This window comes from Anomalospiza imberbis, chromosome 2 (genome assembly GCF_031753505.1).
Source record: "Anomalospiza imberbis isolate Cuckoo-Finch-1a 21T00152 chromosome 2, ASM3175350v1, whole genome shotgun sequence".
Lineage (NCBI taxonomy): Eukaryota > Metazoa > Chordata > Aves > Passeriformes > Viduidae > Anomalospiza > Anomalospiza imberbis.
In genome coordinates this window covers 116,898,296-117,174,317 of record NC_089682.1, presented here as the reverse complement: position 1 = coordinate 117,174,317, position 276,022 = coordinate 116,898,296, and the positions used below count along the sequence as shown (strand labels likewise).

The 276,022-nt window shown below is 47.0% G+C and overlaps 14 protein-coding genes and 6 long non-coding RNA genes across 32 annotated transcripts in view; 7 read left to right on the top strand and 13 right to left on the bottom strand.

The window, feature by feature from the left end:
* CFAP298 (cilia and flagella associated protein 298) overlaps positions 1 to 6,013 on the top strand; it is a 16,801-nt gene extending 10,788 nt beyond the window's left edge. Inside the window, exon 7 of the mRNA XM_068182776.1 lies at positions 5,855 to 6,013. Coding sequence (XP_068038877.1) covers positions 5,855 to 5,998 — 144 coding nt within the window. The 3' untranslated portion in view covers positions 5,999 to 6,013. The remainder of the gene's footprint in view (positions 1 to 5,854) is intronic.
* EVA1C (eva-1 homolog C) lies at positions 355 to 31,990 on the bottom strand. 2 transcript variants are annotated; one of them, XM_068182774.1, is made up of 8 exons: positions 31,595 to 31,987; positions 19,481 to 19,677; positions 16,023 to 16,146; positions 12,905 to 13,057; positions 5,488 to 5,631; positions 2,191 to 2,262; positions 1,686 to 1,778; positions 355 to 895 (listed from the first exon to the last, which is right to left on the bottom strand). In XM_068182774.1, the coding sequence occupies exons 1-8, from the start codon at positions 31,719 to 31,721 to the stop codon at positions 492 to 494; spliced, it is 1,314 nt and encodes a 437-aa protein (XP_068038875.1). In that variant the 5' UTR covers positions 31,722 to 31,987; the 3' UTR covers positions 355 to 491. The 2 variants fall into 2 exon arrangements, with proteins under 2 accessions (XP_068038875.1, XP_068038876.1); XM_068182775.1 differs by lacking the exon at positions 12,905 to 13,057 and having other exon boundaries at positions 31,595 to 31,990.
* Positions 14,502 to 18,705, top strand: LOC137469744 (uncharacterized). Its single transcript, XR_010996669.1, has 3 exons — positions 14,502 to 15,079; positions 15,786 to 15,876; positions 16,942 to 18,705. It is a non-coding gene; the product is annotated as an uncharacterized lncRNA (long non-coding RNA).
* A 5,262-nt stretch (positions 31,991 to 37,252) lies between the features above and the next one.
* LOC137469737 (uncharacterized) lies at positions 37,253 to 37,681 on the bottom strand. The gene is made up of 2 exons (XR_010996666.1): positions 37,572 to 37,681; positions 37,253 to 37,374 (listed from the first exon to the last, which is right to left on the bottom strand). It is a non-coding gene; the product is annotated as an uncharacterized lncRNA (long non-coding RNA).
* Positions 37,682 to 40,987: 3,306 nt separating this feature from the next.
* URB1 (URB1 ribosome biogenesis homolog) lies at positions 40,988 to 85,477 on the top strand. Of its 2 annotated transcripts, XM_068182763.1 has the most exons (39): positions 41,066 to 41,224; positions 42,582 to 42,721; positions 43,929 to 44,080; positions 45,569 to 45,701; positions 47,633 to 47,729; positions 48,869 to 48,954; positions 50,073 to 50,198; positions 50,884 to 51,014; positions 51,305 to 51,500; positions 51,962 to 52,099; positions 52,490 to 52,663; positions 53,268 to 53,415; positions 55,821 to 55,943; positions 60,082 to 60,194; positions 61,040 to 61,159; positions 63,433 to 63,549; positions 64,184 to 64,322; positions 65,115 to 65,285; positions 66,146 to 66,342; positions 66,875 to 67,099; positions 67,641 to 67,820; positions 68,451 to 69,312; positions 70,196 to 70,397; positions 70,588 to 70,765; positions 71,855 to 71,913; positions 72,058 to 72,251; positions 73,945 to 74,055; positions 74,144 to 74,207; positions 74,987 to 75,158; positions 75,685 to 75,787; positions 78,627 to 78,787; positions 79,145 to 79,256; positions 79,562 to 79,668; positions 80,222 to 80,365; positions 80,995 to 81,104; positions 81,728 to 81,904; positions 82,240 to 82,481; positions 83,490 to 84,089; positions 84,688 to 85,477. In XM_068182763.1, the coding sequence occupies exons 1-39, from the start codon at positions 41,086 to 41,088 to the stop codon at positions 84,897 to 84,899; spliced, it is 6,855 nt and encodes a 2,284-aa protein (XP_068038864.1). In that variant the 5' UTR covers positions 41,066 to 41,085; the 3' UTR covers positions 84,900 to 85,477. The 2 variants fall into 2 exon arrangements, with proteins under 2 accessions (XP_068038865.1, XP_068038864.1); XM_068182764.1 differs by lacking the exons at positions 79,562 to 79,668; positions 80,222 to 80,365; positions 80,995 to 81,104; ... (1 more) ...; positions 82,240 to 82,481; positions 83,490 to 84,089 and having other exon boundaries at positions 40,988 to 41,224.
* A 1,441-nt stretch (positions 85,478 to 86,918) lies between these two features.
* On the bottom strand, positions 86,919 to 95,519 carry LOC137469735 (uncharacterized). Its single transcript, XR_010996665.1, has 3 exons — positions 95,008 to 95,519; positions 90,837 to 90,936; positions 86,919 to 87,202 (listed from the first exon to the last, which is right to left on the bottom strand). It is a non-coding gene; the product is annotated as an uncharacterized lncRNA (long non-coding RNA).
* LOC137467398 (uncharacterized) lies at positions 92,402 to 94,106 on the bottom strand. Its single transcript, XR_010995505.1, has 2 exons — positions 93,294 to 94,106; positions 92,402 to 93,078 (listed from the first exon to the last, which is right to left on the bottom strand). It is a non-coding gene; the product is annotated as an uncharacterized lncRNA (long non-coding RNA).
* A 733-nt stretch (positions 95,520 to 96,252) lies between the features above and the next one.
* Positions 96,253 to 100,671, top strand: MIS18A (MIS18 kinetochore protein A). Its single transcript, XM_068182762.1, has 5 exons — positions 96,253 to 96,508; positions 96,598 to 96,664; positions 97,299 to 97,421; positions 98,163 to 98,256; positions 98,940 to 100,671. The coding sequence occupies exons 1-5, from the start codon at positions 96,268 to 96,270 to the stop codon at positions 99,018 to 99,020; spliced, it is 606 nt and encodes a 201-aa protein (XP_068038863.1). The 5' UTR covers positions 96,253 to 96,267; the 3' UTR covers positions 99,021 to 100,671.
* A 4,028-nt stretch (positions 100,672 to 104,699) lies between these two features.
* LOC137469732 (spidroin-2-like) lies at positions 104,700 to 112,487 on the top strand. Of its 3 annotated transcripts, none has more exons than XR_010996663.1 (4): positions 104,700 to 106,043; positions 106,138 to 106,258; positions 107,796 to 107,871; positions 112,384 to 112,487. XR_010996663.1 is itself a non-coding variant. In XM_068182761.1 (2 exons), the coding sequence occupies exon 1, from the start codon at positions 104,977 to 104,979 to the stop codon at positions 106,021 to 106,023; it is 1,047 nt and encodes a 348-aa protein (XP_068038862.1). In that variant the 5' UTR covers positions 104,700 to 104,976; the 3' UTR covers positions 106,024 to 106,043; positions 106,138 to 107,228. The 3 variants fall into 3 exon arrangements, 1 of the variants encoding a protein (XP_068038862.1); XR_010996662.1 differs by lacking the exon at positions 112,384 to 112,487 and adding an exon at positions 111,385 to 112,364; XM_068182761.1 differs by lacking the exons at positions 107,796 to 107,871; positions 112,384 to 112,487 and having other exon boundaries at positions 106,138 to 107,228.
* An 82-nt stretch (positions 112,488 to 112,569) lies between these two features.
* On the bottom strand, positions 112,570 to 118,852 carry LOC137469733 (uncharacterized). The gene is made up of 3 exons (XR_010996664.1): positions 118,534 to 118,852; positions 113,830 to 113,950; positions 112,570 to 112,693 (listed from the first exon to the last, which is right to left on the bottom strand). It is a non-coding gene; the product is annotated as an uncharacterized lncRNA (long non-coding RNA).
* Positions 118,853 to 121,087: 2,235 nt separating this feature from the next.
* LOC137469729 (putative mitochondrial transporter UCP3) lies at positions 121,088 to 123,472 on the bottom strand. Its single transcript, XM_068182758.1, has 7 exons — positions 123,383 to 123,472; positions 122,931 to 123,069; positions 122,584 to 122,794; positions 122,202 to 122,399; positions 121,921 to 122,022; positions 121,659 to 121,839; positions 121,088 to 121,516 (listed from the first exon to the last, which is right to left on the bottom strand). The coding sequence occupies exons 2-7, from the start codon at positions 123,054 to 123,056 to the stop codon at positions 121,411 to 121,413; spliced, it is 924 nt and encodes a 307-aa protein (XP_068038859.1). The 5' UTR covers positions 123,057 to 123,069; positions 123,383 to 123,472; the 3' UTR covers positions 121,088 to 121,410.
* Positions 123,473 to 124,861: 1,389 nt separating this feature from the next.
* Positions 124,862 to 163,096, bottom strand: C2CD3 (C2 domain containing 3 centriole elongation regulator). Its single transcript, XM_068182760.1, has 32 exons — positions 162,718 to 163,096; positions 162,199 to 162,356; positions 161,441 to 161,637; positions 160,480 to 160,697; positions 159,774 to 159,906; positions 158,973 to 159,101; positions 157,641 to 157,785; positions 157,104 to 157,258; positions 156,220 to 156,426; positions 155,653 to 155,765; positions 153,991 to 154,109; positions 152,874 to 152,996; positions 151,678 to 152,142; positions 151,152 to 151,303; positions 149,575 to 149,815; positions 148,632 to 148,815; positions 147,076 to 147,256; positions 145,904 to 146,076; positions 144,130 to 144,250; positions 142,703 to 142,971; positions 142,251 to 142,340; positions 140,610 to 141,230; positions 139,526 to 139,840; positions 138,443 to 138,581; positions 137,745 to 137,809; positions 136,852 to 137,057; positions 136,022 to 136,122; positions 134,971 to 135,135; positions 133,837 to 134,042; positions 132,080 to 133,067; positions 131,349 to 131,451; positions 124,862 to 125,554 (listed from the first exon to the last, which is right to left on the bottom strand). The coding sequence occupies exons 1-32, from the start codon at positions 163,079 to 163,081 to the stop codon at positions 125,420 to 125,422; spliced, it is 6,981 nt and encodes a 2,326-aa protein (XP_068038861.1). The 5' UTR covers positions 163,082 to 163,096; the 3' UTR covers positions 124,862 to 125,419.
* A 420-nt stretch (positions 163,097 to 163,516) lies between these two features.
* On the top strand, positions 163,517 to 182,217 carry PPME1 (protein phosphatase methylesterase 1). Its single transcript, XM_068182759.1, has 14 exons — positions 163,517 to 163,704; positions 170,066 to 170,160; positions 171,297 to 171,388; positions 172,431 to 172,488; positions 172,988 to 173,039; positions 174,815 to 174,969; positions 175,635 to 175,725; positions 176,080 to 176,145; positions 176,348 to 176,480; positions 176,930 to 177,059; positions 177,504 to 177,548; positions 178,329 to 178,393; positions 179,435 to 179,502; positions 180,153 to 182,217. Exons 1-14 carry the CDS (start codon positions 163,607 to 163,609, stop codon positions 180,169 to 180,171), a joined length of 1,167 nt encoding a protein of 388 aa, XP_068038860.1. The 5' UTR covers positions 163,517 to 163,606; the 3' UTR covers positions 180,172 to 182,217.
* A 4,031-nt stretch (positions 182,218 to 186,248) lies between these two features.
* Positions 186,249 to 191,262, bottom strand: P4HA3 (prolyl 4-hydroxylase subunit alpha 3). Its single transcript, XM_068182756.1, has 13 exons — positions 191,040 to 191,262; positions 190,420 to 190,562; positions 190,004 to 190,218; positions 189,521 to 189,670; positions 189,372 to 189,423; positions 189,025 to 189,182; positions 188,769 to 188,945; positions 188,187 to 188,251; positions 187,853 to 188,012; positions 187,236 to 187,298; positions 186,906 to 186,974; positions 186,607 to 186,703; positions 186,249 to 186,410 (listed from the first exon to the last, which is right to left on the bottom strand). The coding sequence occupies exons 1-13, from the start codon at positions 191,138 to 191,140 to the stop codon at positions 186,340 to 186,342; spliced, it is 1,521 nt and encodes a 506-aa protein (XP_068038857.1). The 5' UTR covers positions 191,141 to 191,262; the 3' UTR covers positions 186,249 to 186,339.
* Positions 191,263 to 192,154: 892 nt separating this feature from the next.
* Positions 192,155 to 194,918, bottom strand: NEU3 (neuraminidase 3). 3 transcript variants are annotated; one of them, XM_068182754.1, is made up of 4 exons: positions 194,864 to 194,918; positions 194,165 to 194,220; positions 193,833 to 194,072; positions 192,155 to 193,727 (listed from the first exon to the last, which is right to left on the bottom strand). In XM_068182754.1, the coding sequence occupies exons 2-4, from the start codon at positions 194,189 to 194,191 to the stop codon at positions 192,780 to 192,782; spliced, it is 1,215 nt and encodes a 404-aa protein (XP_068038855.1). In that variant the 5' UTR covers positions 194,192 to 194,220; positions 194,864 to 194,918; the 3' UTR covers positions 192,155 to 192,779. The 3 variants fall into 3 exon arrangements, with proteins under 3 accessions (XP_068038855.1, XP_068038854.1, XP_068038853.1); XM_068182753.1 differs by having other exon boundaries at positions 193,833 to 194,075; positions 194,864 to 194,894; XM_068182752.1 differs by lacking the exon at positions 194,864 to 194,918 and having other exon boundaries at positions 193,833 to 194,075; positions 194,165 to 194,420.
* Positions 194,919 to 196,084: 1,166 nt separating this feature from the next.
* SPCS2 (signal peptidase complex subunit 2) lies at positions 196,085 to 200,230 on the bottom strand. Its single transcript, XM_068182755.1, has 5 exons — positions 200,097 to 200,230; positions 198,205 to 198,288; positions 197,758 to 197,918; positions 196,660 to 196,794; positions 196,085 to 196,343 (listed from the first exon to the last, which is right to left on the bottom strand). The coding sequence occupies exons 1-5, from the start codon at positions 200,133 to 200,135 to the stop codon at positions 196,157 to 196,159; spliced, it is 606 nt and encodes a 201-aa protein (XP_068038856.1). The 5' UTR covers positions 200,136 to 200,230; the 3' UTR covers positions 196,085 to 196,156.
* A 1,260-nt stretch (positions 200,231 to 201,490) lies between these two features.
* RNF169 (ring finger protein 169) lies at positions 201,491 to 223,160 on the bottom strand. 2 transcript variants are annotated; one of them, XR_010996660.1, is made up of 7 exons: positions 222,799 to 223,160; positions 215,176 to 215,252; positions 210,366 to 210,512; positions 209,572 to 209,684; positions 208,829 to 208,928; positions 202,443 to 206,755; positions 201,491 to 202,326 (listed from the first exon to the last, which is right to left on the bottom strand). XR_010996660.1 is itself a non-coding variant. In XM_068182751.1 (6 exons), exons 1-6 carry the CDS (start codon positions 223,127 to 223,129, stop codon positions 205,553 to 205,555), a joined length of 1,971 nt encoding a protein of 656 aa, XP_068038852.1. In that variant the 5' UTR covers positions 223,130 to 223,160; the 3' UTR covers positions 201,491 to 205,552. The 2 variants fall into 2 exon arrangements, 1 of the variants encoding a protein (XP_068038852.1); XM_068182751.1 differs by having other exon boundaries at positions 201,491 to 206,755.
* Positions 223,161 to 228,784: 5,624 nt separating this feature from the next.
* NMS (neuromedin S) lies at positions 228,785 to 235,531 on the bottom strand. Of its 5 annotated transcripts, XM_068182749.1 has the most exons (8): positions 235,319 to 235,531; positions 235,139 to 235,194; positions 234,707 to 234,757; positions 233,540 to 233,599; positions 230,885 to 230,920; positions 230,439 to 230,480; positions 229,421 to 229,451; positions 228,785 to 228,936 (listed from the first exon to the last, which is right to left on the bottom strand). In XM_068182749.1, exons 1-8 carry the CDS (start codon positions 235,458 to 235,460, stop codon positions 228,920 to 228,922), a joined length of 435 nt encoding a protein of 144 aa, XP_068038850.1. In that variant the 5' UTR covers positions 235,461 to 235,531; the 3' UTR covers positions 228,785 to 228,919. The 5 variants fall into 5 exon arrangements, with proteins under 5 accessions (XP_068038850.1, XP_068038851.1, XP_068038847.1 ...); XM_068182750.1 differs by lacking the exon at positions 230,885 to 230,920; XM_068182746.1 differs by lacking the exons at positions 228,785 to 228,936; positions 229,421 to 229,451 and having other exon boundaries at positions 229,482 to 230,480.
* A 10,346-nt stretch (positions 235,532 to 245,877) lies between these two features.
* Positions 245,878 to 250,004, bottom strand: LOC137469722 (uncharacterized). The gene is made up of 2 exons (XR_010996659.1): positions 248,198 to 250,004; positions 245,878 to 246,299 (listed from the first exon to the last, which is right to left on the bottom strand). It is a non-coding gene; the product is annotated as an uncharacterized lncRNA (long non-coding RNA).
* Positions 250,005 to 251,216: 1,212 nt separating this feature from the next.
* CHST10 (carbohydrate sulfotransferase 10) lies at positions 251,217 to 268,491 on the top strand. Of its 2 annotated transcripts, none has more exons than XM_068182744.1 (6): positions 251,217 to 251,349; positions 256,602 to 256,736; positions 259,514 to 259,611; positions 262,297 to 262,531; positions 264,768 to 264,873; positions 266,738 to 268,491. In XM_068182744.1, exons 2-6 carry the CDS (start codon positions 256,637 to 256,639, stop codon positions 267,273 to 267,275), a joined length of 1,077 nt encoding a protein of 358 aa, XP_068038845.1. In that variant the 5' UTR covers positions 251,217 to 251,349; positions 256,602 to 256,636; the 3' UTR covers positions 267,276 to 268,491. The 2 variants fall into 2 exon arrangements, with proteins under 2 accessions (XP_068038845.1, XP_068038846.1); XM_068182745.1 differs by lacking the exon at positions 251,217 to 251,349 and adding an exon at positions 252,486 to 252,628.
* Positions 268,492 to 276,022: the final 7,531 nt, after the last annotated feature.

Sequence of the window (276,022 nt, the reverse complement as noted above, 5' to 3'; positions counted from 1 at the left end):
CATTCAAGTGCTGGCTCGAACCCTGCTTTAGGATCAGAAAAATGAACCCAGTGTTTCCTTTAAGTAAAGTATTCTTAGTGTGTGGCAACTTCAAGAGTCTTTTATGAAAGCAGCAGCCATTTTGAAGCTTGTTCTTCACAGATTTGCCAGTGCAGGTAGCAGCAGAAGTGCATCTTGGGCAGGTCTGTTCTGATGGTTGAATACATCTGATTAAATATTTTCCACCTTTTTTAATATTCCTAAACATGCATTTGGCAGTTACAGTGAAACTGTAAATTACAGTGAAAAGTAATCTGTACCATGAGTTAAAACTGTAGAGTGTTTTTCACAGAAGGATTTATAGACAGTCAAGGGTATGAAACCCTCTTTTTATTGTATATATTTCTTTTTATTTTACAAATAATTATATTCACTGATACAAATGTTCCTTCACAGAAGGTACATTTTTTTTTTAAAAAAAAGGGGGTAGAGTGCCATCCAAAATAAGCCATTTATTGTTCATTAATATAAAATGTATTCATATTTCTAGGGGGTGTCATATCCAAACCACTGTTCATCCAAATTTCCTGTATGATCTGCTCCCTGCGCTCAATCCTTTCGGCCAGTTCCGCTGCCTCTGCTGAGTTATAATCTGAGTAAGAAGGTCTGTAAAGTCCGTCTGTCTCATCCTGGGTGTTTGAAAGGGAGGAATCCTCCCCCTCCTCCTCCTCCTCCTCCTCCTCCCGTTCACTGCTCTTGTAGGCTCTGGCACTCTTTGGTACCAGCTGGTCCCTCTTCCTGTGCAGTTTCTGGATGTCACTAGGACACAACTTGCAGATCACTAAGGCACACAGTGTAAGGATTAATCCCACACAAACGCTGGACACAAACAGGAGAGCGACTCTTTCAAGGTGATCTGCAGGCAAGAAAGCCAGGGCTTAATCACTGTACAAACTGCCAAGGCTGGTTACAAATCCCCAGCAGCCATTCCCCCAGTGTTCCACAGCCATAGGGCACCCAAACCTCTTCTTGACACTCACAGCCCAACCCTGCCAGCTCTGCCTCTCTGAACTGCTAGGCACAAATCTAATCTGATTATAACATTATACAGTAACAACGTGACCCCGACCCTTTATGAGCAGCTCAGTACTGTTGTCAACCAGCTACCAGAGCTCTGCATGCCTTGTTTGGTCTGTCCAGCCATCCTGCCAAAATGGGCCTAGCCCTCAAAAACAGGGGCCATGAGAAGAGTGACTGGGCTCTGCAGGGCCTCGGCTGATTAGGGAGCACTTTTCATCCTTTGCACTTAGTGTTGCTAAGTCACAGAACCTCCTTCATCTCTCAGCAGAGACAGCTGGGTTTGGGATGGCTTTTTGCTTTGTTTGCTACTCCTTGAGGATCCATGTGTGTATGCAACCCAACATTTCCAAAGATGGGTGTCCCTCACAGGGCAGGGCCAGGTTTTCAAAACTACTGAACAACCAACAGTCCCCATCGAAAAAGAGAGTTTGAATCCTTCAAGGCAAGGAATATTCCCTAAATATCAATTATGCTGGGATTGTCTCAGCCACAAGATTGTGATTACATTGTAATAATATCATTACCATAAACATGAGATTACTTGTTGTAACATTTGGACTTGATCTCCCCTTTTCCCGCAATGCCATCATCTAGTGAGCCAAACAATCTCAGCCTCATTTTCCTACCTCTAATGTATGCAAATGTAGCCAAGTAGTTAGAGCTAACAATAGTTCCATCTTTCTTTGGAAGTCTTGATTCCCTTGGATCAAGGTCGACACCTGTGACGTGAGGAGGTAAAGCAAATTCAATGCAGCTACTAAACTGATATTCACCCAGTAACTTTCCAGCTAACAAGTCCCCCCAAAACACAGGCAGGCCAGTGCTGTGCAGAAGGAACTGCAGAACACTAGACCAAACAATGGTTGATAAGTTAAATAAAGTACAATTAACAAATTATTGAAAATATCAAACATCTAGAAAATGGCAAATTCATTTAACAGTCTATTGCCAAGTGAAACCCATTGTGCCTATTCCCATTGGGGTTTTGGGAGTAATTTTACTTCATGAAGCTTCACAGTTCTCCAGTGGCCTTCCCAGCCCAACCACGCCATGTGCTCCTGTTACTGGGGACATGCTTCAGCAGGGTTTCCACTACTTCATCCCCAACCCTGTGTCTATGGTGGTACATACCATCGTTCTGTTTGACAGAAGACTTGTTATCAGGGACCAGGGGGTTGACTGCCGTAAGGATAAATTTAGGAACTGCAGAGACAAAAAATAAATCATGTTCTGTTAGTTTTAAGAACCCTCTCTCCAGTTAATTACGAACCCCACTGCTAATCCTGGGTTTCTGACAGTGATATTGAAAATTGCACTCAATCTTGGAGGTCTTTTCCAATGATAATGATTGTGTGGTTCGTATGAAGTCAGGGCAGCTTTGGGCCTGTGACTGGATTCACACACCAGCCTGCTCCAGGAACATCAGTGCATCTCCATACAGCCTGGCAACCTGCCCCTTGTTCTCAGCCCCTCAAGGGTGTGCCAGCCAGTGGATGGAGACAAAATTGGCCTCTAAATTTGGCATAAACTGGGCTACAGCCAGATGATAAGTTGCATCTAAATACTGGGTTTGGATGGGGATAATTCACTGTCATTCTAAGAAAAATGTTGAAGTTTTGTGTGATGTCATTTGCGAAGCTTCTGAGACGGACAGTTGCTGAGGAAGGTGGGGAGGATGGGAATAAATGAGCTGCATCTTTCTCATTTCATTATTTTATTCCCTTGATAAGTGTTCTCAGTCTTCTTCAAATAATTAAAAGAACTACAAACAGGTGCATTGTACAGGCACAGAGAGTTCACATATTCTGTAATGGATGAATGGACCCTTCGGCCACCCAGATCTTGGTACCTGTTTGTGTACTATGTGAAGGCAGATTGATTGATTCTCAGACTGACGGGGGTTAAAAAAGGAAGAAATTTCAAGTTTGACACTCACCTCTATCCCACACAGAAACATTTGCCAAGAAATAGTGTTGAGAGAGTTAAATGGAACAGAGGAGACTGAGGTTTGCAGCATAGTTTTCGCTTGGAAAACAACTAAAAATAGCACTCCTTTCTGAGCAGAACTTTTATTTCTGTGTGGGCTCAAAGTCAGAGCTGTTTCCTTTCCTGATGAAGGAATCCTTCTGGGAGTCTTAGCTCCTGTTTGCAGTGGAAGGCCAACAGATACAGGGGTAAATAAGCTCATTTCTATTTTGTCTTGTACCTCGTGGTAGTTTGTAGCTGTTTTCCAGCAGCAGAATACTTTCCTTGGTGACTGGGGCAGACAGAGGCAGGATTGTTTCCAGCCTGCAGTCTGCATTTGCAGGCCTGGCTGTTCTGAACAACATGCCTGTGTAGTGAACAACATCCTGGGAGGATATGCCTTCTCCAGTGCGTGGCCTGGGACTCCTTCACCTGTGCTGATGTTCCTCTTGCTCCCCTCCTAGGGGGAGTTCCCCAGGGCTTTGCTTGCTCTTTTCCCCTGTGCCATTCAAATATTTATTGCAGGGGAATGTTTAATTCAAAATGGCATGGACAGAAAGAGCCCCTGGCTGCTTGCATTGCTTGTTTTTATTATGGTGCCTTTCAGATGCAAGGGCTTTGACTGGTATAGTTTACATCAGGTTGCTGAACAGAACAGCTGGTACCAGGATAGGAATTTTTATTAAGATAATCACATCTGTATTGCAACTTGTGCCAGCACTACTTTGGCAAGTAGGAGTCAGTCACCTCCTGCAGGCTGCCAAAGGCAGCCCACAAAGGGACTCTGGCATCCAGGGAGTGCAATACACCACGGGGCTGCAGGAGCCATGTTTCCTGAGAGAGGATTCCCTGATCCTGAAGAGCCAGGAGGTCCCACCTCATGCAGACAGGAGATGATGCTGAGCAGATCACTGGGGGCACTGAGTCTTCAAGAAACCAGCACCTCCCAGCTCCTGTCATGTTTTTACTGTCAGGAATGAATTGCAAGTGTAACAATGCAGCCAGACACACTACCCCTAAACAGCTGCTGACCACTGGGTGGGGAGTATGGGGTTTTTTCACACTCCTGACCATGATAGAAATACTTTGAAGCGTGTTACAGCCCTGAGAACAAAACTGCTCTGCTCTGCTGAGTTCCTGTCACTACAGGGAGAGATCTGTTTGCATTATCTTAGAGGCATCAGATTAGCAGGCATCCTCTAGTGGGGAGAAAGAATGGAAACTGTCATTCTGGAATATACCAAATTCTCCCCATGTTCATTAGATGGTCTGTAAAATAATCGGATCTGCAAATCATTGGCTAATGCTTCAGATTGCACAGCCCAGTAAGATTTGGCAGAAGAAAAACTCTTCCAAATGTGCCAGCAACACAAAAGAACACTATTTGTTACCCACGTGTTTTTGCAAAACCACATCCCTAAATAACAGAATGCATAATTCCAGTGCAAACTAACTCACTCTGCTTTTCTGGTGCACAGACATGCAAAGAGGAATGACTTGTTGTAATTATGGTCATGCTAATTAGAGAGAATTACATTAACTCATTCATAAAGGCAGCTGCACAAAAATATAATGTATTGGTCCAATGGCAGATTCCCAGATCTCTCCAATAATAGGAAGATGAATTACTACACCACCTTTCACAGCTGACAAACCTATTCCTGAGGAAACTGAAAACCTCTTGGGGCTCATTTTCCTGTGATCTTCAGGTAGAGGTGATCTGGCCATCGATCTTACACTGTTGTTCTTAAAAGCATGCCTCAGGTAACCTGTGCCCTTTGACCACTACTCACTAGGGATGCAGCCAAAGGACTCTGCAGTATGTACCTGTGGAGCTGCTCCTATTGAAGTATTTTAGGGAATTCTGCTTGCCTCTTATGAAATTATATTAATCTATAGCAAACAATATGGAAAACTGTTCCCTCTTTTCTGAGGAATGAGCTGAAGTACTTTTCAGTCCTGCAAGGGATGTATACCCTCAAACCTTTACTTTTCATAAACCTTCACTTCCCTTTCCATGAGAAAGGAAACCCCTCTGTGAGGGAGAAGCTGTAGATGTACTCACATGAATCAGGTTTCAGGACTGGGCTTGTACACAGTGCTTCAATTATGCCGGACTGTTTTACCTGCACTGATGCCAGGCAATGCCAGTTTATTTTTCCTAGCTCTATTGCAGGTGAGCTCTGTGGAACAAACTCTTATCTTGATAGTAGTTCTCAAAAATACTGAACTACATAGTTGATATTTTATGGTCGGTTGCATTTTTTATAGCAAAAAAACCCTTAATGCCAGTCTTTGTTAGGTGCCGCTGTGCCCAGGGGCTTGTTCACGTATTTTGTATGGCTGTGTCACAAACTTCCTGTGTTAAAGGGAAATGGATATTTAGGAAGGCTCAGTGCCCATAGGTGGACATCTCTGCAAGCAGAAATGAGGGCATGGAAATGATTGTGCATTTGCTCTTACCACATGCATAGCTGACATTTAGGTATTTTGTCACTCCGGGTAGGCATGGACTTCCAAAATCCCGGCTACTGACAATGATTTTGCATCTCTGTTTCCCATAACACCTTTTTGATAACACTTCCAGCGCTGTGTAAGACAAACAGTCTGAAAGAAAAAGTAGATACAATAAATATACAACACCCTGGTGTTACCTGAAATGAGAGCTGCTGGATGCACGACTACAGATACAAATCTGCACCTGATCTCAGGTGTAACTTCCCCTTAGCAGGATTTCAGGGTTAAATATTAAGATTTGTCAATGCAAGGAAGTCAGCTGCAATAAAAATGTGAACTTGCAGCGAGGTAACTCTCCTATGTTGCCTTACAGGTGCATACTAAGGGTGCAGAAAGAATCTCATCAAGCTCCAAACAGGTGCCCAATATAAGGTCTCAGTGTTCCATTCAGGATTGTGTTGGGAAAAGTAAGCACATCCAAATAGCTCTCCATCTATGCTATCTCAAATTGAGATGAAATGCTGTTTCCAAGTCTGTTTCTTGGCCTTGGGTTACTGAGATGAGTTGACTGGATATCCAAGTTCAGTTCAAGTCAGGTGAGATCAATTTTTATGTGTTGCAACAGCTCAGGTTACAGGGAAGTTCAGGGTATTAAAAAGTAGCTTTTCGTTTACTATGAAGAGGTCAAAATGGGCTCAATATTTAACCAGGGAAACATGTGGCTTCCAATAATGGGTTTTTCACTGGAGCTGGAATTACTTGAGTGGGAAAGAGTGTGAGTCACACTCTGCTTATTAAAAAAAAAAGTCTCTAAATGTGATTAAGTTCTCTGTATCCACATGTGCTAAACTCCAAGCCACAAAGCAAAAAACACCCTGTAAGTTTTGGTTTCTAAACATAAAGGATGCAGAAAGGACAAGTTTGGAGAAAGTAATACTTCTCAGAATCTGTCTGCATCACCCCACACACTGTGGCTTTCTGTGTATGACAGATAAGTTTCACTCCAAGCCTCTGAGGCAAGGGTGCTCTCAAGGTCTGAAATGTCATTCTCTGGGGATTAAAATAGTCCCTCTTCCTACAATAAAGGATGGCCTTCAGACACCTGCCAACTGCAGAAGCTTATTTGTGCCTCTTTTGAGGAAGGACAAACACTGTTTGCAAAGATACTCCAAAGGTTCCCCAAATCTGTTTGAAAAGAAGAGAAGGTTTGAGACTGAGTCCTTGACATTTAATGTTTGCAAATGGGGCAGATTTGTGATTTTTAGAGTTAACTCCCTGACAAGAGTACTGAATAAGTCATATACCTGGGCAGAGCCATCAGGACATACTGGGCTGATCTGTCTGGCAAAGGGCTCGTGGATTGCTTTGGACATGGATTTTAGGACAGAACTCTGACTTTTCAGAGACCTAAAATCCCAATACCTGTGTGTCCCAAGAGAGTGCTGGAAGGAAGGGAAGGGCTGACCTAAAGCATTGAGTAGTTCTGATTAAGTAAGTCAGCAGTTTTAGTTTTCCTCCCTAGCAATTCCAGGTGAGTAAGGATATATTTGGATGGACATTTTAGGCAGCTAGTAGCTTACTTTGGCAAGTACAAAACCAGCTGGAGAGTATCAGGAGGAGTTGTTGAGTGATTCATAAATTAATAGATTGGGAGCACAAAAGCAAACTGGCAAACTGAATTATGTTTTCCATAGAATTTCCTGCCCTGGGAGCTTCTCTGGATGCCTTATAAAACCAGGAGGATGCTGTGCTGATGGTTTTCTACATATTCAATGATATGGCAAGGGTACGTTTCATTTTGCCTTTGCTCATGTTTCTGTGGGACTTAATAGCTTCTTATTGTCTCTATCCATGTTGGATTTGGCTCCTCTACCTGAGGAGCCAGTCATTATATGCCTGCAGGTTCTTGGCAGGCCAGTTTTGGAGAACCTCCCACGGCTTGCCTGGTGTCACAGGGGAGTAAGTGCAAACAGTTTCTTCTGCCGGACAGGACAGACGTTACCTGGAAAGTGTTATAACATAAATAAACTTATTTAAAACTTCTTGCATTCTGAAAAGATTTTGGGTTTTAGTGATTTTATAGAAAATCCTGTCTGGTTTATATGTGGCCTTGCTACCTTCCCAGTAGTTCTCCCAGCAGCTGTGATGGGATTAACTTGAATAACTTACCCTCCTCTTGGTCAAACACCTTATTCCAGTGACTGAATGAGGAGAGGTCAGCGCTGTGTTTTGAGTGAAGGAATCCCCATGGAATGGCCCCAAAGAAACCATGAACTGGGAGATGAACATAAATATGCAATGTGACTTCTTTCTGACTGGGTGCTTTTTGATCTACACAGATATCCCTGGGGCTGGTTAGACTGGTACCAAACACTTTCAATAACCTGCCTCTGGAAAGGCACATTCCCAGAGTGCTAAAAGGCTGGTGGCATCCAGCGGTGGCAGACAAGGCAGCAATATGTGGCTGGGAAAACACTCCATTCTCCATGCCTTTCTCCCAGAGTTGCTTGTTACACACCAAGACTGTCGGTGGATCTTTTGTACCGGACACTGCTATGGATGGCACGGGGACATGGGTGTCAAGACGAGGTTCTTAATGCAGTAATAAACTATCCAATCTGACTGCAGCTATTTAATAGTTGGAGCAGAAAGCCTTGTTTCTGGAGGAGAGGCTCTTTCAGCTCCCTAATTAGCTTTGCTTTGGAAAGCTTTGGCATGCAAATGACATGCCATAAATCACACAGGCTTTAATGAGAAGTAATTTGTCTTCTGGTTTCTTAAAGCTGCTCTCAATTCAGACAGGAGGAGCCTTCCCTCCCTTTCTTTCCACCCTGCCACACAAAACCCACAGGTGATGGAGCATCTTGTGCCAGGCTCCAGCGACAGCATCCTGTCTCACCCTCTCCAAATGCTTCCAACTGCTTTCATCCCCAACTGCTCCTTACACCGCTTTATGTCTTCTGGGCTGTGCCCACACACAGAAGAATAAGGAGCTTGCTTTTAAAATCAACTGAAAGCAAAAATTTCACACCTCCAAATCAGGATGGCTTGTGCTTTGTGGAGCCCAGATATCAGCTGTGGGGACAAGAATTGACAAGGGGAAACTGTGGAGTTTGGAGCAAGCTAAGGCTGCAGACTCCTAAAAAAAGTTGCTGAAATAATATGGTAATTTATGCAAGAGCATGGCACACAGGGTCCTGCCTGTGCATCAGAAAAGGGCCACTCGAACTGCTGATTCCAGCAGAAATATACAATGAGATCAGCAGCACTTTTGTACAAAAAAAACCCAAATGTGGTTTCTCTCTCCTCCTTGCACATGCATGTGCAGAGCGGGGGATCCACCTCTCCAAACACCAAGGACAAGAGACAAGTGTGACTCTCCACTTCCTGACAGCAGGAACCAGACTCCCTGCTCCTGCATGTGCACAGGCAGGAGTTCCTTGGCTCCTTTTAGACTTGAGGGCCCAGTGTACTTTTTCAAACCTTTCACAAATGTGTGCCATGAAAAAAATAGACCCAAGAAACCCCTGAACTGCTGGTAAAGAAAACATTACTCGTTGAAGTGATGTGTGTCTCAGCGTGCTCCAAGCAACTTCCACCAGCGATATCTGATCTTCCCTGTTCATCTCAGAGGAAAGTAATTTGGAGTCTAAAAATGGTGGCTGGTCTCTTCCTGCCTTCAAATAATCACTCCTCATCCTGCTGCTGCATTGAAAACCTCTTCTTTTAAGGGAGTTTTGGCTCAACAACATTCAAAGAGTTGTCTTGACAACATTCATAGGGGTGCAATGGCTCCTACTGGCACCTCTTGAGGCCCAAAGCACCTATTTAGCTTCTCAGTTTGCTCGGGCTGACACGGGCAAGGACCTTTTCATATCTGATGTCTGCACATAGAGAGAGCTGACTTAAGGGGTTTGTGGTGGAAGGAAAATTGAACTATTTTATCCTTACTTTTGCATCCACAAAAATTCATTTGATTCCTGTCTCCCATGCCCAAAGTGCCAAGGCAGTGTGGAAACATTTCCAGACCTGCCTAAAGCTGCTTGTACCTTCACTGCTGTAACTTCTGCTCTCAAGAGACCTTCCCAGGGGACAGGCTCACACCAGGCAAAGAGTACATCTTTTAGTAAAAGACAGAAACCAAAAGCATTTCAATCAGTCAGTGATAAAAGATGCCTTTTGAATTGGCTACAATATCCAAGCAAACAAACAAACAAAAAGAATCACAGCATCATAGAATCCTGTTACATTAAAAAAAATCATGACACCTAGTTGGACTGGAAGGAACCTACAGGATTTTGAAAATCCCCCTTGCTTGACTTTCTCACCCCTTCTTCTTACCTGAATTCCACTGGGAATAAAGAGGAGACTAGGACAAAGCCCAGCCCCAGCCCCAGGGTATGTCTTGGCACAGTGCAAGCTGTGATGAGAGTTTGTGAATTCTCCACCTCCCCTCTCAACCCTCCAAAAGTGGGACCAGGTAAAAGAGAGGGCTGTACCGGAGAGAACCCCACCTTCCAGCAATGAGAACTGTGACAGGGGTGGAATTCAGGGCTCTGCTGGCCACTGGTGCTTGAGGGAACATACATCTGACCAGCCAATGTGCATCCAGAGGAATTGCTGGGAAGGATATTACAGTGTTCTAACTTGCAAGTTGAGCCTAGAGACAACCCGCTACCAAGCCTTCTTTCAAGTATTTTCATGTATTAACAGGAGTAATTTATTATTTGAGAGGTGTTTGTTGACCTGAATCTTCCTGGTGCTCTCTACGGTAACCTGTTCTGGCACAATTCTTTAACTTTTTCTGACCAATAAATTTTCTGTTTCCTCATGCACATGTTAGTACAAATATAAAAGAGATAATGGGTCAGAAAAGGCAGCAATTCTCACAGGAACAGACTGCTACGGTTTCCTGCTTTGGTGCTGGGCACAATGGATTCTTCTAGGCAGAACCATCTGCTGCAGAACCACACCCAGAATTTTCTTGTGAAATTTTTGATAGTCTTAGTAAAACAGGAAAGCTGCTTGCTGGAAATTCTGTACAGGCTTAACAGTGCCAGGCATTTGGACAGCTGCAGAGACTGGCTTTTACCATTAAACTGGCTCAGAAAACCAGTTGCTTAAGTAGATACTCATGCTAAATGTGGAGGGTGAGACTCAAGATCCTACAAGCGCTCAGGATACCTCCCACAGCAGAGATGGATTTATATAGTTTATTTCCTATATGGAGAAGAGCCTTTATGCCAAAGAAATGTTATGTTTTCCTGGGTCCTCTTTGAAGCAAAGGTCTGAAAATCTGTCAGCTGATTTGAAAGGTGGTTCATAGAAAAGTGATGCCTGAGCTCAACACATCTGTGCAGCCCAGAGCTGCTGTTTGTCACTGCTGTCACACACATCAGCAGGTAGCCAAGATGTCAAGGAGTATCCAATTCAATACCCAGTACACCTGGCAGGACCGTTTCAGGAATGGAGAGATGCAAAACTTTTGAGCTCACCAGAGACTTTCTGGGCCTGTCATTAGGACCTATGGGTAACTTCTCTTGTGCATAGTGCTAAAAAATGGCCTCACAGTTTCTCTGTGATGCAGTGAAAGAACAGGAATGGTTTGAGCACTGCCCTTAGGCTGAGTTGCACCAATGTGAGCAGAAACAATAATGGATGTGTGTTGGAGCCAGTTCAGCTTTTGGTGCAAACATAAATGGGTACATGGGTTCTGATTCAGGAGGGAAGAGCTGTCTCAAGTCATTATATTCAAATTACCATTGTTTTCTCTGAGAGAAAGGTACACAGTCATTGCAGAAATCTGATCATGCACCCACTTACATCTGTAGGTGCTTAAATAACCACATAAATAAGATTCAGGCTCAAGACAGATAGATCTGGAGCCAATTGGGTCTGGCTCCTAAGTGCCAAGTCTTTTGTGATAACTGAACAGGAACTCCCACGCCACACAGGGGCTTTGGGAAATTCCAGCGCCTGCAGAAAGTCACTGGTACCACGGAGGAAGAGGCCAAGCACTTCCATTAAGTAGTAGGAAATCTATACAAGGATGTACCTTCTGTAGATCTACTTTGTATTTGTCTCAGGTTTTTCTCCTACTACTACTGTCTTAGCTGCTTTACATAACACAAGACCAGTGCCAGCCAGGGTGTTGCTGCTCAGGTGCTTGTACACAGGGGGCACAGCAGAGCTTGTTGCTGTTGCAAATTCTTTCTCTTTATCCTGGGAAACTTTATCCATTAGGAAAGGTTTGCAGAATTCTGATCTGTGAACTGTGAGTGCTGGCATCAGAGGCAAGGGAGTGATTTTGAGAGGTCAGTGAAGTGCAAGACATAAGTGTGGTGGCAGCCTCTCTTGATCAGCCGAGACATCTGCCCTGCCTTGTGTCACCTGTTAATGCCACTGTCATAAGGGGTGTGGGGGCCTGTCAGAGACCTGCTAAAATGTTTTCTCCACAGAACAGACAGGCACTGCTAAGTCTGTCTGAAGGCCCAAGAGAGCCGGTGTGAAACACAGACCTGGCAATATTAAATAGATTCTTGTCTAAGAACAGATTGTGATTTTTAGCCAATGCATTTTTAATAGCATCTGTGTAACTAAATAGAAACACTGGCTTGCAGACAAAGGGCTCTTAAGATTAATTATTGATCTCTTCTTGATGTTCAGAGATGCTTCTCATAGGCGACATGTAAAGCATGTTTCTTAGGAGCACAGGGCTGGCGTCAGTCATGCAAGCCCTTCCCTGTGTAGTAGCAAGGGGTTTGAACAGCACACTCATCTTGTGTTGGCCTTCTCATGGCATGAAAAGTTACCTTCATGCCTTTGGTGTCACCACTGAAGGTACTACTCAGCTTAGTACTAGGTACATAGGACATTCCTGATGTGATGCCAGAGAGAAGTCCCAGGTACATTTAACTTTCTAGTGTGCCTCCACAGCCCTGGGGTCTGGTCATACAACAGCATCTAAAGCAATGGCCATGCCCCATGGAGCCTCTCTGTGCAGTCTGCAGCTAATGCAGGGAATATCTGGCAGAAACAGGTATCAGAGAAGAAGGAGCAGTAAGACACAGTATCATGACACTCGGGTCACTTGGTCATTGTCAGAAGCTGGAGGAAGAAGAGGGATAAACAGCTGATATTTAGTATATGTCCCCTAAATTCAAGACAGGCAAGGGAACTAGTTTTTGATGCTAATCATACTAAGAACTGATATGAAAGTTCATTACTTTGCTGCATTTCTTACTCTATGTTCCTCCCTCATGTTGGGCAATTTGTTTGCGTTTCAGAAATAATCTCTCTCACTTTTCCATCACGGATGCTTTCAAAACACCATTGCTCTTGCACCTGAAGTTTCTGCCCACCTGTGTTCTCTCTTCCCTGTGCTCCTGCCTAGAGAGGGTCCCTCAGTGGTGCCCAAACATACCAAAGGGGGGTGTGTGCTCCGCCTTTGTTGAGCAGACGCTCTCCTCATGTGCCCATCTGCCATAGGTGGCCGAGTAGATGATAAGGAACTTGGATTCCTGACAGTGGAGCTTCAGTTCCTGGTTTTCACATGCTGATTTGGTTTTGTATTCAGCTAAAGTAGAAGCAAACAGCAATATGATAGCGTGAGGCAATTTAAATAGCTGGACTGTTAATAACAAATAACAGCAGGACAGAAACCAGCTTTCCTGCAAATGCTGTTGCAAGTGGCACGTGGCACCTGTACAGCTAGACACAAAGTCAAGAGCAGGGTGCTTCTTCCAAATGAATTGTGCCCAAGTGACTGCCTAGAGCCTGTGGCTCCATCTTGATCAGAATAGAAAACCCTAATCTTGCCAATCTCCTTTCCCAGAGAAACAGCCTCCCTGCTTTCCTGGCTTTCTTTCCACTCCTGCTCAGCAAGAGAAGCTTCATCCTTGCCTTTTGTCTCTCCTGGGGACACTGTTGCATTCTGCACGTGCCTCAGCTGCCTCTGCACACTCATCAGTCACGGCAGGGCTGGCACTGCTCAGCGACAGCGCTGGGCGAGGCTCAGACAACGGGAGGACAGAAGGCCAGGACGGGGTCCCCACCCCAAGCCAGACAGTGCTCTCAGCTTTATTTGCACTGTTCCACCAAGGTCGGTGGGTTTCCCTGGGTGCCACTGTCCAGCAAGGGCTCATTTGAAAGTCTGGCTGGCAAAGTGATGTGAATTAGGAGCCTGAAAAAAATCCCCCCCTCTCTTGCTCAGCTGGCACAGGCAGCCTGGCAGCACCCTTAGCAGAGGTGGGGAAGGCACTGAGCTCGTCTTCATGGCTTATCCCTCCTAGGGTACCCCTTTAAATCTGCCACCGGCCAACAAGGCTCTTCCTGGCCTAAGCAGCCACTCTGATCATGGCACTCTACCTTCTTGAGCCTTTCTGGTTGAGCTGTGGTGCCAAACCTTTTTACAGCAGATAAGGTCAAGGAGAAGAGTTTAAGTCTCCTCCAATTTTTCTGTTCTCAAAAATGTGAAAACAGGAAAAGGAGATTCCTGAGCTGAGCAGAAGAAAAGAGAAACCTTATTGTTAGCGTGTGGTGTCCCTGTGAATGGAGGGTGGGTGCTGGTTCTTTGGGAACTGGAGAGAGAAAATCTTCCTATCTACTCATGAATGAAAACATTATTGTTTCATCCAAAACAGAACAGAGAAAACAATGGGTTAATGTCCTTGGTAACAGTCCAGTTTTTTCCATTCGAGCTCATCAAGAGCCATGAGCTTAAGTGTAAAAAGGAGTGATTTTGAAAAATATTTTGAAAACATTTTTGAAAACATTTTGAAAAATACTTGGCCTGCTGCAGGTTGTGACTTCTGCAGAAGCACCTGCCATGCTGTGCACACATAAATAGGCCAAAAACCTGGGGTCTGTGCCCAAGGACTGACAGCCTGCAGCTGGACTCTGAGTTTGCCTGGCTATGCTGGAGAGGCAGTGGAAGTAAGTATAACCCCAAGTGGTATCAAACAAGGAGAAGACAAAACATACAGCAACAACAATTCTAAATACGTGAAAAACCAAGGGATTTAGGCAACTGCTTAAGTGCCCACTTAAAGGCAAGGAGACTACAAAATATACCTGAAGTTACCCTGAAGTGATTTCCTGAGTAGGGATGTTTTCCACTGCCAAGACTAACAATACTGGTATCTTACCTACAAATATAAATTTCCTGTCACTAGAAATCATGTCATTTGCACTGGAATTGGATTATTCCTCAGTTCTGAAGGCAGCAGCTGCTGTTGAATATGCCTTTGACCAGCTTTCAAAAAAGTCAGATCACAGAAAATACTATATACTCAAAGAAGCTCATCTCCCATGGGAAAAAATATTAAGCAGCTTCTGAAAGTAATAAACAGGAAGCCAATTCACTTCTGATTACCAAAAAAGAGATTTCTAATGACAAACACACTGCTATGATATTCAAAACCATCTACGATTAATAATGGACTATTAATCTACTATTGATAATTACAGTATACAAAATAATTGAACTATTGAAATAATAAAACAGATAATGAAAATTTTAAATTTGAGGCATTTCCCCCCCCTAATGATTGGCCCACTGTATCTCCCTGGGAGTTCTTGAGTCAGTGCTTTACCAAAGGTAACATCTGCCTACTCCACTCCATTTCTCTGCTCTGACTTCCACTTTCCATTGTGAGCTGGCCCTTCAGTTTGCTTGCCACCTCCTCCTGTTCTACCCCTGATATCGATCTTAGTGCTCTGATCAAAGAAAAGCCCCTTAGTGCTTCCTCCTTTGCTTGCAGGTTGGTATTTCTGTGTTGGCTGGTGAACCCACCCATAAATCATCATTCATCTGTTTTCTTTGGGACCCATTTCAGCCACACCGGGAATTCACTGCCCCCAGGCTGCTGGAGCTTGTTCTCACATACCATAGCAACACGGAGAACAATTAAAAACCACCAATAAAGGAAACCTCATGAGGATTAGCTTGATCATTCTTCCCCTTTCTCATGTTTACAAAGTGGATTCTCTTTGAGGCAGGATTTGTCCCTTCACATATCATCATCAAATACCTGCACAGAGCACAGGTGATTCTACAATAAAAGCCTCTCACCAAGTCAGCACATGTATCTTCTGGCCATTATTCCATAAACAGGAGGTATTTTTGAATCTTTGAAAGCTTTGGGCTCAGCTCCTTAAGTATTTTTTGCATATTCCTTCCTAGGAAACCTTCTTCATTTGGATCCTTAGCCCAAGCATCTGGTTTTGCTGTTCATCTCTTTCTAATATGACATTATCATTGCTATCTCACTAAAAATAATTTCCGTAACACTTTTTCTTTCTAGTCTGATGTCTGACATCTGCCCCTGCCAAACTACACTGGTCATTAAACTGGCAGCAAGCGCCCTGAAGCTGCAAACACAATGGAGAGCTAAGGTAGAGCAGAAAAGAACCATTTGTTATCAATCCAGGAGCACCAAAACCTCACATGGATTTATGCAAAGCCTTGTGCAGTGGCATTTTAACCAAAACAAGCAATAAAACACGCAGAAAAACACATTTGCCTGATAAAGATTACTTACTAGGTTTGCATTTAAAGGAGACAAGGAGGAATTTAGTGGTCCCTGGACACAGATCAGGCCCAAAAACCCGACTATTGACAAGGAGTTGGCAGGATCTCAGGTTTTGGCATTCATCCAGTACTTTCTAGAACAATGGGCAAAAAGGATAGTCTTGACAACAAGGTATGAAGCTATACAGCAATGAAAACACTTAGTTGTACTTTGTTCTACACAGGAGAGAAATCACAACTTTTTGGCTATAAACATGCAAGAAACATCTGCATCACTTGATCTAGGCCATAGCTCTGTGGACTTGGAGTCATGGCCAACTTTATGGGAAGACACTGATCACAGCCACGCTCACAGCAAATTAGGATGTTACCAACTTGCTGTCGTTTGTCACTTTTCCCTCTGCCCCTGGGGAGGCTGGCCAAGTTCCCCTGAGTGCCACCACAGCCTCGATGGTGCAGAGCCCACAGCACATGGAAACACACTAAGGCCCCAGCTGTCTCACTGACATACTTGAGGCACTTGCACACTGCTGAGCACATTTATGGGAGTGCGGTGTCCAGGGAAAGCATGGCAACAAAAAAGGTGTCCTCTTAACCACTTCTTGATCTGCTTACATGTACCTGAACATGCTCTGTAAATAATCTTCACTTGAAAGAGTTCTGACTAATGGCAAGTACAACTCAAGCTTTAAGCTTGTACAACCTCCTGCTTAAGGGACACTTCCTTCTCACTTGCAGTTAACACACATTATCAGATATTTACTTGACTTGCCATGAGCAAATTTCAGAATTGGTTTGATTGGACAGCACAGATGTGCAAATTTATCCTCAGCCTCCTTGTCTTCTTTTGTGGAGTGTTTTTAATGCTGTTCTAAGGCCATATCTAGTCCCTAATTTATTGGCCCAGCAATATATCCTGGTTCTTACAGTGCAGCTTCCCTGGGAGTGGCAGCAGAGGAAGACCACGAACAGGTCAGCAGTGTTATACACAAAGTGTTATGTGGACTCTCTCCCAGTCTGGCAAAAGGACTGAGTGCTCGTACTGCTCACAATGGTACTCCCACTCCAGCTGTGCTCTTGGAACTGTAACTGCAGAAAGTATGAAGACATTGCCAGGGCCAGTCTGACCAGTTTTTAACACAGTCACAAGCCAAAACACCTAAAAACACCCAGTTTACATGCAGCAGTGTGTTTGGGAAATTCTTATTCACCTCCAAAAGTCAGTTAAGAGAGGGCTTTTCTGACATTGTTTTTGGATAGTCTGTGTGGTTGTACACAGGATTCATGATGTTTAAAATCACAACACAGGCTGTGACAAAGGAGGGTGTTATCTCCAGGTCACCCCACTCTTAACAGGAGTAACTGTAATAAACCATTCTGATAGTTTTAGGTAGTCGCTCAAAATCTATGGGAATTTTTGCTTTTTTTCTCATCAGAAGAGGTCTCAGTCATACCAAGAGACCAAGAGACCAAATCACAAATTTAGCACTGTGGTGGCACAAGCTGCATTCTTGTTTCCAGGCTGAGAGAGTTGGCAGTGGCTGGATCTCTGTTGTCATCACTGGAAACCTTCCCTCCCAAGCAGCAATGACACACATTGGCAGCACATTGCAGTGATCCTACAGCTCCCATTGGCAGAGGAAGACGACATGCATCCAACACTTTTTCAGCAGTAAATGCACTCTAAAGAGCTTAAAAGGGAAGAAAAGCATGGCAGACTTAATTTTATCAGTCAATTTTCCTTTTAGAGAGTTGAAAGTAAAAAAAAAAAAACTCCTCCTTAATTGGGATAGTTCTGGAAGGGACCAGTGAAATAGAGTTACATTTTTAGTAAATGGAGATAGCTGTCCCCTGCTGAGTCACCTTCTGTTTGCACCTGAGCTGAATCATCTCCTGTGCATCTGTTTGTATTTTCTTCTGCCTAATGTAAACAGCAGTTGCTTTTTCTGTCATGATGCTGTGCAAAAGCACACAGCCACAAGAGCAAACAATGATACTCAAAACAGCACTGGGCAGTTGCTGTCTCTAGCCAGATCCAGCTTTGCAGTGATCCCTCTGACAAGAGGTCTCTGTAATACGTGCCTGTGATGCTTCCTCCCAGCTACAGGGCATCATCTCAGCTGCCTGTGCAGACTGCAGATCCACTTCCAAAGGGAAGAGAAGGAGGGATGAGGTCACTGGTGCTCTTTTCTAAGAAATCAGTTTACAAGATGTGTTCCTTCTCCTTAACAGAACTGGAACTCCCTGAGATGCAGAGCATTTGTATCTGACACAAATTCATGGCCTTGCCAAAATGCTTTCATGCCTTTGATCAGCCACAGTGCCCAAAGGATGATGGTAGTTTATATAACAGTTACCCCATGCTGTGTTTATTATATTCAAGGGAAAAAACTGCCCATGGAGACTTCACAAAGGCACTCACAAGCCCAAAATAACAATTGGTGCCACTTTGCTGCAGCCAGTAATGTAACATTAAGGATGCATCTGGCCTGCTGTTTTTGGTGGAGTGATGTACTTTCACATGGCCCATAGGTCATGTCTGGAATGTCCTCAAAATTGCAGTACATCATGGGTGAGCCACACTTATAAAACTGCCCTAATACTGTTTCTAGAGAGAGGATATTACTGCCGAACCACTTCATAGCACCCTTCAACTCAGTACTGGTGGGAACAGACATTCCTTGATGTCAAGAAGGAACGTATGGCCTACAGACAGAATACAAGTTTAACAAACAGAACATATTCAGATTCCACTGACTACTCATTTTTGCAAGGATTTATTGAGTTTGGAACAACACTGGGTATTTTTCACCATGGTGAAACAAGCCTTTGACAGCAGTGTAAGTCAGACCTTGATAAAAAAGTCTCCACAGCAGAAAGTAATAATTGATGAAGTATAAATCATTTTAAGCTATACTGAAACAGGCCCAGCAAGCAAACCATGGGTTGTTGCTGAAACAAATCAGGTAGTCACAGAAATGCAGGTATCTTCAGAAATTCTTGGGATTTGCTGTTTAGCTGTTGCTGTGCCTTTTCAGTGAGGGAAGACAGGCATGCAACAAGCCAAATGCCAACCAGCATGTGATCTTATTCGCTGGATTTGTAACCCTGGTCTGTCCAATGCTTGTGTCCTCCCCTGGGGTCAAGGAGGGCCTTTGTGACAGATTAAGACTGGTCAACTCAGCCACGACCAGCCCTTGAATGGAAAGGAGCAGACTATTATAGGAAGTTTAAGAACGGGGTTTTCCAAAGCAAGGTTCATCACAACGGAAGGCAATCTTCAAAGCTCTCACAATCCTATGGTAATGCCCTGCTGTGCAGACAAACCCTTCCAGCTGAAACACTTTTGGTGGTGAACTGCCCTAGGTACAGTGTCATCTCGTTCAAGGTCAAGAACACTTTCACACAAACAGCAGGGAAGCCATTAAAAACATTCTGTACCTTAAGAACCTTTACAACATGTGGTACCTGCAAAGAGGTGGGTGCCACGCAGTTCCTGGGTTCTGTCATCCTGGTTTCAGGCTCCCAAGCACTGCACATGCGGGGGTCCTGCCCATAAAATGCTGACTGAACGCTGATGGTTGAGTGCCGAGGGCAGTGCAGGCTCAGGTGCTGCCCGTCGCAGGCATAGGCGGTGTGATTCTGCAGGAGCTTCGTTAGGTAACCTAGAAAATATTCAGCTCTGTTACAACTAGCATAGGAAATGACAAGCTCGTTAGATAATAAGAAAACCACAATCAGTCTCCGGAAAGAAAGGGCATTGTAGTCAAGGCTATACGTCTGGCCTCCAGCCACCCAGTTCTCTGAATGGGTCACCCCTTACGTGCTCAGAGCACTCTGGGCTGCAAAACACAAGGTCTCGTGGCAGGGAGTGCGAGCCCTCCCAGCGCTCCAGCAGCAGTAGGATGGGCTGCACGGACAATACGTGGGCTCAGGCCCTTGCCAGTCGTGGCTGCTCACGATCCCAGGGCGTGCCTGCAGCAGTCAGAACGGTGTTACTGGGTTTTCTGCGCCAGGTTCTTGCATTCCAGCTGCCTAAGGTATTCCTTATACGTCTTGTTAAAAGGATGTGCTGCACTTTTGGGCTCGTGGGCAGTTGTGTTTCACACACTCCTAAGTAGAATGGAGGAAAAAAGAACCCCTCACATTTTCTTGTGGCAGCATTTTCTTGCTGTGGCCAAATCAGGGGCTTTTTTGTATCGTTAAAACAAAAATTCATTTTCTCAAAGAAAATACTGAAAAAACATTCACTCCTTTTGATAATTAAAATTTGCCCTTAAAGTAAAATGTCCTATTTAATTTTCACACTTTTGTCCTTCATAAACTTTTCTCAAAGACAAGCGATTTTCAAAAAAGTTTTTAAATAGAAATTTTAGTACTCCAAGCAAAAGATAAGAAATCATGTAATCATAGAATGACTTGGGTTGGAAAGTTCCTTAAAGATCTCCTAATTCCAACCCCCCTGCTACCTTCCACTAGAACAGGTTGCTCAGAGTTCCATCCAGTCTAGCCTTGAACACTTCCAAGGATGGGTCAAACATGTCAGTTCTCTGGCATCTTTTCCAGCTCCAGCTGTGCATCTGGATGACGAAAATCAGCTTTCCTATCAGTTACTAAGTCTGGAGGAAGGAGAAGCCTGCTGCATTGTTATCTTTACTGTTCCCTGTCTGGAGCCCAGGGGAGGACAGGAGTCAGGCAGATGCACCTTCCAGCGCAGCAGAGCTGCACTTGAGTTCCTTAGTGTGAGCACTGCCACTGCAACTAGGACAGAAAAAAAATGCACTCTGGACCTCAAGGAGAGCCATCCAGCAGCAATCACCACAGCTTCTCATGGGTTAAAAAGAATAACCAATCCCACAACCAAAACCATCCCCTACATTTTCTGTGTAATTGAGATCACAAATGATTGAAGTTCCTTGCCAGAGCCCCTCCTCTGTCAGCCTGCTCCTGAGAGATGCTGAGTGCTGCCAGGAGAACGGGCCGAATGCCCAATTGCACCCAAGTGACTTCACTATGGCCAGTGCTGCAGAGGGGCCTCCTGTGGCATTTGCTGAATGCCTTTGGCATCACCATCGTGCCATAAAGGGCCACGGTGTCAGGGTGTTCAGCCCTACATGAGTTGCAGGCACTCAACACCCTCACAGATACCACCCAATATTTTTAATCATTTCAATTCTTCAGGTTTTCAGTTACTTGGGGCCAAGAGTGCTGTATACAAAACAGTCCAGTATTCCCTAAAGAATATCAGCTATGCTGTGATTTGGATGAGTTCCCTGGCATCTTAACTGCTACTCTGATCCTGCAAATTCCTAATCCAGCATCTAAGCACCTTTCTCCAACAATTGCAACTATTCAATCCTTTAAGAAAATGTCTTTATAAAAAACTTGCTCTGATTCTGTAGGAGCAATATGGTTCACTCGTAAAAATGACATTAGATGGACTGGTGAAAATAAGATATCTTGCTCTCCAACCTTCCAAGCAGCTTAAACATGACTCTGCTGTTACTAAAATCCTTGTGTATTTGCACACAATAAGGGATAAAAATAGTAATGGAAACTGCTGAAACCTAATGTTCTCTGATAAGAGGAGTGGTGACATAGTATCTGAATGGCTTGTCTCACACGGCAGACCACGTAAACCTGCATTTTTCATTACTGCACATACAGACACACGTGGAACAGTCAGTCCTTTGCAGCTCACAGCCCATGCTGAGGAAGGACTCCCACTCCAAAAGTCACGATTTCCTCTTACCCTTCTCTGAAAAACTCCAGGTTCTTTCCTGTCCTCATGCTGGCCCTCTCCTCATAGTGGGGCACTGCCTGCCCTGCACTCATCAGTTTCCTCAGCAGCTGCTGCTTCTCCTCCTTTCCTGGGTAGTGTGGCTTGTAGTTGCCCTGGTAGAAGCTTCACCTTCTTGAGACCATGCGTGTCTCTGTGTTGTGACTGGCCTCTGTTCAGAAACAGATCTTCCCAGAGGGAGCAAATTCAGCCAAACAACAATGTAAAGTTGGGGGAAAATCGGGTGTGCTCTCTACCACTAATAACAGCTGTAGTGATCAGGAGTGAGGGTTGAACTCTTCCTGAGGCAGCTTCCTGTCCTCTCCGGTTGTGTTTACTTCATCAATATCAGTTAGCTGTGAATTTGGGGAAAGCTTTCTTTTACTATCTAAATATGGGAGCTGGAGGCTGTTCCTGGACTACAGCAGACCTCCAAGTCCTGGTCCCCTGCATGTCAGAGAAGTCTTCACTAGCTCCAAGATGGCCAAGGAGATTCCCTTTTCCTGAAGAGCAGGGCAGAGGGAGGGCTGGAGCACAACCAGCATGGATGGACTGAGGTTATGGCTCTGTGTTCACTTGGGCTGGGCAATCAGAAGACTTGTGAGTTTTGGGGTTTTTTACCTTGAGAATTGTAACCGGTCCCTATAAAAAAACTTAGATTACTTAATGTTTTAAACCTAATATTGGTTTATTTTCCTTGTTTTCTGGGTTAGGTAATGGAGGGGGAGATGTGGTTCAGCTGCACCAGTTACTTTTCCAAGTGTCATTCTGTAATGAGGAGGACTATAAAGTCCCTCTTTTTTCAGAAATAATAAATGTCACTCTTGAAAGGAATATGAAACTATACCAAAAAAGTTAACTACCATGAGAATTGTCTAAATTAGAAAAGCTTGAAAATACTGCAGTGTCCCAATAACATCTCTACACCTCTGTGTGAAAGCCCCACTAAGCGCTTTCCCATTTATCCAGGACACACATTCCCAAGCAATGTTTGGAGTGCTCTGCATCTGGAATCATGTACGAGACGTTAGAGACTGGCTCAGAAGTTAAGCCTAAAGCACACAGGCACAAAAAAATCCTATTATTTGGAGGCCAGAAGGTATCGTCCCACCCAACTGTCTGTCTAACCCAGACTACTCCCTCATTGTAATCTTTTACTGAGACTCAAAACACCAGTACAGAATCCAAGCGTAATCCTTTCTTCCAGAATTAGCCAAATTAGTCACAGCATCCACTGTGTTGACAAAGAGCTTCAACTAAAAAAACATAGCACCAAAGAACCACACAAAACGCTGAGGCTGAGCAGCTGAACAAAGCCTTACTGATCACTTTTTACTGAAAAGGAGAAACAATAAATTATTTTAAAAATGACTGACCAAAAAATAAAAAACTGGCATAGGAGAATAAATAGATACTTCTTTGTATGAAAAAGAATTCTTAAGGGGTTATAGCTTCTCATACTTAACCACTTGCTCCTGGCATAATCACTTTGAATAGCAACGATAAGGGTAGAAGTTGACCTGAAGGTATGGAAATTCAATTTTTTTTTCTGTTTAAAAACACTGAAACTCTAGGAACTTAGAAAGTTCTGTGTATGTTCGAGCTCCCCAGATACAAGGATCAAGGAGAAGAGCATTTCAGGCTGTGAGCCCAATGCCCCCAGCACACACTAAAAGCAATCTAAGCATTGGCTCAGGTAATGTCTTTTGGGTAAGAGAGCAGCTTTGCAATGCAGTATTTTTAGAGGCTGAAGCTGAGTAGTCCACAAGCTGTGAAGGTTCTCAGAACTGGGCCTTCATACACAGATTTAGTAACATCAGCTCCTGTGTATCATTCAATTTAGTTTAATTAGCACAGAAATTTGCTAGCTCATTTTAAAGACATACCAATCTATTTCAGATCAAAATAGATAGAAATAGCACACGTATTGTTGTGGGACTCCCAGAAGGCTAATCCATCCGGTAAATCTCCATCAGCTCCCACAGTTCTGTGAAGAATTGTGCCAACACTCATTAAAAATACACAGCTTGGTATTAAAAAGCCAGCTTGGTGAATTTGAAGGAAGCTATTTCATGCAGTGATAGCAGAATAGTTAATAAACTCTACTACAAACACCATTAGAAGCACGACTCTGATATTGCTTGGTGTTTGGGATCCAGCTGCAGTACTTCTCCAGCAATATTTTCTCCATTGGTTTGTGAAGGAAGCACTGAGGAGAAATTAACTCCTGAATTTCAGCCCCAATCCCATCTGCCATACCATCTGCTGGTCTCGATGCAACTATGCCACAGATCATGCTGTGGCAGGGTTACTCTGTCCACAGGGACAAGGATCTCTTGGCATTCCCTTTCACCTGGCTGTCTGTAAATTCTGCCTGTGGCAGCTCTTTTTTAGGATTAGTAATTGAGGAAAGGAAAATGTTACCCAGGAAAGAGACTGTTTCTAAAATTCATTACATTATGTTTCTTGCTTCATCATTTTATTATTTTTTTATCTAAGTGCCATGTGAACATTCTGTTTGACTCACTCCATGTCGCAATCTTTAATCAGTAAGAAATACACTTAGACAGAAGCATTGTTTATTCTTCTTGCTGTTCAGAAATCAGCACAATTAGATTTATTCAGCACATGCACATAAAAATCTGTAATTCCTTAATATATGCCTTCTTGCATGTCACCAATCTGATTTAATTTCCCTCCATGCCTTATTTTTTTCAGTGTGCCTTTTTCCACTGTTCCTCTCAACCCCTTGCTCTCTTGCTAGTGACTACCATCCTACCAGCTTCAAATTTTCACTTGTACTGCAGAGATAGCATGAAAAGTTGGTTTTCTGTGCAAGGAAAATGTTTTTCATATAATCACTCTATTTTTTGTATTATCTAAATCTTTTTTTAAGCAAGGATAGATGTTTACTTGGAAAAACTAGGCATAATCTAGTTTCACTAATAAGATAGTGACCACAAAACCCCATTCCTTTTCCAAATGCCTGCTTTGGTTTCAGAGCACTCAAAGTTGTTGCTTTTCTTAGAGTCGGTCCTTGAGACTTTTCAGGTGCCCATATCTAAAGGAGATGAAGCTTATGAGATCTTGACTTCTGTCCATCTGCCATTCCTTTACTCAACACCTTTTAAGCACAATGGCCAGTTTCAAACCAGAGGGGTGCAGGGCTCAAAGAAATAAAGGTCCTAAAAGTTTCATGGAAATTGAAGCCTGAGCTGCCACTTTCAATTCAGTGTCAATGACTAAGGCTGCAAGTGAATTGGCAGCTGGAGAGACAGGATGGTTACCGTGGAGAGCCATCAGCCTGATGCCAGTGGAGCAGTTTGTTTCCACTGGCCTCACTGACAGATGAAGGATTAAGTATGCAGGAAGAAAATGCTTAAGTTGGTAGTGAGGATGCTTTTGGGGTAGTATGGCAATCAAAGCAGTGGTCAAGATATCAGTCACATTTTCCATGAACTGTTTTATCCACATGTATGCTTTCCTAAGGAGGTTGTCTTCATTTTTCCCCCTCATGGATCATAACCATCTTACTGAATCTAATTCCCACTGTGTGTTAAATCTGAGGGTCAAATTAAGCAAGAGCTCGATTCTACTTAAGCCAGAGAAAAGGCCAGGCAACCAGCAGATAATTCAGTGCAAAACCTCATTCACACTCAAGTTTAAACAGGGTTTATTCAGAGAGCAGCAGCACACACAAGAAGCCAAGCTGTGAGCTCTTCCTAGAAAAAGAAAGCCAAGCCATCATGAATAAAGAACAGACCTGTAACTTTTTGGTCCCAGTTTCTCCAGGAACCACACAAGCTCTTCCTCTCAGTGCCACTCAGCTCAGACTTGCAGTTCAGTGAGTTACATTTTTTGCAGAGTGGGAAAGCCCATGAATCCTGAACTTACACACTGCATGCCTATTCTGTTTCTCACTTCCTCCCACAGGTGTTCTCTGTCTTTCATAGCTACACTTTCCCATTCCCTTGTGTTGTCTCCTAGGAGTTTATTGTATCCCAATAGCTTTCTGAGGAAATTGGATCGATCCCTATGCACTCCTGTTTTCTCTCTTGCTTTCTGTTTTTATTTCCTTCTTGTGTCAGGAAGAGACAAACTGTTCTTGATCCCCAAAATCTTGGGTCTGTAGTAAACTCCACCCTATAGTCAGTTATATTTCTCTCAGCTATTCCATGAAGCCAGAATGGCAAACACTTGTCCTGGGACCTAATATGGAACTACTCCAGTAGAAAAGGAAGATTTTCTCCATCCCATCGAAAGAAGCTGACAAGAGGCATGGGTTAGGGGAGACTTTAAAGCTCTTTTCTGCCCTTGCCAAAAATCCTCCTTTTAACTGGAGACAGAGTAGCCTCTTCTAGTGCCATTGACAAGAAGAAACAAGAGAAAGGCTCTGTGGGCAGCAACTGTTTCTGGAGACAGAATGAGAGACTCTATATGCTCAAAGACAAAAAACTTCTAATATTCCCAAAGACTGCAAGTAGGAGAACCTCAGGGGCTAGAGGAAAATGTTTGTCTGAAAACTCAGATTTATGATCATGAACCTTCATGTTCATTTTTCCCCAAGAGAGCCAGGGGGCTGTTCATTGCCACCTCAGAAAACAAAACAGAGGTTTTGATTTGCAAAGAAAACTCTGACTCAAGATTTGCTTTTTTTTTTTGTATCCCCACTTATATTTGCCATTCAGAAAAAAAATCAGAAAATCTGAAAAGATCAGAAAAAATCAGAAATCTGGCAGCTCACAGATTTGCAGTGCTATGATGGTTTATAGTACAGTAAGTCCAAGCTGGAAATGCAAAAATACACTCCCCACTTCACTCTCAGCACTTGATGATTTTCTTTATACCAACATTTCTTTGTCCTCTACTCAGTTCTATCCCAAAGAAATGAAAAGTTAAAAAACTGCAAAACTATTCTGAAAGAATAATTCTTGTCTTCCTATCCAAGATTAAATACAATGAAGAAAAATAAACAGATATTTGTGGGTTTGAGACCCTCATCCAAAGCCAGTGAAATCCTTGGGAATCCTTCCAGTGACCATAGGCTTTCAATTAGGTCTTATATATGAGTGATGTTTTAAAATTAATTCTAAATTAAGAGCCAAACCTCACTGGTATTTAATTTGTTGCCAGAAGCCACACAATAGACCTTTGAAGCAAAACTCCTAAAATGCCTAGAAATTCAGATTAAATGACTCACCAATGCTGAACAAATAAGGCGCAACCACGCCTCCTTCTGCTCTTCAGCTCCCTTAAGACACTATTTTCTCTGTGTTGGGTAATATATCAAAATATTTCAATTTTAATTGTAGATTATGGCTGGCAGATGACAGAATTCTCCTAAGTGTTGACTGGTCAGACAGTGCCTTCTCTGTCTGGGGACACTTCCAACAAAAGCTGAGTATTTATCTGGAACAAGCCTGTAGTCCCTTTCTCTAATAAAGGTGAGACTGGAAGCTCTGCCTCTACTGGGAAGGATATCAGCAGCAGATGGAACAGGAATGCACAGGGGAGCTAATCCCTGCTATTTATTTTGAATAAAAATAGCTTATGGTGTGTCAGGTGCCAGCAGTCTGCCTAGGGAGAACAGAGAGAGTTCTGCCCCAAACTTCCTGCCCCAAAGTTGTGAGAATCTGATAGACTCAAATGTGTTGGTCTCTGAGTAGTGGAGCTCAGGAACTTAAGTTTTGTGTCTCATGTCTGCATGCCCCAACATCTGTAGGGGCAAGGGCATTAGTTCATTTCGGAAGAGCTTTGGGGGCAGCAGCCCTTCTTGGGGATGAAGACCTAGCTTACTGTAAAGGCCGCATAAATTGTGTAAGAACTTGACAGGACCAAAGCTTTTACTTCTCTAACAAGGATAACTAAATCTCATCAGTGGATTTAACAAAAAATATTAGCACACCTGAAATGTGGTTTCATAAGTTACACTTCCTCAGAAAGGCAAAAAGAACTGCAGGAAAAAGCCTGAAACAAAACCTTGGGTCTCAGCACCATGATCTAAACTAAAATCTCTGTTCTGACACACACCTCTTTATTCCACAGAACAAATCCCAGACCAAAGCCCACTTCACTCAGAGAAACTTTAAACCAGACTTTGAGGTTTAACTCACACATTACTGAAATGAAACACATTTCTAAAATGAAATGCTTTTCTTTAAATAAAGCAATGAACACTTGACTTTTACAAGGCAGTATTGAGAAGATGCATCATTGCATCACTCCTTCTAGCACTCCTTTAAACATCGTGGTTGAAGGACATGCTACAATTGCCACAGTGAGTCAACAGAACTGACTCAAGAAAATTTGTATAGGATTTTATCTGACCAAAAGAAAGCCAACAGAAAAACCTCTGCATCATTGTGGTTGGTAGTGATTGATCCTGCCACGTTACTACAAACAAAGCATTTGCTCAAAGCATTTGTTTACTTTCCTTTTACCTGGGGGAATCTGGGATGGGTGAATGTCACAGAACTTAATGGAAACTTTTAATGTAGAAAGGTCACAGGAGCAGATTATATTTCTTGGATGAACTGGTTTGCTTTTTCATTAGAGCCACTTGTTTCTGTGGCTGGGTCAGGAGACCAAGTCTACGGAGTTAAAGCAATGCTCAGTTCGGTCTGAACTTTTGGAAGAAAAGACAAAAAACTTGACACCAGTGGACAGAGATTAAAAGGTTCTACCCCTAAGCAGCGTCTGCTTTCTGTTAACATCCAGAAAGTCATTCCTCACCCCAGTTATGCAATCACAATTACTTCATTTTTGATCTTCAGTTACAGCCACATTTCTTGAAAGCTGCCCAGAAAACCTGGCTGGGACTCAGGTAAAGAAAGGGAGACTGAGTGCTGAGTGAGCCAAGGAGGCGAGGTCAAGCCTGAGCTCAGAGCAGCAAGGAGAACAGAAAAAGAAGGAAGTAGCATAAAAAGGGGGTGAATGGACGTTCCTCGGTTTTGCCAGAGAGAAGGAGTTTGTTCCCAGATGGATAAGGGGTCAGTTCACTTTGTCAGCAGACAGGGAAAAGGTGGGAGGAGGAGTGGGGACAGAATGGAGAGCTGAGGCCTTTTCCCACTGCCAGCATGGAGAGCAAGGGGATGAGAGGAGCTGAGGAGCAGTGATCCCTGCTGCTGGGAAGGTGCCCACAAAATGCCACCATCCCCAGCCAAGCCAGCTCTCTCTCAGAAGCTGGGCTTTCTATAGCACCAGGACACCTAGAGTGTGAAATACTGGAAAGTTTGCTGGGTTTTCCAGCTCCTTGTTTGGCCTGTTTTGGGAACCAGTCCTTGAACATAAAGGAAACATGAATGAGGAAATGGCTGTCATGAAGCCCTGATGGATGTCCTGAAAAATGGCTCTTCTGATGGTGTCCTGAGAGCCCAGGGTGTTCAGAGACTGGAGAACCAGCAAAATTCACAGCAGTCCCCTGGAATGGGACCTGATCCAAAAGATGACAGCTACTAGTGATCACTGAGAAAATAAATAAATATTTTAGTTAAAAGGTGTGTTTTGAAGAACAGGCATAAGGGGAAGAAAATTCTGTAGTTGTAGGATGACCCTCATATTCAGGAAGGTCTAAGGAAAGAACTGTGGATTAAATGTCTCTTCTCCCAGACCTTCAGCTTTCAGTTTAAATTTGGGCATGAATACTTGGATTCCACTTTGAAAAATTAATCACACTGAGGACTGCAGACCTCAGAGCACATCTCCACTTTCAGTAACTAATGGAACTAATAAATATAGATTCATGGAATCATTAAGGTTGGAAAAGACCTGCAAGATCATCAAGTCCAACCTTTAAATTTCTTGTTTGTTGCTTCAAGCTGCTAGAGAAACATAGATTATGCAGATCTTTATTGTGTCAACATTACTTCCAATAAGATAAACTATTGAGTTGTTCTCACAGGGTTGAATTTTGAACTGCTGCTGGTGTTTTATTTCAGAACAAACTCATCTTGAGGCTGCTGTTACAGAGCTTGTAATTCTTTAACAGAATTAAACAGCCTGAGGATGGCACTGCAGGATGTCATCTCACCTCTGCCAGCTCCTGGTCCACAGCACCTGCTTTTGAAGCAGCTAAAAACTTCTGCCTATGCTCTGTGTACATTTTTTTAGAAGGTTACAGTAACATTTTAGTCTTTTCTGTCATTCTGGATTAGATCTCCATGTTAAAATTAAAATGTGAGCAGAATTTGTTCAGGCCTGGGAACTTCCCAGTCTGGTAGGAATTCTGGAATCTGCTTTCCTTTTCTACATTTTATTTACTAAAACGTCTGCATGTCATGTTTAATACTGATCTCTGGGGTGAGATAGCTTTTTTCTCTGGTCATCCTACCTATTTGGAAAGCTCAGTGCACAATGAATACTGAAGACAGATGTACTTCTGAAATTGATCTTGGATAACCTTATCTAAATAACATCATTTAAAAAATGAACAGACTTTTATGAGAGGAACTTTCCTACATAAAGATATAATTTTTAACTCAGTGGCTAGTTGAAAAGGAAAATTTGAACATTTGTTTTATGTTATTGCGGAGAACCACCATGTGATTCCAAAACTAACATCCCAAACCAGCAGTTAAGCAAAAAAAAAACCCACCAAAGAATGAGACAGCAAGCATTTAAAAGCCTTTCACATGTGAAATGAATTTAATATGAGAAATATAGCTTATCCAAGTACGTCATTCTGATCTTTATATTTCATGGCTGCTTGCTTAGAAATTTTCAGGATTGTAGAGCCGAACACAATTTGAAAAATTACAAATTGTCTTTTTCTGTTGCTGAGGAAATAGTTTCTACAGAACCATGATCATCATATTGAACTGTATCAACACGAACTATATTAAAATGCATAACATCACATATTGGCTATTAATTATATATTAACTTTGTTCCCGTGCACTCGACTGGCTTTTGGGAAGTTGTGCTCTGTTCAATACGGGGAGGGTTTGCTTCCTGCCCTAGGGACAGTTCCTTAAGCTTCCAACTGCCGGGAGTATGCTGTGCTGACTGTGACACATAGAAAGGAGAGAAACAGCTCTTTTAAATAACTTTCTAACAGCAGTGGGATGTCCTGGAGCACCAGAAAAGTTACAAGAGTGCAGTTTTCACAAACAAAAAATAGAGATTGCTTCCTCATCTTGATGGAAACAAGGATGTTTTCCCAGTTCCTGCAGTCACTTCACTTTGCAGTGATGCAGCACCTTCCCAGAGATTTGTGATTCCTGGGCGACAGCTGGTGCCTCTGCTCTCTGGGAAGGGACTGCCCTCATCCACTCCTCTCATGCTACGAGGCTTCCCTCCTAGCAGAGAGAAGTGCAGCACTTGTTCGCTCCCTCAGGGCCCGACTCCAAGTCTCCAGGAGAAAGTGGGAACCTTTCCAGGGACTTCCACGCACTTTTGGTCAGGCCCTGGCCGCTCCACGCCCAGCGTTCCCACCGCGCAGCGACAGCTCGGCTCCTCGCGTCCCTTCCCACCTGGCCCCTCTGGAAGCCCTTAACCCTCTCCTCTTTCCTGCCTTCTCCACGGCACATCGGGCCCGCGCTGCCCGGGGTGCAGGCCCGGGACACGGCCCCGCAGAGGGGTTACGGCACCCGGAGCGCCCCGGGGAACCCGCGGCTCCGTGCGGCGCTCCGGCCGGCAGCCCGCGGCCCCTGCCCTGGACGTGGCCGTTCCCCTCGGGGCATTGCGGGGGCTGACAGCCCCCGCCAGAGCCTGCCCGCGGCGTGTCCTGTCCGCCTCCGCTCGGCCCCTCGGGGCTCCGCTGCCCCCCGCACCCGGGAGCCCGCCGCTCGGTGCCCGCCCCGTACCTGAGAAGTCGGCGAGAGCCGCGACCTCCGCCCCGCACACAAGGACCACGCAGGAGAGGAGGCGGAGGAGCCGCCCGGGCTCTACCTGTGCGCGGCGTGGCTGCTGCCCCGCATCCCCGTCCCTCATGGTGCGGGAGCGGGCGGCTCGGGGCGGGGGGGCAGCCCCGCCGCTTCACATGGTGCAGCCGGTCCCGGCCGGCGGTGCGGCCCCCCCGGGCCGCCGGCGCCCTCGGGGCTGCCCTTGCCCCGCGTGGGAGGAGGAGGAGGGGGCGGAGAAGGGCGGAGCAGCCCTGCCAGCGGCCGCGGCGGGAGCGGGTCCAGCCGGCGCGGGCACTCGGGACGCGGGGGCGGCGGGGAAGGGACGGGAAGGGACGGGAAGGGACGCGGGCTCCTGGCGGCGCCGTGCCGGGCACTGCCCTCGGCGCACATCGTGCGGCCGGGCTGACTCAGAGCCGGCTGCACCTCGCCCGCCCTCCCCAGCTCTCCCCACCCCTCGCCGGGCCGTTCGCGCCTCCCTCCCGATCAAGAGGCTCTGTTTCACCGTCTCCCCCCTCAGTCTTGCTTGGCAATGTTTGGAGGATTGTCTCAGACTAACACACACAGCGACTCGTGACCACATTTTCCCACTTGTGTTTTTCCCGAGACAGGTGCAAGGTGCTCCCCATCGCTCCCTGTCCCCGCAGCCCAACTTCCCTGCTTTCCCTACTCCAGGCGCCCTCGGCTCTCGTGCCAGACCCTGCCCAGTCTGCTGCTCCAGCCCCGCTCCTGCCCTTACACCTGGGCTCACGGGTCTCTGAGCTGTACCTACGCCTGGCAGGATCTCTGGAAGAGGGATTTCAGTGGGCAAACAGCACTGACTCTGCCATGTTGCAAAAGGACCACCTCTGTTTCCTCACACTGGCGGTGCGTGACACCACCTTACCGCAGCCCCGGGGCTTGACGACTCCAGTTCAGCGTGCCTTGAGTTTGAAGTGTGTAGGCTTGGTTTAAAGCTTTCACTGTAAAGTGAGGAAAAATCTTGAAGTTACTTTGAGAGACTTCAAGTTGTTCCCTGAAATCTTTTGTGATACAGAAAAGTGAACCAGTGAGAAGTTCAAACAAATGGTTATTACTACCTGCTAAACTACCTTCCAATGTAATTTGTTGCTGCTTTTAAGGTATGAGGGACTCAAGGGAATAAATCAGGACAGCTCCCAGTTCCTGTAAGAGCTGTCCTTAGGAAAGAGAGCTTAGAACCAACACTGGAAATGGGGCACAAAAGCATCTTTTTTCCTGGGGCTGTGGGTAAACATGAATATCCAGCTGTTTACATCCCACCATGCATGATCACACTGACCCCACGAGTGAGTCGGTGAAAGATTATGGAACCAAACTAATTGTGTTAAATCTATTCCTCTCCTCCTGCTCCAACTGAAGTTGGATTTGAATTTCCCAAGTTTGGCACCTCTTTTCAGAGGTTACACTGAACTTTGACCAACTTGGTCTTCATGTTTGAATCTGAATCCACTTTTGTTCCTCACCCTCTCCCTCTTCACACAAAGAAAAACAACTGGGTAACACATATATTAGCCTATGCTTCCTTAGTCTTGGGCAGATAAGAGCAAAACAGGTTTCACATGAACCTGTCTGAGGTCAGGGACATTCCATCAAGTGTTACTGAACTCAGATAAATGGGATCAAAGATGCCGAAATAACAGTTATAAAATCACTCTGAAACATCTGCAACTGCAAACACAGATGGGGAGAGAGAACAGTAGCTCTGCAGGTGAAGCCCTTGCTTCTGGCTGCTTCAGATAAGGACAGTGTTTGCCTCTGAACTCATCCAGTTACCCTCTGCCTTCCAGATGGGGAACTGGAAGGAGACTTATGGGAGTCTCCCTCTACTACCCTCCTTTTTTCCCTTGACCTGGCCTTACCTGATCATTCAATCTGACACTTCCTGCACTTGCTGTCTCAGCTCAGTCCCACCGAAGGCAGAGATGAATGCTGGGGAACAAGTAGCACAGATTTTAACAGAGAAAGCATTTGGAGGCCATACTTGGATCCTCTAGAAAGGTGTTCAGATAATTAGGGTGAACTTAGCTGTCTATCCCAACTTCCTAGCTGCTATAACCTCGTATTTGCCATAACTTCAGGTGAGTGCAGAGCACCTGTGGCTTCAGGCTGCCAAACCACCACTCCCTATACAGCCAAAGGAGAGATATCTCATATTCAGGCCACCTGCTACAGCTCTAACAGGAAGTGTTTCACCTCCTTCGCTCACATCTGCTCATTACTCCCTGGAGTAGATGTCAATAATGACCACTCAGTCTGTTGTGAGTGACTGAGTAGACAATAGATCTGTGGCAAGTACACAATCAATGCAGAAGAATATATAAAGCATCAAAAATAACTGGGAAGTATCCCATACTTGTGCTTGAAAGGCTTTGAATCAGGTCTGCCAGGGCTGTTGCCTGATGAGCACTTGTGAATCTTCTCTTCCCAGTGAGATAACATAGCTTTTTTTCTAGCCTGGTCGTGCTGTAAGCAAGAGACCATCCCCAAGTGCAAGAATGAGCCTGGTATGCTTTTGGCACTCTGCAGGTATAACCCAAAGGCAAAGACAGTTTCCAAGTGGAATGACTGAACTGGGAGAGGTTCAAAAGGTAGGTAACCTCCAGGGAGGTGAAGCAGTGACGGTTGAATGACAGCACGAGAGGCAGCTGGGTGCTCCTGCTTGTAGACATCTGCCTTCAAGGGAAGCCTTCCTATGAAGGAGGAAAGCTTATGGACACTGTGGCTGACAGGAACTGAATGGCATTTATATATCTATCTCTATCTATATCTATATCTATATCATCTATATCTATATAGTGGGGTTTTTGTCTTTTCCCTCTGAATGAGGGCTACTTTGCTATTCAAAATTAACCTAAAACCAAGTAATCTAAAATATAAAAAGTTGTCTTCCAAATCTCTGCTATTCCCTGTGATGGGTAGTGCTTAAATAGTAAACCTGGAGACAGCAGTGTAAAACACAAAGGCAGGAAGGGAGAAAGTGTTTACCATGATGTGATGTGCAGAATGCGTCTCTTTGCTACAGCCTTGGAAGCAGCTCCTAGAAGCTGGCAATACTCAGTTGCTGGAAGACAATATAAGTAATCCAGACATGTTTAGCATGTAGAATTACAGAATCTCAGCCTTGTCCTTTCCTCACAAACAACAGGAATTAGATTCCTTTTTTTTCCCAAAGAAAAAAATCACGCGAAAGTCCAGAAGTTAGAATCCAGGAGAGATATCACATCTGTTTCAGACAGTTTCTCTCTTTTTGACTTGGGGAGAAAATAAATGATTTCACAGTGCCAAAAATGCAGGATTTGTGTTGTTACATGGAAGCTTTGCAAAAGCAAAGCCAAAATCTGAGCACTTAACTTCTTTTTTTTCCATATTATTAATTTTTCCCTGAACTTCACTCCAACTGCCAATTCAAGACTCATATCAAGTTTAGTGTATGGAAATGCCAATAAAACTAGTGTGTCAGTTAAGAAGTAAACAATGTGAAATAAAATAAAGTGAATGTGAAAAAAACAATGTGAAAGAAAATAGATGGTTGAGTTAGATGGCCTAAAATTTTCTATTAGTGAAAAAAATCACTAGATCTATTGTAGAATAACAAAAATTGTCAGAAAAATATCTCAGAAATACTTTTTCCCACACACACACACACACACACACACACACACACACGTCTGTGTGTACACTTCCCAGCACTATACCCCCTACTGCTTTTTCTTCCTGCTTTGTCCCATATATTTTTTTAAGAGCTGATATTTGTCATTTTCATTTTATTCTCCCAGAATAAAGTTTCCAAGAAGTTCCCTAATGTTCTTTTTGACTTTTGAGGATTAACACAAAACAAAACAATTAAGAACAAAACCCCAAGTTTTTCCACATTTTTAAAAGTTTTATATTCCTGCATTCTGACACGGACAGAATCTACAGAACAGTTCAAACAACTGGGTTGCTATCCTCTCTCTGTTCCTATGGAAATGAGTGTCAGACCACTTAAAACAAAGCACATACTTTACAGTAATGATTGTATGGTGATTATTTAAAATAACAGAGTGCATTTTTCCCAATCCAGCCTCTATTTCTATGGATACAAGCTGAAAATAGTTGTAGAGAAGCTTGTTCCACATTTTTTTCTAGTTCTAAATGTGTTTTGGATGCTGTAAGTTCTCACAAGGTACTATGGGTATGAAGATCTAACAAGATCTTCAAGTGTACTGTAATTTGAACTTGAGAGGACCAATTCAGTGAGCCAGAGTTAGGAAACACTCTTGTGTGTGTAAATAGAAATTTGAATGAATACTGAGTGCAGTACTCCGCACAGCAGGTTTAGAAGGAGGGGAAATATTTGCTGTTTTCTGCTATTTTTTGACTCGTTTCAGAGAGAGCAAACTCAGCTAAACAAGTTTTGAGCTTTGTGCTCATGATCTGCTCCTTGGCCAAACTAATCATAACACCACAGAGACCCTGACCACTTCACAAGACAGAAGATGTGACCCATGAAGTTTGTAAAGCCAATCTCCTCACATTTCATTTGGAATGAAACCTCAGTCCATTTCCTCACCAGGCACAGCAGAAAGTCCCCACTCCTCACCCTCCTGAACGCTGCCAGTCTCGCTGGCACTTCTCCTCTACACAGATTATTTTTTCTAGCAGTGCACCTGGCACTTGTATAGACATGAACTAAGAGGCATGTCCCATCTTACATAGCTTACTGCTGGAAACAAGAGAAAACATGACCTAAGGTGGAGGCAGAACAAATGCACCAAGGAAAAGGTCCTGGTTTTGTTGTTCTTGCCCTCTTAAAGCACCCAAGTTGTCCCTGGTCACTTCCTGACATGATGCTTCAAAGACACACTGGGAAAGACTAGGTGTCTTGCCTCTCAGTTTAGGAAGGACATTAGGACACAGCTGCTGGGTGGACCGTGGTCTTGGAAATCAACCTCTTTGTGAAAGTGCTTCATTATGGTTTTATGAGCCTGCCTTTGATGGGTTGTTTTCACTGTTCCCCTTTAATAAGTATTTAAGCTAAGATTTTCCGAAATGACTAATGATTATGTACTTGAAATTCAAGACTGAAGCTTTTTAAAGCCACAGAATCAATGTCAAAACACTGAAAAAACTGTGGCTTTTCCAAGAGCCTTGAAAAAATCAGGATTCAGGGTCTCTCAAGTTAGGTATGTAAAGGCATAGGAAACTGGTACTGTTTCAGAAAAGAGTAGCCCATATCAATACCTACTCAGTGAGAGTTAATAGTTTTGAGATCCTGACCTCAGGCTAATTCAACCTGAGCACTGTGAAATTAGAAGCAAATTACAAAATTTGAAAATAATATTACAGTGCTTGTAAGTGCCTGCTTTTCCTATCAGGACTGTAAGGGCTCCCTGGTAAGTTCTGTGTCTCAGTGACTATGCCTAACTAACTCAGACTGGATGGTGCTTGAAGATTATTCCATGTGTAGAAGGTGAGAAGGATTTCAGTACACAGAAGATACCCCGAGCATTGCAGTAGATACTCAGAGGTGCTTCCAGCATATGCCTCCTCTGGCTCTTCACAGCCTACTCATTGACCTCTCCACTCTTCTGTCCTCTTCCCTTCTTTTCTGATCTTTCCACCCATCTTCAGCACCTGGGCACTCAGCCCAGTTCCAGACTCACACCACGCTCTGACTCAAAGCCCTGATGCTCATAATGCCTCGTCGGCAGATCCTTCCCTATCGACAGGCTCTAATATTCCTCGTGGGAGGAAGATAAATTGCCATTAGTCAGGCCTAAAATGCACTCCTTGCACTCCAGCTGAAATAACTATGGGACTGGGGGAAGAGGGAGAAGAGGCAGAGCGGCGATTTTGTTTTACAGCATCCAGAGTAAAAAAAGTTGCGGTTTGACTTCAGCCTTGCCAGCCCACTCATCTCCTGGGTCCATACACTGACCTTGCACATCACCTGGACCTCCTTGATGCCAAGTTTCTGGAATTCAAGCACTGCAATGACTGTGTCTCCAAGTGTATGTCCTAGCACTGGGCTGATCAGAGCAAGGATCATGGGACTATGGGATGGACATGTGATGACAAAGAAGTGACTGTGTTGGGAATTCTCAGGAGGCTGTGCTGAGGAGGTGGTCCTGATACTGCATCTCTTGGCAGCATCCACCCTCTCTCCTTCTGTGATCCCATGCCTCAAAGTGTCAAAGGCTGGAAAGCAGGAAGATTTGACAAAGAGCTCTGTATCACACTTTAAATTTTGGGAAAAACTGAAGGAAACTTTTCTGTGGAATAATTGTGTAAACTAAGACCAAACATTGAGAACTCCAGTTTTAGAGATGGGATTTTGGATTAAATCCATTCCCTCTGAATGCTTTCTATGGTTAATTTATACATGAAAAAATCTTTTAAGAAATGAATGCATTTCATACTAGTATAGGGTAGGGGATCACAACTCACAGATGACCTTGAAGTGAAACCACCACAGGGGTTACTTTAACTGGGGCTACAGTACCCAGACACCAGTGGGTTTACAGGACAGGTTTGGGCTGGGATTAGCATGGGCTATAAAGCTGGGCTCATGCACAGGTCTGTCAGCAGTCCTCAGAGACAGTCCCTCATCTGTAGGGAGAGGCTGCAGGCCTGGAGATCAGGCTGAGTTTGGGAAGGGTCATGAGGACATGGTTAGGGAGTGATGTAAATGCGTATCAAGAGACTTAATCCTGAGGGGTGGCAAGTATTACCTATAGGACAGCAAGTATCTGTGCTGAAGGCTGGAGATAGGGGCTGGCTGAGAAGGACAGGAGTGTTTAAGGCTGAAATCAGAAGAGAAACCTTGGTGAAGCTTTGCATTTGAAATAGCCTCATCTGCTAAATCAGATTTTTGTCTTCAGGACTGCATGAGTGAGGATCCCACAGCGAAGAAAAAGGTTCAGGTTTGGGAGGCAAAGGCAAGAAAGCAGGACTGCAGGGCTGGGGCTTGTCTGTTTACATAGTGTTCAGAGCAGTAAAGGCTTCAGAGGTCGCAGCTGAGGCAGGAAAGGACCGCTTGGCTCTATTAGTCTTGCATCTAGAACTGTTCCTTGAACAAGGTGGAGAGCTGAGGTTCATGCAAGGGACCAGGAATTGTTTTTCAGACTTGAAAATGCCAGAGGGGCAGTGTGTAACATGGATATGATGATGTGTTCATCTGGCAAGAATCACAGAAGAATATTTTGATTTACTGAAAACCGGGTGGCTCCGAAGTAACTACTTGACTCTTTCGCTGCTCCCATCTGTTGCACGTATAAGCACAACAGAGCAGATGAATTTTGTCTGAGCCTGAGGTCTTCGACTGGCCCTCCATAAAAGCTGCTTGCCAAAAAACACTTAGGAGAGGAAAGCTGTCAGATATAACAGAGAAAGAAAAGGACACGGGCTTCAAAGTGCACTCCAGCAGAACATGGAAGTGACGTGGCTGGACGTGAAAGCAGCAGTCTGCTTCCCCAGCCTCCTGGAAGCCTCTAACAGCTACACAGGCAGTGAGGGGAGAGAGTAATAGAACTTCAAGTTGAAATAAAAACAATTTTCAGTAGCCTTCTGCAGTAGTTTTTAAAATACTAGAACTATGAAATATGGTGTGATGGTAACTATCAGGCTTGTAAGTCTGATAACTAGGACTTTTACCTTGAAGATCTCAGTATGGGTACTTTGAGCCTTTTAAAAGCTGTGTAAAATCAAATCTTTTTTCCTAGTTCTACTAGCTCTAGCCTTCCTTTTCATCCCCTCAATAACAACACAACTCCCTCTTGAGAATGTTATTTTCCATATTATGTGCCTATCAGTTTCTGGAATTGCAAATGTATTTGGATACCTGCATAAATTTAAGTTTCAAGAAAACTGCAAGGCTGAAACAAAGGATTCCCATCATCCAGAAGAACCACCAAAAATGTTTTATGGAAGAACTGAAAAGTCTGTGCCCTTGCATAGAATTTGCTGTACTGAGGTGAATTCCAAATGGAACTGCCATCTAAACAAGCAGAAAAATAGCTGGAATGTAGTGAGTTAAATTTAAGTATTCCTAGAAATCGGAATTAGTAGAACTTGGAGCATGATGTCACTAGCAGCAGTAAGATGCTTTTAGCTTTGTTCTCATAAATTACTTGAAAAAAGCCCTTGTACCTAGTGTCTAGCAATTAATATTTTCACATTTCCTTCCTCCCCCAATCTTATGTACTCCTTTTACCATTTTCTAACTTCACCTTCTTTTATTTTGTTCTACCCTCTGTTCTCAAAATATCGCAGCTTCTTCTGTCAATGTGAAAGCATTTGTTCATCCTAAGGCTAAGAATGGCTGTGAATGTTGCCCTCTTCTGGATCAATTTTTTTTTTTTTTTACAGTATTTTGCTAAAAAACAAATCCAACCAACCAACCAACAACAACAACAACAACAACAACAAAAACCAGTTTGAAAAAGCCCAGGAAGATACTAATGTTACCTTTATTGCTTGCACATATATAAAAAAAAAATCCGGTTTGGATTTGGATAGATCTTTATTTTGATTTTTTTCTTACTGAAATAATCTCTATCATCCACTACTGTTTCAACTGTTGTCATTCCATATGAAACAGTTTATTGGAACAAGGCTTTTTCCATTCCTCCTTATCCCTGTGCTTGTCCTGGAATAACTCTTGCTGAAAGCAAGGGAGGAGTTTAGATTTTAATTAATCTAAGCCGGCCCTCTGGCAGTGGGAAGCCGTTCCCCCTTTTCTGTGGCTCCTTCCCTTATAAACAGTCCCTCTCTATCTTTCCCGCGGGCCCCTTCAGGTACTGGAAAGCCACAGTTAGGTCACCCGAAGCCTCTCCCTTTCCTGGAAACAGAGGAGTATCTGAAGAAGTTCTCTCCTCTCCCTGCTTCCCAGCACTCCGTGCTTTCCCCTTCCACTCCGAAGTTTAAGCCGCGTTGGTTAAGGATCGCAGGGGGCTGCAGTCCGAAGAAACTGGGATGACAGAAACCTACTGGGCCTTGCAAGCAGCGACGGATGAGGCGCTGCTGCAGATGGGATATTGGGAAGGAATTCTCGGCTGTGAGGGTGCGCAGGCCCTGGCACAGGTTGCCCAGAGAAGCTGTGGCTGCCCCTGGGTCCCTGGAAGTGTCCAAGGCCAGGCTGGACAGGGCGTGAAGCAACCTGGCCTAGTGGAAGGTGTCCCTGCCCATGGCAGGGGGCGGGAATGGATGGTGGAACGAGATGACCGTTGCGGGCCCTCCCAAACCATTCCACGATAACTATTTTTAACTCTTGTTGCCAACCTCGGCACTGGTCGCTGGGAAAGCCCTCCCGCTGGGCCTGGGCCGGGCCCGGGCCGCAGCGGTACCCCACGGCCCCTGGCCTCCACGGCCCCGGGCGACTCCCGCTCCGCCCGCCCCTTCCTGCGGGAGCGGCGGCGGTTCCGGGGCGGGCCTGGGCCGGGCTCGGATCGGGCATGGCCGGCAAGCGGAGCGGAGAGGCTGGGGAGCGGAGCGGGGAGCCTGCGGCCAAGCGCGCCTGTGGCCCGCGGGACGAGGAGTTCAATGGCGCCCGCTTCAAGGCGCTGCTGCGGGACCCCGCGGCCGCCGCCAAGGGTGAGGGGCTCTGCAGGGCGGGAGAGGCGCGCCCTGAGGCGGCGGCCCGGGCTGAGGGGCCGGCCCGGGCTGAGGGGCTGCTCCGGGTCTCGGGGACTGCCCGGGGTCTCGGGGACTGCCCGGGGTCTCGGGGCTGGCCCGGGGTCTCGGGGCTGGCCCGGGCTGAGGCGGCGGCCCGGGCTGAGGGGCTGCTCCGGGTTGAGGGACCGGCCCGGGCTGAGGGGCCGGCCCGGGCTGAGGGGCTGCTCCGGGTTGAGGGGCTGCCCCGGGCTGAGGGGCCGGCCCGGGCTGAGGGGCTGCTCCGGGTCTCGGGGACTGCCCGGGGTCTCGGGGCTGGCCCGGGCTGAGGCGGCGGCCCGGGCTGAGGGGCTGCTCCGGGTTGAGGGGCTGCCCCGGGCTGAGGGGCCGGCCCGGGCTGAGGGGCTGCTCCGGGCTGAGGGGCTGCCCCGGGCTGAGGGGCTGCTCCGGGCTGTGGGGCCGGCCCGGGCTGAGGGGCCGGCCCGGGTTGAGGGGCTGCCCCGGGCTGAGGGGCTGCTTCGGGCTGAGGGGCTGCTTCGGGCTGAGGGGCTGCTCCGGGTTGAGGGGCCGGCCCGGGTTGAGGGGCTGCTCCGGGTTGAGGGGCTGCTCCGGGCTGAGGGGCCGGCCCGGGCTGAGGGGCTGCTCCGGGCTGAGGGGCTGCTCCGGGCTGAGGGGCTGCTCCGGGCTGAGGGGCCGGCCCGGGCTGAGGGGCTGCTCCGGGTTGAGGGGCTGCTCCGGGTTGAGGGGCTGCTCCGGGTTGAGGGGCTGCTCCGGGCTGTGGGGCCGGCCCGGGCTGAGGGGCCGGCCCGGGCTGAGGGGCTGCTCCGGGCTGAGGGGCTGCTCCGGGCTGAGGGACCGGCCCGGGTTGAGGGGCTGCTCCGGGCTGAGGGGCCGGCCCGGGTTGAGGGGCTGCTCCGGGTTGAGGGGCTGCTCCGGGTTGAGGGGCTGCTCCGGGCTGAGGGGCCGGCCCGGGTTGAGGGGCTGCTCCGGGTTGAGGGGCTGCTCCGGGTTGAGGGGCTGCTCCGGGTTGAGGGGCTGCCGCGGGCTGAGGGGCTGCTCCGGGCTGAGGGGCTGCTCCGGGCTGAGGGGCTGCTCCGGGCTGAGGGGCCGGCCCGGGCTGAGGGGCTGCCCCAGGCTGAGGGGACTGCCCGGGGTCTCGGGCTGCCCCGGGCCGAGGCGGCTCGCCCGGGGGACATCGCGGGGGTGGCACGGATGCTGCCGCCCCGGCGGGGATGCCGCACATGGGCACGGCACGGCCCCTCAGGGTCCCGCCCGCGGGCGGCCCACAGCGGGCCCCACACGTGGCGCTGGTGCCCCGGGTGACGCTGTGGCTTTACAGGGCTGGAGACCTTCGTGTCCGTCGCCAAGACGCTGCCATCGCCCCAAGTGTACGATGTCGTGGAAGGATACGTGAAAATTTCCATGGAGTGTGCTGAGATATTCAAGCTTCTTGATGGAGAAAGGAAGCCTGAAAGTGAAGTAAGTTGGATATAGGGGTTGTCATTCAGGGACTGGCGGCTACAATCCCAACAATCCCACCCTGGAGAAGAACCAAAAAAGGTTGCCAGGGAATTGTCACAGCCACCAAGGCTGCCAGAACTCCTGGAGCGTCTGGATAATGCTATCAGGCACAGGGTGGGATTGTTCGGGTATACGTGCAGCGCCAGGAGTTGGATTGGATGATCCTTGTAGGCCCCTTCCAGCTCAGGATATTCTGTGGTTTTTTGAATAAATAGTGCTTTGTGGTGTAAATAACTCTAGTTTTTTTTTTTTTTTTCTGGAAGTAGCAGTGGCAGAAGCACTTACCAAGTGGGAGGTGCTCCTTTTTGTTCATAGATGTTCCTGCATTTAATGACACACACAACCAATAGCTCTGTCCAAATCAAGCTGTTACGTTTCTTTAAACATTATCAAAAGGCCTTTTAGGAAATAAGGGGATCAACAGAAGCAGTTAAGAAAACAAAAGTAGCCTAGTGAAAGTATGTGTTTTTAGATATCTGCCTGGTACATCAGTACTTCTAGGAAGCCACTTGTAAAGTTGACTTCATTTTTCTTATTTCAGCTGGACACAATTTATCCTCATCAGAATATGATGAACGAACAAAGAGTTCAATAACTTTTCACTGTGAATGCTGGTGCAGCATTGCTTAGCCTTGCTTACAACGCTTACAATGTACAATGTTACTGCTCACATTGTAGTATTGTATTGTGTGGCTTTTTGGCCATCACTTACTGTTCTTTGCCTTTCAGTATCATTTTTGTCTCTATCATGTTCAGTGACAGCTTTTCCTCAATATCCCGTTGCTAACAGGGGCTGATGTTTCTAATGGGTACAGACCCAGTGCTGTATGGATTCTGGATTCATCTGGAAGGAATTAATTTCAAGATTTGAACAGCCCCAATGTTTTTCTCCAGCACATTTCATTTTTTTGTCGTCCACTTAGGAGCAATTGTCTCTTGAAGCATTGATTCCTTGAAACTACGTGGTCTCAGAAGTGATCTTTTCAAAGAGGAAGAATTAATCTGGGAGAGAATCCAGAAGTCAATGTCACTTTCATATGTGGAAGCTTTCCTCTTGGAATGGGGTTACTCTTTTTATCAGTGGTGGTTATTACTGTTTGTTCAGCTAATAATTTCAAGTCTTACCTGATATTGTCAGATATTAACATACTTTTTTATCCTGCAGATGCTGTTAATCTTTCAAGCTCTAGAAGCCATTTTACTGAGGACAGCCAGCGACCTCTCACATTTTTCTGTTGTGGGAATGAACATTGTCAAAAAGTTGATTCATTCCTATATGAAACTGGTCTATGCTGCTTTGTATTCTGAAAATCACAGGTAAGTCTTCTTTGTGCTCTGGTGGAGAAGCTCTGTCAGTTGATCTGGAGGGACTGTACTAGATGATGCAAAATTCATCTTGACTTACTGCTAATATTCCACCTTTATTTAATAATCCTTTTCCACTTGTCATAAAATAATTGCCAGTGGAGGTCTTTGCCAAGTGGAGACTGATACATCAAACAATCCAGTGCTGTAGGATACTTTCCTGAAGCTGTAGTATTCATCAGTTGGGCCTGTCCTAGTGAGAGCTAACATGGGTGGTACCTTGAGTCCTGTTATTTTAATGCTGCTTGATTTGTAGGGTGAAATGTATTGTGTGGAACAGGGCTGGGCAGTCTTCCTGTGATGGCAAAAAGAGCTGCTCTTGAGTGCTTTATTTCCCTGTATTTTTTGGAGTCAGATTTCCATGTTTATAATGGATTTTTCTCTTTCAGACTGGCTTTTCTTCTGTAATTTTTTTTCAGTCTCTTAAGTCTGAAGTAATTTTACGTTGTTCAGTAATTGTGTTATCTAGTCCAGACCAAAAAATTTCTCAGGCTTACGTGGATAGAGGAAAGAAGTTGCAAATGTCAGACATTTCAGTGCAAACCTGGGAGGAAGAGGAAACCAGAGAAAAAACCAGTCTGAAATTGGCTTGTCCAAGGCCAATGACTCATCTTTCAGCCTTTGAGCAGAATTGGAAAAGCTTTTTGTGCTTTCCCAGTTCATGCTTCCTGCACTGTGCAGTTGATCTTATTGCAGGTGGCATTTTAACGGGACAGAGCATCTCAAATAGGTACGCTGGAAACAAATTTTGAAGCTGTGCAAGATCTGCACTTCTGATTAAGTGTTTAAAGACTGCAGGTTCTGGAGAAATCCTTCTAAAACCTGCACAGAGGAGGCTGCACATTTCTGATGGGAGATGCTCTGCATTTTTTGTGCAACCTCTTTGATGTGCTGAGGTATTATTTTTATGTCTAGATGGGATCTCTGCTTGAATCATGTGGGTTTTTGCAGATTGTCCATGACAGAAACATGATGGACAGATCACAAATCTGTTCACGGTAGTGGCTGTTCAGATGATGGAGGTCTGCAGTCTTTGCGTAGTGGCCCTGACGTATTCCAGTTGAAATAAATGGCAAACCTCTATGAATTTAGGAGTTCTTGGAATAATTAAGGGTTGTCTAGTCCAACTCCGCTGCCATGAACAGGTTATCTTCAAATTGTTAATTTTGGCACTTTCTCCCTTTTAAACTACTTTATAAAGGGAATATCCAGCCTCACATTATGGCTTAATTTTGGGGAAGAATATAAAAAAGCATTTCCTTCTCCTTTTTTCCCCTCACCTCTCTTTCCCAGCTGCAGTTATTACTGCCTAAAATAATTACTTTGATTATTCAACTCCCCTTCTATTTTCTCTTTAAGTTTTAATCTCTTGTTTTGGTGGTTTGTATAACCATCATCCTGGAAATAGCCTGCAGGTTTACCTCTGCTTTGTTTTTTTAGGATGAGCCGAGGGTGCCTTACACTGCTGTCAGCGATGGTGGCTCAGGGCCCGGATTCAGCAAGGGACTTATATAGTCATTTTGATTTCAATAACAAGTACCTGCCTGGATTGTTGAAAAAAAGATGTAAGCAGGTAAATTAAGGTGCTGCATGCCATGGCATGCTGTGCCATGGCTCCACCAGCTTTTTTAGCTATCTATTCAGAGCAAAGCTGTTGCCAATGGTTGCTGTATTTTCATCTGCAAGAGCTTAACTCTCCCTTCCTGTTCTGTGTCAGGCTGAAGTCCTGGATTGTGCCTAACTGGACACATGAAGATGCCTTATGTGTTTCCAACAAGCTATGGAGAAATAGAAATGTATCATTTCTATGAACTTCCCTTCTGATGTCTAAAGCAGAGTGAAAATGATAGTAAACTCCTGAAAACTAGACTTTTTTTTTTACAGTTTGGTCCCACTGAAATAAGTGGAGATTGGAGAGGGGATATTGCCCAGTACCAACACAGAGTAATTTTATTTGACAACATAAACAAAAGTTCTAAATAATCTCTAGCTGGAAATCCAAAAGAATATGTGAGTGAAGAGAAAAAGTCACTCCTCTTTTTCAAGAAGAAACTGTCTCTTGTTCCCTCCCTGTTTGCTAAAAATGATCAGGATTGACCCAAACCAGTGCTTTAGAAGAAGAATATTTGTGTCATTCCAAATGCAAATATATAATAAATCCAGTATTGTTTGCAATGTTGACATATTGTTTCTGGATTTTAAAGATTACTTGCAGAGTGAGTCTGTACGTTTGTGTTGGGTTTGTGCCATGTGAGATGAAAATTCAGACTTTTTCTTTGTAAAGCACTCAAGTGGAAAGCAAAAAAACAAACACATCCCTTTTTCCCTGGAACCACCTTGTATGGTTCCAAAATTGTCAGATTCCATGAATTTTGACCTCACTGCAGGAGTAACTTAATTTTAAATGCTTGGGTTTAGTCTTTTGACCACAAGCTGCTTGAATACATGAGTAAGGTACAAGGAAACTAGCATCCAAAAGGTCTTAGTCTTGTACAGCTTTAAGTGAAATTATGTCACAGCTGGCTATCAGAGGTGAGTTTTTAACACAAAAATACCAGGCCCAAAGCTTAATGCAAAGCATTGTTTGTTTCTCTTTATTTCTTCTTTCAACCCTTTCGTGAGTCCCTGCTGCCTTATCTTTTGCTTACTTAGAATCTTCTTTCAGGCTTCTTTACATGTAGCTTAATTTTGCTCAGCAGATTTAAAAAAAATCATAAATGATGGCAGGACTCTGTCAGGGAATGCAGTGGTAGGACGAGGGGTGACTCTTTGAAAGAGGGTATATTTACATTGGATATTGGGAGGAGATTCTTGGCCATGAGGGTGATGAGGCGCTGTCCAGCACAGGTTGCCCAGAGCAGCAACTGCCCCCTCCCTGGAAGTGTCCAAGGCCAGGTTGGACAGGGCTTGGAGCAACAGGGCTTGGGATAGTAGAAGATGTCTCTGCCCATGGCAGGGCATGGAGTGAGGTGATCCTGAAGATCCTTTCCAGCTCCCTTCCAACTTGAAGATCCTTTCAAACCATTTTGTGATTCATTGTTCATATCCTATGGTGCTGTTACAGGTCAAGCTTTCACTGCTTCCACTCTGCCTGAGTCGGTAATTTTATATTCACCCATTTTTATGGGCATTTTTGTGAACTGACCACGCAGTGCACAAGTGAGGAAGTTCAGTGATGCAGGGTTTGGCATGAAACGGCTGTTAATGTTTCCTTTTTATTTAAATTTGTGGCCTGGTCTCATATATTGAGAATTGAAAACATTTTCCTTTTTATGTAAAAGTTATCTGTTTAATATAAGAAGTTTTTGGCTGAATATGCTGTGGATGTATTGCATGTTAATGTATGTCTATGGCTGCATGCAACATTTTTATAGAAGTTGTTTCATTTACCCATTTATGGTGCTTCTAGGGATAATCAGCAGTTGCAGTATCAGTTCTGCAGTTGGGTGCAATCTGTGTGCTAGCAACATTTTTCATTTTAAATTTACATTTTGATGTTTCCAGGGGAGACCAGATGTCCGCATGGCCTATATTCAGTTTGCTCTCTCCTTTCTCATTGCTGGTGACAATGCAATCTTGGCACAGGTGCTGGAATTAAAAGGTACTTCATAATTGCTTGTTGGGTTTTTGTTTTTAAGGCACAGCCATTTATAGGTGATAATAAATATGACCTAATTAAAAATGTGAATCAGGTACAGAGCACTAATAAGAAGCAAAATATATATTTTTAATCTTACTATCTGAAAAGCTTTAAACTTCCTTGGTAGTATATTAAATAAGCCTCCTCTACTTGAGAACAATAAGCTAGCTGCTAAAACTTTGCAAAAATAAAGTCTTTGGTGGCACAGATTAAAAAAAAGGTAAATCTAATATAATACTTTGAGGTCATAGAGTCAATAAACAAAAAAAATTCATGGCCTCCAGCCTTGCTCATAAGGCAGACACAATGGATATTTTGCCTTAATTTTGTTTTGAAAAGGGTGTACTTCAGTTGCCTTTCTGCCCTGTGAATTGTGACCCTTGGTAAAGTTATGAGACAGTTCAGAGGGGTTCTGGAAATACTGTTTGAAAATAAGTGCTTAAGCCACTAGCTGGCAGCAAATAATTTTTCCTATGGCAGGGGACTGAGAACTGACTGTAATTATTTACTTTTCTTGCTCCTGCTACCCCAGGGCTGCTGATTTCATTTAGGTGCTGGCAGTTGTTTAGTTCTTTCAGGCTGGGGATTGCACACTTTGGCCCAGTCAGTACAGATGGCTTTCATTCCCCTGTAAGAGTCCCAAGTTCTCTATAAACTAAAGTTGTCTAACTTTGAGACACACAGGTGAGCCAAAAGGTGATGCACATGGTGAAGATGGAACCTCCAAACATTTGAGAATCACTCAGTGAAGCAATAACAAGTGCTTCAATGGGAAGAAAATGAAATTACTTGAATTTTAGTGTGGCATTTCAGGGCTCAAAATGTATTTAAAATTGACAGATGCTGAGGCAGTGTTAATCAGCAAGTTGGCAAATTGGCCAGTCAAGATGAGAGTAGGTTTGGCAGCATCACTTGCTCATAACCATAGTCATAGACACATGGTCCTTCTGACCTCTGATTGCTGCCTTTTGGTTCATTCTGGAATATAACAGCAAGATAAATAATGTGACATGGAAGAGGAGTGGGTATGAATTCCCTGAAGTATTTTAGTATGAAAAGAGCTTTCACATTTTGACTTAGCATTTGAAATGTCCTCTTAGATTTCATTCCATCTATCCTTCGCTCTGAAATAAAGGAAGACAGAGTTTCTACTGTCAATCTTCTACTTTCCACACTGAGAACTAAGGTATGATACACCCTTGAAACTGTGTTGTTTCATGTTTTCTATTTTCCTCACTGCTGAAAACAGTTCTGCAGTGATTTCTCACACAGTGTTCAGTTCTTAGGGCTGCTGGCAGTGTGTGTGACTGATAATACGTGCTGGAGGTTGGTAGCTTGGCTATATTACTGTTTCAGGATTGAAAACAGGGAAGCAGGAATTGCTGAAAGGCATGAGAGTTGGTTTACTGGTGGCTGCCTTTCCCATGCTCTGTCACCTTCTGAGCATGGCCCTGCCTCTTTCATGGGGTGCTTTTGTTGCTTGTAGAGCAGCTGCACCTGAGTTGTATTTTATTTCTTTAAAAAATATTTTTAGCTCCAGAATCTATGACTTTTTAATATCTGTTCTGAGCTGCTGTAGCAATGTTGCATAAGCTGTTGCATGAACAGTTGAGAGATTGAAGAAAAAAAAAAGTTTTAAATTTAGAGTGTAGCCATAAGAGCCTGCCTCAGACTTGAGCTTTTCTCAGCTGACCAGTTAAAGCCAAAAATGTTCTTTCATTTTGCTGTTGCAATAACACAAAAAAGAAGCATAATAAGAAACCTATCATTTAAATGTAAAATAAACCTCCTTGGTGTTTTGTTTTTCAAATGAAGCTTTTCCTATGTGGGAATCATACATCATGAGCTGTTGCATTATTGGTGGACCCCAGCACACTGTATGACTCTTCCAGCTTAGCAAGAAAAATGGGAATTAAAACAATGCCAGCAGAAGAACTTTTGAGAAACTTCTTCCACTGTGTATTCCCTTTCATTCAAACTTTGTTTGTAGTAGGCTTTACTATGTCCACGCCCAGGTTCCCCTGGTTCTGCTCTGTGGCTGTGGTGCTCTAAATGTGATCTGTGGTCTTCAGTTGACTGTGAACATCTGTCCTGTCCACACGTGCAGGGGTTGCAGAGGTTGGCGTAGGGTCAGGGTGGAGCGGGAGCATGTGAGAGGAGTGTTGACAGGACAGGCAGAACCTTTCTTCTGCCGTGGTGAGGAGAGCCAGCTCTGTGTGCACTAGAAGAATGAGGTGTGTTGCTATTTTGCCGTGGTTTTGTGACAGTTTGCAGTAGAGGGATTTGCATTTTTCTCATTTTCAGGTGGTTCATAACAAAAATATCAGCAAAACACAGAAGGTGCGTTTTTTCACTGCAGAAGTGTTGCTGCACATCGCTTCGCTGTACCGTTGGAATGGGATTACTGATGTCAGCCCTGAGGATTTAAAGGTCTGGTCATTTATTTCTTTGTTACTCTTAGTCCTTGTGCTGCCTTTAATTTCCCCTCCTCTTGCAGCCCACAGCTTTTGAAACAGCTCCCATTTGCTCTGAGCTTGATGAGCTCAAAAAGAGGAATCTACTGAGCCTGTTTAAAAAGAACCCCCAAATTTCTGCTGCTTCTCACTGGGTTTTGGCTACAGATTTTTTACCTTTGTGTGTGCCCTCTTGTATTCCTCTACCAGATGCTGCCACTCCCATCCTGATGTACTGTAAACACCCTTTGGAGGAGATCTGTTTCTAGTAGAAATCTGCCTGGAGCTGTGCAGATCTCCGACCCCATTCATAAGCATACATTTCAGTTCTGAGTAATTTTTAAGTTCTTAACAGATCCTGGCAGTCCCTTTAAATCATATGATTCATAATTTCCCAGCCACAGTTGTCAAGAGTCTTCTCATCCATAGGCATCTTGAGTTGTTCCGGATTTAGAACGTTAATGGAATTGTAGAATCGCAGAATGGTTTGGGTTGGAAGGGACCTTCAAGTCCTGAAGCTTTTTTTTTTAATCTGAACAAAAGCCAAACTTTCCTTTAGTATTCCTTTAAGAGGAGCCATATAAAATGTAGAGTGAAGCTGATATTGATATCTGTGATGCCAAATCTCATATGCCTTTTTTACTCCTTTGTGGTTCTTGTAGGTGGCTCAAGGTTCTGAGGAGGTGGGAAAAGCAATGGTACGAGAACTTGTGCATAGTTTCTTAATGGACCTCTGCTGCTCTCTGAAACATGGCATAACGTTCTATGATCCGAGTCTTGGAACTTCTGGCAAGTAAGTCACCGGGCAGCTGGGATTGTACGTGGATTTGTTGCTAGAAGCAGAAGAGACCTCACTAGTTATGGTGTCTGCCCTGAAATGTGTGGTGTTAATTCACTGTTTGTCATGCAGAAAATGTGGAGGTAAATTAATTTCTTAATTCTTTGAATATAAACTCAGAAATTATGCCAGGAGGATGAGAGATCGTGCGTTCAATTAACAGTTAGAGAAGCTGCAGAGTTCACATCCTATATAAAGTATCAAAATAAGGATTTTTTATTCAAATTTTTTTTTGTCTTCAACAGGGGAGGAAATGTGGTACTTCTGCACTTCCTGCTTGGTTTAAAAACTGCAACAGAAGATGAAATGGTTGCTGATCTTGTGGTGAATATTCTCAAAGTATGCCCAGATTTATTGAACAGATACTTCAAGGAGACCCAGTATTCCTTTGTTCCTAGAGTGAAGTCTGCTTGGATGGATAACATGAAGTTACTCAAAAAGGTAAGAGTCTGGGTGATGGTAAAAAGCCATGCTCAGGGCAGGAGGCTCTATAAACATTTAAACTAAACTGGTAAAGAAGGAATTGGTGTAAGAAACAGTGGAAGACATCACATCAGTGACATATTTTTTGAGATGCAGCAACATCAAAGCTCAGCTAGAAAAACCTTTTGACCTTTGTGAGTGTTCTGCTGCCTCCTTGTTTAGCTTAAAATGGGCAAGTGGGACCTAGAATCTCTTGAAAAGGGATGGCCTTTAGCAGGGATGCTGGTTGCATACAGAGGGTCCATTTAGTTGAGTAGGTGTCTGGAGGATGCTCTGTAGCATTTTTGCATAAAAATTGATATTTAATGTTGCTATCACTTCCAGTAAGTCAAAATCCTTCTGTAAAATGCTCCCCAGAAGAAGCTGTAATCTCTGGAACTGTATCAATGGGGCTTAAATTTTTGTTTCTTTTCTTTCAGATCTATGAGGCTCAACCAGAGATCTCCAATTCTTTCAAGACTTCAGAATTTATTCCTCTTCCCAGATTGCTTTCTATGGTGATGGTAACTACAGTCCCTGCAGTGTGCAATAGAACAATGTTCAACCAAGGGTTAAATGTAAGAGCACTATATAGTATTTCAGTGACTTTTCTGTCCCAGTTCGTACTGTTTCATTTTAGTGTGTGATCATTCAAGGAATTTCTTAAGTTGCTTAATTACTTGTGTTTTATGTTGTCTGCCTCAGCATAAATCTGGCTTGGTGAAGCACTGGAAAATGAATTAAAATCACTGATATTGTTTCCAGGTGCCTTTCACAAGCACCAGTTCTGCCACTGTCTGCTAGTGTTTTAGACTGGGAATCTGAAAACCTATGGATTCTTTACTGCTAGCTAAGATCTAAAAAATAAGTAATTCATTGACCATTTTTAACACACATTCAGAGTACGGATTCTTTGCAAAGGATAATAGGAATCACTGAAATGTCATGAATTCATTTCCTTCTTTCAGTTGCCCAGCACAGAGGTGAAGCACAGCATCCTATCGCTGATGTCCATGGTGCTGAGAAGAGCCCTGAGGAACATTCAGCACTGTTTGTCTGAAGAAACCTGGCAAAGGTCACAAATCTACACACTGCCAGCAGTGCAGGAGTTTGTGCAGCTCTACAGAGAAGCTGTCAGCAAGGTAGAAAGAAAGGGACAACTGGGGGCTGTCAGGAGGCATTTTGCAGGCAGCAGACAGCTGCTTCTCCCCTGTACTTTCTCCTGGAGTAGTTGCAGCTGAGGAGCCAGGAGATGGTACCCTGGGGGAGGCTGTGGGTTAAATGGTGAGGTGGGAGCCTACACTTCCTGACATGTCTGATGGGAATGCAGATGAAGTTCTATGGTGAGACAGATTTGCAGCATTGATGGCTGTTGTGCTGCAAATGATTTCCAAGAACAGGAAGCAAGTTCTCTTCCTGGTTCAAGTCAATGTAGCCAGCAGAGGTTACTCAGAAGTTACTAGACAAGAGAGCACTTGAGTTGAAAATATGCCATAAGGAAGAAGAACCGAACAAATGTTTCACAGGAAGCCTTTTCAATAAAATGTTCTTTCCAGTACTTACTTTTGGCAGAAGTGGAAGTACAGTGCTTGATTTCAGGTCATTCTCTGATTGCACACAAGGTCAATTCCAGCCTTTGTGAAGAGCAGCAAATCTGTCTTCCTGTTGGGTGTTTGGGGGTGTATTTATCACAGGAGCTCTGTCTTACAAAGAAGAGCTGTTGCAATTTGTCCTTTTTGCTTTTAGGTTTTACCAGACATGACTAGTATAGTGGCTGTCTGGCAGTCCCTGCTGAAGCAAGAGAGAGAACACAATGACAGCCCAGCAGAGAAAAAGGAAGGTGATGTCTCCACTGTGAAGGCAATGACCAGGACAGAAGTTGCAGAGCAGCATGGTAGGCAAAGCAGGTGGACTTACAGCTTCTTATCTCTGAGGGAATGAAGCTGTACTTCCCTGAAGTATTTTAGTAAGAAAAGAGCTTTCACATTTTAACTTGTTGTGAAACCCTCATCCCACTCTTAACTTCAGCAGAATCCATATCTCAGTTGTGTATTTACTACTCGCCTTTTCTTTGCTCAGTGTCTCAGGCCATTAGAATTGCCTGAGAGCACAGTTCAACATATAGGCTGCCACTGCTACTGGAAGGTTAAGCAGTTTGACTTGGCTATCCCAGGATCACAGAATGGTTGAGGTGGGAAGGGATCTCTGTAAATCATCTTTCCTGATACCTCTGCCTAAACCTGGTTACCCAGGTCCACATTCACACAGCTTTTGAACATCTCCAAGGATGGAGACTCCAGAACCCCTTTGGGCACCCTGTGTGGGTGCTCAAGTCAAAAAGTGTTTCCTGATGCTCGGAGTGTTCCTGTGTTTCACTTTCTGCCCTGTGCCTCTGCTCCTGCCACTGGGTTCTTCTGGGAGGAGCTTGGCATCATCATCTTTGCACTCTCACTCAGGTACTCATACACATTGATGAGATGCTCCTGAGCTTTCTCTTCAGTCTGAACAGCCCCAGCTCTCCCAGCCATTCCTCACAGGAGAGATGTTCCAGTCCCTTCACCATTTTTGTGAGCCTTTGCTGGACTGTCCCCAGTGTCTCTATTTTCTGGGGAGTGCAGACTTGAACACAACACTCCTGGTTTGGCCTCCCCAGTGCTGAGAGCAAGGGAAGAAGCAGCTCCCTGACACCAGGGCCTTCAGATCCTTCCCTGGCAACCTGCTCTCTGCTTGGGTGGCCCCAGAATGTACTGGTGAATGGGCTGCTCCTCCTCAGGTGCAGGGCTCTGCTGTTCCTCTTGTTGAACTCAGCCCTCCTGCCCTTGACCTTTCTTTGCTAGTAGCTGTTTCACAGCCACAAAATAAAATTGGCAGGGAGACTGATTTGCCTGAAAAATAATTTTTGGAGAGATTTTTGTTTGTACAAGTTATTTTACCGGGATGTCTTTTTTTTTTTTTTTTTAGCAGTTAGTTGCTGTGGCTACACAAATGCTTGTATTGCTGTAACACAGGAGTGGAATTAAGAGTGTTGGAAGAGGGGGAGAGGGATGGAGTGAAGGCTTCAGTTTTCTTCTCTCAAATCCAGTGTCCCTCCCAAAGGGCTTCCTTCCAGAGTTCCCTTGCAGGGAATGGGGATTTTCAGGATTGTCTCTATCTTGGCCAACGGCCTGTGAAGTTTTCCTTGTGGGCTAGAGATTAATCTGCAACCAGTTTTACTCTTCACGGGGCATATTCCACAGAGAGACTTCCTGGAGCAAAAGACTTTTCAGTGGATGTCTTCCTGTGCATCCCTTTGGGCAGCAAAATGTTGTCGGCCCTGACAGTCCAAGGCTTGGAAACCAGTGAAGCAGCTAATTCCTGTAGGATTGTAGCTGTAGTTCCTCAGCATTCTGAGGTGGTAATGCTGTGTCACTTACTCCCAGCTCACCTTTTACAGCTTTATTTGCATTGTGGTCACTAGAGAATTCTTTTCTTATGGGAGCTGAGACTCAGGCAAACAAAGTTTATCCATGGCCTTCATCCAGTTCTTCCTGACTCAGTGAGGGAGACCAAATAAATAGGAAAAAATTAGGTGTTAAATGTTTTGGCTCATGTTCTTTGCTTGCTTTCATTAATGACTGGATAACAAGTAGCTTTTATGGCTCCTCCTGGTACAACTGAAACCTGAGATGTTTTTTCCTAGGAAGTAAACAGTTGCCTTAAGTGCTATTGGCGTTTCTTTCATACAGGTATTTGCTGTCTGCCTCTTGCCAGGAGCTTTCACTGAGAAAGTATTATTTTGAAAGGGGAAAGGGAAGAAAGAAGTTTTTTAACTGAAATAATAAATTTGCACCAAACTGTAGTGCACTGACTCCTGCACTTCCCCAGCCAAACCTCCCTGGCATTAGCTAAAAGTAGTGTTGCCAGAAATCAGCAGCATGACCATATCCTTTCCTTCACTTTTTCCTGATGTTCAGCCTTAAACAGCAGTGGGATGGGTGGGTTCTTACAGTGAGTATTCAGATGCTCAGGTTGTGTTTTATGTGTGTGAGCACTTCTGAGTCAAATTAGAAATGGCAACTCTCAATCTAAGCACTGAATAAGCAGATTAAGTTTTGAAAGTATTCATACAGGAATGCTGGGGAATGAAACTGGAGATTCCACAATGTTTTTCTTCTTCTTGTTGGGAAGATAGCAGGTCATTTCCTAGGCAAATCTGCTGGAAATACAGTTATTAATTCTCATGCTGGGTAATGGAGATGTAACACTGTGCACTCTTGCTGTGAAATAAGAAGAAACTAATTATGGAAACATTTTGTTTAGGTTTAGATGATGCTGAGACGCTGCTTCTGAAAGCTGCACTGCTTCAGGTCATATGTCTTTATCAGAAGGTTGTGCCCCACTTGGTAGCACAGAGCAACTTTGATTTTAGCAAGCTGCTAAAAGGTATGTGATGGGTATTTGTATTTCCTCCACTGTTTTCACTGGCTGTTTACAAAGTCCACAGCAGAAGGGAATGTTTGCTTTTCTGTGGAGATAAAGGGTTGTTTTCCAAAAGTAGCCCATTTTAGTTTCTCCATTGTGTTGGCATTTATTATTGCTGTTTCTGCAGTGCTCTGGCACTGTTAAATTCCATAGCTTCTCTGCCACACCCTATGCTGACATAGCTGTCAGCACTATGTTGCACTCCAGCCTTCCTCTCTGTGTGTCATATTCTTGGAAGTGTTTGGTCTTCATGAGCGTTCTGAGGATGGCTTATCTTCCGCTCTTAAAGAGGTTTCTTCTGGCCCTCTGTCAACAGTCCACTGTCAGTAAGTTATTTCCAAACTCTTATTAGCTGCGATCAATGAGATTTTTTTTGAAGAGTTTTTTTGAACAGGTTAGTTCACAGAAAGTTCGGGGTGGGGGTGAAGAACAGCACCTCTCAGTCTGCCAATGTCCTCTGAAAAATCTTGTAATACAGATTTGGCCTTGCTAGGGTCCAATAGAGACAGAGCCCTGAAGGGCAGAGAGGCCTTAGAATGCTGGCTGATATCCAAAGACCACCTCCTCCAAGCTGTGAGTTCTGAAGAGGAGGAAATAGGGAAAAAAAGCCAGGAGGCTTCCATAGATGGATTAGGAGCTGAAGAGCAAAATCACAGGAAAAAAAATGAAGCTTTCAGGAGGTAGAAGGGAGGACAGGTGGCCTGGGAGTAATATGGGGAATTTGTATGGGAAGCTAGGGATAGGGTTCAGAAGCTAAGGCTCAGTTAGAACTGAGTCTGGCCAGGGATGTCAAAGACAGCAAGAAGTGCTTCCATAAGTATGTTGGCAACAAAATAAAACTCAGGGATGATGTGAGCCCTCTCCAGAAGGAAATGGGAAACCTGACTTCCCTGGACATGAGGAAGGCTGAGGTTCTGAAAGACTTCTGTGGCTCAGCCTTCAATAGCAAGTTCTCCAGCCAAGCTTCCCAAGTTGGGAAAGGCAAATGCCAGGACCTGGGAGAGTGAAGACCCTGAGCCCACTGTCAGAGAGGATGAGGTTCAAGCCCATCTGAGGAACCTGAACATGCTCAAGTCCATGGGATCTGATGAGATCCATCCACAGGTCCTGAGGGAACTGACAGAGGAAGTGGCTAATCCACTGCTCATCATATTTGAGAATTTGTGGCAGTCTGGTTAAGTTCCCACTGACTGGAAAAGGGGGATACTCATCTCTCATTTTTACAAAGGAGAAAGTGGAAGACCCAAGGAACTACAGACGAGTCAGTCTCACTTCCATGCTCGGCCAGGTCACGGAGTAGATTCTCCTAGAAACTCTGCTAAAGCACGTGGAAAACACAGAGGTGGTTGGTGACAACCAGCATGGCTTCACTAAGGGCAAATCATGCCTGACAAATTTGGGAAGCTCCTCCAGTACTGCTTGTGGTACAGTCGATACGGCCACGTACAGCTGAGGCTGAGGGAGAAAGCAAAGGGTTGATTGGGCATCACTGCTCTCTGTGAGCAGCTGTCTGTGTTTCTAGGATGTGTAAGGATGGGAGTTATGTAAATGCCTTAATTAACTGTAAGAGAAAAAGGAACTTTAGAGAAAATCCCTCTCAAAATCAACTGTCTCATGCATGAGGTTTTTCCTCCCTCTGTCAAAGCATGTTTAATTGATTTTTGGCTTGGTGACGTACCACATCACGTACCCTGTTTATCCCTTTATTTCTTGCACTGGTCTGCTTACTTCAAACTGGACAAAAGGCAGGACACGTTTTCGTGAGGCAGAAATCTCTTTGTGGGTCTCTTGGGTATTATGAAATAATAAAGTTAAACAGGCTGGAAAATAAAGTGCCATTCTCAAACAAATGTAATGAAGTGAGCTCTTGGGTATTGTCGTGGTTTGACATGGAAGTGATTTTTTCAGGAAGTTGGGTCAAACCAATCAGTGGTCAGGTTTGGATATTGGCACCTGGAGTGACCACTGAAGGTGTGGATACGCCTCTGAGAACACAGGGGGTTAAAAGCAGGAACTCCCAAGAGCTCGCTCTCTTTGGTTCCGGTCAGGGTGCAGTGCAGACCTCCCCTGCCCAGCCATGGGGCTGGGTGGGGGAGGGGGAGCCATGAGGCCTGGTCGAGGTGAGCTGAGGGGTAGAAGGACTGGAACCGGGCTAGCTCGTGTGGACGGAAGGGTGGAGAGAAGCGGAGATGCCTTTGTCATTTCCCCCCACCTCCCAGAGGGAAGAGACTGAGAGTCCGGATGGCACCTGTAACTTTGCCAGCGCGGAGGAGAAGGGGTGGGGGGATGGTGTCCAGCCTTGGCCTTGGGAATCGGCAGCTGGGTAGAGATTTCAGCTGTCCAGGGAGTCTGAGCTTTTAACCCTTTCCTGAGAAACGAAGGCTTTGTAAAATACTACTCCTCCTTGATTTGAAGTAGAATGTCCCAGAGACAGTCTGGGATCCGAGATGATGGAAGAAGAAATTCTTGAGTTGGGAGGAGATGATGGAGTGGCTTGTGGCTGGACTTTTCTTGTTAGCCATAGACTGAACCAAATTCTCCTGACAGAGGCTGCACTTAGGGGGGTGCGTTGGTGTGCCAAGAGACTTGTTTCAGTGATTACCAGCAGAAGAGTAGAGAGAACAGAGGAGAGTTGGAGAAGGTGGGGAGAAGCCCTCTGTCTTCGAGGAAGAAGAGGAGAAGAAGACCTCTGTTCTTGGACCCTCAGCCTCAGGGGAAAATGGGGGGGACTGTAGTCCCAAGATGAGAAACTGAACTGTTGTCTCTTTTGGTCCATGGCAAAGCATCCTTAAAGGAGCCCTATGAGCAGTCTGTCCATGCACGGTGGTGAGAGCACTGTGACATGGAAAGGAGAGTGTCACCATGGCAGATTTTCTCCAGGTGGTTGCCATGTGTGACATGGAAACACGAGGGTGGCAATTGTGTTTCCTGGGGGGTCTGTGGCACAGGAGAGACTCCTGTCTCCCTTGAAAGATTGAGTATCTGATTATCTGAAGGGTGGCAACTTGATCAGGATCCTGGGTGGTGTCTCACTGTTGAGTTTGTTTGGAAATTAGGTGGGAAGAGGAGGGGTGTTTTGGAAGGTCTTCATCCAGGATTTAGTGTTTGTAGTTTTTTGTAGTAGTTTAATAAAGTTTTTTTCCTTTGTTATTAAGCTTGGGCCTGCTCTGCTCTGTTCCTGATCACATCTCACAGCAATTATTTAGAAAAGTGCATTTTCATGGGGGCGCTGGCATCGCGCCAGTGTCAAACCATGACAGGTATTGATTTTGAGGAGAGATAATGATGGTGTAAAAAAATCATGAGACTTTGTTTTCTCAGATGTGTCAGTGTGAGAGTTCTGTTTCTCCTCCTGATCCTCCTGATAGAAACATGGACACCAAAGGCACCGTGTGTTTCTACCTTGTAGCAGTATGTTCTTTAAATAGCTGATGGAGTTTTATTGTTTGGTCCAACTTACTCTTGGACTGCCTTGGTGGTGACTGTTTAAAATGTCTTGTTGTTTCTCTAATGTGGGCCACAAAGATCCTGCACAGGCTCTGAGAGGCTCAGGCACCAGTGCTTTGTACAGCTGATGTCCCCATGTAACTTACCTGCAGGTGAGGTGTGGGCTGCTCAGGTTTGATCGCACTGCAGGAGCTCCCTGATGTGTGACAGAATAAGGGAGGTTATGCCTGTGCTGGTGGTAACAGTGATGCAGGGAGAAACATGAGTGTAAAGTTCCATTGTCTGGAGCAAATATTGTCATGGTTGTGAGCGTTAAGATTTCCTGTTGACTTAAGTTCTGTGTTTTCCTCTCCAGCTTATCCATCCTTTGTACTGCCTGTAGGTCACAGCTTTTCAGGGTTGCTGAGACTGATAAAAAAAATTTTATGTTCCCATGCATGACCAGTGGTTTGGATGGAATCTCCCTCTGAGGGCTGGATTCTCACCTTGGGCTGGCCAACCTTAGTTGCAGTACGTCTGGGGATCCCATGATATGAAGATCTTTGAATTGCCAGCTTGTCTCACAGTTGTGCTTCAAACCCTAAAGCATGAGTATTCTGAGATTTCAGAAGATGGACCAAACTGAAGTTGGTTTCTTGCTTTCACACCTCAGGTATAGTCACTGAAAAGGGCCTGCGGGAGGAGGTCCCTCCTCTTCTGCAGCACCATATCCTGAAAGTGGCTTTGGAACTTCCCGCAAATAAATTTGCCTGGTTCAAAGTACAGGTGAGAGGTTGATGCAAATGTATGTTTCCTTGGTCTGTTGTTTTCAAATCTTTCCATCTGGCATTGCCTACTTTTAAATTAGTCCAGTCATTTTAGGAGGTGACCCTTTTGTAAAGCCAACAGGAATTACATTCTTAGCAGTGGTGAAAGATCCCTTCTGATCTGAAAGGTTTTTTACAAGGACAACATTTTTTGCCTCCCTGGTGAACACAGGAGAAGGTTCCAGTAGTTCTTCATGTCTCTGGAGAGGAGCACAAGTGACAATGTGCTGGTTTCCCCTTGTCTGGAAAGCCTGAGGTTGCAGACCAGGGAAATGAGACACTGATGGGAGCCATCTCACCCCTTCCCAAGGAGGATTCCAACATTTTTTAATGCTCCCCATAATTAGTGGATGCCATCAAGGCCCCAGCTCTCTTTTTTTACTGCAGGCTTGTAAAACAAGAGCTCTGTCAAGAGTTTGCTTGTTATGTCAGGAGAAAGGAGCGGACCTGGCTTTGAGGAGAAGCAGAGACACCCATGGAGTGTTTTAACAGGGATAGACATGGCATGACTGGGGAGTAAAATATGATTGATGAGGGAGGTGGCTTTGTGTTGGGTCCTTGTAGTAGTTGGGGTTTCTGTTACTACTGTCTTCTTCCACTTTCCAGGAAAGCATTTTACACATGAGTGCAATGATCCTGGCTCATTAAATGCAAAGTAGTTTAAATGATTCCATTCGTTCCTGGCCTTGGGACTTTTGGGCGGGTCTATGAAATAACATACTTATCTTACATATCAGTCTCAATGCAACATAGTCTTGTACAGTGTTGCTGTAGCAGAGAAATTTTAATACATTTTTCTTGTAGGACATCTCTGAGTCAGAGAAGATAGCTGGTGAAAAATCAGTCTTCTATTTACTGATGAAAATGTTTGTTACAAGTACCCATTCTCATCTGAAAATTTCCACCAAAAAGTTAATCATCAAGGTAAGCATTTGAATTGAAATATCAGGATATTCACTATATGCCACTGGTCTGAAATTTCAGGATTGTAATTTTTTTTCTTAAAGCAGACACCTTTACTGCATGGTTGTGTTGTCAACAGAGTCTCCTTTCCTGTTTCTTGTGACTGTTGTTGGAATTTGCTTTCAGATAACTTGATATTAACAAAATATTTTATGGAAATAAATGCTGTGAACTGACTTCCCTGCAGCAGTTGATGAAAGAATAAGGAAAATGTCTTTAATGTTTGCCCCCCACCCCCCAGGCTGAATTAATTCTGGCACTGTAATAAATTAATGTAGTTTGTGCCTGCAAAGGTCTTGACATTGATCAAGAAGAGATTACTTTTGAGTTTTATTTTTTATCATTGTTTATTTAATCTGTACTTCAGCACTCCAGCCTAGCATAAGCCTTAGATGGTTTGCTCTGGCCCTGCAGAGCAGTCCTCTCTGTTACTGTCTGATACAAGCTTTGATGCCAGGAGTACTTTCTGTCTTAAAAATCAATTAAAATCCCCGTCTGTACATTTAAATTAGTTATTTGACTTTCCAGAAAAACTGGTCAACTACAAGTCCACAAGACACCAGAGGCTGTTTTTAGCACCTTATTAAAAGAGGACATCTTTTAGTTATCTGTGTAGGGGTAGAGATTTACATTAGGAATAAGCACAACCCTAACCAAACTGTTCTGCCAAGAGAAAATCCAGGAAGCTGTCCTGGCCCTCGACAGGGCTCTTCATGCAGTGTCCTGCAGTACTCATGGCACACCAATTTGTACCCAGCTTTGTGCATTGAATCTTTGCACTTAGCTCGAATCAGTGAGTGCCATTTTAATATTCAGTCCACCAGACCAAAGTTACAGTGATTGAACTGGGGTGTAGTTGCCCTTGACCCTTGCAAGGGTTTAAAGGCAGGTTCTCTTGGTCCCCCAGTCATGAATGTCTGAACCAAAACCTGCTCAAAATGTGCCGTTTTTCTGGTGGTTTTGGATTTCTTTTGCCAAGTGGGAGCATGGACTGCCTTACTTGTTCCTGTGTCCACTTTCCACTTCAGTCCATTGCATTTTCTCTGAAGGGAATGCAGGAGCAGGGAAGTTAGGGCAGTTATGTCAGCAGAAAGGCTGCTAAAAATAGATAGTAAGGACTTATTTTTCTACGCAGTGCCATGTAACTGAAGGCTTGTTTTTGGATTTCACATTCTGTTCCTGCCTGTTTCTGTGAGAGCTGCAAGTGCATTTCTATTTCAAGACTCTGCCAAAAATAGTCAATTATATTAAAATTAATCCTTTTTCCTTCATTTTTTTTCTTTATTTAAATGAATTACTCTGTCAGATTCATGTAAGCAGCAGTTATTTTTAGAGTTGCTGGTGTTGTACACAGAGTAAATGTAGAACAAATGAGCTGTGATAGCTTCCTTTTATTTTGTGTGTGGAAAGGAGCAAAGACACAGATTCATCCTGTGTAATTGCAGTCGTTTAATGTGGGTGCCTGAGTCAGGAAACTGGGCAAGGTTTCCTCTTGTTGACAGTTAGGGGCTGGGAGTTTAACCATGGTGTCACTTTGATTCTTCCTCTTCTCTTCTCCCTCCTCCTTTCTTGCTTGTAGAGCTGGAGCACAGGGTCACCAAGTTGCTAGTTTAGGTGCCTGAGGTCAGGGCCTGAATTTAGAGAGCAGGAAAGTGGGGAAAATTTCCAGATATGTCAAAACCTGTCTCTTGGTTGTGTTATATCTAGGTCTACCTCACCATCCCCTGCAACTTGCACTTCTCTCTGGACCTTGCTGTGGTCACAACCCACTGCTCATTCACCTGACTGTTTATCCATCTGCCTAATTGTTTTATGTACAAGTAGCCTGATTTAGGTTTAATTTAGCAGTGATTTTCCTTTACGTTAGATCAACAGTTTTTAAAATCTCCCCTACAGGCTATTTTTAAGGCACTTTTATTTTTCTGCCTGTGATGATATAAAGATGTACAACCCTCTGAAAGCAGTATAACCTGCTTTCCAGAAATTATAGAAGTAAGATTTTTATTGTCCACTATGCAGTTGAAGTCCCCCTAGTGACTGGGAATAAGGCCTCTTGAACTGAGGGAGTGAGGAGAGTGACAGATACTTCTTTTCATCAACCAACTCTTCTTCTTTTCTTTCCCAAAAGAAGGAATCATGAAGTTACTATACGAAAAGATCTGTACCTCTTGGGGTTTTGTATTTTAGGTGTTTTGAGGTTTACTTACACACCTTCCCCTTTGTTTCCTGGACAGGTTTTACGTGACAGTGGAGTGTTTGAGTACACATGGAAGGAACTTTCAGTTTGGCTGGAACACTTGGATAATACAAAAGAAGACCAAAAGGAAGCAGTGATTCAGTTTTTGGAAAGGGTAACAGTGTTCAAATTAGCTAGATAAACAATGCGAAGAATAGTGTCAGTGGAAACCAGAGATTTTATTGCTGTCGTTGAGAAACCTGTCAAAGACCAGTGAATGAATTTTGAGAAAAGCATTCTTTGGGATTCTTTATACAGAGGTGGCTTCGTTCTTGTCTTCAATGGGAGGGGCAGCGAAATGATTTGTAGGAATATTAAATCCAAAAAAATCAGTTGTTATTACAGCATTGTTGGTATAAAGGTAGAGTGTTGTATGTGTGGATAGCTTTTATCTCCTCTTTAGGTGCCAAAATTATCAGATCTCAGTAAATTGTGATCTTTTACAAGGAAAGTTGGCGCTTCCTGTTTACTCTTCAGGATGCTGAATGCCCAGTGCTTAATTTCCAGTGCAGTCTCCCCAGAGACTCAGTCTCTGGTAGCAATCTAGATGCCAAATTGCAGTGGACTTCTATTTTTTCCATCAGTGTCCCCTGTAGAGCAGGAACCATAGACAGAATCCTATGGAAGTTGTCCTCCTAAAACCCGCCCAGCTTCCAACCACTTTTAGCACATGGTCTTTCTTAGCAACACATGGTTCCCCTACACTTGGCAGCCAGTGCACTTACTTTTCTCTCCACCTTTGCTGGCAGATCCTGCTGAAGCTGATGACAAAGCCCTATCCCTACACAGACAAGGCAGCAGACCTGGTTCAGGAAGCCAGCATGCTCCAGGTTGCTATGTTTAAACAGGACTCTGATAACATCAGCATCCCCGTCTCTCATATTGATGGTATGTGATAACCCCTCAACAACAGAATTCCATAACCCGGGGCTATGTTTTCTAGCCCTAAGCAGCAAACTGGGGATGGATAACTATAGAATTCCTGTTATGTAAGGACCTCCAGGATTCAGCCCTCCATGTGTACTTGGTATTAGAAGTCAAAATTGCCAAGTTACTACATTACCCTCAAATGTAATTTTTGATGTGGTTGTGCCACTTTTAACAGTATTTGAAATCTCTCTTCATGCTCTTGCAGCAGCATTTTCAAACTAAAATGGAAATTTAGTCCTTCTGCCTGGAGCTGTTCATAGAATCATGGAATCCCAGAAAGGTTTGGATGGGAAGGCACCTTTTTTTAAAGCTCATCCAGTTCCAGCCCATGCCATGGTCAGGGACACTTTCCAGTAGCCCAGGATGCTCCAGGCCCCATCCAGCCTGGCTTTAGATACTTCCAGGGATCCAGGGGCAGCCACAGCTTCTCTGGGCGACCTGTGCTGGACAGCAGCATTGAAAGGCAGAGTGAAGAACAGCTGTGATTTTTGTGTTGCACTTAACACTGTATTTTCTGACAAATGTGGGATTTTTTTTTGGTTGGCAGTTTTTTTTTTGGGGGGGGGTTTGTTTGTTTGGTTGGTTGGTTGGTTTGTGGGTTTGGTGGTGTTTTTTTGTGATTGTTGTTGTTGTTGGTTTTTTTTAGGAACTAAAAAGATACCTTGTGTTCCTGGAATGTTGCATTCTACCTCTGTTGTTTTTCCAGTTAATCTGGATCCTCTGCTTACATTTTTTTCCTTCACTTACTAGATGTCTTGGATATGGTGGATGTTCTGATTGAGGGCAGTGATGGCTTAGATGAAGAAATTGGGTTCTCTTTAAATGAAGACATGGTTATCCAAACATTTCCCTTCAGTGCTGTTGTTCCTGCTGCATTAGAAGCCAGGAATATACTGTTGCTTCAGTCTGAAAATGGAACAGGTACAGATTTTTTTTGGTTTTATGTGTCATTTCTACCAGTGGAGTGAAAGTGGCATCATTTTTACCCATTTTTAATAATTTTTTACCATTTATCATTTTTTGCCTTGAGACGTTTTATTATCTTCCCTGCAAGCAGAAGGAGGTGCAGATTCATGGTGTTTCATGCTCAAGAGAGGCACTGAGACTCTGTAGGTGCTTCTGCCCTTTTTCCCTGACCCTAAAGGGAAGAGACACTGTTCCTGCATGGACAGTCTTGGTCTGGAAGTCGTTGGCTTCAGTAACACAGTGTTTTAAGGACAGAGTGTGGAGATCAGGAGAGGAGGGTGGCTTCCATGCCTGTAGGCAGCTCCTCCCGAGATCAGGGAGAGAGGACTGCATTGTTCAGTAGGAAATGGATGCATTTTCCAAGAAAACTTCAGAAATTAAGCTCTAGGGGCAAATACTGCAAAGTTCTACCACCTCCTTGAGGAAAGCGTTGAAATCACAGCGTTAAAATTGAAAGTCCCAGTTCTGAAAGAAAATTCTGTTTAACTTGTACACGTTTACTGGGTGTGTGCCCCCCCGTACAAATCGGTTCTTCTCTGAGGTGGTGCTTGGCAGGGGTCTCTTCCTGTTAAAAGACAGGCATGTTTAGCACAGCACAGTGAAGGTGGATTATGTGCTTCAGCAAGAGCTAATGTGTGGAGGATTTTTCAGGTACCTCAGTGGTCAGGAACACTTGTCTAGGTCACTACAAACACTTTTTGGTCTTATTCAGTACTTTTCTTAGTGATGCTCTGTGGGCTGCTGCCAACGCCCAAAGTAAGGAGGGTTGCCCCAGTGTCTGTGCTCATGTCAGTAGTTTATTTTTGCTTTTCTAGGAGCACACATCGTGGAGTACCTTGTTGCTGTTTTCACTGACCTCCTGCACTCTCAGAGAGAACCCCTTGCTCTCTGCTTGATGTTCCAGCTCTATGACAAAGATCTTGAGTCCCTGAAAGTTGCAAAGTATCCTCAGCTCTACCAGTTTAACAGATACTATAAACTCTGGATACCCAAGCAGTCCCAGGAACCTGTGGTATGGAATACCTGAAGTCACTGAATTCTTGAGCCAGTATTCTTATAAAAACCTCACAGTTTATAGAGGTTACATTTCCATCAGAAACAGCATTTTTATTGAGCTAATTCTGCCTTTCTTGTTGATCACGTTGTGACACCCATTTGCTCCAGGGCTTTTCTCTGATGACACAAGAGGTCTTTGTGGTGTTTGGGAGGTGATACCAGGGCACAGGGCTCATACAGAGACTCCTCACCAGGCACAGCAGAGCCTGGTGCGTGCTGTGGCCTCCATTTACAGTGCCTGGAGTTCCCCTTGGGTGGGTGGAGGATCACAGGCCCCTGGGCTGGGTTTGGTGAGTTTTTCTCAGTTCAGCAGTGAGCACTACAGATTCCCCTGGAGACACTGCTGGACATCTCTGTTCTAGCAGGACTGCACACTTGTACTCCTAGAGCTTCAGCTCAGAGCTCATCTCAAAACAAGAGTGGCTGAAGAGCTTTTTGTTTCATACTCATCACTGGTTTTTTCTTATGCTTTTTTTCGCTTTAAACAGTTTAAGAACCACAAGGAGGTAAGCAAAGAACCTACTGTGGCCCTGGATTCTGTATTTACCACTTTGCTGAAGGGAGCCTATGAGAGAGGAAGCAGTACCTTACTGGAAGATGGAGTTCAGACAAAATTGAGAGACTTGGCTTCCTGGCTCCCACCTGACCAGCTTTTGTTGGGAGTAAAGCACGTGCTGCTGTACCTGAAATCCACAGTGGAGAACTTCAGCAGTGTAAGAGCAATATTGTAATAATATTGTGGTTATGTTTGGTTTATTTTATGGTAGAAGGTAGATATCACTTGCCTGGTAAAACTTAGGTTCCAGTTCTGTAGCTCTTTTTTCTTACTTGGCTCTGAGGTTACACAGCACCATATAAAACTGCACCTAATTTGTAAACAAAACGTCAGTTGTCCTGATTATTGAAGAGTGTTGGATTTACTTTGCATGGGTTACCTTTCTGATCAGTGTGAGTGCAAATAAACTCAAGATTTTAATCCAACTCTTGGATCTCCCTGAGAAGCCTTTCCAGAGAGTAAAATCCACTGGCCTGTGTAACTCCAAATGTCACAGTATAAATGAAAAACTACCAGTATTTATTTGGCAACCTGAGACTTCTCTTAGAATCAGGTTTCTACATAGGGAAGTGGTTCCTTCCCCAGGAAGAGGTTGTAATCTAAGTAGTTCTTATTTAACTCCTATTCCTGTTGGATAATTACCCTTCTGCTCCCATTCTCCTCTTTTCTTCACTTCCAAGATGCCTTTATTTTCATAGGTTGGTAAAACTTTGGGTCCTCAACTCATTGACCTCTATGTGGACATTCTGAGCATCTTGTTGTGCCGGGGCAATCAAATAAAGCTGGATCATCAACAGAAGCAGGAAAAGCATCAGGCTGAGTCGGATCTCTTTATGGATGAGGAGTCTCTGATGACAGAAGTGTCTTCAAATGACAAGGTACCAAATCCTTTAATACAGAGGCACCTATTAGTAAACTTTGATTTGACTGATTCTCTAGGGATTAGTTTTGCTGAACAGAGAGGTGCTTTTAAGGTCTTGGAGGAGAATTTAGGAACATAGAACATGTGGTCCAGCAGTTGCAAAACTGCTGTCTGGAGATGTGACCCAGCTGCATCACCTGCAGTCTCACCCCTCAGCTGGAACACAGTCAGGAGGGGTCCTGAAAGAGATCACCTTTGCAGAAAAAATGTATTCCCTCAGCCCTGTGTAAAGTCTTGTTGTGAAACTTACGTACTTGAGGAGTGAATTTTTCCCCCTCTTTCATCTGTTCTGTGAATTTGTGGAGATTAGAATGTTGGTGAACCCTAGAATATTCATATTCAGTTTTCCTCAGAAGATGAGCTTAGACATATTTAGAATGTTCAGTATAACAGCATAAATGTTGGGAGAATGATATTTATGTGCTTGTAATTCATTAATATTTTTTATCCTCTGGCCAGCTAGTAGACAATTTCATGTTCAATAATTGTAATTGACAAGCTGTGGAAAATAGGCAGATGAATCAGGTTTTTTTTACCCTGCCCTGTGATTATCCATTCATTGATACTGTTCCTCTCTTTGTTACAGACACTGGAGGATACACTCACCTTGATTTTCAGACATCCTACGCTGGAGAGCTGGTTCCTGGCCTTGGAACTGCACTCTATTCCTCAGCCTGGTTTGAACCCTGTCACTGTGAAGCTCCTGTCAGCTCACCTCAATTCCGGGGTGCTCCAGCTGCTGAAAACAGGTGCCCCCATTGTGCAGAGTATCACAACGGATCACAGACACGTGTTGGCCAAGTATTTCGAAGTTATCACAAAAAGTGTCCTGCAAGAGCTGCAGACTGTGGGGAAGGGCAGAAGCCAGGTCTGTCCCAGGAAGTCTCACCAGCTGCAGGCTCTGGAGGAGCTGCACATGTACATGACTGCAGCTCAGTTGAAGGAGATCACTATAACCATGCTGCAACTTCCTGAGATGAGCTTGACTGATCAGAAATCTGAAAAATCCCCTAAAAAAGGGAAACAGTTAAACTTCTATGGACAAATTTTGTTGCAGCTCCTTACAGACAGCTACCAAAGGCATCCCCAGCAAGGAGAATTTCTGCTATCCACAGAGCACATTAAAGCTTTGGGGCTATTGATGTCAGCATCGGCCAGCAAGGATTTGGAGGAAGTTTTCCTTCAGTCTCTCCAAAGCGAGCCAGTCCTTGCTCTCGCCGTTGGTGTCGAGGTTCAGGCTCACTGCCTTGCCCAGTGTTCACACACCTCCCTGGCCATTGTGGGCGTGCTGATCCAGCACTCCAGGACTCACCTGCTGCAGTTTGAGCTCTGGTGTCTGAGCAGTGCCACTGGGAAGTACCTCAGGAAACACATGGCGAGCTTTCTTCCACTCATTAATGTGTATTTGCAATGCAGAGACCAGTATGGTTTCAGCCGACCTTCCACAGGTAAAGGCACTGCTGAGCCCTGCTTGTGATTCAGGAGGCCAGATTCCCTGTTCAGGTTCTGCTGGAATATTTACAGAGTAGATAAAGGTGATAAAACTTAGATGTCTGACCTCTAATGACTGTCTTGGAAGTACCTCTGCAGCTCTAAAGGTGAAGAGCTGTTCTGAGGGTTGGCTGTTAGACTGAAGCCAAGTGCTCTCGCAGTTACTGCTGCCCAGATTTCTCTTTTGAAGCCCTTATTTAATGCTTAGTGCATGTGAAAATCTGTCATTGTGCTTCTCTTGGTTTAGTACAGGAGGTAAAACGTTCTGCTCAGGCAAGGATAGAAGAGTCTGGAGTGTGCAATGCCAGGGCCAGATGGTTTTTGCAGAGCCTGAGCTTTGACTTTTAAAGAGTCCAAAAATTTATTCTAAAATTCTAATCTCCATCTGTGGGCTGGCTACAGTAATGCCCTCCTGAGCTGGCAGTCCAGAACTTTCCAAACCCACAGCAGTGTTACATCCTTGGACAAGCGTGTTAAATCTCTACCAGCAAAACGATGAGTTAGGATTCAACTGGGTAGAACAGGATCACTTTAATTTCATTTCTCTTATTGCCCAGAAATGTCACTAGCAAAGGAAACAGGCTGACTGGGGCTCTACCTTATAGCTCTACCTACAAGGTCAAGCAGTGATAAGACCTTTGTCAGCACCCTGGCAAGTAGAGGATGGGTAAAGAAATAAGCCTCTGTGTAGCACTTCTCTGTAACAGATTAGCAGCTGCTGTAGCATCATTTCCTAGAAACTGAGTCATCTGGGCCTGGATTAAAAAGTGATTTGGGATTAGCATGTTGTTGTTTAACAGCTGCAGGTAGTGGAACCTGTGCCTTCTGCTCTCCCAACAGTTGTCTCAGCTGTCACACGTGTCCTGAGGAAGGCCCTGTGGAAGGAGCTCTGTGCTGGGATTCAGGACGCCGGAGCATCGCATGAGGCCACTGTGAAACTGCAAATACTTTCAAAGTTGCTGCCACCTTCAGAAAGCAAAGGGCTGCACAACCTAATGGGCTGCCTTCCTGCTGCACTGGAGAGAGCAGGGAATGAAGAGAGGTGGGCAGTGTGTGTGTGCCTCCCCCAGGGCTCAGTTTGTCCTGGGAAGCGCTGTGGTAGGAATGGGAGCAGTAACAGCATCCTCTCCTCAGAGAATCTGTTGCTTTGCACTTCGGCAGCAAGACATCTTTAACATATACAAAACCAAGTTAAAATATTAATTAAAAAATCAACAACTATCTCTCTGCAGCTGGGCTGTGGCAGATGCCATATCCGCAGTGTTGAAAAACTCAGAGGAGCTGCATTCCTGGAGGAGACATCTCTTGTCAGCCTGCATAAAGGGGTTAGTTGCCATGTACAGCAGCAGTAAAGATGAAAACAAGCAAGAAGTGGAGAGGTCCATGCTGCTGAGGCTAGAGGAATTATTGGTGAGACTTCTTATCTGCTTTGCCACAGTGGGACTGTATGCATATGTGTGATTGGGCAGTTGTAGATTTTGTAAATACAGATTGGGCTTGATTTCCTGTTTCATGGATTCTGGTTTCCATGCACTTTTAATAGCTTTTTCAGAGTCCTGATAATCCTTTATATGAAGCAGTTTTATGTTCTTGATGATGGCTTTCTGGTAAGAATCCCCTTTGAAGATAGGAGTTTGAGGTATTTAGGAGTAAGAAATCAAAGGTTACCAGTGGAATTTTTTTTTTTAAATTAAAAGAAGGTCACAGAGATACTTCTGCCAAGACCCACCTGCCATACAATCTGAAGTCTGGGGTAAAAATCTGGTTGATCAGAAATAGAAATCCAGACTTTGATCCTGAAGAACACTACTTGGTCACCCCCTCTGTACTGTTCCCTTGGTTTGAGTTCAGTGAACATGGATCCCTGTGACGCATAACATTGAAGGTCTCTGAGCAGTGAATGCCTTTGCCCTCTCATGCCTTTTGTTGAGACTCCCTTGTAGGACCTGGGGCCACCTCACAGTGTCCATCCCATCCTGAGGGTGTTTCCAGCCTGGCGAGGTTGGCACCTGCATTCCCAGGACTGCTGGGATGTGCAGCTGTCAGTCTTCTCCAGACTGACTGGGTTGTTGTGGTTCCCAGCTCCTCAGGGCACATTAGTTGTAAGGACCACCTGCCCCAGCCACCCCGTGTGCCACGTGCAAAGCTTGGTTAGCTAAACCTCACAAAAACCTGGTACCCGTCTCTTGCTTTGACTTGTCAAGTTGTGATTCCTTTCACACTTCAAGAGTTCGAAGAGTTTTGAGTCACTGGGTTTTTGGAACCTACAGCCCAGCTTGCTTTTTAATTCCATATAACCCCTGCTCCCAGACCAACAAGTTTCCTTTGAACCAGGAATTAGGATTGTTGTATCCAAGAGCTTTTCTCCCTGTTACCTTCTGATCATCCCACATGAGTGTTTGGCTTGCGTGTTCATGGTGTGTCCCTTGAACAAAAATTGCTGTAGAAGCTCCGTGTGCCAAATGTAAACCAACATCTGTTTTTACTTGCTGCACACAGTGTGTGGTTGAAGAAGTGGACCCAGATGACTGGTACAACCTTGTGAAGACAGGGCTCAAGTAAGTGTTTTCACTTTAATTTGGTTTGGTTTTACTAAGTTCATTTTCTTTGCCAAGTTCTCATTTCTTAAACAACTTCTAGTTTCAAGCAGGTTTCCTTGGTTTTGGTTACGATCTGACTTCTCTGTGATCCTTCTCCCCAAGGTACCGTTACAGAGATGAAGCATTTCTGAAGGTCCTGAACATTGCCATCCAGCTACTATACAAGAAAGAATCCTCACTTAGTCAGAGCTTAGTCAAGCTCTCCAAACTTCACATGATGGTCACACAGCACTCTCTGTTTTTGTCGGCCATCCTGAGGTCAAGAGAAGAAGATGGCATGAACATCCAGACAAGAGGTATTTTTTAATCATCATCTTCCCATACTAAATACAGTTGATCTTGTCTTTCTTGCATTATATTCTCTCCATCCAGTAACACACCCACCCAATGTAAATACTTGCCAGAGTATTAACAGTTCCAGAATATTGGCATTTAAATTGTACCTCTGCTTGGATCCAGATGTTACATTCATTTAAGCTGGTTTTAAACACTTCTGTTTTTAAAACTACTGGAAAAGTGAGATTGGGTTTTTATTTTGGTTTGGGTTTTTGTTTGTTTGTTTATTATTCTGGTATTTTTAACCCAGTTGAAGTCTTGGATATATTCTTTTGGTTTCTGTGAGGCAGTTAGTGTAAGATCACCAAAGTGCACATAGGTCCTGTGATGTTTAAATCTGTTTTAAAATTAGTTGATATAGGAGATTTAAAGTTGATTTTGCAAGTTTTATCAAAAATGGCAATTTAAATTAAATGTATTTCATATTGCACCCTTTCATGAGGAATATCCTTCCAGAGGAATATAAATTGGATGCTAATTCGTGTGTAGGATTGGCTTTGTTTCTTCTTCATTGGCAGCTGAAATCCTACCTGACCTTGAACCACATTTAATCTACATAGACTTCAGCTTTTCTCCACTGTACAGGGGTTTGAGATTCAGTGATTGAAGGAGCTGTGTAAGAAAAGGAGGGAAAATTTTCAGGGCAGCATGTTGATAACAATTTTTTTTGTTTATTGATGAGGAACATGTAAACAAGCTTTCAAGTTTTAAAACACCTGAAAAGAGAAAAAAAGCTCCTGTTTAGTGAAATTAAAAATAAGGAATAGATTTTGCTGCTTGCTGTGTGTATGTCTTACCTTTAGAGTGTATTTCTGTAGATGAGCAGGATGGATGCTTTGAGGCCAGCTGCAGTAGTCCAGAAGCTTGGTGTCAGGAGTGCATTCACTCAGGCTGGTACTTTGGGAGCTCTTCAGCTTTGACATGCATTTCATATTCCTGCACATAACTAGGGTCAAAGCCCAGGCCTTTTCAGATACTGGGAGTAGAGAAATCTGGAGTCGAGTCTTGAGTGTGCTACAGACAGCCTCTTTGTTTTTGAGGAACTCAATCACTTGCACTTTCTGCTTCTCAGTTAGTTACAGAGCAAAGGTGGATAATTTTTGTACCCCACAGGACAGAGTTCCTGTGGCTCACAAACTACTTGCAGTGCTGAGCCCTGCTGGAATGCACAGTGCATTTTGATATTTACTGCAGCTGGGGTGCAGACTTTAGAAGTGTTTTGCTGTGAATTCTGGAGTCCTTGGGGAGGTTGCTGGGATGTCTGCCTTTCTCTGTGCAACTCCTGAGGTCATTCCAGATGCCCTCCTGTGGGAGTAAGGAGTGAAGGATAGGGTACAGCACTCTTCTTTAACCAGAGAGCGGGTGTGTACGCATGGAATGCTTCTGCAGAGTCGTGTGTTCCACCCTGGGGACCTCACCTGGCTGAGTGACTTCTGTGTTCAGCTTGGGAGATGTTTTGAGATGTTCCCTTGAATTAAATGCATCAAAATCACCCTTTAGTGTACTGGGGATATGGTCTGTGGTATCTCTAGAGATAGATGCTGATGTAAAATGTCCAGTGCTGTGTGTGCATCCATTTGGAGTGGGTCTTGGGGTGTTACTTTGTGCTCTGTGTGACTGAGAGCCGCAGAGCTCAAGCTGTGCTTGTTCCAGAGGCGCTGGTGGACATCCTGCTGACAGCTGTGCAGCTCAGCCCCTCTCTATGTGAGAGCAGTCACCTCCCAGTGCTGCTGGGAGCCTATGCGGCCACGCTGAGCACCGTGGGTGAGTGTCAGCCTGGAAAGGCACTTCCTTCTGCATCTTCTTCTTGTGTCCGCAGGTCACTAACTTTGGGTTCAATCTTGGGTTTTAGATCAGAAGATACTGCTGTTGCTTCAGTTGTATGAGAAGAATAATCAAAGTCTTATAAACTCCAGGTAAGCTGAACACCTTACTTGGTTGGGCAAACTGCACACAGGTGGTCTCACAACTGGTATTATTCCAGGGTCTCATTTTGAAATTAAGGAGACCGTGAACAAGGTGAAACCTAAAGATGAATGTTGCTTTTGGAAACACTTTTCCTATATATTTGCTATTCTTATTGTAATTCTCTTATGTTGCCCAGACTTCTGTGTGTCTGTGGGTTAGATGAGGGAATGTCTAATTTCTAGAGTCACTCACTCTCCATAATTAGGACTCACTATAGGGGTCTTCTCACAGATGGGAGCCTAAACGTAAGTCACTAGTGGACTTTTCCCTTTCCTGTGCCCAAGCACTCCACAGGAGAGTCTGTTGCCAACAACTGTGGTTTGGTCTGCCTTCCTCGCATGCTCTTTGCTGTCTTGGAGGCAGGAGCAGAAATACCTCCAGCAGTGCAAGAGCACTGGCTCAGGCAGCTGAAGCAGGTCTGGATTGCCGTCCCTTCATGCAGCTGCTGTCATTCTTACCTGCACTTACAGCTTAAATCCATAGGTGCCTCTGAGTGGGTACGTTCTGACTTGGATGGACAGGGAAGGCAGAACGAGTGAGACACACTTAGACTAAATTTGAAAGCTTTGGGACGGATGGAAAAGGTGTTGCCAGGGAAACAAGTTACAGTTTCAAGTCCCACAGGGTACTAACTACAAGTGAAGACAAAATTTTGGTTCTAATTAATCTCCCCTGTAACTGCTTTTGGCTCTGTTGCCTAATGTGTTTGCCTTTAAAAATGTTTAAGGATCCTGCTGTGGGGTCCAGCCGCTGTGGAGCATCACAAGACTTGCAAGAGTCTGGGGAAGTCCTTGTGGCAGCAGCCAAGCATGGAGGAGATTCTGTGTCTGCTGGATCGAGAGAAGATGATGAAGACGATTCTGTCGTTCCCTCAGCATCGCCGGCTGCTGCCATCACAGGTGCTTTTGGTTCAGCCTATCCATGGTTACCCTTCTTTGGATATGCAGGAAGACTCTTGAGCCATTCATGTCTTGCAGCCGTGTAATACACAGCAGTTTGTTTCCATCAGAAGAGTAATTTCCATTCATAGGAGAAATGTGTTCTTCAAGAGCACTTTTCAAATTAATTGCAAGATACGGGCCACATCTTGTCAGCAGGGGTGACAGTGCATTGCAGAGGTTGTCATGTATGTGAGACCAGGATTGGACAGCCCGCGGATCCACTGGCAATGGACTCTCCAGCCTTTCTTACAGTTTGCTGGATTGCTTCTGTAGCTGTTGATGCTGGTCAGGGAAATAGTTGTGGATATACTCTCATAGTGAAAGCTGGGTTTAAACACAAGCATGTCTCACCCTGTGTTGCATTGCATTTTACAAGGTGTAGTATCAAGTGGTTTATAATGGGAATGAGGTGGTTGTGGAAGTTTGAAACCAAGCTTGAAATTGGTGTTGTTCCTTACAAATACTGGTTTGGATTTGGTTTCAGGGGATAGAAGAGTCGCTATATAAAGATGAAACAGTGAAGAGCCTTGATGACTTCTATGATCCTTGTTTTCTACTTCAGCTCTTCAGTGAACTGACCAGACCAGGTAAAGTGAGTGTTTCTCTTTGGTATTCAGTGTCAGGTTGGTCTGCTGCAGGAGCTGCACCTGGAGCGCTGTTAGCCCTGATCCAAGAGCTAATACTGCAAGGAATTTGTGCCTGACTTTAGAAGGAAGAAACAAACTACTGTGAGGGCTGTGACTGAACTGGCTGGAGATCTGGCCTGTTACAGGCTATAGTTATAGAACAGGGAAACTTCAGCCAACTCATTTTCCACCAGACAGATGGGCATGAGGCCAGTGTGTTTCACAAATATGCTGGTGCTCTGAACTGTCAGCAAGTTTCTTGTCTGACATGACTGGGCTTTGCACGTGCACATCCCTGCTGTGCTCCACGGACACACTGTCCCTGGAGAGAGCCCTCAGAGGTCAAAGGGAGACAAGAAGCCTATGGGATTTCCTAACCAGCTCTCTCCCTGTGTTGGTTATGGTTAAGCACTTTGTAGTTACAGCTAGATTTGGCTTTCCACAGCAATGATGTTAGAAGCAATTGGCAAGCTGTTAGTGTCTGTCAGTGAAATCACACTCACAGTCCTTTGTTCACCCAGACCCCTGCAAGTACAGCACCTGTTTGGGTGTGCTTAGCGTGTCCTTAGCTATGGTTTGAAGTGCTCTGTGTAATCCTGGCAGCAGGAAAAGAACCGTCTTTAAGTCCTCTGAGGAGAAAAGGTACCAGAGCTATGAGGCATTTTGCAGTTGGAGGGATCTTAGACAATCCAGTTATTGCTGGGCCTTTGAGGTGCACAGGGAGGAAGAGCATGGACAGCTGGTTCTTTGGAACATAGTGTTGATAGCTGGAGAAAGGACACTCTGCCAGCACCACTCACCCCGTGGAGGAAGGGATTTGGTGTCTGTGGCAGCCCCAGCAGCACTGCAGCTAGTCGGTGGCTGCTGATGTGGGAAGCACCAAGGCTGAGGGAATTGCTCTATGTTATGTTCTTGTGGAGCGGTAAACACAGTGGCTGTCCTGGATCTGAACCTGGAGAGGAGAAAATAGCCCTCTTAGCGTCTCCACACAGAGTGAGAGTCTGTGTCCTAAGAGGGCCCAAATGATTTATGAGTCTCAGTCCCATGGTGCTTGTAAACCATGTCAGCTGCTCTTGGAATTCCCAGTTCTTTATTTGCTCTTTGTCCTGCCTGCACAGTGCCATCAGAATACATAAACATGGACTTCTTGCACAGTGTTTAGTGCTTGCTGAGGAAAAAGTAAGTCTGGGGTTGGGCAGATAGCAAGTTCTGTCTATCTTTAGCTCTGATAAGCATCTTATGGAAAGCTTTTCCATCCTGGTTCTCAAGGGCCTTTAAATAAGCTGTATGTCAGACATAGAATTAAATTGGGGTGCTTTTCTAATAAGAGCTTGTTATTTTATATCAGTTATTGAACACATTCTCCAGGGGCAGCAGGATGGAAAATATTACCACTGCATGTTTTCAGTGAAGGAAAGTTTTCCAAATAAATCTTCCTGTGGACTGCTGAAGTGAGAACCTTGGATTTCATTCTGTAGCACTGTGCCACAGTGTGAATGGTTACTGTGCATCAGCAGTTCCCCAGAGCTGCAGCCTGAAGGAGAGCAGAGTGGTGGCCCTGGGACAAATGGCAGTGGCTGGTGGGGAAGTGAAGACCCTGCTTTACTTGGCCCATAACCAGCAGAGCTGGCAGTAAGAAACTGCCAGGCATAAAATTGAGTTTTAGTAGTCCTAGCAGTTGAGAAAAAGATGAGAGAAATAGCCCAGGTGCTGGTACAGGGACAGAAATAATCTGTGTTTTTTTAAACATCGTTTTATACATACATACATACATATACACACACATGTACATATATGTACATATTTACACACACACTAGTCTGTGTGGGCAGTGATAGGGGAGGAAATCAGTGGACCAAACTTAGGTACTTGGCAGTAAGATTGCAGCCCCTTCTTAAGTAGGAACATTTTGTTTCTAGAAACTTCCTTTTGACCTTCAGTGTGAATGACGAGACAATACATGAATATTATTGCTAAACTTGTGGTACATTTGTAGCTGGTAAAATACCACTGAGGTGCCATTGTGCTCCATTCCTGGAGGTAAGGTGGAAGGTTCACACCAAATCCTTTCTAGCCATTAGTGAGTGGAAATGGCAGCAACCCTTCAAAACACACAGAACACAAGCCCTTAAAGGAGAAACTCCAAATCCTGATGACAAAATGCTGTGAAAGCTAAATGCTACCATTGAAGGGTGTGTTTCCTGATTTCTCTTGGGCTGATTTCTGGTCACTGCTGGATTTTGTTTTACCTAGAAGGGCTCAGGGGTACAGCTGAGTACTTGGCTCAGAGCAGGCCTTACCACAAGAGTCACTTGTGCCTGCACAGGGACAATTGCTGTGGCTTATGGGCTATTTGTGTTATTCTCCCATCCTTTCTGTTACAGGAGCTTTTTAGTGCTGGTCTTTCAGGCACCCTGTAATGCTCTGGAGAGATGAATTTTCCCTCTTCTTGTTCTTTGTACTCAACTTCCTTGAAACAGTAAGACACAAAGATGTGTTTACAGAATTTACCCCTAACTTTACGTGGCCTGGTGGGCAGGATCATCTCTGTCTCACATAAATGAGAACAGCCCCATGAATTTCAGCTCAGGTAAAGGATTCCTGTTCAGAGTGAATTGCTGAAGCCCTTTATCAGCTGGAGGAGCCTTTGTGCACTGAGGTCATAATTTTTGGGGCTAGAGCCAGAAATGGGTGCTCATGACCAGAAATGTTAAGGATTCTAGTGCTGTTATACACACTGGGACATGTCAGTGCTAACGTACCGGGTGCTTTCTGTTTCTCTTCCCCCATCCCCTCACAGAGTTTGTGGTGGCATGTCACAAGTTTGTGGAAGTCAATGCCCTGGGTCTCACAGTGGCTGCCCTGAGCAGCTACGACTCCAACATGAGAGCGGCTGCGTATTTTGTCCTGGCTTCCTTCCGCTCCCATCTGGAAGGGGCACGCTTTCGAGAGAAGAGCCAGGTAAGCCACAGCCAGTTTGGCATTGAGACCTTGTAGGTCATGGACGTGTGTGGGAGAGATGTTGCCTTGCTCATCCACCTTACATGCATGTAGTGAGACAGTGAAAAGAAGCTTTTTATCCACTCTCCCATTGTTTCTCCTCTACTGCTTTGTGTTTCCTCCTGTTATAACTAATGGAAAGGGGAAAATATGTTTTAGAAATTCTTGGGAACTTTGTATGTAGGAATGGAAATCCTGATGGAATTGATACTTGATCTGTATGGCCCATGAAATGTCCTGGAAGCTGATTGATGTCTTCATGCTCCTGTTGTGTTCATTTGGGCTGTACTTCAGGCTTCTCTCCCTGGGCTCTTGCAGTTGCTGTATCTCTTGGATGCTGTGCAGAACGGAATCAAGCAGCCGAACCTCAGGTTCACTTTCTCCCTGACCCTCTACATTGCTCGTGTGGCACAGCAGATCCTGAAGCCAGGTACTGAGACTTGCTGCGTGTGTCGCTGCTGGGGTGAAAAACAGAGCCTTGGGGAGTGTTGATCATCTCCTCGCCTGCTCTGTGCTCGTGCACTCTTGACTGAGCTTTTCGTCCTGGGCACGAGAAGGGGGAGGGTGGGCAGCGATCGGCATGAGTCTCAGAGCAAAGAGCCTCTTCTGCACTTGCTGGGCTGCTCTCCCAGCTTGGAGCCCTGCACGCTCGCTGCAGCTTCCACAAATTGTCGCCCGTGCTTGTGGACTGGGAGCACTGTCCTCCTCCACGGTGCCAGCTTTTTCTCTTTACAGAGGAGCACATGTACATAAAGATAAACAGATTCCTTCTGTCACACCAGTATTTGGACCTGAGGAAGGTACCGGGTTTTTTCCAGCTTTTCTACAGTTTTGATTTTGAGGTAAGAGTCCCATTTTAGGTATCCAGGAATTCTTCAGAAATGTATTAAAAACAGCCATAAAAATACAATGAAACCTCATTCTCCCATAGGCAGTTAATTAGAAGTGTCTTTCTTGCATTTCATATTGCAATTAAAAATGTCATTTCTCTGGGGTTTTTGTTGCTTTCTCCGTACTAAGGCGCAACGAGCTGTGCTGTGTATGCTCTGTGAGCACAAGCAAAGACTGTTCTGCCCCGGCTAGCTGCAATTCCTCTTTGAGTTCAGATTAGTAACTTTGAGTTCAGATTAGTAACTTTGAGTTCAACGGAAGTGTTTTAGAAACAGCAACTTCTAAAACTCCATTTCCACTGCATGTTTGGGCTGCAGACTGACTGTTCCCACGGGACGTCAGCGATTAAATTTGATAGGAATGGAAATGCAGAAGTCCAGAACCAGCTCGGGGAAGCCCTGAGCTGGCAGTCAGAGGGAACCGGGGTTTTGTTGCTCTTAGGAGCTGGTATTCTTTGGAAATGTCTGAATGTCTGACGGTGGTATTTTTCTTTGTGGCTTCCAGTACAAAACAGAGCGTGAGTGGATGCTCAGGTTTCTTGGGGAAGGGCTGCGTGACAAACACTGCTATGAGCTTTATGACTACCAGAGGATTTTCCAGGTCATTCTTTCCTTTTTCAGCAGTCCTTTGTGTGACGAGGGCTCCCAGGTAAGAGTTCAAAAAGAGCAGTTCCCAACTACCCCCAAACCACAACAAGCTTGTGGGGCTTCAAGATCTCAAGTACCACAGAGAAAGGAACAGCCGATTCTGCCTTGGTCCTCTTGAAAATCTGTTCCTTGCCGGTTAGGTGTATGTGGGGAGGGGGAAAGAGTTGCTTGTGTCTAAACCAGTCCCATCCTTATGCCCTGAAACTGGAACAGCTTCCTGCCATCGAGGAGCCTCACGTGGGTGCCGTGGTTTTGCTCCTGCAGTCGAGGCCTTTTCTTTTTGGGGTCTCTATTCCCCAGCCAGCACATTTGTTACCTGAACGGTGCTTCAGCAGGAGGGAAACTCACGGGCCAGGAGCTCTCAGGTTTGGGAGCACCCACCCTGGGTATTTCAAGTACCAAAACCTTGGGCAAAGGAGAAAATTGTCTTGCTACTTGAATACTTCTTGTCAGCGCAGCACCTGTGGTGTGAAGCTTTGAAGGGAGAATGTCTTTCCTTCTCTGGACTTGCTGAGAACAAGTGGTGTTCGTTTTACCTGGGGCGTTGATCAGATATCAGCCAAATTGCTCATTTTAAGTTAGAGAATTAGGTCTTGGCTGTAAAAGAACACGCTGCATTTTCTGTTTCAGAGTCGCATTCTGGAGATATTACAGAGTGCTGCCCGTGTCCCCAGAGCTGCCTATGAGCTGATACAGGATCACAGCCTCCTCTCGTGGGTCCTGCACAGCTTAGAGAAAAGGTAACCAGAGGAGGACAGGAGAAATGGGAACAATTTCCTGTCCCCGGTGGAAGAATGACGTGGCTGAGGATGAAAGCAAGGGTGACAGGCAGGGAGGCGGGGGCACCAAGGGCTGCCCTGGCAGAACTTGCTGAACGCTGAGGTGTCCCTTGTGGTTTTGAAAACAGAATCAAGACGCTTTCAGGTTGTGGTAGGAGGAGGGGATGATGGGGCGGGGGGGAAGCTTTGTGACTTGGAAACCACTTCCTTAAAAAGCAAAGTGACACCTTGTGCTGGTGTCTTTACCTTTTAAATTTCAAGCACCCTCAGTTCCCATCCTGTCACAGGACCTGCTGCACAGGAAGTGGCACAGTAATGGATTTGAGCTGTCTAGAACATTATTTCTCCTCCCCTTGCCTCTCCCTCACAAAAAAAATCTCTTCTGCAAACACAGAGTGCCACGCCAAGTTCAGGCAAGTGCACCAAAAGTGCACTAGAATATGGTCCCCTGTAGGAGATGGACCAGCTGCTGGTGAGGATCTGCCTTTCAAATGTGGTTTTCTTTTTTTCTTTTTCTTTTTTTTTTTTTTTTGTTTGTTCTTTGGTTTTTGTTTTTTTTGGTTTTGTTTTGTTTTGTTTTTCAGGTTTCTGGAGAACAAGGTGATAAATAAAATTATTTCATTACTCCATACTCTATGGCTTACAAATTTAGGAGACAAGAGAGAAAACAAGAATCAATCCCAGGAGAACAGGAAACTTCTTCCTATTCAGCTTATAAATGAATTTCTGTGTGTTTTGGTCACGTTAATCAAACACATTCGGTAAGTCCTTTGTTTTGTTTTAGTTGGTTTGCATTTCATCCTCTGTCCAGTTTGGACTGTATTAAGGCCAGGAGGCTTTCTTCTCTGGAAAGCATCAGGAGAGCATCATCTCTGCTAGATGGATGGCTTTTTTCACCTTCACTTAGTGTGTTGAGTAGTGAATTTGGATGAGATTTCTTTGACAGGAGGTGTTTGAATACACGGGGAGTAAAGTAAAATGTGATGCGCAGTTTCTGTCAAGTCCTTCGTCCCTGATTCCTGGCCATTCTGACAGTAGGGATTAAGAGCTGTAGCGATGAATTTGCATGCATAGCAGTTGTGTTTTCCTTTGACAGGACTAACGTAGAGCTGGCCAAGCTGAGTGAGTTCTTCAGCACCCTCAGCTCTGTGCTGGAATACCGTGCTGTTGTTGTGGAGGCTTTTAGGGAGATGAGGCGTTTCACAGTCAACGACAGCGTCCTCTCCAGCAGGGAGCTGCTGCTGCTGCTGCACAAGTGGAGCCTTGTCAGCAAAGACCTGCAGCTGCAGGAGGACCTGCAGGCCCTGGCTCAGAAGTACCGAAACAAAGATTTGCTCAGTAAGTGCTGAAATACTTCAAGGAAGGCGTGTTTTGTTGTAGCTGTTACAGACCAGCAGTTCAAATAAGGCAAACTTCTCTGGAAGTAGTACTAATACCTTCTGTCAGACTTGATGTACCTTGAGGGAGGAGGAAAGGAAATGGAAAGGCATTTTTCAGATCTTCCTTGTGGTAATTTTGAACTTTAACACAATTTGGAAGCTTTGGAGAAACACAGTTTATAAAGGGAAAGAGCTTTAAAATGAAATATAATGGCAAATCTTGAGTCAGGCTTTGAAAAAGGGTATTTTTAATGAAATCTTAAGAGAGGAAGCAGTGCCTCGAGGCTTTGTGCTCAAAGCTGTGAATGGGGATCTGAAAGAGATGTGTAAGTAAAAACAATAAATAAGTAAAGCAAGTGGAAGTTAATAGTTGGTGTCTCTTGTTGTCACCAGTTCTAAAGAAAGGAAAAAAACCCAGGACTTGTGTGACTTCTCTTATTCTCTTTGTGAACAAAAAGTGCAAGGAACTTGGGAGTAGGAGGTCTTAAAACAACTCTGGTTTCCTGCAGCAGCAGCTGCTTTTGGTGCACATTAAAGCTTCTGTTGGTTTGTTTAAATGTTCTGTATCAGTAAGGAAAGTAGCATGTATTTAAGGGATTCTGTAAAAGATATAGCTTTTCTACCATTTTTTCACCCTTTAAAATTCCTCAGAAAGACATGAAGAGGGTTTTTGGAGTGATGCCTGTAACTTAATGCATGTGTGGGTTGTGTTGCTCCAGGCTTCAGGAGCTTTTCCCGTCCTCAGGCTGGACGATCCAGTTTGGAACAGGGTTCCAGCCTGGAGTCCCTGGGAGCTCCCAGAGCCCCTTTGAGCAGTGCAGGCTCCGTGAGGCTGCTAAAGGAGGCTGGTACTTGCCATTTTAACGACTGAATCAACACAGGAGAGCACCTTGCTTGCACAATTTTGTTCTAGGAAAATCCTTTGGAGTCTCTGATGTTTGTTTTGATGGTGGTTATCTTCTTACAGAAAATATGAAAGACAAGAACAAACCTCAAGCCTCACCTCATGTGTATCGTCACACTTGGAAAAAGAACGAGGTGGAAGAAGATGACACTGCTGCAGACATGGAAGTGTCTGAGCTGGAGAAATGCAGAGAACACCTGAATTCCATACTTGCCCATTGGGACCCTGTTTTCCCAGCACCACCCTCCACACAGGGAGGGGAGGCCCTCAGAGCCGGTGAACCTGGGGGTGAGGCAGTGGCTGTCACCTGTGCATCCATTCATCTTGTCACTAAGTGGCTGGTGAGGTCCCTGGCTGGGCAGAGCCCCCTCGGGGAGCAGGACGTGTCACCAGTGCTGAGGTGGCTGCGGAACTGCGTCCTACCACACCCAGCGGCCGTGCAAGAGATGCTCAGGGATGAGACACTGAGGAACAGCCTCTTCAAGCTTTACACCCGGCTCTGCCAGGCCAGCAGCACCTCAGCTGGGCTCTCCAGGCAGCTCGGTGGGCTCAGTTCCATCATGCTGCAGCTCATGGAGGAGCAGGGCCTGTCCAGCACCTTCCACGAGCTTGTGAAATCTCTGTGCCTATCAGCAACGGTGGAAGAGGATGCGGACAAGACAGGTGATTTGTCTTGTTCTTATCACTCATGTTACAAGGCAGTGGTGGAAAAAACTAGGAAATTCCATGGCTTTTTTAATCCATTAAATCAGCTCTCCCATATCCACCCAGGCTCATGGCTTCCCAAAGCAGAATCTGTGTATTTTGGTGGGATGGGGGCTGGGGTGGGCAGCACAGAGCGTGGTCACACTGTGAGGTTTTCTGACACTCCATCACTAACACTCCCTCTAAGAAACTTCCCTTTCAGGGACTAAAATGGAGTAAAATGTGTAAAAGAAATATAATTCCAAGAGGGAGAATAGTCTGCAAAATAACCAACTCCACGTGGGCCTGGATGCTGATCCCTATTGCTGGTCAGTGAGAACATCTGACTGGTCAGATTTCCAACTGCTTCATTTAACAGGAAACTGGTTTGTTCCTTCTTGTGAGTAGGATTGTTGGCTTTGCATGGGCAAAGCCACTGCAGATTTTCCAGCTAGGAAAAGACTTAGGGAACTCTTGTAAAACATAGTCCTGGAGGTACCAAGCAGCTTGTCTTGGTAATCCTGTGGGGAAATGGAAGATTATCTGTTCTGATTTTTCTCTCATCTTTTTTCCACAGCTGTTTCTGTATTCCTGACTTCCATTTACATTGGAGACATGTGGCTTGGAGCACAGGAACCGGATATGTTACTTAGCCATGTCAGATTGATCTGCACTAGTGCAGATTATGAATTACAGGATGATTCAGACACTCAGAGACAAAGGGAAGAAACTGTTATGTCTCTTTGCAAAAAAATTTGGCTACATCAGGGCATTAATTCAGGGGACTAACACTTCACCTTGAACCTTCTTCTCTGCTCCGTCCTCATCACTGTGAGCCGTGAAAGCCTCCTGAGCTGTTCTCATATAGACCTACCTTGTTTGGTCCAAAAAAATCAGTATTTTATTACTGGGTGCAAACTCAGGGGGAAGATTTTATTCAGCATCTCTCAGTGAGACATTAAAGCTCCATTTTCCCTTTTCTTGAACAGTTTGAGAGACAATATTACTTATGTAATTTTTATTACAGGCATTTTTATCTTTTTGAAGAACCAGAAAGACTGTTTGTACGTGTGTGTGCCCTTAATATCCATCCTCTCTCTAATATGGGACAGGAAAAAGAGGCTGCAGAGCTTCCTACACTGGGGTGTAAGTGCAAAGAACCAGGAGACAGAGGTTTAGTCACCATGTTTTAATGTTTCTTGGAGAGCCTGGATGGTTTCATGATACCAAAACCAGTATGAATAGAAGACTGGACTCAGGAATTTGGACGATCTTCTTGGGTTTAAAAAACTTTAATGGCTTTTAAAGACATTTATATCAGACCTGGTTTATTTTTATTACCCCTTTTTTAATTAAAAAAATAAAAAGCCCTGATCCATATCGCTTCTGATGCGATGTGCAACAAAAACCCATCTTCCCTCCGCTTGGAACAGGTGAGAGATGGAACTAAAGCCCAGAGGATTTTCTGCTCAGTGATTGTACCTGAGTTTTATTGGGAACTCTCTGGGAAATCTGGTACATTGTTCTGGAATGGGGCCACGAGGGTAGTTGAGCATGCCAGTGCAGATCTGCAAACACGCAGTGCCAGAGCGAGAACCTTTGAAATGTGAACCAGTATTTATTGGATTGAATCACGACTGTGTGCTGCACCCAGGTCCTTTGAACAAATAGTGTACAGGGGAAAACCAGAACTGCACATTCCTTGTGATATGTATGGAATTTTGGAGGAGTTAAATAAAAATGAGATGCAAATGAGGGAGTTGCTTCTACATGTAAATATTCTTGTCCTAAAGGAGCCATCAGGTCTGTCCCGAGAGTTGAGTTAAAATTTTATTTCTTTAAAGACCCACACGCCTTTTAGAGGCAACAATTTGTGACATGTAGAATGAGCTGGCCTGAGGAAATCTGTGAGCCGAATCTAGCTGAGCCGGGCCGAGCCGAGCTCTGGCGAATGGCCGAATGTAGCCGGGTGTAGCCAATAATAGCTGTTAATAGCTGAGAGGCAGCGAATAACTGAGTGTAGCCGGGAGGAGCCGGGTGTAGCCCAAGAGACGAATCTGGCCGAGATTTTCCGAACCGAGGCGAGTTTAGGCGAAAAGCTGAACTGAACCGAGTTTAACTGAACAGAACCGAACGTAGCCATGTTCAGCTGAACACAGCCAAGATCAGCCGAACCTTTTGAGTTTGGCTGAACCGCAGCGAACCAAACCGAATTTTATGAGCCCAGCCGAACCAAACCGAACTCCGCCGAACCCAGCCTCCTGCTCTCTTGAGCATTAATTAGCGTGAGTGCAGTCACTGCCTAATGAGCTCCCGCCCAGCCGCGTGCTCCTGTTCGTATCCGTGTGATGGCCAGGCCGCCTGTGGGACGCAGCAGCAGGAGAACACCGAGCTGCGCGTGTTTAACGTGAGGCAGTGCTGCTTTCCCACGTGGCACCTCCTTCAGCCCAGTCTGCACCTCGGAGCCAAACCGAGCCGAGCTGTGCCAAACGCAACAAGTGATACCAAGTTCAGCTGAGTCTGACTGACTTCTGCTGAATCTAGCCAAGATATGCCAAACCGAGGTGAATCCCATCGTACCGAACTGAACGAGTTCAGCCGAACTGAGATGAACTCAGTCGAATTGAGCCGTTTTCAGCCCAGCCAAACCTAGACGAGCTCAGCCAAACTGAAATTCTGCTGAACTTGTATTTCCTGGTGTGTAAAATTACAAGTTTTCTGCTGAATTCCAACACACAAGCAAGAACAGCAGCAAAAGCTCCTCCTGAAGTTAATTTACCCCTGTGGAGCTGGCCGGCATCACAAAAGGCAAAGACACTGACAGTGAGTAGGCAATATTATTTATTGTTCTCTTCCACCACTCCTCGGTGGCTTTCTTTTAAAAAACATTACTGACACCTTGAGCATGTCCCACAGCATTCCCAAACTTCAAACCACTGGGATTGCACAGTGATTCCAACACATTCCGCTGGAAAGCACTCCATCCTTGCACCAGCATCTGCCCTGGGTGCTCTCGTGACCATTAATTAGCGCGAGTGCAGTCACTGCCTAATGAGCTCCGGCCCGACCCCGCACTCCCGTTCGTAGTTGTGCTGAAAGGAATGAGAAGGAGGTGTCTTTACCAACAAACTGTGGGTCTGCTGGTAGACAAACCCAGAAACTGACAGGTGGAAGAAGTAATGAAAGGAACTGTAAATTCCAGAGAAATTCCACTAATTGACAGAGACTGTTGCTTACCCAAACCCATGCTGAATTCCTGGACTTGAAGAAAACACAGACACAAAGAAGAAAGGGGGGATGCACATCAGAAGGCAGTCTGTATTAGGCGATTTGGGAAGTCTGTACCTCTCAAGTACCTCAGCCAATGGGGAAGAGAGAGGGAAATGCGTCCAAGAAATTAGGATAAAAAGGATTCTGCGTCCTCCAGCAACTTGAGAGACCCCATGGGAAGTGCCCATGGCCTCTCCCTTTATTCAAATAAAGTTACAGGACTCCTGTATCTCCTTTTGGACATAGACCTCTGGTGTTTGTGGATTAATTTTCCTGACAGTGGGACGCAGCAGCAGGAGAGCAACGAGCTGCATGCATTGAACATGAGGCGGCACCGCCCCCAGGAAGCCGAACCAAGCTGAGCTGAGTAATTCAAAAAGCAGAAACAAACCCCCAAAGTCTCAGCAGCAGGCCCAGCACAGGCAGGCAGGTTTGGAATTTCCTTTGCTATGCTGCAGGTGTATTCAAGATGTCATTCCTCTTTGTTTGACAGAACCAAGACAAAAAAATAATTATTAATAAAAGAGAATGTTTTCTTTACTGTCTATCAAGCAGCCAAATACCACCAGCCAGCTATCCATATTTTAACATCAGCTGGTGAACTTGCATCCCAGGGACATGGGGACTGTCTGAGGAGAGCTCTGGCCAGCTCTGTTAGCTGTTAAGCACCCCTGGAACAGCAGAGAGGAGGCTGGAAGAGTTCCAGTGCCCCAGTACCCAAAGAGACCCACCTGGTCAGGGCAGGTCACTCTTAGGCAGTGCTGTGACTGACCTCGGCCCAGGCAAAATCACAGAACTAAAGCTGAGATAATACACAACTGAAAAAGACAAAGGACAGGGAAGCTAATTCCAGACTCTGTGGGTTTGGGCAAAGACAAGTGCAGTGACAATGTCTGATACCATTTTCTGAGGGAAGTGTGATTGGAAGGATGAAGGCAGCTGCACATCTGTAATTTACTATGAGAATGCTCATGCACTACATCCAAATACTGAATGGAGTTCCTTATGGTAAGAAATCTGTCTGGAACCAGCAGGGAGCCCCGGGGCCCTGGATTGAGCCTCTCCGAGGAGCAAGAAACAGGGATGAGGGATGAGACATGCAGATCTTCCAACTCTGGGTGTCCAACTTGGGTCTCCAACATTACACTGTCTGGCAGGAAGGTGATAGCCAGAAGAATTGTGTTGTGCATGGCTATCAGGAACACACAGCCTCCAGTGAAATGCATAGAACACCTGGAAGGAGCTCTCCCTGTCTACTGTGTGAAGTTCCAGCCTTGGCCAGGAACCATCTCTGGCCACAAACCCTTATTTTTCTGTATCATTTTGGATGTTAATACACATAATTGAAGCCAGTGTTAATGCTCTCCATCCCAGCAGTGTGATCATCAGCTGCCTTGGCAGGCAGATGGGTTTGAAATCAGTGGTGCCGTCCTCCAGACCTTTTGTCTTATTTCTGTGGGATAGTGCAGTGCTGACAAAAGGGACTGGGACATGGATATTTCAGTGCAGGGCTTGTACAGGCATCAGCCTTCCCCACTCTCCCGAACTCACCCACCAAAACTGGCACCAAATCATTCGGTATTGCAGAGAAGATGTGCTGCAGTCAGATCATGGATTCATGTCCAGGACCTCTCAGTGTCTAAGGATTCCACTGTGGCCTAAGTAAAGAGCTGTTGCACTGGCCTTTCAGAAGACACTGGCAGTGCCTGGTTTGTGTGCAGATGTGCAGGTAAGAACAAGGGACTCTGCTCTGGAGAGCAAAGGGCCCTTGCCAGGAGAGTTAACCCTTGGAGTTACACACTGGGGAAAGAGGTGGGTGTCATGCACAGCCAAAATTGCATCAACACTGCATCAAAAGAGTGGGGGTGGAGGGGATTCTGCCTCTCGCCCCCACTCGGGTGAGACCCCACCTGCAGAGCTGCCCCAGCCCTGGGCTCCAGCACAAGCAGTATGTGGAGCTGTTGGATCAAGTGCAGAGGAGGCCATGGAGGTGCTCTGAAGGGTAGAGCTCCTCTGCTCTGGGGCCAGGCTGGGAGAGCTGGGGGTGCTCACCTGGAGAGGAGAGGGCTCCAGGGAGAGCTCAGATCCCCCTCCAGGGCCTAAAGGGGCTCCAGGAGAGCTGGAGGGGGACTGGGGATAAGGGATGGAGGGAAAGGACAAGGGGAAAGGCTTCCCACTGCCAGAGGGCAGGGAAGGATGGGATATTGGGAAGGAATTCCTGGCTGTGAGAGTGGACAGGTCCTGGCACAGGGTGCCCAGAGAAGCTGCCTCCTCTCACCAGGATGTGGGTGAGCTGGGAGAGCACAGGGGTCCTGCATGTCCCTGGGCTTGACAGAGATGGATGAGCAGAGAAATGAAGAAAGTAAAAGTTCTCCAGCCTTGACCAGTGACACGAGCATGCGTTTGTTAGGTGAGTGTATTGGGATTATCGTAAGAAAAGAGACGTGAGGTTTCCATAGAGATATTGGATGATTGTCATGCCAAGGGCACTGAGTGGGTGACACAGCAGAGAGGACAACAGGGCAGGGGGGTGCAAGTTTACACTAGTGGCTTCTTTCAAGCGCTTCACTGGGTCTCAGTGCTTCAACTGGGAACAGTGGAATTGAAGTGGGGCTTAAAAAACAAACAGAACTCAACCAAAAAGGACAAGTTTTGTGTGTGACTGGGTTTAATAGTTTCTACAGTCCTAAAATTGTTTTCTCACAGTATGTTTCAAGCCTAGAAAAATGATAACATAGGATGGTTTCAAAACCTAAACAAATCTCATTGAATGCTGTTTTTCATTAATGATTTCTGGGCACTCCAGAAAACATATCTAGACTTGCCTTGTTCACAATGGCTCCTTTGATGGCCAAAATTGAATACATGAGGGATAAATATGTGTATTTTTTAGCCAAGTATTTTGTTCAGTAACATGATGAAAAAGTGAAAAAAACTTTAACACTTTGTTTAAGTCTTGCAAGCACTCAGATTTTCATGTACACAGACTTCTGCCTGTTTTTTAGGAACAGTAAACTTTTGGTAACATGGCTCTGTTACCCTGCAAATTCACATCCATTTCCATGTCTGTTGTGTTGTTAGTCTGCCTCCTACTTTGTGGTTTATTTGGGTAAACTGCCCTTTTTTTATTGTTTTTGTTACCTTTTGTGAGCATGCCAGAGGCCATAGGGTGCCAATAAATGAGAATAATAAGTGCTCCTTTTGACTGCTGTTTCCCTCTGCTTGTTTGTGACCTAATCCTGAATTTCTGCCCAGCCTGCTGAGCTGAATTTTCTGATCAGATAAGGAGGAGCAGCGGGTCAAGAGACACTTCGACCAAATACTGACAGAAAAAGTTTCCCCTCTGTGCAGTTATAAACGTTATGTGTCATTGCTGGATCACTGGAGGCAGTGAATGTTTTGTACAGGTTATTTTTCACACCAGTATCTACTTACTTCATCTCTGGTTATACTTACTTTGCTGGCGTTGATCCCGAGCAGGACATACACAGCAGAATAAGGAAAAGAAATGTCACGAACGCAGCAAGGCCGACCCAAAAGGCAATGACGATGGAGTCTGTGGACACAGCAGTGTAATTCTGTCACACGCACTTTGCATGGCAGAAATAAAACACAGCAAGATGGTTTATCATCTCTAGTAAAGGTGTGCTGTTTGATTCATGCTGTTTCTCCTTTCAGAGAGAGGACTCTAAGTGCCAATTTGTTAAAGGTCTTGGGAGCCTCCTGACAGTGTGTGGCAGCGGGGATGAGGGAGGGGCTGGGAAAAGACTCCAGAGAGTGTTCTGGTGTCTAGACCTGTGCAGATATTCGAATGTGGTTCCTTTTACACAACCACAGAGCAGGAAGCCTGAGTGGTTACTGCCTAATCCTGCAGGATCTTTAAGGAGAGGCCCTCAGGGAGGGAATTCCAGCCTTGAGAGCATTTTATACCAAGAGAAATAGCAAGGGGAGTTTGTTGCAAAGTGCCCATGACCCTCCCAGCACATCAGTGCAGTGGAAGAGAATGTGCCCCTTGCCCTGTTCAGCTGCAGTGCCCCGGCAACCACCATGAAAGAGTGCAAGATGTTGCCTGCTTTGCCAGGAGCAAATGGTTTATTTCAGGAACAAGAGGGTTGGCAGTGCCCAAGTGTGTCCACAGCTGGTTTGGCGGGAGTGTGAGGTGGCTAGGGGAGCAAAGGGAGCTGCTCTTTCATGAAGGCTTCAGTGCTGTGCCAATTTTATTGCCTGAGCCTTGGGCTCACTGAGGGAGGGGACAGATCCGCTCCCGCCCCCACAGCACCTTTGGCCACTGTTTCAAAAACGCTCCTTCCTGGGGTCACTGTGGTGGTGGTGGTGGCCTTGGGAAGTTTGGGTGCTCTGCCCTGGATTCACAGCCGGTGGCTCACTTTAGGTGAGGTGGAAAAAGAAGGGTCACTGACTGCAGAGACAAATATTGACCAAGATAAAATAAATCTTCCCTCTGAAAGTACAGAAAACATTGTGTTCTTTGAAACAGGTCCAGTATGTTTGATTGAGTGCTTCTTTGTGAAAAAGTTCAGTATGTGTTGGCATCAAAGCCACAAAGAGATTAAGGGAATTAGCCCAGCTCCTCTTAAACCCAAAACTAGAGCTGGCCCAGCTGTACCCTTATCAGAAACCAGAGTTTAGGCTGGGCTCCTGAGAAATATCTGTGGGGAGGGGCAGCTTATTTTATTCTTCCTTTGCCCAGGGACATTTTGAAAAGCCCAAAGTTTTGAAGTGTTCCACACCACTAGGACAGAAATTACGAGTTTGGATTTATAGAATTCCCTGTCAGAGCTATTTTGGCTTTATCTTTTAAAAACAGTTATAATAGATGTCATGGAATTCACTGAAACTAAATAAATTGCCTCCAGGGCTCAGGTGGAGCTTGAACCAAAATTTCCTGGGATTAAATTCTGCAACTGAATTTAAATTCTTAGTTGGTTTTTGTTTGTTTGCTTGCTTGCTTGCTTGCTTTGTTTGTTTTTTGTTTGGTGGGTTTTTTTTGTTCTTTAACTAGAATAATGTATTTTCATATTTTACCAATCTATAAAAAGCTTTCCTATTGCTAAATTTTAGCATCACATTGTGTGCATATGTGTGTGCATGCTTATAAATAGCCTATTAGATCATGGGCCAATTAAGATTTTTCATTATTTTCATACAAAATTGAGAGAGATGCACAACATTACAAAAAGAAAGCAAGACCACGGCTTTTCATCTGGGTTTAGATTCATTTTTATGAGACAAATTCAGTCTTAAAAAGTTTCAGGGATCAGCCACATAACAGAGGAAAAGAAGTGCAGAGATGCAGGTCTCTGTTTCACATTAAAAAAAAAAAATTAAAAAAACCCTAGCTGGCAAAACTGAATGAGGGAACTGCAGTCCCATTGCAGGATTAAGGAACTGTACAATTCCCTGGGGCGGCCCCAGCAATGGCCCTGAGCACATGAAGCAAGTAATCCCAGCAGCAGCTTCTTGGGGTATAAGAATGTAAATATAATGCAAATACAGACAAAGTTTATTCATTGCTTGACTGGTACCTTTACTCAAAACAATGAAAAATCCCAGCCAGCTGTTGGGAATTGTTTCCCTTGGTGTTTTCATTAGAATTTGTAACCCACTGTTCTCTCACTGGTATTTGGAGAAGGAAGAATAATAGTCCCAAGAGGATGCACTCTCTATTCCTCCTAGGCTGCTGACATGGAAAAATGTCTGTTTTCATCTTCTTAGAGTAGAAAAATGCCTGAAAGGTGGCAGACTTCTCAACTTCTTTCAGGGGTGGGAGGAGGGGGGGGTCAGAACAAATGGGACTAAAAAGTCAGTATGAGATCAGTTTACCCTGCTTTTTAATGGAAATAAGGTTGATGAGATGACTCTTAACCACATATGGGGTAATTTCCTCCACAAAACTGTCAACAAATTTAAATTAAATTTAACAGAGGGCGAGCATCTTGTCTCAGAAGCAGTTTCTAAAAATTTCAAGAAAACAGGCAGCTGAAGAAAAATACCCTATCAATTGCCAGGGAGGGAAGTGCTACAACACAAATGCCACCTCTGTTATGCACCAGGTGATCCAAATGGTAGAAAAATGTTATTAAGGAGAAAACAGGGGAAAGGTTTATTCCTGATTTTTGGGTTTTGCTATGCCAGCCACATGCCAGAGACTTAGATCTAGCTTAGCTAAGCAGTTTGGGGTTTCCCTAGTGGATTTTGGGGGTAATCATCTGCCCTAACTTTAAGAGAATCAGAGGAGCTGCTCATAATTTGCCTGGTCCTAGCAGCACCAAATGTTGCTCTACAACATTAGAGAGCAAGATATTCTCTATGGAAGGATGTGGACAATCACACCACTTTCTTTAAGGTGTGGTGCTCTAAGTTTGGAGGCAATAAACCCTCGGCTGATCTGAATGCACAGAAAAACTTTTCTAGAGGTGGTGCAGAGTAAGTTTCTGCTCCTTTTTCCTACTGCTGTCCAAGCAAGTGGACAAGATGTTCCTAACACAGAATTCAACCTTCACCATCAGAAAGGCAGTTTCTTGCATTGTTAGTGAGAGAGACATGAAGATATTCTGAAAGGCCATCACATTTTCCTGGAATATATAATAATTTTACTGTAACAACCTTGGGGAAAACAATTTAGTCTCTGAATCCACATCTGAACAGTTGCAGCCATCTTCAGTAAACTAAAGAGCAATGAGTAAAGCCCGTAAGTTTGTTAATTAACTGAGGATAAAACCACAGGCAGAGGCTTGACAGAAATCAAGGGAAAGCACTGCCTGCAGCCCAAGTGACTCCACCACACCCTACCTGCTCTCCCTCAGTCTTTGCCAGTCCATCCATCACCCTCGGTTAATCCGCTGTGACGCAGCTTGTCATTTTATCTTAGCAAAACCTAACCAGTGCGGTTACATTAGAAAAACCAAAATTATTTGCCACTACAAGTAGCCATAAAAAGACACTGCTGTTTCACTGTGCAAAGCCAGGTGTGAAATGGAACGAGCTATGGCAAGGTGAGATGGGGGAATGCAACTTCATATCTTTTGGAAATAAGCTGCAAAGCCCAGCTGAATCAGTTTCCACAGCAGCAAAGCATTTGCACAGTAATGGATACTATTACTTTATTAGTTCAGCAGCACCTAAATCAAAGGAAAAAAGGTCAAAGAATATGTTTGCAGCTTATTGTTCCTGGCTAGTGGAAACACACATTTCCTTTACTAAAAGTCTGAATGTTTACCAGTTGGAATGTCAGCCTTGTCCCAAGATGAAAACACAGTATTTTTATGAAAACCTCTGCTCTTTCAGAGAACTTTGGTGACAGTAGCACACGGGTAACTAGCACCCCACACTACAGATTTGCAAGTCATCAAATTTCCCCTTAGCAAATGACTCAAAAAAAATCTGTCCTTGTAAACAAGAATTAGTGTCAGCAGTCTTATAGCTTCAAAAACTGTAAGGTAAAGCCCAGTGTTTGTTAGTAATTATCCAGCCTGAAGGCAAACACCCATTCACACAAACCAGATACTGGCATGGACTCTGTTGCAAGGAAATAAAACCAGGTCAGTGAGACAAGGTACGCAGCATTTTCCCTGTGCTAGATTAGCACCTACTACTCCACAATACTTACATTTATTAACCTTCAGCTTGCTTCCATCTACTGGAATTGGATCTATGTAATCCCAGTAATATTCGTAAGACCAGAAATACTCAGAGGAGTTTGTTCTGTTAGCCATGTCAGTGGTGCCTTTTAAGCCAGCTCAGAACTCCGACCCACTACTTTGCTTCATAGTACTTCAGCGCCCTCAGAAAGAGAATTGCACAACTGATGCCTGTGCCAATCACTCTGGGGTCCCGCAGCTCAAGGACTGCCTTGGGACTGAAAACATCTAGTGGCAATGAGTGTTAATGTATGGCAGAGATGTAAGAGCAGCGCTGAAAATGCAATCCTCGCCTCTTGCTGGACACTCGTGTTATTCCTCAGAAGTTTTAAACTGAGATGCGTGCCCTGTAACCCAGGGACAGGGTGGACAAGTGCCAGCTGGATCACAAACCCTTCCCTCAGAGCAGTGCACTTTTCCTGGGAGCTCCTGAGCACAGCCGGGCTGAAAAACATTCCTGAATGTATCTGGATGGAAAGGGCTGGGGTCTGGAGGGGCCACACCAGGAGTGGCTGAGGGCACTTGGCCTCTTCAGCCTGGAGGAGACCGAGGTCAGAGCTCACCAGAGGCTGCAGCTCCTCCCGAGACGCAGCTCCGGTCTCTGCTGCCTGTGACCAGGGACAGGAGCCGAGAGAACAGCTGGAGCTGTGTCTGGAGGGGTTCAGGTTGGATTTAGGGAAAGGTTCTTCCACAGAGGGTGCTGGCACTGCCCAGGCTCCCCAGGGCATGGGCACGGCCCCGAGGCTGCCAGAGCTCCAGGAGCCTTTGGAGAGCGCTGCCAGGGATGCCCAGGGTGGGATTGCTGGGGGTCTGGGCAGGGACAGGGGTGGTACTGGATGGTCCCTGTGGGCCCCTACAGCTCAGGAGGTTCTCTGAGTTAGGAGTGACCTGATAAAACGCTTCACAGAAAAACGATGTACTGGAATAACCACATCCTTTGCTTTGCTTCCGTGGCCCTACGAGGCCTAAACGCCGCACGGGCGGTGCTGGGGCGGCTCCGGGAGCGGCCCCCGGCGGGCGGGCGGCGCGGGGCCGGCCCCGGGAGCAGTTCCGGGGCAGCCTCGGCGGGCGGGCGGCGCGGGGCCGGCCCCGGGAGCAGTTCCGGGAGCAGTTCCGGGAGCAGTTCCGGGAGCAGTTCCGGGGCAGCCTCAGCGGGCGGGCGGCGCGGGAGCAGTTCCGGGGCGAAGTCCACCGTCAGTGCCGCTTCCTCGGCGGGCGATTCGAAGGCGATGCTGGGTACCGCGGCCGGTGCCTCGGCGGGCGGGCAGGAGCCGATGGCGCTGTGCCCGGAGCTGGAGTACTCGCTGTCGCTGCTGGAGCCGGGCGGCGGCCGGGCCGAGCAGCAGGAGCAGCGGGCGGACGCGGCGCCCATGCCCATGGTGTTCTTGTGCGCCGGCTGCAGGCGGCCCGTGGGCGACACCTCGAGCTGGGTGTCCAACGACGAGGAGAGCGGCTGCATCCTGCTGCGCAGTGAGTGCCGGCCCCGCCGCCCCGGCGCGTCCCCGCCGTCGGTGCCGCCATCCCTCCTTCCCTCCCTCCCTCCTTCCCTCCCGCTGCAGGTGCGGCCGCCAGCGTCGCCGTGGACCCCGAGCGGAAGGTGTCCAAGCTGCCCGGCGAGTGCGGATGGTGAGGGCCGGTCCTGGCTGGGCACGGTGCCGGGGAAGGCGCTGAGGACAAGCCCGGTAAAGGGCCCGGAGTGCTCGTGTGCCCCGAGAGCCTCTGGAACACTTACTCGGGGTGGTCTGTACAAGCCGCTTATGGCCTAAGGCAGAGGGATTTCTCACAAGGACATGGAGTGATTGACAAGGGGAATAGGGGAATGGCCTTAGGATGAAGGAAGGCAGGTTTAGATTAATATCAGGAAGTTTTTCCCTGGGAGGGTGGGCAGGCCCTGGCACAGGGTGCCCAGAGCATCTGGGGCTGCCCCTGGATCCTTGGCAGTGTCCCAGGCCAGGCTGGGCACTGGGGCTTGGAGCAGCCTGGGACACTGGAAGGTGTCCCTGCCCGTGGCAGGGGGTGGAATGGGATGAGCTTTAATGTCCCGACCACAATTTAGTGATTCTGATGGTCTTGCTGAGGTCTGTCAGCCTGAGGAGCTGTTGCAAATTCAGGCTGAAAGATGAATGCTCATAATTTACACTGTGTAAAGCAAGAATGGATGCTTAAAAAAATTCTAATGCATTTTTTTTTTTAAGAAAAGGGATGGGGAGAGGTGCTTCCTTTTATTTTCTTCTGAATAAATGTTATTTCTTACTTACAGCATGGTAGAAACCTTATTCTGCTCTGGCTGCTCAAGGACACTTGGCAGCATCTACAGGTGCACCTCAAAGAACCTCGACTACAAGAGAGATTTGTTCTGTTTCAGTGTTGACTCTATTGACAGGTAAATACGGAATGTTTATGGGTCAGCCTGCCAGCTCCACTTGACTCACACTGAGGGTGCTCCTGTCATATCTCTGGGAAGTCTAGAGGGAGCTTTTCCTGCTGCTCTGTCCCAGAGTGATTTTCTGTATTGCTGCTGTTGGCATCATAGTGCTCAGTTGTGAGGAACATCACCTGTGTAAGGCAAATCCTAGGAAAAAAAAAAAACCAAAACAGCCAGGTCTGCCTTTTGTATGAGAAATTGCATTCCAGCCAAGAAAATATCACCAGGTCCAGGGCACGGGAAGGTTCCTTCTCATTTGATCAGAAGAGTGCCCAAACCAAGTGCCAAAGTTATCTTATGCAAGCATTGTCCTAATGGACAGTGTTCACCTGAACTAGTTTTAATGTCACTGTTTTTTTCTGAAGTTCACATTTATTTTGTTATATTGCTGTGGATGTTCTCCCTTGTGCTCTGGACAGTGCTTTGGGGTTTTTTTTCTTAATTCCACAGCTATGATACCTTATTTTTTTGACAGTAAAATTCTCCAAAGCGCTAACCTGGCTGCAGAATGGCACTTTTCTTGGAGAGTTATGCTGCTTCTCCCAGCCAGTGCAAAACTGTTCTTGGTGTCTGTGCAATTTTTCACTGCATCCTGCAGCCCCAGAGCCCATGTCTGTCTCTCAGGGTTCTGGAGGAGTGCTGTGTCTGGATTTTTGGCTTCAGAGTGAGAAGTGCATGATCTAAACTGTGGCATCTCAGCTATATTCTAGGAACCCCAGGAAAGCAAGCTGTTATTCATGAGGAACCGCTTACTCTTGAAAGTCGAGCTGTCTTGCAAGAGGTGCTGGAAAGGGTGAGATTTAACCTTATATAATTCTTTGTCTACATCACCTCTGTGAAACCTTAATATTCTTCAACAGTTTCTTCAGAACAGCTTATTTCACCCAGAGTAATTCAGTGCATTGTGGCATGTCATTGGTATCTTGTGTTATGCAAGATTTTCAGTAGCTTTTCCTTCAATTTTCATGGTAATTAGCATTTTCTCTTCATCAAGCACAGCATTAGGTTTCTATTTACGTCTCTATGTTGTTTCTAGTTAGTTCTGATTCACTTCTACAGATCTTCACCTAACTTTTAGTCATGTTTCTTCTTGCCTTTCATGCAAATGGACTTGATGCTTTTGCTGTAGGTCTGTATTGCAATACAACATCATAAATCAAGTTGATGTTTTGCTCAGCTAAAATCTTGTGACTGCAGGTAGGAAGAGCTGGGAGCAAATAGTGTAAGGAAGTTGACTGTGGAAACTGAAGGTTGTCCAGCTAAAGCTGAGTGTGTGGGTCTGACACCAAGGCTGGAACTGTCCACTGTGTGGACAGTGAATGTTAGAGTTGGGTGAGCTTTCAAAGTATGAGAGTATCAGGGAAAGAATCAAATGAAAAGAATCGGTGGTGTGAGATTCTTTCTGACATCCCCACATGCTCTTTGTGCTGTCAAATCCTGTGTGTAAGCCAGTTCCTCTTCCTGGCTATTTTGCAGGTCGATACGATATTCAAAGCTCTGGAGACAAGGCTGAGCACTATCGAGTCGCGCATGGCTGCTCTGCAGTGGCAAGACTGACAGGAAATGCACGCTGAGCTGCAGCAGAAGAGAGCCTTGGCCCTGTCATCCTCTGGGATCTCTGGGGACATTGCAAGGACTGTGAAAGAGCTGAAGGCCATGGGAGCAGTGCTGACCGAGGCTGTGTCCCACCAGGAGTTCCTCTTTTGTCCCTTAAGAGGATACCCCAGGGCTGTTTTTCATAATAAAGACTTCCAATCAGACAATCTGTAGACTTCTGGTTTAATGTAAATATTTATTTAAATTTTTGTCTCTGACAGCAAAACATTTATCTCCTGACTTCCCTGCTATTCAGTATCTACTGAACTGGGTGTGCATTTTCCTAAGCTAAGGAAAACCCTCCCTGTGATTCTGTAATATCCAAAGGAGCAGCATTAAGTCACTTATGTTTTTCTTGTCTCCATAGCTTTAGCTTGACTCGTGCTCAAAGACAGGAATGACTCAATAACTATATGTGGTGAATTGTTAATTTGGCGGGGGTTTTGGAAGTTTAGGGCTAAAATGTGATGTAAGAAAAGGCTTCCTTTGCAGCATTAGATTTTTCCAGCATTGCAACTTTTCAAGCTTTCTAAGTAAGTCACCTCATTCCAATTTAAACTCTCTTGAAATATGCTTAATATGTTTTTTTTCATTGTTATGTTAGTTTTTGTTTTGGTTTGATTTGGCTTTCTTTTTTTGCCTGGCTTAGGAAAAATTAACAGATCTCACTTTTTTTTCTCCAGTTGACTATAGTGTTATCTTCTTAATTCAAAAAACATTTGCTGTATGGGAAAACCATCTTGCCTTGTGAAAGGACAGGTAGGAACTATTTTAATGGCCAGTGCCACAGCCCTGTACCTCACAGATTCCTGTGGATGCTGCTGCTGTACCCGGCTGATGAGGTAATAACCAGCTTGGCTTTACTGCCAAAACAAAACTCATCTGTTTTCTTACGAATCCCAGCAAACTGTTCCCAAAGGCTTTGTCACTCAGTCTCTGCTTCCATTGGTTTGGAGAGGTTGGATCCCAGTTATCACACCAGGAGTGCCCCTGCATCCTTTTTCCCCACTTTTCTGTTCCGGTCGTGGGAAATACTTGGGCTTTGTTTTTTTCCCCCTGCAGTTCACTGCAGATTCCCAAAAACCCACAGGAAGGAAGATCATTACTTGTGCTTCCACCACCAGGTGAGAGAAGAGATGGCCACATCCTGGGAGCCTGATTTTGGAAGGTTTTATGGAATGGGCCCAGTTGCTTTTACTTCTGGGGTTCCCGTAGTCTGTCCATGGCAGGTCCAGCCTGTGCTTCAACTTGGAGCCCTCAGTCGGCAGGGAAATGAACCTTTGGGGAAGTTCTTACAGCTCTACTTAACGCTTTATGACTTGTGATGATTTTCTGGAAGTAGGCTGTCCGTTCTGACCCTTTCTCTTCCCTCTCCCTGCAGGCTGTACCTGCGGAAAGGCTGAGGCGAGACCAGGATCTGCAAAATCCCTGACTCTCCGTGTGTTCCTGAGGCTGAAGCTGTGTTTGCTCTCAGTGACAACACAGTGGAAGATGCTAAAGACTGAAAACTTGGGGGTTTTCCCCTGAACCACAAGACTCTCTGCAGCTGTGCCCTGTCTAGCTCTTGAAAGAGTTTCTGGGTTTACAAACGTTTTTACATTCTGCAATATTTATCTATTAACTCAATTAAAAAGAATCATACTGTATCAATGTGGCATTAATTACTTTGTTTGAGTTGGTTAATTAAAGCAAAATATTGATAAGGGGTTTGAGCATCCCTTAGTTGGAGCTGGCAGCTCTTATTTCTCTTCATTCCTTTAATTTATTTCAATTATTTCTTAAGCAATTACTGCAACGAGGATATACAGTAAGGACAACAGCATTTCTGCCCTGCTGGATTGGGAAATCCAAGCCCAATTCCTTGGAGAGATTGAGGGGATGGGGACCTGAGCCTCAAGCTGGGTTTTGACAGTGGGAGTTTGGTGAGGAAGAGGACATCCCACAAAAAGTGGTTAAGGCCAGTTCTGCTGGCTTTGGGTGCTCCCACCCCCATGAAAATGATCCTGGTCAAAGGGAACTTGAAGAAGCAAGGGGGCCTGTGCCAGGGGGGCTGTGCTGGGACCCCCAAACCCTGGTCAGGGATGCTGGGAAGTGTCAGCTCCAAAGGAACACTGCAGAGGGGCTGTGCTGGCACCCCTCCACTTCCACCCAGAGATGCTGGGCACTGCTAGACTTTGGGGACACTACTGAGAGGCTCCACTGCCAGATCCAGGGAGTTCTCCCATTATTTTATGTCGTGCTTAGCACCTGGCAAGTCATAACAGCCCCACAGGCTGAAAATCCCATCGGAGCAGTGGGAATCACAGACGATCACACAGAAACCAGTCTGGGAGAGGAAATGAGCTGTTCCATGTTATTTTTCGCAATGCATTTTGAATTTATACCAGAATCTCTTCTCTCCCCTCAGATCCCGTACCCTTGAGTTTTGAGTTTTCTCATAAAAAAATCTCGGCCTAAACTGGGAAAAAAAAAAAAAAAAAATTCCCTGGCACCGCGGGGAGCGGCGGCGTTTGTGGCGTCCTGGGGCCGGCACGCGGGGTCCCCACGCCCCGGCCGCTTCCAGTCAGCACCAGGAAATCGCCGCCGCCGCCGGGCTCGGCCCCAGCGCCCGACCCGGAGCGGCTCCTGCCGCCCGCCGCGGTCCCGGTCCCGATGCCGCCCCGGTCCTCCGGCCCGAGACCCACACCGACAGGACCCGAACCTGATCCCGCGGCCCCATCCCCGGCCCCGCCTCGGCGCTCCGGGCTCCGCGCAGGGCCGGCAGCAGGCCCGGGTCGCCCCCGGTGTGACGGGCGGGCCCGGGAGCGACGGTCCCGCCTCCATCCCGGGCGGGCTCGGGGCGGGCCCGGGGCACCGGGAGGCGGGCCCGGGGCTCCGTGAGGCGGGGCCAGGAGGCGGGCCCGGGGCTCCGGGAGGCGGGCCCGGGGCTCCGGGAGGCGGGGCCAGGAGGCGGGGCCGGGGCTCCGGGAGGCGGGGCTCCGGGAGGCGGGCCCGGGGCTCCGGGAGGCGGGCCCGGGGCTCCGGGAGGCGGGGCCAGGAGGCGGGCCCGGGGCTCCGGGAGGCGGGGCCGGGGCTCCGGGAGGCGGGGCCAGGAGGCGGGCTCGGGGCTCCGGGAGGCGGGCCCGGGGCGGAGCTTTAGGGGAGGGCCCGGGGCTGGCTCAGGTGCGCGGGACCCCAGGGCGCCTGCGCGGGGCGGGGCCGAGGTCTTGTAAGTGCCGGAAATCGCCTCAGCCGCCATTTGCTCACTCTGAGCGCGTTGCGGACGGCTGCTTTCTGTCCGGGCTCCGCAGCTTCGGCCTTCTCTCCTGTTCCCCCCTCTATCCTTCTTTCCTCCTGCTCCTATTCCCTTCTTCCTCTGCCTTTCCCCTTTTTTCTTCTCCTCCTCAAAGCCGACTCCTTTCGCTCCCCTTTCGGCCTCCCCTCCCGTGTCCCCTCTACCCTTCCTTCTCCCCGTATTCCCTTTATTTCTCTTCCCCCCTTTCCTTCTCGTCCCCTTTGGGCCTCCCCTCCTGTCCCACCCTCTACCCTTCTTTTCTCACCATATTCCTGTTATTTCTCCCCTAAACCCACCCCTCCTCTTCCCCCAAACCCGACCCCCCCCCCATCCACCCCCCACTCCTCTCCCCACCCCGCTCCTCCGTTCTCTCTTCCCCTTCTCTCCCTCCTCTGTCCACCGTCCCTCTTCCCCGCTGCCGGCCTTTCCCTTCCCCTCCCGCTTTCCTCCACAGCCCGATCTCCCTCCCTACCCTTTCTCATGCCCTGCTAGCCCTCCTCTCTTCCCATCGCCCCTTTCCTTCTTTCCCCGCAGCCGCGGGGCTCGGGGCGCCGGAGAATAAAGCCCAGAGGGCCGGAGCCCGGCGCCCCGGGCCCTGGCTGGAGCCCCTTGGCAGTGTCCCCGTGCTGTTCACGAGTGGGTGGACACACGGGACAGCGCCGGGGCTCCGGCTTTCTCCGCATCACGCGGGGCCCCCTCGTTAGGAGGAGGACCCGGAGTGGGGGGTGCGGGTTCGGGGGGCCCCACCTCCGGAGGGTGTCCGGGGTGGGGGGGGGAGGGTTAGGGTTCGGGGCCCCTCATTAGGAGGGGGTCCGGGGTGGGGGGGGTTAGGAAGGGCCCCCTCATTAGGAGGGGGTCCGGGGTGGGGGGTTGGGAAGGGCCCCCTCATTAGGAGGGGGTCCGGGGTGGGGGGTTGGGAAGGGCCCCCTCATTAGGAGGGGGTCCGGGGTGGGGGGGGTTAGGAAGGGCCCCCTCATTAGGAGGGGGTCCGGGGTGGGGGGTTGGGAAGGGCCCCCTCCGGAGGGGGGGGCCCCGGGGGGGGGGGGGGGGCGAAGCGGGCCCCCTCCGGAGGGGGGGGTCCGGGGGAGGGGGGCGGGGCGGAGGGGGGGGCCTTCCCCCCTCCAGTCCCCGGCCCCTCCCCAGGACCCCCTCCTCCGGACGGGGTTCGCCCGGCCCCCTCCCGGGGACCCCCTCCTCCGGACCGGGGCCCGGGGGGGAGGGTGGGGGTGGGTGGCGGGGGGGGAGCAGAGGGGGGGAATGTAACTGCAGCGTGAACGGACAGTGAAAAAAACACAGTGACAAACACAGACACACGTGCGGCCCTCCCCGCCCCCTCCCCCCGGTCCGGAGGAGGGGGTCCCCGGGAGGGGGCCGGGGCGAACCCCGTCCGGAGGAGGGGGTCCCGGGGAGGGGGGCGGGGACTGGAGGGGGGAAGGCCCCCCCTCCGCCCCGCCCCCCTCCCCCGGACCCCCCCCTCCGGAGGGGGTCTGCCCCGCCCCCCCCGGGACCCCCTCCTCCGGAGGGGGCCCTTCCTAACCCCCCCCTCCCCCCAGGACCCCCTCCTAAAGAGGGGGCCCCCGAACCCAAAACCCCCCTCCCCACCCAGGACCCCCTCCGGAGGAGGGGGCCCTCCCTGACCCCCAGCCCGACCCCCCCAGTGTGATGTAGGGAAAGCCGGAGCCCCGGCAGTGTCGGGCGGTGTGTTGGACTGGAATGGGGGGACCCGCAGAGCGGGCCCGGCCCCGTGTGGGGACCCCAGCGAGGGCGTGGGGCGCCGGGCTCCGGCCCTCTGGGCTTTATTCTCCGGCGCCCCGAGCCCCGCGGCTGCGGGGAAAGAAGGAGAGCGGAATGGAGAACGAGAAAAGGGGAGCAGAGGGGTAGTCGAGGGGAAGGTGAGAAGGACAGTGGGCAGGTGGGGAGAGGTCGGGGTGTGCAGGGCAGCCGGGGAGGGGGCTGGGGGGAAGGCAGGGTGGAGCGAGGAAAGGAAGGTTGAAGGCAGGTTTGGGGAAGGAGGTGGAAGGTGTGGGGGAAGGTATCACGGAAAGGGGGCAGAAGGAGCCGGGGTGTGGGGGGGAAGGAAGAGTGAAGGAAGAAGCAGGAGGATTAAAAGCAGGTGGGCAGAGACTGGGTGGGGGAAGGGGAGCGGGGGAAGGGGAGCAGGGAGAGGGGGCACGGGGGAACCCGGTTGGGGAGGGAAGGAAGAGGGAGAGGATAGAGGAACAGGGGAGGGTTGGGGTGAGTAGGGGAATAGAGAGGGAGGATAGGGAAGGGGGGGTAGGGGGGGACCGCCCCGGGGGGAGGGAGGGGAGGGCTAGGGGGGAGAGGGAGGGGGGGTTGGGGGGGAGGGTGTAGGGGGTGGGGGAGGGGAGGAAGGAAGTGTAGAAAGGAGAGGTGTAGAGAAAAAGAAATACAAAAGAACAGACACGCAGAAGAAAAGAAATACAGAGAAAAAGAGATATAGGCCCCGGCCCGGCCGCAGCCTCCCGCACCGAGCGCCGAGGAGCAAATGGCTCCGCCGGGCCCTCCCCGCGGTTTAAATCCCCCACGGCCCCGCCCCGCGCAGCCGCGCTGGGGCCCCGCGCACCTGTGCGCACACCTGTGCCGGCCCCGCCCCCCGGGCCCCGCCCCCCTCCGCGCCCGTAAATGCCGGCGGATCCGCGCCCGCTCCGTTTGGCGCGGGGATGCTCGTGTCAGGCTGCGGCGGGACCATCGCTCGGAGCGCCGTGCGGAGATCCGGATCGGGGGCTGCTCCCGGCGCTGTGCGGTGTCCAAGGCACTCAGGTGGGACCGGGATCAGGATCTCGGCCCGGGGGTTCGGGTCCTGGTCCTGCCGGTGTCTGGCTCCGGGAGCCGGGTAGAGCCGCTTCTTCCTCGGCGGGCAGGCTGTGGGTGCCAGGGCCGGAGGATCGAGGAGAGATTGGGGCTGGGATCGGGAACGGCATCGCCGAGGGCGGGAAGAGCCGCTCCGGGACGGGCGCTGTCGCTGCGGCCGGCGCGGGGGGCCGGGGCCGCGCTCCCGCTGCGGCCGGCGCGGGGAGCCGGGCCCGCCAGGAGGACGGCGCTTCCCTAGAGCAGGCGCTGGATCGTGGCTGGAAGCGGGCGGGGCAGGGGGACCGCCCGTGCCGGCCCCGGGACCCCATCGGCACCGCCGCTCCCTCAGCGCCGCCTCCCGCCCCACGGGCGGACACGGAGCCGCGCCACAGCCCTCGTGGGATGCCGAGCCCCGGTAGCCCCGTGGCCACCGCGCTCCCCTGCGAGAGGCAGCGCCCACCTCCACCTCCCTCGTGCCCGCATCCCCCGCCGAACGAGCGGGGCTGCAGCGCCGTGGCCGGGAGCAGCCGCTCCGCTGGGGCCGCTGCTCCCGCTCCGCTGGTGCCCGGTGCGGGGCTGGAGGAGGCCAGAAGCCCCCGAAAGGCAGGCAGCACCTCCTGTGCTTGGGGTCTGCAGGGGAGGAGCTGCCCGTGGCATGCAGAGGGCGTGGGCACTGGGGTACCGGACAGCACGGACACAGCTAAAAGGCTGCCTGCGGCTCCTCGGCCAGGGGCTGCTCTGAACAGGCACGCAGGGATGCTTCAGCCCAGACAGATGCCACTGACAGCCCAGAAGGACCCCGAGGAATGGCTGGCATTACCTGGGAATGGAGGCACGGGCCATTCGCTGAGGGGCTCAGACAGCAAATCCTGTCTCTGACCACCCACACAAGCTGCCAGGTATGTCCCGGCCACCCCGAATCGCTTCCCTCTTTTCCAGCCTGAGGCCATCGTCCGCCAGCAGGACTTAAGCCAAGGCACTCTTCCTTCACAGATATTAAATCCCAAGCAATGGGTCTCGGAGATACCTTAAAATCAGAGGTTTGAATGGGATGATGTTTGGAATTTTCCAGGGAGCCAGCTGGAAGTGCAGAAGCAATGGAAAAGTTTTGCAGGTGAGTCCCACTGGAGGTGTGCTGAAGGCAGGGATGCGCATCCCTTTCCTGAGGGAAAAGGACATGCAGAGGCCACTGCTGAGGCTCTGAAAGGAGCTGAGCTTCTGCAGGGAGATGTGTCCTCCCCTGGGCTCAGGGGCTGCCTCAGCACAGGCCAGGAGCACATCCAGCCACTGCCTTGTCCTGCTTTAAAATATCAACTGGAGCCTGAGCTCCGGGGGGGTGAAATCGGCTGAATTCCAGGGAACTCTGTCAAGTGACCCCGGGGACATCAGTGGGGCTGGGGGATGAGGGTTTTAAATAGCAAGTTCTATGGAATACAGACCTGTCCTTGTCCCGATCCCACTGAGCTTCCCTGGAACCTCTGCTGGTTCCTGACACAGCTGGTATTAGAGTCGCAGCTCTGCATGGCAATTTTTACTCTCCACGAGGCACTGTCAGGTTATTCCAGCAGGAATTCAGCAGGGAATTTGGGGCTGTGGGTATAATTAATCTGAACTAGCAAAGCTGATACTAAACCCCAAATCTGGGCACCACACAGAGAACAACCTTCCTGCTAAAGCCCCTGGGCTGGGAAATTTCAGCAGCCAAATGTATGGAATGATCTTAAATCCCAGCAGCCAGCATTCCCCAGAGGGACAATCCAAGTGCCAGGGTGGGAGCTCGTGTCCTTCCCTGCTGCTGGTGGGACAAATTCCCCTCGGCACAGGCACAGTCAGCCCGGCGGGGCGGGAGCTGGGAGCAGGAGGGGCAGGAGCACGGATGGGAGATGAGGCTGCTGGAATGTCACCTGAATCAGCTGAACACCTCCTTTCCCTGCAGAAGCTGGAGCCAAAGCAGCTCCCACCTGGCCAGGCTGGTGGGCAGCCACTGGATCCGCTCTGGGGGAAAACACCCTGCCCGTGCCAGAAGCTCTGACTCTGCTTTTTCTCCCAGCTCCTGAGCAGTGTCAGGGCCACCGTGAGGGAGTTCCAACCCAAAAAAGCCCCACAGCCCACAGAGTGAATGATCCCAACAGAGAAACGCAGTGTTGTAATAAAAAATGTAGAACGCTGTTAAAAAGGCTATGACAACGCTCTAATGGGGTTCCCAGGAACCTTCTGGTTTGCCCTTGGTTGTGTTTTTATGTGTTTTTAGTCCCTCAATGGGTAGCTTGTAGAATTTATTCTGGGACTTAGAGGTTGAGCAGGGCTGGCTTTGGATTGACCTTCACCTCTGGTGCCACTTTGTGCAAACACAGCTTGGGTGAACTCATGACCTCAGATTTTCCCTCCAAAATATCCCTTACTTATTTCCCTGCAGACACACTCAGATTTTGCCCCAGACTGCCCACTCCTCACCTCCACCTGCCTGCACAGTGCCCTTTCTGTTCCCCACAGGTGCCCTGGTGACACCAGGGAGGTCCCTTTGCCTTTCTCCTGCCCCTTTCCAGCCCGAGGCCGCTCCTCTGCCCCTGTCCCCCACAGTGGAGCACAAAAGGGGAAAGGCTCCAGAAAACATTTCTGCAATTAATTATCAATTATTTCCAATTCGCCAGTGAGAAGAACATGAACTCGCAGCCCTCAAGGCCCTGATGGGTTCCTGCAGTGAGAGCCCAGTGCGTGTCCACAGAGGTAAGTGCAGCATCTGAAAGGAAAAAAACACAGGAGAAAAACGTGATTTATTTTGCTTCAAAGTTATTTCAAGTTCTTAAAGCCCAACCAACTTTTGGTCTTGATTTTGGCTGGGTGAAACATGAGCAATGGGCAGAGGCCATGCCATTGATGTGGATGTGCGTGATGTTTTCTGGGGCAGAAAAAGCAGATGAAGCTCACCTTATGTCAAGCAGTTATTAAAAAAGATTTATAACTCTTTAAACATGACACCCTTTAATTACCATAGTGCTTCTTCCATGATTTTAACTAATTCTCAGTGTATTTTACAAAACTTAAAATAACACCTCCTCCTTCACAGGCTCATAGAACATTAGACAGAAAGTCCTAATGCCAGTCTCGCGCTTACACCTCTAACAAGACACCCTCCCCATAACCAAACAAAAAATCAAAATAACGTACCAAAAGTAGTCCTTACTAACATTAAAAATACAACTCAACCATATCCACAAAACCCTCAATTTATTTCCTCTGAACACCAAATTCTCTTCAAATTCTAAATCAAAAACTTTTAAAAAAATAACAAAAACCATCAAAACATACTTCAGATATAAAAAACCTAAACATGTAAATAAATATTACTCAAAGCCCACAAAAAATATAAAACAATCTAATCAATATCCTAAATTTTAAAAAAACCTCACTATACAAATTAGTACCATTCTAAATATAACATAAATAAAAGTTTTTACCAAGAAACATATCTCCCAAAAAATAAAAACACCATGTAAAGATAAAAGTAATAATCATAACAATCTAAAATTTCTCCAAAACCAAAATACTTAAAAACTGACAATATTTATAAATAATAACCTTCAATAAGTTAACTATTAATAAAATCAAACAAAATTAAATTTCAGTACCTTTAGGTTTAAATAAAGTTCTTAAATTTCATTTAATCACTTTAATATTCTATTAAAATTAAGTTTATTATTCCTTACTATCAGAATTCATTTATTCTAAATTTAAATGTTATTTAATGTAATGTCTCCTAAATTTTATTAAAAACCATTTATCTAAAGTATATAGTTAATTTTCTTAAAAAATAAATCAACTAAAATTAAAACAACTGAAATACAACACTAACACCTATTCATAAGTAAAAAAAAAATACAGTTTATTACATCATCAATTTAATCAAAAATTCTAGTCTTCATTACAATCTCTACTATTTTTATCTTTTATAAATAACACCAAAAATAGTATTTACTATTAATAATATGGTATTTAAAAATTTTTACTCTATTTCCTTAATATATAGATATTTTTAAAAAGTTTTCTTAACTTCTTCAAACACTTACCACTAATATGCAAAATTATATAATATAAATATTTTTAATAATAAACATTATTTATAAAATATTTTTGTAATATTTACAACCAGTTTTTATATACTTTACCATCACTTTATATAATTATATAAAAACCACATATGATTTCTAAATCATACTTTTTTTATTCTCTTTTTATACATCTCTTAAACCAAGTTAAGTCCATAATTTAACCTAATGTTCTCATAATTTTAGATATTTTTCAAAATTAAAAAAAAAAGAAAAATTAAACTTCATTAAAAACCTCCTCCAAACTGTTAATCTTGTCACTTTACTCAGTTATTATTACAAAAACACGTCAATAAAAAATCTAACTAGAGCATTAATTTATTTTTCTAAGTTTCACACTAAGTAATCAATCTCTCATACATTTCCTCCACCTTCACACTCTCAATATCCAAATCCAAACTCACAATCCTGTCTATAACCACTTTCAAATCTTTAAAAAAATTCACTCTATTCAAAACATCTCTATTCTAAAAAAACTTCTAAAAAAATCCAATTATTAAATAACATAATTCATCTTTAATCCTAAAATTTTTACTCATTACTACTATTTTTAAAGACATAATATAAAAACACATTAAGTAACATCCATCAATTAAAGTTTAAACTATAACTAAACCCTAACTCTACCTAAATAAAATAATTAACCACAAACCCAAATATTTTCTACATCAAAAATAAAATTCAAATCATTATCCAAACATAATTATCCAACCTTCCACTAATTTAACATTTATCAACTGTTATAAACTCTAAAATAATATACAACATTTTAATACTTACTAATTATAAAATTTCACATATGTTGCTAATTATAGATATTATCTAAATAATCCCTAATTAGTACCAATTTCTTCTTTACTACATACATTATTTTACTCTTAAATTTCTTCATGCTTATAACTAAAGAATTATAATAATAACAACTTAGATCATTATCTTGCAAATCTCTATACAATTTTATAAAACAAAACTTACCAATACTTTATTTCTCATACCAAAACATAAAGTTTACTTATATCTCAACAAATACAAAAACCCAAGTAAATTTCAATAAGAAACCTAAAACCATATTACACAAAAAAGGCACTAACCACTCCACAAATAAAAAAACAATGTAAATACAAACAAAATTACACAATGTAAATACAAATGTAAATTACACAAATGCAAATTACACAAAACTTCCAACTTACACCTAACATCTTGTATTATTACACCCACAAAAAACAATAATCTTTAAGTTTCTTTTTAAATATAAAAATCAATATTATAATATTCTTATTATTCAATAACTTAAAAATATAAAATTTTATCAAATATTATACTTGTAGGCTATTTACTGTATTTACTTTTAATTATACCACTTTACCAATTAACCAACTTAAAGAAACATTTAAGTAACTTTAGTTAAAGTTTCAAGTTTAAATACTTGATAAATACTTTGTATTTATCTATCACTACTCAAAAAAATCCATTCTTTATTTACTTAATATACCAATAAAAAACATTACAAATAATCCATGTAATTTTAAAAACCCTTACATTATTAACTCTTAATCTAAAAATAATTACCAATTAAATTAATTACCAATTAAAATATTAAAAAATCATTTATTCATCAATACTAATCAAAACATAAAAATAATTTTAAGCCTTGAAATTTTAAAAAAGAATTCTAGTATCACTTTTTATACCACCTATTACTTCTACAACACTAAAACAGTTAATTCAATTAAAATATTATCTAAATAAAGAATCTAATACTACATCCCTTACATTAAATAACTTTTTAACAAATATCAAAAATATTAAACACGCAGTTTTACAAAAAAACAACAATAAATTTTCTTTTATTAACACAAAAACATAAATATCAAAGTTTAAATAAAAAGTATAAATTTATCTAATCACTCAAAATCTATTTCTAAAAATATACAACTTTAAGAAATATCAGAAATAATAATAAATATTAAAACTTAATTTAATAAATTAAATGTAATAACAATTACAAATCTTATAACAAAATTATACATTTTAATTATTATAATAATAATAATACTCATAACACCTTATTTATGTTAATATATACAACAAATGCTTAACAAATCCATTAATAATTTTTTTTTTACTACAGAGAGAGAGGGGAGACGTGGGAATCAGAAAACCAGAAACCTCCACAGGCACTGAAAGATTTGATCTGCAGCCGTGGGAGAAGCTTGGATTGATGTAAAAATACAACACACAGACATTAAGCAGAAAAAGAATAAAATAACTTACGTTTCTACGGTTTTAAGTAAGAGTATGCTCCGCAAAAATCACAGGCATTACAAAGCCCTTTTATTTACAGGAGTCTTGAATACACAAAATATGAATGCACATTCACGTCCCTGTCGCTTCCTCTGCTAATTGGCAAATGGCAATTAAGCATGCGTAGCTTTGTTCCCTGAGATGTCGGGGGTCCATTCTGGGGAGGGGTCTCCAAAAGAAGAAGTAAAATAAGTCTTCCTCTTTCTGACCCTTCTACCTCTTCAATGCAGAGGTGACAAATGAAACCTTGTGGTTCTCCTGTGTTCAATGGATTCCTCAAGCATGGGAAGACTGCAGCTGCTTTTGTGTCCCTGAAATCTGTTTATCACATTCTGTTTCTCATGATGAGCACAGCTAGCCAAACATAAAATTGACAAGCAGTGAGTTACTAGATCCTGGATATCTTATCTAAGATCCAGCTGCTGTTACCATCTATCTGCTTCTGCTAACTCAGCAACATCTAATTGAACCATCATCTGAACTTTCCCGAAATTCTTAATTCTTCAAAACTAATGTCCCACCTTGGACAGCAGGGCTCTCTCTGTGTCAGGTTAGGGTTCGGGGCCTCGGGCCCTGCAGGGAGCTCCGGCACGGACAGCCTGAAAGCAGAGCAGATCCATGGGGACAGCTGGGGACAGCAGTGAGCAGAGCCCACCAGCCACCCTCTGGGGCTGGCTCTTCCTTTTAGCACACAGACCACACCAAACGTGGCATTTGCAGAGCTCAGACTCGTCACCACCAACGCTGGCTCTGATCTAGCTCTCAGGGTGACCAGTACGTCCTCCCCAAAAACCACAGGAATTAGAGTTTTGTGCTGGCTTTACAGACTTTGTGTCAGCTCTGCAAAAATAAATCCCAGCAAGTCCCTGCTCTCCAGAGCGCCAGTCCGCAGTGATCTCCACTTCCCTGGAAAACCTGCTCCAGCCCCGCGCTGTACCAAGGTGAGCACAAGTCTGGAGAGGTCAGAACCCTCACCTGGACAGCTGCACTAGGAGCGAGATCCAGCTACAAATGGAATTCTGGAAACAGCCTCCAAAATGTTCCATAATCATACCTTTAAAATGGCTCCACAGGGCAACAGCTCCAGCACCAGACCAGTCAGTGCCTGCACGAGTCCTTGTGCCAGCCCTGGCTCACTGGAAAGCACAATAAACCAGTTTGCAGAATTCCTGATCCAAGCCCTCACCTCTCCTGCCCAGCACTGAGGGAAATCCGACACAGTATTAGTCAGTAACCTTTGCTGAGAGCAGACATCACACCCCAGTCCTCCAGGCTTGGCACGATTCTGCAGTGAACAGACCCAGCTTCTAGCCCATAACCTAAATTTCTGTCAGCTTTTGTTAGAAAGATACTGGAGAGTAAATCATACAACAGGTTTAAAACATTGCACAAGGAATAACAGGCCCAGACAAAACCAAACCACTCCCATCCCTGCTCCACCCCATTTCTCCCAATTTTGGGAGAAATATTGACATAGTTTGTGAATACTCCCCTTCCCCGCTACAAAGTCCCTCACTGCACGTCCCTGGAGAGGATTCGCTCCATTTTTTGTGCCCAGCAGCACCTCTGCAGCACAAATCCCATTTCTCACAGACACAAACTGAGCAGAACCAAGGCAGTGTTCCCAGCAGCGGATGCAATTCCGAGCTCCCTGGATTGCTCGTGCAAGCACTCACAGCAATCTCGCCTCAGCCCAGACTCTCAGTGCTCAGAGGGAAGCACAGCCCGATGGGACACAGCTCTGGCACCCCATTCCCCCCTGCTCCTGCTGGCCTGGAAAGCCACAGACAAACCCAGTCCCTCAGACCTTGCATCCTTGAACCCCAGGAGAGCAGGAGCTGTACCCGGATGCCAGTGCCCTGCACGGCTGCGCTGACACAAGCACAGGCTGATCACTGCCCAGCACCATCCCTCATTTTCCTCCCACTGCTCCCAAATCCTCCCGGCCCTCCCCCTGCAGCTCCTGCCCCAGCCCAAGCAGAGGCTGTCACCCAGCCCTGCAGCAGCTGGCAGAGCTGGGAATACAGCTGGGAATATGAGAGCTCCCAAACCCCCAGGCCAGTCCTTAGGTGCACAAAAAACACCCAACCTGCCCCTCTGGGCACAGCCAAACACCACAACCCCATCATCCCCAAGGAACTCTGGCATTTCCCTCTTCCCTGCTGCCCTTTTCCAGCACACACGGGTAGGGCTGGGCCGTCAGAAATGGCATTCCCTGAGCAGTAAATCCCCGCAGAGAGGAAAAGAGGAACCCTGCATCCCTCTGACTTACCCCGCAGCGTGGGCAGGACCAGGAGCCCTCCAGTGCAGACCTGCAGACCCCTCTTGGCTTTGGCTGCTTTAACATCGAAGCTTCTGGCAAAGATGGGAGGAGTTTAATGATTTTTCCTGTCCTGAAAGAGAGGAGGAAAAGAAAATTAAGTCCACTGTGGATGTCAAAGGATGCTGGCTTTCACACTTCTGCTATGGGGTTTTATCCCAGAGAGATGACACCAATTCAAATATAAAAGTGCCCTTTACCAGCATTTTTATTCCTAACTATTTCAGACATTAAAAGGAAGCTCATTTTTCTTATTGCATTCTTAGCCTAATTTTAATATAACCATTTTCATCCCAGACCCCACTTGTCAGTCATTCAGTCCGTTCCCATTGGACTTTATACAAAGGAAGGGACACCTGGGTTGCTGTATCACAAGAAATCACAAAGAGAAACCTGTCCAAAACCTCACAGAGAAAGGTTTCAAGGCACTCTGGAGCACAGACAGCTGTTCATGCCTTGTCAGGCCACACCATTTCTGTCACATCCACCCGAGCTGTGCAGGCGAGGCAAAGGCTGCCCTTCCTCCTAAGGAACACTATCCGAGACCACAGAGAGCCGTCCTGGGTGAAATGAATGAAATGAAAGTGCTTTCTGACAGAAAATGAGTGTCTGTAATCAGAACTTCCGGACAAATTTAGTAACACCACTCTCATATGATAAATACAGGCCATGCCCATCCTCCCACCCCAGGTGCAAACAGGAAGGAGAACTACAGGAAAAGCAGGAAGACAGAGTCCCTTATTTGGATATATTTCCTGAAGGCTCTTCTGCATTGTGCTCTTTGTGTTCTTTAAAAGAACGGATTGCTGCTAGAAGAATCTCAGGCCCATATTTTATCAGCCACAGCCAGGACAAGCTGAGCTACAGCTGGACAGCCAGGGAGATGCAGGAGCTTGGCACACTGAGGATAAGAGCAGGGGAAGCAGGGGAGGTGTGGGGGGAGACCTGGAGAAGTGAAGGAACAGGCATTTTCTTGTTTAGATTCATCAGTGCTGGGAGCTTGGGAAAGGCATGGTGCTGGATGCATCACAGACATAGTGCCCCTGGTTTGGTTGTTTTCCTCTGCTCCTAAGCTTTGGCTTCACCCCCTCTCCAGAGGAGCGGGGAATTCCTCCAGAGTAAGAGGGAGTCTGGTCCCACTCCAGGGATGTGTCCAGCAAAGGAGGGGAGTTGTTTAGAGTAGCTGACCAGTGTTTTTGTTGCACACAAAACCCAAACCAAACAAACACTGAAATGGACCACACTGAGCTGCAACACAAAGTGTTCCCAGCAGGCAGAGGCCAGAGGAGCACACAGGACCAAGAAGTACCACTTCACTTGGTTCTTCTGCTCACATGCGTGTTCATTCTGCTTCGCTTCACAGCTGCTATTCTGACAAGTCCATTTCCATTTTCAGAAGCCTGTGCCATGTGCAGCTGAGGCTGCAAATCCTCACTCAGGGTTTCCACGTCACACCTGGATTTGCCAGGAAGCACGTGCACACACCTATGCCCATTTCTGTGATATGTCAGTCAGGAGTCATGTAACCCAGCAACTTGCTCCTCACTGCACCACTCAGAAATACATTAAAAAGCCAGAAAAAATAACCCCAACCAAACAACAACCCACAAAAGAGAGAGCTTAGCGCAGCACCATCTTAATGTTCTGCTCAGTGATGGAGAGAAAGCAGGAGGTAAGCTGTTCTTCCAGCACTCCCAGTTCTGGACCAAGAAACAGCCAATCTTGCCCTCAGCTGCAGCTTCCCTCCTGGCTTCAGCTGTGCCCTGACTTCTGAGGGACCAGAGGCACCACACAACCCAAAACTGTCAGCACCCACACCCGCCACTGGCACGGACATCTTCATGTTCCACCTTTGGCCAAACAAACCCCGGGATGTTTCTGCTTTCCTGACAGACGTGGCAAATTTCCTTTACACTTACCGAGGCAACAGACACCCTGCGTGGCTCCGGGGTCAGATCTCCTTTGGCACAAAAACCCGAGAGAAGACTGGAGGGCACACTCCAACAGCAAATTGAAATCCCGGATAGGCAATGAAGGCCTGCTTCTGGCCGGCTCCTTTTGGCTTTTGGGGCACAAGAAAGGCTTTTAGACCGTTTGCATCCACATGAAAAGCCCACACTGAGCACTTGGTTTTAAAGATGTTGCACTTAATATTACAGACACAGAATTGCTCTGGGATTTGGCATTTCCTTCACCCACACAAACACATTAAAATAATTAAGTGCAGAGTCCTGAAGTTCAGTTATTCCAATTCTGTTTTGGTAGGGTCACTTGACATACCAAAACCCACAGCAATACGTAAAAAAAAGAAAAGCTACTTCCCCCCTCACTTCAATTTTCCAGTTTAGGGGTCCTCTTAACAACAGGTTAAAGAAAAGAAGAAGAAAAGCCCAAGACCTACCATCACCTACTGTACCAACCACCTGTTTTCCATAGATTTTCATTACACCTGATGGCTTTTCTAAGAAAATAAATTTGTATGTGTAAAAACCCGTCCAGTAGGCAGGTGTTTCTGAGCCCACACCTCGCAGGTAAAAGACCAGAGGAGAAGTGGCACAGAGGGATCCAAAAGTGTCCAGGAGAGGTTCAAGCTGATGTATTTGGGCCGGATTATTTGAACCCAAAGTGCTTTGCAGCTGCCCCAAGCCTGGAGTTTGCAGAAACAAAATGAGCTCTCCCTCCTGCCTCATTTTCTGCCCTTTGTGACCAGGGGAGAATCACACAATGCGAATGATAGCAGAGAAATGGTGAGACCTGTCCAGTGCCCCCAGGAGGGCTGGCACCAGGGCTCATTCCCTCCTCTGGCTGATGAAACTTAAACCCAGCTGTTCTGGGATTTAAGGAGCAAAGCCCAGCTTTGCCACTTGCTGTTCCACTCGCTCTCACATTTGCACAGCAGGAATATTGCTGTGTTCTGTGTCACGCCCCAAAGCAGCAGCCCTGGGAGTGCTGCTGGAACCCAGAACACCTTCCTCTTCTCAGACACCAACCTGACTAGTCAGCCCCACACTCCTCCAAGGTCAGAAAAACCACAAACCACTAAAAAATGGCTATTTTATACCGAACAGGACCCATTTCAGAGGTCAAACTTCCCACGCTGCATTCCTGAGCAATTCCCAAGGCTTTCTGACACAAAAGTAGAACTTTGCACATGGAGGACCACTTACCTTATAAAAATATCCTCCCTAAAACTTCCCAGGTAAAAGCCCAGGCATCTGTAACACCCTCAGTAACACATTCCACATAAAACATCTTCTCCTGGGACATTCCAGCCCAGCTTTCCTCCAAGATTCCAACTTCAGCACAGCTCTTATCTGTAACTTAGGGAATCCAAGCCGCAGCAGCCCCAGGAGGAAAAACATGGGATTTGGTGGGACCAAGGGATGGAGGAGCTGCCTTGTCCCAGCTCTGCCTCCTCTGCCAGCAGCAGGGGAGATGCAGCTCTCAACCATCACTTCAGTTCAACCTTACAATAATCACCTGGCAACACTATTAACCCTGAAGTCCAGTGCATCATCTGTGTGCTATCTGGGGAAGTTCAGTCGGTCCCTGTGGGACAAAACCTGTTTTGGGCCGAAGAGCTGACACTGATCCCTGCTAGCTGAACTATCCAGCTGTAGGATCAACGTTCAGACTAAACATTGGGTCCTGAAGGGCAGAGTTTGTAACACCCTGTAAAACCCCAGGGGAAAGCCAGGCTCAAAAGGCATCCCCCGCTGCCTCCAGCACCTGCTGCTGGAAACGCTGGCAGGACTCGGTACAGATGGGATTGAACCTTCACAGAGCTCTGTCCCGTGGGACCGAGGGTGCCAGACCAGAGAGACTGATGGGAATATGACAAAAGCTTCATTTAAATGCACACTGATGAGACTGAAAACCCTACCCATGTGGGTAATGAATTCCATGTGGGAAATGGATTTGTAGAGAATTCTCCAAGCTTGACAGAAGGTTCACAGAGTGTGTATCTGTATGCAAACTTTGAGATAAGAAATGCTGACTTAGAAATGCCATGGAACAGGACATTGAGAGAGATAAATCTTCCTCACACAAAGCACCAATTAATCAGATTATGCCCTTTTCTGACTCAGAAATAAGGCAACTGAGAGGTGTTTTAAAAACTTTTATTCCATTTTCAGTCTCACATGAAGGGTGAGACAATACAGATGTTAGAATTCACGCCATCACAATCAGAAGCCAACTATTTCCTAATTACAATGCATTATAAACATTTATTGGCCTATCAGCTTTTGCTACACCATGCTGTAGATGCCTTAAAATCAATCATCTAAAACTAACCCTCTTGGGTCCTACTACAGTGCATCTTTCATAGTTCTATTTCTCTAAAGTATCTAGTCTTATTTACCAAGTCATCCTTTAAAACTTGTTTCTAGCTCCCTTTCTCTCTCAACCACATCCTATTCCATAACATTTCTAAGTCAGCATTTCTTATCTCAAAATTTCCATGCAGCTAGATACTATGTAAACCTTCTGTAGAACTCTGAAAATTTTCTACAAGTCCATTTCCCACAGCGGAACTGCTCCCTGCCCAGCACAGGAGCTGTTAAATGCTGTTGCTGGGCACAGGGTCTGAAGGAACACTGGAGCTGTGACATTAAAGCCAGCAAAAGCAATTACTAAGTAGAAGGAGATCCTCACCTGGTCCAAGATCTGAATGTCTGTGGCTCATCCTCACGGGGTGACCCTGCTCCAGGGAGGAATCTCCACACAGCCCCCAAGACCTGGGGTGAGACACTGCCCTACCAGCAGAAGACAAGGGGTTAATGGAGCTTTTTGGACACCTTCTGTCCTCAGAGTGGTTTGACAAAACATCCATCAATGGGGATCTTTAATAAAGAGAGCTTGTACCTATGCTTGCAATAGGTTTTCGTATGTTATTTCCTCAAAGTCTCTGTTTTAATATTAAAAGTATTTAAACAAGATTTAACATGAGCTCTGCACCCTGCCGTGCTCCAAGCCCTAAGGAAGAGCTGGATATCCTCACACTCGCCCAAGCTGCTGCAGCTCTCATGTAGGGAGGGAGCTGCTGCAGCGTTTAAAAACCACATTTAAAACATTTAAAAACCACCCCTGCCTTGAGGGTGTCCAGTCCTGGGAGAAAGCCCTTCCCACCACCCTCTTGGATTTCCCTCCCTGCCACTGTCTTTGCTTCCAGCTCGGGAAGGTTTATCCTGGGGGCATTTCAGCACCTCAAAGGGCTTTTCCAGCCTCAGGGGTTCCATGGGAGCCCAGCGACTGACCCAGCTGGGCGCACAGGCAAGGGGGAAGCTCTTACACACAGATTATCCTGCCTTGAGCCAGAGCACTCCAGGGCATCCTTGGAACAGCTGCAGAGAGCAGGGAAACGACACAGCTGCAGCACTGATCCTGCTCCGAGCTTTCCCAGAGGGGCATGAACACCATTTCCTCCCGATCCAAGGAAAATCACTGTTAGGGTGGCACTGAAGCTGCCACTTTTCTGACAGTCTTGCCCTAGAACCACGGCCCAGCAGGTTTCTGTGGGAGCGGGGATTATTGGTGCAGTTCAGAAGCTGCACATCCCTAAAGCATTCCCTGAGGAACATGAAGCTTCCCATGTGCATTTTGTAGTCCAATATGTAATTTAAGCATGTTTCAAGAGAGTTTAAATCAGAATGAGGTGACTTGGTGCCCGCACAGCATTAGGTATGGGACATCAGGAGACTCACCAACAACATTCTCTGCAGACTCTCCATTCTCAGCACTCCAGCTGCAGTATTCTCATTTCTCACGGACTCCAAGTTCTGTTTCCAGGACTCCCATCAGGAAACTGGCGGCCGCTTCCAGATGCAAATCTCCAAGGCACCACTGATCCCAACCACCGCTCCTCTTCTTCCCCCCCCCCCCCCGAACCCCCCCTTCCACCATCCTTTACTCCTTTTATAGCCACGGCCCCACCCAGGACACAAAAGGAGGCTCCCAGGTGCCTCCTGAGACCCAAATCATTCCAGGTGCATCAGGAAATAAACAGAAATAAGCTCGTCCCTTTTGGGGTAATGAATTATCCTTTTCTCCATTCCCCTCTTCTGTCTCCTGTTTCCCAAGGCAAAACACCTGGATCAGGTGGGGGTCAGGGAGAAAATGTCAAGTCCAAAATCAAACCAAACTTGTTTTTTCATCGGTTTCCATCAGGACTGTTCTGATTTTCCCACTGACCCTCGGCCACAGCCACAGGAGCAGCTTCTCTCTGCGACCCACGGGGGTGGGCACAGGGACACCCATCCCGCTGCTCCTCGGAAAACGGAGCTCAGCCCGTCCCACGAAACGCTGTCACCGCAGCTGGGAACGCGGCGCAGGCTTTATTCCACGGAACACGATCCCTGAGAGCCTCAAGTCCCGGGACAAACTCGTCCCACGCAGCAGCTGGGTCCCACGCAGCAGTGCTAAAGCACACACGTCCCCCCGTGGATCCCCCCGCCCCCGGTGACCCCTCCGGCCGCTCACCTGCAGGCACCGTCCGCTCGCTCCCGGCGCTGCTGCCCGAGACAAGGGCGTTTTCCCCCGCTCCTGGCGCAGCTGCCGCTGGCACGGCAGGACCAGGGCTCCGGCGGACACGGGGGTGGGCAGGGACGGAACCGCAGCCCGCGGTGCCGCGGCTGTCCCGGGGCACCGCCCGGCGGGTACCGCCCGCAGCTCCCGCGGTGCCGCCTTTCCCTGCGGCAGCGGCTGACCTCGGTCATTCCCGCAGCTTCCAGAGTGAAAGCCGCCTCGGGAATTAGCTTCTGATAACAGGGATCAGTTTTCTGATGGGAGCCCTTGAAATAGAACTGAGTATCTGTGACAGACGGGGATGCTACAGATGGAGTAATACAGAGGAAATCTTGTTCCTGACAGTTACCCATGGGAAAAAAGCAATTCCCAGCCGTCTTATGCTTGAAAATCAGGGAAAGGGAATTCTGTGTCCTCTCCTGCTTAGGATGTACATTTTCACTGTCCTAAAAAGAGACCATTTGAGGCTTTAGAGAGGTTGGCGTGGATCAAGGATCTGCTGCCTTGGCAGGGCAGAGGTGGAGCTGCCGTTTGTGATTGTGACAGACCTGAACAATTCGAGATCAATGTGAAATTGTTCAGTGTACCAGAAATGACAGAGAATGTCAACTTGACTGGTGTCGCATGTAGAGCTGGGACAATGATCCTGACCACCCCAAAAAGGTAAAGAAACCCTGAGCCACGCTGTGATCAGACCCCATAGGGGCGGTTTATTGGAAGCGCCAGTAAGAAATAACGGGAATTCCCTGGCCATCAGCTTGGTCCCGCCTGCCCACACCACTGCCCTTGGGAAGCGCTGTTCTTCCCGGCTGGAAAGCTAACAAACATTTTCTCCTTCGTCCCTCGAAACTCTTCTCTGCACTCCCAAGTTTCTCCTCAAACAGCATCCCTTCTCCTTCCGTCTGTCCGGTCCCTCCCCGAGCGTGTGGCTTCGCTGCTCCCCGGCGCTCCGGCAATTAATATAATTGATGTTGAGCCTCGCTGGGCCAGCGAGAGGCGCCGAGGGGCTCAGGCCAGGGCCGGCCGTGCCAGCACCATGGTGCGCTGCAGCTGCTCGTACGACACAAACATCACCACGTTCCAGGAGCCCAGCCGCAGGAAGGACGGGACGAAGCTGTGCCGGCAAAAGCAGCGCTGAAGGGGACGTGCCGGGGACATGCCCATCCCCAAAGCCCCGCGCGGGGCTTGGGGTGTTTGGGGCTCTGTGCCGCGGGTCCCTGCGGTCATCGCAGCGAGTTTGCGGGTGCTTAACTCACCCCTTGTAGAGGCCGGCGGGGCCCTCCTGCATGAGCAGGGCCAGGAGGCAGCTCAGGGCGTTGCGGTACTGCCCGGGGCTGGCGTTCATGTACCGCGTCTTCACCACGTCCACCGGCGATGCCACCACCGTGGCACAGAACCCGGCGCCAAAGGCGGCCACGAAGTGGCACGGGATGTTGTCTAAAGGTGGGGAAGAGCCGGGGGTTGGATGCTGCGGGGACAGGGATGGCGCCTGGCCGTGTCCCCCCGCGCCGTCCTCACCTGTCATGAGCTGTGCCCGCAGCAGCGCGTCCTTGAGGAGGTCGTAGGTGACGAGCTCCCCGCAGTTGATGATGGCGTTGCGGGCGATGTTGGGCAGCGTCCCTGCGCAGGAGGGTGGTGGCATTGGGACTGCTGCTCACAGCCCCTCCGGGAGCATCTTGGGCAGGTGCCCCAGCCCTGCTGCCCCCATCCTTGTCCCACCCTTTTTCCCTTCCTCTTGGCCATTTCCATTTCGATTCCCACCGCATCCCTTTCCCACGCCCATCCCCGCCCACGCCTACCTCTCCAGAGCCCGCGGACCCCCTCCTCCCTGGCGATGGTGCGATAGGCATCCACAGTGCCGCTGTACCGGCGGGCACTGTCCGACAGGGGCCCGCTGGCCTGGAACCGGACCTTGACCACGTCGGTGGGCTGGGCGCAGGCCACGGCCACAGCCCCCGTGGTGCAGCCAGCCAGGAGTCGCGTGGCCATGCCTGTGTCTGGAGAGGGCAGGAATTGGGACTCCTGGCCCTGGGGGCCCCGCAGGGACCCCAGGGTGAGCGGCCCGCGGTGCCTCACAGAGGGGGGTCTCAGGGGGTGGTGCCCCCCAGGGCGAGTTTCTCTCTGGGAAAGGGCTGTGCATCAGGAAGGGGGCAGGGAAGTCCGGGCTGCCTGGACACTCACTCTCAGCACCCTTGGGGGTGTAGAGCTGCTTCACGGAGTCGTACAGCCCGATGCGGATGGAGGCGAAGCTCATCTGGCGCTGCAGCCCGGCTGCCAGCCCGCTGTAGAGGCTGCGGGCTCCCTCCGTCCTCACCATGGTGCTCAGCGTGCCCAAAACACCCCGGTACTCCACGGAGCTGATGGTCCGGGGGATCCTCACCTCGCCCTGGATCTGTGGGGTGCCAACTGTATCACCCCACCTTCTGTTCCTCCCCAGGTGCCACCAGCTCTGTGGCAGAGGTGGCGTGGAGAGTCCCACGTCAGGTCACCAGGTGCTCCCTCTGCCCACGGGGTTTTGGGGACCGTACCTGCAGCCGCACTTTGGCGGTGTCCAGGGGGAAGGTGCACAGGTCAGCGATGCAGCCGGCCATCCCCGCGCTGACGAACTTCATGGCGGCCGTCGGGGGCACCTCGGGGGGCTTCAGACCCACCATGGTGGCAGAGGGGCTGGAAGGAGAGGAGGGGTTTGTGGGGGAGCCAGCAGGCTGCATCAGGACGGGGCTTCCCGTGGGTGTCCCATTCGGTGACGGAGGTGATGATGTGCCACGGTGGCTCTTGGTGGCTTTGGTCAATCCCAAAAACCATATCCTGCCCTGTCTCCTCTCTTCTATTGCAGGGAAACTGAGGCACAGGGCTTGCCCAGCATGGAATCACCAATGCCCACCCTTCCCTATCCCACCCCAGCCGTAACAGGGGTTGCTGGGTGGGATCATCTCCCCCAAAGTGACGTGCCCGGAGCCATGTCCCTCCGTGGCCTCACCGTAGGGACCTCGGCACAGTGTTCCAGCTCCTGCCTTGCACAGGCGGTGCCCTGAGAGCCGTCTCCCTGGCCCCGCCCTTATATAGCGCCCAGGACGACATTCCAGCAGCCAGGGATCGGGTGACAGGAAAACAGTGTTCCCCCGGTGGCATTTCAGCCGCTGGGACTGGGTCACCTGGCACCCGACTGAGGTGGCTGTTCCAGCCCTCTGCCCCCCTCCCGGGGCTCAGGCGTGGGGAGGGGGGTCCTGCCCAGACCCCCTGCATTGGACTGGGGAGGAACGTCCAGGTTTTACCCTAAAACGAGATGCAGAAAACCCCTGTCCCAAAGCTTCACAAGAAAGTGATTTGGAGGCACTGCAGCACTGAGCTCTTTGTGCAGGGCAGGTTGGATCCCATTGCCCAATGCAGACCACGAGCCACAGTCCATCCCAGACAGCTGCTGAGCTCCCAGCAGGATTGCCTCTGCACGGTGGAACGTGTTCCCCAAGCTCAGGTGGAGCTGGGGCCGGGTGAGCACCTTGGAGCGAAATCCAGCATCAAACCCAGGACACCCTTCAGAGCCAGGCACTGGGGCTGAGGCTGCCGGGAGGGACTGGGCTCAGGAGAGCAGGCTGGAGGCCAAGGGGGAGTGAAGAAAGGTCCCATTTCCTCCATTTTGGAAAAACTCTGCGTGTTTAACCCTTGGTGCTCGTTAGCCCCACTCGCAGAAGGGTCCCTCAGGATGCGTTGAGAGCCTCGGCACGCGTACCTGAGCTCCCCATGCACGGGGAGGACTTTGGTCCTGACACCCTGGAGCCACCTTCGCTCCATCACTCGGGCTCCAGACAAAAGCTGCCTGGCACCGACAGCCCTCTCCAGCTGGCTCCTGCCTTGTTTTCCTGCCCGGCTCCAGGGCTGACCTAGACCTGCAAGGAAGACGCTGTTTACCTCATGCCCAAGATACAGCTCAGCGGTCACTGCTGTGACCTCCTCTGAGACAGTGATCCCAGCCCAGCTGGCATCCTGCCCGAGGTTTTTTTTGGGGATGCCACCAGGAGAAAGCAGTCTGCACGTCACACCTGTCCTGTCAGGGGACACTGGGTGCCTTTACCTTCCATCCTGACCCAGCAAGGGCAGGGAAAGGGGCCACAATCACAGGGCAAGCTGTGCCATCAGTGACTGATGCATTCAGGGTGTCCCCTGGGAAAAACAACAGTGCAGAAGTGGGAGAAAAGAGGGATGCTGATCCTTTGGCTGCTTAAATCCTGAATTCCATGCATGGTTTGAAAAGCAGCTCAGATTGGAAGTGACTTAGCCCATGTGGGGCTGTGCTGCATGGTGATACTTAACTCCTTGGCAAAGCCATGATCTTTCCATGTGCTCCTGGCCACCCCAGCTTCCAGCAGCATTTCTCTGACTTGGAAGCTCATGTGGGAGAGACTCCTCTCTACTGTTGAGGAAAGGTTCCTGCCCTGGCACGGGGACACTTTGCACAGGCTGACAAGAAACCAGGGGAATTTTATTGAAACAAACACTGGAGAAAGCAGTACAAAAATAACTGAGCTCTGCTGGCATCAAAGTCTGTTCTCTGAAAGGTGTACAAAAATAATTTAAATATAAATATAAAAGTCTCATCTTTCTAGTCACCCTCTTTTGTACACCCACCAGATTTTATGGTGCCCTTGGCCTGTGCTCACACAAGCAGGGCACCTGTAGAAGCAGAGAATTGTGTTGCCCACCAACTATTTTTGAAAGGGCCATTTCACAGGAATAAATCCTAAAACTGGGACACTTGGAGAGCAGATAACAGTCCATGGGTTACCTACACGGGTGTGTCTCACTGGGGACCTGCCCCCACAAGACGCAGCTCCCTGTGGGTGACCACAGGCTTTAAGCCCTTCTAAATAGGGGACTTCAATTAACAATCAATTAGGCAAACTAAAACCAGGGCCTGAAAGCTGTGGCTTCCACCTCCCCTTTACGGGGGGTCTCTGCCTTTGCCAATGCATCTGGTCCTGGCTTAGGAAGCTCTGCTGTGGAGGGTCTCTGGCCAACACTATTCCTTCTTGGAGAGCTGAGCAGAGAAGATCCTGGCGATTCTTTGGGCTTCCTCCTCCGAGAGCTCGGGGCTGGGCCTGGGACGATTTGCTCTTCGGTAGGGGATTCCTCCGGGCACTGCTGCACTCCTGCTCTGGGGAGAGAAGGGAGCAGGTGTGAGAGCTCTTCATTTTATGTCATGGCAAACCACAGGGTTGTACAGGGGGTGACAAGTTGGATACACAGAAAAAAACACCCTAATGAGAAAGAGAACGATCTGAACCCCAGAATGGGGCTCTTCTGTGTGACCTCTGAACTTTTCAGTGCCAATCCCCAGCCAAAGTCTCCCTGTATGAAGCCAAAGGAATGACAGTGGTGTAGTCACTGAGACCTGACTGCATTTTGGCTTTCCATTATTATTTTACTTTATAATTTCCAGAACCCTGAAGACCAAATCTCACAGGGGATAGCCAATGCTCTGTCAACAAGAAATCTTAGGCCTGCTGACAGGACAAGGCAGGGAATGGGTTTAAACTAAAAGAGGAGAGATTTAGATTAGATATTGAGAAGAAATTCTTCCCTGTGAGGGTGGTGAGGCCCTGGCACAGGGTGCCCAGAGAAGCTGTGGCTGCCCCTGGATCCCTGGAAGTGCCCAAGGCCAGGCTGGATGGGGCTTGGAGCAACCTGGGCTACTGGAAGCCATGGCAAGGGGTGAGGCTGGATAAGCTTTAAGATCCCTCCCAAACCAAACCATCACTGTGAGTCCATGAAAAATGGGATGGGCCAGGCTCAGCTGCCTGCAGGGACCCCAAGGCAGCAGCCCGTGAGAGGAAAAGCCCTGGTTTAACCAGTGTCATCTCCTCCGTGCTTTGCCAGCAGCCTCCCAGCAGCCTGGCTTTGTCCCTGATGTTCCAGCAGCACTAGAGGATGAGTAATTTCAGCATACAAAGAAACACACTTCTCCCCAATTTAGAGCTGGGCTGTGCCTGTGAAGCACTGAGAAAAGTGATCCTGCCCCGGGAGCCTTTAAGGGAGGAAGCTGGGGGGCCAGGAAGGTCTTTTGGAAAAGTGATCCGCCAGTCTGGCCTTTCACCCACATCACTGGGCTGCTTCTCTGAGCCTCAGGAAAGGTCTCCTGAGGTGCCCAGCTCCTTCCCAAGAGAAACAGCACCAGGACCCTGTTTTGGTGCACTCTGAGATGCACCAATTTGAGAGGGAAATGGCTTTTTCAGGAATAAGCGAGTCCTTGTGCTTGGTAACCTGTGCATTACAGCCTGCAGGTAAAATACTTTAAAACACTTCCTGTTCTTACTGCACCGAAATAACGGACAGGGATAATTAGGAGAATGTTTGCTTTGCTCTTCTTTCTTCTTAACAATTCTCCAGGATGAATTTCCTAAACCAAAATACAAGGAGCCAAGAGAGATTAAATGCAGATCTAGCCACAGCAGAAGCTTAAAAACCAGCAGAAAGAACTGCTTGGTGGGCAAAGCACCTCCCTTGGATAGGGCTGTCCAGAGACCAGGACAGTAGCTCATTCTTCACGCACTCGTTTCTGCCTAGCTGTCCAAGGAATAGCCAAAAGGTCAGGAGTGGCTGGAGAGGGACAGTGACCAGGCTCTGTGCTGATCCCTGAGAAAGCATCTCTCTAGGAAATTCCCCCAATCTGCTGACTTACCCTATTTCAAAGATGCATGAAACTGCATTTCCTGCCTCCCACAGCTCCCCTTTCCCGTATGCCTCGTGTCCTGCACAGCCAGGGATGGAGAGCCAGCACCTCCCATTTTCAGTGTAAGGAACAGAATCCCAGAATGGTTTGGGTGGGAAAGGACCTTAGAACCCACCCAGTACCACCCCTGCCTTGGGCAGGGACACATTCCACCATCCCAGGTTGCTCCAAGCCCCGTCCAACCTGGCCTTGGGCACTGCCAGGGATCCAGGGGCAGCCACAGCTGCTCTGGGCACCTGTGCCAGGGCCTGCCCACCCTCACAGTCAATAATTCCTTCCTAACATCTAACACCCCTAGAATGCTCTGTTCTCCAAAGCCACAACACAAGAGCAGGTGCCTGATGCTACGTGATGCCAACGAGGTGAAGGAGAGCAGTCTGTTTGCTCCCACAGTCAGGAAACCAGGTGTGCTTGGAAAACACACTACTGGCATGCTGTTTCAGAGATCAGCAGCTAAAATACACCTCCCATCTTCCTACCACTGCCCAATGTGCAGGATGAAGTGGTGTGAGATGTGTGTATCTATCCTGACCACCTTCCTAAAGATGAACTTCCAGCTGTGGGAAAGGTTTAACACCAGTCCTTGCTGCTGTTTTACATGTACAGGCGTGACTCAAAATGATCGAGGTTTAAAAGCACCATTACCACTCCCAGCTCAGACAGATGACCAGAATCACAATCATGGAATTACTGAGGTTGGAGAAGACACAGAAATCATGGAGCTGTTCCCTCAGCACTGTCAAGGTCACCACTATCCCAAGTGCAACAAGTCCCCAGGTGCCCCATCCACACAGCTTTAAATCCCTCCAGGGATGGGGACTCACTGCTGCCCTGGACAATCTTTTGGGGGAAGAAATTCTCCCTAATATCCAACCTAAACCTCCTCTGTTTGAACAGCTTGACTGTCCCTGTTCCCTGGGAGCAGAGCCCCACCCCCCCGGCTGTCCCCTCCTGTCAGGAGCTGTGCAGAGCCACAAGGTCCCCCCTGAGCCTCCTTTTCTCCAGGCTGAGCCCCCTTCCAGCTGCCTCAGCTGCTGCTGGTGCTCCAGGCCCTTCCCCAGCCACCTTGCTCTTTTTTGGACATCAAACCTTCCTTTGATCCATCTCACAGGCACTTTCTGACTGCCACTTTGATCCTCCTGCATAGTTTCCAGAGCACGCATCTGAAGTGTCGTGTTTACACCACTCCTCACCCCAGGACAGGCTCAGGGCAGTGCCCATCCCAGGTTTCTCCCTCTCTGTCTCAGGCTCCAAGTGTCTGGTGCTCAGCCAGGAAGCACACGTGTTCCATGGGTAAGATGCAAGAGGAAAGGGGACTCGTGCCCCGAGGATCACGCTGCACTCTCCCTTTAACAGGAATGGCAGCGACACTGAAACCAGCCACGGATTACTCAGTGCCTGTGTGCCAGGGGCTGGACTACAGCAGATTCATGAGCATGTTATAGCTCGTGGTGGGGGGCACGGCCTCTCCCAAGGTCAAAGAATTCCAGCCTTGGAGACAGAGGGTATTTCAGCACTGTGGCTCAGCAGGTTTGCCAGCAGTTTTTTGGGATGGAGGGCAAACAGATCTGTGTTTACAGGCTACAACCTAGTCTGGCTGTGGCCTTGCACCTGCTCCTGCTTTCCAGGCAGGAAATCAGGCAGATCCAGCAGATCAGGAAGAAACGGCACAACCAAGAAAGGATGTTTTGGCAGTTGCTGCCTTTGGCATTTTTGGAACATACAGTGCCTGCTATTGTGATTCTGCCCAAGTCTGTGTTATTTCTAACTTACACTGAAGGTAAGTCTATGCATACACAAATATGAATTATTCTGAGTAAAACTGGTTTCCATGTAGGTTTCTTACCCTGTTGGAATATTCCTAGAGGTGAGGGAAAAAAAAATATCACTGCATTTGGAGAGGGACTTTAGCCAAAGGCCTGGAGTGCCAGAACAAGAGGGAATGGCTTGCCACTGCCAGAGGGCAGGGTTTGATGGGATATTGGGAAGAAACTCTTCCCCATGAGGGAGGAGAGGCCCTGGTACAGGGTGCCCAGAGAAGCTGTGGCAGCCCCTGGATCCCTGGAAGTGTCCCCAGCCAGGCTGGACAGGGCTTAGAGCACCCTGGGATGGTGGAAGTTGTCCCTGCCCATGGCAGGGGGTGGAACAAAAGGATCTTTGATGTTCTTTACCACCCAAACCATTCTGGCATTCTGGCATTTTATGGAAAAGCTTATTAACGCTCAGATTTTTCAAACCTATCCTCTAACCTCCACTCAGAGCAGGTGAGCAGTGTGGGAGACAAGAGCTGGGAAGGACCTCAAGAATGGGAAGCGTTAGTTTGATGTAATGGAGAAAAGAAGTAAAAAACAAAGAGGTTTTGTGAGGCTCTACAAAACTCTGATCCCTGGAAGGTGGCCACAGCACCCATGCTGAGCCTGACCTGCTGCAGCACCTCCTCAGGGCCCCGTGTTCTCACAGCAGGAGCTGAGACAACATTTTTGTCTCCGAGGCTGCCAGCTCCTTTGCTGTGACTGCCCAGCTCCACACCTCACCACTGCTTTGTCATTCCAGGACGGAAGGTGGGGAAAGCAGGGAGTCAGACAAGCCAGGGAGAGGTGGCAGGAGCACTAGGAAGGTCAGGAGAGAGGTTTGCCAGCTGCCAAGTGAGAGAGGGCTCTGGTGATGCCCAGAGGACAGCTCGGATTTCAGTCTTGCTGTCACGCTTGGTGTTTGCTGACCTGTGCACAACCAAACCAAGTCCAGATTTAGAAGCTGATATTCCAAAGGCCAATTACAAACAAAACTATGAGGAAGCACTTTTTCTGACCTCTATGTATTGGCAGCAGTGAAAAACTGGTTCCTCACAGAGAGAATTTGATAAACAAGGCAAAACCCTGTCTCAGCACATCCTACAAGTGCTGCAGCAAAGAATTAGTGCCAGCTAATCCTCAAATTAAGTGCTTTAAGATCAAAATATCCAAATAGCGCCTTGCTAACGCTTTGTCTAATCAGTAATAATTTGCAGGGCTGTAGTTCCAGCCACTCAGCTCAGAGCTGCAGAGAGGGGATTCCAGTAAAGCTGGTATTAGTATTAAACTAGAGGTTTCTATGACTTCAGAGCTGTTAGAGCCTGAGTCTGTTTTGATTCATCAGGCAAGCTGTTCACAGTGACGTAAATGTCCCTTGAAGTGTTTGTTTCATAGGTCATATGGAGAGGAACAAAGCCATCACCTTATCTGGAAGTGCTAAACAAACAGCCCAGCTGCTGCACACCCAGATCCACAGCAACATCCACAGCAGAGCTGGGGCTGGAAAAGGATCATGGAATTCCAGAATGGTTTGGGTGGGAAAGGACCTTAAAGCTTATCTCATTTCAACCCCTGCCACAGGCAGGGACACCTTCCAGTGTCCCAGGCTGCTCCAAGCCCCATCCAACTTGGCCTGGAACATTTCCAGGGATGGAGCAGCCACAGCTCCTCTGGGCACCCTGTGCCAGGGTCTGCCCACCCTCACAGGGAAAAATTTCTTCCCAATATCCAATCCAAATCTCCCCTCTTTTAGTTTAAAACTGTTTCCCCTTATCCCATCACTATATGCCTGTGTAAAAAGCCACTCTCTTTTTTATAACCCCTCTTTTATGAACTGAAAATAAGATAAATATGTAGACTTTGAAACAACTGAGCCACAAACCTCTCACAGTAAATAAATCCTTATGAACATAAAAAAGGCAAAACCTCAGCAGTCCACAGCTTTGGTGCAGGAGGAACAATCACTCAGGTCATTCTACTACTGCCTGGGTGGCAGAACCATCACAAGACACCTCTCCAGGAACCCCCTCCTGCTGCAAACTCCCCCATTTCATCCTGATCTAAAAGAGATAAACTGAAGCCACAATTCCAAGTCAGAACTCCTCAGAACTCAGCGTGTCACCTCGCATGAGAGCACAGAGAAGTGCAGAGTGAGAACCTGCCACTTCCACTGACCCTGATGGAGCAGCATTTTCTGAGCATGCTGAATAACCGGTTGATATAAAGGCCTAAGGATCACAGACAACATGGCCACAGATGTTTAAAACCATCCTCACAGGAGAAGAGGTATCAGGGAGATTCCCCCTGACACTACTGGAAGCCATCACAGCTAAGCTGAGTGCTGGCAGGCAAAGGAAGGGAGAAGTTTTGTTCCTGCTTTAAGGAATGGATTAAGTTGGACAATAAAGGAAAAGACATCTCGTACTTACTTTTGGAGATGTGGAAGGATGAAAAGAAGTGCAGAGCAGTCTCATAGAGGCTTCCATCTCCTCGGGTGGAAGGAAGAAGTTGGGAACAACAAGAGGATCAGACCTGAGCAGAACTGTTTAGGAACAACCTTTGGCTGTGTTGCACAGAGGTCCAGATGTGGAAAAAGCCTCGGCTGTTAACAGGTCCCAGATAGTAAATTTCATTTGTTTTAATCAACATTCCATTGTTCTGAACACTTGGTTTTCTCACCTGGGCTCACAGAGCATGTGACACTGATTTGCTTCAAAACAACACCTCACAAACTTGCAGAGGATTCATCCTGCAAAGAGTCCAACACTTAATCCAAGATTTGTAATTTGTGCAAGAAATATTAGGAAGTGTTTTAAAAGCAAAATAAAGCAAGTTTCTTTTAATACAGGAGAAACACAAAAGCTCTAGCACATGGGGAAAAATAACATGGAGAGAAAATGCAACATGTCAGAACTACCCAAAATGAAGTGACTCTCACAAATCACAGATTTTGCTGGCTGCAAGTTTCAGAAAAGACATCACTACAGTGTGCGAAACAGTGTAATGGGGTCTCCAACACCCTCCCAGATCACCAGCTCTGGATTAATTTCCCAGGGAAGAGCTTCACATAGCAAATTTCCCTGTCCTGCAGCCAGGGAGAGCCTAACTAAGCAGAAGAGTCATTGAATGCAAGAGTGTTTAACAAAAGAGTAAAGGATACAAAGTGATTTTTTGTTTGATGAGGTTTTCTGAGCCTTCTACTGGGTCTTCACTGCTGTCATCAGGGAAGCTCTCACTATTTCTTTCCGAGCCAGCTTGGGCTGATACACTCCGAACACAGTTCTCATCAGAACCACTTCCTTCCTTGCCTTGATGATCTCCATTTACAACCTCAGCATTTTCCTCCTCCTCTCTCTCGGTGGCTTTTTGATTGGTCAAGCCCTTGTCTCCTGGGGATGGCAGCAGTTCCTTGGAGCCTGCATGGAATGCCAGACTTTTCTTTACAGGTTCAGTGTTCAGTGCTTTGCTCCAGAGGCTCCCCTCAGCTGGCAGAAGCAGCTCCTTCTCCGCTGTTCCCGTGCTGCTGTTGAAGGTCTGGAAGTCTCCTGCTCCTCCCCAGGGACTGCTCCCACCTGTGTAGGGGCTCATGGGTGGGCTCAGGGCGCTGAGCACGCTCTGGCTGTCCCCTTGCAGCATGCTGGACAAGGTGCTGCTGTTCCCTCTTTGGAAACAACCTACATTTGTGGAGTGCTGATCTTCAGGCCTGGGCTCCAGAGGATGCTGCTCAGCCCCCTGCCCTGTTTCGGAGATCAGGCTGGACCAGGGGCTCGTCCTGTCTGTCGCGGTCGTTATCTCGTTAAGAGCTCGTGGTTCTATGACATCCTCTTCATATTCTTCTTCACTGTGTGGCTGGATGGCAAAAGCACCTCCGTTTTCCTGGATACAACCCACTGGATGCTCGTCTTCAGGGACAATGGGGCCTAGAAGCTGGTGCAGCATGTGTCTCTCAAAGACTGACCTGCCCACGCTGCGCGGCTGCTGCGCGTCACCCGGAACGCCGGGCGCCTCTGGCTCCTGCCGGCCTTCAGGAGCTCCAGGTCTGGCTCCTTCCTCCATCCAGCTGGGTACATCCACAGCACCCAGCTTCCTGCTGCTGTCCTGACGCACGTTAGAGGCTTCCTTGCTATTTTTAGTTATGGTCTGCAAGTCTGGGTAACAAAAAAGAGCATCAGTAAATGCATGGAGCAACAATTCAGCTTAAATCTGATTTATTTGGGTTTTTGGCAGAAAAGTCCTAGATGTAAGGATGCCTGGGAGCTAAACATGCACAGCTTTGCAAACACTGCTGATGTGAGCATGTTCTGCTCTGCTCCCCACTGACAAGGCCAGAAGAACAGAAATGCTAAGGAAAAAACAGAAGCATTAAGGATGAAATTAATGGGAAATTTTACAAATTCTTTAAAAATCCACAATCACTTATTTTTGCTTCCCAGTGAGCAGAGCCTATTCATTGCTTGCATCCTCTTAGAATTGAGTTCACCAGTATTAGGTAAAGTGACCAACTATTTTGAGGCAAGTCCTGCACCAAGGGAATGGTGGGGGACATTTGGAAACAGAGAAGGAAGAGTCTGGAACAGATTGTAGTGGAAGACATGTAAAAAAGCAGTAAAAACAATTGCTGAGGATGAGAAAGGACATAAAAAGAGCAAGACCTCGGAGAATAAAGAGTGGGAAAAAGAGAAGATCAAAGTGGCAGAAGAATGGCAAATTCTGGCATAATAGGGATGTGCCCTTCATCTCTTGGAAATGCTGCTTCCCTGCAGGAAGCCACGGGCAGAAAAAACATGGAATAGCTTTCCAACTGGCAGCAGCTGTAGCTCTGGGCTCCAGTTTATTATCTACTCTGCTAAGTTATATTAAAAGCACCAGCAGGGATTTGATTTCCTTGTCATTTTGCTACTCACAGCGACAACTTACCATCGATTAGGCTGCTGACCTGAGACACCAACTGACTAGATTTTTCCAAAAGATGGCCTTTGGGATCCCCTTCTCTGCTCATCGAGCCCTGATGGTCACTCTCCCACTCCTCATGGCTTGGTTTGGATGTGCTGAAGTCAGGAAAAGACCTGGTCAGCTTCTCACTGAAGTATCTTTGAACCTCATCCAGCTCGCTCAAGTTTTTTCTGCAAGCAGTGGTCAGAAATTTGGTCAGAGGGGGAAAATAAGCCTGTGGCAGTTGGGTTTTAAGTTGGATCATTCTAGTCAACAACATGTAAATATGCAAATAAAAGATGAAAGCTTTTTATTGGAAAGCAGATCAGTAGGCAAGTGTTGAGGTTGCTCTAAGCAAAAGGATAACACTCCAGAACAAATCCTGACTTGGCTATGAAACTTGGGCTTGAAGCTAAAAAGGAGTTAGTTCTAAACTTACTTAATCAAAGGAGTTGGATTTGAGATGACCTTCCAATAAAATAAAGCCAAGGATATTATGTGACTTATGGCTGAGCTAGATAAAAATCCAAGGATTTCTATGTGTTTAATATCAAGGGATTTTAAGATACATTGCTTGTGGTAGCACAGGAAGGGATAAAACACCTCAGGAAGTCTCTTTCATTCCTATATTCCTACAGGTAATAAATACTGTTCTTCTAAATTTATACCTCATTGAAACCTAGAATCTAGTCAAGACAACAGTGCTTTCAGCAAGAAGAAAAACACCCTGATGGGAGAGGATACACTGCTCCGTGTGCCCCAAAAATGCTCACAGGCTTGTCCTTGTACCTGTGGAAGTCAGCAGAAGGGACTATTGGTTCCATAGCACCTGCTCAGTAACAGCAGCACCAGGATGGACAAATCCCTCCAGATCTGGAAACACTGCTGCTGCTGTTCCCCTTCAACAGCCCACCACCCTGCTACAGCACCTCAGTCCTGCTGTGGAGCTGCCCATCCAGTCCCTGATTTCCCAGCCGCGCCTCAACCCGCCGTAAATGACGCCGGCATCTCTTATCGCGCTCGCTCACTTCCATTTCCTCAGAAGCGGATCCGTCGCTCCCGAGCCCTTCCCTGCTAGCCCGGGCCTGGCCTGCCCTGCCGGCCAGAGCCCTGCTTTACCTGAGGGCGGTGAGCAGCGCAGCGCGCGAGGATGGCGGCGCCAGGTCCGGCCCGGCTGCGCGGCGCGCGTTCCCGTCCGCCTGCTGCAGGGATTCGTGGAATCTGCGCACGTTCTGCATGTGCTCCTTGTGCCGAGGCGTCTGTGTGCCGAGGGGGCTAACCCTGCTAAAAACAGCCCTGTCACTATTGTGGTTTGTAATACCAGAAACCAGGCTGGGACCTCTAACTGTGCAAAGTCTGCCAACTAAGAACAGCCAATGTCCTGAAATCCACCAAAGAGCCACCGATGGATGAAACCAGCTCTTCCAAACGTGCACAGGAATGTCATTTACTGACTCAGATTTACACCAAAATCAGGCTAATAGTGGGGCTGGTAGGGAGCTTTCCATGCCTGCTGGCAGCTCCCAAGTTGTTCAGATCCCATAGTGGTGGCCCACAGTCCCTCAAAACTTCAGACACATATGGGAAGAGGATCATCTCTGTAGGCTAAATAAACAAATAATAGCCTAAAACACTCTCACTCATTTGTAGGGACAGAAAGCAGGAATTACTGCAGGATATCTGACAGACCTACTCCTGTAATATGCAATACTACAGCGCTTCACCAGCTGTCATTCACTGGCCACAGACAGAAATTAAGGCAAAATAAAGGGGATGCATCAGGAATACTCTATTCTAATTTACACTTACTAAAAATAAAACCAAATACAGATACAACCCTCATTCTTATCAGGGCCTGGAAAAGCACCTGCCAGCTTTAACCATGGCACCATTTAAATTCTTATTTACCAGGGTGCAAATGAAACAAATCAGGAAGTATCAATGACAAGGAAAAGAACACCTAGGCTGTGCCAAAAGGAACCTTTCCCAGGATTGCTACCTCCTGCACACCTCTCTCACTGGGAAAGGGAATGTCCACTAATTTTTAAGCCCAAACACAGTGGACACACTTGGACAGGGTGTACCATTTTCCCAGTAGGGTCAATTGGCTTTAGGGAGGTATTTCTGAGACCTGAAAATAACCAAAAAGGTTGTCAGCCTGTGGACTTACTGCTCTCGAGCAGGAACGCTGACCTCCTTTGACAAGGAATTCAACATCTGCTTGGACAAGTTTGCAGAATTACTAGGACATGCTGGAAAGCTGACCTTCATCTAGGATGAAAAGGAAAAAGGAAAACTGCACATGAGTCTTTCACAGTAAAAAAATAAGAGAAATTAAGGTATTATCCTGCTGACCTAACAAAACCTCAGGCTTTCTAAATAGCTTTAAATTTTCAAATGATTTCCCAGCACTGAGCCAAAGTACTATTTCACAGCACTTACATTTCCAACACTTTTGTTAACTCCCTCCATGCTATCAGAGAGTAAAGTGATGGAAAGCAGGATAAAGGCTGCATTACATATCTATAACACACCTGAGCATATCTGGGAAGTCTAGAAAATAAAGAAAAACCCAGAAAAAATGGCAAATATCCCAGAAAAACAGATTCCTGCCAAATTAGATGTTCTCTAGCCAATGAAAAGTTGAATCTACTGTATGTTTTTGAGCACCAGCTGTCACCCAATGCAGCAAACAGAACTATGCCATGCTCACAGACATCCAAATGCACAGAATATTCTCCTAAAAAAAATCCCATACACCCATGAAGCAACCACAGAGTGAAGCCAATGGGGATGCTCATGACTTGGTCAAGGTGGTGTAACTAGCACTGGCATGGAAACCTGGAGCAGAATTCCTAAGGAATTAGGTGGTTTTGGTACATTTAGGCAGACTGGTCCACGACAGTGCTGTGAATTGGTGGTGAGTGTGCTCAGGAACCCGGAGCACTGATAATCAGCAATCCAGTTAGGTGTGAGAGGGGAGGAAATGGAAGGACATACAGAAGAACCTTCCGGCTGGCTTCGGGCCCTGGCCTGCCTTTCTTCCTTGAGATGATTTATATTCTGGAGAGGGGACACGGCCACTTTGATCTGCCCCCGGCACTGCCCGCTGAAGTCTGTGATGTTGTACCACCCACACACCAGCTGGAAGCCAGAGAGCAGAGGAGAAAGGTCCACGGATGCAAATCCTATCACTCGCTCCGCCTCTGGGGAGGAAGGACACAAAGCACATGTACATTGATACGAATCATCTGCCAGGGATGCTAAAACACAGCCCTTGAAGTATGGCTTGGAAGGTGACCCAAGGCCAGAACAATCCTGTCCAACAGGGGGATATCATTTGGATTACCTCAGTTACGTTCAGCTAAAAATGTCCCTGCAGAACAGTGAAAGCCCAGAAAAGAAAGAAACAGTGGGCAGGAGAACCACTGTGCACACACAGTACTCTGGATACACAGGAGGTTTATCTTTGAAGCAAAAATCAGACAGCTGAAATTCAATATGTAAAAAAAAAGAAAAAAAAGTCTTTGACTACAACTGGCTGGCCAGACTTCAACCAACTGCACCATCAACAAACAGCACATGAAGGAAGCAGTTAAGGATTTCCTTCACCAGGAAAATCCAACCTCTAAAGCACTGTCAAAATAAAACCAGAGAGAATAAGGATGAACCAAATCTTGTAAGATGATTAATGGGAAAAGGAGGATGCTAAGGACCAGGAAATCATTAGGTATTTATCTCTAGCCTTCTCCTCGTGCAGGGCAAAAGATGGCATTACAATTCTACTCTCCTATTCACTTGACAGAATTTATTTTTCTTGCATGAAATACAAGAAACCTAAGGAAGGGGATGCAGAAAACACACTCCTCCTAATACTGCACCACAGACTTTACCTGCTTTATGCCACACTTTGAAGACCAATGTTTGCTGTGGATCCAGGAGAAGCTCTTTGGATAACCTGTTAGGAACAAAAAACATAACATTTTATGCAAAGCAGGAAAAAGCAGTAAAATGCTTCTGAGATTTCAATGCCATTTTATCTACCCAGACAAACCAGTTTCTTTCTGTACTGATGGGGGCAAAACAAACCCCAAAATTACTGAGCCTCAAAGCATAACACAACTCTACATAGTTTGGGCTTCTACTTACTCAAGAAGTATTTCCCTTTCCTCACTCTTGCTGTACATTTAAAAGATAGGACAAATAAATTCTGAAGGAACAGAAATACAGTTTATTTCATGACTCAATAACACAGTGACAGCAAAGCACTGGGGTTGTGGTTCAAAGCTGTAATATTTGAAGTTCATTGCTGGAGATAAAAAAAAACCAAATGTAAAAACATAGTGTTAAATGTAGAACTTTTTTTTTAATTGTTTGAAGGGATTCAATCTTAGAAACACTGGAGGAGACACAAGGTTAATTCCTGAATACTACCACGCATGACTTGGTCTGCTGAGGTTCCTTGAAGCAGTCAGTTCATCTCTTTAAATTTAAGCTCAGATATCCAGGTCTAAACTAAAAAATCCCCAAACCATACGCCCTTTTCCCACCTGGCCTGGCTGTCAGATCTGTGTGAATCCCCATCTCTCACCTTGCTTGCTGCTGGAAGTCCCAGACTGGTGAGTCTGTATTTCCTATCACTGGAGTGGTCACTGGAGCATCTGCACCAGCAACAGCAAATGACACACAGCTGCTGGGGGCTGCTACTTCACGTTCTGTCAAGGGACTTCCTGAAATTATACAGAATTAAATACAGATTTTTTAAATTAACAACAACAACAACAACAAAATCTGAAGGCAGTTCAGCATTTAAGATCATACATTTGGCAAAGAAATCCACCATCTAGAAAATACTCCTTTTCACTGGTGGAGCTGATAGTATGCTACATTTACAACAGAAGCAAATATTGCATGAACCTTTTACAGAGCAGAAACGGGAATGTTCCAGGGAGAAACAGAAAAACCATTTGCCCAAGATCATCTAAGAAATCAGAAGTAAAGCTAGGAACAACTCAGGTCCTGAGGACCCTATTCCAGTGCTTGAGATACTCTCCATGCTGCAAGACAGAAATATTTAAACATTTCTGTAATACTCAAAAGAAACCTCCTTTATAGCATCAAAAACTTTGCAACAATAAATAAAATTGCATCAGTTTTCCAAAGACTATGATTTTCAGATTATTCTAGAATGATTACAAAAATCCATCTGCAGGGCTCAGAATCTTTTAGAATTATATACCCTTAAATCATGGCTTGCATTTGACTCTTAGCTGTGTTATCAGGGCAAGAAAAGCTGAGTGCAGTGATCAGCTTTACAAATTTACTATGTGCTAATTTGCAGGAGTCTGAGAGATAGGGGCATGTTGGGGTTTAGTTATTCAGTCAATGCTTAACTTGGGAGTTTAGCTACTCAAATAATGCTTAATTTCAGAACTCAGCTGTCACCTCTAACAGGTAACATCGAGTTATTTATATTTTGGAGTTCATTCATGAAGATAGGCTGTGTAGTGCAGCCTCCTGCTTTCCCTGTACTTACACAGTGACTGGGGCTGCGACACCACAAAGCCAAGTTCAAACTCCGTCCCTGCCATTCACTGTGCTGGAACAGGAACAGATCTCAGAGAAAACAAAGAAACAGAAAGAAAAGAAAGGGCGTGTGTGTGTGAGATGTTACCTTTTAAACTTAGATGCATTGCTCTTTCCACAAGGATATTGACAGCAACTGTGTTTTCCAGAAACATCACGTCCTCTTCCTGTGGTTCGCCGTTGGTGATCTCTGAACCTGCAATTTCCACTTGCTGTTTGTCAGAGCCCGGCTGGCTCAGAGCAGGGCTTTCCCCTGTGCCTTCATCCTCACTGCTGCTGCACTCCTCGGCACAGGGAAGTCTGGGCAGGGCAGTGGGAGAGGGAGAGGGAGCGAGGCTGACTTGAACACGCACAGCGGCTCCTGCCAGGTCTGCAGCATTGCATCTGAACAATGGATAAACACCTGCAGGAGAATTACAAACAACCAGGAACTGAGCCAAAGGAAAAGCAGGAGCCTGGAGAACAGCTGCTACAGTTCATTGCTGCAGAGATCTCACATGAGCCCAGCAGAACAAATTTTGATTTTCAGTGTAATTTCTATGTGAGTTACTATCCAAAATACAAGCTTGTAAACATTAAAAACCATGACCAATCCCCCAAATTTGGTAGAGCCAAATTTTCCCCCAGTAACTCAGATTAAAGCACATCAACTTCCTGAAAGCCCTGAGAACGACAACTCTGCATAATTTTATATACATATATGGAGAATACAACATATACCCTGCATGAAAATTTAACTCTTGTTCTTCCTCCCATTCCTGAATGCATCTAAAAGAAGAGCCTATCAGTCCACAAAGCTGATGAGTGCCACGTAGATGACAGAAGCCAAAAACTAAAACACAAGTTCCACCTCAGTGTGAGGAAGAACTTCTTTCCATGGAGGGGGCAGAGCCCTGGCGCAGCTGCCAAGGGAGGGCCTGGAGTCTCCCTTTCTGGAGACATCCCAAACCCACGTGGACACGTTCCTGTGGCACCTGCAGCGGGTGACCCTGCCTGGGCAGGGGGTGGGACTGGGTGATCTCCAGAGATGCATTCCAACCCCACCACCCTGGGATTCTGTGCAGGACAAAACAAAGCTGTGAACACTGTTTAAAGTGACTAGAGAAGAGAAGGAACCACATTAAACTGCCAACGAGAGGAATGAAATGTGATCCTGTGTTTCAGGCACTCACCACTAACACTCAGCGTTCTCCTTGATCTCTCTGCTAACGCTGCCAGGTCAACGTAGGCAGATCCAATAAGACGATCTGTGTCGAGGGGTCTTTCCACCTCGTGTTCCTTGCCATATGCCCACCACACCTGGATTTCTAACTTCTCCTCTCTGAAGAACCACAGCAGCCCCTGGCTCCTTCTGAGAGTCACCTTGCTGGGTTTCCTGAAGCTCACCGTAACATTCTCTGCGTCGTCAGTCAGCTTGGGCCGCTTGAGCCACGTCCAGGTGGCCTCCTGGTTGTACAGCTTATACCTGAGGTAGCAGTAGGTGCTTTTGGGCAGGTGTGTCTGGCCGGCCAGCAGCACGCAGCGGAGTGGCAGCCACAGCCTCGGGGTGGAGATGGTCACGGCCACCGGGCCGGCACTCTGCTCCCAGTCACCGCTCCCGCCCTCGCTGTCCTCGTGGAGCTCCTCGCTGCTCCACCCCAGGAGCCTGGCAGCCTCCAAAACACGCTCCCTGTCACCCTGACGGGCAAAGGCAACGGAGAGCTCCAGCCCTCCCACAACGGCCTGCACGGCGTTTGCGCGGCGCGGAGGCGCCGGCTCTTCCGAGAGCGTCACCGGGTACCAGCCCGAAATGCCTGTGGGAGGAAAGATCCTGTTAGACCTGCCTCAGCTTTCCAAAAATGTCCCTGAAGGACCGTCACCTCCCTGGCCATCAATCAGGGACCAGAAGGCCAAGGGTTTGTCTCTTGTTTGGAATTGTATTAAATAATTTCTAATCTGAAAGAGCAGCAAGTTACCGGCCTTCTAAAAACCTCAGCAGCAGTTCTGATCCCAAAGGATTTTTCACTTCATTAACAACACCCATTTTACAATGAAACTGTATCCCTGGGATATCCAATTATAAAATTCTATATTCTCATTTCTTTCCTACTGTCTTCCGAATAAAAACAACCTCAAAATTTTGGGCTGAAGAAAATGAGAACTTCACTGAAATTAAAGCAAAAATAACCAAGGCAATAATAAAAACATAATTATTACGAGGTTTAATAATCTCAAACTAATACTAGATAGAGGAAATCATTAGTGGACAGATATGTGAATAATTTTTTCACAGAAATGTCACAGAATGTTCTGAAATGGAAGGGACCCAAAAAGAGCACTGAGATATTTCACACATAGTTAAAAAAAAGAAAAAGTTAATCCCGCTACTTTCTAATTATCTAAGACTTTTGTTTCCAGCTTTGACATCTGAAAAGCAGTCACTGGTCCTGAACTAAACATTGCAACTCATGGACTTTACATCCTTTTTGGATTTTCTGTCTAGAAAATAAACAGCACTGAATAAAGTCCTGAGGATTTCAGGTGCTGGTTTCAGCTGGCATGGAGTTAAATTTCTTTGTAGTAGCCCCAGAATATTCATTCAGCCACTAAACATCCTACACCCTGAAAACAGATTTTCAAACAACCTTTATGTGACTTTCTTAACACAGGATTTTACTGAACACACAGGGAACATCTGAAATAAATTTGGTCTAAAAAAACCCAGAAACTTTCCCCAAAACCAAAACAACCCCCCAAAGCAGGAATGGAAATAATTTTAAGGCATTACAATAGCATTTACACAGAATGCCAGCAGCATGGCACTGCTGTGCTACCTGATCTTCTTGTCAGCAGGTCTCTGGTTGGAATCGTGACTGTCCCAAGAAGATAATCTCTGGATTTTCTGTCGGCCAATCTGTCAGGGGCTGGAAAAGAGATAATTTTGTAAATACATCCCACTGGTACGTGAGGTTTAGAAGTGATGGACCGGAGGACAGCTGGTAAGAGGAGATCTTCATCACTGGGAGTCTCAAAACCTCTTTGCACAAGAGGAACAATCTCTCCCAAAGACAATTTAAATAATTATATCTATTAGCAACTGCACAAGTCCCTGCACAGTGCTCTGAGCAACCTGACCTGCTGAAAGGTGGCCTTGCTCATTGCAGGAGGGTATTTTCAAGTCCCAACCCAAACTATTCCATTATTCTATGAGTATTTATTTTCTACACTAAAATTAAGGGGACTTCTGCACCAGCATTCAATCCTTGCAATCGCCCACTGCCCTCACCTGACTTGGTGCTCTGATGATAGATGGAGAAAAAAATACTGGCAGACTGCAAGAGCTCCCCCAGAGAAGAGGTTCCTCCGCTGCTTTTCTGAGTGATGAGATGACAGAGGAACTCCACGTGCTGCTCAAACTCCGGGCAGAAGGAGCAGGGCACGGCTCGTGTGCTGCGCGTCTGCGCCCGGGGCAGGAAGGACGGGAGCACGCACACGTAGGCGTTCACTCCCACCCCGGCATAGTACTGGACAGAGGGGTTCTTCTGTGCCACAGCTCTTCATCCCACATGGGAAAACAAAAGAAAAGGAAAGGAGGAAGAGAATGCAGATAATGCATCAGGCATCTAGGAACCAACATGCTTAAAACAGAGTGAAAAGATGGGACTAACAGTGAATGTTCTGAGTCAAAATGCATGTGTGTTCTGGCTGCATTATCACCTTTTCTTTCCACCTGGACATACTAGGAACAGACATGAAATGGTGAGAGGAGTTCCATCACTGGTGGCTGTGCTCTTATCTGTGCTTGAGAAAGTACTCAGCACCTTTAAGGATACACTGTACTGTAGAATAACTTCCCAGAGAACCTGCTCCAGAAAGAAGCCAAAGGCCAAGCCAAATTATTTTTACAGACCAGAACTGACCAGCAAAGGGAGGTGAAATTACCAAATGGAATAATTTACAAGTAAACCAGAGCCAGGCATTACTCAGGTCAGACACCTGAAGGATGAGGGATCTGAGGTAATTCCATTCCCTAGATTTCTCCAAGCACCACACAACAGTGATCTCACCTTTCAGGGTCTGCTTGAATTAAGATGGACCAGGGTCTCACAGCAACACTGAGAAAGGGTCAGACCATGGCTCTGGAATGACAGGAGCCATCCTTCTCTTGTGGAACTGACTCTCTCTATTCTAGCCCTTTCCTGACTCTGGAAAGTCATGTATTCTGGAACTATGTCCAGCTGATACCACACACTGGCAGCAGAAGCCTTAAGGTGGAAAGGAACACGTTTCATCTCCTAGCCAATTTATTGAGGTTTTCACAGTGAAATGCAAGAAAACAACCTCAGCTAACTTTTATACAGCATCAGCAACACCAGGATCCAGTGCCTAAATAAGTACCATCTTATATCAGCCCCTTTCTGTATCAGTCTTTGGTGTAAAAAATGTGGAAATGTAGGAAAACATGTCCTTCCAATCTGCATCCTTCTGCAGAACAAATGCTACCACCCTGTACTGCAGCTTCAGGCACCAGAATAACTGCTGATGGTCTTTATAAAGCTCTTTTCACTTTGGAGCAGGACCCACTCTGAATCTTGGGTCTCTGCAGATGGAAAATTGGCCAGTAAGAATTTGATCTAATCTCATGCCTCAGCCTGCTGCCTCCAGATAAAGCTGTTTTAAGTGAAAAGTGGTCCTTTTTGATTTAGGCTTTACCTGGCTGCTGCCTGCAATCCAGCTGCCCTGTGTATTCGTACAGAAAGTGACACAGCTTGAGCAGTTATTCCAGCTGCTGTTTTCATGGATCGCTGGTACCTCACGCTCACATCGAGCAAACCTGGATTAAATGAAAGAAAGGAAGAAAAGAAATGCTCAGCCCTCAATACAAGTACATCCATCAGGCTCAATGTTTAGCTATACTTATTAATACAAAGCTTACTCTATTAATCAGTATATTTCTAAAAAAATAACTCCACTAATCCACTGGGGTTGGTGGTGCAAGAGGCTGCACTTCAGCCAGGAGGTACAGCCAGATCCAGGGGGAACAGCTGGACCCAGGCGGTACAGCTGGACCTGGGAGGTACAGCTGGATCCAGGGGGAACAGCCGGACCCAGGGGGAACAGCCGGAGCCGGGAGGTACAGCTGGATCCGGGAGGTACAGCTGGATCCAGGGGGAACAGCCGGAGCCGGGGGGAACAGCCGGAGCCGGGAGGTACAGCTGGAGGCGGGAGGTACAGCTGGAGGCGGGGGGAACAGCCGGACCCGGGAGGTACAGCTGGATCCGGGAGGTACAGCTGGATCCAGGGGGAACAGCTGGATCCGGGGGGAACAGCTGGATCCGGGGGGAACAGCCGGACCCAGGGAGAACAGCCGGACCCAGGGAGGTACAGTTGGATCCAGGGGGAACAGCTGGAGCCGGGAGGTACAGCCAGACCCGGGGGAACAGCCGGATCCGGGAGGTACAGCCGGACCCGGGAGGTACAGCTGGATCCAGGGGGAACAGCCGGAGCCGGGAGGTACAGCTGGATCCAGGGGGAACAGCCGGAGCCGGGAGGTACAGCTGGATCCAGGGGGAACAGCCGGATCCAGGGGGAACAGCCGGACCCGGGGGGAACAGCCGGATCCGGGGGGAACAGCCGGACCCGGGGGGAACAGCCGGACCCGGGGGGAACAGCCGGACCCGGGGGGAACAGCCGGAGCCGGGGGGAACAGCCGGACCCGGGAGGTACAGCTGGATCCGGAGGTACAGCCGGAGCCGGGGGGAACAGAGGGAAAGTCCGGGATCGCATCCCGCCAGCACCACCGCCGGCCGCAGTGGCGCCCTCCTGTGGCCAATCACCAGGACAGCAAGCCCCGGGGCCTCAGTGGCGCCCTCCTGTGGCCACCCCCAGCACAGCAAGCCCGGCAGTGGCGCCCTCCTGTGGCCACTCCTCAGCACAGCAAGCCCGGGGGCCAACTCTGAACTTTTTGAGAGTTTGAGAGTTTCCCATGTTTAATCACTGATTTTTCACTCATTATGGTGTTAGTGAAAGCCGGGAGGAATACCACTCCTGGCTGGTTTCAATTGCCAACGCAAATCCATATTTTTATTTGCCCTGGAGGCAAACAGACTTTATTTTGACAGAATTTTACACAGAATCAGAACTGGTTTGGCTGGAAAAGACCCATAAAATCATGGAGTCCAACCAGTCCTCCAGCACTGCAAAGGCCACCACTCTCCCATGTCCCCAAGTGCCACATCCACACAGCTGTTAAATCCTGCCAGGGATGGGGATTCCACCATGGCCTGGGCAGCCTGTGCCAGGACCGGACAGCCCTTCGGGGGAAGGTATTTTCCCTAATATCCAACCTAAACCTCCCTGGCACAACTTGAAGCCGTTTCCTTTGTCCTTTGCTAACACACCATCAAACACTGCTGTGCTGCCCAGAGGTTTCCTCAGCTGAGCCTGGCTTTTCCACATGAAGGGAAAGCCCAGAAGCCTTGCTCACCTGAAGACCGCAGATGAAATTCCTCTGAGGAGTCAGCCCGGGGGACCAAGGGAAGATTAAAAGTTTGAATCCCTATTTCTTCACGGTGCTGCAGAGTCACCATGGCACAGAGCCGTGACAAAGGCAAGGCCCCTTTGGCAACCAGCTGGTCTCTGACATTTGGGTAATAATACCTGGCAGGACAGAAAAAAACACCATCAACATTTCTCTCAAACTGCACAGAAGTCAACTTTGAGTGTCTTCAAGGCCTAATTAGCCTCCCCAGCTAAGGGAGAAAAATAAATGTATTTCCACTGAAGAATAGAATCATTAAGTGCATAAGCAGATGATGCTACAAATATATACTTGCACTAGTCCTAACAAGTCAACAAGCAGGAACTCCACTAAAAACTGGCATCCCAAAGAAAAACAAGAGAAGGATCTGGCACCAAATATTCTCTGCTCTCACTTCTTATTAATAAATGAAAATACCTCTCTTGTAGAACAGATTTGAGGTACCAGATTGTGAGTATAAAGAATTACTCTAAACCTTTTCTTAGAGCATTACTTGGCTTCAGCTTCATCCTAAAACAAATTCTGGTGCTGTATCTTACCAACAGCCCACAGTAATTCTTGTGTGACTTTGCAAATTTTAAAAAGCCTGGCTTGTTTACTGCAGAATGAAGAGATTATTATCTTTTTATAAGCTATTTGTCTTCATGGCTTCTGCTCTCCATTTCTAATAATTAACTTCAGTAGCCAATGAAACATTTTGGATTTACAAAACACTTTATATTATTTCTCTTATACTCAGTAATTTGTATAAGGGAAAAGAGCAAATCCAGGACAATGAAATTATACTTTCAGGGTTCCATTAAATAAAATTTACATGTGTCAAGCATTTGAACTACTTTTAGATTGTTATGCTGATTAAAAGATGGAAGGAAGCAAACTAATAACACACACTTTTGAAGTTATAAAAAGGAGTAATTAGGACTCTTGGTGGGGAAAAAGGCTCACAGGTTTTAAGTGCAGATACTCATCACCAAATGTTGATGAGCTTACCTGTTTTTATAGCTAATATTAAATAATATTATGAAATATCCATTCCAGAGCTGGAGATTTTTCAAGATCAGATGTACCTCTACCAGCATTGCTGTGCTATCTTCAAAGAATAGGACGTTGTTCTGTACCTGCACCAGACTTCAAACTGGATTCCTCCTCCTGCTGCTCCTGGTGCCATAAATGCACTGACCAGGAGCCTCTGGACTGGGACATCAGCAGGAACCAACAGGGAATGATGATGTTCATCATTAAAGACGGGATCAGGGACACACAAGGTGGTAGCTGTTCTAAATGGCTTTAATGTGATGCCTAGAAGTCAAGCAGAACTGGTTAAAAGTGGTTGCAATTGCAGCTTTCGAGCTTTTCCTGCTTGCAGTCCTTCAGGACGTAGGACCCACGGACAGGGAGTGAAATCCTCCTGGGACAAGGCTTCCTCTTCTGTCAACCTTCACACAGTTTGTCAAGCAATCCAGGCAGCCCCACGACCCTGTGAGCCACAGGCTGGGAACCACTGCTAAAAAGGCAGCACGGAAACCCCACAGGACTTACTATGGAACCATTGTACTGCCCGTCATTTTTCAGTGGGAACACACGTTAGTGATGCAAAGCACTCAACACTATGTTCTTTCCTACAATTACAATTATTTAAATTTTCTTTTATAATCTGAAAAATGCTGGGTTTAGATTGAATATTGGGAAGAAATTCTTCCCAATAGGAAGGTGAGGCCCTGGCACAGGCTGCCCAGAGAAGCTGTGGCTGCCCCTGGATCCCTGGAAGTCTCCAAGGTGAGGCTGGACAGGGCTTGGAGTACCCTGGGACAGTGGAAGGTGTCCCTGCCCATGGCAGGGGGTGGGAATTGATGAGATTTAAGGTCCCTTCCCACCCAAACAATTCTATGTTAATCCTAGTGATCTAAACCAAGCAACTTTTCTGTTGGTGTATCCATGAATATCACAGAATTGTTATGGTTGGAAAAGGCCTCTAAGATCATCAAATCCAGCTGTTAACTCAGGCCTGCCAAGGCCACCCAGTAAATCACGTACCCAAGTGCCATATCCAAACTTTTTGAACATTTGAACACATTTCCAGGGATGGTGACTCGACCATTGCCCTGGGCAGCTACGCCAGGGCTTAATAACCCTGCTGATGAAGACTTTTCCCTAATATTCAACTTAAACCTCCCCTAGCATGACTTGGGGCCATTTCCTCTTGTCCTGTCCCTTGCTGCCTGGGAGCAGAGCCTGATTCCCACCTGGCTGCACTCTCCTGTCAGGGAGTTGTGGAGAGCAGAACAAGCACCCCGACAGGCTTGTGCATGTAAAGCCTTTGCTGAGTTTCACTGTGTACAATCTCTACTCCCTGCAGACCTATTCCTGCATCTTTGTCGGACCAGCTGGCACAGCCCTCTAGCACCTTTAACAAAAGGTACCATGTGAAGAGATTTGGAATTAGATCTCTTTTTTCCACTGGGAACTTTTTTCCACTGAGGCCACTAGCCTCAGACAAACCAGGCTCTGAATCCAGTGACACAGCCCCAAGTCCAGTTTTTCGAAGAAAACAAGCGTTGGCTGCATGACAGCTCAGAAAAACAGGCCCCCTCTTACTGAGGCAGAGAGACCACGACTCAATGATATTTAATTAAAGCAATGCTCTAAATAAGGGAAAATTATAAAGCAAACTTACCATCCTCATGCAATCCAGGTCCTTGCAGTGCACCACAGGCAGCGTCCTGCACTGGGAAATAGTACTGGATGTAGCAGTCAGCCTCTCCCCAGACCGTGGACTGTAAGGGAGTGAGTCCCTTCACACTCTCCACGTGGATCTCAAACACATGCTCCATCAGGTCTTCCCCTTCTGGCTCCAGCTGCTAACAAATAAAAAGGGGAAGCCACATGGAAAGGATGCCTTTAGGAAACTGGGACCATTTCAACAAGCTGCCCAGGGAAGTGATGGAGTCATACCTGGAGGTACTCAAAAGCCACATGAATGCAACATTTGGGGACATGGTTTAATGGTGGCCTTGGCAGGGCTGGGTTGGTGGTTGGGTTCAATGAGCATAGAGGCCTTTTCCAATCTAAACAATTGTATGTGATAAGGATCTAAGAAGGCTGAGGTGGGGGACAGAAAAATTACCTACTATTTTCTTCCTGAAGTTCACAGAAACATCTGAAAAGATGTTTTGGAAGTGTGAAAGAATTTTTTTTTCTTGCAAAGTACATAAAATGCATAAAAGTTCCTACCTATCCAACTCCAAGGTAGCGGCAAAACCTCCACAATAAGGCTGTGAGAATTAAGATTTTCTGTAATTTTGCTGTTTTTTTGGTTTTGTTATTACTGGACTTTCTATCTTACTGTGAAGATAGAAACAGTGGATATGCAAGGCAATAAAAAAGGCAATAATGTCAAGACTGGTGAGAGCAAGCTGGTAAAAAGAAAAGAGTATAAACAATATAATTCTGTGTACAATTTGCAGAATATAACAAAATTGGCTGCAGCTTCAAGAAGAGATTGGTGATCATTCATCTGTTAATGAACCCACTGGTAAAACCCTTTTGATATGTCCTTAACAGCGAGAATGGGGTGTATGAAGATGGGGTGTACTGAAGAGTAAATGAGTAAATACCACTGTGGGTTTTGTAGCTGGCTGGTCCAGAGAGTGGGGAGGACGTGGTGTGGCTGGAGGTGCCATTCCTTCTCCAGTTTTGAGCCTCTGCAGTGCCACTATTTGATCAGCTGAGCCCATGGCCAGGGTGACCCTCAGGCTGCCGCTCGTGCTGCCGGTGAAAACGTCCATCACGGGCATGTGGCCATCCACGGCCACCACCGGGTACTGAGCCTGCAGGAGCAGGTGGGAAATCTTGGGATCCCTACAGAACGAACCCAAAACAAACAGCAAAGCCCCAGCATGAGCATGAGCCATCTGAGCAGGAGCAGGATCACACAGAACTCATTCTAGATGGGACTTTCAATGCTGATAAAAAACAATCTATCTCCGTTCCTCTGAAATTTGTCCCGCTTACATCCCGTCTTCACTCAGCAGAGATCCATGAGCTGCTGGGTGTAAGAAGTTATTTTCAGCAATGACAAAGGGCAATTTTCCAAACCTAACAGTGCCTTAGCCATCAGCCAGCCTAGAGATCTGTGATCGAAGGGATGAGTGGGAACAAGACTCCCATTAACACCCTGTAGCCATAATATACTTTTATGAGGTAGTTATGTGCCTTTGGGCATGGAAAAAAAGAAGGAACAGTGACAGCCTCCCAGAAAGATGTAAAAATCTCCAATCATACACTGAAGTTATTCAAGGCCAGGTTGGATGGGGCTTGGAACAACTTGGTTGAGTGGTAGGTGCCCCTGCCAAAGGCAGGGGGTGGCACTGGATGAGCTTAAAGGTCCCTCCCAAGCCAAACCACTCTGGGATTTTAAGATACACACAAATAAACTACAGTGGCTCACTAAAAAAATTATACAAATGGCACAGTAATAACTAACAAAGTAGTGGCCACTCAGCTCCAGCATCACCTGATTTCCATATGTCACTAGGTCTGACCAAAATAAAATGAATAAATCCTTTGCACTAGGAAGAATTTCTTCTGTCCAGTATTTCCAGCAATTTAAACTGTTTTAAGCAGGTATATTACTTAACTGAACAAGAAGCCAATAGATTAAACCCAAAAAGAACAAAGAACTCTGGAGAATCCCATCAGATAAGAGCACAATTAAAATATGAAGGTTTTGGAGACTTTTTGACACCCAGGCTGTGCAAACCAACAGCATCCCTACAGGATCTCTGCAGATCATAATTAGGGGCAAACCCAATCAGTCAAACCCAATCTTGGAAAATCTCTGATGGAAAGCCACACTTCATTCTCCTGTGCAGTCATTTTGGTTTCTTCTAGTTTTATTCCATCATAGGACCACAGGTTAATCAGGCACCAACCCTGATGCACCACAGTGACTTTATTTCTCACACTCTATCTGTACTTCTGGACAAGGACAGTGTAACTTACACCCTGCTCACTAGGTGAGAAACTAGGTAGGAAAGGGCTATAGGAAGCCTGGCAGGGCAAAAATGCCTTTTGCTACGAAGTGTAACTAAGAGCCCTCCCACACAACCCCCACACACCATCACCGACTTCCTTCTCTAAGCTTCAGCTAGGATACTTCCCAACCCAATAAAAAATAGGGAAAAACCAAATTTACTTGAATGAGATGTAAAACTGATGCAGAGGGAGTTTCACTAATCCCAGCAATTTGTCACAGCCAGGGCTTCCCAGCTTGTTCCATGCTTCAATAATCATGACATTGTTCTTCAGCCGCTCCAAGCGTTTGGAAGTCAGTGAAAAAGGCATCACCTGAAAGGTTTAAGATCAGAATTAGTACACAGTGTTTGGAAGTCAGTGAAAAAGGCATCACCTGAAAGGTTTAAGATCAGAATCAGTACACAGTGTTTGGAAGTCAAAGAAAAAGGCAACACCTGGAAGGTTTAAAATCAGAATTAGTACAGAGAATACACTGGAAAGCATTGGCTAAGTACAGACCATTCTGGTAAGTCTACTTTATTCCAGTCTAGAGAATTGTGCTTTTTAGAGACAGAAGTTAAAAATCGAACGTGCATTCAACAGAGCCCAGCAGAGACATTTCTATGCGTATATATAACTATGACAGGTGTTTGCCAGTGGGGAATACCACACTTGCACCAGTGTGAAATGGAGAGCATGTGACTTGCCTGAGAAAAATTAAAGGCAGGCTGCGTTGTGCCCCAGACGACAGCGGATCTTGTTGCCTCCTCAGTGCTGAGCAGTTTGCAGTTTAAATACACATTGCAAGAAGTGGGCAGCCTGCAGCCTTCGGCAATGAAGTCCTTTCCATCAGGCACCATCAGGAGCACGTGCAGCAGTAACCCATCCTCCTCAGCTGGGGCTCCGCGTGTCTCCGCGTCCCGGGCTGCGGCGGCCGGCGCAGGGCGCGGCGGCTGCGCGACGTCCCCGCCGCCCGCTCCTGGCCCCTGCCAGTCCTGGGGGCTCCGTGCGGAGCAGAGAGGGCTGGCTGCATCTACACCCGTCCTGCTGGGCTCCTGCAGTGCCAGCTGGGCACCTCCCAGGGCGTGAGCCGAGGCTGGGGGCCCGGCTGTAGCTGGCCCGGCAGCGGCGCGGGCCAAGCCTCTGCTGCTGGCTGCAAGCTGCAGGGACACCTGCAAGGCAAGGCAGAGCTGGCCAGGTGTGCCCCTCCAGAAACAAGGGGGGCAACAGGCACTCAGCAAAACACAGCACACCTTCTGCTCCAGAACTCGCCCCAAGGCATTATGCTGGTTGCAAGCCACAGCTTTTGCTGTTAAATAAAATACACGTGGTTTTAAGAAATACAGTCCAGGCTGGAGAGCAAAACCACACAATTACAGATGAATTACTGAATGGTCCGAGTTGGAAGGGACCTTAAAGCTCACCCCATTCTTAACCCTTCACCTGCTAATACAGAGAGCTGTTTATCCTCAGAACTGTCCAATCCTTCAAACTGTTAGTGCTTCTCATTCAGAAGCTAAGCAAGCTGGTAGAAACTTTGGCTGGAGAAGATAATCCCTGAAGTGACAAGGACAGGGAAGGCCAGGCCTCCATGGCAGGAGAGACCTCAGCTCATGCCACATGTGAAGAAGAAGCCAAAGCTCCAAGCCCTGAATATGTGCCACTCAAAATTTGCCTGTAGAGTGGTTTCTGTATTCAGAAACCATGACAACATTCCTAGACATGCAAGAGTTTCAAAATATTTCTCCAAAACCCTAAGGACTCATGTTATTTTATACTGGTCTTGCCAACCTTTGTATCCGAGACGTGGTAAATTGAAACAAAGAGAGAAAAGAGGAGTTAAAAATAAGAGTGTGCAGGCAAAATTATTAACAATTCAAGCCTGAGATGGTAAAACACATACCTTTAGTGGCCCAACTTGTGTGTGATCCCCCTCTTTTTCCACAGGTATATCCCAGCTGACACTGAGCAGTTCAGCCTCAATCACCCTGCGGAGCTGAAGTGCTGCTGACCCAATGGCCACAGCCTGAGGGTAGACAAAGAGTTAATTTTGCAAGATTTCTATCAGATTTAAAGAACTTTTGTGAAGAAAAAAAAAAAAAAAAGCTTTCTGGGAAGCCATGAGCAGCCATAGAGTCTCCCACTCCCACTCACAACATCAGTTGTACCAACAGGGATTTGGGAAATCTCCTTTACTTCCAATTTCAAGTCTCGCTAGAACAGTAAGACAAATTTTCCTGGAACCTACTGCAAAAAATTCCAGATTAATGCAAAAATTGAATAACCTAAATCCTAGTAAATGAGCACAATTTCCATACTGAAAGATGCAATTTACTCCCCCATTAAAAGAAAGGCAGATATCCTTGGTGTTGATTAAAATAACATAAGCTGAGTTAAACCCTCTCACCATCTTCATCACAGGCAGATGGTTATGGAAATAATCTTATCAGATAGAAATATGCCTTTCCCATCCCAAAATGCACAAGTTACAGCTGTTTTTCACAGCTCACATTACTTCCCTTACACTGGGCGGGGTAATGCTATAAAGTGCAGCCACATTAACTCATTCTACACTGCTAAAGGAGCTGTGTTCTCATTGAAGGATATATTGTTTATAACTGATCCAATGTGCTTAAACAACAAGAGATCAGTCTTAAAGATGAGGGAAGTACAATTTTTTTTTGCTTGCCATTCTCAATCTCAGAAAATCCTTTAATGAAGTGACAGGCGTGACAAGACTGGAACAGTGAATGCTCCTGGCCCCAGGAATGCCAGAGCTCCAGCATTTGGACAATGCTCTCAGGGATGCACAGGGTGGGATTGGGCCAGGGGCTGGACTCGGTGATCCTGTGGATCCCTCAGAATATTCTGTGATTCTGTAAAGACTGAACAGCAATCAGTGCAAAGTCATTTCCCCTCCTAATACCTGACTGTCTGCACTGAGTGTCTACGGGAAATGGAAATGCAAAGAATTCCTTTGCTTTTCACTACACAAAGAAGGAACAACCTCTAGTAAATACCTTTTTCTGTGTGCTTTTCCTCATATAGATTTTAAAAGCCAGGTCAGAGCCCCACCAGTGATCGATCATCTTTCCCCCGAACCACACAGGGAACACAGACTGCTGCTGGAATTTCACCACTGGAAGGAAGAGAGGAGCAACAAATATCCAAAATTACCTGGTATAAATAAACTTTCCCCTGTAGAGTGCTCTGTTACAAACACAATCATTTAATTCTGCATCGTTTATTAACACCAAGGCTGAAGCAGACTGGTTTTCATTTTTGAAGGCCAGCAAACAGCAAGAAGCCAGCAGGACAAAATTAAGATTATGAATTTAAAAATAATTAATAAATTATGAAATACATTAATGTAAACCAACATGATAACAATATTTAAAGACTTCAGGTGACACCAAGTCTCTGCCATTCCAGCATGCAGTAAGGCCTGCCCTTCCTCAGTGGGAGGAGCCTGCCTCATTTTAACTAACAGGGTTCAAGACGGTTCTTGAGGGAGTCAAAGCTGAGCTGCAAGAAAAATCACAGCTTCAGGAGAACAGGAGTATCTGAAAGCACAGACAGAATGAATTCACATTCAGTCTGGAAAGCAGTACAAGAAGTACAATAACAGTGCTCACAAAGGATAAGGAAGTATTCTTGTGATGATAAAATTGCAGGTTACACACACAAAAGGAAACTTCCAATTGGATGCCCTGCTCTTCCCCACCTTGTCTGGGATGGCTGTGGAATCTTCCCCATTAGGCATATTTAATAAATGACATAAACAACTCTAAGAAAGGATAATGCTGCAGTGGATTGACATGAAGTCTTCTTCAAATTATTTTCAGTCCAATCTATTTTTCTAGGTCCCAAGGAGCTGGACTCTACACAAGGCAAAGGGCAGGAGGATGGATGAGTTTTGGATTACAAAGGTTGTATTACAAAAGTTCAGAGGAAACAGATGTTTTTTCTGGCCACAAATGGAGAATATTCAAGAGAACTCAAAATCTCTCAAGTGCCACTCAGAAAGATGCAAAGCCAATGAATGACCACATGGGAGAGGCATTTGAAAGTCACCCTTTTTGGCATTCCAGTTTCTGGGAAGACTGGGCAGGGAGCATCTTGCTTATCCAGCATTCTCTGCTCAGTGGGAACAGAAACAGAAATTGTTCTCAGGGATACAAACACCGGTGACTCTCAGTACAAAGATTAATGTCTGCTGATTTGAGCACAGGACTGGAGATCCTTTGGATCCAGCAGATTATGTGAGATACTACATGACATACTTCAACATCTGGGAAATTATTTATTTGGGCTATAAGCATCTCTGATATTTCTAAAAGTACTTGATCATGCTCCTACTATTGCAGAAAGAATACTGGGTTTATGTTCAAATGAAGGAATGGGCTCACTAACTTGTTCTTCCCCTAGGAAAAGAAATTTGAAAATCCCAGTATGAATACTTCCTGGAAGAAAAAAAAAAAAATCAAAAAGTCCTTTTGGCTTCCTTCTCCCTGAGAGGATCATCCCCCCACCTGCAGCACGGCAACTCTGGGGGCAGAGGTGTCACTAATCATACTGTGATTTTCAGGCAGCAAAGGAAATATAAGGAAAACACTACTAAATAATTTCTAAGAGATGGAGTCAACAAAACTAAATCTAAGGGGGGAAACTGATGCTCTTACCATCATCTGTGATTTTACTTGAGGCTACTCGAATTGCTTCTGTTGCTATGGAGACCTGTCCTTTTCCATCCTTGGAGACTCTCACAGGAAAGTGGTACTCCACAAAGAAGGTGCTGTGAATAAAAAAAGTGGAAGGGTGACCACAATCCATCAAGAATCTGACGTGAGTCATGGAACTGAACCCAGCAGGCAGGTTCCAGATTCACAGCTGACTGTGACACTTTTTTTTAGGATAACTGAAACACCTATTCTATGAATTCCTTCCACAGATCACATATATGCCAGATTCTCCTCCAGTAAACCCTCTTTTGTTTTCAGCATACTGCCAGGCACAAAGTACATCTGCACCTCCCCAAAACCCTGGGAAAGGCACAGCCCGAAGTGAGCCCACACCAGGATAAATCGGTCACATCTCTAACTTTCCCAGGTTCATGGGATACAATTTCCTCAGAGGAGCAGAGGCCCCAGAAGCCTGCAGAGCTTGGGGAAGCTGCACTAGACAGGAGAGCTCAGGGAAATCTCCCCTGCAGGCACAGTAAAAAAATCAGAAAGAAACAATCCCCTTACCACTTAAGAACAGACATAGGACGTGGAGGTTTCCCCAGTAAACCTTTCCTCCTGGGGGAGATCTGGATGCTCTCAGGAGGGATTTTCAAGCTCTCTATGGTGACTCTGGCCAGGTGTATTTGCTGCAGCAATGCCAACCTGTCTGCACCCAGGGATGTGAGAAGAGCCGTTTCTCTGTGGTCTTCTGGAGGAGCAGTGGGAGAGCAGCTGGAGAGACAAAACTGAGGTTCAGGACTGCAGAAACATTCTTGACATGACCACATGAAGGGAGAATTGTAGCTTGGTGGGATGTTGCTTAAAAATGGTCCAAGGTTCACTAAAATATACATTTTTAACATATTTTACAACAAATTTGGTGGTCTCTGTAATTCTCTGTAACAAAAATCTTGCAATATCTGGGGTCCATAACTGAAAAAAAAAAAAAAACAACCGAGAAAGTGCATGTTCCACACTGTTGATCTGAAAACATCCTAACTCTTCAAAAAGAAAAGCTTCATTTAATGCCATGTACAAAAGCAGGGAGATGATACAGTTATACACAAGGCAAGTCTCTGCTGCAGAGGAACAGCAACAGGATTTTTGCCTTCGTTTTAAACCTCATTTGTGTAATTTGCAAGACTTGAATTGCAAATGATTTTGTGTTGGTTCCTCTGGGGATATGAATTTTACCTGATGTAGAAACAGCAGTGTTAGTTAGAAAAATAATCAGAAATAATTGTTTGGAGCTGAAATAGAAAAAAAAAGTCACAAAACCTTTACATGAACTGTATTGTACAAGATAAGCTTGATAACTGGATCTCTAGGGACACTTTTATTGGTTCCATATGAAAAAAAAGGGAATACAATTTAGATGAGGTCAGAACAAAAGTCACTGATGTAACTACCTGGGTTTAGTTTCTGTCACATTCTGATCAAAGGCATGAAAATCCTTCTGTGGATTCACTGGACCCACTTTTTTGAGAGTTTCTGTCTTGGATGCTTTTTTTGAGGATTTAACATCATCATCACTGAGGAAATCAGTCAAACTGGAATCAGATTTCTAAAGCAGAAATAATGCACATGAATAAGAAGTTAATTGTCATTGTACAGAGTTCCATAATGGTCACAATACATAAATGGGAAACAACGTGTGCAATTAAACAATTAAAATGGTATCAAATTTTCAGGGATTTAAGAAAAAAAAGTCTCCCTGGACAGCCTCAACCACAGCAAATTCCAAACTCGATGTTTGACTTTGTAGTCATAACAATATTCGTTTAATATTAATTTTAAGCAATGTACACATGTACTCACAAGCATTTGTATGATACTTAGTGCTTATTCAGCTTTAAAATACTGACATCTGTAGTTTTTCTGATCATGCAAGCTTCCGTTGCTCTGCACATTAGGGAACGCACGTTTTCCTTTGGACCTGCACTTACAGGAGCTGTGTAGAAAAGCTTCTCCAGGAGACTCTGGTCGTAATGGGGGTCACTGAGTTCACTGTCATACACCTCACTGTCCAGGGAGAGAGAATCCCACAGGGAGCCTGTTCGATCCCAAAAATGCCCCGGAGAGAAATCAGCACTGCGGACACAAGAGAGAGAAATGCACCTCAGCGTTCCAGGTTCTGCAGTCAGACTCTAAGGCGTGTGGAGAATACTGCCTATTTCATCCTGGATTTGGGACACGCTGGCTCCAGCCGGGGGCAAGCTGTGCTCACACAGCACGGCTGTGAGCCATCCAGAAGGGCTACCTCAGGACAACACCTCTGCCCCAGCAGGAAAGCAGTGCGTGTGAAGTGCGGGACAGCTCGGGTCAGAACATCTCTGGAGATCACTCAGTCCAACCCCTGCTCACAGGGAAGGGATGCAAACAAGACGTTCTCCAGTTGGATTCTGGGTGTCCTGAAAGCTGCAGGTTCCACAGCCTCTTTGGGCAACCGACTGCAGACCTTGATGATTTTCATCGTAAAATAAACCTATGAATATCAACATCTAATTTTTACTCTTCACTACTTGATAACTTCTGGAATGCTTTAAGATACCAGTAATACCTCAGGACAGTTTACTTTAAATAAAAAAAAAACCCTCCAAGCTATACCTGAGTAGGTGCAAATGCAAGTATCTTTAAATACAAGCTGGGGTTAGTTTGGTTTAAGGATTTCCTCTGTGCTGTGAGTTTAAAATCATTTTATGATCTGCAACACTACAGTGTTATCCACTGATAAAGCACAGTGAAAAATAAGTGCAGGGCACAAGAAACATGAACCATAAATTCTGAACCATATCTGACTCAGAAGCTGTGTGTTCAGGGGCAGATGTGGACACAATGGAAATATCATTTATGCTCCTGCTGCACAAAATGAGAGGAAAAGGTCCATTTAATATCTGGAGAAAGATTGAAAATAGCTATAGTTTCTCATTAGTTTTAATTTACAGTGTGTTTCCTCTTCCAAGAAACATGGCACTTGTTTTATGTGCTTACTTTATGTAATATTTGAGGCCACAACACTTACAACTATTAAGTAACTCAGTTTTATGAAAGATTGTGGTTAATCTTTCTGACAATCTTTCCGTCACTTTCACACCAAGTGACTTGGAGCTATCCAGGACATCATGCATTAAAGCTGAGCTATAAAGCACCTCCACCACTTGCACAGGAGTCACTGGTGACATTCCCAAAAATGTGGACAACTTGAAGGGTCAGGAGACACTTTTCAAAATGGTCAGATAAGGACAATTTTGCAGAAGCCTCCAGTGCATCACACTCACCTGCCCAACAGTAATTGGATTGCTCTTTCTTCAGAGTTTAGGTCAAGCTGCTGACCTGAAACTTCAGATCCAAAGTGATGGGGATCTCCAGGAGTGGGCACAAAACTGGACTTCAAGCTTTTTGGGCTCCTGGGTAACAGCAATGGAGGCAGAGACAGCAGAAAAAGGAAAAATAAAGATACTAAGGCACGCTAAAGATGAATCCATTAATCGGTCTATCAGTTTTTTCTGTGAAGTCCAAAATAATCCACTTTAACACAAATACAAATAGTTTGTGCAGAAAGAAATGAAACTGAGTTTGCAATAGCACCACTGACTGTCAAAGAAAATGACATTGCAGGCAATATTCACATTTTTCCAGAGGAAAACCAAGAAATCTAAGTTTCTTTTCTCCTAAGAAAAAAAAAATGCATTTAGGTCATCAATTACTTACACTTCTCTGAAAAACTGCTCCTTCTGATGCAGTGCCATTTCACTTGCCCTGCCTTGCACTACTCTTATTCCCTACCAACATGTAATATTTCCTTGACAAATAACTTAGAACTAAATACAAATATACTAAGAACTGAAATTAAAGTCAAATACTTAAATCAAGGCTTACCACATAACGATTAAAATGAATTCACAACAGTTGGGCATTTATTCACATGTAGAAATTAACTTCCCATTATGATGGGCTGCTTTCACCCTAAATAAATCCTAAAACACATCCTATGAATCTCAGTATCTACAGTCTTCTGGATAAAGCCTCAAAATTTATGGTTTGGAGCTTGAATCTCACTTCCCCCAATCCAAACTCACTTTGTTGGTGCTTTCAAATCATCTCTCCCTATAAAATCAGATATTTTATTCAGTTCAATCTCCATGTCTGGGCTGGACTTCATTGCAGAAACAACCATGGCATCACGGAGTTTACTGCCTTGATCCAAGAGAGCTGGGAAATAAGCAGAAGGATTACATTTCAGCACTCAAATGCATTTTTAAGAGCAATGTGTAGACACAATCAATGTGTCAGCTACAGTCAGGAAAGTTGTTTTCTGCTGTTAAAAAGAGATCTTGACTCACTGGGGATTAAATATGGCTTATACACCAGAAAACAGCTCAGCTGGGAGTGAGGGAGAGTGATCCTCCATCGGTCTCCCACTCCACTGCACAGGGAATTTCTCTGCACACACAGGGTCAGGTATTGGAAGGGAATCATTAGGATACAGAAGCAGGACTGTAAGGAAGAGCAGTTTGCCACTTCAAGATGTCCAATTTTTGTTCTTTTCAGTAAATATGGAACTCAAAAGACAGCACATATAGAAATGTGCCCTACTCCAAAGCTTATTTCAATCCAGCCCAGGCAACAGTGGGTTTGAAGAGAAGGCCTTTTTGGTATAATGCAGCAAGAGGGTCTGAAGTCCCTCTTTCCCTTCAGAAAACCTCGTCTCCAGAGAGGCAGACGAAACACCATCAAGAGCTGTTTGCAGTGAAATCTCAAAGATGAAGGCAGCTGCACACAAACCTGACAGCAGGTCTGCTGTAGCCGGGTTGTGCATGGAGAGCACCCGTGTGCTCCTCCTGGGAAGCGCCTCAGGGTCGGTGCTGCTGGGAAACCACAGGGGCTGACTGGCAGGATCCATTTTCCAGTGCTCATCTGGCAGAATCACACGGTGACGAGAAGCAGAAAAGGTGTCCTTCATGTTTTCACAGTTCTCTCGGTAGAGCAAACTGTCCTTTCCTCTACGGAAAATGAACCTTTATTTCAGTGACAGCTCAAGAGGGAGGGTAAAGGGATTCAGAGCTCTGCAAATTCTCCCTTCAGGACATGCTCCAACAGGAAACATGACATGTTATTTTAATGATTCCTCACCTGCCACTGAGACCATCAGAGAGACCGACCCAAGCTGCAAGTAGAAGATTTAAAAAAAAAAAGCTTTTTAAAAGATCTTTTTTACAAGAGCATGTTGTGACAGGACAAGGGGGAACAGATTCCCACTGCCAGAGGGAATTAGGTTTAGATTAGCTATCAGCAGAAAGCTCTTTGCTGGAGCACGGTGAGACTCTGGCACAGGTTACCCAGAGAGGCCGTGGCTGCCTCATCCATGTCCAGGGCCAGGCTGTACGGGGCTTGGAGCAGCCTGGGATAGTGAAAGGTGTTCTGGCAGCAGGGTTGAAATGAGATGAGCCTTAAGATCCCTTCCAACCCAAATTATTTGGTGATTCGATGATTTGAGGCACCTCTTGTGTGAACTTGCATGGCTTGAACTAAGTCAATCTAAGAAGCAAATTTCTATCAGACAAGAAATTGTCCCTGTCACCTCGGAAACCCTCAACATCCTGGATTTCATATAAAATGCATGTTTGAAAAGATCAAGCATCCCATAACTCACAAGTGTACTGCCACTACTTAAAAATTCTGTGTCAACTGCAAAATAAATCACAGTTTTGTCATGAGAAAAAAAAAAAAAAACACAAATGGGTACCTAGGAGACGTGGCTTTGCTGCTGTCAACAGAGTCCTGCTCAACAGTCACCCGTGTGTGCCTGGGCTGCTGGGATGGAGCAGGGAGCTGGGACTTGCTGCTCCCCTGGGCAGCAGCAGCACCTGAACCTCCTTGTGTGGCCGGCACACAGCTGCTGGTGTCGTACAGCTCTGGCAGAGGTTCCAGAACCAGTGAGACCTGGAAGACAAGATGTGAAAATAGTACTTTGTTCTCTTCCTAACTAAGTGCCGTAAACACTGCATTCAACTTCACCCATTGTGCAATGGAAAACTGCTGCTTTTCTACATAAAGTAATATTTACATTTCGCAGCTATGTCACATATTTACAACTACTTGTTTCTTGTTCCATGCTTTCAAATCCAGTCAACTGCCTTTCATAATCAATTTTTCAGAGCCAGGGCTGCAAGACAGACTTTTCTTAATTTCAGGTGTCAAATCTTCTATTATCAGCCCAGTGAAGTGTAAGAACCAAATATCCATTTTAAATCCACTGTTAACACCCACTCTCGGTGTAGAGATGCCCACATGTTCCTCATTAAGCTCAATTACCCCACATCCCTCTGAACAAAACAAAGTCAACACCACCAGTATTTGTTTTTTTCATTTGTTACCTTAGCTCAGAAATGCCCTGGACAAAGAGCAAGCCTGCAGTGTGCCACGCACAGCTTGACCCTGCACCTGATTACACCAGTGTCACAGCACATAATTTATGACAATGAGCAAAGACATCAAGACTACCTGCAGCTCTCCGAGTTTATCCGATGTTGGTGACACCACAGCAAAAGACCCTTTGATGGGATGGCTGGGAGAGAGCTGGGACAGCTTAGTGATCTGTGCTCTGCCAAGGAGGAGGTGGTCAAGCTTGGTTAGAACCTCCAGGACCAGAACACCCATATCTGCAAAAATCAGCAACACCTTCAGGTCAGTCCCGTGGTCACGACTGACACCTTTTGGGCTAAAATGACAGCAATGCCAGAGATTACCCATACGTCCTACAAGGAAATTAGGGTAACAGGGCAGCAGGTGAAGAAGGCTCAATACAGACATTATCACTGACAATAAATGACGATGAACAAGTACAGGATTACCAGGAGAGGAACGGGACAGAGGGAAATGCTTGCCGCTGCTCGAGGGTAACCCCCGGGCAGCCTGCCCACCCTGCCCGTGAAGAAAGTGCTCCCGACGCCCGGCCCGAGACTCAAGACGACGTCCTCCCGGCCCAGCCCAAGGCAGCCCGGCTGCCGCGGCGGTCCCTACCTGCCAGGTAGGCGGCGAGCTGGCGGGGCCCGCAGCGCACGGCGAAGCGGGCGCTGGTTCTCCCCGCGGGCTGCCCGGCCCGGCAGGCGGGCTGCAGCACGGTGCCGCCGCACGCCTCGCCCCACCACCGCAGGCGCACCACGGCGGGCGGCTGCGGGGCCGCCCACAGCACGCGGGGCACGGAGCAGCGCAGGAAGCAGCGCGCCGGGCCCTGCACCAGCGGCGGCAGGCTGGTGGTGGCGGCGGGGTCACCAGCACCGGCGGGGTCACCGGCACCGGCGGGGTCACCAGCACCGGCGGGGTCACCGGCACCGGCGGGGTCACCAGCACCTGCGGGGACAGGCGGCGTCAGCGGCCCGTACATCGCCCCGAGCACCCGCGCCGCCTCCCGTCCCAGCGCCGCCTCCCGTCCCAGCGCCGCACGCCTCTGTCCCCGCTGTATCCCCCCAGACGCCGCTCCGCCGCGCCGTCCCGCTCCGCACCTCCCCTCCGCCGCATCCCGCCCGCGCCTCCCGCCCGGCAACCGCCGCCGCGGCGGGGACTACAGCTCCCGTCCTGCCCCGCGCCCCGCCGGGGACTACAGCTCCCGTCCTGCCCCGCGCCGCGGCGGGGACTACAGCTCCCGTCCTGCCCCTCGCCGCGGCGGGGACTACAGCTCCCGTCCTGCCCCGCGCCGCCGCGGGGACTACAGCTCCCGTCCTGCCCCGCGCCCCGCCGGGCACACCGGGGGCGCGGACTACGTTTCCCTTGGTGCCGCGCGGGCGGGCGCGCTCGGCGCCGCGTGGCGGCGCTGTTGGGGGAGCCGCTTCCGGCGAGGCGGGGCGGGGCGGCGGGGGCGGCTCGGGGGGGGCCCGGTGTTCCCGGTGTTCCCGGTGCGTCCCTGGCTGTCATGTCGGCCCTGGAGAAGCAGCTGCATCTGGGCCGCCTCCCGCCACGGCCCCCCTTGCCCGGCGGCGGCGGCCAGTCCGGGTCCAAGATGCGCATGGGGTAGGCGGAGGAAGGGCAGGGGCGGATGCGGAGATCGGGGGGAAGTTTGGGGGGAGAGGTTACCGCGGAGCGGAGGCTCTGCGGGCAGGGGGGCTCGTGTTGGGGGTCTGGAGGGACGGGTGGTCTTTATTGGGGGGATCTACAAGGAAGGGAGACACGTTATTCCGGGGTCTGGACGGGGGGAATGGTCACTGTCGGGAGATCTGGACAGAGCGGAGCTCGTCCTGGGGGATCGGGACAGGGAATGGTCACTGTCGGGAGATCTGGACAAAGAGGGACAGGGAATGGTCACTGTCGGGAGATCTGGACAGAGAGGAGCTCGTCCTGGGGGATCGGGACAGGGAATGGTCACTGTCGGGGGATCTGGACAGAGAGGAGCTCGTCCTGGGGGATCAGGACAGGGAATGGTCACTGTCGGGAGATCTGGACAGAGAGGAGCTCGTCCTGGGGGATCAGGACAGGGAATGGTCACTGTCGGGAGATCTGGACAGAGAGGAGCTCGTCCTGGCGGATCGGGACAGGGAATGGTCACTGTCGGGAGATCTGGACAGAGAGGAGCTCGTCCTGGCCGATCGGGACAGGGAATGGTCACTGTCGGGAGATCTGGGAAGAGGGGAGCTCGTCCTGGGGGATCGGGACAGGGAATGGTCACTGTCGGGAGATCTGGACAAAGAGGGACAGGGAATGGTCACTGTCGGGAGATCTGGACAGAGCGGAGCTCGTCCTGGGGGATCGGGACAGGGAATGGTCACTGTCGGGGGATCTGGAAAGAGGGGAGCTCGTCCTGGGGGATCGGGACAGGGAATGGTCACTGTCGGGAGATCTGGACAGAGAGGAGCTCGTCCTGGGGGATCGGGACAGGGAATGGTCACTGTCGGGGGATCTGGACAGCGGGGAGCTCGTCCTGGGGGATCGGGACAGGGAATGGTCACTACTGGGGAATCTGGAGCGAGGGGTGGTCATTCTTAGGGGGCCTGAGGGGTGGTCCTGCTTCCCAGTGCTCCAGGAGAGTGACATCTGGATCAGGCTTCTCCAGCCACAAAGGTGTCAGTGCCCAGAGTATCCTCAGGCTGGGAAGGTGGCAGGGGCTGGGATCAGCTCTCCAGCCCTTTTCTCCCAGGAAGGGTCAAGAACCATGTCTGGGCGGTACCAGAGTGTGGCTGGGGGGAGAGGTGTGTGGAAATTCTCAGGAGCTGAATTCCTAAGCTGGAGCTGGACTTTGATAATCCTTGTGGTGGTTCCCTTTCCGAGTCAGAATATTCCATGATTCTGTGAAACGGGATTTCTCAGCCACAGGCACCCATGTGAAGTAGGTGCACTCTGCCAAGTGACTTTAATCCCTGCTTAAATCTGCATTTCGAGATGATGGAGAAGTCTGGGATACTCTTCAATCTTTTAAGCAGGGGTTGAGAGCACATTTTGGGAGCTGTGTGAGAAGTTCGGCCAGTGTCTAAGGGTGTAACATGTATTAATTTATGTAATTATTCCTCTCTTACCATGCATTGGAGGGGTTTTAAACTCTGTCAGGGAAATTACTATGAATGAAACAAAATCCAGGGTTGCGGTTAAGGATCAAGAATTCCCCTGGAATTCCTCTCTTGGAAGCAGTGGGGAGTAGTTCATAATCATGTTGTGGTTTGATTTACTGCTCTGCCACCCAGTAAATCCCTTTACAGGTGATGTTCCTGTTGTGGGAGGTGCTGCACATCCAACATGGAATGGCCTCATCCAGAGGGGATTGGGGCTTCTGTGAAAAGGAGACAAGAGGAAGTGGGTAGAATGTTTAACTTAAGCTGAACTAGTTCAGTTCAGTACAAACAAGTGCAAGATTCCACCAAAAGAGAATTCCACCAAAAGAGAATGGGATTAGTTGTACAGGGAAAAGACAGTGTGATTTACAGTCCTGGCAGATGTATGGGGCTGCACTGAAATAGTTCTTCAAAATTCAAAGTTTACAGGGAACAAAAATAACTAAATTTAGGAAAATATTTATTTGCTGCATTAAGCATCTCACATTTATAAATGTGGTTTATTTCTGTGCTTTCAATTTCTTGAATTGCAAGCCATGCTTTTAAAAAAAATGGGTTTAACCTTAATATCCAAGAAAGCCAGCAACTTGATTTTTCCGTGGCTAAATCCTCTGACTGGTGTCTTGGGCACTTTCTTTTTATTCCCTTTTTTTTTTCCACCATGCAGGTCATCTTAATGTGACTGTGGTGTAGCTGAAAGCAGATCTTGAGAAGCAGAGGGTCAAGCGTGTGAGATTGCTACAGAAAAATAGAATTTACTGAGAACTTCTTAACCAAAATAAAGTCTTACATTTTTTGGCAATATGCTGTTAAAAGGTTAATGTGTGTTTTAGTAGTTCATAAAAAAATGGCACCTGTTGCTGCATTTAAATATGTGGAAATAAACTTGTTTCGAGCTTTTTCTTTAAAATTTATTATTTTCTTGCTATTTTTTCAGTACAATCACTTCCTTATGTCTCTCTGTGGGAGAGTCTCATTTGAGAAGTCAAACTGGCTGAAGCAAATTGAATCATGGAATTGTTCAGGTTGGAAAAGCCCTCTAAGATCTTGGAGTCCAACCATTCCCCCAGCACTGCCAAGGCCACCAGTATCCCACATCCCGAAGTGCCCCATCCACACAGCTTTCAGTCCCTGCAGGGATGGGGATCCGTGCAGCTGTGCCAGGGCTGGACAGCCCTTTTGGGGAAGGAATTCTCCCTGATATCCAGCGTGGCTCCTGCAACGTAGTCTGGAGTGGGTTTTGCGGGAGCATGGGATGCGTGCTAGAATTTCATTGTATTTCCTAGCACGTGGCATCAATCCCTGCTTTGCTAACACAGTCCTCTCCTCCCTGGATTTAAGTGCTCTCCAACAGAAATGATAGTTGCAAAAGGCCCTTTCCAAAGGAAGCTGGAGCTTCTCTTCAGCTTGAGCAGCTGGTGAAACTCAGCCACTGGGAGGAATTCTGTGTCCATTTCTTCAAGGAGCGCCAAGGCTGTGTTGGGAATTGCCTTCCTGTTGCAAGTGATTCCCTCCAATTGCTCGACTGATGAAAATCAAAACCAAAATCACAAAACAAAACAAAGTCAGGTTTATGGCCTGATTCTGTGTTCTGTGGGGAAATAAAATGACAGAATTTGTAAGGTCACCCGTGGAGCAAGATGCTGCAGGGTAGCAGATCCCAACAGCTGTAGCAGCTTCTGCATTTCTTGTCTTGTTTTTTGCCTTTTATTTTTGGCTAGTGGCTCATTCAGAGTTAAGCACCTGGATGGGATTTAAAAGTGAAAGTCAGTTTGCTGTTCCTTTCCAATGGGTGAGTCAAAATCACGTACAATCTCTGAAGATCCTTTATTTATCTAGAAGGGCATGATTGGATCAGATCTGTGTAGTTCAGTCATGGCAATTCCTACTATTTTTTCCTTTTTAATCCATTTTTCCCCTTGGAATCCTTTTAATGAAAAAACATTTTATCTATTCAGCATCTCTAAGGCAGAACTTAAGATACTGTCCTTGTCAATTTTTAGAATTTCTAAATACAACTTGTCAGCCGTGGCAGTTCTTACTTGTAGATGATGTTTGATTTGGTTGGGTTCAAATATGATGTGAGAATGAAATCTCCTGATTCATGCACTTGTTCTATATTTGCTTTAGTAGTTTTAAATAGGGGCTCTCAGCAGAAAAAGGACTTTCTGAAAATGGTTCCTTCTGCTTGGTGCAACCTTTTTTTTTTTTTTTTTTTTTTTAATTTTAGGAAAATACCTGAAAGAAAACCCCTTCAAAAATTGGGGAGAGATTTGCTGAGCCACGTGGGCATCCTAAGGATTGAGGACATGATAAACTGCACAATAGGATAAAACAGAGGGTGCCCAGACTTTGTTTTGTAATTCCAGTTTAATATGCTGGCTGGCTGGCTTGGACTTTAAGGATCAGTTTAGAAAAGTTATTATGTCAGATCCATTTCTGTTTTGGTTTGCTGGATACTTTAAAAAGCTGTAATTAGTTCAGTCAGCTTAAATATTGGTCAGCAAAATATGGCTTCAGCATAGGAAGGTGCAAAACCACAGCTGCTGTTTATTGGGCACAAACATACAATTTTGAATGTATGTTGATGCTTCACATGCTTCACTAAAAAAAAGCAGCTCTAGAAAAACTCAAAATCAAAAATTCTTCTCTTTGGAGAAATGTTTTTGCTCAATCCTCTGTGGTCACCTGGAATTTTGTGGAAAACTGCACATTTATTCTGCCCTTTTGGGGGTTCAGTGTTAAACCTGAGGTCACTCACGTTTCCTCAGCATTGCTTGGAGGCAATTATTTTGTTTTAAATCATGATCAACACGTATTTGCATCAGAGGTGATGACAGTTTTTAATTCCCAGCTCCTCTTCACTTTCTGCTCCAATTCCCTTGCCAGCACAGGAGTTCTGCTGTATGTTTTTCCCAGATACTTCACGTGTGACACAACTATTAACATTTTCTCTGGAGGTGTTCACTCTTGTTAAGCTGAATTTGAAGCATTGCTAAATGCATCAGTGTGGCAAGCTCCTGGGGAAGGGCTCTGCCTTGGTTCCATGGGTTCCTCTTGCAGGCCAGGAGATTCTCTCCATGGATCTGCATCGGTATTTGCATCTGCCTGCCTCTTGCATGAAAATTCTAGCACTGGACACAGAAATACTCATCCCTGCCAGTGTCCAAGGCCAGGCTGGATGGGGCTTGGAGAGGCCTGGTCTGGTGAAAGGTGGTTTCTGGGCACCAGCCAAGAGGCTGCTGTGCTCCCCTGTGTAACAGTGGCTGTCCATCCTGCAGCCCTGCTCCCACAAAAATGGGCTCATCTGGCACACAGCCAACGCTCTTCATCCAGCGTGCCACAACTAGTCAGCCACTTCCCCGTGCTCTGCCTCCCCTGTAGGCAGGAGAATTCCCCTACAGATCTCTGGTGTCACAGTAGTGCCAGGGCTAGGTCACCAGGGAGCTCCTGCTGGCCACCAGATTTATGGATTATTTGGGAAGGGGTGTAGCCAGGCAGATGACAGCATTTACTGACCACCTGGAACTGCTCAGGGCAGTGGAACCCAAAAGCAGCTGTATCACGCTGTGCAAAAGTCTGACTGCAGTCGAAATGCTGCATTTTGAAAGGGTGATGGAACTTATTTTTGCTAACTGCACATCCTACCTATTCAAAAACCAGGGAAGGGAAATCATCCAAGCTGTGGGCAGTTCTCTCCAGCTCCAGAAAGAACCAGAACTGGTATGGAGAGAGCATGTGATCAGGGCTGGGATGGCTTCCAGGGGAAAATTAAGCTTTGAATGTGATATTTTTTTCCTTGATCAGAGAATGAGATTAGGCTGAGGCAGTAAAAGAGATTATTATTTTCTGGATTTATGTAGGTGTGTGACATCTCATTTAATTGAGATTTGACAAGAAGTCTGGAAACCCACAGGAGGGAATTTGGTCCATTCAGAGGGTGGCTGTTTATGTTTCATATCCTAGAAACACCAGGGGAAACAGAAATTTTGTTTCTGCAAAATTGAAAAGCTGTTTTGTCTGTTATTTTCTGTTTCTTTAGGAAGCCAAGAATTCAGGAGAAACTTCTTCAGCAGGGATTTTTCTGCTGTGAAGGTCTTTCACCCCTCACACCCATGCTTGATTTTAATATTCTGTGCTGCCTGCCTGCCTCCCCCAGAAGAGCTGAAGTGCAAAAACATGGTTAAAATGGTGCACTGTTACTCATCCTGTATCCTGGGCTCGAATTGAGCCTAATTGTGCCACTTCCAAAATTAAGCACTACTCTTTTAGCCTTACTGAGTAAATACCAGCCTGAGAAATAAATTCTGCATCAACTGAGTCATCAGGAAAATTCTGATTGTGGAGCCTTTTGTCAGTAATGGGGGTACAAGGAGAGGGCACAGCTGCACCTTTTGAAGGAAGCAAAAAATAAATTGTTTTGTCAGCTGGGCACCTTTTGCCTGTGGGTCATTGCAAACTCGGAGGTTGTACTGGGACAGTATCACTGTTCTGTTTATTGTCCCTTGGCTTGGGTCTGTGTAGTCTAAATCACCATTGCTCCGTCTTCCTTGGAATTACTTGATGAGGAAAATACTCTTTTCTCTGTTTCCACTACATTTCTTCAATAGGAGCAACAATTAGGGAGGGGGAAAAGGGGAGGATTTCTTCAGTGACAATAAAATTCTGAATATTGTGGTTGTATGGGAATTTCACTGATGCGTCGTTTGCTTCCAGTCTGAACTGTTGTGTAACACCAGCATGTTCTCTTCAGTGAGAGGAGGCCTGGATGCCAATTTCAGTGGAAGACTTTAAAAATAACTCTTTCTTATGGATTTTTCTCTGTCTTGCAGCCCTGGAAGAAAGCGTGATTTTTCACCAGTGCTTTGGAGCCAGTACTTTGAGTCTATGGAGGACGTTGTGGTAGAAAATGACACTGGCAAGGATATATCCTTTTTTTTATTCCCATATTGAATTTGTCATAATCTCAGAGATTGGGGAGGTATCACGTTTTGTTTAGTTTATTGGGGTTCTTCAGCTTTTTCATGTGTTCCTTCTTGTCTTCCATTATGTCTCCTGCAGGGTTCAGTGTCAGTAACTGGAACTGTCCCTTCTAGGCTGACAGTTAAACTGTACCTAGCAAGGGCAGTTCCTGATATTGCTTCTTTAGTAATCATTAATTTTAAAAAGTGTTTCCAACAGTCCAATAGCATATTTTGCAGGGAAACACTCCTCAGGTTCTCATAATTCAAACCATGTCAGGCCCAAAGCTGTTCATTGATTTTTATTCACTACAATTAGTTAGGTGGCAATCAGTGAACTGTCTGCTCAGGATTAATAGCAGCAGCACTACAGATAAACCTCGACAGAAACATGTAGATGTGAATAAATACATCCAAATTTCTGGCCAAGGCAGAGGTTGTGATGCCATCAGTGTCTTCTGGCAGTGCCAGCCAGAGATTTTTCTGCAGATGTTTCCCCTCTAAGATAGAAATGCCATTAGGAAAACCAAACCTCCAAGTTACTTCTCTCCAAACACACCGGGAGGTGTGAGATCTCTTTCCCTATCCCAGGCTGCTCCAAGCCCCAATGTCCAGCCTGGCCTTGGACACTTCCAGGGATCCAGGGGCAGCCACAGCTTCTCTGGGCACCCTGTGCCAGAGCTTCACCACCCTCACAGGGAGGAATTTCTTATGAACAATTAATCTAAATCTCCCCTTTTCTAGTTTAAAACCATTCCCTTGCCCTCTCATTATTTTGTCTGTGTAAAAAATAGCTCTCCATCTTTTTTCCTAATGGATTTCTAGTTCTCTCTTAGTTCACTTCCCTGTTGTGCCCAGGGAGAAAAGGAGATGAGTGAATTACTGGGGGGGGGGGGGCAGGTAGAAGACCTGGGCAGCAGGAATACAACTCTTGAAAGCTTAAATTGAGTTACATTTTTGTCCAGGTAATGCTTGAAAATTCCTGTTGGTCAGATAAATGAAGGGTAGAAATAAAATTTGGTATTTGTTTGGTATTGCAAGATCCAAAATCCATTCTACTGCCTTGATGCAACTCAGTGAAATGTCCTTAACTGTTCATACACTTTTCGAATTTACAAAAGTGGCTTGGAGGGGCCTGTCCTGCTGCTGTTACACGGTGGAGGCCACTCTGCTCTGTCCTGGGCTGTGTTTACTGTAAGTAAAGCTGCTGCTCTGTAGCAATAAATGTGTGGAGATGGAGCTCTCTGAGTGTGGAAGGCAGATATCCATGCACCTCTGGGAAACATGGGAAAACAGTATTCTAAAAGGCAGCAATATTATCTTTGCGTGGTTGGGGTTCTCGCTTAGGTGCACAGGCACCTTGCAGATTCAGGGTTTGGGCTCTTTAGGGGCTGGAAAATGCTAATCTCTGGGTTCATTTGGTTTGGGGAAAGCAACTAACTGCTCCAGTCATTTAAGAACTGAATAGTTGAAAAATCAAAATAAGAGGACTGGGTAGCTTTGAGGTCTGGGTAGCTTTTTGCCAGTTGTGTAGGTGGTTCTCTTAAGAATCCCTCAGCAAACTCCCCCACTTCTGCTGGGCTGTTATTTAAATAATCAATGATTCCTTAACACAGAAGTCTTCCTGTCAACAAAACATGCCACTGCCCTGTGATGCCTGAAATAACTTAGTTAAATTGATCTGTCTGGGAGAAACTGAGGCATACTTGTGTTGCAATTATTATGCTCTGCCTTACCTTAAAAAGATTTCTCAGCTGTTTCCCCTGACCTCTTTGGACTAATCAATTTTTATACATTTCAGCCTGTAAAATTCTATTCTTTGAGAACAAACTGAACGTGCACTGCAAAGCAGCTGCTTCCCCTCCATGTCAGCCATGGAGCCAAGAGTAATTTGGTACCATGTGGGGCTTGAAAAGCAAGAGAATCCCTTTGGTGTTCATAGTCCCACTGCTGTTCCAGTTTTCAGAGGTGCTGCAGGGCTTGAATTCGTGGTCCCAGGAAAGCCACGTCATGTCTTACACACAGTGCAAGAGCTGTCCTCGTTAGCAGTGGGATGTTCACAAGGATGGGGCTTTGGCCCATTAGGGACAGTCTTACGGAATATTTTTGCTTGCATTCTGTAACACCCCGTCCAGTCCAGGCTCAGCCGTTTTGCTGGCCGGGAAGGGTTTTTAGGGAGTGCTTGTTGTTGCTAATCCCACTTTGCAAACAATATTCTCTCCGTCTCTCCTTGCAGTCTGCAATCATTAACAGGATCCAGTGTAGGATTGTGGCCTTAGACCTCCGAGGCCATGGTAAGTCAAAGAAATAAATCTGGAGTCAAATCAGCTTGTTACAATATCCCATTTTTTAAAGGAGATTCAATGAATTCTTCTCAGGATGACTAGGAAAACATCCTTAAGGCATCCCAATTTTGATTCAAAAGCAGGGATGAAAGACTGGCTTCTGTCAGAAGCTGAGACCCCCCTGAACTTTTGCTTGAGACAGTGGTGGACTACTTCCTTCCACCAAGCCATCTTTCATATTTCCATAACCTTTAAGTGATCTCTGCCATGAGAAATAAGGCTGTTCTTTCTTTTTAAGATCCATAAAGAACAGTTATGGGCAGTGTTTCCTACCCATAGTACCAAGTGTTCCTGTTAATTCTGTGTTTCTTAATTATTCATGTTCATTGCAGTAGGCTTGCTCTTCATATCTATGCCTAAAAGCTTTGTACCGTCACTGCTCTAAGTCCTGAGGGGGCCTGAAGTTTTTCAGCTTAAGTGAACTTAACTTGGGTTGGGTTTTTTTCAGGAGAAACAAAAGTAAGGAATCCTGAAGATCTGTCTGCAGAGACTATGTCAAAGTAAGGAAATTTATGCTTGTTTCCCTTTTCACAAACCTCCCCTTTATCTCCTTGGCTGAACAATAAACTACTTGAGGGCACACAGCCTTCGTTCAAAGGAGCTGGAAGATAGTATAATTTCACGTGACTCTGGTAGTTATCCCTGCTTTCCTTCCATTCTGGAACAGTTTGAAATTATGTCCCTCCCAGCTGAGTCAGATTCCAAGGCCTGGAGTTGTTCTCCCAGTACCCTGAGTTTTTAAACAGTGAGCACTTTGAACCTGCCACATACTGAAAAGTTCCTGATGGAGGCGGAATGCTTCCCTTAGACATCCATGGGGTATTTTGGCCTGAAATCACCAGATTGACTCTTCCTCAGCCCTTGGAGTGAGTGTTCAGAGTGGGCCCACATTGGCCTGGTAACACCCCTGAAGTCTGGGTCACAGACACAGGATTTTCGAGCATAGAATTGCTTTTTCAAACTGTCACGACCCACTTTGGCATGCAAATCCATCCCCCTCTTGAAAAAACTGTAAGAAAAGCAAATACCCACTGCTAAGCACATTATGTTCTGTCCATATTTAGTACAAAGAGACTCTTTGCTGTGACTACAACTAAATGATGAAGGATTTTGTAACCTTCCCATGGACAAATCCACTTGGTTTGTTGAGGGGAGGCCATGTGTGAAATGTATTCTGACTTCCATTGTATACCTTATTCCTGCTGCTTATGCCTTGTCAGATCCTGATGTGTTACTGTCCTAGGAGATGCTGGATTTAATAATTAGAATATTTTAGATCTGGAGCAGCATTGCTCTGGGGGGAAAGCAAGTTCATTTTGTTTTGAAACCTTCCCCTCTTCTTAGAAATGAGCTTGAAACTAAGTCCTGAGCATCTTTTAAACTGGAGCCTTAAATTATAGCTAGTGTTCCTATTCTTTTAAATCAAGTCCTCAAACAATTTTCTCTAGCAGAGCAGACAAGCTGGTCAGCCTGTTCATTCTTCTTCGCTTGTTTTCCATTTTCAATACTGCTCAGTTCTCAGGTTCCTCTGAATGGCTGTAGTCAGGAAAGCCAGCTGGGGGGTGTCTTTAAACTGCTCTTCAGGAGATTTCAGTTGTTACCTCTGCTGCTGTTCTGGGGTTTGAGAGTCATACCAGCCAGCTTTCCCATCCTGGGAAAAGTGTCAAGAAGTGACAGCTTCAGTTTATCAGGAGGTGCCTTTTGGGAAGGGTGGCGAAATTGCCCCTTGCCTGTCTGTGCTCATAGAGAGTCTCAGTCTTTTTGCTCGTGCTCAGTGTTGTTCATCTTTGCCATGGTCAGCAGGGCCCAGTTATTTTTTGTCTCTCTAATTCCAGTTTCTTCTTTTAAGAACAATGAATTTCTTGGTTTGTGCTTCCATGCAAGATGATTTGACAGCTTTTTATCACCTTTTATTTAACATTCCCACCAGCAAATGTCAGCCTAAAATGTTTTCTACAAGGAATCACAGAATTTGGGCTGGAAGGGACTGTAAATTTCATCCACATGGGCAGGGACACCTTCCACTAGACCAGGTTGCTTGAACATCTTTTAAATTAGTATCTTTTAAATGAGGATAGAGAGATAAATAGAAAGAGAAATGACATGCACGTGCAGGGAAGCCCTGCTGGCAGGGTTTCCCGCTTTGGTGCAGGGATGAAGCAGTGACAGCAGAGTAAGCGTGTTTGTTGCCTGCGGGTTAGAGGAGGCTTTGCGGGCATGTCCCCGGTCCTGGCGGAGGCGGAGGTGCCAGGCCGGCTTTGCTGTCCCTCTGCAGAGACGTGGGGAGCGTGGTGGAAGCGCTGTACGGGGACCTGCCGCCGCCCATCATGCTGATCGGGCACAGCATGGGGGGGGCCATCGCCGTGCACACGGCCGTCGCCAACCTGCTGCCCAGCCTGTTGGGGCTCTGCATGATCGACGTCGTGGAAGGTGAGTGGCCTGCCCGCCGAGGCTTCCAGCCCCTGTGCCGGGCTGCTGCCTCCCAGCTCTTCTCTTAGCCCCAGATCCCTGCATACACAAGGGTTTGCCCCAATTTTAAACCCATTCCACCCTCTTACAGATCCTGCGCACACAAAAATCTTTCCAGTGTGACCCCTCCTTTTCCTTTTCCTTTTCCTTTTCCTTTTCCTTTTCCTTTCCCTTTCCCTTTTCCTCTTCCTTTTCCCAGTTGTACTCTCTGTTTGTTTTTTTCCTGGTACTGTCACAGAATCAGAGAATCAGCTAGGTTGGAAAAGACCTTTGAGACCACTGAGTCAAACCTATGACCTAACACCACCGTGTCAAGCAGACCATGGCACTAGTTTCTTTGAAACACTTTCTTGATGGGGAAGATGGTGGCTTTTGCTGTAATGCTTGGTGCTGATAAATGATTGCTGCTTTCTCTTGCTGTCTGAACATCCTACCTATTCAAATAGTAATTTTCCAATATGACTGTTGGCTTAGAAATATTAATCTGTACTTTCCTTAGCAGCATTAAATCACTGGGGAGCTCCAGCTCTCTGTGAGGGTGTTGCAGCCAGTTTTGTATAGAGGGATGTGGCAGTAGTTTCATCAGATGCCATGAAGTTGATGAAGATTATGTCATTTGCTCTTAGGTACAGCCATGGATGCCTTGAACAGCATGCAGAACTTCCTAAGGAGTCGTCCCAAAACATTCAAGTCGCTTGAGAATGCCATTGAGTGGAGGTAGAGCTTGGGCTCATTCTCAAATCACTTGTCTTTGTAGCCTGACTCCCGAAGGAAACAAAGTTTATATAATTTGGCTGTTTACAGGCCCTGTCCCAGCCCCATGCCATGGGTTTAACCCTGTTTCACTGTTTCCCCACCAGCACTTCTCCCTCTTTCTCACAGTTACAGTGACAGTGGGAGGTTCACATAAGTTTAGCTTGAGCCACTCTGTTCAGTCTGAGAGCAGGAGCTTTGGGAATAGTTTGGGGAAATCCTGAGCTGTAGAGGAGTTTAACTCATTTCTGGGCCTGCTGATTTCTTGAATCTCTTTTAGTAAATATTTCTGTCTTATCATTATTTTTTCTGCCCTAGTGTAAAAAGTGGACAGATAAGAAATCTCGAATCTGCCAGAGTTTCTATGGTCGGTCAAGTCAAACAGTAGGTGGCCTTTGGTTTATTTCATTTATTATTTTAAAATATTTTTTTTCTGTTTTACAATACCATTGCTACATAAGTGCATTTGAAAATGAAAATTTCTTAAAGCAAAATTGCTGAACACCTGTGGTTTAATCCTGGGTGGTGTTTTGATTTGGATTTTTTTCTTTTGTCAGGGAATCAGTTTCTGATTTTATTTTCACAGGTGCGAAGGGGCTGCCAGTCCTGAATGCCCTAAAGCCATAGTAGAGGGAATTATTGAGGAAGAGGAGGAGGAGGAGGAGGATGAGGAAGGAGGAGGCTCTGTCAACAAAAGGAAGAAAGAGGATGACACAGAGGTTGGGAGTTTGTTGGTGTGTTTTCAGCTTCCCCTGCAAGAGCTGTCACCCGTGGTTATCCAAATCATTCTGATATGAAAGGGAGCCACTCCAGGGAGAGAAAACTGGATGAGAGCCAAGCCCAAATGTTCAGACAATTTGTGAGCTATTTGTGTCAGTAAAAAATAGCAAATTGATTGCCCTGAATCCTGCAGTCTTCTCCTGAAGGCTCTTCTCCTCTTGGTGCAGCTCTTTCTGACTTTCTTGTTCCCTGCTCATGTACTTTGATTTGGAGAGAGATTTAGAAGCAAGGAGGGTCATCCCTGGAAGTGTGCAATCCACCAGAGGGAGCCAGTATTTTTTTATTTTTTATATCTATGTATTTATGCATTTCCAGGTGGCTCCCTGAGTTGGTTTTCTTTCCGCTGTTTTACTGATCACTAATGCAGAGCTCTCTCTCCTCCCTGCAGACAAAGAAGGAGCATTTATACACGTGGCGAATCGAACTGGCCAAAACAGAAAAGTACTGGGATGGCTGGTTCAGGGGTTTATCCAACCTCTTCCTAAGCTGTCCAACTCCAAAGCTTTTGCTTTTAGCTGGTATGTGTCTCTTCCAGTCCTGGTGTGCACCTCAGTGATGTCACGCGGCATTTTAGAGAACAGGGTCAGCACTGGGCTGCAGTGTTTCCTGGGAATACCTGGGCTTCTCTGTGTCTCCTAAAATAGCGTGGTGTGATTTGAACTTCTCGGGTGAAACTCAAATACAGCTTTAAGCCCTTTTTGTACCTTAACAGCAAATACAGTGTGTAAATATCCTTTTAAGTTGTAGGGAGGGCTGTGCTCTTGCACTTTTTGGCTGTGTTTCTTTCCTGCATCTTTACTGTCTCAAGGTGCAGCAGTGAAATGTCCTTGTTGTGGGTGTCAGAGGTGTTTATTTTCTGTTTTTTCAAGCTAATGTCTCTTTTAAAATATGGAGTAAAGCCTGGCTCAGAGAATTGTGTTCTCTCTGGCTGTTCTCCAAAACATTTGTTTATTTGATTGTAGGTGTTGACAGGCTGGATAAAGATCTGACCATTGGACAGATGCAAGGTAAGTATTTAATATTGTTACTTCAGCCTTACTGTAATGCTCTTTTTGCATGACACCTTGTTGCTATGGGTACAGTCAATATCCAAACAAATGGACATTAAAGAATTCGTCCATCCCAAAGTGTTCTGCTGTGGTCAAGGAAAGGTGGGGAAGGTGAGGAGGGAAAGGTTCAATTCAAAGGGCTGTTGCTGTGGGTTTTGTTCAATCTAGTGTTCAGTGCTCCCAGCATTGGAGCTGCTACACTTCTCTTGGATAAGAATGATTGTCTGTGATGGCTTCTTTCTAATCCATTTTTTTCCTTTCTAGCTACATTCCTGATGTTCCTAGCTAGAACACTTGGGTCCATTCATAATTGTCCCATCTCCCAGTGTTTCTGACAGACAGCAGACCAAGATTAAGCACCTTCATTCATGTTTTGGGGTTTGGGTTAGGTTTTCCCCCCCATCCTTACTTTCCAGAGCAACCAGTACTGGAAAGTAGTATTGGATAGCAGGATAACTGTTAACTTAAGGTAAATCTGGTAGGAGTTCTAACTCTGACACTTGCCTGAATTGAGAAGGTCTGAGAAGTTCAGCTTCATTTTAACTCCTGGGAACCTGTTCTAGTTACACCTGGAGAAGGTGAATTAAGCAGCTGGTCCACGTTTTCTTTGGAGCCCATGGGCTGGTGTGGAGTCTGCCAAGACTTCCTGCCATCCCTGGGGCCTCTTTTCCAGCTACATTTAGTGAGGTCAGTTGGTCCAGAGGGTGAGATCCATGTGCTGACTCTCTCAATCCACAGGGAAGTTCCAGATGCAGGTCCTCCCACAGTGTGGCCATGCAGTCCATGAAGATGCTCCAGACAAGGTGAGCCCCACCGTGGGGTTGAAGCTACATAAGCCACGATCTGAAATGCAAAAAAGGATCTGTTCCTTACCATGCAGCAGAGATCATACTATAGGGGCATCTTTTGGCACGACAACTGGCTTTCACAAGCAGCTTGGGTTTTTTAGCTCTCTGGAAAGCCCTGGCTAAGATGTTACATGCCACAGGGCTGGGCCATGGATTTAACTCTCAGGCCTGTGGTGATGTACCTAATTCTACCCATGTGGAGTGTGGATTTCTCCTCCCTTCCTTTTCCTCATGCAGTTCCCCACTATCCCTTGCACTAAGCTGCAGCTTTAGGGGTTGGTCTGTGTTTTATTGAGTTGGGTGGCTCACATTTTCCAAATAGAAACCAAATGTTCCTGAAGCAGCTTTGACAGGGCAGTGCGGCTTCTGGGCACTGCTGGAGTTTGTGTCCAGATGGAAGGAGGAATGCGGTGCAGCCAGTGGAGCCTGTGGTTGGGAGCACATCTGGTTTTAAAGCTCATTCTGCACTGACAGCTGTGTTAAAACTCAGCCATTCTGTGCTTCACTTCACCAGTCTGAAATAGGTGATTTTATCTAAACATACTGAGTTCTTGTTACTCTTTTTTATACATTCTGAGCAATACTGACCAGGCTGGACGGGGCTTGGAGCAGCCTGCTGTAGTGGAAGGTGTCCCTGCCCATGGCAGGGGTTGGGACTGGATGAGCTTTAATGAGCCTCCCAACCCAAACCATTCCAGGTTACTGTCCTGCATCCTGAATTTACCTTTTCTCCCTGCTAAACTTAGACATTGTTTTAAGAATTACTGAAATGGGTGGAGAAAAAGTTTGGTCACTTCTTGATGGCAGGCTCAGTGTTGGAGTAAAGCTGGAGGTGTGTTACACAGAGCTCTTGTTTTAAAGGAGCAAACGCTTCAGCAACAGACTCCTGAGGACATGAACTGTTGTTGGAAATACTGCAGGCTTTGAAAACTGACTGGGTTTCGTCTTCTCTTTGTGTCCCTTTAGATCCTGAGCTATTTTTTTCCCTTCTCTCAGGTTGCTGAAGCTGTTGCAACGTTCCTGATCCGTCACAGGTTTACAGAGCCCATTGGTGGATTCCAGTGGTAAGGCTCCATGGAGCTGTGTCCCTGAGCAGAGCTCCTGCTCTCACTGCCTGTTGGGCTCTTGAGGTGGGAGGCTGGAATTTTAGCATGGTGCTAAAAACCACAGATAAACAAACAGCTCTGAATCACAGCCAGTAATACATTCGGTGTTTGTGTTCCTTTTAAATTTCTCACATATTTACATGTGCTGATGAAACCTCCTTCCTTGGAAGGAAGGAGCAAAGCAGACTTCTTTCTTTAGAGCCTGACAGAAAGCAAAATGACAAATTTTATGGCATTTATCTTAAATAATATTTCATTAAGTAACCAAGGCCCTGTGTTCTGGAAACAACTTGTGTCACACTCCCTTGGCCAAGAAATACTGGTGAGATCAGGCAGGTAAAGCTGTGTGCTTCACTTTGCAGACTTTCCATACTTATCTCATGTGTCTTCTTATCAAAATGGCCTGTGGAAGCCAGGCCCCTGTGATCAGCCAGGCAGTGAGAGAAGGGTGTGATTGATAAGCTTGATAGTGTAGGTTGATGTGTAAATAGGGAGAGAGGGAGAAGACCTAAGGACTTTACAGCTAAATTTAGGTTGTCGCAGAGTTTGCAGAGAATACCTCAATGCTAACACGGAGTCTTTCTTCCGTTCTCTTTTTTGCCTCCTAGTGTGTTTCCTGCTTGTTAATATCCTGGTGTTCTCCAGCACTGATTCCCATTGTAAATAAACTGCACCAGAGGCCACTGTGATGTATCCATATCCTCTCATCTCCCAGTCCAGCAGCAGTGAGAAGTTGGTGTGAGATTCATCCCCTAGAACTAGCTCTCCAGAATATCTAAATTCTTAGGGACTTCCTTGATGGGAAGCAGCTTCTACTGAAGACCATGAAAAGCTCTTCAGGCCCTTGGAACTGGGATCCTCTTCTCTGCTGCCACAAGGAAAAACCTCCTGGAATCCCATGTAGTCAATCATACCAATCTCCACCAATTCTCAGGCTTTCTTGGACCCAGCTGCAGAAGGGCTGTTGGCAGTCCAGATCCATTGAGGGCATTGCAGCACAGCCAAAGGCTTCAGGATTTCTCTGTGGAATCATAGAATCATCTTGGAAGTGCCCCTTAGATTTGGGTTTTATATATACACTTTTTTTTCCCCCCTAAAGCAGATGAGGAATCGGCTTCATTGGGAGCTCAGTTTTCATCTCACCAGCGCCAGCCTTAGCGGTTAAGCTGTGGGAAAAGCCTGGAGGCCACTTTCCTGGGAAAAGTTGGATGGGATTGTAAATCAAAAAGGCGAGGGGGGGACTGTGAGCTCCATTTCAGAGTCTTGCAGCTTTTCAGGTGCTTGTTTCAAGTCCTCTCTGGGAAGAAGAGCCTGAATAACTCCATCTACTACAGACACATCCCAGGCCAGAGGACTCTGAACCTGCATTTATGGGAAAGACCCAAGAGCAGCAGGGACAATGTGGTCAGCAGGCAGTTTGGTTGTTTTCTGCCCCTGGAATGTGTTTGTTCTTCCCTTCTTGTAGCTGCCACACACAGCTGGGCAGAAATCAGCACCTTTGGGATGGAAAAATATGGAATGGGCTGTAGGAAAAACCCTGGGAGAGCTTGGAGTCGGTCCTGCTGATGTTGATGCAGAGGTGTAGGCAACTGTTCTCCCCAGTTTTAGAGGAAGGACCTTGTTTCCACTGTTGCTTCCTAGATAATTTCATTGTCTGCCTTTGAGAATTCCATGTGCACAGAGAGATTTTCTTCAGGGTTCAGTTATCCACAGACAGTTCCTGGGCTTGCTTTCACCTAAGAGTCACTTTTGAGTGCAAGAGCAGACATGTTTTGGAGCAGTTTTCCTCAATATTTTGCTGGTGGATGTGTGAAATCCCTTTTTTTGCCTGGTGTCCATAACCCCTTGCTGCTGTTCAATGATTTTAACCCTGCTCTGCCGAGGCGGAGTTCTTTGGTGATCTGGGAGCTGCCCTGTGCATCCCATGACAAAAGCCATCAGGAATTCTTGGCACTTGAGAGGTGCGGATGGGGCATAGGTTTAACCATGGCCTTGGGCCTGGTGGAGCTCCCCTTAGCTGTGATTCACCGGGCACAGCCACCGTGGTGGCCTTGCTCCCTGTCCCTTCCCTGACACATCAGACTGGGAAGCGCCTGGATTAGAGACAGGAAGGCCTCATTCCAGAGAGGAATGCCCTCCTGGCACTTTGGCCGTGGCACTCAGGTGTTGCTGGCTCTCTGTGAGTCACCGTGTCCATGCATTAATTTGATGTAGCGTCCACCCTGGTTTAGTTCCTGATGAATTCAGTGGATCTTCAGTAGTCAAGATACAAAATAGTTCTTTCCCCAGCCATGTCCCCGAAATGGCCAAAATTCTCTTTTGCAGGAGACCCCTTTGTTCAGATTGTTAGGGATGAACTAATCCAGCGTGTCTATCCAGAGTCTCACTTCCCGGGATCACACTCGTGAATGATCGTGGTGAAGTCACATTCCTCCGTGCTGAAGTAACTCGGAGAGTCTGACTTGGAGTGATTCCTCTCGTTATCCCTTTGATTTGTGAGCTTGTCAAAAAGCCCGACCAAACAGAACCCTCCATGGAAAGCCAATCAGTTTTGTATTCTGTAGAAGCACCACCGGAAAAGGAATGATTTCTGAAATCCTGTGGGCTGCCTGGGATTCTGTTTTGCTGTTAACATTGAGTGAGTGAAAAGAAAATAAATATTTCAAGAGCCTATTTAATTGAATGGTGCATCGCTCCGTGACGCTCCCCGCCCTGCCTTGCCCTGGATAGGTGCCTGTTCAGGGACTTGTGTGGTACTGGATTAAAAAAATGGATTCCAGGGGCAGCAGCAGCACTGTGGGGGCGGGTGGAAGGGAAATTCCTTTTGGCTCTCAAGCCATGCACATTTTTGAGGCTGTACTTCTGTCTGAGAAGTATTAATGCTCCTGCTGCAGTTTCCAGGGGGCTGCAGCTGGGATAAATGCCATTTGGTGAAGGATACACAGGCTGTGGTAAAAGTAACTGCAGAGAGAAAGAGTCTTTGGCTCATGAGAAACTGGGACGCACAAAAATTCCTCCCCAGAACTCCCAGCTTTGCATTTTTCCTGCAGCCTTTTGATTACTTAGAAACCTCTCTTGGTTTTGTTTCACTTGTTGGATTGAGGATCAGTGGCAACTTTCCCTGTGGAGGATCCCAAGGTTTGGCAGGAGCAGGAGATGCACTTTGGGATGCTGGCCTGTTGCAGGCTTCATTTTAATTGAATAAATAAAATAAATAAATGTCCAAGACCTAGGATGAGGTTTGCCAGATTATGTGTACTGGACAAAGCCATCAGGGGCTTAGAGATGACTGGAGCATTGGGATTGTTGGAAAAAGATTATTTCCTATATTGCCAAAGCAGGTACTCTTGCTTTGAATAAATCAACGCTTGAGCAAGGAATTAAACTCAGGCCTGAGGCTGTCCAGCCAGAATTCTTCCCTCAGATTGTGACGGGGGTCTGCAGAGGTGATGCAGCAATAGGTAAAGTTATTTTTTCCCTTTTTGCCAGGGAAAGGCTGAGGAAGCCCATTCCAGCCCTGCTTTCAATGTGTTTGTGATTTGCAAGAAAAAGGCAGAGCTGGGCAACACAGACCTTGGAGAATCCCCCCCAGGAGGGTCTATTGGGTATTATGAAGAAGTTTTTTAGGCCCTGGCACTGGGTGCCCAGAGAAGCTATGGGTGCCCCTGGATCCCTGGAAGTGTCCAAGGCCAGGCTGGACACTGGGGCTTGGAGCAGCCTGGGATAGTGAAGGTGTCCCTGCCCATGGCAGGGGTGGCACTGGATGGGCTTTAAGGTTGGTCCCTACCCAAATTATTCTGATTCTCTGACTTTAGCACTGACATTTCTCCTCTTCTCCACTACTGCCTTTTCTTTTGGGAGCAGGAATGCCTGGGAAAAGGGCTGTGTTGAGGTGCCTGGGAACCAGCTGTAATCAACACTCTTGGAAATCTAGACCTGGATCTTTAGGCAAGGTCAAAAACCTGAGTTTATGGCTTTTCACTTCCAAGACCCCTTGTCCCTAGTGCATTCTCCCCTCTGTCCCCGAGCCTGGCGCTCTGCTCACAGGCTGGAAGTGCCCTTTGTGATGCCCAAACCTGCATCCCTGGGTTGTGCTGTCCGTCCGTCCGTCCGTCCCTCGGCTCTGTGTTCATGTGGCATCCGACACGGCGGGAATGGGACTGGGTGTTTGCTCCAAGTTTTGCTGCCGGGTGCTTGGCCAGTTGTGGCTGAGCTTTCCCAGTGTGGCAGGGTGACATCCTGCCACGTGCTGCTGCTTCCAGAAGGAAAATGTGCGAGTGGGTGTGGGTGTGGGTGTGAGTTCTCTGGAGACCACACGCTGTGTCCCGTGTCAGCCTCATCCTGGTCTTGTCTTGTTCTGTGTCCACTGCCCTTGCCTACAAATAAAGCATTTGTGAAAAGCCTGCAGTAGGAATTCCTGCTTTCCCTTTAGCTGTGATGCCTGGGCTCCTTGGAGCAGACTGTGGAGGAAGGGGGTTGATCCAGCTGTTCCTGCACCAGAACCAACCACTGGGTTTTTCAGGTGACTCACGGAAGCCTCTTGTCATCCAAAATGCTCCCCCATCCCTTCCCTGCACCCCAGTGTGGGGAGGAGGGGAGAATTTAGCCACAGCTTTCACTTTTCCTCCTCCTTTCTGTGACCAATGACTCCCATATGTACAGAAACATCTGGAAGTAATAAACCGGAGCACTGGGGCTGGTGAGTAACCTGTGCTCTGTTCAGCCTTCTCTGAGTCCTGCGGTGCTTGTTCCTGACTGAAAAGCAGGAACTGGGAGAAACTGGGAGTCTCCCAGGCTGTTTTACATTCCGGCAGGTTTAACAGCCCCAAAGGGCTGCTGGAGCCTCCTCCCAGCGCTCCAGCTCCTGCTGGCCTGCCCAGATGCTCCCTGCAGCTCACCCCCTATCCCTGTGTGCCTCTGCAGGGGTTAATCCATGGCTGGATAGAGTGATAAACACATCTCTGACCCCAAAGCAAGGAGAGCCTCGGGAGAGGTCTGCCTTCTGCTCCTATCCCCCTCCCCGATTTCTGTCCTTTCCCTTCCAGCTGGGAAAGAGGTAAGGCCAGGAGGTGATACGGTGACCTCCCTGGAAAGCTGGGTTTCCATCCTGGAGGATTTGAATCTCATTCCAAATGTCACCTAGATGAGTGTCTCGGTTTAGAGACAAGTTTAGGAGAAAAACGCTCTGAAATGAGTATGTCCTCTAAAGAAAGGGTTCCAACAATCCCTTTCTGCCAACAGGAGGTTAACAGTAGATGAAAGTGAAAAAACTCCAGTCGTTTATTCCCAGAGTGCCCACACGGCGCGGGAAAAGAAAATGAATAAATGCTAAATATTGACTCGTCCGACCTTAACACCACTGCGGCCCCCCCCACCACCACCACCACCCCAGCCGGATAGAAACAAACCAAACCAAAACCAAAACAAACCAAAACAAAAACCAGAACAAGAACAAAACAAACAAAAAACCCCAACAGAACAAAACAAAATCCCAGGGAAAGGGAAAAAAGCCCACAACGGCCTCAACGTGGTGGGGAGGGGAAAAGATGGCGGCGGCTGCTGCCTCAGGGAAAGGGAAACTCAAAGGGTGCACGCAGCAGCCCGGGCAAAACGGAGGGCAGGGAACCTGCTGGATTTATGGCGAGGCCCCCTCCTCACTGCAGATGAAGCCGCTGGATTTGGTGTCCTGTCTCCGGTCGGGTCTGGGGCCGGGCCGGGCCGGGGCGGCCCCGCCCGTGCCGCCGGTCGCCGGCCGGTGCTCCTCCCGCCGGGACCGTGGGGCGGCCGCAGCCCAGCCCCAGCCCCAGCCCCAGCCTCCCTGCTCCCCACAGCCGCAACCCCAGCCCCAGCCCAGCCTCCCTGCTCCCCGCAGCCCCAGCCCCAGCCCCAGCCCCAGCCTCCCTGCTCCCCGCAGCCCCAGCCCCAGCCCCAGCCCAGCCTCCCTGCTCCCCGCAGCCCCAGCCCCAGCCCCAGCCCCAGCCCAGCCTCCCTGCTCCCCGCAGCCCAGCCCCAGCCCCAGCCCCAGCCCAGCCTCCCTGCTCCCCGCAGCCGCAGCCCCAGCCGCAGCCCCAGCCTCCCTGCTCCCCGCAGCCCCAGCCCCAGCCCCAGCCTCCCTGCTCCCCGCAGCCCCAGCCGCAGCCCCAGCCCCAGCCCAGCCTCCCTGCTCCCCGCAGCCCCAGCCCCAGCCCCAGCCCCAGCCCAGCCTCCCTGCTCCCCGCAGCCCCAGCCCCAGCCCCAGCCCCAGCCCAGCCTCCCTGCTCCCCGCAGCCCCAGCCCCAGCCCCAGCCCCAGCCCCAGCCCAGCCTCCCTGCTCCCCGCAGCCCCAGCCCCAGCCCCAGCCCCAGCCCCAGCCCAGCCTCCCTGCTCCCCGCAGCCGCCCACGGAGGTGCCGGCTGGGCGCGGGCTCCTGCCCGGCCCCGTGCGCCGCCCGGAGCCCGGCTGCCTGCTTTTTGCTCTTCGCCTTCCAGTCACCTCGGGGCTGCGGTCGGGTGCAGAAAGGGAGCTTGTCTGCAGGCAGGCGTGGGGCCAGGACGGCTGGAAGGAGCTGCCTTCTCCCCGAGACTGGATTTTGGCATTCCAAAACAGATGGGAGCCGCAGGGATAGGGCTTGGCACCCCAGGACAGACTCCGGTTTAGTGTCTTTTGTCTTTATTTCCACCCGGCTTGGCCGCGGTTGAGCAAGCGCCCCTCCCGATCACCCCCTGCTCCGCTGCTGCCCCCTCCCTCCCTTCCTCGCTCCGCTGTGCCGGGGGGCTTTGCCACCTGCAGATGTCACATCTGTGATCCCACGGCCGCTCAGTCCTGCGGGTCAGCACTGCACGGCCGCCGGAACTCCTGCCCGTGTTCATGGATCCACTTATTCGCCACTGGAACGGACAAGGACACGCACCGCTGTCTGGTCCCTTCCCTCTGCGCCTTTCTCTAATCCTGTGCTGCTACCGGGGAACTTTCTCCCTGTTTTCCAGGGTATTTCTGCATTCCCAGCCCCTCTTGCCTCCCTGTCGGTGGGGCTGTCCCTCAGCCCCGTGTCACCCCGGGGTGACACCTGGTAGCATCTCTCACCCCACTTGTCCCCGGCCAGGACGGGGCAGCCGGCGTGGAGGGTGTCCCCATCACCATTCCCATTCCTCCGCAGGTTCCACCAGAAAAGAGCCGCATTCTGCGGAGCAGAGATGGTTTTGGTACCCTAAAACAGAGCTGGGATCCCCAAGACTGAATTTTGGCACCCCAAAACAGATTAGGGAGCCTGGGGCTGGTGTTTGGCATCAGGAGAGGCTTGACCACAACTCCCTGCGAGAGCTGAGATACAGAGAGCAGCACCCTCCCTTCCCTGCTCCCAGCGGTTCCACCTGACCCCTCACCTTGACCACGGGCACGCTGAAGTTGGCATAGATGAAAGCAGTGGAGCCTCCAGCCTCCACTGCACTCAGCTGGAAAAGGAGCAAAAATAGGAGCCATGGATCCCCCCTTCCCTGTGATGCTCCTTTGCACAGGGAAACTGAGGCACAAAACCTCCCTTGGGCCCCAACTCTGTTCCCCTCACCTTGGCACGGCACAAGCTCCTGAATACTCCACAGACACTGGCACTTCCCACGCACTCCAGTGTTTTAGGGCTGCCCTCACCCACCCCATATCCCGTGAGGGCCAAGCCAGCGCCATCCCTCCAGGCTTGGAAACGAGGGGGGACTCACGTAGATCATGATTGTGGCGATCCTGTTGCCCGACTTCATTCTGTACAGGGGGCTCTTCATGGACTGCTCCAAAAGGGGAGGTGGGCACGGTCAGTGCTGTGGGGACGGTCAGTCCTGCACTGACACAGCTCAGCCCAGAGGCCCCTCACACCCCTGCAGCTCTAAGCTGCCCCACACTGTTCCCCCCACAAAAAATCCCTCCTTCTCCCTTCTTTTTTCTCACTCCTTCCCTCCCTTCCCAGGAATATCCCAGGCACCCACCCAGGGATCACCATCCTGGGACCATCCATCCCACCCCTGCTAGGGGCCATCCCAGGCTGCCTCACGAAGAACATCTCAGGGATCACCATGGGGACACCCCCAGGGACCGTTCAGGGTCTTCCCTTGGGCACCATCCCAGCAGCATCATGAGGAGCATCCCAGGGCCCATCTCCAGGAATATCCCAGGGACTACCCAAGAGTTCTCCTTCAGGAACATCTGAGGAATCACCCCAAAGGCCAACCCAGGGCCCATCCCCAGGAATACCCCAGGGACCACCCCTAAGTCCACCACAGGAGCACCACAGGAACCCCCCTGGGTGCCATCCCATGGTCCCCCCACCCGGCAGCTCCCTGACCGTGGCGTGGTCGAAGTGTGGCTCGTAGTGGCCTCCCAAGCCGTAGTTGACCACCTGCAGGTACTCGGCGTAGGGCGGCCGCAGGTCCAGGCCGGTGACGGCGGCGATGCGCCGATCCAGCGCGCGCACCACAGGGTCGGCCGTGTCCTTCAGCCAGGCGCTGTGGGACCACCCCACGTCAGCCCCCCGAATTCACGTGTGGCTGGGCTTCACCCTCAGGGCACGGCTGGAGGGGCCAGGCCTCCCAGCATGGCTTCGCTGCCACCTCACAGGTGGCCATGGAGCCACTGGCCAGGTCCCACTGGCTGGAGGACGAGGGAGGGGTGGCCACTACCTCTTGCTTATCCGGTACTCGGCTTTCTGCTGCTTCTCCCCAGAGGCAACCACGGATCTCTGCAGCTGAAGGACACATGGGGGGTGCATGTTGCCACCCATGGGGACCCTCACACCGAGCAGGGGCCGTGGTCAGGGTGGAAGTTGGTGTGTCTGAACCAGCTGGTTGCCAAACGTCCCACCCCAAGGTGTCTCACTGGGGTGAGGGAAGCAGTGACGGCAGGTGGAGTCACCAAGTCAAGCCTGCTTGGGAAGTGGTTTAGGTGCATCTGTGGACCTGGCTTCTTCCAAAAAGTCTTTTGAGGGGCTCACATGGAACTGGGGTCATCATTCCCAGGGTCTCATCTAATCCTAGAGTGCTTTGGGTTGGAAAGGGCCTTCCAAGATCATCCAGTTCCACCCCCTGCCATAGGCAGGGACACCTTCCACTAGACGAAGTGGCTCCAAGCCCCATCCCATCTGAACTCCCTGGAGGAGGCTTTGGCCCTGAAACCTCTCCTATCTCTGCATTCACCATGGATCATGATCTCCTGGGACACCCTGCTGCAGGAAAGGGACATCCCTGGGGATGCGGATGGCTCACCCAGGGCCCTGCCAGCCCCTTGATGGTCTCAGCCTCAGCATCGGTGATGAAATCGTGGTACAGAGCCACATGGGGTTGGATCCAGACCATCTCCTTCTTGGCAGGCTGGAGGAGGAGGAAGGGGCTGCCGTTGGTCTCGTAGGAGCAGCCAAGGTGCAGGAGCTTCTCTGGGGCTGGCTGGGGAGGAAGAGGAGCAAGGAGGGCGTGAGAGGGGGACAGCGGTGGTGGGGGACCATGGCACCCTGGCCAGTCCCACCTGCCCCCTGGGGCGCTGGCACAGCTCCTCGTAGGCATCACGGCTCTGCAGGCGGGTGCTGTTGGGGCGCTGCAGGGGCCCGGCGCTTGCCCCCTTCCCCATCTCCAGCAGCTTCTTGTACTTGGCAACGTTCCTCGACACCCTTTGGTTGCTGGGATCTGCTGGGGAGGTGGTGACACCCAGAATGCTGCATCCCCATCAACCCCCTTCCCTGGCATTGGTCCCTGGAGAATTACCCCAGATGGGGGCAAGAAATGGGGTGAGGGAGGCTGTTGCCATGCAGAGGTGGTGGGGACATCCCAAAATCTTTTCCCTCTTCCTGCTGCGTCCAGGGTTGTCCCACATACCGTAGCGGAGAAACTCCCGGGAGAGGCTCAAGGCGTGAGAGATGTTTCCAGCCTGGATGGGGGAGTGGAGACCCCATAAGCATCCATCCTCCCCCCCATGGTTTGGCTCTACTGGACACTGGGAATGGGGAGGGGACTCGTGGCTGTACCATGAAGTATGAGAAGGCCAGATGGTCCAGAGCATCCTCCAGGCTGCTCCGGTCCTCCAGGTTCCAGCTGCCATAGGAGAGGCGGAAGAGGCTGACAGCCTCTTCCAGCCACGCAATGGAGTGGTAATAGTCACCTGTGTCATAGGCCACCTGCGGGGCAACACGTCACCTGCACCTGCCAGCTGGGCCATCCCATCCCATCCCATCCCATCCCATCCCATCCCATCCCATCCCATCCCACTGCAATTCCCACCCATACCATTGCATCTGTTGCTTTCCTATTGTCATCTCCATCCCCGTTCCCTCCCACATCATCCCCATCCTGTCCCATCCCTTCCTTTCCTGTTCCATCCCCACCTCAGTCTCTGTCCCCGTTTGCACCTGCACTTCCATCCCATGTGAAGAAACCCCCATGTCCATCCCTATGGAAGCAACACCCCGGGCTGGAGAAGCTTTGTGGAGGCTTAGGGGGCTCTCCCTCACCTTTCCCACGTGGAAGCAGTCGTCGGCAGAGAGGGAGGCGCGCCGGCCGGGGCTGTAGAGGGGCGGGTGCCCGGATCTCTGGAAGACGCCGCTGGCCAAGCCCTTGACGCTCAGTGCGTAGACGTCCTGCAGCCGCATCAGCGCCCTGGCCGCCCCGTCCAGGTCCTCAGCTCCAGGCAGCTCCTGCTCCACCTCCCTGAGGCCAGCATGGAGTGCTGCAGGGTAGGAAAGAGGTAAAATTAATGAAATTATGAGGTGCAATCATCCTTATCAGCTCATTTCCCTGCACATCCTGCTCCTCCATCCATTCCACTCCTCCAACAATTTCCTTGCTTCTTCACCTGTTCCCCAGCCCCTCCATCTATTTCCTGGCCTAGGTGACAGAGGGGACACAAGGCCGAGCGTCTTCCCCGTACCCTGGGTGTTCCTGGTGGCCTCGTCGCTGTAGATGATGTTGGGCCAGTCAGAGTGGAGGCGCTTGATGAGGCTGAAGGCCAACAAGGGGTTGTCCACCGAGGCCTCGGGGTCCTGGTGCAGTGCCTGGACCTTCTCATAGAACCTACAGGGCGCCCACGGGAGGACACTTCGATGCTGCTCTGCGTTGACACTGCCCGAGTGAGGGCTGAGTGCCCCCACTGTTGGGCAGCTTCGCCTCAGCGTCCTCTCTGTGGCCAAGCCAGAGCGGAGGGATTGCCCAACCCAGCCCTGGTGGGACTGTGGGGATGGTCCATGCCTTGGGGATGCTGCCACCCAGATCCCCATGGCTTGGGGGCCATGTCCCCCTCCTGGGGCACAGCTGGGGGAACGGGGGGCCTGAGCCACGTTCAGTCTCAGCTTCCCGTCCTCCCACCACCCTCTTATTTAGGGCCACTCCCAAAAATGGGGTGCTGCGGGGAAGGTGGGGATGGGATAACCCCTCCTCGTAGCCAGGGAATCACCCACGCCTGGGGCTGGGGGGCGGGATGGGTGGCTGGAGGGGAGCGGATGCTGCGGGCGCCCCAGCCGTGGCCGCGGCGCCGTCGGGGGGTCCCGGTACCTGCGGAGGAGGTGCAGGCGGGAGCTCTCGTCCCGCAGGTAGGAGCGGAGCCGGCGGAGCAGGCGGCGCTCGGCGCCCAGCGCTCCCCGCACGCTCAGCATCGCAGAGAACGTCTCGGCCGGGGCGGGGGGCGGCAGCAGCGCCAGCAGCGCCCCCAGCACCCCCAGCGCCCCCAGTGCTCCCAGCGCCCCCAGTGCTCCAAGAATGCCCAGTACCTCCAGTGCCCCAGCGCCCCCAGTCCCAGCGGCGCCCCCAGAACACCCCGTATCCCAAGCGCTCGCAGTGCTCCAAGTACCCACACTGTCTCCAGCCCCAGCGCGCCACCAGCACCGTCAGTGCTCCCAGTATCCCCAGTACCTCCAGCGCCCCTACTCCCAGCTGTGGCCCCAGTATACTCAGTGGCCCCGGTGCTCCAGCTATCCCCAGCGCCCCGAGGACACCCTCTACCTCCGGTCCCAGCTGCGCCCCCCGAGCCCCCAGTAGCCCCACCAGTGCCCCCAGCACTCCCGGTGTCAGCCGTGCCCCGAGCCGCAGCGCCCGCATCCGGCCGCAGCCGCCGCCGCCGGGAGAAGCCGGGGGAAAAGGGGCGGAGAGGCCCCGCCTTTGGGGGGAAAAGGGGTGGGGGGTGCCCCGGATCCGCCACGCTGGCTGGGGAGGGCGGTGTGGTGCTGGTCCCCGTCCTGCTCGTCTCTGTCCCCATTCCAATCTGCCCCTCTGTCCCTGTCCTGCTTGTCCCCCTCTTATCTGTCCCCGTCCGGCCCCAGCCTCATCCTGCCAGTCCCTGCCCCTTTCCCTGTTCTGTCCTGGCCCCATCCTGCTCTGTCCTCAGCTTCATCCTGCCTGCCTGCTTCTGTCTGTCCCATTTTATCTTCTGTCGTTCTCTCGCCTGTCCCCATTCCATCTTGCCCCCATCCTGCCCGTCCCTGCCCACATCCTGCCTGTGCCCGTCCCGATACTGCCCGTCCCTCCTCGCACTCATCCTGTTTGCCCCCATCCCGCCTCTCCACACACAAAACACAGCACCAGGATGGAGTGGGAGGTGCCACGCTTGGGGCCATCCTGCATCTTTCTGGAGCAGGGCCAGCTCCGCTGGGATTTTCCCTGCATTGACTGAATTTCGCGTGTTTTGGGAGAATTTTATTTGACAGCTGCACGGGGATGTGAGGTCACTGTCACTGTCGGGATGCTACAACCTGTTCCCTATGGAGCAGAATGAAACGCCCCCCAACACTCCTCTCCCCCCCCCTCAAACAAGATTTGAGAGCTTTTTCCCAGGAGGCAGGAAGAAACTCAGTCTAAAGCAGGCAAGTGAAGAAAACAGGATAAAAAATGGTAAAAACTGGGAATCCTCTGCCACCTGCAGGAACACAGGAACTGGAATATTTTTAACTAAACCAAGATTCCTGGGTACTTTTCCCTCGGGGAATCAGCTGCTCTTGCTGGCACCTTCTGCTTTTCAGCTGCTACCAGGTGAAAAATGCTGATTTTTGGAGAAGCAGCGGCATTTCCTATGCTGTGCTGGCATCCCCCTTGGCCAAGCCAGAGCAGATCCTGCACTGACGCGGGTCACCAACAACATCTGACTGGCGATTAAAAAGACATAATTAAATAAAAGGTACACGACGCTGAGCCTCTGGTGCACTTGAAATATCCTGGTGAGCTTCTCGGCACTGCCACTGCGCTCACTGGATCCGGCTGCTGATGCTCAGGAGTGACCGCACTGCCTAAAACGGGTCTATTTTAGGGAGCCTTGAGGTCCTGATCGCCGGAGGGGTCCAGGGTGAAGAGGCAGAATGTGATTTCCTCGCAGGCGCTGCTGGCGCCGCACTCGAACAAGCACCCAAAGACGCCGCCGGGGCAGACGGCCAGGTCGGAGTAGCCGGCCGGCCCGGCGTGCAGCACCCAGGGCCGCCGCCAGCCCGCCCCGTCCAGCGGCGAGGGGTTGACATAGAGGCCCAAATCGCGCCGGCGCTGCCGGTCGGTGGGGTGGGAGTAGAGCAGCCAGGTGGGCGCCCCGGCGGAGCGGGCGGGCGCGGCGAAGCTGAGCACGCTGCCCTGGCAGCCCTGCGGCGGCTCGCCCAGCGCCGCGCACGGCGCCGGCCGCTCGAAGCGCAGCCCGCGGTCGGTGCTGAGCGCCACGGCCCGGCAGCCCCGCGGCGCCCGGGCGCTGCAGTACAGCACGGGCTGCCGCGGGCCGCCGACCTCCGCCACCTGGCACTCGCCCGTCTGCTCGCCGCCCAGCAGGGCGCCCTTGTGCCAGCGGCGCCCGCCGTCGTCGCTGTAGAAGACTAGGGAATGCTGGCGGGTGAAGCAGGGCAGCCGCAGGGCCCCGCGCAGACAGCCGTGCACGTAGTAGGCGTAGGCCGGCACCACCAGCCGCCCCGAGCCCAGCTGTAGCCCGTGGCCCGGCCCCACGGCGAAGGTGGCCCAGCGGGACAGGTCGGCGCCGATGGCCTCGTCCGTCACGTCCCGCAGCGCGCTCCAGCCGCGGCCGCCGTCGGCGCTGGTGGCGAAGCAGAGACGCGCGGCGCTGCAGCCGCTCCAGATCTGGCACCGCTCCGTCTTTCCCTGCTCCACGCAGATGCAGAAGAGGAAGACGGTGCCGCTCCTGGCGTCGAACAGAGGGCAGGGGTTCATGGTGCGGTGGCCGGGCAGCGCCAACGCCGACAGCTCCTCCATGGGACCCCACTGCCGGCAAGAAGGGAAATGGGGCTCAGCCACGGGGATTCCTGCATCCTGGAGCCACCCGGCATCGCGCCCATCTCTTGTTCCTACAGCCCGGGGGGATTTTACCTTGACGGAGGAGCCGTGCCGGCGGCCCCGCCGCAGCACCAGGTACTTGGCATCCTCGTCCCGGGCCGAGGAGCGCTTCTCGGCAAAGGCCAGGAAAGAATCATCCGCGGGGACGTACAGCAGAGCCGGGATGCGGTAGGTGACCCCACCTGCCTGCCGGAACAGCGTCTCCGGAGGGAAAACGTGCGGGGATACAGGTGGTGGTGGCAGTGGCGGGGGGCTCTCCCCGCCGTCCCCCTGCTGCTGGAAGGGTGGGAAAGTCAGATGTAAAGGGTTAAATCCCGGCAAAGGAGAGGGTGACCTGAACGGGGGGAATAGGGATGAAGGCTCACCTTGAGGCAGGTGGTGGCCTGGGACATGGTGGCCGCCCTGAGGCTCCCCCTGGGACCTGAGCAGGGTGGGAGAGTGGGGTGAGAGCAGAGCCCCTCGGCGGGGTCACAGCCACCCTCCTGCCCGTCTGTGCTGCTCCCTTGTACTGCACAGGCTCCCTTGCTCCACCCACGGTGCCACCTCCCGGCTCTTCCCAAGGGCTCCGCACCTCCTGCACCGCACCGGGACCCCCGAGCTCCTAGTGCCTTAAGCTCCCCCGGTGGCACTAGCCCAGAGTCCCTGTGCCCGTGCACCCCTCCATTCCCCGTGCACCCCTCCCACCTGGATCCCACCCTGCACCCCCCACGTCCCTACGCTCGCCCACAGCACAAACCCCCTCCACCCCAGCATGCACTGACCCCCGCAGTGACAGACATCCCCTCCGTGCATCCCCCTTCACATGTCCTGACCCCCCTGCGGCCCCGCAGGCACTGATCGCCCCCCATCCACCTGCAGTACCCAGATTCTCGCCCTGTACCCCCCGACACCCCCACAGCCCGACTCCCCTATACCCCGGTGACCCCCCCAGTCCCAGCCCCAGCCCCCTGCACCCCCCTGCACCTCACAAGCACCGACCCTCCCATCCCCTCCGTGCCGCGGTCGCCCCGCACTCCTCCATGCCCCGCACTCCCCGCATTCCCGCATCCCCCCATCCCGCAGACCCCGCTCCTCCCGCCGCCGCCGCGCCGGGGCCGCCCCGCTCCGCCTCTTCCTGCAGCTCCCGGAGCCGGGGGGGCCGGATCAGGCGCTCGGCGGGCCAAGGAAGCGGGCGGGGATCCCGCTGCCGGGATGCCAGAGCCTGGCGCCGGTGCCGGCACGGCAGGGACAGTACCTGTGCAGGTGTGAGCGGGTGATGTGCTCCTCCTGCGGGGGAGGTGGAACGGTGGAATGCCAGGAGACTGACTGGTGGAGCCGCTGCCGACAAGTCCCGACCCTCTCCCCAGCAGGCGGGAGGGGAGGCAAGGGGGGGATGGAGGCAGGACGCTGCTTGGGATGCCAGGAGAATCCCCTGCCAGGCGCCCTTGTGGGACAAGTGTGGAGAGGGAGGGCTGGAAAACCAGGAAGGTCCATCTGGGGGTTCCTTGAGGTGAGGCAGTCAAGCCCAAGCAGCTCTACAAGATAAAAAGAGGAGTCATCTTCATCCTGTGGCACCTGGGGACGAGGTTTAGGTGACAAGACAGTTGTGGCGTCATGGGAATGCCAGGATTCTTCCAGCCTTGAGGATTTTGTGAACTGGGACTCCCTCCCCAGGCGTGAAACACCCCAGAGATGCTCCAGGACACGTTTGATGTCTGTTCTTCCCTTTTATTGAAAAAACAACCCAAAAAAATTTCTTTTAAAAAATGCCAGCTTATAGAAGGGACGCACAGAGCGGGAGATGCCAGAAGGGAACCACGGGACAGACAGACACAGCTTGGAAAATCTTTTAAACTTTCTGAGAAACTTCGTGGCTGAGCACACAGAAGTAGCATATTCGAATCTCCACCCCAACATATAAAAGGTTTGTATATAAAACAATCCTCTACCTCTACTTAGATAAATACAAAAATAAAGCAAACTTGTTTGCAAGGGGATGGTTGTTTCACAGAAGGGTTTTGTCCTGAACTCCTACCAGACAATGGAAAAGGTGGGATTGGTAAAGCCCCCTGGACACAGAGCCATGGGATAAAGCACTGCCGGGTAAAGCAGAGGACGCTGGGGCAGCACTGGTGATGTTTCCCCTCCTGAGGGTCCCCAAAATCCAATTTTGGAGTCCGCCTCAGAGCCTGAAAGGCAGGCACAGAGACCAAGCTTAGCCATGAGCTTCAACAAATCTTGGGTCCAAGATTAAAATTCCTGCTTATCCAACATGGAATAGGACTTCAGGACAAAAACAGAGGCCATTCACTTTCTTTGCCATTTGACTTTATTGGTGTTAATTTAGCAGGCTGCCGGGAGGTGGGTGGACTCCGAACTCATTTTGTTTTCCTCTCCAGGGCCAGGCTGTCGTGCAGCTTGGACACCTCTGGCTCGTAGGCCTCCATGACTAACGTGCCGTTGTTATCGAAGAACTTGGCGATGGATTTGGTGAACTCGGCTTCCCTCTGCTGCTTGGTTTTCCCGCTGATGAAGGTCAGCTTCAGGGTGTACTTGTCATCGAACCTGCGGGAAGGCAGACACACACACCTCAGAGCAGATCCCAGCCAGGACAGAAAGCCCCTCCTGGCTGAGGGGAAAACCCTCCCTGGCTGGAGCTCCCCGCCGGGGCACTCGCAATTAACACAACTAAAGGCCTTTATGCCCCGCATTAAAGAGAAGTGAAACATCAACACTGGTGGCAGAAAACCACTTGGAGCTGCTCCCGTTCCTGGACCAGGACACGGGTTTTGATGGAGCAGCGTGGGTTGGTGGGTTTCAGAAGAAAAGGCAGTATTTTGGGTGATCTCTAGGGAGCTCGGGCTGCCGGAGCGAGCGGTACCGTTTGAGGCTGGAGGAGAGCTGCCAGACATCGTCGGGATCCATCCCGGCCGGGTCCTTCCTGTGAGCCACCAGGAAAATGCTCTTCTCTTTGTACGAGGTATAAATAGTCAGGATTCCCATCATCACAAAATATGTGCAGAGAAAGATAAGGAAATTGGGAAGGTGCAAGGAGAAGCAGAAATTAGGCAGAGAAGTCACTCGGATCCCCTCAGACACTGTGGTTTAACATTTTGATGCCAAACAGGATGTTTGGCCGATGCTTCATCAGCATGAGAAATTAAGTAATAAATTTAAACTTCAATAATTTATTATTCACTCCCTGGAAGTGTCCAAGGCCAGGCTGGATGGGGCTTGGAGCAACCTGGTCTAGTGGAAGTGTCCCTGCCCATGGCAGGGGGTGGAACTGGATGAGCTTTAAGGTCCCTTCCCACCCAAACCAGTATGGGATTCCCTGACATTTGCTGGGAAATAGTGGGAAAACTTGAGACTGAACAAGCCACAGAAGGAGTCGCTGGGCATTCCTCCTAAGCACAGACCGAGCAATTCCTCTTTCCCATTTTTGGAATTAAGTAATTTCAAGTGCTGCAAGACAAGTCACCCATTTGTTCTGAAAGCCACCCAGAACAGCCAGGAACAACGAAATTCCTTAGGATCACAGAATTGTTTAGATTGGAAAACATCTCTGAGCCTGTTGAGTCCAACCATTCCTCCAGCCAAGGCTACCACTACTCCTCTGCATTGCTGAGCCTCATGGAGTGACCTCAGCCCGTGGATCCAGCCTGTCCAGATCCCTCTGCAGAGGCAAGGATTTCCTCTTTCCCCTCTCAGTATCTGACCTGTGGTATTAGGGAAAAGCAAACGTGTCTGTAACCAGACTGTGGACAGAATAAAAAAAAAGGATCTGCCTCAGACCACCCAAATTTAGGGGTATTACAACCAGACAGGCAGGAATTTTCCTCTCACATGAAAACTGACTGATTGTCAGCTGATCTCCACACGACAGGAAGCGAAATTCCCGCAGGCCTGAAGATGGGAATACCCAGGAGGGAAAATCAAACCCCTTTGGTATAACCACGACAAGATCTGCAAAGGATATGAGACAACACAGAAGGCAAGAACCGGTTTAGACTCAGGAAAAGGGTGCAGGTAATCCCAAATCAAAGCGACGATGGCGAAGAGACAAGAGATTGTGCAGATGATGAGGCGGCCGTCGATCAGACGGAAGTTTTCCACATATTTGTACTTCTCCAGGAGCACCTGTGGGACAAACAGCCAGCTGAGCCTATGGCGAGCTTTTCAGGAATTTGGGAAGGGGTTGAAGGGAACAATCCCAGTGGCACAGGCAAACTGAGCAGAAGGTTTGTGGGGAGTTAATGTCTGCATCAGGCGGCCTGATAGCTGATCCCTGTCAGGCACAAGCACGTGGGAATCCCAAGAGGTGCTACAGACCCAGCATGGCTACGGGCACAACCAACCCCTAAAAAGCAGGAAATAAAACCAGAGAGCTTCCCAGGAGGGACAACTCAACAGAATGAGAACCTACCTTTTTGGCAGAGTCGTCCAAGGAATTTTTCACAGCTGAACCATCCCATTTGTCAATTTTTACTGGCTTGTCATCAATCTTCCACTGCAACGGAAAGTGTGGGGTGAGGGCAATTTCATCCCAATGTGCCTGTGAGCACCAGGACAGGGGGCACAGCAGAGAGCAGCTGCCTGTTTGGGAAAAGCTGTCTGGACAGAGGGAATCTGCAGCCAAAAGCTGCCTGAGCAGCACCGTGCCTGCTGCTGGGCGGGTTTCAGCCTATACACCTTGTCTCAGGTTTCATTTGGTTCCACAGCCTGGCAGCAGGTTTCATTTGGCTTCCACATTTGCTGCTCCCGCTGCCCTCCCCAGGAAGGGACAGCTGGGCTGCATTCCTGCCTTTGGATGTATTCCTGCTTTCCAGCCACACACTGACCCTTGGGGGACAGAGGAAAATTTTGAGAACCCCCAACTATCTCGGTAAAAGGGGAGATTTAAAAGGCACAAACAGGGAATTTCATTTAAAACCGTTCTCCAGAACAAAAGCAGGGGACTCTGTCACTCTTCCCATTTATTCACATCTTCTGCAGGAATGGGTCCCTCCCCAGTAACAATTCCCATGTACAGCTCAGCTTTTCCAAGGGGCCCGCCTTCCCCTGAGCTAGATTATTTTTTGGTGGCACATCAGTCCGAGCCCTGAGTATCTTAAGTCATCCCTTATTTCAAACGGGTCGGTGACTGGAGCTGGAATCTCAGCTGCCAGTAAAGCAACCCTCAGTTTCACTGGTGTTATTTCCCTGTTCCGGAAGCTCCCAAGCTGGATTGATTAACTACCAGTCCAAAGAGCTCCTTTCCCTCCTCTGGAATGAGCAAAACCACTTTAAAATATGATGCAAAACTCCGTCTGCTTCCCCTGCAGCTGCGCAGGGAAAAGCCCAGTTATCCCCCAGGCCCGGCAGGTGGGAATTCTGAGGCACACGGTGAACGTCACTGCGTGTCCACGAGCTTCATGAGGCACAAAAGCAACGGCCAGAAGGATCTAAAAATCACGGAGAACTGGGACAGAGCTCACACACCAGTCTGTGGTACCAAATATTTCAGCTGGCTGCTTCTGAAGCATCTTCCTCCAGGGTTAATTGGCACACATGCTAATTGGAAGCCACAGCCTTTGTCGTAAGAGGACAGGGTCGAATTCTTCCCGCTATTTATTCTTGCTTATACAAGCACCGACAGCAGCTGGAGGGGGATGACCAGGGCTGGAGGGAGGATGCTGAGGGGGATGCTCAGGGATGGGATGCTCAGGGGTGAGGGGGGATGCTCAGGGATGAGGGGGATGCTCAGGGATGGGGATGCTCAGGGCTGAGGGGGATGCTCAAGGCTGAGGGGGATGCTCAGGGATGGGGATGCTCAGGGCTGAGGCGGATGATCAGGGATGAGATGCTCAGGGCTGAGGGGGATGCTCAGGGATGGGGATGCTCAGGGATGGGATGCTCAGGGATGGGATGCTCAGGGCAGAGAGGGATGCTCAGGGATGGGATGCTCAGGGCAGAGAGGGATGCTCAGGGATGGGGATGCTCAAGGCTGAGGGGGGATGCTCAGGGATGGGGATGCTCAGGGCTGAGGGGGGATGCTCAGGGATGGGGATGCTCAGGGCTGAGGGGGATGCTCAGGGATGGGGATGCTCAGGGCTGAGGCGGATGATCAGGGATGAGATGCTCAGGGATGAGGGGGATGCTCAGGGATGAGGGGGATGCTCAGGGATGGGATGCCCAGGGCTGAGGGAGGGATACCCAGCAGTGAAAGGTGGAAGCCCGGGGCCGGCGGGGGAATGCGCGGGGCTGGCGGGGCGCGGCCCGGGGCCCGGGCCGGGGCGGGGGACGCTCGGGGCGGCTCAGGAGCCCCGCGCACGGTACCTTGTCCAGGAGCCCGTTCCGGCCGCTCTTGGCCGCCATCTTCTCGCCGCCTCCGCCCCCGCCCCGCCCGCGACACCTGGGCGCTCCTGATTGGTCGCGCGGGAGGAAGTCCGGGCCCCGCGCGCCGCGCGGCACGCTGGGAAATGCAGTCCGCCCCGCCCGCCATCCCTGAGACGCGCGGAAGGCGCTCGCATTCCGGAACCGCAGGATTTGGGTTGGGAGCGACCTTAAAACCCATCCAGTCCCACCCCCTGCCACGGGAGGGGGAGCCTTCCAATGGATCAGGTTGCTCCAAGCCCCGTCCGACCCCAAAAGGGCTGTCCAGCCCTGGCACAGCTACCCAGGGCAGGGGTGGAGTCCCCACAGCTAGAGGGATTTAAAGCCCTGTGGATGTGGCGCTTGGGGACATGGGTTAGCGGTGGCCTTGCAGCGCTGGGGCACTCGGTGACCTTGGAGGCCTTTTCCAGCCCTAACTATTCCATGGTTCTATGATGTCCAACACGATACAGCAAGCCCTGTTGTGTGGCTGAGCCTTGTGAGGAGGATGCTGCTTATTCCTCCTTAATTAGACCCTTCATGTACAGCTTGGCCCCGGCTGCCATGACAAGGAACCCCGTTTTCCATGGCAGGAGATGCGATGCTAAGCTAGATGACCACTGGGAGCGATCCAATTTAGCTGCTGTGACGCGGGACATCAGTTTCATGTCAAAAGAATCCCAGCCCCAGTCCGCAGCCCCAGTCTGGCCTCCTGGCAGATGCATCTCCCCACAGTGAGAGCAAATGAGGGGTTTCCACCTGTCTTTGCTCCAGCCTGTTATTAATGAGCCTCTTTGTACCTCTGTTCCTTTTGGCGGGAATCGGGTCTGGCTTGCTGCCCCGGCTGTGCCAAGACATTCCCGGAGGAAACTGCACAGGGTCCTCAGTGTTTGTGAGAGCAGAGGGGAGCAGCCGCTGGCAGCGCTCCCGGTCACACGGAGCTGCCAGTGCAGCTGGAAGTGGAGAAAGGGCAGCTGGAGTAGGTCCTGCTGCAGACGCCCGGGATGCGGACAGGATCAGGATGGGTGGGCAGCACGTGCCACTCCCTGCCCGCGTGGAAAGCTCCAGTGGGAGAGGGCTCAGCTCTGCCAGGGTGCCACACAGACCCTGCTGGGCTCCCCGGGATCTACAGCTGGATGTACCCCAGCCCAAACCCAGCTGCTGGGAGATCAGCCTCGGATTAAAATAGGTTTGTCCCCAGAGGAAGGGGAACTCGGGTCTCTGAGCTTTTCCAACCAAATGATTTTGTGATTCTACAATTACTCCACAACCTCCTTCGGACGGGGGCAAGTGTCACCCGTCTGGGACAAGCAGCGGTAGGATCCTGCTTGTTTCCAAGCACAGCAAGAAGCAGGGAGTTCCATTGTCAGAATCTGGTTTTATTCTGTTTGAACCTCGGCCTTTGCCCTGCAGTTCAAGTCCTGGATGCTGTTAAAACAAACACTGTTATTTGTACACGTTTGTTGGCGTATTTCTGGTTTGTGACAATTGTTTCACAAGCAGGATTTACTCTGTTTCAAACAACAGAAGCCACAACATGACAGATGCCTGCATGTCATTCCACTCACACACTTCACACATGCAAGTCAGCGGTCCCTTGGTGCCTCCCATGGCTTTGTGACACATTCGGGCGAAGCCACGGGGGTTCAGCGGAGGCCAGAATGACCGTCAGGGTCTGCAGCCAGCCGGCGCTCTGCTGGCGAGCGGAGAACACGAAAGCGCGACGACTTAAAGCGTTACTGGAGGGAAAGGGCAGCGACATCCAGGCTGGCGCTGAGGAGTTCGGCAGCGAATCCCACGGTCCCATCCGCCCGTGACCAGCTGGAGGTTCTCCCGTTTGCATAGTGAGCAGCTAACCCCGGAGCGGGCGCGTGGCGGTGTTCCGTGTTCCGCACGCCCCGGGAGGGCACAGGGCGCTGCCAGGCGCGTGTGCCACGCGGGGATCACCCAGCTCCGCGCTCCCCTCCCCGGGACGGCCCGTGGGCTCCATCCCACGTCCCCCACCGGGAGAGAGGGTCCAGGTTCTCCCGGAACGCTCTTCCCCAGCTGTGGGACAAGCTCTTGGCCAACCTTCCGCCGGACAAGCGGGAGGCGGGACAGGCCTGTCTGGTCCAAGGGCCCGCAGCATTGCTAAAGGCTTGTTTTCTAAAATCAGTGAGAGTCTTTAAGGCTTCGATCTCCCCCTTTGCTTTCACTGAGAAAATACAAAGAAGCGCTTGTTCAAGCTACACTTGGTGACTACTGTGCACTGCATGTACAATAGCATTGGAAGAGAAATACTGACAATATAGAACAACGTCATACAATCACCTGGCATGATCCCTTTTGGCACTTTTCCTTCATTTATCTCATCTCGCTGACTCTGAACACAGACCTTTCTGCACGGCTTTTCCCGGGCAGAGAGCTCCAGAGGGTCAGAAAGCCACTTTCTGGGAGTCGGTGGCATCTTTGGCAGACACGGTCCTTCCGTCAGGGAACCAACCCCAGCCCCTCCGGGTGAGACATTTTGGGAGGACACTCCCATGCCCGTGCTGTCCCACAGCCAGCAAGGAATGCCTTCATCCCGGAGGGAAGGCAGCTGAGGGTTACAAAGGACTTTCAGAGGAGTGTGAATAAATGCTTGGTTTAATCTCATGCTGCATCCACCGTTCAGCAGGAGGTATTTTCCTTCTCAGCTGGCATGATTTCTGGCAAAGGTGGTGTCATTCCTGACCTTTACAGGGGAGAGGCTGGGTACTCCTGCTCTTTTGAGTGTAATTATTTACAATTTTTCTTGTTTTTTGCAAGCTTACACAAACTTGGAGAGTGTTAAATTAATAAAACATTCGTCCTGGCTTTGCATCACCGCAACCCTTCCACAACATGATTGTGATTCCACATCCAAACGTCTCCTTGAATGCAGATGCCGTGGCCTGTGCGTGATACCTGGGGAGTTGGGATCTCTGTTTCAGGGACAGTGGGGAGCATGAGGGGTCCCATTAAGCTTTTTTTGGCTGGGGACAAGCTCAAGCCCAGGCACTGCCTCCTACACTTCTGCCCAGCTTGGATTTGGGATCAGGAAATTAACGCACAAGCCCCTAAATATTTATGAAATCTTTTCAAAAGAAGGTATTTAAGACACTGGCATAGTGCATTGGGCTGTGAAATCTGTTTTAAAAGGGGAAAGAAAAGATACATTCAGTGTGTAAATCTATTTTTTTTGTGGTGTAAGCAGCCCAGGCCCAGCTGAACCCCCACAAACATCACGAGAAAAAAGAAAACTGTTTAGGGAAGTCTGTGTGGGGCTCAGGAAAGTCTGTTTGAGCCACAGGAAAGGGGGCCTGTAAAAATAATTCTAAATCTAACTGCACCCGGGAAGTGCATATTGTAGCTCAAAAAATTGGGAAAAACAGCACGGATTCCAAATTAAAGCTGTGGCTTTCCCTCCTGAGCTCTGAGGGCAGATTCAGGCCAACACTGCTTCTCTCTGTGCTGTTCTTCTGAGTCCAGTCAAGGCTCCAATTCCATAATTTCCTTCTGATTCACAGCTGGACAGAGGAGCAGGTTTTGGTTTGGGTCAAAAGCGCCTGCTTCAAGCAGCAGCTGCCAAGGCTGCGGCACCAGAGAGGGCCTGGAGCGCCGGGAAGGCAGAGCAGGCCAGGTGTCACCAGCCCCAGGTACAACTTGAATCATCCAGTAGTTTGTGTGGCAAGGAGATACAGAGATAGAGATATATATTATGGAATCATTGCTATAAGATTTCTCAAAACAAAAGTGTCGATCTGTTGAAATATAGTATTTAAAATATATAAATTTTACCCAATAAAATATAAGATTTCTCTTTTTTTTTGTTTTTTGTTGTTTTTGTTTTTTTTTTTTTTTAATCCAGTTCAATTAGGGGGAAAAATCCTGCCAGGGTCCTTACAGTGAAAAAGAAAACCAGTTCCTGTTTTCTTTTTGACTGCTTAAGATGGAGGGAGAAAATTCAACCATTTTTAGATAGAGGAAATTGGGCAATGCAATTGTTTTAGATCAGATCCGTCTATTTATGTGGACTGGCTGCCCTCCCTTCAGAGGATCCATAGGGAAGGTTGCCCCTGCACTGTGCTCATGCCAAGAACACCGCTGCCACCTGGCACACAGGTGGGGCAGGACAGGTAATGCCACAACCCCTACCCCAGACAAGGGTCCCCATGGGCCTCGAGGATCCCTGTGAATACCCTGCAAGGCAGCTGCCAAGGACTGAGTGGGAAGGGTACTTTTGGAGCTACATTACTGGAAACAATCCATGAAATTAATCCATGGAAGAGGGTTAGAGACACTCAGAGAGTGGCCTGCCACATCTGGGCACAGAACACATGCTCCACCAAGCCCAAGCTTTGAGCCAGCTCTGCTCCAGGCAGCTTCATGCCTGGAAGTTTTTAGTGCATCACTCACCTGAGCTTTCTTAGTGGTTTGAGCCTGAAGCCAGGAAGCTGGAGCAGGGGCAGGGCAGCTCTTGGGACAGCTCGGCTCCTGTCCCTTCGGCTGCCTGGAGAGCACAGCAATGCGCCGGATCTCTCGGGATGCTCCTCTGGGACATGCAAGGACAGGCCTCAGCTGTGCTGAGACAGCTCTCAACTGAGCAAGGGATAGCTGGGAGGATGTCCTTCCAGAAACTCCCTGGACACTGTTTCCCTTTCTTCAATACTATAGGGAAGAACAGGAAACCTGGGAGAAAAGCTCCCTGCGTCCCAGTGCTCAGCGTGTGGCTCCAGCTGCTCCACTTGAGCTCTCTCCCCTGTCACAAACACGAAATTACAAACCTCTATCAGGTTTTTCAGTAAAATCCTTATTTTAGGTCTTTCTTTTCACTGCATTTGGCTTACTGCTTCAAGAAAGTGACGAATGATCTGTACTGCTGCTGCAGACAGTGAGATGCATTCATTTGGAAATACTACAGGGGGGCTCTGTTTAGGACTTCCCAGGAGAAATACAGAGCATGGATAAGAGGCTGACCCCACAACCAGATGCAGCCTGGGGGAGAAAATGGGCCAGGCAGAGAGGAGAATACTCTCAGACAATTTCTATGAGCAGAGCTCAGATTTCTCTTGGCAAGGGATGGTCCTCATACCCCTTGTTCACAACCCTCCTAGCTGAGGATCCCAGGTGTGCCCGACTGCCTGTGGAGGCCTTGCAGTGTATTCACAGGGACAACAAGACAATTCCTTCAGACCAACGGACCAGAGAGGACCGGAGGATTTTTTTTTTCTCATTCTCTCTCTCTTTTTTTTTTTAAATCTGACAGGACGCTGGTTTCTCTCTGAACTGGACCTAGAAATGTCTTACCACCGAAACAAAAAACAATTGCGTGTGGGTGAAGTAGGGCAAAAAATAGTTTTCCTATAAGATAATCTGATAAACCTCATCGTCCTCTAGAAAGGCAACATCGTCCAGCAGTGCTACTTGGCACCCAGAGTGCTCTTGGACCGCAGCAGATACCGATCCACACGGACTTTCCGTCTATCCACCGTCCTGTTCTCGCTGTCGAAAATCCGCTGCAGGTGCAGGGCCAGCCTCCTGTCCTCCTCCTCTTGCTGGAGCTTCTGCTCCACGTCCCGAACCTCCGGAGGCAGGCCCACCTCCCCCGCCACGTGCCTCAGTCTTTTGACGGAGCCGTTATGCTCCAAGTGCTTTGTTTTGCAGCGTCTCTTCCGGCCCCGCCGCAGCAGCGGCGGCTGCTCCCCGATGATGTTCTCCACGGAGCTGCAGGTGCTGTTCTGCACGTTGATCAGCTCACTGTTGTTCAGGTATTTCAGCTGCTTTTTCCCCGGTGGCTTGATGGGGACTCCGAGTGTGCTGTTGTCAGGCAGCGATGCGCTGATGCCCATGAGTCTCCTGCTCAGCACTTTCGGGCCTAGACTAAGACAGGATTTGTCCATGAATGTATTCACTTTTAGGTCAGGGACTTCAGCCAATCGTGTGTTTAGGGAGGTTACACTTGATCTCACATCTGGTTCAGCAGCACCGTCATCAGCGGTTAAGGCCTGTGAACCCCTGTTCTTCTCACTGCCCCTTCCCAGCTTCATTTCACTGACCGAAGGGAAGAAATCCAGCTCAGGGCGAGGCTCTCCTGTTGTGTCAGGTGGAAGGTGATCCTCCTGCGCTTGTGGCTGCTCTTTAGTGCAACTGTTGGAGTTGGTGATGTCAGGAACCACCACGTCTTCCCCAGGCTCCGAAGCCAAGGATGTAAGGGTTGCTTTAGAGAGAGTCTTTTTGATCTGACGCTCCTGAAATATCTGCTCCCATTTTTTCAGTATTCTAGGACTGGCCTCATAGGTGGTTGGCTTCTGCAGGCTCCGGTTCAGGTTTCTGGGGGTGGATTTGATGATGAGGGGGCTCAGGACTCTGCCGTCAGGGAGCCTCTTTGGCGGGGTGCACGGGGAGCAGACGATGGGCTTGAAGTGGTTGAGCTCCTCCGAGATGCTGTCGTTGCTCTCGGGGCTGATGGAGCGCTCCGGCCTGTGCAGGGCCGACAGGGAGGACACGGCGCTGAGCAGCAGGCGCTTCTCGGCTGTCAGGTCCGGGGCAGACAGGCAGCGGTTGTTCTGCGAGCATGACAGCACCCCGAGCAGCGGCGTCGACGTGCCCGCGGCGGGCAGCACCTGCAAGGCAAGGCAGCACGGCTGGGAACAGCACGCGGAGCAGAGCAGGAGAACGGAGCCTGCCGGCGTGCCCGACGGCCTCTGCAGCTCACAGCACCTTCCTGGCCCAGGTGGGACACGAGCAGCAGACTGCCGAGTCCAGCACCATCTGGGCGTCAAATTTATTTCAGTCTAAGAGCTGCTCCTGCCACAGGTAACAACCACTCTGATGGCAAAACTAACAGAGCAACAGGACACAGTCTCAAGCTACGTCAGGGAGGGTACAGGTTGGATATCAGGAAAAAAAACTTTCACTGGAAGAATAATAAACTACTGGAATTGTCTTCCCAGGGAGGTGGTGGAATCACCATCTCTGGATGTGTTTAAAAAAAGACTGGACATGGCACTTGGTGCTATAGTCTAGTTGAGGTGTTAGGGCATAGGTTGGACTTGATGATCTTAGAGGTCTCTTCCAACCTCATTATTCTGTGATTCTGTGATTCTGTGAAAATCACACAGTCACAGGATGGTTTGGGTGAGGAGTGATTTTAAAGGCAATCTCATTCCACCCTCTTCCATGGGCAGGGACACCTTCCACTAGACCAGACTCCTACAAGCCCTGTCCGACCTGACCTTGAAATGTGTTTTCTCTTTACCTGGATGAATCTGCCCATTGAGTGGAGTTAGGTTGATGGCTGCACTAGATGACCTTAAAGGTCTCTTCCAACCTGGATGATTCTGTGATTCTGTGAGGACAAGGAGAAGCCAAGAGGCCCTGCACTGCCCTGGCTGAAGAAAACCACGCTCCTCAAGGGAAATGATCTCCAAATTATTTTTTGCTCCCTTCCAAGTAGAGAAAGAATGAGGACTTGGCCCAGGTATAAGAGGTGCCTGGATGTGGCCCTTGGGGATGCAGGTTAGGGGTGATTGTGGTGCTGTGTTGACAGTTGGACTTGACGGCCCTGAAGGTCTCTGCGAACCTGGATGATTCTTTGATTAAGAGCAACATTTCTTGTCATCTCTAACACAGTCCCTGAATGCTGCTATGGGCATAATCCTGGCACAAAAAAATCAGAGAGGAGACAACACACACAACTGCAAATGGTCTTCTCAGCACTGAGATGAAATAGTTTTATCCAGCAGCTAGTTTGTACAATAACAGCCTTTCCACGCTTAGTCCAAATGAAGGTTTTTTTCTACACATTTATTTTGAGGTCAAAATAAGCTTTTGGAATACCCTGTGCTGGAAATCTAATTGGTCACATCCATAACACATCCTCTTAAAAAAGAAGACAGTCCTTGGAGGGAAGGTAAGTCATGGATGTTCACTTTGGGCTCAGTCCAGCTCCCATCAGCTCAGGTGGCAGACTGCACAGGTGTCTGTTCTCCATGGGATTTCTGGATCTGAACCCTCTCCTTGTCCATCAGGGATGAAACCAATCCCAAGAAGGAGGGGTGTCAGCTTGAGGAGGGGGAACATCCTAGCAACAGCAGCTGGGTGGCTGCCCCATCCTTAGAAGTGTTTAAGGCCAGGCTGGATGGGGCTTGGAGCAACCTGGGATACTGGAAGGTCTCCCTGCCCAGGGCAGGGAGTTGGATGAGCTTTAAATTCCCTTCCAACCCAAACCATTCTATGATCCTATGAAGACCAGGCCTTTGGATTTGCTATAGTATGGAAGTGCCAATGTACCCTGATGTCAGGAAAGCAATGAGTTTTGCTCTGTTTGAACAGCTTTGGAAAGAAAGGGAAAGGAAGAGAAGATTATTTTCCTAAACATTTAAAAAATTTTTCTTTACCTGGCTGGAGATTCAGCCTTGAAATGAAAATGAATCACAAAACAAAAGCCTGATGAGAACCCTTTCAACTTCCAATTAGCCTACAGTGCTACACAAGAACCCTGACACCTGCCTGCTTTTCTGTTTAGTAATTCCTAACCCAGCAGGTTTTATTGGGAGCCGCAAGGAGGTGATTGGCCCCATGGCGATGACACAGCACCACAAAGCCCATATTTTATATCTCCAGATTACTGCTGCTGTGTAACCTCAGATAAGAACATTTACACACTGGAAACTGTTTCAACACGCTGCCTGTACCTTTGTTTTGGTGGCTGGGGCTGATCTCTGCCTGCTCTTGGATCTCTCCTGAATGGTGTCGTTGCAGCTCCGACTCCTCTCCACCTTGGAGGTTAAATTCCTGAAAAGCAGACGGGTGAGAACAGGAGACTGTTTGTGACCTTAGGAGCAACCAGCTCAGCAGCCCTGGCAGTTGCTACCTGTGGGAGAGGCGTCAGCCCTGGCAGCACCTGGCTAGCAGAGACACTTCCCGTGCCCTCGGGGAAAAGGGATCCAGGAATCCTGGACTGGCGTTCAGGAGCTCCGCACTGAAACATGGACACCTCTGTCCACGGCCCATACTGAACTGGGGTCAGTGCTGAGGAGGAAGCTAGGGAAACCCCTCTGATTCCCACGTGGAAACACACCTGGTTATTCAGCCTTCCGGGGAGTCTGGGGCTGATGCTGTCCCTTCATATCTGTGCTGCAGAAGGGAAGCAGCACTCTTAAGCTCATCCTGCAGAATTTTGATTTCTGACTAATGGTTTAAATCTACAGGCAATGATTTTTCTCCTTCATGGGATGAACATTAACTTCCTTAACTTTCAGGTAGGAAGTAATCAGACAGACACCACGTTCTACCAATGAGCCTGCTCTAAAATTCCAGGAAAAAAATCACTTATTTTAGATTGGAACCACCATTTGAATTAGAGCATGTCAGGCGTGTTTAAAACAAGTGGGAAGAACATCTTTAAAGGACATTAAATAAAGTCTCAGCATCTTACCCTGAAAGGAAAGCAAAGGAGTAAGCACTGGTCTTGGAAACAAAAGCTGACCGATGTGTTTGCTTGCCCTGGAATGGTTCTTCATTCTCGGAATCCGAGAGGCGTTCAGGAAACTGAAGTCAACCAAGGAACAGTTAGCTGACATGTACAACAAAAAGAATAACTTGGAAAATAAAACTCTTTCTTGCAAAAGCGTTGAAGATCCCCGAATGCCCCATTTCTGATTATACTGAGAGGACAGAAGGCATAAATAATACAAAAACAAGCACATAGCTCCTATATATAGCTGTTAGTCATCAAATAAAGGTAATTTATTGATCAAGAAAATGTGGGAAAATTCTAAAATACAGGTTACTACAGGGTGTTGGTTACTCAGCCCCCATGGGTCAGCTTATTAAATGGAAATTTTAAGAACATTTCCTGCAGAGTCTCCCAAATGAAATGGGAAATAGGCAGAAGTCAGCATGAAGAATGTGTTGAACTTCAGTTGTACAACTTCACTGCAGAAAATTAATGGAGAAATATTCATGGAAATGCATATAAGCCTGAAGACCAAGGATACCCCCAAAGCTGTGGGGATCACAGAGCAGAGGGTAAAAAGGAGGACAGAAACCTCTAGAAGAACACCTGCAGTCACAACAGACCTTAGAAGACAGTTCTCATTAACAAGGAACTTCATAATCTGCCAGCTCATGGCCTTAATGAACTATAAAAACTCAATCAAGGAATCATGGAAAGCCAAAGAATGAAAATTTTGATATGTGGGCAGGAAGGGGAAGCATGAGCTCACTTACACAGTCTTGGTTCCCTTTCAGCACTACAGATTCATCTTTTTTCTGCTGTTCCTCCATTTTTCTTTTCCCTACGTCCATGTCATCTAGGATGAACTTGTGAATCAGATCCTCAGATGTCTTTTCTTCTTGTAGTTTCTCTTCTCTCAGCTGGAATTAATAACAAGAGAGGTAGAGAAGTTGTAATTTGAAGTCCTACACTTACAGACTGGAAAGACCAAGAGTTTGGTCACATCATTTAATTTTGTGCCTTCATTTCTCTACTCCAGGGTAGAGCCACTGCCTCTCTCTGACAATAATGTGAAGACTGGTTTGCTTCTATACCACATTCGTGTTTTATACACAAGTATCATGGGTTTTATCTTCTTTGCAAAACAACAAAGACCCAGGGCTGAACAAAGCCTTCTCTGCCACTGTACTTTCTAAAATCGAGAGACAAAAGCTTTTCTCCACCTGTAGGTGATCATACTACACGTAAAAATGTGCAACATTAGTTCCAAGCAAGCTGTGATATTTCAGTTTTAGCCTTCCCATGGCCTGACATGCTGCACACACAATTTGGCAGACATACAAGCAGCAGCATCTAAAATAAAAGGTGAGATGCAGCAATTCCCATGTTGAAAGCTACATGAGAGATGAAATGCCTGTTTCACCAATGTGTTGGGATGGAGGGGATCCAGAGAGGCCACCTTTCCCCTGACAGCTGACTCCAGGCTCAAAGCCTGAATTCAGTTTCAAACAGGGAATGCCAGGATCTGGAACACATGGACTCTGATGGGCTGCCTGTCCTGCTGCACTATTTTGCTCCTCACCTAAGGAATCAAGCTCCCCTTTTCTGCCAGGTTGGTTTTTTTTGTTTTGGTTTGGTTATTGTTTTTGGGGTTTTTTTGCAGACTTGCTGTCAAAACCAACAAGACCCCTCTCCTTTTCTCCTCCTTTCCACTACCTTTTCCTGAGGAACAGGCTTGGCACCCTCTGATTGTCCCTGCCCAGGATAACCAGCTCCCTTCTCCCTCCATCACCCAGCCATTTTCCCAGTTTGTGTCTTGCCTCTTCCTCAACTTAGACACAGCCCAGGAAAAGTTTACATACAGAACAGATCCTCCCTCCTTCCTCCATCCACCCTCCATGCAGAAGCTATCCAGACCTCTGACTGACACCTCTTTGCCCCACTCATGAACCACAGCACCAGGAATTCATATCCCTGGGCTTTTCCTCATATTTGGGCAAAGGCATCTCAGGTGCTTAAGAAGCTCCCTAACTCAAAAAGGCAGTGGGGGATGATGCTACAACTCCTCATTCTTCCAAAAACATTTGGTGTTTTTCTTCCCTGCTGGAGGAAGGGAAAACCTCAGAAGTATGGACATGAGGGTGACAAAGAAAACAGTTCAGGAGGCATTACAGGAAAAGCAAATTGTGATTTTCAAATTGGGAAAGGCCCAAATCCTACTGAATCCAAGCCCCCAGAGATGAGGAAGAGAGAAACAAGGAGGAAAACAAGGAGGAAAAAAGGCAGAAACAGGAAAAACTCCACTGTTTGGCTGACTGTGGGTGTTCAGCAAATATTTTCAAAGACCGGTTTGACTCCTTGCTTAGAGTTGTTTTAAGACGTATCTTTAAATTCCTCATCTATTAATAATCTCAAGCAATAACTACAAGAGTGTCTGACTAACAGAGATTGTGACCACATGATGCAGACATGATGAATAGTCTGCTCTAAGTCAACAGCATTTCTGCCTTTTTTGAAGCATCTGAAAAACAAAATCACATCAAGATTTATCATAAAGATTTTTTTTTTTTTTTGGCTGGCTGAAATACCACCCAGCACTCATGTCCCTCCTGTGTTTCTCATGTGGAAGAGAGTTATATGGAAAAATTCACTTTTCTGGCTAAACTATAAAACCAAAAGACTCAAGAATATGTAACAACACACAGGGATATTTAAGGATTTTGGGGAAATTCATGGCACAATTAGTGTGAGGTGACAACCCAAGCTTTGCTGACAGTGAAGTCAAAAATGCAACAACAGGATCCTAATCCTAATTAACAGAATACAAAAAAAGAATATAGGTCCAGAATTAATGCAAGCAAAATCAAACACTAATGATAAAATCTGTACTAATTTCAAAAATATTAATTTGAAGTAGCCTTAATGTAAATTGTCTCCCAGAGAATTTCCTTCCTGACACAAGGCTGTGCTGAGATAGGAGGACAATGAACTGAAACAATGCAGTGTGAAACATGTACCCTGGGAGAAGGACCTCATGTTATCTGAGCAGCATCTCTGAAACACTGGATGCAGGACCAGCAGCTGCTGTGAACAGCACAGTTATCAGAAAATGCATTTTAGACCTTTTGGATACCGCAGCTGCAGGGGGGAAAAACTGCTGTACAAGCAATTGCTCCCTCAGGACCACCATTCCTGACACTAACATTGAATCCCACAAGTCTGGCAAACTCACGTTTGGTATCTTCTCCTCCCTCCACGAGCTGTCCAGGTTTGCTGCCTGCTCCGTCTGCCCTGGCTCTGGGAAGCTGCATGTCAGCACATGCCTCAGGTAGGAGTTTCCCTCCCACTGTGTGTGCTTACAAGCAACACGCTTGCTTGTGATAGACAGACAGCTGGACAGGATGAGTTAGGGTTTTAGTGCACAGAAAGGACAGCCTCCTCTGGAAAAACATAAAATGCAAGAGCACCGAAGGGCATAAAAGAGGAAAACCCAATCCTGCTGTCCTGCACAGACAGCAAATATCTATCTCATTCTGAAAGCCAGTTGAGAAAATTAAGCTATGAGATAATCCACATCAAATAAAATCTCTTCAGTACATAATTATGGCACCACTTTGTTTTCAACTGCAAGAAGTGGGGAAGCGGGTCAAGAGTTCAGATATATAAAACAACCCATATCTGGGAGATGTAAAAAGGGTTGGAAATGCTCCTGTCCCTTCCTCAGGAGGAAAGCCCAGGTTATCCCCATTCCATGGGCAGGGAAGCTAGGATGAAAACCTGTGTCTTGAGACAGGGAAGGAAACCAAATCATACACAAGCTTAGATTCCCAAACCTGAGTCCTCCCTGATTCAGAAGTTCAGAGATACCATGAATCTCTTGATAAGTAGCAACAGTGACAATTTTCAGATCAGCTTCCCTACAACTTCCTGACCGAAGGGTAGAGCCAGATGAGAGTCAGTCTCTCATCCCAGGAAACAAGTGACAGGACAAGAAGTAAGGCACCAAATTGCACTAGGGGAAGTTTAGATTGGCTATCAGGGTAAGTTCCTTCCCTAAAAGGGTAGCCAGTCACTGGCACAGCCCCCAGGGCAGTGATGGAGCCCCCATTCCTGGAAGGATTTAAAAGCCATGTGGATGTGGCACGAGGGGACATGGGATAGTGGTGGCCTTGGCAGTGCTGGGGGAATGGCTGGACTCCATCTCAGAGGGCTTTTCCCATCTAAAGGATTCTGTCATTCTGTTCTGATTCTGTGAATAAGGAAACAGTGGGTCATCAATTGTCATTTTACCAGCAAAATCTCACTGCCATTTCCTCTTAGATGACAATTCACAGAATCTCCTCCCACATGGCTCTTCCAGCTGAGCTTCACAAAAAGCAAGTGTAAGCTGGCAGGGGGAACAAACCCATGTCCCATCTGGCAGGGGGCAAGAAGAGGAAGGCAGCAGGCTGAACAAGAACAAGAAAAAAACATGCCCAAATGCTAGAAACATGGCAAAGTATTTCCTTCTGACTGGAAGGGAAGGGAGAAGGGTTGGCACTGGACTGCACATGGTATCTTTTTGCTGTAGATGTAAAAACCTTTTCAGCTGCAGCCAGACCATGTTGCAAATGTGCTTCCTTAAATTTGATAGAGAATTGCTGCTGAAAATGCCCCATGTCCCATGACTTTGCACACAAAGTGTCCCTGCCATCCTGGCAAGGCACCTCAACTGGAGAAGAGTTTGCAATTCCTATGATCAGTTAATGAAACAGTCAGCCAAAGCTATCTTAGTAACATGCAGTGACAGTGCCCATCAGTGTCACTGCTAATTCCATACCTGGAGAAGCAGAAGGGAAGACCCTTCCATGCTTCTGAACTGTCTCCTCACACACATGCGTTTCCCAGACTAGTTATTTACCTGAAGTATCACCTATTTTCCTACTCAGACAAGGCTGTTTTTTTGACTCAATCGGTGTCCCAGCTCTTTCTAAACTTGTTGAGATCTACAAGTGAAAACCCAAAGAAAATTCTTCAACAATGAAAAACCCCTCAGGTTCCTTTTGCCCAGCGGGTAAAATAACCAGTGAGGGGTTGGACCCATCTCAAGGGAAAACAAGATCACAAAGACCAAAAATCTAAAAAAAAATTTCATGGACTTTAATTCCAAACCAGCTGAAAAACCTTTATTCTCTCCTCTTTTTTTTTTTTTTTTTTGTCTCTAAATGACGTTTTATTCTTGGCTAAAAAAAAATGGAAAGCTCTAGCTTGGAATAGTTTGTTTTTGAGGAGAAGGATGTTTGAGGAGAAGGAGATGCCTTATGCTGCAAAAGCCTTTATGGAATTACATCCACAACCACACAGTCACACCAAAGAAGGTACATTTCCATTTTCTGGAAGGCAGACTAAGACAGCAAAATTTGGCTTCCACATGCACAATTACAGCCATTTCCTGAACTGGCTGAACAGTATAAAGAGAATAAATGACTTTTGTTAAAGAACAGGAAAAAAGAGCTCTTCAGGTTTCCCCACAGGTAGGATGGCATTCCTGCAGGACATCCAAGTTGTTCTGGAAGAAAAAACACAATTAGCCAAAATACTGACCTTCCTTAGCTGGCTTTCATATTCTTCTCGGAGTTCTCCTGTTCTGCTTAATTTAATGGGTGCTCTGAATATAAAGTCTGGAAAGAAAAGGGGAAAAGGAAATATTTTTTAGAACAGGATAACTGGTGTTGGCCATTATTTCCCAAAAAGGGTGAGATCTCCAGAGGCTGCACAAGAGCTTCTGCAGCACTTTTTTCAAGCCCAGATGTTTATATTCTGCCACTGCTATCACAGCTCTGTTTAACATACAGAAACATCAGGAGGAGGATGGCCAAGTAATCCCACTTTGCACTTCCCGAGTTTCCTTTGAGATTCTCAAGGGACCTTGACAAGCAGTTAAGCAATCAGGGAGCACAGGGAGGATGTAAACACAGGGGTGAAGTAACAGCCCGGAGAGGGCACAGGGAATCTGAGTGCTGGGAATAAACCCAGGCTTCAGGCACAGGGAATAAACCCAGGCTTCAGGCACAGGGAATAAACCCAGGCTTCAGGCACAGGGAATCTGAGTGCCGGGAATAAACCCAGGATTCAGGCACAGGGAATCTGAGTCTGGGGAATAGACCCAGGCTTCAGGCACAGGGAATCTGAGTGCCAGGAATAAACCCAGGCTTCAGGCGCAGGGAATAAACCCAGGATTCAGGCACAGGGAATCTGAGTCTGGGGAATAGACCCAGGCTTCAGGTACAGGGAATCTGAGTGCCGGGAATAAACCCAGGCTTCAGGCACAGGGAATAAACCCAGGCTTCAGGCACAGGGAATCTGAGTGCTGGGAATAGACCCAGGCTTCAGGCACAGGGAATCCAAGTCCCAGGAATAATTCCAGGCTTCAGGCACAGGGAATAAACCCAGGCTTCAGGCACAGGGAATCTGAGTCTGGGGAATAGACCCAGGCTTCAGGCACAGGGAATAAACCCAGGTTTCAGGCACAGGGAATCCAAGTCCCAGGAATAAACCCAGGCTTCAGGCACAGGGAATCCGAGTCCCGGCAATAAAGCCAGGATTTAGGTGCCTGCTGCAGGCAGACACCCCCGGCACACAGGCTGCCAGCAGTGCACCCCAATTTCACAGCCCTGTCCTTCTGCTGCTGAAGCCAGGGATTGGGAACGCTCCCTGTTTGCTCGGGAATGCCTCCTCCACATCCCCCTGTGCCAGGGGTCCCGAGCAAGCACAGCCTTTCTCCCGTTGCAGGGCACTCCCCAGATCAGGGTTCTGGAGCTGAGCGGGCAGCATGCTCTGTCTGGCAGAAGTTCCCTGCCCTGCTCCCACTCCCTCCCTCTCCCCTCGGGAAGCCAGAAACCAAAAGCATACTGGCACAGGGTTATAGCTCAGCTTCCATCCCTGAAGTCTCTTATTCCCAAAGGAGTCCCTTGCTTGTATCAGCCTCAAAGCTCCCTCCCACTTCCGTGCAGTGCAAGTCTGGGCAAGTTGCACTTCAGCTGGAGGAGCCTCGAGGCAAAAGGGAACAACCAGAACAAAACAACAACCCCCGGACAACCATCCTGGCTCTATCCGTATCGGTATTCCAGGCAGCGTGCAGCACAGCTCATCAGCCCAAGGCGCTACGGTCAGGATGGAGCAGGTTCGAGCAAGGAGGAAACAGCAGGGGTACCTCCTTTCCCCACCCTGCTAAAATTAAAGGATATAAACCAGCAGCTCCACCACATGTTTTCACAGAATCCCAAGATTATTTAGGCTGGGAAAGCCGTCTGAGGCCATTGAGTACAATCTGTGACCAATCCCACCCTGTCACCCAGCCCAGAGCACTGAGTGCCCCATCCAGTTGTTCCTTGGACACCCGCAGGGATGGGGACTGCACCACCTCCCTAGGCAGCCCCAGACAATGCCTGAACACCCTTCCAGCAAAGAAATTCCTCCTGCTTCCCAAAGTGAACGTCCCTTGGCACAGCTTGAGGCTGTTTCCTCTTGTCCTGTCCCTGTTCCCTGGGAGCAGAGCCCAAACCCCCATCAGCTGCCCTCTCCTGTCCAGGAACTGTGGAAATCGAGAAGGTCTCTCGGAGCCTCCTTTTCTCCAGGCTGAGCCCCCCCTCACAGAACTTCCCATACGTTTTATCTGGCTCTAAATGAAAGGAAGATGGCAGGGTGGGTGAATCCAACACCCAGCTGCAGACTGTTTTGCTGGGCATCCTCTGGCTCACGGCCACATTTCCCTCGTCCCTGGGGACGGGTCACAGCCCCGGTTCCCAAACATGCCACTTCCAGACTGATGAAATCCCGTTTGTCCTGCTTTCCCCTGGTTTCCCCTTCCCAAGTTCCACGGGAGCCCTGTGACCTCAGTCCCTCCTGCCGGTGAGGGTGAGTGCAAACTCCGCAGGCAATGCTGGAGCTGCACAAATCACACGGCGTTTCTTTAGCATTCAGAGGCAGAAGAAGCATCTGAGGTAAGCAAACATTAAGCACATAGATCATAAGGCCTCTCTTCTCATCAAAGAGCTGCTATTTCCTCGTATCCACACGCCTGCACGAGCCAGGCTTGTTTTTAAAGGAAAACATCCCAAGTGTCCTCACACATGGGATAAAAATCCCAAGTGATGTTGATGCTGGGGAGGCCAGGCTGCATTCCTACTCCTGCTTCTGTGCCCGCAACCAGCCACGCTGGAAACCTTCCACTGGCTTCCAAAAATGTTTTTTCAATTGTGTCCTTGAGCGGTTCCAGTTCTTAGTGAACTTTATCAGGCTGAAATTTCCACAGAGACAGTCCCAAGAGCAGCAGCAATCTGTAACTGGTCTGCAGCAAACTTCAATTACTCCTCAATGTTTAAGGCTTGTCTCCAGAGCTAAAAAGGTGGAGTTTTCCCCTCCAGGGAACAAGCTAACCCGAGGGAAACACACAGCAGGAAAGATGAGCCATGTCAACTCTCTCATTTCTTACTTGGGTTCAGCAAGCTGGAGGAAATTTTAAATAATGGAGTAACATTTATGCCTAAGTTGTCGTGGTTGAGCTGAAGGGGCCCAACACCAGGTGGAGGCAACTTTATCAACAGTACCTTTATGCACCAACTTGTATATTTTACAGATGGGTCACAGAGAGAAGCCCCAAATTTCCAACTCTGTATAGAAGAGATGAAAACAAAAATGCATGCAGTGATGTACATCTGCATTCTACAGAACTCCAGAATGGGTCAGGCTGGCAGGGACTACTGTGGTCACCTGGTGCCACCTGCCTACTCAAGCAGGGCCATTGCAGAGCATAAGATTGTGTTCAGAGGGTTCTGGAATATCTTCAGTGAGGGAGACTCCACACCCTCTCTGGGTAGTCTGTTCAGTGCTTGGTCACTGCACAGGAAAGAAGTTCCTCCTCATGTCCAGCTGGAACTTCCTGGGCTCAGTCCCTGCCTGTGGCTCTGGGGCCATTGCTGGGCCCTGCAGCAGAGCCTGGGCCCTGCTCTGCCCCTCCTGCACACAGGGACAGCCAGGGACAGCCAGGGACAGCCAGGGCTGAGGCCCCTCTCGCTGGGGCTCCTCTCCAGCTCCCCGAGCAGCCCCAGCTCCCTCAGCCTTTTCTGGGCATGGAGATGCTCCAGGCCCTTGCTCAGCTCCATGAGCTCCTGTCCCTGCTGTGCTGAGGATCCACAGCTGGACACAGCACCCAGAGGTGCCTCCCAGGGCTGGGCACAGGGGCAGCATCCCTTCAGCTGCCAGGGCAGAAGGGTGCTGCACCCAAGGATGCTTCTGTCGGCACAGAACCATTCCAAGTGGAACCAGACCAGTCCTTGAACTGGGAGGAAGCTGAGGTGACCAGAGCATAATTTCTGGCACATCTCCCCTACCAGTTCTGGATGTTCAGGTCCAGGACAAGGCTGCTCAGCTGGTTCAATGTGTGCCACAGCCTAGGACAACAACAGAGCAGGCAAAACCATGGAAGAAAGGGCTTTTTACTTGATTTTGCAGCAAATCTCCTGCTTGCCCTTCCTCTTGAGTGATCTGTGGGCCAACAGAACTGGTTCCTGAATGAAGCTGACTCTGCTGGGAGGGTTACTGGGAGGGCTGCCCCTTGCCAGCCTGGTGAGAGCACCAAAACAGTCACGGTGGCAGATCAAACCTAGCATCCTGCTTTCTTATGCTGGCAGTCAAGAGTTGTATCCTATTGTGCTCAGCCTTGGAAAAAACAACTGATTTCTGCACTGAGAGGACAAAGGATTTTCTAATTATTTAACACTGGTTTTCTTTATAAGAGGCATCTGACTTGCAGCCTCAATCCCCTTGAATGAGTCCATCCTTTCCACACCAGCTCGGCAGCGTGTCTTACACACCATCTCCGTGGAGCCGCACTCCTGACCGGCACATTTTAAATTTACTGGCAGGAGATTCAGAAACCTACATCTGGCAAATTCAGCAACATGGGCTGACTAAAAGTAAAGCTGAACTCGATTCAGAACCCTTCGGGTCCCTGTCAGTCGTTCAGAGACTCCTGGGTTTTGCCAAACTGATGCCATCAGGCAAGTCCCAGCTCTACCACCAGCAGCAGTGAAACCCCCTCGCCCCCAGCTTCCACGGAAACTTTCAGCAGGCTCTGCAGCTTCCCTTTCCCTTGAGGTTTTCACTACTTTTCCTTTTAACTCCTGGCAGTGAACACCTGCAGCTGAGGATGAAATCTTAAATGTTTTCAAAACACACAACAAGAAGTTAGGAATTTTCTGAGCCTAGCACAGGTGTAACCACTACTCAAGTGGAAATTATTTTCCAAGAGTTAATGATCCACTGCCATGCCTCTCACATTGACCATTGAGGCTAGCTCTGGGATAATTTAAGTATTGTGGAGGGCTGGAGAGAGAACAATGAGGAAAATGATGGAGGTGCAAGCCCTCTGATAGCCTTACAGCACAGTTACTGGCCCCAGAGAGGCACCCTATCCTATCTTGCTAGGAAATCTTAAATTTAACTCATCCCACCAGCAATACAACATCATGACAAGGAGGAAAAAAGGGATGGTGTCAGTTTTCATCAGTTTGATGTGGGGAGCAAATCACTGCTTTTCCCGAGACAGGGAAAGGCTTCTTTGGGATTGCCACTTCCAAACTTGTAGCACTGTGCTTTTGAAACAAACACACAACTAGTGGCAGGCCACAGAACAACAGAAATGACAGAAACTTAAGGAAACACCAGGAAATGCTCAAGAACTAGACTGGTTTGGTCCAGCGGGGAAAGGGGAAAACCACTGCCAAAAAAGGACTGGGAGGAAGGAGGGGGAAGTCATTTTACAAGTCTGGCAAAAACACGCCACCCCTCTCGCACGAGCGTCAGTTAGTGATTGTTGTGCATTGCTACTGGGCAGGGGAGAAACAAAAGAAATCTGATTCTCTGAAACGTGAATGCACTTATTTTCTCACAAATCAGGCCGAGCACCTCGCTGCAAACATATTCTGTTCCTTCTCCTCGGCCAGCCGAATCCTCAAACACACTCCCGCAGTCTCCAAGCCTCCCATCTGCTGCTCCTCTCTGCCTTCCAAGAATTTCACCAAGCAACTGTTTTAATATAAGGAACCTCACTGAGCAAAGCACTGCAGCCAGCACTGCAGCTTCAGCTCCAAGTCTGGCCTTACAGCAGCACCTAGGGCGCCTTCCCAGGTGCTCTACGGGACTTGGGGATGCTCACAGAGGGGACGTGGGAGCCGTGGGCCACCTGCCTCCTTCTGGAGCAGCAGCTGGGGCCAGGCTGAAGGCAGCAGGGCAGCTCCTAGAGAATCAGATGCCCAGGAGCTCTCAGGCAAACCCAGCCCATGTCTCCACTGATTTCTACCCAGTTCTGTTTGACAAGTGTCGTGACAAGGGCTCTGTACCTATTTGGTCACCTAGTGCAGAATCCCCAGCCTCAGCCAGGGTCTGAGGGCTCCTTGAGCCCACTCCTATGGAAGAATCCCAAAGGGAATACAAAAACTGGGACATGAAACCATGATTAATGAGCCGGTTTAAGCTGGAATAACCAAGGTATGTCAAGTGGTCATACCGAGTAGTTTTAAAGACTTTGCACATTTTAAGGGATTTAATTAAATACCTGAGCTTAATCAGTTTTTGATAATAGAATCACATAATAATGCCTTCCATGGTGAGATGGCTGGCTCAGTGGATGAGCACAGAGCAGCAGGTGTTGGAAGGGACTAGAGATTACCTCATTTACCCCTTGCCATGGGCCTTCCACTGTCCCAGTGCCCCATCCAAGCTGGCCTTGGGCACTGCCAGGGCTCCGGGGCAGCCACAGCTGCTCTGGACACCCTGTGCCAGGGCCTTAGCACCTTCATTCCCAACATCCCATCTAAACCTGGTGAGAAGCCATTCCCCTTTGTCGCACACACATCTCACACAACTCAGGACAAGCAGAGAATTAAAACTAATTCTGCCTTCAAGAGCCCAGCTAAGACACCGCACAAGCATTCCTGCAGCACGGCTGGACACTCTCATCCAAGGACGGCTGACACCACTGCCCTGGAGCAGAGGTTGACTCGGGGAGCTCCCAGTGTCCCTCCTCCGGAGAAACCGCTCCCAGCGCTGCAGCTCAGCTCCCCCTGGATGGCCCATCTGCTCATGGATTCAGCAAATCCTTCCGTGAGAAGGCTTCCCAAATCTCTTCCAGGTTAGCGGGGTTAGTTCAAACCACTATTTAAGCTGTTTAAGCTCATCCTGCCAATTCTTCCCACAGCCAATTAGAGGGTGCTGACACAAGCACGAGGCGGGAGACCAGAAACACGCTCGGAAAGGAGCGGGTTGGGCTAAAAGGATGTTTATCTGCAGCTTAAATCCTTGTTTGCCCTACAGCGTTCCCCTCGGCACTGCTATGCTGCTGAAGTGGGCTCTGCTGCAACACCTCTCCAACCAACAGATCCCAGAGCACCCCGAGTTCTGACAGCAGCAAGGCGGGCACCTCCAGCAGCTCCCACCGGGAAAGAGCAATGCCACTGTCTCAGACGAGGGTTTGTTTTGAAGGGAACACGGGGAGCAGTTTTCTAGGAGTGGAGAAGGCACCTGGCTTTGGAGGCAGGGAGGAAACGTGCAGCTAAAAGCCATGAACACAGGGATGATGGACTTTTTTTATGTCAACAAGCCACTAGGACTTCCCATGGTGCAAAACCCTGTCTTGATGCAGCACAAACCCGCCCAACTCCTGGCAGCGCCGTCGGAACCGTTCACTTTTGGGCCAAAGTTACCACAAAAACACCAGAGGAAGTGGGGAAACCCCCCCACGGCCGGCATCCCGTCCGGGGGAGGACGCTCTCCGTGCCCTGCACTCCCGATAGCCCAGAGCAGGGCGGCTCAGCCCGAGCGGGCCGGGGGCACCGGGGCACCGGGGCCGAGCCCCCGCCGGCTCACCGCACCCCGCGCCTGGCCCCGCCCCGGGAGGCCCCGCCCCCGGGCGGGCGGAGGCCCCGCCCCATCCCCGCGGATTCACGGCACGTCCCGCGGCGGCCACGCCCCCCCGGGCTGAGCTCATCGCACCTCCCGCGCGCCGGCCCCGCCCCCCGGGCTGAGCCCCCGCGAGCTCCCCGCGGCAGCCCCGCCCCCGGCCCCGCCCCCGGCCCCGCGCCCCCCCGCCGCTCCCGCTCCGGGATGGGGGGGGCGCAGGTGCCGCCGCCGCCGCCGCCGCCGCCGCCGCCGCCGCCGCAGCCGCACCTTGGTCCGGCGGCCGCTGCTCCCCGCCTGCTGCTCCGGCGGCCGTGCTGGCTGCGGGCTCGGCCTGCTGCCGCCGGGCCCGTGTGGAGAGGCGGCTGCGGCACAGCGGGCAGCAGAGGCCCGGGCCCTGCAGGCAGCGCTGGAAGCAGGCGAGGCAGAGCGAGTGGCGGCAGGGCGGCGTCACCGCCTCCACCAGCGCCTGCCGGCACACCGGGCACTCGGCCACCGACAGCACCACCGCGTCCTGCTCCTCCTCGGCCGCGGGCCGGCCCCGCCGCCGCCGCCCCCGCACCGCGGCCCGGCCGCCGGCACCCGCCGCCGCCGCCGCCATCTTCCCACACTTTGAAGGGCCGCGGCGGCCACGCCCATCCGCATAATTCATGAGGGGCCGCCCCCCGCGGGGCATAGTAATGAGCGCCGCGCGCCGCTCCCGCCTCCGCGCAGGCCACGCCCCTCATGAATATTCATTGCGCCGCTGAAGGTCCCGCTCTTTGTCGGGACGGGCCGGCCGCCCGGTTGTGGAGGACAAATCATGGAATCACCGATGGTTTGGGTTGGGAGCACCCTACAGATCACCCAGGGCCACCCCTGCCATGGCAGGGACACTTCCACTGTCTCAGGCTGCTCCCAGCCCCAGTGCCCATCCTGGCCTTGGGCACTGCCAGGGATCCAGGGGCAGCCACAGCTGCTCCGGGTACCTGTGCCAGGGCTTTTCCATTCTCACAGGGAGCAATTCCTTCCCAATATCTCATCCAGCCCTGCCCTCCGGCAGTGGAAGCCATTCCCTGTGTCCTGGCCCTCCAGGCCTTGTCCCCAGTCCCTCTCCAGCTCTCCTGGAGCCCCTTCAAGCGCTGTAAGGGCTCTGAGCTCTCCCCACGTGAACACCCCCAGCTCTGCCAGCCCGTGATTGTAGCGGGTGCCTGGTCTCTCTCCGTCCTTATCCCGACCCAGGAGCCTTTTGTTCAGTCTTCCCTCCGCTGTCCAGCTGAGGAGGGGAGTGACGGAGCAGCTTTGGTGGGTACTCGGCGTCCAGCCAGAGTGAAACCACCATGGATGGTGACTCAGAGCAAACCAGAGGAGGCAGAGCCTCTGCACCAGTTGCTATGGAAATCTCTTGCACTTCTCTTCTGCTTTTCATCTCTTTACTGGGCCACCAAACCAATCTGTCTTTCCATCACGTTTTAGCACCCTCTCTGGTGAAGCCTCTCAGCTACGTTGGGTTGGCAGAAGACACAATGTGGCTGCAGAGGCAGAGGCGAAGCCCTACACCTTTGAGCTTCCCTGAGCAGGCTCCTCTCTCCTTGGCTGGAGAGAGGAAGGGGTGATTCATGCCCAAGAAAGTCTCTGCACGTGTGCCAGGAACTTGCTGGGGGATAGCATTAACTTTCCGCCTCACCCACACGTCTATCTTTAGTTGTCTCTGGCTGTTGAATGACTAGAAGGATACCAGCATGTGGATCCCTGCTGTTGTGGGCTCCACGAAACGCCAGTTGACAGAAAATTTGCTTCTCGTGAAACAAAAAACTCGTACTGACTTTATTAAGACGAATTATGGCAGCGGTTTGGGACTGGACTCGGTCCAGCAATTTGTGTGTGTGTCCTGTAGATGCTGCTGCTGGCTAGAGCCAGATGGAGTGTGCTGTTCCCGAGCTGCCCACAACGCTGCTGCTCCCGGGATCAGCCTGGCCGGGGAGCTGGGCACTGGGGAGCCCCGGGCAGGGACAGGGAACGTGGCACTAGGGAACACTTCCCCACCAAAGCCACGTGTAGGACAAAGCTGTGCAGAGCTGTAGCCCTCTGCAGAGTCCTAGGCACGCTGGATTTGGAGAAGGATCTCTGCCAGCTGTACTCCCAAATTGCTTCTGCGCTTCCAGCCTGCCCTGCACGGAACTTGGTTTCTGTGTCTCCAGCTGGTCTTCCAGCCCAAAGCCCCACAGGCGGCAATGGTTTGACACAGCCAGAGGGCAGGGTCAAATGGAAGGCTGGGAAGAAATATTTTGCAGCAAGAATCATCCCAACATGGCCCAGGCTGCCCAGGGAAGCTGTCCCTGGAAGCTGTCCCTGGAAGGGTCCAAGGCCAGGTTGGACAGGACCTGGAGCAGCCTGGGACAGTGCAAGGTGCCCGCGGCAGGGGGTGGCACTGCGGGAGCTTTGAGGTTCCTCCCGCTCCGTAGCCCTCTGTGGTTCTGCAGCTCGGGATGTGTGGAGCTCGGGGCTGGCCTGCAGAGGGAATCCTAAACCCGTGCTATAAGATCAGTCACATTTTTGGTTTTGTACACTGGAAAAAGTTGATCCAGAAATGACTGAAGGAGACTTAGTAGCTCCTTCTAATTGTTCAGTGCAGAAATCTATCAGAGCAATAAAAACAGTTTATGCAGTCCAACCTAGTCAAAGATATATTTCAACCCTGTTTGATAAGGTAGAGGAATGGCAATTGCAATGTGGGAGTTGTCTGGAACAGGTAAGTAAGTCTTAAGAGTGATCACCATATAAGCAACCAGTAGACATCCTGGGATCACTGCTCGACTCTAAAATCCCAGCAAATAAGTAAACACAGGCATTGATGAATGCTGACAGGGATGGTGAGTTTAAAATGAAGCATTTTATCATCCCTCTCCTCACACTTTCCTTCTTGCAAATCAACCCCACTTCATTCAGAGTTCAACTTTCCTTGACCTCTGCCTTTCCTCTTTGCTGGTTGTTCCTCTCTCTCTTCTCCTGTATTGCTCTGTACATGAAGCCTTGCCTATAATTCAACAATGCAACCCCTCCCACGTAACAGTCTGTACAGTTTCTTATTCATTCCACATTGTATTTTGTGTTCTCCTCAACACTATGCTATTTGACTGTCTACAGTTACCCATCCCCTTTGCTGCAAAGCTGCAATTGATTATTCTTCACTATGTGCAATCACTTCCTTTCATCCTCTGTGAGCTGTACATATTTTTTCCATATGTATCTTTGCCAAGGTAATTCTGAATGCTGACTTTGTCCTGCAGCATTGCCATCCCTCGCAGCTTGCCATCCCCTCAAGATTTACTAAGTGAGCTCTTCCCTGTGGGAGCTGAGCAGGGAGTGAGGCTGTCCAAGGCACAAGATCACGAAGGGACCAGAGAGAGGGAAGTAAAACATCAAGAAGGTTTTCCTCTTGTGCTTCGTGCTCTGTCCCTTTGGTGAGCAGCATGTCGTGAGGCTGGGCAGCACTTGCTCCCCCACAGACCAGTGCATTTCCAGGTACCTTGCTGTGTGCTCTGCTGAGCAGTGCCTTGCTGAGCCCAGCTCCAGCAGGCCAGGCTTTTAAGGTCCTAGGCCAGCCTGAAGTGATTTTTGAGTCAAGTTAGGCAGCACGAAGATGTGCATTCCTGAATATTCCTGCCTTTCCAAGAGTCCACTGAGCTTATCTTAACCACGTACTCTAAGCTGTGGCAACTGGTTTCAGAGTTAAGTGCTACAAAAAATTCCCCTTTGCAGCTGACACTTGTTGCTTCTCAGTGTGATTGAGTGTCCCTCCTTGCTGCTTTTTATGACAAGAGGATGGATAAGTACCCAATTTACTCTTCTAAACACACTCAGTACTTTGAATATCTTGTCATAAAATTCTAGATTTGTCTCTTCTCTGCCTGACACTGAGAACTGAGCTTTCACCTCTTTTTCTTGCAGAAATATTTCTGTGCTTCTAATTGTTGTCACCTGTGCCTGCACTCCTGAATTTCTCCTGTGAGTTTTGCAGTGGGATATTCAGAAAGAATTTCAGGCCAGAGATGACCTTTGCATTTCTATATTACTAATTTCTCCTCTTTCATAGGTGACATTTGAATTGCTCCAGGGAGCAAAGATTTCCACTGAGCAATGAAGAACTCTTCTGTGCTTCTTACAGAGGAGCCACAGTTACTACAGATATATGACTGAGGAACCTAAGATAGGTTCTCACCTGCAAATGACCACCTATTTATCAACCTTATTTAAGTTTCAAGGCACAAATAGATGTTATTCTTGAAACCTACTGTGGGTGAAGGAAGCCTTTGCTGACTGTGAGAGCATAGCATGAGTTGCCTATGGTACAGTACTGCTTCGGTATCACCTCAGCCATCTTGTTTACTTTCCCCTGCAGGATGGGGAGAGAATTGAAAGGATAAAGTGAGCAAAGCTGTGGGTTGAGATAAAGACAGTTTAATAGGTAAAGCAAGGTAGAACAAGGAATTCATTCACTGCTTTACATCAGCCGGCACCTAGCTGTACCTAACTAATCACTAAGTCACCTAACTGTGACCCTCACTCTGAAGGGATGTGTGTGTGTGTGTCTGTCTGTCCCTTTCTCCTCCCCAATTTTCATGGCAGAGCATGACAGCATACAGTGTGGGATATCCCTTTGGCAGTTGTGTCAGCTGTCCCGGCGGTGTCACCTCCCAACTCCTTGTGCACGCCCAGCCTCCTCACTGGTGGGGTGGGAAACAGGTCTTGAGATTGTGCAAGCCCTGCTCAGCAACAGCTAAAATATCCCTGTGTTATCAACACTGTTTTGGTCACAGATCTAAAACACACCACCATAAAAGCTGCTATGAAGATGATTAACTCTATCCCAGCCAATACCAGTACAAATACTTATGCAGAACTGAGCAAAATTTGATACTTTTCAGCCTTGGTCTCTGAGATGAAACAAGCCAGAAGTGCCATTGCAGTGCTTTCGTAATCATTATCTCTTATTTATTTGCATTGCCAGAGTGCATCCCCACCACTTGTACTTGGTTTGTTGTTCCTTCCAGAAGGACATCCTAACTGGTCCAAGATACCAGAGAAGCCAAAGGAGCCAGCATCTCTTTGGTAGTCTTTCCAAGGGCGAATAATTCCCTGTAGGATTTGACAGCACACTGAATAACAGCTGTCTCCTTGATTACCCTCATATGCACTGGAGGCTCTGAAGGCATCCCTCCTCCAGACTGAACCAGCCTGGTTGCCCTTGCATCTCCTCAGGGACAAGTGATAGAATTCTCACCACCTTGGAGGCCCTCACTCCACTTTTTCCATGGCCTTCCTGTATTCTAAGCCTCCAAACTGAATACCCTGCCTTAGATGCAGTCAACAACTGCCAAACTACTCATCCCTTCCCTCTAACTGCCAGCCAAACTTCTGTTAACACAGCCCAAACTGGGAACTTATCCAGATAAAACCCCACCAAAAATCCCACAAAATGACAAAACACAGGTATCTCAGGGTTTGTTTTTAAAAACAAAGGTGTCTCCAAATCTGGTTCACATGCAGCTGTGCCAGCATTACTGGAACAGTACTATACCATAGTAGCCAAAGAGATGGAGGGATAACAAAGGGCTCAAGGAATTCAATGCTATGTTCAGGAATTGCAGCCTCATTTGTATCCCCAGAACCTCAATTTTACTATGCTCTTTTCTTCCTAAGGATGTAACTGCTTAGTACTTAAGGTTTTTTGTCCATAAATGCCTCCACGTACCAAAACATTCCATACAGTGCAAGCACAATCAGTTGCACTACATTTTCAAATGCATGATTTCAGAAAAAAAGGGCAGATGTTCAGGATATTTCTCAAAAGTGCCTCATTTGTGCTTTATGATAGCCAGCAAGGCAAGGCTGAAAAAAATACATCATCTGATCAAATAACATCTGTATATAGCAGCAGTACTCTTCTTTCAAAGTGCTTTGGATTCATCAATTATGACACTTGAGCACTTAGTTACTCAAAATAAATCATTAAAATGTCCATGATAATTTTAGTATAGTGTTGTTCAGGATGCCTATTCTGAAATAATTGGGAAATATATTATCTAGTCAAAAGGACAAGCTTATCATTTATGACCCTATTAAAGAAGATGTTATAAAATCCACTGTTGCATTTGAAAATTGTCGATATTGAGATGATGGATTTCCTTTGATTACAGCTGGCACCAGGAAATGCTAGACTGTAGCCCAAGGAAGCCTAGTATGGGCTTCAATAAAAAAAGGACAACAAAAAGAGTTACTGATTGCAAATTTATTACAAGGAACAGCAAATTCCAGACAACTGAGTTACACAATAGACAACCAGTGCAATGGGAAGTCTCTTTCCTTTATGTAAACCAAGTCATCGAGCTGGTGAATGAATCCATGAACGTCAGATTCCACGATATTCTGAAACAAATTAATACAGTATCATATTTTACGTTGAGATGTTGATCTGAATATGACTTAGTACTCATTCCGTACATCTGGTTTTTTTCAAAGCTAGAAATTAAATAGCTTCAGATTCTAAAACCAGAAGATTTTGATATTTGAAGGTCCAGAAAAGCGCTCAAATCTGTTATTTGTACTCAAACATGAATCCTTTCTTCTCACACAGTTCTCTTTCTACCATGTTGTAACCCTGCTGACCTTATTTTAGAGTATGGAAGCATGACAGAAAAACCCCATCCCTCTGTCAAGGGTGTGCACTCTAAGTCTCTGGGCATGAAGAAACCCTATATTTCTGTCAAGACAACTCTTAGTGGCCACATGAAATACCTGTATCTAGGTTTGTACTAGGTTTGTAATGCTTCTCAGTACCTTCTTTTGTCATGAGGCTCATCACTGGTGAAAAGGCAGAAGAAATTTTTGACACGTTTGGTTGCCTACTTACCACTGCCTTCAATAGTTCTTCCATTTCGAGGCTGAAAAACATCATAATCAGATGGTTGTAAAGAAGCAATGGATTACAGACTTATAAGCCCACCAAAATACATCCCCATCATGCAGACAGGGTACTGTATAAAACTGCAGTGAGATTTTCTTTAAAACAACATGTCAAATACCAGGGGGATCCATGCAGGGTGGGTTATGCTTTTAAATATGAGAAATTTTCATTCAGCTTGTGCCCAAAAAGCTAAACATTCTGGCTTTCATTATTCTCATTCAGGGTTTGGGTTTAAATTGATTGGGGTAGTATTAGCACATGCCTAAGAAAGAGCATGTAAATACCAGCACAGAAATAACCTAGATGAACACACTTGAAACAACAAATAACTTGAAATTAAGCATAAATGACAGCTGAATTGGTATTCTGGTTACCTGACGTGACTTACTTTACAGTATTTTAGAGTTTTTAAAAATGTGCTGAAGATATTCCTAAAAATTAGTTTGGTGTTAACCGGAGTGTGTCTAAACCAGCACACTGGGCATTAGACCATGTCATAGCTCAGCAAGCCAATGGGTGAAAAATGTGAGAAGAAATTATGATCATTTTGCTTTGGCTTTTCACCATTATGCAGTGTGACTTTGCTTCCTGGGCAGACCTTTCAGACCAGGTGGGCACTCAGCCCAGGCACATGTTTGATCTAATTTTTTTAGCATCAGTGCACCTTGACAGTCTCAGAGATACAAGCCACATGGACCATTTGGCTCAAGATAAAACATTTGCAGAGCCATATCTTCAAACAAAAAGAAGTGTTTAATCCACCAGTACCCCAGATCTCATTATCTTGTCATCTTTTAGTCAAACCAGAGCTTTTTGAGCAAATGGCCCCCTAAGCTTTCAAGTATAGGGCTATTTGGCTTCTATTCAAAACAACTGCAGCAAGAATTTGTGAAACAGCTGCTTGTCTGTGAACATATAATAATGTCTGAGATTCAGAATCTTTAAAACAAAGAGATTCAGATACCCTGAAAAGGAAGAAAGGCCGCCCCAGAGTTCCATGACTGTCCTATAAAATCAAACACAAACAATAACAAAATACTTTAGACTCAGTTCCATAGATCTGTTGCCAAATTTTACCATTCTATCAGAATATTGGTAACTGGGGCCTTTTTCAGCAGCATGCAAACAAGATGTTGATAGTCCCCAATGCCCATTCATCTGGAATGCTGATTAAAAATTAATGCTTGAGGCACATTGTGTCGAGTGTAAATAAACTAGGTTACCATAATTAAAGACTCACAGGGTTCAAAGAGTTATAAAAGAAAGCTTTACACATAGGGTATGAGCAGGGTCAGCACATATCACTTCCCAACCACTGGAAAAACCCAAGCTGACTTTAAAAGAAACAAGGAAAGGGACATACTTCCCTATCCACTGCTACTGCCACTGCTTGTTTTCATAGTTACATACCTTCTTTGTAAACTTTGCAGACGCAATCTGTGATTCCTGCAAGTGGACACTGTACGTTAATCAAGATGCCGGCACGTTTTGGTTTGTTACAGTGACCCTCTGGTACTGATGAGGTTGGTACACTCAGTGTGAGAAGAGAGATAACCTTATACTTATCACAGACAGATGTAAGAACAGCAGCAAATGGATCTTTTAAAAGACTGATGTGGAGCCTTGCCTGGAAGTTGCTCTGTTCATTACCATCATTCAACAGGCTTCCCCTGCTGTACAGCAAAGTGCAGCCGTGCTCTGGGGGGTGAAGCAGAGCTCAGCCTGGAGCTCCACTCCTCAGGCTTGAATTGTACTCATAGCTCTTATCTTGTTAAAATGGGGCTGCTCTTCACCTTTCAGACTGCCCTTGGTTTTAACCCAGGAAAGACTACAGGGTTTAAGCCTTCCCCTGCACTCTTTATTCTTCAGAAAATTGCTCTTTTTTCTACTCAGCCTTACTTCAAGGAACAGAAAATTTCCCCATGACTTTCTGTGAGCGGACTAAGTTCAACATGTGATGCAGCCCTGCACCTGCAGCCTGGTTTGGGAGCCCTCCTACCCATGACACAGCTGCCAGGCTGTATGCTCCCAGACAGCCAGGGATGAGATGGGATGGCTGTGTGCCACGGCCCATCAGTCACCCATCAGTGAGTGGGTTTAGTTACCTGGAGTGGGCTTGAAAAACAAATACATGTCATGGGCAAGAATGGGAAGATGGGTGAGAACGCGGGAAAGCATGTGGATGGGAAACTGCAGAGAAAGAGTTTTAAAAGACAAAATACACAAGCAAGAAAGAGGGAATCATGGTTCAGGGTATGAGAAGAGGATTTCCTTGGTTCAAGCTGCAAGACAATTTATAGAGCGACTGACATGAACTTACAGGGCTATGAAATACTAGGGAAGAAAAAAATGCTTGCTCAGTCAAGGTGCTTTAAAGGACGCAAAGGAGGAGACTATCACAGAGAGACAGTATGAGTGCTACCTTTGTTCTGATTTGATTATTACACGTCAAGCAAAGATAGAGATTGGCTCATGACTCAGCCTGCAGTTTCAACTATCCTAACTAATTTATAACAGGTGACAGATTACTATGTGGAAGAAATATGGTAAAAACTGAGCTTTTAAATATCTTTGGGGTGGAAATTTCAAAACCACAGTGAAGCGATTGGATATTGATGCTAAATATTCTTAGTTCTCACAAAATATTTTAAATTCCCCAGATGGGGTTCAAGTCCCATTCAAACCCAAATTGCCATGGACTTTGCCTTTCACAGTGCTGAGGCCTCATTCCTTCTCTTAAAACACCATCTACCTTCTCTATAGGATCTGTAACTCTGACTGAATGTTTTTTTTTTTTTAATTCACAGAAATATAGAATATTGTAGAAAGTTAAATTCAGATGACATTAGTAGGATTTCATAACTGTTTCATTGGGTTCACTACATCCAGACTCAAGTTTGTAGTGTCTTCTGAAGATTCCTTGTGGGCTAAGAAAGTAGGACTTCATGTAATGTGAGATTTGATCAGCTGGGTAATACTTCACATATTTATTTTATCTGCTGCTTTACTCAGACCACACATAGAAATCATATTGCAGATGTGTAGTTCATATCTTTTTAAAGGATATTGTATGCGATTCAGCTTCCAATCTTGAGGACACATAATTTTTTGCAAAGTTAGTAACTAAAATAGTAACCAGGAATAGGAGTCTGTTCAAAGTTAGACCAGATGATTCTGGACGTTCCCTCATTGGCTAAGCTGTGGAAGCATAAGAGTTAACAGTGAACTCAAAAACATTTATTAGACTTTATGACTGAAATGCTAGAATTTTTTATACAATCAGCTTCAGTATTGTAGAGTTTAGTGACTGCTTCAGGAAAGCATGCTTGGAATTATAATAAGCTAAAGACACTGGCAAGAAGAGATATTAAAATGCATTTCAAAATACCTTCTATTATTGTCTTGAAGGATCTACTCCTCTTTTGAAACAGCAGAGGACTCAGCCTCCACAAGTAAATTGGCCTTTTTAGCATATACCCGGGGGCTGAGTGAATTTTATGGAAAAGGTTCTTAATGAAATGGTGCTAATAAAAAAGTGATATAAAGCAGGACTGGCATTAAGGTGAGTCCTTATATGATGGCACCAACAAAAAAGAGCTATACTCAATAACTCCTCAACTTAATCTCTTTACTCTGAGTCAGAAACAGAAAAAACCCAAACACAAATAGTGTATTAAAATCAGTAAAGCAACTCATACACATCTGTGTTCAGTATAATCTAAGGTTTGCTATTGATCCAATGTTATGTATATTTTTAGTGTGTTTAACACTGTGTTATTCAAAAGTGAGGGTCAGGTTAAAATACTGACTCTGACTGTTTTGGTTCTTAAGCTCTGACTGGTGAAAAACAGCAGTTTCATATAAATAATTTAAAGTAACTAAGAATTACATGCAAACTACTAACAAGAAGAAAATCTTTTCTATACCCTGCTACATCTCTTAGACCATTATAGTATTAGATTATACATTATTGTTTGGAGAGAAATGTCAGAAAGTTGGTCGTAGAGTGGTTGCTTTCTGTGTTTAAGGGAGTGCTTTGGAAGAAAACAAGCAATTACACCTTACCTCATTTTTATGCATGCTGTTGAATATGGAATAACAGAGATCCAAAACAGAGCTCGAGATCTGAAAAAAAACAAAAACAGAGCAATACTTTAAAATACATTTACTGGGAGAACATGGTGTACATGGTTTGATAGAAAATAGGCTTGATTCTGATCCCAGATCAATTTAGATTGAGCACAGTTCACTAAAAACACTTAGAGCAAGGGAAAACTTACTGATGCTATTATGACCTGAAAAATTAGACTTTTGTTTGAGGAGAACACACAAAATACAACTATTGTCAATACAGTCTGGTGCTATAAATTGATCAAAATCAGCCTCTTATATGTAAAATACATTTTTCTATGCTAATTGTTCTAGGGATAGCTTTGGTTTGAGGCACGTTTAATCTATGCTAATTTTTAACTACAAGTTTTTTGGTCAATCATACAATCTTTATTCATATACTGAATGCACTGTCCCATATTCATTGCCACAGGACAGAGATTTGCTTAGGCATTCAATTGCATTAGATGAGAACTACAGCTCCAAAGGAAGTGAGGTGTAAGACACCTGAAAAACAGGCTCTGGGAACTGTTTTCTACAAGTTTTGGTTTACAAAACTGTAGCATTTCATAAAGAAAAAAAACAGCACAAAATGTTCGAAATTTCCAAACACTTCCTGATCCTGCAAATATTTTTCTCCCTGCTTTGAAAATGACCCTTGGGCTCAATATTAAATGCAGTGCAGCTGATCTTTCACATACTGATCTTTTCTTTTAAAGTGTTTGTAAGCCTTGGGCCAGCAGAAATGATCTATGAAAACTTCCCCTTTCTCCCCTCTCCTCTGAGCACCCCAGAAAAAACCCATCCACCCACCAAGCACTGAGCCAGGACCAAACAGGACCTCTAAATCCTGCAGAACCGTCTGGCATTTCTTCCTTCAGTGTTAGCTACTACTGGCATGGCAAGAATGGGGGAAAAAAGTGCTTTTCTTTTAGGTCTGCATTAGCTTCACGAGGAGGAGAGCACATACACCAACAAACTTGCTCTTCTCTCCAGAGCTGCTGGCTCTCTGGCGGAGGCTCTGCCAGCTGCAGACATCGATGCTCCAGGCTATAGAGGACAATTAGCATGTCGGGAAGAGAGAGTCTCAGCAGATCAAACACATTGCAGGAGTCAAGTTACCTGGGGTTGATCGGACATTTCCATCCACTGACTGAAACAGAGTGCCAGTTGCTTTAAAAAGTAAAGAATAGACATTAACAGTGTGTCTATCGTACCTTCGGACCTGTGTTTTAGCTCGGGAAGTCGGGGCTGGCTTGTTATTATCCTGTCCGTCTTTTGCTGACCCAGGTGTCCTATTCTGCTCCCTGCTGCACTCCACACCCCTGCCCATACCTGTTCCACCTGCCTCTGCGGTCGGCAAAGGGCGCCAGCCTCCCTCCGCTCTTTACCAACCCCCAGGGTATTTAACAAGGGATTTAATAAGCTGTTGCCAGTCCGTTGTCGATTTCCTACCTCATTTCCCAGCCACAGACGAGCCTCGTTTCCCACCTTCCCCGTCTCTTCCTTACCTCTGCACCTCGCATCGCTGTCAGACGACAATGACAGACGTACCTGGTTTGGGGGCAGCTCCACACCGTCCCGGTAGCGCGAGAAAGGCTGCGGGAAGCCTGCGGGACGGGACACGGGTGCGCTGGGACGCCGCGGAGCCCAGCCAGGACGGGCTCCTGCAGAGGAGCCGACCCTTTCCGGGGTTCTCCCGCGTTTCCCCCGCGCCCGGGTGCCGGGACGTACCTGAGCCCCGCGGCAGGGCGCAGAGGCAGCAGGCGGCCAGGAGCCAGGGCAGGGCGGGCGGCGAGGAGGGCATGGCGGGGATGAGATGGGACGGACGGGCGAGCGGACCGGCGCCTTTATGGGGCCGAGCCGAGCCGCACATGGAGCCGCCGAGCCAATGGGCGCCGGGGCGGTCCCAGGCACCTCTCCCGCTGCCGCTCCCGCTGCCGCTCCCGGCGCCGGACGAGCGCTGCCGCCCCTGCCGCCCCGCGGCTCGGCCCGCCGTGACGAGAAACCCCCACCCCGGCATTAGGGACCCCGCTGTCCACCCCCTAGAACCCTCCGTCAAAGCTGCTGCTCTAGAAGAGGTGACGGAGAGGAAAGAGCGAGAGATGAGAAGATGCTGTGCCTGGTCAGGTGACAGAGCGACAGAAAATTCAGTTTTGTAGTAGGGCTTGCTGAGTGTTTGGAAATTACTTCTCCTCATGGCAGCTTGGGAAATAAAGTTTGCCTTCTAATTGGAAGAGTTGCGAACTCTCATATTGAACAAGTCCCATTTTACTACATTTGCCTTCACATGAAATAAAGAAAGCCATCCATCTTTTAACTAATTTCTTAGTGGGTATGGCTGTAGAAAAGATACAGATCTGCTATCAACAGAAAGTGATTCTCCTTTCTTCCTGATTTAATCATTGGGTTTGACTATGGAAAACTCTCCCTGGTTTTCTCTGTACAAGTTCTAAGAGCAATGCTTTCTAATCAGATCACAGACTTAGAAAGGCAGAGTCCTCCTGAACTCTTTTATTTAATAGACCTTGGGCCTGCTGAAGCAAATATACATTCAGTTGTCCAACTTCTAACATAGCAGGGTTGGAGCTACATAATCCCTTCCAACCCTAACTATTCTATGATTCTATGTGTTAGATGTGCTGGGGAGGAAATGGCTCCAGTGTGGATATGAGACACAAAAAGCTGCAGAAGGTATTATTGTCACAGCATCCCACCTCATCTCACAATGTCCCTCAGTGGCTGTGCTGCACACTAAAAGGATGATGGCAGGACTGTTCCTGGTGGGAGCATCTCAGAACAGTCAGGGTGGAGACACACCTGCTTTCTCACAAAGGAAAGGGGAGCCAGACTTCATCGACTTTTGTCAGCTACACAGCTGTGTGTCCTGAACACGTAAAGAGGCACAGGAGCAGGCAAGTGACCCCAGCACCATTTGTTCACCCTTTGTTTCTTCCCCTGCGAAAGATGGCTGTCTTTGCCCCATCACAGCCTTTTGGGGGCAACAATCTGAGCGGGGAGATGTCAGGAGAGGTCAGACGTTGCTGGAGCAGACACTCAGTTGTCAGATTCTCACTGTCTTAAGTGGAATGGGATATTCAAGACAGGATAGAATTCAAAGAGATTAGTCCCTCTGACTGTATAATTTTTATCCTCTGTGGGAGCTAAAGCAGATTGCAGCAAGTTTTGTGATGATGGTTTCTCACAGCAAATCTGCCCAGGCTTTCATTAACAAGAAGATGCAGCGTTTCAGGAAGCCCATATCTCCTTTTTGCAGAGACCCTGCTTTCTACCCAAGCCCATGAAATCCTGGAGTGAAAGCATTCTCTATGTTTGTTAAATTTGCTCATAAAAGGAGGATGGTGTTTTATTTTCGATGGCAGCAAGAAGCAGGTTTGTGTTTGGTGTAATTTATTTAAGCCAATGTAGTAACAGAAATATGAAAGCAGAGCCCCACTAAGTGTGAGCTGGGCTCATCACAGGTAGAGAATAAAATGAGAGAAGGTAAAGATACTTTGAAAGATTGCACATTTTCATATTAAAAAAAACCCTGAAAATTATTGTGCACCAGCAGTGTTTCTCTTGCCCTGCTTATCACAGACCTTTCATCCAAATCACTCCCATGCTGCAGAAACACAGGATCTTAGAGAGCCATTATAGATTCACCATTTACTATTATGTTTTTAATATTTACATATGAGATACCAATCCTTTTAAATCCTAATAATTTGCTATCTTTTTACAAGAGAATAATATTAAATTATGACCAGATTGCTAGTGATAGTTCACGGTAATGGGATGTGCTTCTCTGGCTTTCCCTATTTGGTGATAAAAACACAGTCTTCTGCTTTCTGCCTGTTATATGGTAGCCTCTTTCCACTTTTTTAAACACATTTGAGTTTAGGAGTGAAATTTTCTTTGTAGTAGCATGTGATCATGTTGTGTGGGTAAAATCTACTTCTACCTTACATGAAATACTGGATGCTATCTGGACCTTTCCTTCCTCCTTCTCATGCACAATAAACCATCTGCTGCTTTATTTCACCATTTACCAGGGAGTAGCCTAAGTGTACTCTGTGCCTTCTTTCAGCAGATTTTGCCTACAGTGAAGCCCATGGAGCTATTCATTTGCATCAAGTGAGGCTTAATACTTGAAGATAAGAAAAAAAAAACTCATTCAAGCTCCACTAAAAAAAAATCACAACTTATCTCCTAACTGAAAATAGTATTTTATCACAGCTATGCAGTATGAGACAAGAATGGGGAAAGTGTTGAAAACTAAAATTTCAAATATATGATGGTGTTATACTGTGAACACATTCAGCTTCCTTAAATCAGAACTTTATTTGCTGCTGGATGTTTCATTTCAAAAGTGTTAGCTAAGGTGCAGGCAATTGATGTATCAATACCAAGCCACATTAATGAGCCATACTTTCACTGCATAAATAAAATTCCTCCTTCAAGGTCCTGGGCTTTCTATGCATGAAGAGAGAAAAATAGGGTGACTTTCAGTGTCCTCAGTGATTCACAAGGGAGTTAAAAATGAAGCTTTAGTGGGGGGTTGATGAGAAACAAAAGGATTTTTTATTGTGAGTAAGGAGTCTTGGCATATATTTAGCAACAGCAATATTATGACACCCATAATTTTAGAATAAAACATGCAGTGATTAATAAATGAATAAGAAGAGAATTTGGCGTCAACGGGCAAAAAAAGGTGAAGGGCTGGTTTCCTTTTCGTAAATGATTTCTGCAATGAAATCAGTAGTTGTTGCAGACAGCAAGGACAGAGTGCACCATATCACGATTGAGCAGCTCTTGAGTGCATCCCAGCTCATCTGAGCTGCTTCTGCTTGCTCATGCCTCTCCCCCTCTGCAGCTCAGCAGTACTTTGTACAACGCCTTATCCTGCTCTGAGGGCTTTCAGTACCTCACCCACGACCTGTTTGGAAAGATGAGGAAAGCTGCAGAAAATGGAGGATATTTATTAGGCAAACCTGCCACAGAGCCTGCAGACAGCTCCCATTACTCATCTTCTGTTACACATGACAGTGCCTACTTATGTTGAATACAAGGCTGTGTTTGATGTGGTTTTAGTTAATACTCGTTTACCTTTCCAGCACAGACAAGTAGTCCAAACAGTGGGAGCTTGTCTCATTCTTGTTTTTACATGGGCAAGGCTCTACTCGGCACTCAGAGCTGTATGCCCAAACTTTGCTTTACCAACACATATCACACTTTTGTAAAACTGACATCTGCTAAAGGTGCTGATTTGGTTGCCAGAATGTCAACTAAGTATGATATGATCAAGTAAGTACAATCTTATGGGTTTTTTTGTGGTTGGGTTGCTATACTTTACAGCTGTAAAGCAACATTCATAAAGTTCAGTAGGCCAGCAAGTAAATATTTCAAGGGGATCAGTGAAAAGCATGTCCCACTGGGCAGGAGTTCAAAGACAAGAGTTAACCAAGAACATCAAAATAGAGGACAAATGCTAATGATGAAGTTAGGAAACTAGACCAGGAATCTGAATGTTTGCATTCTTTTGGATAGCTTATTGGCTAATTTTTGGAGAAATGTGATTTTATGTCTGCTACTCTCAGCCAGAGAAGTTTAAATTCCTCTGAAATGGAGCAATTTGCACCTACCATCTTGTGCTGTATGGAAACAGTACTGTAGCAATGGGCTGTATTTGGCAGCAGTGGGATAAAGGATCAGTATAATTTCTAGATTTTGAGACATTTGAAAAGATCTTTAACCTGGAGCTCTGTGTTGGCTTAATTTTATTTGGTGTTGCCCCAGCTGGATAGGGAAGCAGTATGTTCTTCCACTTAGGCAACTGGTGGGATAACTCAATATCTGCAGTTTAGCTTTCACCAAGGATTTGTCCAGAATGATTCATTCCTGGCATCTTAGGCCTGCCATAAATTTCCAGGTGGTCTCTGAGTCAAATGCTGGAGTGGCTGACACATACTTCACACCACCAGCTGGACAAATTTGATTTTAATAGCTGAATTATAATGCTGACACTCATTCATCCATGCCTCCTAAATCTGAATGATTTAATCTGTAGCTTTAATTTTCTTTGGTTATAGCTATATGTAAATCATAATTTTGTGTTTATAGAGGGATCACCACAGGCTACGGACACCTTACACTGAATAATAAAGGATTTAGATTAACATGCATACCATACATCTCAGATTTCTGGCAAATACCCAAATACTATATCTTAATTACTATGTGAGAAGAAAGTAGCTGAAAATAAATGTTTTTCTCACCAAGAACTGACTACAGGGAGAGCCAATCCCAGACCATTTTTACTACCTGACCATGTTTCCTTGAAGATCACTTACTCTAAACCCACCAGCCAGAGAGAAGAAATCACCAGACTATGTTAGTCCACTTCAGTATCATATGACCCATCATCTGCCTGACTTTAATATGATACACAAAAACCAACTCATCTGGGAAGCTCACTGCTTAAATAACTGGAGCTCAGGCCTTGGACACTCCAACTTATGTGTCACTTATCACTGAGTGAGGAGCAAAGAGTTTAACCCAAAACTCTGCTTCCCTTGGCCATACTTACCAGCACTTAATCCTGTCAGACATCTGCATTGAGTGCTATTCAAAATCAGTAAGTACTCAAACACTGTCACTCACAGTTATTGCTGAAGGTATCTGTATTTTTCTTCTTAAGTAATTTGACTTACTTAATATGCAAGCATTCTGTTTCAAGAAACTATATCTTTACAGAGTATTGCTGGTATTGAAAATGCAGTGATTACTTCTTTGACATATTAAATGTCATTTGTATGAACTGTTGTATGCCTTCTGGCTCCTGACTTCAGCTGTAAGACTTAAGCTAACTTTTATACTGTCCTTTGGCTGAAGCAGTTATGCCTTGACACTCATTGGCTTATTTTTTTTTTTTTTTTTAATCTCATTAGATTATATCACTCCACAAAAGCTTTACTGTAGCAAAATGCAACGCTTTTCAGCCGATAGAGCATTTTATTGGCCTGAAAATATAGGAATTGTAAGTTTCATGGAAATGGCCACTCCTGGGTCTAGCAATCAGACCAGACTGTAAACCAACAATAAACTAAGAGCCATTAATACTAATTCTACTACTTGGATTAGGGTCCAAACCTGTCAGTAGTGATGCCTTGTCCATAGCCTCTACTGAGAATTGCTCAGAAGCTGTTTCTCTCCACACCTGAGTCCTAGAGCTCTTTGTGCACAGAACACATACATCTTTTCTCTATGGCAAAAGATCTGCCTTGTCTGCCTGTAAGCAGCTGTCCAGAAGAATCACAGGCAAACAAAAGGCAGGTTTTCCTTTGAAGGAACCATTTTACAGTTGAATGTATTTTAAAAGCCCTTAATCTCCTTCTCAAATAAAGTTGAGTGAGGGTTTTTTTTTAATTGTTATCCTTTCCCAAAGGTCTGTTTGCAGATGCACGGTGGGATTTGTTATACATGCAGAATTAATTTGTGTCCATTAACACCCTATTTACATATTATCTTCTGGAGTTTAGTCGCTCCATGTCGCCCAAACCTTGAATCAAGAAAGCTCTCCCTGCTTGGGGAAGGACCCCGTGAATGAGCCATTCTGCTTGCTTGATCTCTGCTCTGGGAACTGTGTGTTGCTCAGCCCTTTCCAGGCCCAACAGGGGCCAAAGTTCCAGTCTAGGATCTAGATACACCATTAGACATAAATGTATAGAAAAAGACCTCCCATAATATGAGGCACCAGCTAGACAAGACAAACGAGGGAAAATGATAGTGTGGTGGCAGGAATGCAGACATTTGGAATTCTTATCCTCCATCTGCATTTACTTTATCTTCTTCATAAGTATTTCTTGACAGCAAAACACTGTGTGGGGGAATGCTTCTGTGGACCACCCTCAACAAAATAGCCTGGTAAGACAGGAAGTTGAATGTCAACAATGCTCGTGAGTGGAACACCAGAAACTGGCTGAGAAGATGCTTGCCCAAGCTGGTGCTGCTCATAGAGGAAGAAGACCATCACCAGGATTTAACAGTAACCAGGAAACTGAAGTCTTTTGAAACAAACTGAACTTGAAAAGAAGCACAAAAGACACACCAAATTTTGCAACAGAGGGTAGGGTCCTGGTGATTGTAACAGAGTGGGATTTGACTATGACAGGGCCCCTGCTCAGCACCAGCACTGCAGCATCCATATGGATTGAGGGACACAGAAGGCACCCAGGAAGAGTGACCCAGTGGATGTAGTGCAGCTTCTGCACCTGTGCTCCAACAGAACTTACTTGGTGGCATGAGGGTTCAGGGAGTGTTGGGAGCAGTGGGGGATCACACATAGCTGGAGCACACACATCCCCCAGAGGAGAGGTGGGGAGGTGGGGAGCCCCTTATCCTAAAGAAAGAGGTAGGCACTTGTCCCTCACTGTGCAGAATTTGAGCACTTGGGGATTAGTTATACAAGGGTGTTCAAAAATTTCTAGTTCAGTAACAGTTTGTGAGTGTCTAATGTTGAGGTTTATCTGTTGATATAGCTCTTGAATATATTTTTCACAAATTGCTGATCAATTATATGCTGTTCATAATTCAATAAAATACTTCAGTCTTGAGTTGATTTAAACGATGAGAAGTTTTTCCCTGTGATAATTGTGCACTTGAACATCCCTCAATGCTAGCAACATTGTGCATGAAATGCAGTAAGGCCAGCTTGCTCTTCCCCTTTATAGCAATGCATCTTGAGAGTGCATCTTGTCTGTCTTCAATGGCAACTGCTGCACTCTCTTCTTGTTTCAAAGGCTCCAAGACAAAGAAGGAATGATTTCATAGCCAAAACAGAAGGGAAAAAATTGAAAGAGAATTTGAGGGAAATAATGACAAAGAAGAGTGGAGAGCTTATCCACACAGAAAACTACTTTCTGACTTGGCAGAGGACCACTCTATCCCTCATGTTTTGTCAAATGCAGTCCCTGCTTCTCTCAGCCACACTACACAAAAATGTGGAGGCTGGAGCCTCTCTAGCATATAAGTGGAGAAGACAGACATTTTTCTGCAGTATAGCTTGTTGTAAGGCATCCCACTCAAAAGTGAGCAGAGGACTTAGGGTTTTTACCTAACTTAATTGTTAAAGAAGAAGGAAAAGCCAAAACAGACAGCTGCATCAATGGTTATATCAGGTACCTTTCTCCTAAGTACATGTCAGGAGAGAGGTTTAGCAGAGATGACACATTGGGACCACATCTCATAATTTGTTATTATAATAAGATACAATGCAGTAACTGGCAAATCCATTTGGTTTATCACTGTAAACCTCAGAGATTTATGGCCAGAGGTATGGGACTATCATGAGGTCACATGGAACTGGAGATTATGTTATGTTTATTTCACTGGATGAATAGTCCTGCGACAGAAGAATTAATTGCATTCAATTCCAATTTTCTTTTTCTTTCTGTTGACAGTGTTATCATATTCCTTGTCGGCAATAGACTGTATAAAGAAGATGGTGTTTAATGGAATAGTGAGGAATGATGTAAAGTTAAAATCAATTAATCTATAACAATTTACAGTAAGATAAATGAGTACAACATTAAAGAAGCCAATAAAGAGCATGATGAAGCTTCAGGAGGCATAATAAAGTTACAAAAAACAATTTCTAGAGAGTTTATTAAATATATTTCCAAAATCCAGGGTATCATTTGAAAAATATTTTAAATGTCCTCTGTTCTACAGGAGAAACATAATTGTGTATCCAGTTTCTGCTGGTTTTACATAAAAAAATACACATTCACTTTACAGTGTAGTCTGGCAAGTTCTAGCAATTTGCTGAGTTTTTGGCATAAACCAGAGATGCTGCTGCATTTCCTGCTCTTCCTTGCAACTCTGAAAGACAGTCTTGAAGTAACTTCTGTATCAAACTACCATTATCAAACACTTTTTAAGAGCAGCTTTGTTTTTACCATGGAATCAATAATGTACTTTGCTTATCCAGTTATAAAATTCTATTGAAGAAAAGAGATTTCTCCTGTGTGAATGAGTTGGATAAGATGAAATCTGTGTGCAATGGCTTAAGGATAATCTCATAATGACGACGGTGTGACAATAAAATTAAAAAAAAAAAAAAAGCGCAATCAAGCAGAGCTCCCCGCCTTCTCTTTGGAGAAAACATAGCCAAAAGTAATTTTCCTGTTCTAACTCCAGCAATATCATGAAAATAGCAGAAGCTGATATGACCCAATACCTTCTGTAACAGGAGCACATCTAGACAACACCAGTGCAAGGCACAGTGCGGCACCATGAGTTAGCCAAGAGAATGAGGCTCAGTGTGTTGCTGTTGTTTATCATTGCTGAAGGATAAAATAATCTGCCCTCTTTGCAGTGGCTGGATCAGTGGGTCACTGCTCAGTGATACGGTTTCCTTAATGAAGTGAGTGCTCAACGAAGATGTGTAAATTAGGAAATAAGGATGTCGCAGCAAAGTACATGCTAACTGCTCTGGTAGGTTTTTTTTCAAACCAGGAAAGCCCACTAGTTAAATGATGTAAAATATAAAAGGACAGAATGTCTAGAGGGAATTGGTAAGTGGGTGGATGGATGGCAGCCTCCTTCTTTTCTTGGGATACAATTTAAAACAAAGATAGTGTTGCTGTGGAAATATGCCTGCCTAAGTGATGTGATGCTTCCAAATGCATGGCTGTTCCTTATACTAAAAAAATAAATAGTTGTAATTCTCAAAGATTATTGTGAGCAGAGCCTGAAGGTGAACAGAGGATCTAGTGCCCTTCAGCAAGAGCTGACAGCCTAAGAAGAGGAAAGGTTTGGCTCTGAATGGCCAAAAAAGATTGTAAGAAGTTATGATATTATATGGTAAGAGAGGAATGCTTAATACAGCTGATATGGGCTACTCACAATATTTTTGAAGGAACTGAGAAAAGAGTCTGTAGGATCTGTGCTACATGACGGTGCCTTGTACCACTGAACCAATGTACTTTTTTCTGAGAATACTTAGTTCACACTTGAAAACCACATCTTGGCTCGGCTTACTCTTTTTATATTTAATTTCATCATTTTGAGCTCAGAGTAGATTTTGAAATTTAGAGCAACATGACTTGAAAGAACACATCATGATACTTTCTTAAACACTACAGTGATGGATATAAAGCATTAAACAATGACACTTTTCTTTGGTTGAAGTATAAATCTGGCAACTTCCAATTGCAATAACAACAGGTGACTTGTTAATTTAACTGTGTGCTTTGTAACTGAGTATCTTAAAATACTTGCCAGAGATTGTCTGTAAAGGTGAATTCAATCTTGTTAACCTTCTTTAATTTAAGTTGAATACATAGCAAGAAGATGTAAAATCATTCTCCCTCTTTTTAGATGAAGAAATTCTGGAGATAAAACATAACGCTTTCCATAGTTGATCTATCATCACAAGGTTTGACACAAGGTTTGATGAATTACTGGTGGTCACACAATTCCAAAACATCAACTGCTCTTTGGGTGAGCTGAATAAATGGAGAGGCTAGTTGGTGACCATCAGTTATACTTTGGGAGATGTCAAATGTTATATTAAATATTGAAATCATCTTATACTCTCAAGCCTTTTCTTTGTAGTGAGGCTGAAAGCAATGTCACTAAAACTTTCTATATTTACCCGACCTCTCATATTTTCAGGGTTCTTTTTGGTTATGGTTGCCATAAGTGGTTAAACTACACTTCTTTCAGAAATGGGCATTTTGAAATAGACAATCTCCCATGTGTTCTCACCTAGGTGAAAACAAGTTTTTGTTGTTGCAGTACAGCACTGGCTGTGCCCTAATATTGTGGGAAACATTAAGCTGAAGGAAATTAAATTTGCCACAGACAGAGAATCAAGGCAAAGCTAGGTCTTGTGAGCCTGATGTTTCTGTATTTCAAGGGCAAGAACCTTCAACATAAGTTTCAGTGACTGAAGAATTCATCTCACCTCAGGGTTGCAAATCCAAAGGTCACGTTCTTCAAAACAATCCAGCTTCTCCCTCTTATTCTTTCTCCCATCCCTATTTCTGTCTACGTGGTGACTGGGGAAGTTCTTAGTCTCTTTTTTTCTTTTTACTATTGTAACATGTGAACATGTATGGTAAGCTCAAGGACACATAGTAACATAGTTAACAGCTCATATTCAGAAAGGCAGCAAAAAAATATCCCCTAAAAACACAAAGAATTTTCAACCTGTGTCTCTCTTCTTTTTGTGGGTGAGGGGATTTTTTTCCCTTTGGCTTTTTTTTCCCTTTTTTTTTTTGTTTTAAAGAGTCAAGGAAGTTATGGAATAGGCTCCAGTCTCTGTAAAATGATGGGCTCTTAGTTTCCACTGGAAACAGTCACAAATAAATAGCTCCAAAATTATTCGTGGATGAGGACCATGCCCCCAGAGGAGCACACTCTGAGGTATGGCACAGGGGCCACACCACGCAGGAGGACCTGGGATCTCCCTGGGGAGTCGCTCCCTGTGGCCAGAGCACAGCCTGCCTTTGCATGGCCTTGATCAAGAGGATGTGCCAAGAGCTGTGAAGTCCCACCTCTCCCAGACTCGCCTTCCTGAGTTTGGATTGTAGCACAGTGTCTGTCATTTTAGGATAACCCTTTTAGACTTACATCTCCTTGAATTTCTGGCACAAACACTTTTTTCTTGCCTTCACAAGAGCGGTGCATTTCCTAGTTAATTATTAAGCTATAAAGATATGGGAAACAAATGTTCAAATTCTTCCTGAAAGATACCGCATCTGCCACCTCCCAAGAGCCAGCCATGAACAGCAAGTTATAAATTATTTGAAGCACGCAATGTCTCTGTGAAAGCTATTCCACTTAATGTAAAACATTCTAATCCTACATACATTCATTAGGAAATGGGACCCAGGTTCTGTACCCGCCTCCACCTCCTTTTTTTTTTTTTTTTTTTTTTTTTTTTTTTTTTTTTTTTGTTTGGTTTAAATCTCACACCCCCATGACCCGAGTCACACCTCAGGCTCCCTCAGGTGTTCTGCTTACCCCAAAACTGGCAGTTTTCTAACCTGGGGATAATCAAGCAGAAGATAACGGCTCTCCCAGCCTTTGCTACAGCAGCGCTACTGGTATCAGACGCTTCAGGAATTGTGTCTTCTCCTTAGCATGCTGTCCTTAGGTGTTTTTTCAATATTTCAGAGTGTAATCTCAAACACTGGTTGAGAGAAGTACTAGTTCAGAGTAGCACAGATGCCTCCACTCAATAATATAAATTTTTGAGAAACAATGACCCAAAAAAACCCACCTAAAATCTTCCTTCTTTAGGTGAGCCTAGAGCAGCTCTGGTGCTCTCTATCTGTGCAATGTCACTCTTGCAGCTCCTCTCAAGTCAAGGCACAGAACTGGCAGGTGCATGGGTACCTGCAGCTTATCCACACTGGAGCCTAAGTCACAGATGCAACCATGAGCATTGTACCTGCAGGGTCACAGCAACTTTGTCGCCTGGAAATAATCTGTCTCTTGGGGAATGCAGCAGGTGAATTTAAGGCTCCCCTGCTTGATGAGTTTGACTCTGTCAGCTGAATCCAGCTCTCTGACTTGGGCCGTGGGGAAAGGGGAGGGTTAAAACAGGGTAGCAGGTCACTTTGCAATACTTGTTTTGCACACTGATTCAGTCAATTGTCTTAGTTTCACTGCTTTGGGTGCATGGAAAACACCCATAACTGGGACTTAAAATGAAATTGTTATTTCTGATTTTTATTTAAAGGATTTACTTATCTTGCTACCTTGACATGATAATTTGCTGATTGGCTGCACTCATTTTATGACCCATATAATTAATTTTGAATCATTAGGTTCAATTTTTATTGACATTGATTTGATAATTAAATGTAGTTCTTCACTACTCTAGCCCCCTCCTAGCAGCACGTTTCGTTCCTTGCTATTAATACACTTCACAAATCTGTTTTCATTTTTCAGACTACCAACTCAGACTAAATGTCTGAAGAATATAAGATAAATTAGATGGTTCAGCTAATGACCTACTTACCTCAATCTAAACTTTTTTCTCCTTTTTAAAGGGCAATCAAATGGTGTAATGATATGCAAAGATTTAAGAATTCCAAGTCACTTATCATGAGGTAATGCTTCTAACTCAAAATAAAAAGTTAACTTAATCTTCAAATGAACATATCTCATTTGCTGCTTATGGATCTAATTTTACCTACTACAGTCAGTATGATTTTGCTACAGATATTAGCCCTAAGTCCCCCCAGTCCCTCCACACACCTCAATCTTTCCTATGAAAGAGCTGTTTTTGATGTGCACTTTATGCTTTGTTATAAAAACAAAACAATCCAGGAAACACATGCTACTTTATAGGTATAATATTTAAGCTGTTAGTAAATCCTGCATCTGTATGAGGCTGTACCTCCCTGAATGCATTAGCCTGCTTTTTTTTTGTTTGTTTGTTTTGTTTTTGTTTCCACAGTGTCTCTTAATAATGTAGAGGCCACCAAGTATTCTATCTTGTCTTAACCCAAACCACATTTAAATAGGCTCCCTTAAGTTCCAGAAAGAGACAGAATCTGGTGATGAAGATCACACTCTAACAAATGTATTACATACCAAAGGTGCCATGTCTGACCTGTAAATCAAGGTACTTGTACATGAGAGATCTCCTCTGGTGGTAAGTCATGCCTCAAAAATGTAGTCATGAAGCAGATAGATGATTTCACTAATAATGGCACTGCACTAAGAAAAGCATGCCTTCCTGCTGATTTAAATAAGATTTATTTAAATCCTCGTGAGTACTTGATGCTGAGCCGGTGACTTGCCTTTAGGTCAGCTCTTATGGAAACAAAGCATGACCAAAAAGGGCTACCAAGACTAATCCTAGTAACTGGCATTGGATTAAATCCTGAAATAACAGCAAAAAGCACAAAATAAACATAGCATAAATTTAACAATATGGGCAAGCCTAGGCTTCTGCTGAATAGGATGAGCTTGGAAGGTGAAGGAAAATGAAGGTTCTTTCAGTGTGATTAGGCCGGATGTGTTCAAATGTAAACTGCAGTATGGATGATTACTTATCTTGTCCAAGACAGGGGCTCATTTAAACATTTTGGTATGCTTAAATGCCATTTAGAGTTAACTTACATTAAGGTAGCAGTCAAGACAGCCTGCCACTGACAGATAACAACTTCTTAAAATGCTTGAATGAGCCACACCTGGTCTTTCCTGACTGGCGAAGCTGCAAATGTGGATCTTCTGTAAGGCCCTTGCAGGAGAAATGTGAAACCTGGAATAAAGATACACAAGAGTTATTAGGGCATCCTTTTTATAGTGGAATAAACATTGAACATTTTATTAGGATTATTTTTTTAGGTTTAGGCCCATGTCTTTACAGAAAAAAATGGCTTCATCACTTCCATTGGCTTTAGCATCATCTATTTGAGAAAGACACTCTAGAATATTCCAGAGAGAGCAGGGTGACTTTTCACCAGCTCAATTATCCTTTACATTGCTCTGGCAATGTAAAAATTCTCTAGTATTAAAAAGAACCCAGACTCACACATTGATTTTGCTGCCTATTTAAAGCACTAAACCCTACTACAGCTTAGCATTATTAGTAGCAAGAATCCTGTTGGCCTGAACTAGCAACTGTATAATCCAACAGTACAGTTGCCTATGCAACACATTCTTCAACTTCATCAGGCACTTTCAGGCCCGATTACTGACAACAAAGCTTATTAACTGGGCTTAACTTGGAAAATTGGTCTCTTTTGTACAGGATTAATTATTATACATGTCAGTAACAACATACTTGAAAGGTTAAAATTCCTAGGTTGAGCCTGATAATCTGGCAGGAATTGGTTCCACAGCTGGAGACTGCTTATTAATAAATCCATGTGTAGCTGCAACTGTAGTCATCACTGAAACCTGGAGAAAGGAGCGGCTTTCTAGCCTGTGCAAGACTCAGACTGACGACAGCCACAGATTTCCAATGTCCTTTGCTAAAAAGGTAACTGTCACAGTCATCATTTCTACTTCACAGGCAGAGAGGAAGGGATGCACAAGGATGTGGAGTCCCAAGGTGCTGATACAAACAAACACAGAGTCAGGCAGAGAATTTGGTTTCTGATTACTGGTTTTGGCCACTGGTTCCCAGTGAGAAAATGTTTCTGCTATGTTTTTGCTGCTTCACTGGAGACCAGCAGCCATCAGCACAGCACTGAACACATGGCTGCTAACATATTTGCATTAACCTGTTCTACTCCATAGGTTGGCCATGGTATCTGTACCAGTGACAGAACCCTTGGACTTCCTTGGTCAGGCTTCAGCAAAGTGCACCACAGTAGTCAAGTCTGAAAATGCATGGATCAGATCATGGTCTAAATCCTCCTCTAACAGGGACGAGTGCACCGTAAGACTGCAATATGTCCTCAAGAGGACCTATTTAAAAAGAGACACATTACCAGCACCTGGTTTTGATGGGGTTTGTGGGTATCAGAGTCCTGTAGGTGAGCATTTTGCCTGTCCAGTGAGCAGAGCACTGAGTGCACCGCTGTGTGCAGTGACTGTGTTCACTATGTAGTGCCTTTGGGGGAAAAGGAGCCTGGGCTGGGCTACAGCAGCCTTCAGATAACACCTGCCATCACACTACAGCTGTTCTTCACAGCGCTTTAGGGCAGCTCTCTTCTCCTGGAGCCTGCACCCACTCCGTGTCTGCCATGCGAGGGGCTGGGGAATGTCTGCCTCTGCCAGCTGCTTTTGGGTGAATTGTTTCATTCCTGCCTGACCAAGGACAACTTTCCTGCCTGATGATGGGCTTCAGAAAACGGAACAGTAAGAGGTGTTTGGAGGAACATCAGGGAGGAAGAGTCACATGGAAAGGGAGCCTATTGGTCTCAGCTCCCTAACAGGAGGTTGTAGCCAGGCAAGGACCGATTTCATGTTCCAAGTAGCAAGTGGTGGGACCAGAGGAAACAGCCTCAAGTTGCACCTCATGCTGAAATTTTTTGGGAAAATTTCTTCATGGAAAGGTTGTCAAACATTGGCAGAGGCAGCCAAAGGCAACGGCAGAATCACCTTCCTGAAGCGTTCAAAAACCATATGGATGTGACCCTCGGGGACAAGGTTTAGTGGTGGCCTTGGCAGTGCTGGGGGAACGGTTGGACTCAAAGATCCTAGAGGTCCTTTGCAATAAAAATCATTCTGTAATTTCCAGACGCAAATATATTTTTTTAAACACGAGCGTATCTATCTACGAAAGATACTTTAACAGTTAAAAACCCAAACGCAGCATCCCAAACACACGTTCACAACGGTATACCCGTGAGTCCAGCTGGAAGGCGCGCTCGAGGGGAAGGAGGGCAGAGCCGGGGAGGGGAGGGCAGAGCCGGGGAGGGGAGGGCAGAGCCGCCCAGCCCGCCCTCTATTCCTCTATCCCGCCCTCCCTCTCTCCCTCCCGCCTTCGGGCGGCCGGGTGCGGCGCTGCGTCTTCTCGCCGCCGAGCCGAGCCGGGCCGTCCCCGCGGCGGCCTTCACCTTCCTCCCGCTCCCGGCGGCGGGGCTGGGGCCTGCCCGTGGCCCCGGGAGGAGATGGAGGCGGCGGCGGCAGGGGCTGAGCGGGGCCGGGGAGCCGCCGCCGCCGCCCGCAGCCGGGCGGGGGGGATGCGCCGGCAGCCGGGGCCGCCCGAGCGGGCCGGCCGTGCCGCCGAGTGAGGCGAGATCCCGCCGCCGCGGGCCGGGGCCGCGGGCAGCGGCGCCGGAGGGCCGGTAAGCCGGGGAGGGGCCGGGCAGGGCCGCGGGGGGAGGCCTGGCGGCCGCCAGCCCCAGACGCAGCTCCTCCGGCGCCCCGGCTCGGGCGGGGAAGCCAGCGGGCGCTGCGGGCATGTGCTCTCCGTCGCTGCCGGGTGAGGGGAAGCCCGCCCGGCTTCGTCCTCCTCCTCCAGAACGGGAAAAGTTTATGTCTGCTCATCCCAGGTCCTTGCGCCCGGAGCCGGGCTGGGACTGGCGCTGGGCATTGCCTCGGCTCGTCCCCTGCCGGCCAGAGCACGATCCCGACCGTTCTTCTTGGCGGGGACCGCTCTGGTGTTCCGGAGTGAACGGAGCCCCCGTGAAGCCTGGAAGCTGCCGCTCCCGGCTGTGAGCGGCGCGGGCTGCCCGCTGGAGGGGGAGCTGATGTCTGCCGGGGCACGGCGTGGCGCGGGGAGGCAGGGTGCCGGTCACGGCCCGGGGAGGCAGGGTGCCGGTCACGGCCCGGGGAGGCAGGGTGCCGGTCACGGCCCGGGGAGGCAGGGTGCCGGTCGCGGCCCGGGGCGGCAGGGTGCCGGTCGCGGCCCGGGGCGGCAGGGTGCCGGTCGCGGCCCGGGGAGGCAGGGTGCCGGTCGCGGCCCGGGGAGGCAGGGTGCCGGTCACGGCCCGGGGAGGCAGGGTGCCGGTCACGGCCCGGGGAGGCAGGGTGCCGGTCACGGCCCGGGGAGGCAGGGTGCCGGTCGCGGCCCGGGGCGGCAGGGTGCCGGTCGCGGCCCGGGGCGGCAGGGTGCCGGTCGCGGCCCGGGGAGGCAGGGTGCCGGTCGCGGCCCGGGGAGGCAGGGTGCCGGTCGCGGCCCGGGGAGGCAGGGTGCCGGTCGCGGCCCGGGGAGGCAGGGTGCCGGTCGCGGCCCGGGGAGGCAGGGTGCCGGTCGCGGCCCGGGGAGGCAGGGTGCCGGTCACGGCCCGGGGAGGCAGGGTGCCATTCGCGGCCCGGGGCGGCAGGGTGCCGGTCGCGGCCCGGGGCCGCGGGACGGGCGCACGCCGGGCCGGCCCGGGCCGAGGTGGGTCCCGCAGCTGGTGCCGGCGCTGCTGCCCCGGTCCTTGGTTCGCATCCCGCTGACAGGTGAACTGCGTGCGCACGGAGCGCTCCGGGCCCCAGCAGGAGCTGGAGCAGCAGACACACAGGCCTGCTGGTGCCCTCGGGAGGAGGAGAGCCTTAGGAAAGGACCAGCCCGTTAGGATGTATGTTAGAACGTTGAGTAGCACCACGCAGCTTGCCAAAAGAGCGTCTGTGATATATGTTAGTCTGAATTTTTTTTTAAGTATAACAAATTGGCCAGATTTTCTTACCCGTAAAATAACGCAAAGGAAGCATTGATGAAAACGAAGTAGGTTGTCCCAGTTAGCTGTTGCTTGGCCTTCCTTACCAGTTCCCTTTCCAGTGACGGGAGTCATCATGTGCTGATGGGCAAGCAGTTGGGCGTTTGAGCCTCCTGGCGTGTCACTGCCACTGAGGATGCGTGCAGGGACTGTCCTGCCAAGGAGCCCCTGTGCAAGCAGCATAAGCTGCAGAGCCAGAGGCTGTAAACTGAGTTTTAATGCTGCTTACATCGTTTGCCCTTTGTCCCATCGTTCACTTGAAGACAGCAATCTTTTGCAAAGCATGAGTGTTTATTCGAGGTAGCAGATTACTTGTGGGCCTCTGGTCAAACCGGCAACCCTGTGTCTTGATCTTTCGTTTATGTGTGTGTTGTTGATTCCATTTTTTCTCATGCAAAACCCTTCATCTGGCTAATCTGAGGGTTATGTGACAGTTTGCCTTTGTGGTAGCCCTGAGAGGGGAGAGCAGCGCAATGGATAGGGACAGGAGTTTTGAGATCTCATGCTCCTAAAAAGTGTAGAATTGCAAGAAGAAGGAGAAACTAACCAGAGAGCTGTGTATTTCATTGTGAGAAAATGGACTAAACCTTCAACATATTTCTTGCTTTTGTCTACTTGTAAAGAAAAATTGAAATAGAAAACTGTTTTGGAAGCTGAAGGAGCCTTTTAAAGAGAAAAAACAGAAGCTAATACCTGTAATTACTAGAAAATAAGTGCAGGAGAGGCAACAGAAATGCAGTAAGGTTAGAGATAAAATAGGAAATGTAATTGCCCTATGTGAAAACAATAAAAATATTAAGGTAGAGACAGAAAACAACATAAACACATTATTTTTTTTAAGTACTGATTGTTGCATTTAAGTGAGCATAATGGCTGAGGTACTCCTGTCTGTAACTTTGAATAGTTGTGCTTCTTGAGATCAGTGATGAGCTGCTGATACGGATGTACTTTAGGATGCTAGAAGTAACAGTGTAGTAACATCATAATTACATTATGACAGATCCTCTGACAAGACTCTTACATTCATGAGTACGGTTGCAGATTTCCTGTGCACATTGGAAAAAAAAAAAAAAAGAGTAGACAAAACTGCTTAATGTTTTCCTCATGGCTTCCACGACTTGAAGGGTAAAAGTGGTGGTTCTTTATGGATGGGGCTGCAGTTCTGATCCCTTCCTGCTCTCTAAGCCCTGTCCTTAAGGTGAGAATTGTACTGCTTGTAGGTGACTGGCTGAAATGTTCTCTTGTCCCTGCAGCACAGGACCTGGAAGCAGGGTCCTATCTCCACTAACTGCATTTCCCATGTGATTTAACACAATTTCTTAGAAATCCAATACATAAATTACATAAGGGGATATAGATCAATAGTCCTTACTGAATGGTGTGCATCCATCACGGTTGCAGAAGTGGGCAGACCAGCAGGGATGCTGTGAATGTTGGAGGCCATTTCTACCCTGCTTTATCTAGGACAAATATACTGAGTTGGGCAGAGAGGTTTGGCCCAGACTTTTCATTATACCTCTGAAAAGCCCGTAGCTGATTGTTAGAGATTTTCCTCCTGCAGAGTGTTCTCTGCAAGCTTCTGTCAGTCTGCTGCATTCAGCATTTTGAATGTTGAACGGTTCTCATGGTTTTAGCAGAGCTACCTAAAAATAAAAAACGTCATTGCTACAGTTCTATGTCTTGATATCATATCTGAATTTTTGTCTTCTGTGAGAGCTGGAAATGAATGCAATGTCTGAGAGTAAAGGTAACAAATCTCAGTGCTTAAGTGGAAGATGGTGCATTTCACAGCAGACTGAAAAATGAGGACCTTTGAGACCTGGTGGTTTTCAGCATGATACTTAGGGCAGGCTTGCACTAGTGCAGTGGTAGGATGGGAATAACTTTTGAACTACTTAGCTGAAAAGAGGCCAGTCTGATGGAATTCCTACAATATTTGTATTTCCTGGTCAACAGTTTTCCAGATCATGAAGAATAAACATGTTTGGGATGTTGCATGATCAGTTGTCAGCCAGGGAATTGCAGCAAAAAAAAGAGATGATAAACATTGTCTTAATGGAGGTCACAGCACCTGCAAGTGTCCAAAAGACAGTTGATACTTAGGTGTTGTGTTTTTAGAAGTATTTAAAAATAGACTCAAGAAAGAAGAGGGGGCAAAGAAAGAAACTTTCAGAAGCTGGGCTGAAAAATGAGAAGATAAAAGTAGGCCTGAACACTGCCATAATTGCTGATTTTTTCCCTTAACTGGAGATAGTCAGTTCTTTTCATCCTCTTACCCATTTTGCATACATTGTTTGGGTCCCAGGTCTATTTTGAACAGGTAGTGCTTGACTGCCTGCACAGGTTTTCAGCATATCCTGAAGATGGTTCACTGCTGTCAGCTGTGGAGAGAATTCTTCCTGGAAATATTTGCATTGCTGGAAGGCAAAAGCTAGTTGGAAAAGCACTGGCACCTGTAGCAGTAGTAGTGATGTTGCAGGTGGACATGCTAAAACAACATCAAAACCAGGCTTACTTCTGTTATTGAAGCTTAGTGGGAATTAAGAAAGTGGAATACTGGCATATGACTGAGAAACTTAATAAAGACTTCTTTAGACATGTTAACTAACATTTTTTTTCATCATAACTGGGAATGAGGGCATTTCTTGTATTCCTTGGCAATTGACTTAAATGCCAGTATAGAAATTGTGATCACAAACCAATGACTCTCATTGAAGTTGCATCTAGCTACTTTAGGACTGAGTTTGATCCTATTGCTAGTTATGGGATTGTTGTGAGGATGTCATTGTATGAGATTTTTGTATTGGATCCTCTTTGGTTAAATGCTTGGATGTTGTGTTGCATGTGTTCTCAAAAGGAAGCATTCACTCTTTTCAGCACCTGAGTTCCACCCCTCAGGTGTCTTATCTCTCCAGCAACAGTAGAGACAATAGTGCTATATTTTAGTAGGTTTTGGATGTGGGTTGTTTTTTTATTTGCAGTAGAGTTTTCACAGATACCTGGTGTCCACGCCCATGTGTATTGCCCATCAGAAGTTGGAAATTCAGCTAAAGATACAGCCTAATATTTTCTGTTTCTCTTAGTGGCTGGGAACTTCAATCTTTTTTATCATTGATTTCCTTATATTTAATCTTACAGTCATAGAAAAAAAATTAAGATAGCAGTTTCAAAAATCAGGATAGAACTGAGTGTATTCAGTCGGTTCCTGTGGGTGGTTTCTTTGCACATTAAAACTGCAGTCTCAATTGTTTGGTTAACCCTTCCTGCACTCCTGAGGAAGTTCTGTCTTTGAGGCTTACCTGCAGGGGAACAGCTACAGGTAGTAGGCAGTGCTGCAAGGAACCTGAAAAATATCTGGTCAGCTTAAGCTTAGTGTTCCAGCTTGGTAGCTTCCAGCCTGTAATTTCTGTAGGCTGGGCAGGGGAAGAGTCCAATGTTATATGTCATAAGCTGACTTGGGATAACCAGGTATAGTGTTAATGTGACATGTACCACTGAGAGCACAGCTTTCTTCATTCTCCCTTCCTTTCCTACAGTGGGCTGTCTTGCTGAGCTGAGTCAAAAAAGAAATTCTTTTAAAAAATGGGGTTTTTGATTTATGTCCCCAAGCAGTCAGACCAGACGGTGCTGTTCCCAGCACAAGCAGGAGCAGGGAATGTGTACACAGGGGTGAAGGAGTGAAGCCTCCCTTTGATAGCAGTCATGGTTACATTGTCTCAGCCTCAATGTTGCTTAAAAATATGGCTGAATGGACAAAAAGTTAAACATGGAATCTACTGCTATGTTTTATGACACACGTCAGTATTAAAGTTTTTTATATTTGGTTATGGAAAGTATTTTTTCTAAACTGTAACAAAAATAATTAATGTGTCAATCTTTTCTGTTTCGAACAGGGAGTGCCAACTTTATATGGCTCACATCTGACAACATGCACCACCAGTGGCTGCTGCTAGCTGCATGCTTTTGGGTGATATTCATGTTCATGGTTGCTAGCAAGTTTATCACATTGACTTTTAAAGACCCAGATGGTAAGTTTAGCTTTAATGTTTGAAGTGAAACAGAAAACTGAATAGTGCTTCACGAAAGCACTCTTTTCTATGAAAGTAGCTCTTGGCATGTTATCACTTCTTCATTAGGACTGAGAACAGAACAACTAAATTTCTGGAAGTGACAGTGCTGATATTCAGCTCCTTTTCTTGCTAGAAGTCTGCAAATCTAACATCACAGATTTTTTTGGTGGTTAAGAACAGAAGGGATCATGTTTGACAGTACTGTCTTGGCAGGTCTGCTTTTTCAAATACATTTAGTTTCAGTATCATGATCTACTAGGGGTAGAAGTTATATGCAAAAACAACAGAGCACTATTACCTGTTTAAAGTCAGAAGAGACTCAGAGGGTACTGAAGAGTTCATTTCACATGATACTACTTTCTGTCTTGCTGTCACTGCTTGTCTTGTGGCTGAGGCATTATGTAAAACTTGTGGAAAGTTTTATTTCATTTGCAATGCACTTTGCCTAGCCACCTCTGGCCTGCTTCTTGTGTTCAGCTTTATCCCCTGCTGTTTGACTTGTAAACAGCTTATAGGCTTTTGCTCAGCTTAAGTAGCTGAGATGTTATTTAGATGATGAGGAATTTAAGCCACTTGATGATTGATGACACCACACAGTATGTTACTTTTGTGTCTGCTTGGGAGCTGCTCTTACAAAGCCACCTTAGAGAGAGTTTTGGGTGAAGGTGATGATATGACTTCGAGTCTTAAGAGATCTGTGTTTCTGCATCTTCCAAAGACATGTGAAAAATATGCAGCTTTTGAAGAATTGACACTTGTGCCATGTTTTTCAATGACTTCATAATGGATAAATACATTAGATGTACCTTTCTAAATAATATGCATCTATGTGAAGATTTATTCAGCAAGACTTACAAAGGAGAAATTTAGACTAACTTAGCTTTCCTTGGACCCAGTTGTTCTGTCCTCATACATCTGTAAGTCAGCTAGTCTTATGTTAGATAGTTATATCTTCCAGTATTTCACTCTATAACAACTCTTGTTTCCCAGCTCAGGTATTCTTGTTGTGTTTCTTTTCATCAGAATTTGTCAGGAAAATTAAAATGGAGTTTAAAAATAATTACTAGAGCATAGCCTCTGCATTTATTTGCTTTTTATTATCTTGGCTTGCTAAGTTTCTTTTTTTTTTCCCCTATGCTGAATCTTCCACTCCTTTTGAATAGTTCTCTGAGCAGATGATACATAAATTCTTAAGCTTGTCCTGCAAAGGCATGACTATAGTTAAGTCTATATATGTGTTGGAGTGTTTGTAATAAAACTAATTAAGGGAAATACTTGGAATATACCAACAGAATTTTGGAGGAAGTCCAAACAGGATGGCAAATTTTGGAGAAGCTCTTCTAGACTTAATAAAATACGACTTGTCAGAAATTTTTCTTATTTGGATGTGTCTTCCTAGCAGATGGAGTAAGACCAGCAGATGCTCAATGAATCAATGTTCTTTGTTTAAGCCTTTTACTGATGTCTTGGGTGCATGAGCATTAGGAACTTCTTAAGAAGCAAGTTTCTGTCCATTGTTCCTAGTAGCATCTACAGGCATGCTTTTACACAATGATAGTGGAGAAATAGTTTAGCTGCTCTTTCACTGAATCTGATTACTTGTATTTTACAGAAGAACGCCATGAAGCAAGTCTGTGCACAGCAACAATTACAGTTTCTGAATGCTTGAATGCTTACATTGCTTTCAGGTTTAACTTGCTTTTCCATGCATGGCCTTTGTTAAAATCCAGTGTAGGCAGAGTAGAGTACTCCCTGAAGAAAAGGACATAGGCAGTGCACACATATTCTCAGCCATTAAACAGTAAGCCCCTGTGGATGCAGATGAGAAAACATTATTCATATAAGAATCTATATGAAGGGAAAAGTAATCCATTATGGATGGAAATAAATTTTCAGGGAGAAAACATGTTCTTTTTGCTTTGTAGTTAGGGAAAGCTGCTTCAAATTATCTTTGATTTTTCCACAAGCTAAAACCTTGTGTTATTTTTTGGTTTTTCTGTACCATACTAAATGCAAAAGATGAAAAGGGTTCTTCCTTACATGCTTTAATTTGGTCTCAAACTATTAGCTGTCCTAAAATCACTAAAATAGAATATCAGCTGAGTTTGTTGTTGTGAGAATCTCTAAGGAAGGCCACTGGTCCAAGTAATAAAGGCAGAGGGGATCTTTATTTATTGTTAATTATAGGTGCTTGCTTAGAGTACCACAGAAATAAAAGGGTGTCCATAGCGACACTTTTCTTTTTGTAAGTTTAATAATCTACAAAAGAAGAAACATTTTTACTAGTATAAGGGGAGAGAGGAACCTGATAGATTTAAGTTTTTATTTGGACATGCTATGGCTAGTTCATTGAAAAACAAAAATCTGTGCACAAGTCCATATAGTTATACCAAATTGTCTATCAATTGCAATTTGGATTCAAGACTTTGATGTCTCTGCACACTTTTCAGAAAAAAGCAAAGAAAACAATTAAAAAACACGAGTAAAATATAATGGGTATGTTTCTTTGATAAAACTCGAATGAAGTTGCATCCAAAATTCTCAAAGTACATCCTTTAAAATATTCATAGTCTGTGTCTGTCTTGTCTAGTACCTTTCCATGTAAAAACATGTAGAAACACTAGGGTGTTTTGTAAGTTTAATACAGAAAGTAAAGTTCATGTGTTTTAGTTGCAGAGCAGAAATAGTTCCTTTCCCCTCACCTTCTGTAATGCTGTTATCTCTCCCTTCTTTAGGCTATGGTGCCAAGCAAGAGCCATTGATACTGACAGCTGTGACAAAAGTGGAGGAGGTACATGTGCCAGAGGAAAAACATTGGCCTGAAGAATTCCAGGTGCATACTGTTGAGATAAGGGTTGTGTGTATTAAAGAGTAGAAGAAAATAAGAGATTAAGGAAGGGCTTCCTGCTGTTAAGATGTATTGCTAGACAGGAATTATTTATTCAGACTGTTCTATTTAGATAGAGCCGACAGAATTCATTTTTACTTCACAAAGCTGGTTTGTTACAGTAACCTGCTGTCTTGTTTCATCTGAATGCTTCAACTTAATGTGTTTCCATTTCTAGGAGAAAATTGTTACAGTACCCCTTTATCAAGTCAGGACAGTCGTTTTTGTTAGCCTTTTTAATATAATGGCCCAATTTTGGATTTCTTGTCTTGCCATAGCAGTCATAGGTTTGTGGTTGTTGAGGGCAAGCCTGTGTCTGCTCTAGTCTCTTAGACTTCTGCCCAATCTGTTTCTTTTTGTCACTGTCAATTTCTTCTTTGTATTTTGTGCTCTTTGTGTTTCACATTTCAGCATTTTTCCAAAGTAGAACATGAACACAATAGTAGTCAATGCCAGTTGATCTTTTAGATGCATAGTTCTGTGCTTTCAGCAAATTGACAATGAAACTCTGAAAATCCTTTATACAGATGTAAATTTGAGACCAGTTCCAGAGTGCACTAAATCAATTTTTTTTCTTTTTTTGCATTAGTACATAAGTCATCTTATGTTTAAAGTATTTTTCTGATGCAGAATGGAAGGTAGGTTAGCTGTGTAAATGTGAATCTTTTTGTTTTCATTTTTCAAAAGCACAAAATTTAAGTTACCTTCAAAATACTTTGGAAAAACACTTTGTTCAGCGGAAGGTAGGTATGTATAGAGAGATTTAATAGCTTTCTTTACTGGTATGGAAGAGGATAATAAGGTTTCTGGATCTAGAACAATTCCCTCTTGACTTCCTGACAGCATGGAACGTAGACTAACAACATTAATTTTGGTTACATGCAGAAAGAATTGTTTGGACAGATAAGATAATCTGACAGATGGTTCAGATTACATTCTGAGCAGGGGGTATTGGAGAAGAATAACAAACAGAAAAAGCAGAATTTTTTTTCCTTATGAAAGGTTGGGACAAAAAGTAAAATAATTCCTTTTTCATCTGTAGTTTGGACATGGTACCTAAAATCATAGAATCACAGAATGGTTTCAGTTGGAAGGGACTGTTGAAGATCATCTAGTTCCAAGCCCTCTGCTATGGACAGGGACACCTTTCATTAGCCCAGGTTGCTCAGAGCCCCATCCCACTTGGCCTTGAACATTTCTGTGGTGGGCCATCCACAGCTTCTCTGGGTAACATGTTCCAGGGCCTGACCACCCTCAGAGGAAAAAAATTCCTTCCTAATGTCTAAACCTGCTTTTTTTTCAGTTGAAAATCATAACCCCTGTCTTGTCACTGCAGTCCCTGGTCAAAAGTCTGTCCTACAAACCCCATGTGAGCATTGAAAGGCTGCAGTGAGGTTTTCCTGGGGCCTTTTCTTCTCCAGGCTGAGCAGCCACAGCTGTCTCAGCCTGTCTTCATAGGAGAGGTACTCCATGTTGGACCATCTTCATGGCCTCCTCTGGACCTTCCCTTAACAGGTCCATGTCTTTCCTGTGCTGGGGCCCCAGGGCTGCATGCAGCACTCCAGGTGGCAGTAGAGCAGAGTACAGGGGGAGAATCACCTCCTTTGACCTGCTGGCCACAGTGCTTTTTTTATGTGGTCCAGGGTGCAGTCGGTATTCTGGGCTGCAAGTACACACTGCCAGGACATATCCGATTTTTCACTTATCAGTATCCTCAAGTCCTTGGCAGGGTTGATCTCAAGCAGTTAATCCCCTGGTTGGTATTGATTTTGGGGATTGCCATTCCGTTAGTGGAAAGGTGAAAATTTGTCAGTAGAAATTTCAACTTTCCTATTACCTCTTTAAGTAGAGAAGCTTCTTTTTTCTCTCCACTAGTTGTGAGGCAAAAGGTGCTTGTGGTTCCTTAGTCTCAGAAAAATGAGACATGTGAAACAGCTCATCCATTTTTGGGGAGCAGTATCCTGCTACTTCTTTTATTTGTCACACTGATGCTCATTGTTCACATTTTTATTTACCTGATTTTATTTCAGCTTGGATAAATGGAAACACTGGATGTATACAGGTGCTAGAAAACAACAAAACAACACAGAACTTTTATCCTAAATTTTTTCCCAGCCAGATGGGTCACAAAATATTCAGAGTAGGAAAGGACTCACAAGGTTCATACAGTCGAACTCTTAGCTTGCACAGGATGTCCCCAGGAACCACACCATGGTCAGCCCCATCTTCTCAGAGCGTAAAGCATAATTTATGTTGAAATTCCTGTCCTAACCTCTCAAAAGCTTTCTTACGGGTTGTTGAAACTCTGTGGGAGTTCCAGTATTTGATCAAAGCATGTTTTATCTACACAGATAAGGCTCTGTTGCTGTGCAGCAGACTTAAATTGTTGTATGGAAAAGCTCTTATTGCTGAATACTACCATGTCATGTCTTAAGAGCTGAACCAAAGTACAGCAGCAGCACAGGAACCAAACTGTGGGCTACTCCTTTAGTTAATACGTAGCAATGTTTTAATCGTGAATCTGGGAGTCATTAGGGTGCATAGTTTGGGGATTTTTATACTTTTAGAATTTGATCTGAAAACTAAAGTCTTTAACTTTTGTTTTTTCTTTCTCCTCTGCATTTCATAAAGCCAACTGGAAAAGCTTTTTCAGGAAATCTGCTCCGCCAGCCCCTGGTTCATATGGAAAGACTTGAGCTTCTCAGGAATGTCTGCAGAGACACTGCATTGAGAGATCTCTCTCATACTGCAGTTTCCAAATTCGTCTTGGACCGAATATTTGTGTGTGACAAGCACAAGATCCTGTTTTGTCAGACGCCAAAAGTGGGCAACACTCAGTGGAAAAAAGTCTTGATCGTTTTAAATGGTACCAACTTTTCTGTGGGTGTGTGGGTTTCTTTGAGGAGGAGGAGGAAATGGAATTGCTCTAACTGGGGCAACTGAAATGGATTCTTTCTGCATTTCTGTACACTGATACATAATTTCAGCTTTTCATTTATCACAGTTATTTCTAGTCCATTCAAAGCATCCCCTTAAAATTAGACCTGTTCTTTCTGTAAAAGTAAGTATTGTTATTACTTGGCTCTAAAGTTGAGTTATGACAGAGTACCCATAGGCATGTAGTAGGTAGGTTTCTTATCTTTGAAGGGGTGCACTAAATTATAGAATTTGAAAGTGTATGACAAGGTATTACAATTGCTAAGTAACAACGAAATTTCTGGCTAAAGGCCAGTGACTTTTAACTGGATATTTTATCCATGAAGAAAGCCAGTTAAAACTTGGCAGCTCCTGTTGGTCAATCTTGCTGAAATCTTGTGTGTGTTCTGTCAGTGAACTATCTTAAGAGTTACAAAGATTCTGAGGTGCTTAACACAATAGTTTGGTCACCAAAGGTATTTGATAAAAGATGGTGAAAGAAGGAATAAAGGGACAAGTGTGTTTGAAAAATTAGCAAATGAGCTGTGTCCCTCAGCAAAGCTTTTCTAGCAAGCAGTACTAACATTAAAAACTTTAATGTTAATTTAATCCTTGATCTATGGCTGTGAACTAAAAATCTAGCAGATATTCCCATACCTATGTGTGTGCATGTTTTTTAATACCTATGAAAGCCACAGTCAAAGTACTAAATATGGAACTATGTGAGGGCATTGGAATACCTGCTCTTAGCAGCGTTTGAGAGATAAATGCGAAGAATGCCTCAGGATGGGCAGGCATGTATTGGCTATGCTGAATGGAGGATAACTCACGTCTTAACAACAGGGAACGTTTCACCTTGAGTTTCCTCGTTCTGTCATGTTGGATAATGATAGAAAATTGTTTCCATGTAAACCCTGGTCTCTTCTGCCTTAAGCTGCCAGTGCATTGGTATCTGCCGATGAAGGCTACTGCTGTAGTTGACCTAACTTTCTCCTCTTTGGGTAGACGCCGAAGGCAAGGCTGATACTTGAGGGGGAATAATTTATGTCCAAATACCTAAGTGGTATTTGGAGGTTCAGGAGGGGGAAATGCAGCTGTGGAGCTGTGAGGGAGATAACTCTGCTACTGCTTGTACTGTCTATGTTCTCTGAATGAATGCAAGGTATTGGTTTCTGAGGGTATCTCATCTGACATCTGTTGTCCACATGTGATTCACCTGTGGTACCAAAAAATACGATTGAAAACTTGAAACTGATAAAATACAACCCCAGTCCCCACCCCTCACCCCTGCCCCCTCCAGGAAAAAAAAAATTGGAAAACTGAGCAGCTGAGTGGTGTGTATTACTCACTTAAGTTCTGGAAACAAGAAGGCTGTTGAGGCTTTCACTTAACAGGCTTGTTTTGTAGCACCCTGTGCTTGTTGCAGGTTGATATTCTGAAATGATGCTGTTGTGTGAAGGCTTATACCTAAAGCCCAGGGGGCCACATGAGATATTTCTCAAGGTCATAAAACCTTCCAGGATCAGGATACTAAAATGAACACAGCAGAGTTAAGTGATGTTATTTTTCTTGTCAGCTCATGTGCTTGCAGAAGTGAGTATCTGGAGACTTATGTTGTTAATTTTAGTGCCTTTTAATCTGTGGAGTATTCTCTGATTGGAATTTTTGTTTCAGCACAGCATACTTGTTAAAAAAAACTTTATGAATCCTGAAAGCAAAGTACTTTTGCATTGAAACAGTTCCAAAAGCAGCTCATTGCATTTATTTTTGTTGGTGGTTGAAACTCAGCCAAAAAGCTGGTTCCTTCTTCTGAGTTAATCCTGAAAGACTTCCTCCATTTATATGTGCAGGCAGAGGGAAAGAGAATGGGGACACTGACATGTGAGGAGTTACAGGCTTAGACATAGCTGCTGATTAAATTTGCATAATATGCTTTTCTGAGAATTTTGGGGCCATTTGGTCTTGGACCTTGATGTCACATACCCTGAAGAATTTTAACAGTTTTCAGCTTCACAGTCAGACTCTCTCATAATTTAACAGTTTTAAACATAGTACCTTTAAATAGTAAAAATAAAGAGATGAGAAAGACGTAAAACTGTCAGCCAAAGGCATGCATGCTTGCTTATACTCACCGTTTTTTTTTCCCCTTGAATGGCTCACTTACTCTCTCATTTTGATTCGTCCAGGAGCATTTTCTTCCATAGAAGACATCCCAGAAAACATTGTACACGATCACGAGAAGAATGGCCTTCCACGCTTGTCCTCTTTCAGTGACTCTGAAATTAAAAAACGGTAAGTGGCCCAGCCACTGAGTGTGGGAGAGGTTTGAGGTCAGTGGTGTTATGAGCAATCAAGCTGAAGTCTGCATCTGAAACTGAGGGCAGCAGGGTTTCTGCTCCACCACTGGTATTATGGCACTATTCTGTTATCCTCACAGATGTTGCTGTGTCTCCCTTCCTACTGGCTTTGAAGGAGAACACCAATGTAATTTGTGATATAGTTAGGTGAGCCAACCAACTCCCTGGGATACAAGGTTTCTCTAATTCAGTACCTACCTAGCTGTTAGATAGCTGACCTTCAGAACCAAAGGTTTAATTGGACAGCCAATCCTGATGTCTCATATGGTAAACCTCACTGCCTACAGGTGAGATTGTCATTGCAGCAGACTTGCTTACTGGGATTGAGCTGGTTAGATTTAAGTTGTTAGTGCTTCTTAGCCCCAGAATATTTTCCTTTCAGCTGAACCACTTTGTCTTCCTGTTTAAGTGCTTCTGGTTATTTTCAGAGCCAAAAAATACTCTGCAATAGAACTTCTACATGACTTTGGCTAGATTTTTAACTGTGCCTGCTCTCATCTCTACTAGAGCCTATACCATATATAATCCCTGTAAGGGGTGGCAACATGGCAACAGGACATAGGATGACAGTGGACACTTGTAAACATGTGCTTGCATGCGTTTGTGTGCATTACACCATTCTGAAAAGTCAGCCCTTTATACCTGTGTCACATGTTAGTGGAGCTCAGCCCAAGGGTTTTTGTTGCGCGCAGTGGCACCAGGACATTTATCACAGCTGTGCCTGTAGAATTGGGGTCACTTGATTGTGTTGATATTGTGCAAAGGAAAATACGGTCACTGCATTCTAGAGAGCGTGGATCTGTTTCCCTCCCTGTGAGCAGCCCTGCAGAAAGGAACTGTTCACCTGGGGGTAAGCCCTAGTTAGGATATATGAAGTGAATCCATTATTGCTTGGGTTGCTGCGTTTTGCTCAGCATGGAAGCTATGCTGGAGGTGTGTAACATGGGTTTGGTTTGGATCTGAAATTACCAGAGTTTTTAGGTGTGGAAAGCAGGATGGTGTGGATCTGTTGACTCAATTTGCTGACCTCTGTTAGCACTGCCTGGCTAGGAGTAAGTCAGGAGTATCTGAAATATGATGCAAGTGGTGTATGGGCTGAAGAATCCATCCACGTCCAGTCCATCCATCCTTATTTCATTGAGGACTGGGCTCTCGCTCTCTTTTCTTAGCTATTTATTGAAATCAACTTTGTTTTCAATTTATTCCTCCGACATATAGTCTGACTACAGAATATTACATATTACAGTATCACAGTAATAAATTAAATTCTGTTGAAAACTGTGGTCTCATGTTTCAGTGATGCTCTCAGCCATTATTGAAAGCATGGCAAAACATCAAAATAAAATACCATTCTTAACTTCTTTGTACTTAAGCAGCAATTTATCTAACTGCCTGCCAGTGAAAAATGCAGCCTTCTATATGCCTTTAGCTGCACTAATGCACTTTTCTCCATGTCCTTATGTATTTTGGTTTTTTGAGCTTGATCACATGACATTACAAATACCTTTAACTTGGAGCTCTCATTGTCTTTTGTCTCCTGTTTATTATAGATTGAGATAAGCTAAACTCCTCCAATTTGAATAAAATGTGAAAACCAGGATTAACTATTTCTTCTTTGTCCTGTATGTAAAAACTGCTAGTAAGAAGACAGAAATTGTATTTAGTCCTATTGATTATAATATTGAGGCAAGTGCTCTAAGATTCATGTTGCTGTGTCTGTGGTCAGAGTTCACGTACATTTTGTAAGTATATGCTAAACACTTTCCTTAATTATTTAATTTTTTTCTTCCTCTGTCTAGACTGAATTTATACTTCAAGTTTTTTATTGTTAGAGATCCATTTGAGAGACTTATTTCTGCGTTTAAGGACAAGTTCGTGCACAATCCTCGGTTTGAACCTTGGTACCGGCATGAAATTGCTCCCGGCATCATTCGTAAGTACAGGAAGAATCGCACAGAGACCAAAGGACTGCAGTTTGAGGATTTTGTGCGCTACCTGGGGGACCCTAATCACCGATGGCTGGATGTTCAGTTTGGTGACCACATCATTCACTGGGTAACGTATGTGGAACTTTGTGCTCCCTGTGAAATCACATACAGTGTGATCGGACACCACGAAACCCTGGAGGACGATGCTCCATATATCTTGAAAGCAGCTGGCATAGACCACTTGGTATCATACCCCACAATCCCACCAGGCATAACAGTGTACAACAGAACAAAAGTAGAGCGGTATTTTTCAGGAATTAGCAAGAGAGACATAAGACGCCTCTATGCACGATTTGAAGGTGATTTTAAACTCTTTGGTTATCGTGAGCCTGATTTCTTGCTTAACTGACACCCGGGATAAGACCTGAAAAAGTGTCTTATGGATTAATCTAATCCTGTGTGAATACCAGCTGCAACACTGGCAGAGCTGAGAATGACCATTTGTTTTCCAGCTTTTTGATGTTGCTCCACTTTTCAGTGAAATATTTGTCATATGCACAAGTAGGGGCTTATAGTTGTTGTTTCCTGACCATGTTTTCAGTACATTATTGCAATCTGTTAGGAATTATGTCTCTGGTATCTAAAATACAGAATTTGACTTTTCCCCTCTTCCCTCCAGGAAAAAAAGAGGGAGAACAAATGGGCTGTGATCTTCCTCTCCTCCCAGACAGAATGCCATTTTTGAAATGTTGTGAAGTATTTGTAAAGATGGCAATTTCACTGTAGGTTAACCCTGACACGTGGGTAAACATAATGATTCCTGCTCATGAGAAAGTCATGTAGTCTCCCGTGAGCTTTGTAAATGAGAGGTCAGTACAAGACTAGAAATGAATTAAATGCTTGACAAATATAACCATCTGTCATGTGACTGCTACAATAACGCTGATCTAATCCCATTCTTGTTTGTCCAAAAATGAACCTAATTAGACAGAAGCTTTTAGAGATGTAAGAAAATGAACTGGTTCCACATCCCAATTGTCTCTGTATTTTTGTCAAGTGTTTACTGTGTTTACTACTGGTGTATTGAGCCTCATAATTCTACTTTAGATTTTCAAGAGATTATTTAACTCCTGACTATATAAGTTATGTGAGACCACCAGCTGCAAGTGGAGCATAGAAGAAATATGAAACTGTTAAGAAAAATTAATTTAAAGTATCAGTTGTATTTGTGGGAGCACAGATAATAATCACAAGATGCTCTCACGCAATTTAACTTGTCTTTTCTTCTAACAGTTAAGATTAATAAAGAAGATACAAAAGCAAGATGTCATATTAAAGAGCTGCTTACTTGGATTAAAGATCCACCTTTTTCTTATGTCCAGCCTTGCCCAGTTCAGTACCTCAGAGAACAGAAAGTTTATCCCCCTCTGAAAATTCATCTCCCTGCTGCTAAAGAAGAGAAGGAGACAAGATGAATCCCCGATTTTTCCAGTGATTTACTGCCATGGTGTCCCAAGTCAAAAATTACTAACATTTATGTTGCTGACATGGTAAATTGGCTATTTGCCAAAAGTTTAAATGTCACCTAAATTTGTGTACCCATTTTATGCATTAAAAAAAAAGAACTGTATTGAGTGGATGCAGCCATCACATTTGCTTGTGCTTGTATTGTGTCCTATAAAAAGCAGTCTCTTGTCTGAGTTCGCCAGCAATAAAAATCAGTGTGCTGCCAGAAGAGGGATAGACCAAATATCTGAAATAGGAATTGCTCTGTCGCAGTGAGCATGTGAACTGTATTTTTTAAATCATAGTCCCAAAAGATTTCTTTTCAGATCAGCATAATGTTGCTGGCTAGAAATGCTAATGATGGCCAGTGCTATGGACTCTGCTTTTAAATCCAGCCACTGTGTATTTTTGATAGCTTTCTGTATTAACACAAGGAAGCATCTTGCACTTGTGTAAAAGGAAAGCTGTGCCAAGCTGACATGTGCTGCTACCCACAAACAGGAAGCCCTGTTGTAGGTGGAAATGATTTCAGAAAGATCTCAACAGATGAACTGAAATAAAGGAAAATCTTTAACTGGGCATTGTTAGCAGGAGAATAATCCAGGGTGGCAATGTTGGAAGGTAGGATATTTTTTCAAGTTGGTTTGTTTTGGTTTTTTTTAACAACAATTACAGTGCCCTAACTTGTTAGTTCTTAACCAATGACAAAAAGATGTTAACAGCTCCAGGTTTTTCTGTGGTTTTCCTAATATGGAAACTTAGCAAAATGCACTGCTAAATGCATTTTGGAGCTAATAACCTGATTGATTACCTTGCTGCCAATTTGAAATGTAACAGTGAATAATGTATAGTAAATTCAGGCCTTAAAGTTTAATAAAGTAGAATTGTTTTCCTCTGAAAGTATAAGCTACTGATCACACAGAAGGCCAATGTATGGTTTTCTTTTTCCTTGGTAAATTATGTAATGTATTGCTTGCTTAAAAATTGCCAGATGAAAAGTGCTACATAAATACTAAGTAATAATATTTTTTTCTGATAACTTTCTCTGCATTGAGTTCTGAGCTCTGAACAGAGTTATGGACTGACGTAGGCAGAGGTGTATAATCCTCTCCCATCTCTGTGTTCCCATGCTTTTCAGGCAGGAACTGGAATGCATGTTAACATTTCTTCAATTCAAATTCAAAGGCTTCTCCTTTCAGTTATATGTTCCTGAGCTATATTTTCTTTCTAGAAGTGTTTTTTTTTTTCCTTACATGGCTGAAGTAACAACGCTGCAATTTTGATACCGTGATGGTCCTTGGCAGGGTGTAGTAGGGCTCTCCTTAAATTGGCGCGGTGCAGGCAGAAGAGTCAGAGTGTGCTGTGTTAGGGAGGAGGCTCTTGCCACACCAGTTATGATAAATTAAATGCTTGTGGTTTGTTTTAGCTTGATTGTACTCTGCACAAGGCTTTTACAAATGTAGTCTCAGTGGCACGCACAAACATCATTTGGCCGTTCAGATGTTATTTGCATACCGCTTTCAAACTGCAGATGATACTTATGTCATATTTTTGGAACTGCTGGCCCTGATTATTCTTTCTTATTATTGTTACAGCTTCAGAAAACAAATTCACATCCTTACTTTGTGCATCTATGTCTCTTTGTTTTCTCTCCTCAGCAGCTTTTGAATCCTTTGGCCCATTGAATCCTTGGTCCACATTTTGCAAAGGAAACTCAAGGGGTAGTGAGTTGAAGTAATTTTCTTGAAAATAGGAGGAAAAACAGTCCTTGTACATCAGAGAGTCCATACTGTATGTTGACTTTAACAAAAGTGCAGACAAGAAACAGTTTTACTGTATCTGCTCATATGGATCTCCTGATTTCTAATGGACTCCCTTCCCTAGTGCTCCCTACAGTTTAGCCTCTTATCTCAGCTAACAAAGACAAAAATTAAATTCAGCTGTAGTGCATGGGTCTGTTATCTTCACTTTCCTAATGAAATTGAGCTGACTGGGTTTTTTAAGATCTTGGGAGTAAGAGGGTTTGTCTTGTGAAAATGGACTCAGAATTTATTTGCTTGTGAAACAACTTTATGGTAATGCCTATCCCCTTTTAACTTCAGCACACAGCGCATTGTCACTGCTGTGCTTTCTGATTGTGTGCCATGAAGATGTTTTTCTGTAGTTAAAAATACATGTGCTTTTTTTTTTTTATTTTGGGAACTGTTCTGTCAAAGAAAATGTCTTGAAAATATGAATTCTTCCCAAAAAAGCATGTTGTTTTCTGATTCATGCGCAAATGATGCCCTGTTTGTACGGGGGGTACGGCTCCCTGCTGTTCCGTTGTGTCTCCATCCTCAGATTAGGGAAGCCATGAGGCAGCTCTGGCTTTTGTGAAACATCACTTTTTCCTTGAGGTGTTAATAACTTTGTTGGCTGGGAAAGCAGCCTTTGATCTTATCTGTGCTCCAGAAAGTTTGCTGAGAAAAAGAGTGATTATATAGGGATTGCTTAAGCTTATTTTCTCAGATGAAAAAGGATGTCTTGTCAGTGTATCTGCCTGTATCTGATATCTCTTAATTGACAGAGAGAGAGGGATTGATCTTTCTGCTTAATGGCCTTGTAGTGATTTATGCTAAGCCCCCATCCTATTTTTTGTTAAAGCAACATGAAGGGACCTGGAATGAGGTGTAAAGTCAACATGTGCTTATTTGAAATGTGAGGGTGCAGAGGAAACTTGACATGGGAGTCGGTTGCTGGAGATGTATCGTGTCCAATTACTTGTTACATGTCATCTGCAGAGCTGGTGTGGATTCTTTGTGGCCTGTGCTTGAGAAGATTTATGCAAGGTAGAAAGAGGCTTGTGGGTGGTGGAAAATTCCCTTTCAGCCTAAGTTAGCTGTGCGTGTTCCTGGGCTGCTGCTGTGGGGAAGGTTTTAGAAGGAAATGATCCTATTAGCAGCAAAGCCTGCAGTGCTTGGGCTGGTGAACGGAGTGCCTCCCTCCTGGAGGAGGAGTGACTTTGGCTCTCACTGATGTGTGCAGCCAGCTTTGGTGCTGCCTGGTGTAAATGTCGATTTTTGTGTGTTTTATGCAGTTGTGTGCAGCTGAGCTGTCAGCTTGGTTTCCTGCGCGTGGCTGTAGCCTGAGGCGAGTCATCTCTTTGCCACCAGAGTGGCTTTGAAAGGCCTGCAGCCTGTTTTGCTATGCAGCAGGAGACATTTCCCTTATGAAGAGAGCAGCATTAATCCTGCAGCCATGCAGCCAGTGGCAACTGGCTGGTGTAAGCACGAAAATGGTGCTGTTCAGGCCTTCCTGATGAAAAAATCATCATTTTCCTTTTAATCCAGGCAGGAGTGAAAGGGAACAAAGATGTGTGTTTGCTTTGAGTCACGAAAAGGAACCATGCTGTTAGAAATTCCAGACTGGTAAACCCAAGGAGGGCAAAGTCTGGGAGAGCAAAGCTGAAAAAAACCATGGGCAGTTTTTCTAAGGCCCCCAGAGATGCTGAACATGTTGAAGGAGAGTTGCTGAAGCTTCCTGGGAGGTGTCAGAGGAGCAGATGCTGATGGGACAGCATGCACATGGCAGGCTGAAAATGTGAAGCATCCACTGTGGGTATCTGTTTGAAATCACAGAAAGGAGGAAAGAAAAAGAAAAGGTGGGAAGGAAATAATGGAAAAATAATTTTGAAGGTGGCACCCCTGGAAATGCAGTACCCAGTGTTACTGCCAGAAACATGCCAACTGCCCTGGATGTGCACAAAAAATTTCTGAGCAGTTTGCAGGACCAAAGCAAATCTGCAAGTGAGAAGGTAAACCACAATCATAGGACATCCATACGTGCTCTGGAAGGTGATTTAATACTGAGAAGCTAGCCAAGGCTCCCAGTTGTGCCTAAGTAAGTGGATCTCATCTAGGAAAAATGCATAGCTATAGTGAAAGCATACAAGTAGAAAAAGCTCTTGGGGCATAATTAGCTCTCTCAACAGCCAAGTGTTAGGCACCTGCTGTGATTTAAGAAATAGGAACATTTTCTCTAGAACATCTTTTTTTTCCTGTTCTCTGCAGCCTGTCTGTCTTCTTCAGTTTTCTTTCCTGTGTCCTGAGAGGTCTTTGGATGATACACTGCAGTAGGATACATCAGTCTTTTCTTGTCAGAAGGGTGGAAGAGGCTGTAGGAAATACAAAATGTTCTCCATAATTTTGAGAAACACAAGAAAAATACAGGCAGTTTTTATCAATCATGAATGAACTTCAGTGGTGACCGAAACATTAAGATTGCATGGGTTGTTTTTTAGATGTTTCATGTGTTGGGCAGAAATCTACTTAGGGAGAAATTATCACTGTTCTATATTTGGCATCTTTGTTCTTACATTTTGAATAACTCTCAGTAAGGTTTTACAGCAAGTAAAATTTGAAGTTTGCCATACCACAAAGCTTCAATTTGGATCCACTTACTTTGCTCTCATTCCCCTGTATTTTGTTAAGAGTACAGACTCAGTTACTTACTCAGTTTCTTTGATTTCTGACTGTTCTTTGCAATGCTGTAGCACCTGTATTTGTGAAAAGGGAATGATCAAGAAGAGTCACAAATACTCTGGAGAGAACAGGACTCCAAAGCAGACCTTTATTTGTATGCTGCTTCCATCTACAGCATCTGCTTTCATTATCTTTTCAGTCTAGTTCTTTGCTCTAAAACCCATTGGGGTACATATTTGTGGTTAAAGCTACAGATTTCAAAATGTGTAAGAGGAAAGGGATTAGGAACAGTGTTGCAGCAGGAAAGAAAGAAACAGCATGAGGAAAGGGCTTCCACACCCCCTTTCACAGTTCCAAACCTTCAGCTCCATCTTGTATTCTCTTGTTTGACAGCTTTTAGGACATAGGTTCTTGGCCTTACAGGGAGCGTGGTGTGTAGTGCAGCTGCGTTTCTCAGTGTCTCAGTTGCACACACTTGCTCTTCTCTGATGGAATCAGGGAACATTGTCATAGGTGAGACCTTTGTTCCATCAAGTGTTGGAGTACTGCGTAGCAAAGATGGAGCAAAGGTGTGGTGTTATATTTTAGTTGAATGGTATGCTCTGTCTCACCCCTGGAAAATGTCTGGTTTATTCCAAGCCTGTGACCCTCCCTGCAGTGTCCCGTGTCTGTAATCCCATTGCCCAGTCTGTTCCATGCCCACTTTGAATCTCCCTGTTCAGTGTGCCGGGGGGACGGTTCGCTCTCTCTTCTCCAGCTCTCCTGGCCGGTGCTCCCTCAGCCCCTCTCTCCCTCTCCCCTTTGCCCCCCTGTCCCCCAGAAACCATGCTGCCTCCTGGGGGTAGCACCCCCAATAACCCCTCATCTAATGAGCACCCCAGAAGCCCTGTGGAGTCTCCTCGCCTGCCTGCTGCCACCAGCGAACTCACAGCCTGGGGGGGCCTCCCTGGGGACACCCCCGGGGGGTCCCCCACCCCCCCAGAAACGTGCCACCACACCAAGTGTTATTTCCCCTTTCTGAGCAGTAACAGTGTGTTCCTTAATCCTCTTGACTACCAGAGAGTATAAACATGATTTCAATTTTCTGGAAGATGACCAGTGATAACAGCAGTGTTTTTAATCTTAGCAGGCTGTTTAAATGCATCTCTGTGTGACAGTAAGGTACTGCAGTAAATTGTAATTGGTTTTTGTGGGTTTAGAGTTGACTTAATAGATCATTGGAAATGCCATTCTGATGGAAAACAACTTAGGTGCATTGCTTCTGTCTCCATGTAAGGATCTGTCATATGATTGCCTACCAGTCAGAGGAAAATAACTTCATTAGATGGCGATGCTTTTTTATTGTAATCCTCTTACTTGTGGATTTGGGTCTTAAAATACAGCATGGTAGATTTGTCTTGTGTACTCCCCTCCTGTTCTAAAGTAGTATTGGCAAAAATTTCATACCTCTGTTTTTTTGGGAACTCTTTTCTGCAGCTTCTAGTTGAAACTTTAAGGTTTAAGCACTTTGCATTGGAAAGTGTGTAATTGGACTGTGGGTACCCCAGAAGGACAGTTTGAAGGTTTTCATGAAGAACTACAAGCCAGCACTGTAACCTGGCTGTGAGAAAGCTACCACCTGATTCTGCATGCATCCAGGTAAGTATTTCTGGTAAGTATTATTGGCCACACTACTGAGTGGCCAATAAATACGAGTATTGTGATTAAGGCTGTGGAGAGGCCTTGCCTTCACCCCATTTCCAGTTCTTGTCAGCTGTGACTCTGGGGAGCTGGCAGAGTTGCAGAGCTGCTGGTGTTTGAAGGTCCAGAACTTGTTCAGCCTAGGAAAGGAGAAGGGGGTGTAATAGGTGTCTAAACCCGTACTGGGACAAATGAAGGAGTGAGAGAATCTCACATCAGAGAAGGAGGGGAGCCAGAAGACAATGCAGCCACAAAGACAAACCAGTCTGAGTTGGCCAGGAGCCAGCTGAGGCTGGAAAACGGGAGGAGGTTTCCTACCCCGAGGCTGTGTGTTGTCATTTTGGTATATACAAAAGGAGCAAAATAATAACAGGCTGCTATGCCACTGCCTGTTCAAGCAACAGAGGCCTTGACTTTGTAGACTTGTTTAGGTTGGAAAAGACCTCTAAGGTCATGGAGTCCAACCATTAACCTAACACTGCCAGGTCACCACTAAACCATGTTTATGAGTGCCACAGCTACACAGCTTTTTAATACTTCGAGGGATGGTGACTCTACTGTTTTCTTGGGCAGCCTGTTCCAGTGCTTGACAACCATTTCACTGAAGAATTTTTTTCCTAAAATTCATTCTAAACCTCCTGTATCACAACTTGAGGCCATTTTCTCTTGTTCTGTCATTTGTTACATGGGAGAAGAGACATGCCCAGCTGGCTACAACCTTCTTTCAGGTAGGTGTAGAGAGCAAGATGGTCTCTCCTAACAACCCCAGCTCCCAGCTATCCTCCAGGTCCCATCTCTTCTCTCAGCCCAGGGAGCTGTGGCTGTGAAGACAGCAGGGCAGGGCTGGTGCCTGAGTGCTGGGGGGTCTGACTGGGAGGAGAAGGATCCACAGAGGCAAGTGGGGCCAGTTTTGCACAGCCACATAGATTCAGCTCAGTCTTGTATGCCGTGGCATGGGTTATATATATCTGGGGAGATGTTGCCATCTCCTGCCCCATTTTCTTCTTTAGCACTTCTTAATCACATTTAGGGATGGTAAAAGAAATGTCAAATTTTGAAAGAAGCCAAGAGCACACTGAATTCCTTGACATTTTCTTTAGTGGAAGATTTATTGTTCCTGTGGAAAGTTTATGGTGCTTCCCCTGTCCGTGTTTGAGTTGATGTTTGATACAAACAGAAGTGACTTGGTAGAAAACAAGAAGGGAGGTAAAGAGTCTCATGGAGCAAATTCTTCATTTAAAGTTTTTGGGATCCCTGGCATCTCTCCCTTCCTAATCCAAGGGGGAGGTTGGACAGCATGCTGCAACCAGACTCCAAATCCAGATATCCCATCTCTAATTGCAGACTGACTTGACTGTCAGCATGGCAGAGTGCATGCAGATGTCACTGCTCAGAAGGACCTCTGCAAGCTATCACTGCTGCAGGCTCTGCTGATCCCACTCCAACAGGTATCTCCTCTAGAAAATGAATAATGAATCTTCAATCCACCTCCTCTTTCCTGTCCCTGAAG

What these genes read in the sequence shown, in the direction of transcription:
- EVA1C (XM_068182774.1), bottom strand. Translation starts at nt 31,721, where the DNA reads ATGAGGGACGGGGATGCGGGGCAGCAGCCACGCCGCGCACAGGTAGAG. An exon ending in GGCTCTCGCCGACTTCTCAG is followed by an intron (nt 19,678 to 31,594) that starts GTACGGGGCGGG and finishes AATATTTTCTAG; the next exon opens with GTTACCTAACGAAGCTCCTG. An exon ending in GGAGCACACACCCCCCTTTG is followed by an intron (nt 5,632 to 12,904) that starts GTATGTTTGGGC and finishes TTTTTCTTTCAG; the next exon opens with ACTGTTTGTCTTACACAGCG.
- URB1 (XM_068182763.1), top strand. Translation starts at nt 41,086, where the DNA reads ATGGCCGGCAAGCGGAGCGGAGAGGCTGGGGAGCGGAGCGGGGAGCCT. An exon ending in AGCAGTCCCAGGAACCTGTG is followed by an intron (nt 66,343 to 66,874) that starts GTATGGAATACC and finishes CGCTTTAAACAG; the next exon opens with TTTAAGAACCACAAGGAGGT. An exon ending in CTTGTGAAGACAGGGCTCAA is followed by an intron (nt 71,914 to 72,057) that starts GTAAGTGTTTTC and finishes CTTCTCCCCAAG; the next exon opens with GTACCGTTACAGAGATGAAG.
- MIS18A (XM_068182762.1), top strand. Translation starts at nt 96,268, where the DNA reads ATGCTGGGTACCGCGGCCGGTGCCTCGGCGGGCGGGCAGGAGCCGATG. An exon ending in CGGCTGCATCCTGCTGCGCA is followed by an intron (nt 96,509 to 96,597) that starts GTGAGTGCCGGC and finishes CTCCCGCTGCAG; the next exon opens with GTGCGGCCGCCAGCGTCGCC. An exon ending in AGTGTTGACTCTATTGACAG is followed by an intron (nt 97,422 to 98,162) that starts GTAAATACGGAA and finishes GTGGCATCTCAG; the next exon opens with CTATATTCTAGGAACCCCAG.
- LOC137469732 (XM_068182761.1), top strand. Translation starts at nt 104,977, where the DNA reads ATGCCGGCGGATCCGCGCCCGCTCCGTTTGGCGCGGGGATGCTCGTGT.
- LOC137469729 (XM_068182758.1), bottom strand. Translation starts at nt 123,056, where the DNA reads ATGGTGGGTCTGAAGCCCCCCGAGGTGCCCCCGACGGCCGCCATGAAG. An exon ending in CCGCCAAAGTGCGGCTGCAG is followed by an intron (nt 122,795 to 122,930) that starts GTACGGTCCCCA and finishes GGCACCCCACAG; the next exon opens with ATCCAGGGCGAGGTGAGGAT. An exon ending in CCCGCCGGCCTCTACAAGGG is followed by an intron (nt 121,517 to 121,658) that starts GTGAGTTAAGCA and finishes TTGCCGGCACAG; the next exon opens with CTTCGTCCCGTCCTTCCTGC.
- C2CD3 (XM_068182760.1), bottom strand. Translation starts at nt 163,081, where the DNA reads ATGTACGGGCCGCTGACGCCGCCTGTCCCCGCAGGTGCTGGTGACCCC. An exon ending in GATTTGAAAGCACCAACAAA is followed by an intron (nt 159,102 to 159,773) that starts GTGAGTTTGGAT and finishes GCTGTTACCCAG; the next exon opens with GAGCCCAAAAAGCTTGAAGT. An exon ending in ATCCAATTACTGTTGGGCAG is followed by an intron (nt 157,786 to 158,972) that starts GTGAGTGTGATG and finishes TTGTGTCCGCAG; the next exon opens with TGCTGATTTCTCTCCGGGGC.
- PPME1 (XM_068182759.1), top strand. Translation starts at nt 163,607, where the DNA reads ATGTCGGCCCTGGAGAAGCAGCTGCATCTGGGCCGCCTCCCGCCACGG. An exon ending in GGGTCCAAGATGCGCATGGG is followed by an intron (nt 163,705 to 170,065) that starts GTAGGCGGAGGA and finishes TCTGTCTTGCAG; the next exon opens with CCCTGGAAGAAAGCGTGATT. An exon ending in CATGATCGACGTCGTGGAAG is followed by an intron (nt 174,970 to 175,634) that starts GTGAGTGGCCTG and finishes ATTTGCTCTTAG; the next exon opens with GTACAGCCATGGATGCCTTG.
- P4HA3 (XM_068182756.1), bottom strand. Translation starts at nt 191,140, where the DNA reads ATGCTGAGCGTGCGGGGAGCGCTGGGCGCCGAGCGCCGCCTGCTCCGC. An exon ending in GGCCACCAGGAACACCCAGG is followed by an intron (nt 190,219 to 190,419) that starts GTACGGGGAAGA and finishes CCTACCCTGCAG; the next exon opens with CACTCCATGCTGGCCTCAGG. An exon ending in CACACTTCGACCACGCCACG is followed by an intron (nt 187,299 to 187,852) that starts GTCAGGGAGCTG and finishes CTTTTGGAGCAG; the next exon opens with TCCATGAAGAGCCCCCTGTA.
- NEU3 (XM_068182753.1), bottom strand. Translation starts at nt 194,191, where the DNA reads ATGTCCCAGGCCACCACCTGCCTCAAG. An exon ending in AGGCCACCACCTGCCTCAAG is followed by an intron (nt 194,076 to 194,164) that starts GTGAGCCTTCAT and finishes CCACCCTTCCAG; the next exon opens with CAGCAGGGGGACGGCGGGGA. An exon ending in GGCACGGCTCCTCCGTCAAG is followed by an intron (nt 193,728 to 193,832) that starts GTAAAATCCCCC and finishes TCTTGCCGGCAG; the next exon opens with TGGGGTCCCATGGAGGAGCT.
- SPCS2 (XM_068182755.1), bottom strand. Translation starts at nt 200,135, where the DNA reads ATGGCGGCCAAGAGCGGCCGGAACGGGCTCCTGGACAAG. An exon ending in GGAACGGGCTCCTGGACAAG is followed by an intron (nt 198,289 to 200,096) that starts GTACCGTGCGCG and finishes TTTCCGTTGCAG; the next exon opens with TGGAAGATTGATGACAAGCC. An exon ending in TGGACGACTCTGCCAAAAAG is followed by an intron (nt 197,919 to 198,204) that starts GTAGGTTCTCAT and finishes TTTGTCCCACAG; the next exon opens with GTGCTCCTGGAGAAGTACAA.
- RNF169 (XM_068182751.1), bottom strand. Translation starts at nt 223,129, where the DNA reads ATGGCGGCGGCGGCGGCGGGTGCCGGCGGCCGGGCCGCGGTGCGGGGG. An exon ending in GCAGCGGCCGCCGGACCAAG is followed by an intron (nt 215,253 to 222,798) that starts GTGCGGCTGCGG and finishes TTTTCTTTCCAG; the next exon opens with ACTTTATATTCAGAGCACCC. An exon ending in TGAAAGGGAACCAAGACTGT is followed by an intron (nt 209,685 to 210,365) that starts GTAAGTGAGCTC and finishes GGTTGACTTCAG; the next exon opens with TTTCCTGAACGCCTCTCGGA.
- NMS (XM_068182746.1), bottom strand. Translation starts at nt 235,460, where the DNA reads ATGTGCGGCTCGGCTCGGCCCCATAAAGGCGCCGGTCCGCTCGCCCGT. An exon ending in TGGAGCTGCCCCCAAACCAG is followed by an intron (nt 234,758 to 235,138) that starts GTACGTCTGTCA and finishes TACTTTTTAAAG; the next exon opens with CAACTGGCACTCTGTTTCAG. An exon ending in AAATGTCCGATCAACCCCAG is followed by an intron (nt 233,600 to 234,706) that starts GTAACTTGACTC and finishes GTTTTTTTTCAG; the next exon opens with ATCTCGAGCTCTGTTTTGGA.
- CHST10 (XM_068182744.1), top strand. Translation starts at nt 256,637, where the DNA reads ATGCACCACCAGTGGCTGCTGCTAGCTGCATGCTTTTGGGTGATATTC. An exon ending in GACTTTTAAAGACCCAGATG is followed by an intron (nt 256,737 to 259,513) that starts GTAAGTTTAGCT and finishes TCCCTTCTTTAG; the next exon opens with GCTATGGTGCCAAGCAAGAG. An exon ending in AGTCTTGATCGTTTTAAATG is followed by an intron (nt 262,532 to 264,767) that starts GTACCAACTTTT and finishes TGATTCGTCCAG; the next exon opens with GAGCATTTTCTTCCATAGAA.